Genomic DNA, 246,540 nt, shown 5'->3' with positions numbered 1-246,540 from the left:
GGCCAGCAAGTTGACTGGCCTAAGAGGGTTCCCTCCTTGCCTAAAGACTTAATAAGCTCGGATTCTCCTCCCATGTACTCAAGCTAGCTTTGGCTGGTCTTGAATCTCCAAGCAACTTACTTAAGCTACTTCAAATTTGAGTACATTATTACCCTTGAATTGCCTCTTATGGTTGAAAAATACATGGGTAACAAAAATGATATTCTCAAATTACTACCATACCCTTGTGAGGGATATCAATTTTTTTGAGCTGGTTCACATCGATTCAACAGTTCCTTATAACAAGGGATCTACTTGGTCACCACACCAAACTTGGGTCACCCATTGATGAAGAATATATTGCTTTTGCTAAATGGTTAAAAAAATGGCACTTTGGTAATTAGTTGGCTCATCAACAACATAGAATAACTTGTTTCTAACAATGTTAGTCATCTTGACACTGGCAAACAAATTTAAGAGATATATGCTAAGTTGTACTCTAGCTCTGACAACTTACACATGCCATATGATATTCTTCGAAGAATGTTCAACATTAAACAAGAAGAAAATATCCATGAATATTTGGCTAGTTTTAAAGGTCTTCTTAAAGAATAGAAGCTAGCTCAATCTACCTCCACCAATGTTTCTGTCCAAGACAAGCAGAAGGAAGTCTTAGCCACTGCCATTTGCCTAGCAAACATTAAGCTATATCTCGAAGTTGCTAAAACTCAACTCCTTAGTGCCTCTGCTATTCCCACCTTTAATGATGTATGTGTCACATTACTCCGTATTTCAAAATCTTCTTCTTCTTCTCCTATTGAAGTATCATCTTCTATGTACTTCAGGCATAGGGGAACATCAACCGACAACGGCCGAGGTCGTGGAAGAAATTATAAAGGAGGACAAGGAAGAGGTGGAAGGAATGGTTTTGTCAAAATAGACGACCAGGAATGCACCCATTGTTGGAAATATGGCTACACTATAAATCTGTGTTTTAAAATCCATGATATATTGGATTGGGTTAAGGCGAATCAAGCCTTAGTAGGTGATACAAAGGAGAGGACCAGTCTACCCCACCAACATAAAAGAAAACCCTTACCGATGATGAGTATGATTTATTCCAGAAAATGAAATCATTGATGGTCTCCCAGTTCCTCCTCAATTGCTGTTGCCACCACCGCTTTAGGTATGCTCTTGGCCACTTCCACGTCTTCATCCTTGATAATTGACTCAGGGGCCTCTGAGCATCTCACAGGTAACAAAAATGTACTCCACTCAGTTACTCCTTGTCTCTCGAATAAATTGGTTACCATAGCTGATGGCTCCCAAACTAAAGTTCTCGGGAAAGGATCCACCTATGTTACACCATCACTTTCACTGAAAAATATTTTTTTTATTCCTACTTTTCCCTTGAACCTTTTATCTTTTAGTCAACTAACACAATAATTTAATTGCTCAATTACCTTCTCAACAACTTCTTGTGTGTTTCAAGATCTTACGACATAGCAAGTGATTGGAAGAGGTCGTGACAAGGGGGGCTCTACTATCTGGATGTGCCTCAAATAAAAGTCGTCTTAACCAAGGAAATTGAGAAAAGTCTATGGCACAATCGTTTGAGACATCCATCCACACAATCTCTTCATATTCTTTTTCCTACTTTTAAGGATATGTCAAAGTTAAATTGTGAAGTGTGTCAACTGAGTAAACACCAGAGGATCACATACTCATCTCGTCCATAACTTAAAAGTGTTGCTCCTTTTTCGTTGATTCACACAGATGTATGGGGACCCTTGAGCATATCAAATATTTCCCGAGTCAAGTACTTTATTACATTTATTGATGATTTTACTGTACTACAAGGCTATTTGTTTTTAAAGAGCGATCTAAAATATCATCCATTTTTAAATCCTTTCATGCTATGGTTGACACTCAATTTGGTAAAAAAATCAAAGTACTTAGGTCTGATAATGCCAAATAATATACTTCCAGAGATCTTGATTATTGATGATACTCTCGCAAGCAGAAGGGTTCTATTTTCTACAATCCCACTCTCCAAAGGTTACTTAGGTCCAGGGATGTAATTTTTTTTGAAGACTCATCATACTACTCTGACAATGCTCCTCCAAGTCTCTCTTTTGTACCAACCTCTCCTCGACCGGTTGTGCCACGTGCTACGAAAACAGTTTAACCCCTTAAAGCGTTTGTTGATACCACACCTGCAGAGTTTGCGGATTCCATCAAAGTCAATCCATCTTCTCCAGTTCTTTTTGGACCACAATATGATACTTGCCCCATTACCTTAAGAAAAGAACCCAAAACTTGCACTATGCCCTCTACTTCTCACCCCATATCCAATTTTGTGTCTCACCATCGTTTATCCTTGTCATGTTATCAATTTCTTGCGTCTATCTCCTCCATCTCAGTCCCACAGTCCTATCAGGAGGCTCTAAAATATCCAGGGTGGAAGGCAACAATGGACGAAGAAATACAGATACTCTATGAGAATCAGATATGGGTTCTAGTTCCTCTTCCATCAGATAAAAAACATGTCGGCTGTAAGTGGGTCTTTACTGTTAAACACAATCCAGATGGGTCGGTTGCTTGCCTTAAGGCCTGCCTCATTTTAAAGACTATACGTAGTGTTATGGGATCAATTATGAGGAAACATTATTTTCGGTGGCCAAAATGAACTCGGTACATATTTTGTTATCTTTTGCTAGTAATTCTTCTTAGCAGGTCTATCAGCTTGATGTGAAAAATATTTTTTCTCAATGGAGATATAAAAAAAGAAATTTATATGCAACAACCACCTGGATTTATGGTTGAAGGGGTGTTGGTATGTCGATTGAAGAAATTCCTTTATGGTTTGAAACAGACTCTTTGTGCATGGTTTGATAAATTTAGCCAAACACTCATGCGGGCCAGATTTCACAGATGTTTCGTAGATCACTCTGTATTTTTTAAAGACAAACCTAAAGGCAAGGTGATTTGGGCCGTATATGTTGATGATATTGTCTTAACCTGTAGTGATCTTGAGGGCATTCAGGAAACCAAGGAAAAGATATGGGAAGAATTCAAGACAAAAGATCGTGTACTATTTAAATATTTTTTGGGTATTGAAGTACTACAGTCCAAACACGGTATTATACTATCTCAAAGGAAGTATGTCCAAGAATGATGGGGTGTAGATCAGCAGAAACCCTATGAATTCCAATACAAAGTTATCTACAGACATTGAAGAAGATGTGGATATAAAAAAATATCAAAGACTTGTGGAGAAACTTATTTATCTTTGTGTAACAAGGCCGGATATATTATATGCAGTAAATGTGGTGAGTCAATACATACACAAACCACAACTTATTCATTGGGAAGCACTAGAAAGAATATTGCAATATTTGAAAGGAACTCTAGGAAAAGAGATTTTCTATAAGAACCATGGTCACTTCAACATATTAGGGTTCTCAGATGCAGACTAGGCCAGATCCCCGGAAGACAAAAAATCTACTTCAAGATATGTACAATGGTTGGATGGAATTTGGTTACATGGAGAAGCAAGAAGCAAAATGTAGTTGCAAGGTCTAATGCAGAAGCGAAATACATGGCCATGGCACAAATAGTTAGTGAGCTTCTATGGATTAGATACCTCCTCACAGGATTGGGATTCTATAAAGAAGCCCTTTTGGATCTACATTGAGTTAATCAGGTGGCAATACATATCAGCTCAAATCCGGTCTTCCATGTGAGAATAAAGCACATTGAGGTAGACTGTCATTTCATACGAGAGAAATTCCAAACCGACATATTATCTCACAAACATATCTCCTCACAAGGGCAAGTTGAAGACATTCTCACCAAACCAAGCACTCATCAAATCTTGTCCACCATCTGCAGTAAGTTGGGCATTTACGATATTTTCTCACCCCCAGCTTGAGGGGGAGTGTTACAAAATGGGACCCACCATGATCACGTGAGGTGGCATGATGACTCTCACAATAAGAAGTTTTACAAAGTCAAAATTATTATGGAAGCATATCTTACATAAGAGTTTTAATTTAAATGTGTTTTAGTTATATTAGTCTTCTATTTATGTTGAGTTATTTAATTATGCTAGGACTTATCTTTAAGTGTTAGAGTTTGGGTGTAATTAGGATAAGGGTAGTTTAATTATAATTGGACTCTACTACTTTCCTTTATTATAAATAGGGGTTTATGTATTGTGATTACATTAAGTTAATGATGCTCTCCACTTCTCAACTCGTGAAGAATCTCTCTCTAGCAAAAACTTTTTTTTCTCTTTTCTCTTCTCTCTTCTCTACCTAAGTTCTCTCTCTCTCTCTTTGTCTTTGCTCTTTTTCTTCTCCCTCTCTCATCTTGGTCAAGGTTTCAATCATGAGGTCCTAAAATCAACATAACTGAAGGGATTATGTTTATCCCTTATCATGCCCCTCAAGATAGGCCATTGTTAGAGAGGTCAATCTTGTATCGTGACAATTGAAACTGTGAACTTGGCACTGGATATGTAAAGAGATTTGTTTCAAGGGGTTTTTGGAAGCAAAAGGACTAGAAGAGCTTTGGCACTGGTAGCGACTGGTGCAGACAGAATCGGAGGGAGCACATCGTCCGGTGAAGACATGTGGGAAAGCAGTGGCATTGTTAACAGATGAGGGGGATGGAATCAGAAAGAGTGCATCATCTGATGAAGAGAAGTGTCAGAGCAACAGCTAGGGCGGACAAAATCGAAGAGAGTGCATTGTTTGGTGAAGAGATATGGAAAAACAACAACTAAAGCGGACAAAATTGGAGAGAGTGCATCGTATGACTGTGGATGAGAGGATTTACAGTGAGGGTTGATTTTTCCTTCTTTTTTTCTGCACGTGTGAGTTCGCACGAGCCCAAGTAATGCAGTGCAAGGGGTGTGTGTGTGTGGGTGGAGGGGGAGTTGGGGCTGGTGGAGGACGATTAATTTCTTCCCTTGGACTTAGGTCTCGCATCGGATGGTGGTTCCACACGGTGCTGGCCAGGAAAATGGCAAGCAAATCTGTATCAGCAGCCGGCATGGGTAGACGACGTCGACAGAGGTTCCTACTAGTGGCGGCATCAGGTGGGGGGATTTTGGTGGGAAATCGACGACAAGAGAACTAAGCTAAGGAAGTGATGGTCTTCGGCAACAACGACAACTTCTATGATGGAGATGAAGGTCGATGTCGGCGTCGTAGTTGACAAAGCTAGCGATCTCAGTGAATGTCGGGGATAAGCTGAGGAGTAAGATGCTATAGAGGGTTTCGTCTTCGACAAGACAGGATTTGTAGAGAAGGAGACAAAGAAGAGGGAGAGAAAGGTGTGGAAAGGGTGCAAGGTCTTCACCGCCATCGATGGTAATAGATGGCGATAAAAGATAAAGCGGCGGCAGATACAGAGTCAGACCAGGGACAATGGTGATGATGGACATGGAGCCAATGAGACCGATGAGAATGTCTTAGTCGGGTTCTTGGTCTCCTTCGCCATGGTGGCTACGATGTCAAAGCCAACGTTGGTGAAGAAGAGGATAACAAAGGCTTTGAAGAAGTTGTTGGGGCTGGAGGGCACGAAATTAGAGAGGTTAGAGGTGTGGGAGTGGGTGAGGCCGACAATGATAACGAAGAGGATGATGAAGACGTGGATAATGGAGGCCACATGGTAAAAGCGTGAAGAAGTTGAAAATTGCTCCTGCTCTGATGACAATCAATACAAGGAGTGTTTTTTTTTTTTAGGATGATAGATTGGGGAGAAAAAACGTAGATGAGGAAGAAGAATGTGATGGGGAGAAGGAAAGGGAATTTTATGTTTACATAGGAGAGGCAAAGGGTAGTTGGTGATCCTACCGGTGGTTCAACTTGAATTGTTGGAGGGCGTTGTAGAGGACGAGAAAGATATTTTTCGGAGGATGGCAGATACATAAGATCGATATGCTTTGATACCATGTTAGATATTGAATTGAACACATTAGAGGATGAACTGAATCATACCTTTACAATTGATTAAAGGTGATATTTATACAATTTAGAATAAAAAATATAATCTTTATATGACAAGATAAACACAACATGAGATATTTTTCGGAGGATGACAGATGCATAAGATCGATATGCTCTGATACTATGTTAGATATTGAATTGAACACATTAGAGGATGAACTTAATCACACCTTTACAATTGATTGAAGATGATATTTATACAATTTAGAATAAAATAGATAATCTTTATATGATAAGATAAATACAACGTGGGATAGATACAATAAGATTTTATCTGATAACTAAAGGGATTATATTTATTCCTTATCACTCTTTTATGTTTGAACTCTATTACTCACTCAAAAGGACTAAACAGGATCTGCAAATGTTTCGAATGCTTCTTTGTATTCGTTCCAGGTAAACATTGATCAGAACATTGCATGCCGGTACTAAATAGTTCCGGAGGGACCAATCCCTTACGCGTGGCCTTGATAAAAGAAGAAAATCGGGACCATATTAGAAAGTTGAAGAAGCAAATGGAAGGACAGTTGGCTTGAATATAGAAATGAGAAATCTCATGACGAGAAAGACGAAGGGAACCAACGCAAATGTCTGTTTCGTGAACAACAGCTACAAGTACTGATCCACAGCTCAAGACTGTTCTTTTTATCCGAATCGATAGAAGCCAAAAGGAAGACTTTGAAGCGTATCTTCAAACAATATATTCTACCAAGAGGTATTTCAAATTCCTCAACGACGGAGAAACGGCTATGTGCAGAGCTCACAACTGTTAACAGTTTCTTTCAGACAAATATCTGAACAGCTTTCCAGTCAATGCCTTTTATCATAAAGATCTCCTCCATTGAACTTAGTTTTTTTTGTACATTCACCTACGTTTTATGAGCAAAGTGCAAACATGTGTCGCTGTCTGCATATATAATTGAAGAACTGCGCGGTTGTAGACTGAAGAATGTATTTAACCAGAGAAAAAACAGCCAAATGATCCACTATTCTTTCTTAGTTTCCCTGATATTTCTTGTCTGGTCTCCGTCCCTGATTTCGCTGTTGAAAAGGGTAATCCTCGGTGATACAAACGATATTTATCAGCGAAAAATAAGATTACTCACCGCAAGACATTTCCATGGCGGAAACCAACATTTCTTTCCGGTGGAAAACTTTTTTTGCAGGTAACAATTTCTCAACCTTAAACCGGGAAACACTTATTCCGACAGACAAGAGTTTTCGCCGGTAAATATAATCTGGAACGTCTAATTCCGGTGAAAATTTAAACTGATGATAATTATTAATAAAATAATTATGAATTATATTAATAAAATAATTATAGAGAAAAGTAGAGAGGTTATAAATAAATTTTATAAAATTCCCCAAAAAACTTCATAACCTTAAAATAAAATTAAATAGATTAAAAATTCATATATATTTTCAAGAAAATTAAGAAAATTATTTGTTTAAAAATAAAATTATTTTTTGTCAAATATTTTGTTCATAAATATTTTTTATTTTTTATCGAGAAAAAATTGTGCTAAATTTTGTTTTTGCCAATGTAATATTACTTGGTGGTGGATTTTATCAACGGAAATTTGCATTTTTTTTCCACCCACGAAAACCTGATTCCTTGGGTTCGTCTTCCTGCTGTAATTTTTTCTTCGAAACCGCTGCAGAGTCCAGTTTATGTGATCATTGGCATGAAGAGTCCAGTTTCCTTTGATGTGCATCAACTGCTCACAGTAATTAATATTTTTTTTCCACCTTTTTTCTCTTTTCAGTGACAGACCTCCAGGGATACTGAGATTACACTGATAATGGAGAATATTTTTCTCACTGGTTTCTGGTGTTATAATAACAATAAGAGGAAGCCCAGAACCAGAGATGCTTACACAGAGTGTTGCCACTGACTGGAATGATTGAGGCAGCCGCATGACAGCAACTTTGCTTCTGGGTTGTTCATCTTTTGAGGGCTCTGTGGCCACCACACTGTCGCCATGGTTCAGCACAGATCACCTTCGTAAGAGGAAAGGAAAAACTCAGAAAAGGTTAAGAGAAATCTAGACTATGTAATGAGGCCGCCGCAGTGACAGCAACTTTACTTCTGGTTTGTTCATCTTTTGGGGCTCTGTGGCACCTCACTGTCGCGATGGTTCAGCACAGATCACTTCTGAGGAGAAGGGAAAAACTCAGAAACGGTTAAGAGAAATCTAAACTATGTAATGAGGCAGCAGCAGTGACAGCAACTTTGCTTCTGGGTTGTTCATCTTTTGGGGGCTCTGTGGCCATCGCAGTGTCGCGATGGTTCAGCACAGATCACCTTCCTGAGGGGAAGGGAAAAAACTCAGAAAAGTTTAAGAGAAATCTAGACTATGTAATGAGGCAGCAGCAATGACAGCAACTTTGCTTCTGGGTTGTTCATCTTTTTTGTTGTCTGTATTCACGAGGTAATTTTGCACTTCAAATCCCTGCAAGTTTAAGAAAATAATCTCCTAATAAACAGGTAAAAGAACCATCTGACATGAAACGGGTTACAGAACAAGTATCGAACGATTGTAACGATAATATAATAATCCTTACCAACTGTTCTTCTTGAAAACTCATGTGTTCCCATCTGTTTGTTTCTAATGCTTCTGGACATGTTCGTGCATGGAAGTCTTGAATTTGAAACATGTAAATGGTAGACTTGAAAATGAAAATATCCCAGAAGCTTTCCGTATGCTTTTTGGGTTGTTTTCAAGCACAGGATCTCATAAAGAAGATTGGAGATTGATCTGGATTTGAATTTTGGACAAACCCTAGATCATATGATGCTTTTTACTCTCAAAGTTCTCTGAGCAGTTCTTCCGAGTAGAAACTGTATTATGGGCTCATAACTCATAGTTCATGGGGTTAAGTACATATGTCTTCCGCTCCTAACAGGTCGGTCTTTTGGGTAGTATTAGCTAGGTACATAACATTTGGTATCAAAGTTAGCGCTTCGACACGAGTTCGAATCCCAGCGTGGGCAATCGTGAATCCCAGACGCAGGCAACCATCCTCATCGCTATGTGTTAAGCCGTCGGGACGTCGGCTTGTGAAGGTGGGTGTAATGTTATGGGCTCATAACCCACTGGTCTTGGGGTTAAGTACCTATGTCTTCCGCTCCTAACAGGCCGGTCTTTTGGATAGTATTGGCTAGGTACATAACTATGATGCCTCCTGTACATCAAAGGGTTATTAACAACTTTTTTATATGCTGATCAGATTCTCCTTTTTTTCCTTTTTGACATCTTTCTGATTCTTAGGTTTGGTGATAAAACACTGTTGAGACACATAGTTTCTCTAACACCTCAATTTTTTCTTTTTAAAATCAGAATCATTTTACTTTTGGGATGGGTTCCACATTGATCACTCAAGACCTACTTGGAATTGGCTTGAATACTATGTATCAAACTTAATACACATGAAATGATTTGCTCTATATTTGTCATATTATTTGATACATATTAAAATTTTAATTGGTATATATTACCCATTATCCAATTTTTATAAGACTTTCGACTATAAAAAAAGGGACCGTTGGCGTAAATTCTAATTTATGCTTAAATGTGGGTAATATCACAAAAAATAATTGTATCCATTAAAAAAATATCATGAGTATGTAGACCGATAAAACTATATAAGTATTAATTTGAAACTTTTGAAGGTATATAATACTATATACAAAAATGTACATAAGTAATCAACCATTTCGAAACAAAGTCTTTATGTAAACATTGAATTTTTTTATATATAAGACATTTTACAAAGGTTGATCTGACACCCAGAAAGCAATCCCCTAGCGCATGGTATATGAAAGCAAAAAAGCAGTTGTCAGCTTCAAAACACGGGTAATCCTCTTTATAACTTTATCGTTAATTTCAATTTAATACATGTTTTTCTACTTATTTTTCTTTCATCATTGAGTTTGGGGAGATCAGAACAACATTCAAATCATTCAGACTCCATTGGACATATTTTGTTATACCCTAATGTTAAACATTACTGAAATGAAATTATAAGAATATGTGATTATATTAAAAAATATCTCAAATTAGAATTATTTTAAGTGAGATTAATTAACTTGTTTCATAGGTAATTCAGCCCACTCCCATTACATGACAGCTTTTTTCTTCTATTTTTGTTTATTTTTTGTGATGGGCAAGGGAGAAAGTTTGATGGCCTACCATAATGAAGTGAAGTTAAAGAAAGAAAAAAGGAAAAGAAAGCTTTTATGGTGGTGTGGGTTGTGGAGAAAGTTAAGAATGGAAAAGATAGAGATAAAGTAAGGGATGAGGCAAAAAGCTGGTTCTCTATCACCAAAGAGCATGCATTGTCTCCTTATGCCCAACACCCATCCTTTCTCTTACTTGTCCTTTGTTTTTTTAACTCCTTTTCTACTCAATCCTCCACATGATTGTTAATCACCATATATTAAGGATGAGAAAGCAAATCTCTCTCTCTATCTCTCTACAAGTGCCTTTTGATGATTAAGGGGTCCCCTTACCCTTATTCCAAATAATGTGCCTTGTAAAATGAGGATATGAGATGGGTTGTGGGGACTTTAGCAAGTATAGTGGTGTGATGGTCACCTCTAGTTGTTGTCATAATGCATTCTAAGTGATAAAAAAAAAAAATAATGGCCCTTTTTTCTAAAAATATTTTGAATATTTGTCTTGTTTTTATATTTTTACTAGAGTTTTTGAATTAGATTTATTATATTATTTTTCTAGGAGAACATAATTTTGTATAAAAATACACATACTGGTCGGTACATAACCTAATAAAATATTTTAATTTCCTTTAAGGCCTTTGATTTTAAAAAAAAATGGGTTTATCATGGTACTGGTATTATTTTAAATAAAAATAAAAATAATATATATATCAAAGCAATGAAATTATTGATTAGATTATAATACTAAATATTGATGTCTTGATTAGAAGAATTTTGAGCTTAAATGGATTCAAATGGGAGGTTGAAAATCGGTTGACTCTGTTTGATTTAAATGCTTAATAATTTAATCATTGAACCAAACTAGACAAATAATAAGTCCACAGCTTATCATTTACAAGGCACAACACAAATAGTGACAAAAAAGGGATCAATATAGCTTCAGAAGGGGAGTACCCCACCTCTCTAAACCCTATACCGATTAAGGAAGAGGGACGAAGATCATTGTTACTTGTATAACAATTTGTGTAATAAGTGTGACAGTTTGAGCTAAGTGACACAACAATTATATTATACATAAATATATGCTTTGACATGTTCAAATTAACCTATTTATTCAATTTAAAGAATTAATTTTTTTTAACTCTAAGCTCAAAATTCTCTCATATGTCAATTTATACATGATAAATGAATTGAATCATATTATATAATGGAGATTAGAAATATAAAATGATCCTCTAACCAAACCGTGCCACGTGGAATCACGTTCGCAGTAAATGACTCGTCCACACGACAGGCGTTTCGGATTTTCATTCACCGAGGAGAGATGAATATTGTGGGCCCACCTGCGTCATTATCTTTACACGTCACGCACTTTGGCCTTGCTGCTGATTTGTCATCGCTCCCGTGGATTTTCCTCATCTTCTCATCGATCTCAAGCATGTCCACCAATTTAACTGGCTCACGAGTCACCAGAAACATTTGGGTGACTCTTTCCTTTTCTTGAGAAAACCTTTTCGAGTATTAATTTTGAAATTTACATGCAAGGGTATGTAAGTAATTACTGGAAAAAGAAAAAAGTTTCCTTAAAATTTTCTTCTGTGATTCCTAGGAAGACGAAAAGAAAAGCTTTTCCAAAGCGTCTTTTTCAGTTTTTCGCTCTATTTAGTATTTATTTGAACCCTCGCCTTCTTCTCCATGGTATCGGAGGCCGAAGCAGAAGCTGAAAGAGCAAAACAGCAGCAGAAAATGGACGAATCATGGCGAATTCGCAACGGGATGAATCTGCCGAGGAGAAGGTCGACGGACTTCACTTGCAAGTCGTCTTACGAGTTCTGCGATCCGGATGAATTTCGCGACGTCTTCGGCGGGCCACCGAGGAGCGTCTTTTTAAGGAAATTGTCCGGTGATTTCTCGTCTTCTTTTTACAATGACGTTTTCCGGCCGTCGGACTTGGAGCAGCCGACGAGAACGGGGAGAAGCCTGCCGGCTTTTCGGATTCCGATGGCTGGTAATGGCAAAGGTGGCGGCGAGAGTGTGAGGAGAGATGGATTTTATGAGGATATCTTCGGTTACCGGCAGTTTAGGTCGCGATCGGAGTCACTGTCGAAGTCGAGATCTAACTGTTCGTCGGTTTTGAGCTCCGAGGATTTGAGTCCGATCCGGCCATCCAGGGTTGATGACGCTGGTATCTCTTCCTTTGCTTCGAAGCTCAGGTAAACTTACGGTTTTTGTCTATTTAGATTCTGCGAATTTAACGTAAGAAATGATAATCGCCACCATAGACGATGGAGAGAATGGATACACTCTACTGAGCTTTTTTCTCTTCTTAAGATGAAAAGAGAAAAGATAATCGTCTGAACTCCGGGGAATGGTTTTTCCCCTGGTATTCTTTTAAATTTTTGGCGAGTTTTTCAAATCACTGACGGTACTGTGTGAGATCATTGCGGTCAAAATTGAACTTTCATGACGTGTTTGCTTCGCCTTCCGTTGTTGAAGTTTCGTGGAAGTATTGAAAATTCTCTTTTGCCTACTGTATTTCAGAGTCTCTGTTGTGTGGAGGAACCAAAGATCCTTAAAAGGACTGTCAGAGCTCACTCGGTTTCTTGAGCTATTTGTTAGACATCTTTGCCCTTTCATTATTTTTTTTAATCTCTCCAAGAGCCCGGTAGGGTTCTTCACTTAGGGTTCGGGGGTATTGGGGACCTTCGTGATCAGTCCAGCCGTCCTCGTCACTGAAGGACCAGACCAGGAGCAGGACCTGGAAACAGGGTATCTGAAATCCAGGCACGAAATTTGCTGATAATGAGAGGTTAAATCCTCTTACTTTTTGCATAATTATCGGCCGGAGATGACGGGCGTGTTCGAGGTTAGGGAATAGTCATTTTCAGCTGTGTCTTTTCTTTATTTTCTCTTCCGTTGGCTTTCGACGACCAAAAAAAGCCATGCATTGCAGCAGCGAATATAATCACTTCACAGTGATCCGACCCTCACCAGTTTTCCCCATGATTACGGTTGATGAAAATCACAATCAAGTCTTTGTTTGGTTGGCTTTTTCTACTTTTTTCTCAAAGAGAAATTCATTGCCGAAGGAGAAAGTTACTAAGCTTGGAACTTTAAGGCTAGATTAACCAAATTCCAGAGCTGTGGCTGCATATCAATTGTTTGAAAATATTCTTCTTATTGCTGTGTCAGGCCAATCAACATACCGTCTCGGCAGAGTTCCCTGTTCGCCGGAGACCTGAGGAAGCAGGGGAATTCAGCCGTGGCATGCCCACATGGACCACATCCTTCTTACATGGAATTTCAGTTTACTGAGTTTGGCCCTAATGAGCTATATAAACAACCTAATTTTGGCTTCTCACAACCCATGCCATCTCCTGAGAGCATCATTCATGCTGAACCCAGTTCATACAGGAGTGTCAAAATATCGTCGGATGATTTCGAGATTGACTCTAATGCTTCTGAGATCTCTTCAATCGATCAAGAACCAAATGCCAGTGCACAAGCTCAAGAGCAAAAGCAAGAAGAGCAACAAGAGGACTACTACGGAGAAGAAGAGGACGCAGACTTTCTTGGATCTTATGTTATAGAGATTGGTTCAGATAGGAGGGAAGAGGCTGAAGAGGCAGTTGCTGTAGATGAAGCTATTGCATGGGTGAAAGAGAAATATCGAAGCCAGAGTTTGGAGGACGATGGTAACCACTTTTATGCTCATATTTGGGTTTTAAAGATTTGATCGTCCTGAATAGGATCTTGTTGTTATAAGAAAACAAGCTTATGTTAGTGGACACTTTTTCTTGCAGAGAAGCAGCTGTTGTCTAATTACCCAATACACGGTGGGGAATACAATGAGACAGAGATTCTTCTGGTAACCACTTCATACTATTAAAGTGAATCTGTTCTTGCATGAAAGCACCTGCTTTAAGCTCAATGAACCATTCTCGTCACTGTTTAAAATAAATTTTGTGCTCAAGATTCATTTATTAGCAGCTAATACTTTGTTATTTATCTTTTCCAGGCTGAGGTCTCAAATGAGCTGAAGAAATGGGAAGCAGATCAAGGAACAAAGTTGCCCCAAAAGCATGTAAGATCTTGGTTCTCTGCTGTTATTTCTGTGCTTGTTAGAATTCCTGTATTGCCGGCAATTGTTGCAGTATATATAGTCGGCTTGTACAGCCTTGAAGACTACATATAGGCCCGATACAGTCTTAACGCATACATATAGAGCATATCATATCAAATTTTGGGTATTCCAGATACCAATCCCGACACAGCCTCACATGTGGATTTATCCGGCATATCTATCAGATTTTGGGTATTCTTATAAGATACCGAATACCTCTGCGTGCCAACAAAAGATTTTGAGTTGATTAGTTGGGAAATAAGCTTTCTAAATTGGGCTAGTCATTCTTAGATGGGCCTTGGACCCAACTTCACATGATATCAGAGCAGATACTCGTATGTAGGCCTTCACCAAAATTATCCATTTGTAGAGCGACAAAAGAGTGTATACACGTGAGGGAGAGTGTTAAAGAATAGTCCTAATAAAAGGCTTCCTAAGTTGGCTAGTTATTTTGGGATGGGCCTTAGACTCAACTTCACATTTCAGACCATTTATTCATGAACATTCATTTTGATGGTGTGATTAAAAAAAAAAACAGATAACGATGGAGCTACTAGAGGAAGACATAAAGCTTTGGTCGATCGGCAAGGAAGGAAACATCCGCTCGCTTCTCTCAACACTTCAATATGTAACAAAATTCTTCAGCTGCCATCATATCTATTATATATAGCTAGCTTTTATATTTGTCTTCGTACTGATAAAAAAAACTTCAAATCCAGATTCTGTGGCCGAATAGTGGGTGGCAAGCTATCTCCCTGAGCGAGATGATCGAAACCTCCCAGGTTAGGAAGGCTTACCAGAGAGCCAGGCTATGCCTGCACCCAGACAAATTGCAGCAGAAGGGAGCCACCACGCCTCAAAAATACATGGCTGAGAAGATCTTCACCCTCCTCCAGGTACCCCTTCTACCACAGTTACAAACAGGAAAGCATCTGTTTTACTCGTTATTTGAATTTAAAAAACTGCTTTGTATCTTGGATCTTAACAGGACGCATGGACTGAATTCCATTCCCAAGACGTCTTTGCCTTATAGTTCAACGTCTCAGTCTTAGATGCTGTGAACTTCTTCTCCTCATTGGATCTGGGAAAGCAAAGCGAGGATGGTGTTCGTGAACTAGCCCTGCTCTGTGACATTTCCCAGCTTCTTGAACTGCTTTTTGACATACTGTGCCATGAAATGAGATAAAAAATCAACGAGAACAAGAAGGCCAGAGTGTGGCAACAGAGAAGCTTCTGTGCTGTGGCCGATTCTTGTTCCTAGCTTTATTGGTTCATCGTCTATGAGTGGCTTCTTCGCCGTGGCTGCCGTTGTATATAGCGATTTGCTGATTCAATGTGGAGTTGAAAGAAAGCTTAATGATCAACCGTGGTAGAAAATTTGCCTCGTGAATAGGAATGCAAGAAACAAGATTGAGTTTGTGAGTGTGAAACTTGTAAGTGGTCTTCCTCTCTTCAAACCAAACGAATAAAGCAAAACAACACCAAAATCATATGCAGCACAAGTCGAGCTTAACAAGCTTGATATCAACTTATTTTGGTTAATCATCTGAAAACCAATCTGAACCAGGCCGACTTCAAGATCGGTTTAAACCAAGTAAAGATGGTTTAAGTCATCCTAATGGCCACTCAAATAAGACTACAGTCAGTCACCTACGGAAGAAATCAAATCAAAGCTAGAAGGAAGTGTTCTCCATTTTGAGAGTAGATATTTAGTTCTTCCCAATCTTTTCGGAGATTACAGGGCGATACACCCACCTCTGCTCCATTCAAAGCATCCTAAATGATAAGAGGCAGTCGCGAGTATTTCAACATTGAAGAATAAATTACATTTTCTCCAGAGAGGATTGAAATTTGAAAGATAACCCTTTCTTGGCATCTTATTTTTATTTACAAAAAACACAGGATTTTTTTCTTCATAAACAATAGAAATGCATAGAGCAGAAGAGAGGAGAAGATTGAAGGAGATGGTACACAGCACTCTGCCGTGCCTTACCCTCCTTTCTTCATCAACTCCCTGAACTCTTCATCGGAGCTCTTCAGCATCAAAGCCAACGGCAACTTCGCCCCTCTCTCCGTCATTTCCCTGTGCCTCGGCTGTATTCTCTTTTCCAAGCTGAAACCGAAGTACTGCGGGAACCCCTTCAACTCCTCCAAACTCCCCCCCATTTCCCCAACGTAATACCCGAATTTGGGTTTGAAATTTCTCTCCACGCTGTAGGTAAACAGCCCCGGGCACCTCAACACCATCCCCACGGCCTCGTCGCGGGTATACCCAACGCTCGTCAGAAAGTCCAGCTTCGGGATCAGGGTCTTCTCTACGCTGGAGACCAGCAAGACGGAGTCCTGATAAGCCAGGGTGCTGATGTCCCTGAGTCCCAGCCTCTGGAGGTAGAACAGGGTCGGCTTGAGCTGGTCCTCGACGCTGGACGCGAGTAGTCTGGGACACTTATTGATGGTTCTTCTGAAATTGGATTCCGGGACCTTGAGGTCTTGGGAGAGGAAAGTGAAGACGGGAAGGAGCTGGGTGCGAACGTCGGAGGTGATAATTTTGGGACACATGCCGAGAATTCGACCCAAGTCCTTTTGGTGGATGCCTTTGGACTGGAGGAAGGAGATGACGGAGTGGATGGAATCGAGAGACGCGGTGTGGAGAGACGGGTTGACGGCCAGGGCCTTGCCGGAGTCGACGCCCATGATCTCCAAACAGAGGATTTTTTCCCGGAATTGGAGGGGCAGAGATGAGGCCTCTAATGGGAGAGTCTGGAGAAGCTGCTTGGTGGGTTTTGCAGACAGGTTTCCGGGGACTCTGGCTGGTAGTATGGGATTCCGGGAGAGGCAGAGAGAGTGGAGGGGCGGCATGGCGGGTCGCAGGAGATGGGGGGAGGAGGAGCTGGTTGGTGGATGTGGGGGCATTCCGTCTTATCTGTCTTGGAGGAGACAAGCTGGTGGCTGCTTTAGCTGTTGATTGGTTGATGTCGGATTTCATACATTTTTGTGGTGTGTAATTTGTTAAGAGTGAAAGACTGAAAATGATGTGGATGGGTGACACCATGGGACTGCTTCAGCATCAGAAAATCAAATTCAGAGAACTACTTGGTTACCCAATAAAAATAAAAATAAAAAAGAAGAAAACTAGGACTAGTTGAACTGGATAACAAATATGAGATAATTAGTCCATTGTTAAAATAGATAACAACCATGTTTAAAGTATAAATTTAACGAGGTGAAATTATTTCTCACTATTTTTTAATGAAGAGAGAGATTTTACAGTTTCCAGCGTCCTGCAAACTTTATCTAGAAACGGCAGGAATACTTGAGGCCAGCCTCTGGCGTTAATACTGTTTTGTTATCTATGTTGAGAGAGCTGCTCCAAAACCTTGTTTTTTTTTTTTTTTAACTAAATCGCCAACTATGAAAGATTGCAATTATCAGAAACGAGACCTGCAAGTATGAAGCTAAAGCATAAACTGAAAAGATACAACATTCACTTGCTTCAATCCCAACAATTATTTGAACGAGGAGAGCATAATTTCGGTGTCCAATATAAAGATACAATACGGGAGTTTGCCATGCTCCTTCCAGCAATTACTCGTTTCAGACTGCTGTCAAGTGCATGTAATCAGATGGATAAAACACAAGTACTCAGACCTTTCAGGAAGACGAATACAAACAAAACTATCTCAACACATTTGAACTGAGATGGAGGAAGACCATTCAAATTAAAGGACAAATAACATGACAGAGTCTTTCTTAACGATATCCCCCCTCGATAACTTACCCACTGGCATGCCTCCTCGTCAAGGTTGTCTAGCTAGTTGACTGACATTTTTGAACCTGGAAAAAAAATTATAGGTAGGCTTTTAAAACATAATAGAAAGGAACTAGACAATCTCAGAAAGGAACAAGTTATTGCTGCGTTCATGCAAGATGGTATCACACACACTACTTCCTATAAACAAAGTCCTGGAAACAATCTCAATCACTTTTACAAACTTTCTTATTTCTGTTTCTACAATTTTTGCATCCACTTGAAACGAGAAAACTCACAATAGATATATGACAAAACTAAAAGGTGGGTAACAAAGACAACTAGAGAACATTGAGGAGCAACCCTGGCACAACTGATGGGAATATAAGAGTTGTTTCAGACACACTGACCACATTCAACAAAGACCTCAGATTGCCCTGATTGAAAGGGTTCCAGCAGTGTCACAGATGGACCGGCAAGTAATAAAAGAAGCAATCCTGGCACAACAGATGGAAACTATAAAAGTTGCTTCAGACACTCTGACCACATTCAACAAAGACCTCAGGTTCCCCAGATTACAAGGGTTCCAGTAATGTCACAGATGGACTCGCAAGTAATAAAAGAGATCCAAAATTACATTATATAGAAGAATGGAGGAGACGAAATTATGAAGCCAACCCTAGCAATGTTTTGAGAAAGCTATGATGATGGTATTGAACCTCATAAGAGAATAGAATGAGGCAATACAAACTCCAGGTCCATTCACCAATAAGTTTCCGTCACTTGCATGATGTGTCAAATAATGACCAGGTGCCCCCCCTCTAAAACAAATCTGTGTTAGTATTTAATTTTCTTTCTTCCCTGATTTACTCATCCTTACAATATCTACTTTCTTATTCCCACGGCTCTGATGTGTATCCACCAAATAAGAAGTTGAAACAATGTAATACATTTCACATGTAGGGGAGAAAATTTAACCTAGCTAATATGTTTCTCAATGTCCACAACATTGAAACAGATACTTTCAAGTTTCAACACTCTTCAAAGTTTTTTTACGGGAAACAATGATTTAGACATACAACTCGCATCACAAAGGTTATTGCATATGTCAGATAGGGTATATGCCACAAAAGCAATGATAAAGTCTTCTATGAAAAGAAATGAGTATCAGGTCAAGTGAAAGTACCTCCAACCTCAAAAGGAAATCTAATGTTTTCCACGACGCTTGCTCACAGAGCGGCTGGTCAGGAGCTTCCTGCCAGGAGTTAAGTGCTCATCCTGCAGATAAATAATTTGCTTCAGAGGTAAGTTTCAAAAAACAAGGTTCTTTTCAAGAAGAAAGAGAACGAATAATGAAGGCTCAATGAACTCATATATAGTATTCTATGTAACACCATTGTTCCTATCAGACAGGAGGCAGAGACACAAACCTTAGCCCTTAAAATGATAGATCACACCCTGCTTATAATAAAAGTGAAATGAAAATTATCTTTGGCGATCCATGCTGCATTGCTCCAAAATCAGCAACCTAAAAGACATACCAACCTTATACATGGATGCAGCTGATTCAGATTCCACTGTTTGGACAGGCATGTGCCCCAGGGAGTGGAAAACATCCAAAGCATCCAATGTCAGTTCCCACCCACAAAGGGCAATAGTACTGCTACTAGAGCTAGAGCAGCTATTGCTGCATCCAGCAGCAGCAACATTTTCATTCACCCAAGGACAGAAAGGATTGTGGTTCTTGATGGGATCAAACTCCACTGGTTCTGCTTCATAGTTGCTCTCCCCATTTGCAAGCCCTACAGCAAAGAAAGCAAGCAGAATATAGAAAATCAGCTTTCAGGAAGGATAGAACTCGAAAGAAGTAATAAAGATAAGCAGTTGAATTACAACTTATGGCTCAAACTATCAGATAAGGAAGAGAAAAATGCCCCATGACACCTCATGTTCAATCAATTGACTCTACATGTCCATCATGCAAACATTCAAAGATGTTTTCAGAATTATGACCCTTCCATTCAGAGGCTCTAAGATTGTAGTTAATGTGAAAGAGCAGTGCAATCAATAGAGGTGAAATGTCACATACAGTAACATCTCTGCCAAAATACATACAACCAACTTCATTAATAATTTAAACATGACATAATACGATGTTTTTACCCAAAAGATTCGTGAAAAAGGCACAAGAGTAGCTTACCCATTCCATTGGCAGCAACATAATTAGACTCCACAATCAGACAATCATCGGTGAGAGAGGCCTTGCCAGCCTGTGTAACCTCTTCTTTGGATGCCTCATACATAGAATATATAACAGCATTGTATGAAAGAGAAGGATGACCACTATTTTCATGCCCCAACATATGGCTCATCTTCTCACCACTTTCAACAGATTCAGCCTTGGTAGAACCATCAATCTTAGAACCACTGTCTGCCCTTCCGAAGGATTGGGAGATCATGTCTTGATTATCACCGTGTGGATCTTCTCTATCCATATCTTCTGGAACAAATTCTCCCATAAGCCCAGGATCAGGAACAGACTCACCTGTCTGCCCCAGGTTTTCAGTAATGTCAGCTACTGGCTCAGCGTCACCAACGACACTATCAGTTCTGTGGACAGAAACATCAACCCCATGGATTTCAGCTTCATGACTAGCACCCATACCAACACTCCCTCCACTTATTCCAAAACTAAATCTATCCCTAGTTTGTGTAGCACCAGTCTCTGTGTTCATTATCTCTCCACCCTCTATTGTACTGCTTACTCCCATTTCTCTGGTCACTCTAGCAGTAGCTGGTTGAAAACAGGTGCTCTGCTGTGCCTGGTTGCTATAGTTCAGTTCCGATGCTTCATTCATCTCCTGGCTCTTGTATACAGTTGGTGAAGGAAAATGGACTTCATCAACCTCTCCAGGATGATTCTCAACACTCTCCATAGAATCTCCTTCACCAGTATGGCAGACTGTGTCCATTGCAATAACAGAAGACACACGAGTTGAATCTCTAGCAGATGGCTGATCAAATATCTGACTATTAGCTCGCCTGGACGTCTCAGCTTTGGTACCATGATTAAATGGTTCCAAGCCTGTGGAGTGACTAGGACCAGCACCAGAAGAATTTCTTCGGCAGTATGAAAAAAAATCAGATTCACGAGCACGTTTGGAGGGTCCACCCGAATACTCTCGACCATCATTTACTTCATCCCCATCACGATCAATTACAATACCTTCAACACTATCTGCCTGCTGCATTGTACCATGCAAAGGACGGTCAACAGTGCTCCCTCCTTCATCTAAGCTTCGTTTTCTAGAACTCGGGCCACGTGATTCATATGAAACTGCACGATCACCGACCTCACTGAATGAAGGCTGCCCAATCATTAGATCTTTCCCTATATTTTCATTTTCAAAACTCTGGGGCACTCGTGGCACTCCAAACTGAGCAAATGGCAGTCCTCCACCCATAGTAAGATTTAAATCCACAGCAACATTTGACAAAGACTTTTGATTATCTGCTGTTGCTGTTTCATCACGAATCTCAGCCTGCTCTTTCTCCACTACTTCAGTAGCAACCCATCCACTGATGGCACTAGCAGCACTTACACCACGTGTCAAAGGCAATTTTTTGCTTGTTTCAGGAGTATCCATACTGCTAGCACCAAAACGAGTAGGACGTGGTACTGTACAGAAATCCCAGATTCTGACAGTAGCCCCACACAAGCTACAATCTAATAGAGGAGACCTCAGATCACCCCTACCCTCTGACACAGATACTTTTCTCTTTCCAGGGCCTTTTTTGGCTGATGCAGAGAATGCATTTTTACTTGGTCCAGGATCCCGTGATGTACGGATTCCCTCTCTACGGGGGCCAACAGAGCATTCGTTTCTGGCAGACTGAGCAGAGTGCTCCTCACAGTCTTGTACATTTGGAAGCCATCTTGGCTCCCAGCCACACAGGCTTATCAGCTTCTGGGCCTACCCAGAGAAAGGTAAACAGGCATTGTACAATTAGAAGGCTTAAAAGCCCATTATTCAACATTAAAAAGACAAAATTGGAACTTAAAACCATGAAGAAAATATCCAACAAGCATCATACATGAGAATAAATAAATGCTGCATCCTCTCTGGAGGACTCCAGCCCAGGAGTGCTGTCTGCTCTAAAACCAAATTCCCCAGCTGTGAAGGATTGTGACTGTGACAAGAACCGATCTATTTGTGGTCCCCTAGAAAGCCTCAGCTGCTCAAGTGCTAATGCTGAAATGATGGGAAGACAGAGAAACTGCAGTAAACCATCACATCGATCCTTGTAACCTCCAATCAGTGCTGACGGAGGAGTTGGAGGAAACTGCACCAAGCTTTCAGCACAGCTATTTCCCTTCCAAGGACAGTCAACTTTGTGTCCATCATCAAGCTCCTTAGCAAAAGCTTCGCCAGCACTATTGGCTTCAACAAGAAAAAGAAGAATATAGACAACCATTAGCATGTTTCAACAGCAATTTGAGAATGCTCCTCCAATGTGCACAGAAAAAACAATAAACAATGATACAGGATCCTTCATGAAACTAATTGTTGAGGAAAAAAAAAACAGTATCATGACAGGAAGAGTTTGTGGTATCAAGTTTTTAATAGATATAGAGGTAATTCTGACAACTTAAGGTTTTTTTCACATAATCTTCACGACTTTCAGGTCCAGAATGCAATATGACACAAAGAGTAAAATATTTAATGGAAGGCCAACAACCAAAGATTTCTATAAGAACATTTGAAAATGTTAAGATAATCAATTGGCATTCAACTCTCCTTAAGAGCAAACAAATAAACAAAATACACACTAATGAAATAAAAGCCACTCATTAACATTGTGAAATGAATAAGAGGAGGTCAAGAAAGTTGAGCCAGCTGGATTTTACCTTCAGCAGAAGCCAAAGATGGTAATAAGTTAAAACTAAGTTGAACCCCACATGACTCGCATTCAATTTTATCAGTGCCAACATTCATCCAGCCTCTCCTGGCACAAGCCAGGGAACCAGCAACCTGCAATTATCCTCTCAAGAATAAAAATACACCAGAAGGAAAAAACAAATGAATAGTCTATGGAACACCAACAGCGCAACCATATGACAAAGATAGAGAGCTACCTTACCCAGCAAAATATTTGATCAAAGCAAAATAGCGTACCGAACCAACATGAAAAGGACTTAATTCTGTGAAGGTACATACATACATACACATAACTGTCCCACTTTCCTCAACAGGAGCCAATTATCAGCTTTATTTAACTGATGGCAATAAGCCAAGTTTTAATCATGTGATTGTAGGATAAAATTGTCCGTTATGCGTGCTCAATTGCAACTGATAGTCATAACAGATAAGCAGGTCGTATAACCTCACACACAGTCTGAAAAATAACCAAAACAAGCTTCTGCTGCATCTCTGCCATCAAATGTACAACCATAATGGTTGTGTGCATTGACTGGATTAAATCGTGTACAAAATTATGCAGGTCACATGAAGATCAGTACAATAACTGAAACTAAAAGTTCAAGGACATGTAAGTCAAGACAACTTTACTGCTGCAAAGGAAAAAACAACAGTTGGGCAAATGGCCACTTCCTGGTGCCCACTCGTTTGTACTTTATATCTCATCATCAATAAAACATGAAAGCCTCAGGAAGGGGTGAGGCAGGACAGAAAATAGTGGTATAGCATGAAGAGTTTGAACCCATCAACTCAAAATCTTCCAAAACAGGTCAAATGGAAAAAGCATTAACAGTCCAAACCTTTGGCTTGCCAGACCAATTTGATGGCTTGAATGTAGCTAGACGCCTGAGCAGATCTCCTCTGTCCCATGGTCTACAGTAAGGTTGTGAAGATCCAAGAGCAGAGCCCCCAGCACTTGTACTTAAGGAAGTCCGTGGTAGGTGAGAACCAACACATGATAGAGAACCTGCTTTAGAACCTTCCCCTTGACCTAACCAATCTATGCTGCCAAAATTAGTTGGGACAGCCGGCGAGGAAGCACCTGCAGAGCTGATATAAACATAATCTATCAGATTCGTGTCAATAGTATCAAAACCAATAAAACACAGACAGGTCCAAGAAATAGAAAATTAAAATCATCACAAAACTTCAATTCATATGGTACTTATAGCACAGATGAAAATGAAAACAAATCTTCCTACATATGAGTGTCAAGTGGAAATTCGAAAATTCCTCCTAGCGAAATATATGTGCATATCGGTCAGGTTATGTAAAAGAAACTAAATATCTCAACAACACACAGACACGCTATGATTTAAAGAAATGAACCACATCAAATATATCAACTTAAAGAATACTCATCCAAAACAATCCTGCTCAAGAACACACACTCACTCCAGCCACCCCACCCACCAAAAACCTAAGAAATTAGGCGGGTAGTGTCTGCCCCCTCAAAACTAAAAGTAACACATATCTATGCTCTTGAGCCCCAGCAAAAGCAGATCAATAGTTGTCAGTCAACAATAAAAACCTGCAACAATTTCCGATAGTTCCACCGAATTCCCTGTCAAAACCATAAACCTTGACTTGACTCACATTGCCCCTTAGAACCAAAACACATGAACGCAGCAAAGGAGTTCCTCCCGTCGACTTCAATTTGATAGTCCAGACTAAATATAGAAACCTAGCACAGCTTTATACTCAAACTTGCCTCAGCTTTCTTCAGTAATTTCCTCAGTAATTTTCACTAAAAAGTTAGAATCCCCAACCCCTGAGTCAAATATCCTGAATCGCGCAATGACAACCAACTAGCTAAAGGATTTGATCGCCGAACATCTCGATTGGATATTTTGAACAGATAAATACCCGCTCATGTGGGGACACCCCAAACTCCAACTTAATTTTCATAGCGACCTGCAAAAAAAATAAAATAAAAGTTTCATGACGACATTAACTCCTTCTCAAGAATCCCACCTCACAATACTGACTTGAAGCGTTACCGACTACCGCTCCAGAAGCTCACGTTCACCGAATTATCACAAAAAGAGTCACAATACCTACCAAGTCGATCAAGTTCAACCTTTCCAAAACCAATCCTTATAAAAGGCCAGTCCACTAACAGAGCTTTCAAAGAAGTGTTAGTTATGCCCTAAGGAGCAACTAAAAACCTCATGCAAACAAAAACCGAAAATCTTGAGAAATGAACAGTGAGGAAAACAATTGAGGTTAGAAAAATATGTGACACGATACCTGGCGGCTGGAGTTGGAGGAGGCGAGGAGGATCTGGCGAGCACCAGCGGGTCAACAGTCCCCGAGCTAATAACCTCTTCCCTCATTCTCTTTTCCCTCTCTTCAGTCCCGCGGAACGAACAAAAGCCCCGTTATCACCCTCGACTTGTAGCTATATAGTCCCGTAAATTGATTCGCTCTTGCCGCATTGTGCTCAATGCGCCCCCTCACCCCGCCGGCTCGGGCCTGATGCCATGATGAAGTTGAAATGTTACATTAATGACCCACATTACTAGCCTAACCCCAGTGGTCCCTCCTTCCTAAACAAAAAATAACTTTATCAAGGGTATTTGAAGAAAATTAAAATTTAAACTTAAAAAATTGAATGTTACTTATATCCTTATTTTAATAAATTATTACAATTCAAAGGAAAAAAAATAACTCTACTTAAAAGAGTTCTTTTAGGGAAAAAAAAATATATGAAGGGGGTTCTTAGCAAGGATGTGTTTCAAAAACTCGACCCGAATCCAACTTAGGTGCACCTTGATCGAATGTCAATATGATACAAAACATCATCGAAACTATAAAAAATATAAAAACTTTTAAAAATTATATAAAACTTAAAAAAATGTACAAATATGAGTTATAAATACTTAATTTTGTGCTTTATATAATATTTTTAGCTAATTTAAATCATAAATTAAATAAATTTATTGACTCAAATCACTAAAAAGATCGTTTTTTATTTATTTCGATTATATAACATTAAGTAATTGGGTACGTGAAAAAAATTATCTTACTTACTCGAATCTTTAAATAGAGTTATCCTCGAAAGCGAGGAGAATGAAGAAATAGGTGGGCTCCTAATACAACTTACCAACAAAATATGACTTTAATTTAGTTTATTTTTTACATCAAAATAGAATTTAGGTTTTTTTGTTTATTTTTACCGTAATACGTATTTTTTAAAATATTTTTTATAGGATTGTCACTTATGACAATATCACAATTTTCCTTTTTATTATTAAAATTAATGAAATAACCAAATTAACATTAATTATGAACACTGGATAAAAATGATTAAAAAAAGAATAATTTTAAGTTATTAAAATTAAAATTAATTATTTAACTATTAAACAAGGTATAATTATCTTAATCATGTTTTTAAAATATTTTTAATCATATAAATAATTTTGCTCATGAGACGTGGACACAATTAGAATTGGCAAGAGAAGTACCGACAGCCGCGAGTTGCTTGGAGAAATGCAGCCAGTGTAGAATAAAGCGCAGAGAAAGAAGAGGAAAAAGCAAGAAAAGGGGAAAAATCTTATCATCACAGAAAATCGAGAAGAGGAGAGGCAGCCACATATATTGCAAGGAAAACCAACAAAATCGAATTAAATTATAAATCAAAACCTCCCTTTTTTTGCCATCAAATGTCCTATCTTTCTCTCTGCTTGTACCCAGTTCTTGCTCTATCTAAACGAACCCGGAGCGACGAAGTTAACATCCGTCGGACATTTTGATTCGGAGACCGCTTCGTCGCTTCTCATAGGTACGCTTTGTGAAGCTTTTTTAGTTCATTTATTAGGGCCTTTGTTATTGTTCAAACCAAGTTGTCACTTGGTTTTTTTGGTTCCCCGTGTTCGTGTTATTGTTTAAACGACGTCGAATTGCGGTTTCCCGCACTTGAATTTACTTCTATGGGAGTTATGGATTTGTGAATTTGTTGGGTGAAGTGGGCTCTGTTGGCGTATTTGAATGCCGCTGGTTTATGCTGTGGTATTTTGTCACTGTACATGTTCATGAATTTTGTCAGCTGTGGAATCATGTCAAGTAAATGTTTTCTCCTTTGTTGTGGTTAAAGGAAATTCTTTACTTTCGTTGTATACAAAATTTAGGATATTCCTTCATTAATTATCTTCTTCCTCCCGGGAATTCTTGTTCTGGAATGTGGAGTGTGTTATTATCATCAATGTGTTATTATCATCAACGTTGCCACTGCCCTGGAAATATTTAAACATGTACTGGCTTCATTAAAATTCTGTGTCATTTTTTCTCATTGGCATTTGCATTGTTAACTTTGGCCAGTTGTGATTTTCCAATCTAAACATCATATGTTGTGCCTTGCAGGAAATTATTTATTATTTCCCCATGATAGAAGAGTTTTACACGACCCACCTAAGAACGAAGTGAAATTTTCATTGGCAACATCAGATTGGCTTAATCAACTGTCCATACTAGAGTTTTTATGCTTTTATAATAGGAATTTTTGGTTCATATTTGCTTCTTCTCTTTTGATAGATAGAAGTTTGTGATTCAGTGGTTGAAATGGATATGGTGATTATGATGCTTTAAAAGTATGGACATCAGTGGCAGTGGTTATTAGGTTGAAAATGAGGTTTTTCTGGTCTTGATGTTCGGTGTTGTAACCCTGTAAGTTGCCATGGCATCTATTGCTTCCCTAGCAACATTAGGAAGTGTGAGGACCAATTCATCTGTTTGTGATGGTTCCCCAGTTGCAGTTCGTAGAATTTCAGTGACAAGAGGAAGTAGTTTTATTCATGTCCCTCCTAGATGGATTAGGGATTATCCATGGGTTTGTAAATGTAGCACAGTCACCACTGAGTTGATTGCTGAGTTGGGGAATTCTGTTCCTCCAGAATCTACGTACAGGGGGAGCAAATATGAGGATTCCGACCTAATTCTAAAACCCTCTCCCAAGCCTGTTTTAAAGGCCCCACCAAATCCTGAACCGATTCTAACTGTAAGCTCTCGAAATTTGGTCCCTTGGGCCCCACCTAAACCTGGTAAAGACTCATTGGAGGAGAAATCTGAAAAAGTAGATGATAGAGTAAGAGTGACTGAGTCACTTGTCGAAGTTCTTGAGAAGGCAGAGAAATTGGAGAATGCAACTCCGACAAAAATACATATTAAGGAGAGTAGCATGAGTGGTAAACCACCTTCATCTGCAGATGCTAGTCCCAGAGGAGAAAGACCTTCAAGCTCAGGCAGCCCCCGGAAATCTTACACATCGAAAAGCGTCTGGCGGAAAGGGAACCCAGTTGCAAGTACACAAAAAATTGTCAAGGGTGTTTCTAACTCTGGCAGAGAGGGCATTAAGACTCAAGAGACAGAAGTTCGATCACGAGCACCATTGAGGCCTCAACCAAAACTTCAAACAAAACCTGTCGTTGCTGCTCCACCTGTAATTAAGAAACCTGTGATTCTGAAGGATGTAGGTGCTGCTACAAGGCCACAAGTTTCAGAGGTTCCAGGACCAAGTATGAAAGTAAAAGATCGGAAGCCAATTTTGATAGACAAATTTGCACCAAAAAAAACAGCTGTTGATCCACTGATTGCACAGGTTGTTTTACCACCTGTAAAACCAGCTAAAGCCTCAAGCCAACAAAAGCTTAAAGAGGATAGGCGAAAGAAAGCTGGTATAACTGGAGGTTTGAGGAGGCGTTTGATAGGTGATGATGTAATCCCTGATGATGAGACGTCACAGTTGAATGTTTCCAAGCTGGCACGAAAAGGCAGGAAGTGGAGTAAGGCAAGTCGGAAGGCTGCAAGGCTTGAGGCAGCCAAGTCAGCTGCTCCTGTTAAGGTGGAAATTCTTGAGGTGGGGGAAGAAGGAATGCTGACAGAAGATTTGGCTTACAACTTGGCAGTTAGTGAAGCTGATATTCTTGGTTTTCTCTATTCAAAGGGTGTTCGGCCTGATACTGTGTATGTACTAGATAAAGATATGGTTAAGATGGTGTGCAAGGAATATGATGTGGAAGTTATAGATGCTGATCCTGTTAAAGTGGAAGATATGGCTAAGAAGAAGGAAGTGCTTGATGAAGAGGACTTGGACATGCTAGAAGAAAGACCACCAGTGCTTACAATCATGGGCCATGTCGATCATGGGAAGGTAGGAAGTAATGAAATTCAGTATTTGCGATACTTATCATATGAACTTTACTTGACTAGAAAGAGCACAGTGAACAATCAAGAGATTTGTTCATGGTAAACTTTTGCTTGATTAGAACATGTATAGTGAAAATGATGATATTAACAATTTATTAAGAAAATGTTTCTTGTTGTTTGCAGACTACTCTTTTGGATTACATTCGGAAGAGCAGGGTATGGTTAATTTCTTCTTCAATTTAAGTTCTCTAAAATTCAAGGAACTTTTGCTTGTGTCTTTGTTCTATACATGGTGTTAAACTTGCTTCAAACTTCTGTACTAAATGAAATGGATTCTGACTGCTAGTCTTTTGTAGGTGGTTGCATCTGAAGCAGGTGGCATCACTCAAGGAATTGGTGCATATAAGGTGCTTGTTCCTGTTGATGGCAAGCTTCGACCTTGTGCTTTCCTTGATACACCAGGCCATGAGGTAATTTATTTGGACTTGACTTATAGACTTCCTCCAGTTCGTTTTTCGCTGGGATCTGGTCGTGGCTATCTTGTTACAGTGTTTTCTGTAATAGTTGTAGACTATCACAGCTTTTTGGAATGAATAGCCCAAGAAAATATTATCTCGAAAGACAAAAGTTGTAGGATTTAGTGATACTAATGGAGACTAAATTTATCTGGAAGAATTAATAGACTTTTTGTATATTTTGTATTGAACTTACATATTTCATTCATATACTATAAACATTTGTCAGGCATTTGGTGCAATGAGAGCACGTGGTGCAAGAGTGACAGATATAGCTATCATTGTGGTGGCTGCAGATGATGGTGTCCGTCCTCAAACAAAGGAGGCCATAGCTCATGCCAAAGCAGCTCAAGTGCCAATTGTAGTTGCTATCAATAAGGTCTGATTCCTAAAAAAAGTATAATCCTTGGATAAGGCTTTGAAGTTTTTGCACCCTGATATGCCCACCATCTTCTTTTTTATCAGATAGATAAGGAAGGAGCTAGGCCAGAACAAGTCATGCAAGAACTTTCTTCAATCGGCTTAATGCCAGAAGAATGGGGTGGTGATGTTCCTATGGTCCAGGTCTTTTATTTTATCCATCCCTCCAAAAATTTCTATGCCTTCTGTTTTACTTCAATTATCGTATATGGAGCAGTTGATGAATATAATGTTCTCTAATCAGATTAGTGCTCTTAAAGGGCAGAATGTGGATGACTTGTTGGAAACTGTCATGCTTATTGCTGAGGTATGTAGGCTGGTTTTACACTGCCAGTTATTCCTCTATAGATCTTTTAATACATGACCTGGAGATAGAGATGAATAGGCTCATTTCATACTGCCTTTTTGAAATATGAAGTTGCAAGAGCTGAAAGCAAATCCTCACAGAAGCGCAAAAGGAACAGTAATTGAGGCAGGATTGGATAAATCAAGAGGACCTGTTGCCACGTTCCTTGTGCAGAATGGGACCCTCAAAAGAGGTGATGTGGTGGTTTGTGGTGGAGCCTTTGGAAAGGTTAGTTTCCAGTTTGCTTTTGTGAGCCAGTGTTATCCTACTTAGACAATAAGCTTTCTTACCAAGTGGAGCCACTTAGTTTCGTTTCACACCTTCAACTGATCAGTCTGGTTTATTTACTCCATGAGCAGGTGCGAGCTCTATTTGATGATAGAGGAGGTCAGGTTGACGAAGTTGGACCATCCACAGCTGTGCAGGTCTTATTCATACTAAACTTTTCAATTATTTTATGTCACTATTATTATCTATTACTGCTATAGTTTTTCAGCTGTTGTTCAAAACCTTGTTCATTTTTTCTGTTATCTTTTTGCATATATTTTCTTTGAGTCTTCTGTACTCGTCACACCTATTTGTGTTTCCGTCCATCTTACTCTGCAGATCATTGGCTTACACAATGTTCCAATAGCTGGTGATGAATTTGAGGTCATTGGCTCTTTGGATACTGCACGGGAGAAGGCAGAGGCCCGTGTAGAACAACTACGAGTTGAAAGGATATCTGCAAAAGCTGGGGAGGGTAAGGTCACTCTTTCTTCTATTGCTTCTGCCGTATCAGCTGGGAAGCAATCTGGGTTAGATATGCACCAGCTATATATAATTCTGAAGGTTGATGTCCAGGTACAAATCTTCTGCTTAGAGGTGAACACGTGCTAAATACAACACTTGTAAACAGTTGACTTGAGAATTCTTTTGTGGTAAACAGGGATCCATTGAAGCCATCAGACAAGCAATTCAAGTGTTGCCACAAGAAAACGTCACATTGAAGTTCCTGATGCAAACACCAGGGGATGTAAGCACCAGTGACGTTGATTTGGCTGTTGCCACTGAAGCAATAATTTTTGGGTTCAATGTCAAAGTGCCAGGTTCAGTGAAGAAATATGCAGATAACAAAGGAATAGAGATCAGAACTTATAGAGTCATCTACGAACTTATTGATGACATGCGGAAAGCCATGGAAGGACTCCTTGAGCTTGTAGAGGTGAACTGAATTTCAGATAGCTACTCAAGAGTTAACACATCATTTACTTTTTCATTTAGTTTTATCTTGCTCCGAGTTTCCAACTTGGGACCATAACTTTCTTAATAGGAAAAGGTACCAATAGGAGCTGCAGCAGTTCGTGCCATATTTACCAGTGGCAGTGGGCATGTTGCCGGTTGTATGGTAACGGAAGGTAAAGTCGTAAAAGGATGTGGGCTTCAGATTGTGCGTAAGGGGAAGACCGTCTATACTGGCACCCTCGATTCTCTGAGAAGAGTGAAGGAAATGGTGAAAGAGGTACGTTATCCTTTAGCATGTCAGGATGATTGTGTTAGTATAAAAACTGAGGTCCTGGTTATATTACAATCATCAGTCAGTCGTCTCTGAATTGATATTTCTTTACTTTTGCCATCTCCCCACTCCTCAGAAGGGTTTAACTATGAAAGTTTCCATTTCAGATTGGATAAGAAAAAAGCATAGCATTTCGTATTTCCCCTCAAGGCTTTAGCAATCCAGGCTTTGTTTCCTTTCATTTCTGCAGGTCGGTTTTGGGCTGGAATGTGGTATTGGTGTAGACGGTTATAATGATTGGGAGGAAGGCGATATCGTCGAGACCTTTGACACAGTAAATAAGCAACGGACGCTTGAAGAGGCTTCAGCATCGGTTGCAGCTGCATTGGCCCAAGCAGGTGTTGAGCGATAACATGTTTTACAGAGGAACCTATCGCCATAAACAGAGTTTTTTGGGTGGACCACAAATCTGGTATTTTCCCTCTATTAAAATTGTGCCTCACGGAAGCATGCAAATTCCTTCTTGCAGCGAGGAGTACAATTATTCAGACATTAACGAGAATCTACTCCACACTCCAGCTGACCAACTTCCAACTTGTAATGCTAACTGTAAATAATTCTCAGTTGCTGCTTTTCGATGTAAAGAAAGGTTGCCTTCTTTGAGGACTTCGCCGTTTGTAACAGAGATGAATGCTTGGAGCAATTTTCCATTATTCAATGCCGTGAAAGTGTAATGAAATTTTCTCGATGCTTCTGTGTTGTTTTTGGGGATTCCATAGGTAATAGAGAAAAGGAAGAAGGAAGAAGTGATCAAAGCATTCCTTTCTATAAATAATATATGTAATTATACAAATTGATCATTTGACAGAGAACAATACAACCAGAACCAGGAAATTGAATAACTGACAAGATCTCTTAAAGATAACAAGTTCTATAGATTTAGAAGTCAACAGGCCTAAAACTTGCTAACATAATAAACGGGGAAGGAGACGATGGAACGACAAAACACCTGCAGAATCCCCAAAAGAACAACTTAGCTCCTGGAGAACGTTAGGCATTCAATTAATGACCAGTCAGACATTTTTCTAAGTGTGATCAGCCAGCCAAAGGGAAACCTTGCAGCAGAATCTCAGAGAAATACCAATGCTAGCATCTCAGTTACTTACGACAAGCAAATGCAGTACTAACTGTTATCATCAGCCTTTCCCTCCAATCCACCATCCCAAACTACATCTTTCAAGCCAGATGAGAGATTCTTGTAAAACTGAGAATGAAAAAAAGAATTTGGATGAACATCAGTCAATGTTAACAATATTGTTCTTCTTATTAAAAAGACAAAAAGGGTACTCTTAAAACAATACCTTGTGAAATTCCAGAGTATCACCTCCTGACTTACGAAGCTCGACCATGCACAGTGAAGGAGCTACCTCAAATACCTGTAGGAGAAAACCAAGGCAAATCAGAGAAATATAATTAATTTGAAGAAGTCAACTGATTTGTTTTTTTGGAATAGCCACTGATGTGTTTATTTATTTATTTATTCATTTAAAAGTGCAACTGATGTGTTTATCGATCACACACTTGAAACTAATTGATCAAATCTGGAAGCAAAGACGCCAATTTTTCCTTGGAGGATCATACAGGGAAAGTACCTCTGTTGCAATGGATAAATGACCCTTCCTGCCAGATTCTGATCCTTGCAACTTCATCTGCCACAATAAAGACAAGAACGGTCACATATTCCAATATGCTACTCCACATATTTAGTTCCCGTGAAAACAACAGAAAAGGAAAAAAACATTCTGTTCTGTATCCTGCTTCAAATTGTTCCCAACACAAACTGGAATAGGACATATCTCAAGAATATTTTTATCAGAAGCTGTTTTTTTACCAAGTATGAGTGAATGTAAAAGATAATACTCTTCATGCATTGGTGAATACTACAATATCAGCAAAAGCATTAGAAACCTCCAGTTTTGGACCAAATACACTCATTGACATTTGAATTGCCAATACAACAGATAAAACTGAAAAAAAAAAAAAAAAAAAGGTTTCTCAAACCTTGTAATTACATTTCTTCACATCAAAACCAAGGGGGGTAGCAGCTTTCTCAATCTTTGAGAGGATCTCATTTGCAGGGCATTTTGAAGTAAACCTTGTTTCCCTTTTAACAAGACCCTATTGACACAGAAATGCTTCACGATAAGTGATCATTCAGATGAAATCGAATCATTTTCCAAGTCAATTTACACAAAAAATAAATACAACCTGATTTTGATAGGGATTTAGCATTTTTTATGTAAAATTGGCAAATATTGCTATGTTGGAATAACATGTTGAGATACAGGGTAAATGCACAAAACTTATATGCATGCTGCACATTGCAAGAGAACCATTTTTATTTTTTTTTGCCATGAGATGTCAGGAAATTCCCGTAGAACTGAGTTTGAAACTCACTTGTGCACAGAACGGTCCATTGCTATACTGACACAAATGAATCTTTTTTTTACCTTTTTTGTTTTTTTTTTTTTTCAATGAGAGCAGAAGACTCTAATGACATCGAAACTAGTATACAGGCAAAAATAGTCAGTTTCATTGAAAAGGACTACAAAACTAAAAAGGGATAGAGACCCTTTCAAAATGACATATGCAGTTTTAGTATCCATCGAACTAAGGCAAACATATCTTCATTGTATGCTTTCATGAATTAGGTGTTGCACATTTTGATGATCTGACCAAAGCAACTCAACGAGGTACACCAAAATTTGGCCTGCCCATAATCATCTTTCACACTTCATGCCAACCCAAGCACCAAATAACATGTACTTCCCAAGAAAAAAATGAACAAAAGTTCCTAGATATACCATCTGCTTTTCAAATAATATTCCAAGATTGAGACCCTGTGATGTGGAAATGAGCTCAAAAGCATTCATCAACAGTGGCCTTTCTTCCCTCCTCTCAACAACAAGATTTCCACCTTCCTGCACTCAAAGATTAATACATAAGAAGTTTGCTCACTTAGACTCATCCAATACCTCAATAAGAATCAGGTACTTACGCCTGATTCATTGAAAGCAGCATCCACATCGTCCAGACAAGTATCATCTACAGCGTCAAAATTGGGCCGTAGATATCCTTTCTTGAACCATTCATTTTGAATGACCTCTGGGATTGTAATACGCTGTATAGCCCCAAGTTAGAATATAAAAACTTGTTGGAAGTATGTGAACAACTAATAAACTTTACATCAAAGCTAATCCAAATTACATCTCTCAGTAATGTTAAAATAGTCAGATTTTGAGGGGCAATATAGGGTACTTCCACTAAAGTTCTTAGTAACAGAAAACAAGGTAACCACTAGATTCTGAAGAAGAGATATTACTGTAGAGGGATTGGGGTCCAGAATCCTTTTGATGAGCTTTTTTGCACCAGAAGAGAACCATGAAGGACAAGTGAAATCAGCCTTGAAGATCTGTAACCATCACAAACACAACTTGCCTTTAAGCTTCATTTGCATCCATACATGATTTCATGGATGTATAGAAATGTCATAACTTTGTGATTACCTTTTTATATAATGCTGAAAGGTTGGTTTCTTCAAAAGGCAAGTAACCAGCCATAAGAACAAAAAGAATAACTCCACAAGACCACAGATCTGCCTTAGCACCATCATAACCTTTGTTGTTAATTATCTGGAAACAAAGACTTCATGTAAGAGAAAGAACAAAATCCAAAGGAAAATGTAGCTGCATGTCGCATTGTAGAGGTTAACTGAAGAACCGATACCATATACCTCAGGGGCAACATAGTTTGGAGTTCCACAAGTAGTATGAAGCAGGCCATCTTCCTAAAGCAAAAGAATTAACAACTTCAGTGAGCTACTCCGGAACCACTTAAAAAATCTCAAAGTACACTCTCCTTCAAAATCCAGTTCGTTAAGAAGATCCAGACTAGAAGAGGAGTATGAGTGCAAGGATTAAAATCAGCAGACATGTAATCAGAAGTTATGGATCTGCCACCGGTGTTGCTAGAACTTTTTGCTCTGTGGCTTCTAGCAGGTTCACAAAATGGCATTCATTTGCAGTAACGTTTCACAAAACTCTCCCATCTTCAGAAAGGGAGAAGAGATGAGGAAATCTCTCTCAGTTTCAGTTCCTTTTGGGGAATCAAATATTTTGATAAGAAATATGCTGGAATGGATTTAACAGCATTTCTGAAGCAGTAAACAGAAGCGAAGCTGTCATGAAGTCATGATTACCAAAAACCTGGGAGCCCATCCAAGGTGCTTAGGTTGCTTGTAAACACTCAACAATTTTGGTGGTTAAAATTATATACGATAGAAAGTGCTCCTGAAAGCCAATTGCTAATAGATCAGCTTGCAAAATCAGCACCTCTGTTAAGTTCAATTAAGAATCAGACCCAAATATAAATACAAAAATGAACATAAAAGAAAACATTTAGAACACTGAGGCCTAGATTTTTTATTTTTTTATTTTTTTTGAACCTAGAGCCTGGACAATTTAAACCACCAATTATTTCTATTTCTAGAGAAAATATGATAAGCATATCCAATTCCTTAATGTTCCAATTTACTCTACTCCTTGGATTAGTCAAGCCAAAAAAATCCTCCAGGCTAGATGTCAGATCTCAGAAGAATGATGCATAACACTGCCAAATTCACCATTTTGTGTTCTAAAAAAAAAAAAAAAAAAAAAAAATGTTCTATAGCCTACACACAGACACATATTAGATGATTAACATCCTCTGCATAATATGCCAAAGTAATATACAGCACATTCAGGATTTCTCCCCAACATTTGAGTTTGGAATCACATTAGTCATATCAGTTGAATTCCTCATGGTAGCTATCACAAGAAGGAACATTTTTTACAAAAAATTTAATACTGATACTGAAGTTGACAACAAAACACCACTCCAAGCATCATATGCCCTTGTATGATCATAATACTCACCCGAACTTGTTGAGGTAGGGCACTTAATCCAAAGTCAGAAACCTTAAGAACACCATATGAATCCAATAGCAGATTCTCTGGCTGCAATAGTCAAAAAAGTCAGCTGCCTAACAGTAAGTGTATAACTTCAACTTCATGAATCATAATAAAAAGAATATGTTGTGAATCATAAGTTTTTTTTTTTTTTTTTATAAAGAAAGAATCATAAGTTTCAAGAGAGTAGAATGGAAGAATATCTCAAAATAAATGTGACCTTTAAGTCTCTATGGAAAACACCTCTGCTGTGGCAGTAATCAACAGCATTGATGAGCTGCTGAAAGTATTTCCTTGCTTCATCTTCTTTCAACCTCCCATGGCTTGACTGAGCAAAATTGTAGCAAAAAAAATATAGGATTACAATAGTAACAGACTTGACAAAATTCAACCAAAATGAAAGGAAGCCGATATCTTACAATTTTGTCAAAGAGTTCACCACCAGTCACAAATTCCAAAACAATGTATATCTTAGTCTTGCTGGCCATTACCTACGTGCGAATCAAACTTTAGCCTCTGCAGTTATCTAATAGTTCTGAAAGATAACATGCAAGTAGAAACTCAAGGTTGGAAGTCAATGCCTTCAGGAGATGAAAAACACAAAGATACCATGAGTCTCATTTATAACAGGGAAGACTCCCTAATAACTTGTATTCAGCATGCAGCTAAATGGGCATGCATGAGCTCAAATCAAAGTAGTGGAACAAGAAATCCACACTATGGGAACAGATATAGTAGCTATTTACAAGGTATTCCGCCATTTTGACATTCTAGTTTGTGGTAACAAACAGAAACAGACAGCAAAGACAAGTCTCCATTTTTGTGCTTGTTTGGGGGAGAACATGATATTTTCTAGATGGCAGGAAGAGCTCCAAATAATCAAAAGAAAATAAATAAATAAAAGAATAGTAATTGCAGAATTTGGATAACCCCAGTAACATGGAATTCATTGAATGGGAGTAGTAAAGGCTGAAGCCCATGTCTATTCATGATGGAGAAAGGGCAGAAAAGTCATATTCTCAAATTTGCTTTCAAGCTCCATTCAACCTTGTCAGAGAGGAAAAAAATCATCCATATGCTTGAAAAAAACACATTTATTTATCTAAAAGAAGCAGAACCATGCCTTTGTGACAAAATACAGAGAGAAGAAAAGAGACATGGTCATACCTCAAACATACGTATGACATTTGGATGTTTAATCAATTTCATGGTTGAGATTTCACGTTTGATCTGCATGGTTTCACGCACCCAAAGAATGTTAATAGAGGTACAAGATTCTTTTCATAAAAATTACAAAAAAGGCAGAAATCTAAGAAACATCAACCAGCAGTTTTAAGAAAAACTACTCGGGTCGCAAGATGTTATCAAATCTATCAACCAAAAAAACACCATCTTCATTCGGTTCCAACAAATACTGACCACAGGTAATCTAGACTCATCACAATAATCAACCATCAAAGCAATGTCTGAGCCACCAAGCATCTTCGAGTTTAACCTTGTTATCAGTATAGAAGTTTATGTTCCAATAGATACCGATCAGAATATAACTTTTGCACCAAGTTAAGAAATCTAACCAAGCAACGACTAGCTGCTGACAAAATCTCTGTCAGACTGAAATTTTCTGAGATTCATATATATTCCACAATAGTTCATTGGTCAATCACTGTACTTTACCACAGGCTAAGGCGTAGGGCAGTATCATGGTATACAATGACAAGACACCAGACAATCCAACCAAACCATCACATTAGTTTGCCACAACCCTCATATTAGTTTGCCATGAGGAGAGTAAACAGTGACCCCATAAAAGACACCAATATGTAATTATAGAGAAGTACATGGGTATTACCAAAACATATGTACAAACACATAGTGAACATAAAAATTGAAGTAGAAAGTGAACAAAGTAACTGAAACATAACGACAACCAGTTGTAGATACTCTTTGGAATTGTCTTTAGCTTTCAACGTCCGAAGCAAAAAGGACAAAAATAGTCTTTTCGATAGACAGATGATAACTTCGAAGAACTTTGGAACCTTCTCAAATATGTCTTTTAGTCATAATAATGGTCTTGTACAACTGAACCGACAGCCTAACTTCTACTCATGTCTCATGGATGAAGATGGCCTGGTTTGAAACTTCTATGGATGTGTATTACGATAAAAAAAAATGGCCAAAAGAATGTAAAAATACAAATTACAAACGCAAGATGGATAAAAAGAATCAAGTTAAAGCCTTTAGGAATTTACTTTTGTAAAGCTTAAGCAACCGTGAAGGTTAAAAGAATCAGACACGAAGTAATTTAACAAAGGAAGCCAAAGGTTCGTAAATCACCTGGCCAATCATCTTATGCTTGAGAATCTTCTCCTTGTCGAGAATCTTAATCGCAACATTCTCTCCCGTCTCAAGATTCCGTGCAAATTTTACCTTTGCAAATGTTCCCTCCCCAAGCGTCCTCCCAACCTCGTACCTCCCGACCCGCGTTCTGCTGGCGCGAACCGCACTCATCTTCTCGTAAAGGCTGATACTCTCCGAATCAACACCAAAACCCTCTCCCTTTACCACCAAATCTCAAGAGCGTTTCTTCTTACAAGGTTGCCACACCTGTGACTTTTCCACACTCATCTTTCCCAGATGCAAAAACACCACACGCTTCCGCTACTTGTTCGATAATCAAACCACCCTCTACTCCTCTCTCGGGAATTCTAAAGTCTCAAAAGATCCCATACCAGAGACTAGGCGCGGAAACTTCCATTGCCATGACAACTAAACGACCGAAACCAAAAACCTCAGATTTCACGTGCAGAAATAATAAAAAAAAAAAAAAAAAACCAGTAAAACTCTAGAACTATATCCAATCCGTTATACCCATATCAGACTGCAACACTTTTGATCGGAGTCAAAGAACTACTAACTCAAGATGAAAAACTCGAGGAACGAACTTGCTTGATCTTTGTTGATTTTCTCTCCCAGAGCTTACTTTTCTTGCTTCTTTCTCTAGATTGCCGGCGGAGAAAATCGATCAACAATCCCTAGAAATATTCAAAGGGTAAGTTGGATTGAGAGACTGGGTTGAAACAGGCAAGTCCTGCACGCAGGCATCGACACTAGATATAATAGTCCTCGGACGAAGCTTCGGCTGACGCCACGGAACCCAACCAGTTTCCAACACGAAGCCCAGCTCCATTTCGTCCCGTTACGTTCAAGAACTTAGAAAGGATACTAAATTATACTAATCTTCTTCCTTAGAACGATAATAACAAAGAGTTAATTACTTGAGTTTTAATCATTTTTTTATAAACAATTTTTAATATTATTAAATTTACTTATATACCCTTATTATCAAATTATCTTATATAATATGATTTTCCTACCCACCGAGTCAACTCGTAACTCAATCGATCCGTTTGAGTCAATCAGGTGAGGGACCTGTCCCTTCTTTTTAGGGTGAGGTCCCTTAAAGAGTCCTACCAGTTTGGTATTCAACTCATTTATTGTTTATTCGATAAAATAAGTCGGTTATTTTGTACCCAATTAATGATTACCTGATTATGTATAAGAGTCATGATTTAACTGTCTTTTAAAAAAAATGCTAATATTTTTAATGATAATTAATTGATTATGTGATTATATATAAGAGTCTTTTAGTAAGTTTTTATCTGGGTTAATTTATGATTTGAGATAAAACATGATTTAAAGTGTTTTTTAAGGATTTAATAATGATTTTGTTATATATTAGAATAACATTGTTCTTCGACTTTGTGTATATGTTTTATGTTTAAAATTTTAAGTAATTTTTAATTATTTCGGTTATTTATTGGATTATCGGCTCTTTTCCATATCTTGTGTTTTCCTTAATTAATTTCATAAGTGGACTCAGTTCTTCCTCTAAATCTCAACCATCCAATCAACGACTATCTCATCTGTTAGACTTAAGTCCAATCAACTTTAGTTACACCCAATTTTTTATTCTTTAAAATAATTACTATTTGATTAAAAATTATAAAATATATTTTTCTAAATTGAACATTAGCATGAATGTATGAGATAATAAATAAAGATTTTATTAATATTAAATGATTAAATAAAAAAATCAGGTGCATCTAAATTTAGATGGACTATAGTTCTTTTTTTATATCATAAGGTAATAATTTGAAACCCAGTGATATATAAGTATTTATGCCACTATTCAAGGGTACAAAGTGCAATGAATTATTTATGGCAGCCTAGATTTTCAAAAGATAAGCTTAAACAACCGACCCAGTTACAAATTAGTCGATAATATAAACTACAACATAAAGTATGGTATATCAAGGAACTCACAATGGTGATATTATGTTAAATAGGCACAATCAATGAATAGCAACTTTGATTGACTTAAAAAAATATTGGTTTTTGAATTAATGAATGACTCCACTCCATGACTATTTAAAAGGCTAAGCATGGGCCAATTGAAAAGGATCAAGAAAGATAGATGATTATCGCGAGTTATGCTCAATGAAAATACCAAATCTTGTCGAATTATAACTGAAGCAAAAGTTTTTAGTTCATGATCCCTAAATATTGGATTTTGTCTAGAAAAAAATTAAATATGTGGTTAGATATTGAAATTAAAGCAATAATATGGCAATACTTGGAACTAGGACAAAGTTTATGGTTAGGTTTGAGTCGAGTTCAGGTAAGTTAGGTCATCGATTTTTCTAGTTTAACCATTACATTTACATTTACTGACTTAAAATTTTTTTCTCCATAGTTTATATTTCTTCCTGTCTTTCATTTTTGGCTTTGTTAAGACATTAAATGATAAACTAAATATACTAAGTTATAGTAGACCAAATCTGATTAAGTCCAAACTCATGTTTTATTTTTAAAATGGAAAAAAAAACTTGAGATAAGGCATAAACCAATTTTCATATGTTATATGAGAAAATAAGAAATGTCTCAAGCCCTAAACCCTAAACATGGGATAAACTCGAAACTAACCCTAAATTGAATAATTATATATAGGAAACCCTCCCCCTCTTCCCAATTAACAAAATTATTATTATTATTATTATTATTATTATTATTATAAATAATTAAAATTAAATATACGGTTAAATATTAAATACCCAAAATAGACACACAATTGTTGACACTGGCGAGCAATGGAAACATATTTGCAGCGTAAAAAAAAACTTTGAAACTGTATTCTCATAAATTTAAAATATACATGCATACACATGTACACATCCGCAACAAAAGCTTATTCTTATCCATCAAGCATGGTTCACACCAAGTGACAACACTTGCTCTCTCTCTCTCTCTTTCTCTCTCTCCTTATAGACACTTGGAGCACATCCAATTTTGTAAGGGTTAGACCATGTGATGATGTAACCCTCTACGATGAGCTTGACTTTCCTTGCCATTATTTTCATTGACAAACAAGAGAGATGAGCCAAGCTACAAAGTTCTTTATGATTTTACAATAAGAAATAAGAAGATGGGTTCTACTTTCTTTAAAGCATCACATGGAAGCTTGAGTAGTTTAACGCTACAAAACAGAGTCCACATGGAAATGAAGGTTCATTCATCCTTTGGTGATGGTTTTGAGCATTATAAGTGGGCAATTCAAGCTTCAATTTCAATCATGATGCATTGATTTGTGTTTCAACTTCTTTGAAGTATGAATCTGCACCAGGTACCACCCTCATTGATTCAGTACTTGAAAGTTATATTATGCAATTTTTTTTTGAAGGAAACCATATTCTAATTTTGATGGTAGATCCCTTGGCGAATAAGGTTTTAGTTCCCTCACTTTAAGAAACTAGCAAGTTACCCTTTTTTTTTAATCTTCGAGGTGATGGACACCCTCATTCGAGATCCATTCTACCATGATGTCCATACCTTGTTTTGGTAATATTCCTTGGTTACTGTGTTCTTGAATTATTTCTTCTTTTTCAGGTTGCTTCTATTAGGCCTTGTTAGTGTCTTTTCCAGGAAACGCTGGCTGGAAAGGTATTTATAGTAGAAATATGTTTCTAGGGATCATATATGCCTCATGTTTTCTTAAAACAATTTTTTAGTCGGAAATTCTTACTACGAAAATCACATAATTTTTCAAATAAGATTTTTCAGCCAAGATAGACTGCAAGACCGTATGAAAAATATTTGAATAAGTATTTAACCATCAATGTTGTAATACTTTGAGCATGAGGCAATTTTGTATTTGAGACTTTTTTTCACTGAAATTTTATTGGATAAATACGGTAATGTATGAGATTGATTATTAATTTTCTTTTATTTTTCCTATAAGGCACTCATATGTCCACTTAATTTTCCTTAGAAATTTCTAAAATTTTCCATGTAATTTTTTGTTAGTGACCCTGGTTAGAAATTTATAACCCGAGAAAAGCTAGTAATATTTTTCCTAGGATACACATTTTCAAGAAACCTTCAAATAGAATCTTAATAGTGCTTTACTAGAAAATAATATTTTTTTTTTAGAAAATAGACCAGTTAGTACCTTTTCCTGAGAAATAACTGAAAATTTGATAATCAATCTCATACATTACCATACTTATCCGATAAATTTTCAGTAAAATAAATTGTCATAAAAAATTATCTTGTGTTGAAAGTATTACAACATCAATTGTCAAATATTTATTTAAAAATTTTTCATATGGTTTTCCAACCCATCTAAGCTAAAAATTCTTAGTTGGAAAATTATAAGATTTTCTTAGCAAAAAATTCTAACAAGAAAAGTATTTCCAGAAAATATGAGGCACTAATGGTCACTGAGAACGTATTTCTACTAGAAATACCGTTCCAGCAATTTTCTGGAAAATGCACTAATAGGCCCATAGTGAATTCCTCGTTATTTGAACCCTAAGTGCCTCTTCTTCAACCTCTTGCTCTTTCTTTGTAGTTTGAACGGAAGTGAGAATCCCATGAGTAGGGGTGGCATTGAGCAAGGCTAAGCTCGAACCTGCATATGTTCAAGTTTGGCTTGATTTGAATTCTTCGAACTCAAACTCAGCCTTAAGCCTAAAATTGGAATCAAACTTGAACCTAAAAATTTTAATCGAGTTTAAGTCCAAGCTCGAGTTGAGTTCGAGCTCCAACCTACATTTAAAACTTTAAAAAAATTACAAAAATAAATAAAGAAGTAATGACTTTGGTACCATTGAACTGCAAGGTATTACAGAGGAGTCCAAGACTTTGCAATGGAGCACACTAATGTATAATAACTAGGTTAATATACCTAAAAGAAAGAGCAAACACTTTCATCAATAGTGTTTATTACATTGACAAACAACAACATTAGATGTTGAGGGACCCAAAAGTATTGAACAATCAATCGTCTTTGAGGTTTGAGGTAAATAAGAACAATTATCAACCAACTAAATAAGGAATTGACGAGAGTAATTAGAATAAAAGGTATTTTTGTAAAAAAAAAGCTATGCTAACAAGTCAAATGATGAGCTAACAAGCTAAAGCTTGGCAAATCTCGAGTTTTGTTTGTCATACTTAATGAGCCTTATTTCAAATTTGAGTTTAATCTGAGCTCAAGTAAAAATTGAACTGAGCGGAGCTCAAACGTTTTTGGGAGCCGGTTTGGCTTGGTGCCACCCCTACCCTTGAGCAACAACACAAGAGAAAGAAAAACATTCCACTGTGAATTTTTCTAGTGGATCCCTTGGGGAACGAGGTTTTAGTTTCCTCACTTTCAGAAACTAGGAAGTCACCCATTTTGCTTTTCTAAGTGATGGACACCTTTGTTCGTCATCCAATCTACCATGATGTACCTGCCTTATTTGGTTGACATTCCTTATTGTGTTCTTCCCATTTGTGAACGAGTTCTTGGATTATTTCTTCATTCTCTGGATGCTCCTCTACATTTAAATTTACTTGATTTCATGTATCACTAGTATATGTGTAGTTGCTTCCTATACTAATGGTTTCAAATGCTAGTCGTTTTGCTACCCGCTGCAACGAAAAAGGTAACAGAACTTGCCAGTTTTTAACAAATTGCAGAACCAAAGACGATACTGATGATCATATTCCTATACTGGAAAATGTGGCCTGTCAGCCAACTACTGCATTCTCAAATGCAATAACATAAAACTCAAACATTTTTACTAACTAAAGTAATATATTGAAAATGCACCTTTTCTGTTTGATTCTTTACAAATGCTGGTGGAGTTAAGTTAGATCCACCTTCCCTTTCGTTATCTTCTTATAACAACCATCCTTTCATTATCAATTAGGTAGATCCACCTATTTGACCAAATGCACTCCAGACAGTGCAAATATTAACACTCTTTGACATCAAAGAGATGAATGTATTAAAGAATAGTCCTACATGGATTAATAAGAACAAAAATCTTGAGTTTATTAGTTGGAAAAGAAGTTTTCTAAATTGGCTAATCATTTTGAGATGGACCTTGGACCCAACTTCATATGGTATCAGAGCAGGTACTTATAAACAAACCTCTACCCAAATTATACACATGTAGAACCATAAAAGAAGACCTACACGTGAGGGGGGTATTAAAGAATAATCTCACATGGATTAGTGAATACAAAGATCTTGAGTTTATTATGGGAAAGAGGTTTCTTACGTTGGCTAGTCATTTTGGGATGGACCTTGGACCAAACTTCACTTAAGGCAGTGTTCCAAGTTGAACATGCAATTGCATTCCTTCATTACCTTAAAAATATAATACCCTGCTCTAATCAACCTCCTAAACTACCATCTCTAAAAGAGGATAGACAATTTGACTCTTCTGGGTTGCAACAAGATTTTTTATCAAGAAAGAATCAAGAACAGGGGAAGTTAGAGCTATGCTTCCTGGTTCAAGGACCTTACAATTGGAAACTCTTCCAAATTTGGAGAGCATTTGCAAGGGAACCACTAAGAATGTTAGAAACTTCTCAAATCTATGCTTCCTAACATTCAGTTGTTGTAGCAAGTTGAGGTCTCCGTTCAATCCAGTGATTACATAGAACCTCCAACATCTGCAAAACCTTAGAATGGAATATTGCAAAGATCTGGAGACCTTGATCTCCGACAAGGAAGATACTTCAGCACAACTAACTTAACACACGAGGAGCCGTGTTTGAGAGCTAATTACTCACATAGACAGTCAAATGCATTTGAAAAAACCAGAGTTTCCTTTCCCTGACTTGAGTAGCAGATGACCCAATTTCTTTTGGTTCGTCCTCATCCGAAGGTATATAGAATAAGCAGCAGTCATCAACTAGAGAGTTACCCAGCCAAGGAGAACATAAAATAAAGATAACCTGTGACATCAATGATTAATGCCAAAACTCTCCATCAGCAAATCAGATTATCCAGTCAAGTTCTAGTTTAGTTTCTGGATGGCCAATTTACAAGGCAGCACAAGTAATAGCTGAGCTCATTACAACAGATTGCAAGATATGGTTCATCAGTGAAGCTACCAGAGGTCTATGGGATTAGTACTCCATGGGCGTGGAATGCTTCTTAACCTCTGCCTGCAAAAAAAATGAGTAACAAAGTTAAATGAAAATCATGAATAGTACAAACAAACACTACTGAACACATGTATCAAATGCATTTATCCTGGAAGTTAGATCTGATATCAATCATGGACAATGGGTTTCCAACTATGGTTTTTTAACCTGCCGAATCAACCGATGACTCTGCTGGGTTGATTTGGACTTGGGAGGGGGCATGGAGGAGCAGGGCAGGGATGGCACTTGCCCTGAGTCAGGTTAGTGGACTCACAAGTCTCTAACTAGATTCAGGCAACCTGACCTATGTTTTTAGGTGCCTGAGTTGGTTCTTGAATCCAGGTCGGGGAACTATGTTTCCAACCACTAACACTGCACAGTCGTTGATGAAGGTCTTGTTTCAAAGAAAACTGAGGGCACCAATCCCCCTAGCTTCTGGAATATTTGTCCACATGTTGCCAATGTGAGCACAGGCTCTCTCCCTCCTGTAGATGGAAAGGGCATCCATTACTTTTTTTATATTTTCTTATATTCTGTGTATAACAACATTATGACAACACCAGCTGTTGAACCAGACCAGCCACCTACCTAGATAAATGGCTTATCCAGTTCTTATAACACAGTAAAATACCTCCTCCAATGTTATCAAACATTTAAAAAGATGATCATCCCATCACAAAAGGCTAAAGAAAAAAAAATGACAACTGTTTTCCATGGCTATCTGTATGAGGAATTTGGTTCTTTTGAAGAAAGCATGTTTGCTTTTTTGTTCCTTTATTTTCCTTAGTTACACCTACAAACGGATTTTAAAGGGGAAAAAAATCAAACCTCAAGATTCTCCTTCAAATGGTTTAGCTCCTTGTCTAGGTCATTGATGGCTTGATTATATGCCTGCATTGGGGAAGATTGGCTTGTCGTGTGAATCTGCAAGACCCAAATAAATAATCATAATTCTTCGCACTGCAACTATTGAAAAGAAATGACATTTTTTTCAAAAAACATAATCCTATGAACTGAAAGTACAAAATAAGTTTAATGATGAAGATGGAGAACCAAAGGTATATATCAAAACTTGATGAGCTACCAGAGACAGAAAAGAACTAACCCTAACTATGATTTTGTACTGAAGAGGATGAGGAAGTTTGTAACCAGCAAATAGAACATTTGGGTCCCTGTGCAACTGCCTGTGCAGCCAAAGCAAATAAATAAAGCGATAGAATGAAAAAGCTATAAAGAATATCAACATATAAATAACATACAATAATGATTTAGGTTTTTACTGACAAATCTACCTTCTAAAAATACTCCCCCAAGATTTTTGTTTTTTATTTCTTTTCAATGTGAAACTATAGTTAGTCCACTCAAATTGATTTTTCTTATTTAACTCCTTTCTTTCCCTTCAAGCAGGGTATAGGAGAAGAAGAGCACCTTTCTTAGACATCATTGCCCCACCCTAGTATCAAGAAACATTTAGGCTTCAGGATTTTAACCATATAGACATCGTTTTCTTTAACTGTAGCACAAATAGTCTTTTTTTCCTTTTTCTTAGGGTAAATTTCAGCTTTTAACGAAATTTTCTATGAAGGAGAAGAGGGTAGTGAAATTATGGGAAAGTAAATGGGTACCAAATTATAGATAGAAAGATATTTATAAACCCATATGATGGGATCACATTCTGGTTTGTAACAAACTTATAGCTCAAAGGCAAAGACCTACTGAACAACAATAACAAAAAAATTATGAAGAGAAAAGGTGACCAAGCCCTGGTTTTAATAATTCCATTTTAAACAGATAGGAGAAAGGCAGTTATGTGGAAATGTAATAAAACCATAAAAAAAAGTCAAAAAATCAAGAAGGTATGCCACCGTCCAGTAGACAATGGTGTATTCATTTACCACAAGCCTGCTATAGTCCTTTCAGCTATTAATAAGGACTCCAACCCAGGAACTGGACACTTCACAGAACAGTGCAATGTTACTCATCAGGCATCTTAATCAGTAAAATGAATAATAAAACTGGAATAAGGGATTCCAGAATTTCCCTCTACAAATTTCATTTTTAACTTTTGCTTGTTCAAGAAAGATTCAGCCACCAAAGGATGCCAGTGGCTCACTCTTCAAGATCTCAGCAACTAAAACATGAATCCAAAACCTGGACAGAACTGCAATATTTAAATGCTCCTCGAGTAAACTAAAGTGTACACTTAATCATGAGCAAGGCAGATTTGGACTGAAGCATAAAGGGTTTTATTGCAAGTGTTACTTCAACATTCCTTTCATCACTTTGTGATCAACCTTGAGAAGCTAATATCTAGAGATCTCAATAGCCAACTTGTCAAAAGGTAAAATAATGGTTGTAGCCAAACTTTTCCAATAAAAATCCAACTACAAGTGAAAATTGAGATGTCATCAAGTACAAACCTCTACTTATATTGAGTACCTCAGCAATATGCCAAAAAGCTACAAAATTACTGGAAAACAAAAAAATTAGGCCCTTAGACCTAACACAAGCTAGATTAGCTCAAGTTAGCACCCATACCCAGTTTAGCCCTCTCTAGATTATAAAATCCCACTTGCTTCCATGCCAACATCCACGATGGTCCACTTCTGGAACATGTGGCCCTCTCACTTTTTTTACATTTTATTCTTTTACAACTCTCACTTTGGCATCAGGTAGCCTTTTCTATGGTCGCCCCATCTGAGACACAATAGTGCACTCTTTTTCAGCTTCATTCCAGATCAGATAGCCCTTTTCCGCCTTTATGACGACTTCACTCTAACAACAAGTAAGTACACTTTTTCATAGGTCACCAACATCTGGGTTTGAACACGAAACGTGATGTTTGCTTTGATGCCACATGTTAAGTACCTAACCAATACTCTAAAAGCATAAAAACTGATAGAATATAAAAACAAAAGTACGCTCTCTCGAGTCTATCCTTTATTAGGATAGTCCAAACCAACACCCATACCTAGGTACAATCCCATAGGATCTTAACACCTTGCGTCATGATTATGTTTGAAGAAGATAGTCAAAATAGAAATTAGACACGAGACATAACTAATTAATTATTGCAATCAACAATTAATAAAAAAGAAGAGAATTTATTGCAAAACAACGGTGAATGGTTAGAATATCGTCAATTTATTGAAGGACCACTGTAAGCACAGCCAGTAAGAATGCATCTGTTTGTTTGGAATATATGCAGGAAAAGCATTGATCCCAAGAAGAAAAAAAATAGGGAAAGGAATTTACATCAGTGAACTGATGGATAATGAGATAACTAATGAACAAACACAGTATCGAATCTTAAAATATGAATAATTAACTAACTTTACAAAACTCCTTATTTACGGTACAACAGAGCTAGCCAATGTCAGTGGGTGTAAGAGAGAAAGAGCTAACGGATATCAGAAGTGGCAGAGGGAGACGGAGATAGAGATGAATAGAGAAAGGGGATTTACATGCGAAGAACGTTCCCAACAGTATGATCTTCTCTCTCAATGGTGAAAGAAGCGGCATTGATTATTTTTGTATCTCTCTCATACGAGACCCTGTCCAGTAGTGGTAACACACAATAAAGATAAAGTTTTTCTAAATTCGAATATAGATTAACTTAAGGATGCACAAAGTCTGGAATGACAGTAAAGATATGGGTAGAAAATAAAAAGACCAATACAGAGAAGAAATCGCTACTTTTTTGTTCCTTCGGGGACAACAAAGCGCTCGTAACGATCAGGTGCATTCATGGTTCAAAATTCTCAAGACCTGTGACAGTATCAGAATCCAGTAAAATTGTAATAATAATAAAAAAAAGGCCTGAAAAGGAGAAGAGAATAGCAGGAGTTTACGAGAAATCCAGAAATAGGGTAAGAAGTCTACCTCTCTTCCTTTTAATTACAGAACCAAAAAAACTTTTCTAGGTGCTGCTTTCTTTTCCTTTGCTGAGCTATAAACAGCGAAACATGTCAATTGACGATGGCAGGAACACAATCACCCTTCAAAGCGAAACTAACTAAACGAACTAAAGGAGAGAGAATGTGAAAGAGAATAACCTTAAAGGCAAATGGGTAGTCAGGCAGGTCGAGCTCAGCAGAAAGACACTCGCCGCTGGCAAAGAGAATAACCGGGAAGTCTTATTTGGTATAAACCTCTAATGGATCAAATATTAGAAGGAAAGAAAAACAAGAACCTAATCTAGCTGCACCTAAATTTTAATCTAATCATCAAATATTTAAATTATTTAATTTTATCATGTGTTTATTTATAATTGTTTTTTTTTCTACTTCTTGTGATTATTAATGGTAAAATTGAGATTATTCATAATAATACTGTTATAAATATACTAAATATTTAATATTTTTATAAATAGAGTAAATTTTTTTAGAAATAAAATTTTAGGTTAGAAAAAAAAACTTTAATTTTTATTTAAATTAAATTTTTATTTTTATGTAGGTCAACCCCAATTTGGCTCACTTGTGATAAATATTATGTCCTTTTATGTTAAACAATAACATAATAAGGAAATAAAAAATAGGAATAATTTGGACCTTTTCTCATGGGTGTAAGAATAATTAACCCTTTTAACTCTATACCTTTATGGGTAATGAAAAATAGAAGCATATAACTCTATAAAGGAAGGGTACCCCTCTTGTCCTTATGTTCGATAGTTAGGGCGAGGGCTCCCCTATTCACCTGTAAACAAGAAAAAAGTTCATTGAGGCTCATTTACATTGAGTTAACTATTTTTAAAGTCGATGGCGATTCTAACAACAAAAAATACATACATTATTGACAACGGCTAGCCAATACAACCCAACTGACCGATCTGTTAAGTACGGAAAGCTACCGCCTACAAGAATGGACGGAACCACTCTAACACCCACCCCACTCATTCTTGACCGCCTCTTACGGGATTCAAATGCGGGATGTGACGTACCCAACTCTAATACCATGACAACGGCTAGCCAATACAACCCAACAGATCGATCTGTTAGGTGCGAAAAAATACCGCCTACAATAGTGGACGGAACCACTCAAACAATTATGTTACGAGGTAATTATTTTCTCAATTCGATATTTGGAATGTATGTGTAAAAATGGTTTCATTATGTTTTGTAGATATTACTCTATGGTGATTATGTTCTCAAACTAAAGCACAACTAGGTCTTTTGTTAGCAAACCATGATCACTATGTAGATTGGACTAGAGTTAATATCATCAATCCACAAATGATAATATTCACACAAATTAGATCCTTGCCATGGCTTCTCTATCTTTGGTTTGAAATATGCAAATAAAAAACATAAAAATGGAGCACATAGAAGAAGACTGTCTAAAGATATGGATAAACATCGATTAACAATCATTAGAAATAATCGAAATGCCACTGGTAAATGTAAGAGTGTTGTTCTTACCACGGGTAAGTTTGTGATTTTCATTATTTTTTAACTGGGTTTTTTTTCTTCTTGTTCTCTCAAAACTTTGTGAAATAAGTGCATGTATTTTTACCGACTCCTAGTAAATGATTGATTTTGCCAATTAGAAATTTTTTTGTTGACCAAAAGTTTATAGTATTTATGCCATTATTAGGGTTGGGATTTTTTATTTATTCAAATTTCATATTGTTCTGATAGGAAATTATAGGAAAAACAACCCTGAAGCACTAAAGTGGTTTTTTTATTATTTAACTCTTGCTTTTAAAATTATTTTTATTATTTATAAAAATAATTTTATTTATAATGTGAAATATAAACACCATAATTATTTTCGATGTTGTTTCTTATGGCTGGACAAACACAAGAAAATTGGTCAAATAAATTTTTTAATAAAAAAATATTTCTAATGAAAAAATTATCAAAAGGAAATTAATTTTCCAGTCATTTTATTTTCCCAGTAATTTTCTCTATTTTCACGCATTATCAATAAAGGCGATATTCACCTTCATTTTATATATATATATATATTCACCTTTATTATATAAATATATATATATATACACACACATACATATTAGTATGATAAAATTAAAAATTTATTCAATTTATTGCATATTATTTATGTATAAATTACTTTTTATCCTTATTTTTTATATACAATATTTTAAAAAAATTCAATTGTGATAATAAAAATAATTTCAGATTACCCTAGGAATATTTGCTTCCGTCCTCACATAATACAACGTGGAACCATCCGAACCGACTGACACATACGACATCCGTCCCTGACTCTGGTGCGGGAAATCCGTTTAATTTACGCGCGCCTGATTCCCGTGGCCTTTATAATTTTCCTCCCAGTTTTTCTTCTCTTCCATCCTGACTTCGCACCTAAGCACGTTTTTTTTCCTGTGATTCCCGGTGCGCCAACATGGAGATCAGGAATTCTTCCGAGAACGGGAGCTTTCCTGATCTGAATTCGGAAAGTGCTGGATCCTCTCTGCTCTTTCTCGGCACCGGTTGCTCGAGTGTCGTGCCAAACGCAATGTGCTTGCTGCAGCCCTCGGATCCGCCGTGCAAGGTCTGTCATCAATCGATCTCCGTTCCTCCGGAGAGAAATCCGAATTACAGGTATTTTGGATATTTCTTTGTCCGTCGGCGTTGTTTTTTTTTGCTGTTTCGCTTACCTTTTATTTCGCGATGTGCCTGCGATTAAGCTGCATTTGGTTTCTTATACTTTCCGTCTCTTTTCGTCATGGTTTGGTTGAGTTGAATGTCGCAATGTAACGGACTTTGCTGAGATCTGTTTGAGATGGCCGATGTTAGGGAAGTTTATGTAGTTTGATGTAGGGAATCGGATCGTTACCTTTTTTTTGTTGTTTTCCTTTTTTGAAGACCTGTAGTTGGTAATGGCTTCTACAGGTGCAATACCTCACTCCTTATTGATTTTTGTGGTTGCGACGGTGAGCACAAATATGTATTGATCGACGTGGGAAAGACCTTTAGAGAGCAAGTGCTGCGGTGGTTTATTCCAAATAAGATTCCTCGTGTGGATTCCGTGAGTTCGCTATTTCTGTGTTTCTTTTGTATCAGTTATTTCTATTGAAGAAAGATTTTTTCAGATAAACACTGATTTGGAGAATATAACAATAAAACAAAGAACGGGAATGTCTTTTATTCCTGCTTTGCATGTCCTGCAAAAGATAAGTAGGAACCAAGGAATTAGTCCAGGAATCAGAGTCGGCTTATATATTTGCGGTTATCTGTTATGTTTATCCGGTTGATGAATTTGAAAAGGTTATAAAGATTTTCTCAGAAAAAAAAACCCAGAACGAAAGGGTTATAAAGTTCAAGCCAAATGCCATTTTCCTATCAGATACTTTATGAGTTCCTATCTCCTAGCCATTTAATCAAACGACTGGATGGAAGGAAAAAAGAAAGACATCAGATAAAAAATAGTTGAATTTGTTAAGCGGTCTCATAGAAGAGTTATCCTGTTTTGGGTGAAATATATGAATTTATCTTTTGTTGGTATTATCTGTCTTTCATGTATTGCCTGAACTTTCCATCTCCTTCTAGCTTATGACCTGATATAATTTTCTTTGTGGCATTAATTGCAGATTATTTTGACCCACGAACATGCAGATGCAGTGCTTGGTTTGGATGATATCCGTGCAGTGCAACCTTATAGTCCTACTAATGATATTGAACCCACTCCGATTTACCTCAGTCAATTTGCAATGGACAGGTAGGGCCAATTGTCCTTTAATCGTTTTCAAATCTTCATGCTAAAATATAGAGGTTATTGTAAACTTTGGAAGTTCCATTAATGAAAACTAACCAAAGCATTTACTACCATCATTGTACTAACTTCATGGCTTTGATGTCATTTCTTCTCCCTTTAGTGTCCTTTGTGAGATTACCATGTTACTTTAGAGGCAAAACGATCATAGGGCTTATAAAGTATTCCATAGTGTAGTTTAGTTCAGTTCTAGTTGTTCCACTTTGTAGTATCTCTTTCTGCTGCTTTCTTTTTGTGACTATTATAGTGTTTCTATGTCCATTAACAATTTGGCTTTCTGCTCTTGAGGTTCAACTGTATGGTATTCCTTGCATTGCAAGGGTGTCTGGATATGTAATATATGACTAATTTCTTGTGACGCAAGATGGACTGATGTTAGGCTATGCCAATTAATAACATCTTAAAGCTTAGTTTGTGGCCAACCTTGTTTTAGAACTTCAAGTCACTGGTTCAAGTCCTAATTTACCTCCTCCCTGCCCCCACGTGTGTAAAAATAACCCAAATGAGCAGAGAGGAGATGATAGGTTCTTGTTGGTGATTTGTTGCTTAAAAGTTCAGTTGTGTAAAGTTGTTTCATTTTTTTGTTTGACACTCTTCCATGTAATTCAAACAGCATTGCTGTAAAATTCCCATATTTGGTTCAAAAGAAACTTAAAGTTGGTCAAGAAGTGAGGCGGGTTGCTCAGCTGGACTGGAGAATAATTGAGAGCAACTGCGAGAAACCTTTTACTACATCAGGCATAAAGTTTGTTCCTTTGCCAGTTACTTACTCTTACCCTCTTCGTGCAATTTGACATTTTGTTTCCCTTTACTTCGTACTTCCATCAGCAGCATGGTTCACTTTCTGATCCACCTCCTTTCTTCCTGTAGGTAATGCATGGGGAGGATTATATATCATTAGGTTTTCTTTTTGGGGGGAAATCTAAAGTTGCTTATATTTCAGATATTTCACGTTTTATTCCAAGCACCGAATATGGTAAGTGTTTTTCCTTTTCTACATTAATAAAGGTTATTTATTCATTTGTCTACACCAGATTTGAATTTAGGATCAATTTGAAGTCATGTGCTTGCTCATCTTCCTAACCGAATGATAGGATACTGTATATTTGACTCATTTCAACTTAGAAAGTACCTGTCATGCATCTTTCTGTAATACTATTGTCTCTGATGGAATTCTGTACTTCAGTTGTTTCAAAGACAGGAGCTGGACAGGTGGATCTTCTAATCTTGGACACTCTGTACAAGGTCAGTTTAAATTTAGAACAACTAAACCTCTTGTTTTTTTTTGGAGAAGGACAACTAGACCTTATTTACTTTTTTTTTTTTTTTTTTTGTGAGATTTTGTTAGATACTCTGTTCTATATATTTGTTATGTATGTATATGTACGTGTATCTACATTTTGATAGCTAGATATATATTATATGTGGGTCTGGAGTTCAAGTCTCAGTCTTTCTTCTGGTTGTATATGAAAAGAAGAAAAAAAGAACAAAAATGTCAAAGACAGGATGTCAATACATGGAATTTTTGTATTTTTCCCAGAGCTAATTTTCCTGATCCTTAAGTGTAGAATATGAATGAGGATATCTCAATCTTGGGCAGCAATTACTTGGGTGTTTGGATGTCTCTGCAGCATAGCTTTTCTCTATAATCATTAATTGCTGCTGCCTACATAACTCAGACCTTCATGAAGCTATTAGTATCTTCTATAGCCGCTCAAGTTCAAACATGTTTCACCTTGGATGCTAATGATCTAATGCCTTCATAGATGTTAGTAATATGCTATATTTCACAGATAATTCAAAGAAAGCAAATCTATAAATTATAGAACTATTAATCATGAAATTCAAGCAATGGGACTGTAGTCTTGTATCCATATGAAGACCTTTGCAAATATCTACTAGTGATTCCTGAAAAATGGAACAGAAAAAAGAACTTTCTCATATACCTGTCTTGTGGTCCTTGATTCTTTTAAAACTGATTGTTACTTAGTATTTGTTAATTTATGTTCCCATGACTGTCATTCTGATCCTTCTGCTTGGACTTACACAGACAGGATCACATAATACCCACTTTTGCCTGCCTCAGGTTTGCTCTGAGTACAATTCAGATTGTTTGGCTGATCTTATATTCGATGGGGAAGAAAATATTTAAATGAATGCACTTGTTTTTGTTCAGACTCTAGATGCAGTGAAGAGGATTTGCCCCAAACAAGCTCTCCTTATTGGTATGACACATGAATTCGATCATCACAAGGATAATGAAATTCTTGCGGAATGGTCTAAAAGGTATGCTATCACATCGTAGGCTACTACAAGCCTTAATTTGATTGCTCTAGGACTTTCTCTGTTACCAAAATGTGGCTGAACCAGCTTGAATTTCTCTGGTTCATGGAACCTTTTTTCGAAAATCAAACATAATAAATATTCTCCAGTTTCTATAAGATCACTATTCGGAGCTGTTGCTGACTTGGACACTGCTTTTGTCTAACTTGAACTTTTTCTAAACGCAGAGAAGGAATTCAAGTGCAGCTTGCATATGATGGCCTGAAAATTCCCATCAACTTATGAAAAGGTATGTAGTTTCAGCTTTTTCTAGCATGCAGCCAAGAGATTTAGCTCTTCATAATTAGCTATGCCTACGTGGCTATTAACCTCAATATAATTTGGTCTAGTGCATGATGCATCAGCTCTATTTCCTGTTTTCATCTCAGGTGAAATTTTCAGCTTTTTCTAGCACGCAGCCAAGAAACTAAGCTCTTCATGATTAGCTAGATTTAACGTGGCAATTAACCACGATATAATTTTCCTTGTCCATGATGCATCAGCTCTATTTCCTGTTTATATCTCAGGTGAAATATTCAATAAATCGAAGCCTGGATGCACGTAAGAGGAGCATTGATTAAAAAGTAGTTTTAAGTGGTAAAGCATGAGGTTTTCACTACAGTTATTTGTTGGTGTTTAGGTCCCAACTGCTTTCCTTGAAAGAAGCTGGATGTCGATTATATATGCACACATTGGTTGCCAGTAGATGAAACCGATAAATTGTAGGGGTTCTTCTTCCTGGTTTTATATATGAAAGCCCCATTTATAGCAGGGGGCTTTCTCATTATATATTTATGTTGTTAAATTGTCAACTATTTTATCACATTTGATAAGATTATTGATCGATCATTCAGTCAACTTTCTCTCATATTCTATTTAAGGATACGGCTGGAGAACAACAAACGCAGATGAAAACCTAATTTTGCTCTGAATGTCCTCTTCTCTTCTAGATAATGAAGAAAAACAGAAAAAGCCACTCTTTGACTGTTTGAGTCTCTCTATGTGCCCGGCACGTACAGGCCTTGCCCCTGTTTTTTGAAATTCAGTTTTATTCAAGATCACATTTTACTTTGGGGGGGCGGGTGTACTGGCCGAGGTGTTTCAAAATTTTAACAATTCAAATTTCAGACCTTGGAGACAATTGCTTCGACTCTGCTGCAGGGTTTCTGATCTGATACTTGGCGGAGATTTTAAGCATCCACCCCATGGCAGACCCTGTTACATGATAACAACCTTCAAGTGTTTTATTTGCATATTATTTGATTGCTGCTGTTATATGCTAATTCGTCATGAAATACAACCAAGCAGATAAGATCGTTCCAGTTGGTAATGGTACTGCCTTGGAATTTCATACCTTCAATTTTGGCATGTTCAAAAACATGGGTCTTCTTTATAATATAGTCGTACCTTTTTCTTTATTCTGGTGCATTAGCAAACGTTAGTACATGGATTTAAGTCAAAAAATGCTGGCCTGATTCAGTCTCTTAGAACTCTCCACCAGCATCTTCTGTTTTTTCAACGGATATAAGATTAATTTTATTTACGCCACACCCTGGAGGCGGCGGGTCTTCGTGCATTCCAGCCCCATGCCGTCTCAAGGTCATATTAAAATTTTAAACCTTCAAAATTTTCTTTAAATACATATAATATTAAATAATTAATTGTTAAAAATCTAATATTTAAACCATTAGATTTTTTCAACGGCGAATATGTGGGTCGACTCTCTTTGGTCTTAATTATCTTGACCTGGTTCATGGTCCTTAACCCGACCTAATTCGTGAATCGCATCTGAGTGGGTTGTTATGTTGGAGTCAACTAGAACCCCTGGCCCAAATGGGTATACTAGACTTTAATTTCATGAGGAATGCAAATTGGTTGTCCGTTAGTAAATTCAGTTAAAAAATCTAAAAATTAAAGCATAAAAATGGTTTAGTTGGGTTTATTCTTGTAATCTTGAACTACATTAGATCTCATTAGTTGCTAGTGTTAGTTTCAAGTACGAACTTAAACCTAATGGTGGATGTTTTGATATATGAGGCTGCATACCCTTTGTACAAAAAGATGTTAGGAGGGGTGGTTAAAAGTGTCTAAGATTTTAGCCACCCAAGACGTCTTACAAAAATCGACCGTTTCTCCTTGCGTAAACCCTCACTTAATTGGTGTAGGATTATAGCCAAATCCCAAGTTTGGGTTTTGGGTCGGGTCACAACGGTTCAACTTGATAGGCTTGGGAAGACGGCGAACCGCCAATCCGCGTAGCACCCACCTGGCCGGCTGCAGGAACCTGTACGTCGTCTCCACGTGGGAGTGAGTCAAAAGCGTTGACCACTGACCATTAGCTCGTCGTCCTTGCTCAGTCTTCCCCTCCTTCGATTGCCGAAGAAGACTCACGATTCAAAATGAGCGAATCACTTCCGGTAAGAAATCCATGCCTTAACAGACCTCTTATCCGCAGACGAGATTTCATTTAAGGTTCGAAGAAGTTCCTTGTGGCTTCTTACCTTTCTTTCAAGTTTTCATTGTGCCCAGCAGGGAAGAAGAATCATCATGCCTTGCTTGGTACCTTTTGACAACAGGAACCTGGATATCAGTTTCTTTGTTTTCAGACCCACTGGAGTGGTTGTAGAAGAACTCGTTGAGGCTCTCAAGTGGTTCTCCTTCTGCGCCGAGGATCATGGCTGTGCTTACAGTGCTCTTTTCAAAAGCATTCATGGTAATTTGGTGAGGCCCTATTTCCTTTTATTGTTGTTCGTCTCTACTGTCGATGCCCTGCATATAGAACTTCTGGTCTGAAGCTGGATGTTCGTGTTTCAGTTTTCAACCTACAGTTACTGTTTGTGGCCATAGCTGTCTAGTTTGATTGTTTATGTGGAGGTTATTTGATTTGCTGTACTTTCGAATTTTTTCCTTTTACCTTGTTCACACGCCTGAAGTATCTTATATTTTTCTTAATGAGATGACAAAAGGACTATTTTTAACTCATATTTTTTGTGTAAATTTCATGATAATATTCTAGTCCGTTCGAGTGTTCTCTTTGCTGCTTAATTTTCAGTTATTGAAATTGATGAAGACATGTTGTTAATTTTTTCTTTTCTGTAAATACGGCTGTTAATCAATTTCTTCCAATCCCCAGCCCAGTTTCTATATCTCTTGCTTGCTTAGTTTGTCCTCTATTTTTACTTTGTTTTGATTCCAGGGGGATCATGTGAATGACAGACTACGTTTTTGTATTTCTTTGTCTACTGTTCTCAGCTAGTAGGATACGTTTTGAGAACTGTTTTCTTTCTTTGACTGCTACTGTATTTTTCTTCTGTAATTATTGGGCAAACTGAGGATTTTGTTTTGCAACCTCTTTTAATCTTCTACCAGTGTATTTAGGATGGGTTTTATTTAGTAATTAAATGTTTTAATCTCTGCCTCTTCTGCCTGAATCACAAATTTATTAATGATATTATGGTTTCTTTTCAATCCTGTTCTGGATGAATTATTCCCCTTTTTTGTTGCTACTCTGTCATCTGTTTGTAGACATCTCTTACATTCATCATTCTGAACCAGATTGGTGATATAACTTGAGGGTTTGTTTTGGCCACTCAGATCATCTGGTATGGAGCATGGAGAAAGAGGTCAGAAGAGAAAAAGAAACTACTCAAGGCTTCTCTGGTAATTGGTTAGAACTTTTTTACTTTCTGCTACAAACAGACTCGAATTCGAGATGTGGAACCCTTTTAAATCACTAGGCTAAGCTCTCAAAATCCATGGATTGAAAACTAGAAATTCTGTTACAGACTAAAGAAACATATTCTACTTTCCTCCAATTATTCATTTAGCCATCTCAAGCAGCACCTTATCTTATGATCATGATTCTTGATCCAATTTTGTTTGCAGTTGTCATCTCTAACAAAAGTATCATATCTAGCCATTCTACTTGACTATGGCTTCTTTGAGCCCTACGCCGGAGAATCTAAAGACGGCCTCCACAACACCAAAATCAGTACCGGTGATATTGTCTCCATGACCGCCATGCCGCCAAACTCCCACGGTCTTGAAGCTCTCTCTTACGCTTGTTTAGCTGTACTAAAATCAGTTTTTCTAAAGATGGAAGGAGTTTCTTCTGCAGTTTGCTTTCAGTGCCATGACAGACCAATGGTGGCAAGCATCCATGTCTGGAAATCTCTGGAGTCCTGTTATACATGGCTTCTCAGTTCGGATCACAGGAGGACCATTTCACCATACGTTAACCATCTGGCTGCAACTGTAGAGTATGATGTGTTTAAGGTTGTCTATGTGAGCAACGATGATATAATCAATCTTCGTTTCCTTTCAACCCAGCAGGCACTAGGAACACAAGAAGGAAGTGAAGAAGAGCAAGTTTTTTAACTATTAAGCCAGTTTCGATTTTTCAGGAACATTCATTTTTGGGCAGATTTGAATCCATGTAAATACCTGTATCAGTTCAGTTTTTGACTCAAACGTTTGTATGAAACATCAATGAAGAAATCCATAAGAAGCATTTGAGAAACTTCTCTAGTTGTATCAGTTCTATTCAAATTTTTGAGGAACTAAATAAATCTCAATTCTACTTTCAACCAGAAAAATCAGCAGTCAAGACAGTTTTCGCAGAAATGATAATTTACCCGAACTTATTCAGTTCATTCAATCAACGATAATTCGGCGAGCCTGGTGGAGGTATTGGATTTTGGCCTATTGGGAAGCAATATGGACCGACCATGTATTATTTCGATGGTTTCTTCCCCAGTAGAGCAGTATCAGGGATAAATTAAATTTTTTCCTTCTTCTTTTCTTGTTCATCTGAAACATTATTTTCAGTAAACTGTGAATCTGCCATCGCATTATACTTCCAAGTTTCTTCTACTGTCAGATGATTTCTGGCCGTTTCCATAACTGAATCAAAACAAAACTGCATAAAGGTGAAATCAGTATGACACATCCAAAGACCAGACGCAGATCTTGGAAGGGCTATGTTCACGAATTTCAGCTGGAGGAGTCGGGGGTTGTTGAAGCTTCTCATTCATCGAGATCTTTCCAAGTCTTCAATGAATTCCATTCCGAATTAAGAAGTCTGCGAATACCGACCAGACGATGCTCGCTGGCAGACAAAAATCTACGCGAATTAAAGGCGTGAAACCCATTGTGCTTTTGTCTCCATTAATGAATTTCTGGGTCTGCCCGCATTCTCCGATACAGATTGAGTACTGGTCGTACTCAAGAATGTTGGAAGGAGCTCAAGTCTTTCTCTCTCTCTCGTTCTCTGCATATGGTCTTTACATTTTCATTTATTGAATGTCTGCATAAAAATAATTGGAAATTGCAATGACTTAATCTTGAAGAAAAGGCAACAGGGCTTGAATTTAGGGTTCGGAAGGAATAGAATTCTCTCCAGTGTCCATCACAGGAGGCAATGCGGAACATGGAGTGGGTCCTATAGGAGAAAACTGAGAAGATATGCCGCGTTTGGGGTCAAGCTACATGTTTGACAATTTGCCCCACAGAAACCTTACCGTGTCTGCCCTGGCTGAATCCATGGAAATGCATGCAAGCAGACTGTTCAAAGCAGGTCCCATCGAAGTCTCTGTACATCTAATCTGAAGAGGCCGACACTCCTCTGTAAGTTCAACTCAACTATGAATGGTGAATGAATCATGTGATCAATCAGAAGTCGTCTCTGTGATTGCTTGAGGGTTACTTGACTAACCCAGAGCAGCATCTGTGATCCTTGATTTAAGGATCATGCGATCAATCACAAGTAACAAATCTTCTGGTGATTGATCGAGTCCAAGAATTTGTTGGAATCCTGTGTATCCCCTGTATTATCCTGAGGACATGTGAGCGAGCACCTTTCTGGCCTAGATTAAGAGCAAATCTTTAAAAATTGTGTATTTTCAAGCAACTCAGGTCTGCAATTTATATTTTTTCTGGCCCTACAGAGATGCATAGAAGATGAGTTATTAATCTTACTTTATTATAAAGGGGCTTTTCTCCTTTTTCCTGGGACTTAGAGTTCCATGATAGTGAGTACTTTTTTATACACATTTCTGAGTGGGATTAGAAGGAGACAACCAGTAATGGGGCTTGGAGCCCTTCATTAAACAAGGGTTTTCTTTATAATTGATTGTTAACATCCATGACTCAATGGAGGTAACCCGATAATATTTAGTTTCTCAACACAACTAACAATACAGTAACCTGCTAATGTTTAGTTTCCCAAAACAGTGACCTAATATTTTTGTTCAGAACAAAGAAATCATGATCTTATGTTACTACTCTGACCAACAGAGTGGTCTCCTTCCCATGGCTCACACCCTGCAATAGCAGAAATTACATGAGCGTGGATAACCATGGTTGATTTATGAACTAGGCTTCTTTTTTATGTTATGAATCTTGATTGGCCCCTTTCTGTGTGGGAAATATATTGCAGGGGAAAATACATATTTCTGTGTATCACATTGTGCACCTCGCCTTTTATTTTTAAGGGGAAAATCTTCTACTAGGCAGTATCTCAGAGTACGCAAAAATGTTGAATTACATTTGCAACCAAGATTTATCAAGTCGTTAGAAGAGGGAGAATGTGCGAATAAGGTCAGGGAGAAGAAACATTAAGTCTTTAATGATGGTGCAAAAAGTGGTCGGCGGCCCCGAGATTACTGGTGTGAATACGTATGAGTTTCCACATTATAGAATTCTGCAGCCTGACTTCGTCAGTATTCAATTCAAGCAAAGACTGAAGAGAGAGAGACAGAACTACAGAAGAGAGAGAAAGTGGGTGCTAGATGAGAGAATACAGTATGGAGTGCATGAAGAGAGAAACAGAGGCTACGGTAGAGAGAGAAAGTAGGTGCATGAAGAAAGAGAGAATACAGTAAAGAGAGAGTCTGTGTATGGGGAAGTACGTTTGACTGAATGAGGAATAAAAGGAGGGAAGAAAGCGAGGTTACAAAGCCTTCTTAATTACTCGGTAAAACTCCCCGAGGAATTGGGGGATTATTGATGAAAGTAATCGTCTGGGAGTCTTTTGTGCATAAAAGAAATAGGGACTTCATTTGTGCACGAATAAATAAGTTATTTGATCACAAAAAAAACTCTTTTATTGTATTTATAATGATAAAATTAATTCACTTTAAAAAAATTTCAGTTTGATCAACAGTGGAGACGTTCATGTCTGTGGGATGGAATCAATTGGCTCAGGAAACTAATTTTCTCAACGGAGAGTTACAGTCTTACAGATTCACATCTTTCAAACTGGTGACAAAATTTGTTCTCATGAAAGAGAAAATGGAGTCAAAAGGAGGGTATGTAACAGTGTCAACTTTCAACTGTAATTCTACAAAGAGCGTTTTAAGTTGTTGCAGGAAAACCATAATCAATCGATGGATAGATTGACGGGGGAGACTGAAACAGATTGGTCCAGGAAGAGGTTTGAATTGCTTGACATGACGCTATAATCAATTACAGCATCATGGTTTACTGAGTTCGTTGGGTACAAAGTCGAAAAAGGAAAAAAGCGGGAGAAAAATAATGATTAGTGGCTAGAAGTTCAAAGTTTCAAACTGCAAAATCGAAAAGATCGCTGAAACGATGGGTTAAGAAAGATCGCCGACCATGGTCTTTGTCTCCTTCGTGCTCTTCCCTGCTACAAAAGAGGCTGTCAGTGCTGTGACTGGTGAGAGATTTCATTGCATAGGAGAATCTTTTTTCTCATACCTTCTGAGAACAGAGCGAGAAGGAAGTTCAATGGAGTATGAGAGGATTGATAAAGTACAGGTAAGGATCTTCTTCCACAGAACAAGGTGGTAAAGGGTCCTCTGAGTTTTCACTGATCTGGTGAATGATAGGAGTTGCGGTGTTGGATATTGTATCTTTGCCTTGTTTTGTCTGTTGGGTGCGATTTGATTCGTTTCTTCCCGATTGCTTTACTTTTTCTTCCAAAGATTGTCGGGCTTCTATGTGTTGTGATTTTCACTCGCTGGCAAGTCCATTTCTCTGCAAAGCGTCTTGCGAGTGGCTCTGGTTTGGTTCTTCGTGTTTATGCTCAGCTTGTCTGTACCTTCGGTTATATCCTTCTAGCTTTTTGTTCCCTTCGTCGAGGCTTTTTTGTATGCTTCCTTGGGTCGAGGAAGCGAGCTCATAAGAAGTCCGAGTTGATCTCCATAGATGGATTTTTTGCTCTGTCTGTCATCTTTCTGATCTGCTTAGAGGTGGGTTGTCGAGAAATGCGGAAGGATCGGAATGTTGACATGAGTTTGGACGAACCCGGAACCCCTTGGCCTCCTCGTGTTATCTATGTACCCTTTTAATTCTTCCGACAGAAGTGACACTAAGATTTTGAAATGAACTAAACCCATATGTTAGTCTTTCTGGGTTCCTTTTCCTTTACTCTGTGTGTGCAGAGAACGTGTTTGTCTGGTTATCTGATCAGGGAGGAATTCTTCACGGATTTTTCATTTTAGCTTTTGTTGATTTTGAGTTGAGTTATTTATATTTGGCTTTTCCCATTTTACGTTTAGCTGTACTTCCACACAGTCCAAATGTCTTTTCCGCTGTATCATCTGGGAACCTGTAGAGTGATTTTTCATCATCCTCTGTTCCTTTACCGTGGCATCGGAGCTTGACATGTTCCTCTCAGTAGATTGTGTATTCATCGGTAGTCAATCGGTTGTGTTCGAGATACAGATACTGGTCCATATTTTTATTTGATTGGTCATCTGCCGACCAATTTTGCTAGCAATTTTTTATGTACGAGTTAGATGAACTTTCGTCTGCATCTATTCATTCGTTGATTTGAGCTCGTGTGTTCTTATTCTTTTGCAGACAGGAATTATTTCTCCAAGTAAACTGAGGCTCAAACTTTTAGGAGCTCACAATCTCAGAAAGGAGGGTGGGAACAATTCTTCAAGAACTTCTCCTTCGAAGCTTGAGGATTTGGACTACTCAAAAAGCAGCTTATTAGCAGACAGGGTTGAGGAATTCCCGAGTGAAGGTCTGTGACACTCTTTCTCCACTAAACTCGCATCACGCTCTAGTTTGATTTGATTATGAAATTTTAGTGAAAATATTTATTGTGGTTACTGTGAATTTTTATGGCTTATCAACGACGTATTTATAGGTGGATCAAAAGATTTGCCCGGTACTTCTGCTCTGGCATCTAAAAACATCAAAGGCAATCAGGGCTGCTCACACCCAAAAGAGATTGAAAGTAAAGTTACTGGTGATACAGGCCATGTTAATATTACGAACAATTCAAAGGGTGTAGGTCATCAAGTTCATTTTAATACTAATTTGAGCTCAGTTCACCCTGTGAGATCTCTTGAAGAAGATTACTCTGATTATGATAGTGGTCATGACAATGCAAGTACATCCAGCTTTGAATTTCACAAAGGAGAAAGGACCTTACACAATTCTATATTTGGGCCATTTTCTCGTCCCATTCCATCCAAGTGGAACGATGCAGAAAAGTGGATTCCAAGCCGGCATACAGTTCAACCAAGTTTAGTTAAGAAGACTCTCATGCAGTCCCAAATGATTAGGCAGCCAATGGCTGGTTGGATGAGGGTTACACCTGAAGTAGTACTTCCAGATCAAAGGGCAAATCATGTGGCGGTGCTGGATGCTAAACAACCTGATACCCTTCATCCAGCAGCACAGAGCGGACTGGAGAAGTTCACTGCTGTTGGGTCACTTCCAGATTTAGTGGATGAAAGAGGATTACCTGATCAGTGTCCCAGTGGTGTTGATTCTGTGGATCTTCTTAACGATCAGGAAGCAAACCAAAATGCAACAACGAGTAAGTTGGTATTCTTCTATATCTTATATGAACACATCTTAAGAAAAATGTTGCTTGTCCCTGAATATATGAATTTCTCCTCTAAGAAACGGACTTGATAGAAGATGAGCTTGTTCATTTAGAAAGTTCACTTGTGCAAACAACTTTGGACCCATCTATGAACCAAAGCTTCATTTATCATTGGCCGTGTGTGAAGAATTGCACCAAGTGGACAGTTCTATGTAATGGTTCAACCGACCTAATGATCCATCTATTTACATGCAATAGATAAGGTAGTGAGGGTCTTTAATGGCGAGATGTTTCTGCCTGACTGATCATGTTAAACCCTCTCATGGGAAACTTCAGGTCCTTGATTTATTTGTCATTCACTCCAGGTCGTATATGCATGCAATCTCCTTGTAGGATTAATTCTTGGAAGCATTTTCTGATATAAATCTGCAATTTTTTTGACAAAATGCAGTGACTCCTGCAGTGAAGTCAGTTTCCATGAGAGATACAGGAACTGAAATGACCCCAATGACTAGCCATGAGCCCTCAAGGACCGGAACTCCTGTAGGGTCTATCACACCACTTCGCAGTCCAACTTCCTCAATACCATCTACTCCAAGAACTGGGGAGCCAAGACCCTCCCCTGCAGAGTTCACAACTGAAACAAGTACAGAGGAAAATAAAAATTATGAACTGTCTGAGAAAGAACTGCAGATTAAGACAAGGAAAGAGATAGTTGCTCTGGGTTTACGGCTTGGTAAGATGAATGTTGCAGCATGGGCAAGTAAAGAACAAAATCAATACAGTGTGAAGGCTTCTCCTGAGAGTAGGGATCCTGAACAACTTGAGAAGCTTGAGTATGAAAACCGTGCTGCAGCTTGGGAGGAAGCAGAAAAGTCTAAGCATTCAGCAAGGTTGATTCTTGTACTGACAAAGTGATCTTTTTTTTTCTTTGACATGTGACTTTGGTGTGTTCAGTTGCTATTGTTTTGGGTGATTTTAAGGTTAGTGAGATTTTGTCTGGATATTTCAGGTACAGACGGGAAGAGATCAAAATTCAAGCATGGGAAAGTCACCAGAAGGCAAAAATAGAAGCAGAAATGAAGAGATTAGAGGTATTTTCGGTTCTGCCTTTAATACGGAAACTTTTCAAAGTTAACCTGATTATTTTTTTCCGGCATTTTCCATTATCGACAAGACTGAGAATTGCTCTAATATAGAATTAAGGTATAAGACTCATCCTTAATTTCCCCTTCCCTTGAAGTTATATTAGTAAAGATCATAGGGAAATCCTGGTTCAAGGGCTGTTTTGGATATGGTGCCTTCAGTCATCAAGCTCCTCACTGTACCTTTGCCCAGTGGAACTCAGTTGCTACCCAAGCTCACCTGTTCTTTGATCCCTGTTGAATGGGAGTCCATTGGATTTGTGAACTTGAGATCACTCTCCAAAAGCAACCTGTAATAGCCTAAGCTGTCTCACTTGGCCTGTCAAGACACCGGAGGCAGCAGAAATGTTCTTATACCGTTTCAATGATCAACCTGGGCACTTTGGCTGTTGCCTTGTGCCCTGGCAACCAGTGGATCATGTAACTATCAATTTGATACAATGACTCTGCAATTTCTCATCAGTTTCAAAGCCTTTCCCCACCTATGTTAGAGACTGCACTATCTTTGACAACAGTTACAAGATGAATTGCTCAACTGTACTACCTAATCACTGTCTCTGTTTTAATACCCATCAGGCTCTAGTTCAACAGAGGAAAGCTCAAGCACAAGAAAGAATGATGAACAAATTAGCAAGTTTGCGACAAAGGTCGGAAGAGAAGCGGGCAATGGCAGAAGCTAGAAAAAATCAACAGGCAGCAAAAAGTGCTGAACAAGCAGAATACATTCGCCAAACCGGAAGAATCCCATCAACTAATATCATTTTCTGTAGCTGTTTTCCCTAAACTGATATCCAGAGAGGTTTCTCAACAAAGAATGTTTTTTCCTTTTTGTTTTCTGTCTTGCCTTATATGCATTCCTTCTCACTCCAGTGAATATCTGAGAGACAAAATGTACAATGTACAATGTATACGCCAAAATGATAGAGCAATCCATGTAATCTCCTTTCAATAAGATGCTTTACAATCTCTAATGGCTGGAATTTGTCATCATGCTGCGCTTTCGACCTGAGACCATTGAGCTTGCAAATAGCTAGAGTAATTTTCTTGTAACAAAGTTAAATAAAACAACAGATAAATGGGATTCACTACAGTAAGATAGATCACTCCCCCTCTGGTTTGGGTGAAAGGAGACTGTACTTGTCTTTATAATAGAAGAAGAAAGTAGTAGAGTCCAATTACAATTAAACTATTTTTATCTCAATTATACTTAAAGTTTAACACTTTGTAAGACTTCTTATTGTGAGAGTCATATAAGACTCTTTCATATTTGTTCTTCAACAAAATGACCTTATTAACTAATTATCTAATGATGTATAAGAGTAATTTGGTAGATTTATAATGGAGTGAATATATTTTGGAGATAAAATATGATTCAAATACCTTTTTTTAAAAGAATTTTGCTATACATAAAAATGATATTGTTCTTAAGATTATAGTCACATTATAATGCAATTTTATTCTTGTTTTTATTCCTTCACTTGATTACTTGTTCGCCCATTTGATAAATAAGTAAAAAAATGGTATATGGAATGACTTATCTTACTTGTCTTACAATATCTTCAAGATGCCACAGGAAGTGCAAATTCCATCTCAATAAAAAAACTAGGAGAGGTTTCGCAGAGAGTTGACAGGTTAACAGAAACAGGACAGGGACGGGTGAGCAAGAGAAGTGATATGTGGTAGGGGCTGAAAACTCCAATCGCATCACCGATCTTAGCAGGGTGAGTTCAAGTTTCTGAACCTGTTACTCTCAAAACTGGGAAAACGAAACCAATTTCGAACCGAAGTTGCGAGAAACCAGGTCGGCAAAGGCGAAGGACATCACTTTCGTTAGGTGTGACCAAGCAGGGATTGGAAACCTATAAATGTCTGCAACAGGGAAGAACACGTGTGATAGCTACCTACCAGACGAGTTTGATTGACAGAGCAGAATGGGGGTAACCACTGAGCTTTTGTCTGAATCAGAAAACAAGAAAGAAAAAAGGCTAACCCACTTTTTCGCATTGATTGAAGGGATGAGGACCAGCAACAGTGCCAAAAACCCCAACACCCGGAAGGTCCCATTCTCACATGGGGTTTTAATTAATACACCCACCCTGGGACCTCCGCTCTTACATCCACTGTCCTGAGCTGTCACTCACCCGGATAAGCTTTCCTGCAAGGAGATAAAAAAAACAGTGTAATGAGCAGAACTGGTTGAGAACACTCGTCAGTTTTCTCAGATGGGCCAGAGTGCCTGTAGTTGCTGTTGAAAATGAGATGAGATAAGGGGTGTCCTAATCATTGGAGTGACATTGGATTATGACACTTCTCCCCAACAACCTCCCTGTTGCAGTCATAAATTTCTCCTTCCAGAGGCTTGAAGCAGGTGATTAAGAAAACAGATCGCTTCAAGATATCAATACAAACAGAAATTTTGACTGAGAGATGAGGTCAGAAGAGAATTAAACACATTTGCAACCCGGCAAACTGCTCACCTGTCATCACTAGTTTCTATAAATCCTTGCTCATGAATCATGCTTCATAAAACATTCAAGATGATAACAAACGAAGAAGGTAAAATATAAGTGCTTTCTTCACAGCATTGATCCTCTAAATAAACAGGTAGCTGTTACACATGTGTCACTGTTAAATGTGGATATTGATATAATACAATAATCTGCTTCTGCTACAAACCACTTTTACTGGGTGCTGTCTCAATCTCCACAATGTGGGAAGCTAACATTACAGAAAAAGGTTGCAACGTGGTAACCCATGGTTCTTTCATTTCAGTAGTCCAAAGACCCCACGGACGTGATTCCAGAACTCAAATTCCTGGAGTCCTGTCGGCTCACGTAATCATCGCAGCTGTTGCTGGAAAGCCTCTGGATTGGAACGGAATTCAGAAGCTCAAGTCCTTGTTTGCCCATCTGCTGCACTTCTTGTGGCGAGAGTATCTTGATACACCAGACGTTGTTCACAAACTCCCTGAACAAGCACATACAAACACACTAGTCAAGACAGATAACCATGTTGGTCAGTGCTCTTCAAATAGGCTGGCACTAGTAAAATAACAATGTTGAGAAGAAAAGAAGGCTCAAGAGACTTTTCCACGGAAGAAGACTCAACATTAAAGAAAGGAAAACTTACTGCCAGGGGTCATCGCCGAGAAGAAGAACATCGTTCTCCCGGTCGACGAATACAAGCTGCCAGCCTGATCTCAGAGGGTCCTCCAACTGGCCTTCAAGGCCAAACATTTGTGCGAGCTCACTGCGCAGCTCATGGTAGCTGCTAAACCTGGTTATGTCCAGTGACCTCCCAAAGGACCCTGACTTGTAAACCTGCTCATACAAATCCAATTCCCAAACAATTTTGCAGGAAAAGAGAATAAAAGTTAAAAATGAATAAAAACGCAGTATTCATACCATAACAAGTCACAGGAAGGTTGCAACTCACCTTCACAAAGGTTCTTGTTGGTGGATTCACATGACCCACATTCTCCGGTGAGTGCAAAAAACCCGACTCTTCTAAGCAGCTTGAAGTCGCTATTTCCTGATTCAGTGAGTAATCATTCCCTGATCCATTCAAATAATTGGAAGTGGCATATGGCATAGATGTTGAATCAGACTCACTACCAACACCCCTGAGGCTTGGCATCCCATTCTGCATATAAAGTGATGAGGAGTCTATATTGACCCCAAAGAGAAGATGACTTTGGTTGGGATCAGTCCCACTCTCTTGGTCAATTGAGCACTCTCTTCCAGGAAATGGCGGCAATGATACAGAATTTGCAGAGATATTTGGCGGTGGTGGAACTAACTGATCTACCCGTGGCAGAATGGGCTGAGTCCCTGAAGGAAGCAATGACTCCACTGCAGCTCTCTTGGGCAACCATGTATTGGAAGGGACTGGTGGGACTGTTCTTGGAAGGTTAAGAAGATTTGACGTGTCATCTGGAGCAAACGATCCTAAAATGCTATGCAAGGGGGAGACACAAGATGTGGTTACTGGATTTCCATTTGAGTCTGGAAAGCTCTGCTGTTGGCACAGCGAGGAGATGTTCTGCAGAGATGGTGCTTGGGACTGAGAAGCCAATGCATGTGCCTGGGACTGAGAAGCAGATGCAAGTGCCTGGGACTGAGAAACAGATGCATGTGTCTGGGACTGAGAAACAGATGCATGTGTCTGGGACTGAGACACTGACGCAAGTTGTGAGAACGTCGAAACTACAGTTGGGACAGGCTGCTGATCAGACAACTGTTGTTGCTGCGGTTGTTGTTGCTGCTGCTGCTGTTGTTGTTGCTGCTCATTAAATGTATGGTGTTGCTGTTGCTGCTCATTAAATGTATGGCGTTGCTGCAATTGTTGAAGAAGGTGGGCCTGAGATTGAACTTGAGACTGGGTTTCATTGATGCTCTGAAGAAAGGTTTGAGGTGATTGAGATTGAGTTTGTTGCAAAATCTGCCTCTGTAATAGAGTAGATCTATTAGGCACAGTTTGAGATTGCTGGAACTGCAAAACAGATGGGGTTGCATGCTTTGTGGGATCGATATTCCTCATCTCCTGAAGAGCCGCTGAAGCCATTGCTTGGTACATGTCAGGTTGCAGACCAAGCATGGAAGCATCAAGCCTTGGCTGCAGCCAAGGGTTAACTCCCATAGCTTGGAAATTCAAACCTTGGATACCACGATCTGACCCATCTCCTCGAAGCCACATAAGAGGACTATTCAAACCAATATCATCATCCCTGCCACCTGCATGGTGTTAAGATGAGCAATATACTTTTTGGTTTGAGTAATAACAAAAACATAATCACTTTTTCCCCCTTTTTTGAGCTTGACAGTTCAAAGAGCAAACCCGGAAGTGAGGGTAGTCCTGGCGGCCATGGGCGTTTAAGCCTCAGAGGAAATGGAGATGGATACATCGGAAATGTTGTCAGAGGTTCAATTTCCCACAATGAGACTCTTGGTTGCCTCTCTCCCGCAGTTGACTCATCCCATCCAACCTGTTAAAACAGGATCATCCAATAATTTTCTAGCAGATTATGCACGATAAAACAATTGAGACAAAAATTTCATGTAAGATACAAAGCGCATGTTTGCGAGCAAGCAATAATTCCATATGCCAGATTACTGCAAAGTGCTTAAGTACCTTCACTGACCGCCAGTATGAGTTAGGCCAACGAACAGGATCCAGGTCACCTATGCCAGTAATTGTGCCCATGTACCTGAAAATAAGAAAATAGTATTACTATCAAGTGTCCCTAAATTATCTAATGCTAAGCAACAAGAACAGTACAATTGCCGAATATGGAACTGTATAAACAGATTCCAGAGCAAAGCAATTTCCAAGTGCTATTTCCTGTGAGACTATGCAGTAATAGACATAGGAAATCAAACGAAAGTATGCAACTAAATGCTGGACCCACCGCCGGACACTTGACTCCTCTGTCTCAAATAGCATTCTGAAGCGCATGCCAACAGAAACACGAGTGTGATATACTGCTTTCACATATTTTGCTAGAGGAATGACAAATTCAGAAGGACTGGCCCTGAAAAAAATTAATTAATTAAATTAAAAATTTTAAAATAAAATAAAAGAAAATTACTTCTGAAATCAACAAAATCATATTCCAAGTTTTGTCAAAACTGCAAACATTTTACCTTGGGTTGTAGAAAATAGTGAAACGACTATTTGTGGCAGCAGCATGGGCAGCTGCAGCAAGCAGCCCTATATGCATGCTGTCACTGGATAAAACAGACGATGGCATAACAGTTTGTGGTCGATTAGCACGCCGAATTCCCAGGAGTAACTGATTCTTTTCATTCCTGATAGAGACAAGCACCACCAAGGCTATCAGGATATCAGAGATGAATGCCAACCATTAAGGAAACAAATGAATAGTCCTGAACATATTACCAGATAAAAAGGACAGAATCGCCAGCAACAAGTCTCTTTGCACTCACAAACACACTCCAGCCTGTCGTAAGTAGATGTCTCTTTGGCTGACCTGCATTCCAAGTAAAATAAAACACAATCGAAACTATTTTATTTTAATTTTTCAAGTGAAAGGCACCCGGGTCATAAGTAAACAAATTAATGGGACAAATACATAAATCTCGCACACAGCCACTTATCGTTCAGGTATTCAACTAAAAGCTATCTAATGAAAATATATCTAGTAACTTTATTGGATCTTAAAAATACAACTTTTAAGTAGAAATCTTTTTCCATGACTCCAAGAACCAAACCCTCAAAAGAAGAGCCACACAGCATCACCACATCAAAAGAAAACGAATGGAATATCAATGACAGCAAACTAGACCAACATGGAGCTTATAAGGACCAGATCCATAAGCATATTAAACAAGTGTCTGATAGTTTGCATTGCTTATATAAGACAGTTATTCAACAAAGAAGCATATATGCTGCAATAGAAGCATCTGTCTCAATATGAAAAGATGCATCTATGCTTCACATTGCCCAATTAAATAATTGTAATAGACATTCCAACATCAAGGAATTTTATGCTCAGATGTAACCAAGTTATATTGAATCAGCCACTAGTGATTGCAGTAAAATCCTGTGTAGCATCATCATCTAACTCTAATGCAATTGCTTTGATTAGTTAGCAGCTTTATCAAAAGGAAAAAGAAGGTGATGTCTTCACGAGTGCAATCTACTACGGAAGAAATATATTGTCAAGTAACTGGTAAACCAGTATAGATAGACATCCTTTGCAGCCTCTCAAGTGTTTTGGGTTATTATCATGACTGAGCCCCCTTCTCTACTCTACGAAATTCCTCATAGTCTCAAAGAAACAACTACAACTACCCCAAGGAATAAAGTCTGCTTTCTTCCACAACAGAAAATTGTAACAAAATTAGAACCTAACAATAGGCATGATAAGCTCTTATGCACAATGAGATACCAGATAACTATTACTTGTGCTTAAAACCGTGCAAACTTACCACGAAATATATGACGAAATTTCCACTCATTATCATGAAGATCTCGAGCAATCAATTCTTGAGCAGGAGGTTGCTGGGTGAAGTCCTAAAGGGAAGAAAACATATACGCAGGAAATCAGTATGAATTCCTAGCAAAGAAGCCATAACCGAAAATATTGTTGAAGCTACACTAGTATCTTACTAATGGAGGAAAAACTTTTTCAGCAGCCCGGCGAGGAACAGAGAACCCTCCATGTGTGCTAGTGTCACTTGCAGTCAATGTCTTACAGAAGTAATTGGTTGGTTGCTTGTTAGGCGTACCTAAATCAGCAGGCAGGTATGCATCCTTTTGCTCTTGCTGGGGGAAACAATTGTGTTAAGGAAAGGAATAGGAACTCTAAACGAATGAGGATGTTGCACCTGACAGAACAGAGGTAAAAAGTAAGAGTAGGAAATACCGGACTTAGAGGTTGCAAGGTCATCTGTGCATATACTTCATCTGTTTCCACATCTGCCTGCATTAGCACATATTATAAAAGCTTAAATCATGAAAAAGATTTCTACAAGATGGATGTAGATACAGACAACTAAAAGCCTACTTACATGCATTGTTATATTGTGAAGTTGACTGATCAGTTGAGGAGGTAAACTTGGATAATTAGGTATATGGGAGTCAACTTCCTTGTTGGTTGAAGCAGCCACCTGCAAAGGAGAGACATCGATCATGAATTAATACAACATATTTACTCAATAATTTTAGAATTACACTCATGCTACGACTAGTTGTTTGCTGATCAACAAACCTGTTCCTCAACACTTAAGATACAGTTAGACAGTTCTCTAAAATAGAAAAAAGATTTAGTTAGACAGTATCATCTTTTCTTAAATTTACATCTGTTGTTACAGTTGAATGGGAAACGTATACTGACCTGCTCACTGTGACCTTGGGGAAAATAGACTACTCTGCTCCCAACAGCCGGCAAAGACACGAGAGGACCAGCACATGCATGCCACAGTTCAGAATTCAGGACTCTCTTTTCTCCTGAGAATTGTACCACACAGCGGTATGCATCAGATGAAAATACTCATATAAGCCCAAATGAGTCAAAAATTTATTTTTTTAAAAAGTAAAGGTTGAAATCTGATCGCTCGACATGCTGAAACACGAATTAAGAAAACATATACAGCAAAATGATGCATCTGTGACCAAGATACTAGCTAGCAAGTAAAGATTTCAGAAGCCATTAAGGAAAAATTTGATAAGATACGGAATTTCAAAGACATAAATATAATTATAATATATCATGACGAAGTAGAGAGACATAAACCGATGATTGCTTTAGTCCTAGGGTTGCTACAAAAATTCGAGATTAATCTGACGTTTTAGCTTGTACATAGATCCCGAACGTGCAAGAAGAAGCACAAAATCTTCTGGACTGAAATAGTCAAAGCAACTGACGGCTAAATAGGACAGCAAAGGCGAGACACAGAGAATCAACAAACAGAAGCCTTACGGGGAGTGCCGACCAGGACAGCCCTTTAGGAATAAGACGGATGCGTGGGAAAAAAAAAAAATCCTGAACTCTAGGGTTGGAGAAGAGAGAAAAAAGAAACATCAAAGGGTAAAGTCTCAGAAATTCAAGTATCTGAAAGTTGCATCATATTGTCAGCCATCATAAGCGGACCGAAAAAACAATTTTTCAGCCACCATCAACCTACCTTCCTGTGCATGATGACCGAAGCCAGATGAGGAGAGCCTCATTTCTGCAGATTCAAGACAAATTTACACAGAAAAACTTGAACTCGTATCAGAATCCAATTCAATACGCCAACTACCCTCAGTAAGTGGGCGTAACCTCGAACGGCGTAACCTTGAGCGTCCACCGGCGCTCCATCCGTCAGAGAACCGTCTCTTTCAACCTCTCCTTCAAAAAGACTGGCATACCTTTACCGAATCTCCTGTCCTAACTACTAACTCCATGAGAAATCCAAAACCGTTTTTTCCTCCGGTGAGCCGCACTTTCACCTCTCCCCTTTACCAACCCCAAATTCCCCTTAGCTCCTCTCCCCGAGATTCATCCAAAACCGGTTCCACTAAAAGAAACACTCATCTTCAGCCTCATCCGCACCTGATCCTGTGCACAGAAACCCTAGTAATCCCAATCTTCAGAAACAGTATCAACCACTATTTCCAACTTCAAAATACAAGCATTTCAGCTCGAAAACTAGCCCAAGTCACCAAAAACCACTACATCCATCTCAAAACCAGTTTAAACTTCAGATCTTCTGCTTGCTCTCCCCAAAACCCTCACAAAGCCAGCTTCTTTAACCAAATCTCTCCCCCACAAACACGCATTCCAACACACACCAAACGCCAAAGAGCCAAAACAGCCACAGCCACACGCCGGCGCCTTAAACTCCTACTATCACCGGATCCTCATCCACAACTTGAGAAACACGCATTCAAACACAAAATCAAACTCCACGCTCACCCACCTCAACCAACCACACGAAGCTCGAAGAACTCCATTTTCTCCGCACACGCTTCCGATCTCCGGCAACAACTTCCGGTTCCACGATTACCGCATGGAATCAAAACATCAGTTGTTTCAAAATCAGCATCAAGCGGAGATAATTTCTTGAGAGTTGGAACGAGAGCTCGAGAGCATCTCGGGCTTTGCAACTTTGGGAAAATTTTCAGCTCTTTCGGATGCTTCCGTCTGCTGCTTCCTCTGCTAACTTCGGGCTTCACTAAGGAAGAGAGCTGGCGCTTCCACCTCTCTCTCCGCCATTATTTTCGCTGCCTTTTATATGTTAAAACGAGAAGGACGAAAGTGTGTAAGAAAAGAGAGGGAGGGGGCGCGAGTGGGGGGACGATAGCCCGCCGCTTTGCTACTTCGCTTTCGCTTTTTCCATCTCAGCTTTTTTTTCACTTTTGTATTCGTTACGTATTTTCCTTTTTTTTATTAACATAAATAAATAAATATAAATATTATTTTTAATAATATAATTACAAATTAATTCCAGTTTTTACCCAATTAGATTCACCACAAAATCGAAAGGGATTCGATGGGAATAGAAGAATCGTATTTTATCCATATCCGTCTCATGTAACATATCAAATAAGTAAAAATTTCGAATAAAAAGTGTCACAGAAGATCGTGTCACATTAGGTACCCTGTTCCTTATTTAGTACTACTTCGGATATTTTATATTTTTTACCCCAAAATATGTCAGACAATATCGATGTACCACATTGCGTACTTATACCTGAGATGCATCGAATAATAATGTGTCATAATGTGACATAATGTGTCATGCTTTGGCAATATACCCATCACCCCATGCTAGTTTATACTCGAGTGTCCAAATTATTAATCTGATAACTTATTTTACCAATTTATCTATTTTTTATAATTTTTTAATTATTATTAATAATTAAAAATAACAAAGTAGAATATATTTGTTTAATATTTTACTAATCTAAAACTCTTAACAAAGCAAAGTTGTTCACGTTTGTCTAATAAAAATCCGAGTAGGTCCCACTTTTTATCTAAAAGAATTTACACTCAATCATAGCCCAAACAAACTCATTATGCCACTCCTTTGCGTCAAAATTACCTGCTGTTGCCACTGTGGACGATGCACTGGCTCACGTTTGGATGAAATCAATTTAAAATAATATTAATAATGAGAAAAAAATTAAAATCTAACATAATCATTCACCGTCTGGGAGCCGCCGACCAACTCACGGCAAAAGAGAGCCGTTTGCAGCCTTTGAGTGACCCCACCACAGTCAATTTGACCGAGTTTTTTGTCAATAAATCGCTGAGTCGAGTTGGAGTGCCGGATCAGACTGAGGCGCGTGAAGGCACGTGACAGTGACAAGACATTCAGAGCTCAAAGCTCTACGCGTACATATATCGGATAATTTTTTTAATTATTTAATTACTGGCAGGCGATTCTCGTACACGCTGCATTATTTCGTATGCCCCACCTGGTTCGCCAATCTCACCCGTCGAATATGTCAGAGACGATCCTCGCCGTTTAAAAGAACTCTTGTCACTAAAAATAACATTTGGTAATGTGAATGAGACGCTGTCTATTTATTTACTATATAATTTATTAAATTATGAGAGTAATTAATATGAATTTTATTTGGTTTTGGTGTAGAAAATGACGGTGAAATAAAATATAATAATAATTTAATTAATATTTATTATGTTTATATTTTTTTATTCTATTTTTATATATTTGGTTTGATCGAGTAAAAATAGATTTTTATCTGCCTATTTATTTATTCATCGTATATAAATTGTAAATAAATGAATGATTAATCATCAAATATCTTCTATTTTTCCAATTAAATAATAAAAATAAACACTTAAAATAGTAACCCACTTGGTACAAGTACACATTTATTTTTTTTAATTTAATAATTTATTATATCTATTATAGAAATTTTACCTATTTATATTAAATTAATATATTATGTAGATTTCAATATAATAATTATTTTATTAATCACTAATAAATACTAATTGCTATTAAAAAATGTTAAAAAGAGTTTTTTTACCTGTGATAATAAAAGTATACAAACTAATTTGACCTTTTTTTACTCGTGTATATAAAAAAAAATTAAGGCATTAATATCATCCAAAAAAAGTTGGCATATTTTCACTCGGGGCAAGTACTTTCCCTCGATATTGTGTTTTTTGTATTTTTGGCTCCAAAAAAATTAGAGTAATTCATAATTGACAAGGTTAGGAAAAAATACATTTAATAAATTACTTAATTTTATAAAAATTATAGAAATTAAATAAATTTAAATTATAAATCACTTAATAATTTATATAAATTACTTAACATTAGCTTAAAATAATAATTTAATTATATATAATTAAACACTAAAGTATTATAATAGGTGTGAAATAAATAGTATAACATTTATTTTTAATAAAAAGGGTAAAATTACTTAATAATATATAATCGAATAAGCTTAACAATGGGGGAGTGCAGGACACAACACTATCCATGACGTCCCGAGCGGTCGCGCTCGCAGATCAATTTATGTTCGTCACGTGCGAGCTGCAGGTGAGGTTCGACGTGCGACTTAGCTACGATAAGTACCGAAGTACATGAACTCCGTATATACGAAAGTGAGGTGCCGGACTGTAGCTTTATTGGTGGCCGTTTGCTTTCCGCCGTCTGCCCCACCACTCAAAGTGGTGGCTGTATCGACTGCTAATGTCAGATATTTTTTTTCACGGGATATCGCTCGCATGGAAGGGCGTACGCGTACGGGGGGGCGTATCAGTGATAACCAAGGTGGTTTCCCCTACCTGATATACTCCGATATTGGCCGATATATCGGATTTTAAGTTTTTTTAATATTACACGTGCCCATGCTGATCATCTTCCGTCACCTTTATTCTCAGCTCGCTGTTATCTCGATGTGGGAGATAGATTTTTGAATTATTGCGTAGAGATTAAAAAAATTAATAAAATTCAAATATCGGCCGTAATTAGTACATTATGGCAATGCCTTGGCCACCGGGTCGTCTCTTTTAGCCCAAGACTTACCCTCGTCCGGTCTCTTGCCTTGAAAGAGAATTGAGTTTTTGCTCATCTCCAAACGATAAATTACACAAATGCCACTAGCAAAGGATTTTCATCACTTTTAGGGTAAATTTTAAAATATTTACTAATATAATTATGTATGTTTGGTGTATAATATAAAGTTTATAGATAATAGAAATATTAAAATTTAATATATAATTATATTTGTTTGTGAGGTATTATTATTTTAAATATTTAGTTATATATGCTTGAAATAGTGGAGAAAATGTTATTTTTTTAGTATCTAAGGGTATAATTGGAAGTGTAAAAGATGAATAATTGAAGTGGGTGGGGATAAGACTGGTTTGGAAGAACTCAATTTAAATCAATAAAACAAAAAAAAAGACTAAATAAATAAATAAATAAACAGCTGGGTTCATGGATAGCGAGAATGGCATTAAATTTTCTCTATGCGGCCTTTTTTGAAAATGGGAAAAGTGATACCTGTCAAAAGCGCAACAGCTCACCGCTAGATTTGTGGGCTCCACCTATCTTTCTTTTCCGGATTTTTCTGACGCGCCCTTGACGAGACACCAAGAGTTAAGCTGATCTCTCCTGCTTTTTCGTTTCCCGTTGGGCCCGCCACCCGGCCACAACTGCCACCGGCCGTCTGCCACCGCCGACAGATCTGCCTACTGTTATTCTTCACGATGTTTGCGTACAGTTAAAAAGTTTCGCTGTTGTTTTTTTTCCCTCCAATACTGTTGAAATTTCACGGATTATCCTAACACGATGCATGGCGTCGTGGATTATTTACAGTTCGATTGTCTAACTGAATCTTCCTCAGTGCATTTTTTCAGTGAGGATCGGACGTCGATCTGAATCTTCGTCGATTTTTTTTTTCTTTTTTCGGTGATGATCGGAGGTCGGCGAGTTCGGATGTGGATCTGGAAGATTGAGATGGATCTCCGAATTATTCAATGAAAATAGTTGGATGTACTATGGATTCGTCCATGACTCAGATTGGAAACAGGAAAAAATTAATAATTGTGAGTTAGATCCTCGAGTCAATCGCGGAATCGCATGAATCTGTGTGCATCAGTGGAGAGTACTTTTTTCCTGTGAGTTTCCGTCCAAGTTTTGTATTAATTTGACGAAATTATGTCTAGATTAGAGCATCGTAACGTGGTGAATTTTCCGATTCGGTCTTTAATATTTTTTCCTACTGCTGTAATCTTAATTATTGAGTTTTTTATCTGGATTTTCCAGGGCGATTCCGACGTCGGCCTGTTTGGAAGTCTATCTGGAAGATCAAGATGGATGTGAGAAGTTGAATTATTCTATTAAAAGTAGAAACCGCTCGATGTTCGGTGGATGCCTTCGACGACTCAGATCGGAAACAGAAAAAAAAATTAATGATAGTGAGTTAGATACTTCAGATACCCGAGTCAGATCGAGGAATCGTATCAATATTCGTGCATCAGTAGAGATTCGTCCGACGAACTCGATTCGCAGCTTCAAGCTCAGAGCTTTCATGAAATGGTGGTTCACTGTTTTGGTAATTTTTCTCCATTGACGAATTAAGCATTACTTTGGGAAATCGCCACGAAAGAGCTTAGTAGCAAGCTTATTTCTTTCTCTGTTATCGATCTGATAGTATGATCTTTGATTCAAGGACAAGTTATTTGTTCTTAGATTTGCTCAAAATATAATTATTCCTTACTCCAACAATCAATTTGTTTATTAACAGATAATAACACTCGACATAATTATATCTGAATGCCCAGAAACATGTTTTGCAGTGATGGAAGCAGGTAATCCGACAACAATCCTGCAGCGGCAAAGGGGAGTGAGTGGTCCCTGAAAGATCCATGGATTCCCCAATACTTGGCATGGGAGAGAAATCTGGGTAACGAAAGAAAAAGGTTGACAGGGGAATTTGATGATTATAAAAGCAATTTTGTGTCTCCTCCACCAAGAGCAGAGCAGAGGATGCTCAGCAAGGAGCCATCACAGAGACGAGGTTTGACAAAAATGCTCTTTAGGCGCATCAGACAGGGGGATCTGTAGTTTCCTTGGTTCTTGCCTTGGGTGACAGGATCAGGGAGTCTTTGCTTAATGCCCTGCTGAGAGTTTACGTTTTCATCGGCTTTTGGTTGACTAACCGATTTAATCAATCATTTCCACATCATTTGGAGTGCTAATGACAGGTATGGGTAGGTGTAAATGTATCTTAATGGTCTGATTGTCAATTCTCTCTCCTCAAAACCTACAAATTATGAAATCTAAATCTTAATTGCGATAATCCTTGAAATACCTGCATTCATCAAAGTTTAGATGCCCCATATGACAAAAACCAATGACATGATTCTTTGATTATAAGGGTGGAATGATCTCAGAAAACACTTTTTTTTCTCTATTGCGTCTAAAAAGTATATTTTAGAAGCAAATCATCTTAAAGCAAAATTTAAAAGGATCCTAACTTTGTGGCATTATAGTATACAAGAATGCCATTTTTCAACAAGAGACTGTTCATAATCTACACAATCAAGGACTCAAATCTAATGATACTTGAATCTGGTGTAAGATCCATCTAAAATAAGCATGAAGAAATATATTATAACAAATATCAAGCACTAACTAACCCATGTTCCCCCTCACCTCTCTTTTTGCCAGGTTAAAAGTAGTAGTTGTTGGATGACTAAGGAAGGTTGAAAATAAAATTCATGATGCTTATAAAAAAGGAATAATGATCCCCACATGGTGCCTCCCATACCCACTGAGAATATACAATCTCTACCCATGAACAAATCCTTTCCTTGTTTCTAAGAGTAACCAACCTTAAAACCTTAAAACTGAATCTTTCTCTCTCTTGGATGGTTTGAGTGATATATATAGGCCTCTATTTGAATCATGTACACATAATGGAGTCTTCTCAAGTAGTAAGTACAAATTGGATTCATATAAAACCGATCTAATACTATTTGTTGCACATGTAAATGTAAATTAGAAGCATTTGGATGCATATGAAATTATTTTTTTTATAGTATGATCAAATACGTTCAATTAAAGAGAGAGGGAGAAAGAGAAAGAGAGAGAGCTAAGTTAGAGGAAGGTGAAATGATGATAGGTAATAAGGACCATAGAAGGGAAGCATGCCATTAAAGAAAACGAGGGTTGATGGGGGAGAGAAAAGGGACCACGAGAGCATTATTAGTTTGAAAACGCAACCTACCTTTAGTTTAAGGACAAAATTTGGACTAATAACCGTATCTTATCCAAGCCAAAAATGGTCCCTAAGTCTTCTTGCATGGGAATTTAAATATAGCCATGGTCAAGTGAGGACCCCCCTTAGTGGCCTCAAACATTATTTTACATCTCGATTAGGAAATTTTGATTTTGGCTTGGTAGATACGGATTAGATCACATATCACTTTACTCCCTTGCAATTGGATTCCACAAAAATGTTATTTGTTTAAGCGTCCCAAGGTGGACATTGAAGTGCTAGTATTCCATTAGTACAAGGTATCACATAGACCTAAGTGAACTTTACATGGATTTGGTGTCCCAAATGGGTTTAAAATTGGCCTTAGAGACAATTTATGCATAACAGGATTGGCACCCGATGCTGGTTTATGTTGACAAAAAAAGGTCCTAAGTGAATGAACCAATTGTAAACTATATGATCGAAGTTTTTTTGTATACTCAGGTCTATAGATAAAACTTTTTTTGTATACTCAGGTCTATAGATAAACTTTTTTTTGTATACACAATTATAATTTTGAATCGATTTGTTAAAATGGCAGGGGAGGGGTCAATTGGAACAAGGATTGAGAACCCCTTCATTCTAGTAACATACTAGGGGAGAGAAACACAGCCCTACAAAACCAAAGGAAGTAGAGGAAGGAGGAGACAATTTTCTTTTGTATATATAGACGATTACATTACAAAACTAGAAACAAAATCTAATTATTACTCCTAATTCAAGGGAAACTATGATTCTACTAAAACAAAAATCTATTGAGGCTCTTCCTCCTAATCTTTTGTGATCCTTGGAAATTCTATGGCATGCTTAATATAACTAGATTCCAATAGTTTTCCTAGGACTTCACGTCACTTGAAATCTTGTTTTTTTTTTGTCCTCACGGTCACACCGTTTTGTGGACTGGATTCCTATGTATGTTGACAAACTCTTAATTGATTAAGCCTAATTGAAATTTGAAAAATAGAGCTGTTGGAGCTCTTAACTAATGAGGACCACTAAACCCTTAGTCGTTTAAGCTAACAGAGCTGAATTTTTTTATATCATCCTCCAATATTCTAAAATGGCTAGTCTAACTTAGAAAAAATTAATAAATATGGGGTCTTAAGCATGTGTCTGAGTATTCATGAGCTTACATTATAATCAAAAAGCCTTTTGAGCCTACTTCTCCTCTATATCTATTTTTCCCATTCCGTTAAGGTCAGTTTGGAACCCCTAGAAAAAAAAAAACTAAATATAGAAGTATAGGCTATCCAAAGACATCAATCCACTAGATCCATAAAATAGTTTTAGTAAGAAAAATTCTTTGGAAGAGAGTAGAAGTGCAATTGGAGATTGCACACGATTAGGCCTAAGAGCCATGAATATCTTTATATATTCTAATGGTAACTAGATTAGTGGATTTTTCCCAAGTAAAATTTATTAGGTGTATTACGATTAAGGAAACATCAAGAACAACAAATTTGGCTTCTATGGTTGTATGTGTTTACTTTGTTTCTTCCATATCCAGTTTAATTGCACTTAAACACTCAAATTTGTATTTTTAGTCTCAACTCAACCCCTCTCAATTTACCCCCTAAACCTTAGGCATTACCTAGGCTGATATATCATCGTATATATATATATATATACGAAAATCAGTTTGGTGTGAAACATGCAAAATGATTATCTCGGACGACTGAGATATCCATTGATCAAACGGTTGAGATAGCCGTTTCGTGTGTGTTTTTCGTATTAGATCAACTCTCTCTCTCTCTCTCGGACGACTGAGATATCCATTGATCAAATGGGCTGAGATAGCCGTTTCGCATGTGCTTTTCGTATTAGATCAACTCTCTCTCTCTCTCTCTCTCTCTCTATGAGGCTCTACCCCTTTCCCTCTTCTTCTTGTATTTTATTTAATTATTTTTAAATTTACATTATTTTCTAATAATGTGAAACAAAATTTATTCATATTTGTATATAGTCTTTTGCCAAATAGTAAATACACTTATGGAATTTGGAAAAAGGCTAAGCTTAAATTTAAATATCATTAACCACAGATAAAATCAGTTAAGAGGGAAAATAGAAAGAGAAGGATGTTGACTATTGGGCCTTGCAGACGGTCAGAAGGATGAAGATTAAAGAGGTAAGAGGGTAAGACTTGGCTTACTCGTCGAAGCACCAAGCCTTCATAAAAGCAGTGGAATGGACATCTTGGGCCAATGTCCTGCTCGATAGAACCTGCCCATACTTTGAAAGAGATAAATATAGCCCACAAACAGCTCAATAAGAAAATTATCGTGGTAATTTTTTTCGCTGGGCCTGATCGATGGACCCTGCCCATACGTCGCAAGAGAAAATTTGGAGGGGAGAAGCGATATCATTTCAGTTCCCGTGTCACCGTGGCTCCGGTTTATCTTCCTGCGTTTCACCTTCTCCTGACTAGCCTTTTCTGCTTCATTTGTTCCTTGCTGCGGAGCTCTTGTTTTCTCCCGGAAAATCTCTACTCTAAGCAGAAAGGGTGCCAAAAACTCTTTTGGGTATGTAGTTCTCTTGTTTTAATTTTTCCATGAACTCCACTTTTCCCCCCAGTAACTCGATTTTCTCCCTTCTCATTCCGATTCTTTTATCCTTGTCAAATCTAACATGTTTTCGGAAACAAGGAACTACAGCTCGTTCTCTGTGTGGCTGGTCGTTTATAGAGCTCTTAAGCGAAAGAGCTGACATAATTTGTTACAGACAGTTGTTTTTGTCAGTTATTTGGCGTGTAGATAATGAGTTTATTGGGTTTGAACCAGAGTGGGATGCTTATTAGTTGTTTACTCTCGTGGCTGTTTTCTCCTTTCTGCATTGTTTTGACAACTTTGAGAAAGAATGAGACATTAGTGGTATGGTACGGGACTAATTAGTGATGTGCGTTGCATCACCTGATGTGAATATTGTAAATTATTAGATTAATGCGTATAAAAACTAACTGTAAAAAAGTTCAGTGTATATAAAAATCATGTCATTTAACGGCTTGCAACTAGTAAATTCTCACTTGTTCCGTTGCTTGCAGAGGCCCTCCTGCTACCGGTTTCTAGTCCTCCATTCAAGAATCTTCACGGATATGTATGTAATGGCTATAGAATGCAATGCAGCTTCACTGAAAAGTTAAGGTGGATATTCTTTCTCATGAAATGGCATCTCTTCCACTGCCACGGTTCCATCAGGGTTTGTTCCATACTTCTGTGAAGATATTTTCTCAATGCTCTGTGGGGTTTTTATCTCATATGGTTAACAGAATTTTAACTTCTCTCCTTTGAACAGATAAAGCTTTTCGCTGTTCTTCTAATGGGTCCGTTGTTGGAATCCATCAGTCTCAACGATTTCAGGTATGCAATGATCTGTAGTAACTTGTGGAGGTTGTACTGCGTTTCTAACTTTAGTGGTTGAAAATATTCATGATTTAGTCACTACTGAACTCTTTTCTTTCCATTTTCCTTTGGCAATATATACAGTTATTTGATTCATTTCTGATGAGGAAGGTGCAACTAAATTTTGGGTCCTCCTACTCCTCACATTCAAGGAGGCCTAGTCTTCTTCCACAAATTAAATGTGAAAATAAAGATGATGAACATGTGAAGCATATTAAAGTTGAGCGTCCCCCATACTCTAGCTATATGGATTCCACATCAGGACAGCTTGAACAAGCCTCAGGTGCTCGAGCTGCTATACCTTTGCCAGAATACTGGCCTGAAGGTACAGGTAGCAAGGTCAGAGCTGCCCGAGCCCCGGAGCCATCAGGTAAGTCAGAAGGAGTTTCTTCATATGGGAAAAAGCCTGGTAGCAGAAGAAAGAAATATAAGGAAAGTGCAGCTGCCACAGGGTCCACAGAACAAAGTGTAGTGTCAACTGATTTATCTGAAGATGAAACATTAAATGATAGCACTGATGATAAAAAAGATGAATCAAGTGAATATGTGGTCTATCAGAGTGAACCGGAGGAAGAGAACTTGAGTCCTTATGCTTTAGACAAAAAAATGGGTCGGCCCCATCCCTTTATAGATCCGAGTGTAAAGAAGCCAATTGAAGAGCCTCTTACAAGTGAAGAACTCTGGTGGAATTGGCGAAAACCAGACAAACAACAGTGGTCTAGGTGGCAAAGGAGGCGGGCAGATGTTGAAACGGTGAGTCAAATTTTAAGTGAGGCATTCTCTCTATATACCATGGTACACTAGCTTTTTAGTCGATATATAAGATGGTTTCACCTCCTTGGATCACCATCTGAAGTGATTGGTCAAAATGAAGCAAGCTATATTAATACTTAAGGGGAAAGTCCTATTCCCTTTGCCATAGCCTCCAAGATACATAGAGTACTCAACATTCATCATCTGATGGCCAAAATAGTTAGTACCCTCTGATCAACATGACTACTTCTAGTGCATCCATTGTGTGGCCTAGCAATTATGCATACTTGCAATGTCTGCCTTACACTTATCACCTTGATGCAGTGGACTTCTGGCTCACTGTTAATTTTTCTCTAGTGTAATTGCTTTTTTTTTTTAAATATAGTGTAATTGCTTTTTGATGCAAAAGAGGAGCTGTACTGATTTTGAATGGAGATTGTTGCAGGTTTTTGCCAAGGCCATGGCAGAGACGGGGCAAATAAAGCTTTATGGGGATCATCCAACAATAACTGAGACTGCCCTCTTGAGGGCAAGACGACATGTATTCAAAGAGGAAAGGTTAGGGACTTACAAAAAATTTCTTCAACAAAATCTTTATTGCATTTTTTTATTTGAATAATGAGTGAGAATTTATTAAAAGAAGAGGAGAAACCGCTTACAAATAAGCACCCCTACGAACAGTGTAGGGAGGCTACTGAACTACAAGAGAATTACATAAGACAAAAGGAAAGAGAAAAAGGAAAACAACAATCAGATAGATATCAAGTCTCAGGAAATTCAATAGTCAAATTCAAGCATGAAACCCCCTCATAGACCAGGCCATCAGTTGCACTGTTCATTGTCCAAGGGATGTGGGACCAAGAGACTGATTTGGTATTTCAGATGTCAAGAATCTCTTCTGTTAAGTTGTGAAGCCTAATTAACGCCTTACGCAGAGCCCACGCTAGATCTACGATATATTGACTATAGTTTCATTAAGGGTAGTTGGGGTGCTTAATTCGGTTGCCCTAATTTTCTTTTTATATTTGGGGGCGTTGTTGTTAGGGTATTATCACCCGGAGTAAGAGCACCAAGGATAATCATCAGTTGCGGTTGTGATAGGTTAGAGAAGCGATTTCTCTTATAAACTATTTCATTATTATAGTGGGACTGCAGCGGTGGAAGACAAGATGTAGTCTCACCTTGAGGCGAACTTGTATAAATCTTATGTTTTTCTTCGTACTTGTTCTTCCCTTTTTTGCGTTTATTATTATTGCTCTCGCTACTCTATAATTAGGGCGCTTAATTCCTATCATCTTCAACCAAATAAAGGAACCGCCAAGGGGGAGGGACTCCCTTTTTGCACCAGCTAATTACCGAAGTTGAGTCAACTTCACTCGCCAAAGGAAGGGAAGTGTGGTCGCATGCAAGTTTGATGCCGTGGAGAAGAGCAAAGGTCTTTGCCACCAAGAGTCTTTAGAACCCAAAAGACCAGCATAAGCAAGGATGAGTTGGCCTTTAGAGTCCCGCAACAGACCACCAAAACCTATGGGACCAGGGTTTCGCTCCCATTGCCATCAAAATTGAGTTTAATGAAGCCATTACGTAGGGGGCACCAAGGGAAGGGGGCTTTGGATGCTAAGGACTGAGAGTGGTGATAGTAAACCAGTTGAGTTGGATGTGGGAGGTGGTAAAGTCATCCAGCTTACCCCTGCTATGGAGCTAGGATAGAGTTAGTGTTGTAATCTTCTCAATCACCACACTAGCAGTCAACAACTCATCTTTAAAGAGTCTATTGTTCCTCCTTAACCAGAGGCTCTAGGAAATGATAGCCAACACAATTTTCTAGAGTAATATGCCATAGTGGGGGAGGGGGAGCAGAGCATATTGGGAGCCAAAGGCCTTAAGAGAATGAGGAAGGTAGAGGCTAATGTTGGGATTAGCCTATTGGCTAATGATTAATGCTTTTATTTGATTGAATGTTGGGATTTAGAAGTGTTTGATGATCCCAATTTAAGGAAATTTCTCAAATCTGCCTACGTCATCAACCTAATGTTTGAGTCATCATCCAAATAGCCTACGCCATCCTGATTTCTTGAAATTAGGTCATCCTTTCATCGATTTATAGTCTCAATTGGTAGAATTGATCACTGTTGGTTCTAAATTGAATGAATTGGGTGCTATATTACCCTAATTGAATTCGGTGTGGGGCCCACTTGACTACGCAAACGTAGAAATTTGAGGAAAATGCTTCCCTTTGGTTAATTGACGCTCTAGAGTTGAAGAGCAAATATGGAAGAGTCTTACATGACTTTCACAATAAGAAGCCAAGAAGGTCTTATAGAAGAGTTTCAGTTTAAAGGTGTTTTAGTTATGTTAGTCTTTTATTTATATTGAATTATTTAATTATGCTAGGACTTAATCTTTAAGTGTTAAAGTTTGGGTATAATTGGGACAAGGGTAGTTTAATTGTAATTAGACTCTACTACTTTTCTCTATTATAAATAGGGGTTTAGGTCAATGAAGTTTTTCTCTTTTTCATAAATTTAACAGAATTAGGGGAAGAAATGTTGCCAGACAAAAGATGAGAACAGGATTCCCAATAGAAGATGATCGATGGATTTCTTTAGCATCATTACAGAGACGGCAAAGGGAATTTACGATGTACGTACCTCGTCTTTGAAGTTTGCCATATGTTATGATGTTGTTTCGAATAGCACACCAAACAAAGAACACAACTTTAGGCGGCCCTGACAGTTTCTAGGCCAAAGAAGCAGCAACAACAGTCGTTCTAAGCGGAAGAATTATATGATTATTGTACGAAGCTACTGTGAAACTGTCATCTACCAAGCCTTTTCAAATAATTTGATCATCATCCAAATGGTGAATATATTGGGAGTCAAGTAGGCTCATGAGATTGCTCGCACTTTCTACCACATTGTCTGAGAGACTCCTTCTCAATCTAACAGTCCTGAGTGGAACTATCTATGTGCCAAACTAATATCTTTGTTCCTTTAGAGGGAGAAGACATTGGGAAGGGTGCATGCAAGATTCCTATCCCCACAACTTCATCAGGTTGCCAAAGCGGACCTTGAATCTAATGTTGTCTAGCACAGAGGGTTGGAGCTTCATGATGGTTTTCAACCGTGGGGACTTGCAGTATGCAGAGCAACATCCGGAGGACAAATCTTACCATGGAAGCATATTTTGGCGCAACTTACCATCCTCCATGATGCATTTTTATCCTGGACGAATCGCCATACCCATTTTGCCAGCAAAGTGTCCTTCATGCTTTTGATTTTGCGAATGCTCAATCCTCTCTCTTTGGACACAAACCTCATCCCACTTGAGTATGTGGTACTTGCGGGTATTGGAGGAACCTATCCCCAAAAATCTTGTTTCAATTGACTCGATTTTATTGGCAATAGTAATCGGGCACTTAAAGAGATAAAGGAAGTAAAACAGCTGGCAGTGAGAGTAGCCTTTGCTAGTGTGAGTCTACCTACCTTGGAAACTCGCCTTTCCAAGTAGATAGCCTCCTGTCAAGCTTTTTACAAAATGGGAGTGCAAAGGGCCTAAGGACTCTTAGGGGTGACGGAGAGACCAAGATATGTGATTGGGAAGTCAGCAGCTTGGCATCCGAGGATGTCCACCATTTGGGAAAGGATCTTGGGGAAGATGAATACCATAAATCGCTGACTTCTGCCAATTAACCTTCTGACTGGAGATGATCTCATAGAATACCAGAATTGCTTTAAAGTTAATTACTTGATTGATTGAAGCTTTGCAGAGGCAGAGTGACATCTACATATTGTAAATGGGGAATGTCCAAAGAATCAGGATTTGAAATAGGACTCAACCAGCCCTTATCTCTAGCATGAGTGAAAAGAGTACTAAAGCTTCCCCCTTGCATATGTTAAGTAATAATCCCACATGGATTAGTGAGTAGAAAGATGTTGAGTTTATTAGTTGGAAAATAGGTTTCCTAAGTTGGCTAGTCATTTTGGGATAGGCCTTGGACCCAACTTCACATGGTAAAGAGCATGTACTCCTATGTGGGTCTCCACCCAAATTATCTACATGTAGACCCACAAAAAGGACCTACACGTTAGGGGGAGTGTTAAGGAATAATCTCACATAGATTAGTGAGTAGAAAAATGTTGAGTTTATTACTTGGAAAAGAGGCTTCCTAAGTTGGCTAGACATTTTGGGATAGGCCTTAGACCCAACTTCACACACCCAAATTATCCACATGTGGAGCCACAAAAAGGGCTACACGTGAGGGGGAGTGTTAAGTAATAATCCCACATGGATTAATGAGTAGAAAGATGTTGAGTTTATTAGTTGAAAAGGAGGTTTCCTAAGTTGGCTAGTCATTTTGGGATAGGCTTGGACCCAACTTCAGAGCATATTTTGTTATCTTCATTATTTTATTGGTTTTTAATTATTATTAATAATAATAACAACAATAATAAAATTATTATTATTATTATTATTATGTTAGTAGTTGTCATAATAATCACTGTAATAATTATAATAATTATTACTATTGTTATTACTGTCATTATATTATTATGATTATGGTGGTGATGATGATGATGATGATGATGATTATGCCTTTTGATGTTTCCTTCTCTTATCATGTTTCACATGTCATAGTTTGTTGTAGTTAGTATTTCTGGCAAGATTTGAAGAATTAGACTAACTGTGACTGGATCAAATATTCAGATTGAAAGCTGAGCAGGAAAGACTGGAAAGAATAGGTCCTATAGCTTACTATTCTGAATGGGTTAAAGCATGGAAGAGGGACACTTCACGTGAGGCAGTGCAAAAGCATTACGAGGAGACAGGTGAAGATGAGATTGACCAACTCATGACAATGTTCTCGCATCAAACGGCTGCAGAGTATCGGATCATGATGGGCACTGATATTCGTATAAAGCGAGATCCATTAGCAATGAGAATGAGGGAGGATCAAATAAAGGAAAGTATGGACTACCCTACTTTAGAACTAGAAACTTGTCTCAACTTACATATTTCATTATTTGTTGGACCATATAATTATATTTTTGTGAATGTCATGTTGTGCATGGTAGTTGATGTTTCAGATTGTTCTTAAAAAAAAAAATCTTTTTTTGACTTCTATTAAGCATTGAGCTTACGGCCCAGGCCCACAATTGTGCTGCATTACTCCTTACAGATACTCTGTCAAACTGTGTTTGGTCATACTCCATACAATGCATATATATGCGATATGTCCTCTTGCCACTTGAAGAGGGCACTATTTGAGAAGTAGCCCTTTCTTCATACGCTTTTGCTTATAATTAGCAAATATTGTATGAAAAAACTGGAATTCATATGCTGATCAGTTTTTCTTGTTACCCAACAACTTGGTTGAAAATTGTGTCTTAACTACCCAATGGTGGCCTGCAGTTTGGGGAGGAGATCCAGTTTACCCAACTATAAATTATATTCAAGATCCAAATGAAGTAATAGACTACAGGGGTCCAGACTTTCATGAGCCGACACCGAATATGCTTTCCTATCTTATGGAGGTACTACGATTAACCTCAGAATCTTAGCATGTTTTATTTTCTCAACCTTCAGTCAGATGATAGTCACATTTACAGCATTCTAGATATGTAATGTTTGGTGACTACCTTTATGTATTGCCTTTCCTTCATTTATATGCAACCATAGAGACGTGTCGCTAATCATATATGGGAAGTATGCTGGTTTATCTTTCTCGATCACATAAATATGATGTTTCTATCTATTTTTGATATTAATGTATTTCACTTGAGTTCATTAAAAACTGTTGCATCTCAGCATGGAAAAATCATATCAAGGGAGGAGCTTCAGAAAATTCTGAGCAAGGAAAAGTCGGAAGAAGTTGAGGTATTGAAGTTTGCATTAACTATTGATTTGCTTATTTGCTATTCTCATAGCACTGATTAACTAATCCTGTTTCATTCGAATTGGAGAAACAGATCACAGATATAGATGAAGCCATGGCAAAAGCTGTTGACATTGGAGAAAACGATGTGAGCTATGCATGAAAGTCTATCTATTTTTTTGCTTTGCTTTTCTTCTGTCATTTACTTTCCTTATTTCTTTTTAGCTTCCTCAAAGGTGGCTTCTTGGTAGTTAGTTTTTGCGTCTTCATGTTTTTTTTTTTTTTTGCTCTAGGATGAGGGAGAGGATAGTGATATTGAAGCAGAAGAAGTAGCTGATGAAAAATTAAACCGCAATTGGAGTGTTCTAAAGAGTACTCCTGAGCTTCGCAAGTCGAAGGTGGGTGTCTCTCTCTCTCTTTCTCTCTAAAGAATTTGCAAGTTCATTATCTGAATTAGCAAACTGAATTCCTAGCTTTTCAATTTATTCTACCAGTGCTATTTGTCTACTTCAACTGCATATTTCTTAGATGCCATTTAGTCGTTGGAGATTCTAATCAAATGAAGCTCTAAGGTGCTTGTGATTTTCATTGCCCATTTTCAATGAATGAATAAATGAGGTGGACTACTGACAAGATTTCTGTAAATCCTATAGAAATAATGTCCACCTCAGTCATGGCCACATGGCCATATAAGGTAAGCGTCTTTCTGTGAGCAGCATTCATAATAATTTGCACCCTAGTAGACTGAAGTCATCATCTCCACTACTTCCATCAATCTTGGGCTGTCCATAACATGAAGTGAAAACTTACTTCTGAGGTCGTTGCCACAGTGCACTTGGGCTTTCCTTGAAGAAACCCCAAACTATTCTTCTTTATCTTGATCATTCTCAGATCCTTGTCACATTTTTTGGGAGTCTCTTCCTTGCTCAAATCTTCTCACTACTTCCATCAATCTTCCTCAAGATCTTGAGGAGCCTAGGGAGCTTACGAATGGAAGTATCGGCAATGGCTTCTAAGTGAATCATTCAAGAGTTCATGCTATGTGACTTAAGTGACAGCTTCCTACAATTTGTTAACCTCTTATGTCTCTACGCATTAAACTTAAACTTTGGGTTTCTTTTTTCTGTTTAGGAAAAAAAGAAAGACAGTCCCATGACACTGGAGGAAGCGGTAGACGATTCGGAGAACTTAACTGATTTCCTTCTGGATTTTGATGAGGATGAGTAGAGCATTGTTCTGGTTGCTGTAGGAGTTTTTGAAATGGCTTGATAAGTGCATGACCACTTGCAGGTAGCATGCTGCCAAATTGTATTTATGCATTCCTTGTTGAAGATGAAACTTGCAGGTGTAGAAGTCTGAACTTTTATGATAGAATACAGATCAGACTTGCTAATCTGTGAAATTTTTCATTATTTCCTAACTGTCGTTTTGTTTTATTTTCTTATAATGGCACAAACAGTCCCTAGATAAGAATTCATTTAGAACCCAAATGCATAAATAGTTGCTAAGTAAATTACCCTCGTTTCTTGTAATCATCGACATAGATTTGTTCGTATTGGCCTTATTTCCTTGTCTTTTCTTGCATTTCATAATTTAAAAAAAAAAAAAAAAAAACATTCAGCAAAACCGATGAACTAAAAGCTTTGGATTACTTCCAAATAAACACGACATCAACCCAGAACCAAAACCCCATAGAAAATTAATTAAGAGGCAGCTGTGTCTCTCCACCCATCTTGCCACAGGCCTTTCTGAGCCACTTCACATGCTTTTTACATCTGAACCGCTTTTCCTATCATGAAATCTTTAATTTCTTAATGTAGCCACGAGTCGGTCCGAGGTTCCGATTTGCAACCAGGCTTGGCCTGGTCTAGTTCAGAAAAAACTGGGTCGGATGTAGCGGTCTACTTGTATTTTTTATTATTAAATTGATATTTTAATTATTAAATGGTCTCACATTAAATAATTCACATAGATGATTTTAAAATAATTATTAGCCGTATTTATAAAAAAGGGTAATTAAAAATTTAAATGTAACAAATACATAGATAGATGGTAATTATATTAATCGGGCCGTGGAGTGTGGCTCGGGTCCATATGTCATAATTTTCGGATTAAAATAAAAACTGTAGATTAGTTTAATTAAACGAAGATTAATGCGGGATTTATTCTTGCGGAGAAACTGAAGAAAACAAACTTACGAAATGAAAGTGTGGTCAATAGAAGGAGAAAAGCGCTTCAAATCTCTGATCCTTGCCTTGTATGGTCTCAACTTTCCTCCCCCGGATTTTGGCTCTCGGATGTCTCTTTAGCTTTTCTTCTTCGTTTTGAAGATCTCAGGGGTGTTATGGAGTTTATATGACGCTGGAGAGTCTTCGCTTTGGGGTGATTCAAGGTGGTTTTTTTGTTTTTTGTTTTTTGAGGTCGTGGATTTCTCGAACCGATGATTGGTTGTCTTCTTCTTCGTGTTAGGGTTTTTGGAACGTGGGATTCTGTTAGGATCGAGTTGGGCTGAGGGAGAGGAGAAATGTGGAAGTAGGAACTGGGCGGGCATTTGGATTGATGGCGGAGGTTAGTGTTGGATTCTGAGGCGCTATGCATTTCTCGATCGATGCTTTTTCCGTTGTTTTTATATGATTTTTTCTGACTCGGTGTGGGTTGCGTCCTCTGTGAAACATTGGTGAGTTTGGTCGAGAGTTGGTGGATCAGACAAGAGGTCCGTTTGAATTTTCGGTGAATTTAAGGTTTTCTGTTACGTGCGCTCCGATATCTCTTTGTAAATTAGAGTGTGGATTGGAGAGGGAGTGATCACTCGTAGTGAAATTTCGGGTTCAGATCTTTAAGCTTTCCTTCGTTCATGTTTGTTCGGGGCGTGAGGCTCTGAGTGGAAATGTTGCTCAGAAATTGAATGTATGATGAGGATTTGGCTGTCCGTCAGTACTGGTGTTAGAGGTGAAATTTTTATCAGAAAGGAGGAGCGGGGAAATTAATGACTCGGCTTTATTAGATTCACTGCAATCAACTGCCAATGAAGAGACCCAAGAGTGACATTTTAAGACCAAAGTGTGATGCACTGGGTTCGAGGAGGTTGAAGTTGTCCCACCTGCTCCTAGGACTGGGAACCTTGTACTTGATATTTATCTACTTAAAGTTCCATAAGTTTCTTGAAATTGCTAGTATTCTGAGTGGAGATGAGACTTTTATTGGTTTCGATCAGTCTGCCAGTGAGAAACACTTTTTTAGTTCGATATACCAAGACACTTTTAGTCGTAGATTGGAAGGTGAAAGGAACCAAAATGTGCCACCAATGCCTAGGAAAGAATCAATTCAGGAAGGAAATGGTGGACTACGGCCCATTAGGCCTTTTCAAAACCATTATGGTCGGATTACTGGTGAGATCATGAGACGGAGGAATAAAACAAGCAACCTTTCTGACTTGGAGCAAATGGCAGATGAGGCTTGGACACTGGGAATGAAAGCATGGGAAGATGTGGAGAATTATGAACCGCAAGAACTTAACCAGACTCAGTTGGTTGATGGAAAACCGGAGTCTTGCCCTTCTTCAGTTTCAATAACAGGAGGTCAATTTGCTGGAGAGGACCATATCATGTTCCTTCCTTGTGGACTTGCAGCAGGATCATCCATAACAGTGGTGGGCACGCCACATTATGCTCACAAGGAGTATGTTTCTCAGGTAGCAAGGATGCGTTGGAGAGATCCAGAGGTATGGGTATCACAGTTTATGGTAGAACTGCAAGGGTTGAAGGCAGTCGATGGTGAGGAGCCACCAAGAATTTTGCATTTGAATCCACGATTAAAGGGTGACTGGAGTCAGAGGCCAGTAATTGAGCACAATACATGTTATAGGATGCAGTGGGGACGTGCTCAGAGATGTGAAGGGATAGCTTCAAGAGATGATGATGATACTGGTAATCTCTTAATAACTTCTAAATATATGTATATTAATTCACGGGTTGGAGACTGATGTGCTCCTTGCTTGCTTTTATTTGTAAAAGTGCCATTGATAATGTAAAAGCATGTGATGTTTGTGATGTAAGTCCCCTTAGTTTGGCAAGTTTCTGATACTTCTGTTTGGGTAGTTGATGGATTTAGAAGATGTGAGAAATGGACACGCAATGATATCGTTGATGCAAAAGAATCCAAGACAACTTCATGGCTTAAACGATTCATTGGACGTGCAAAGAAGCCAGAAATGACCTGGCCGTTTCCTTTTGTGGAGGGTAGACTCTTTATTCTTACCATACGAGCTGGTGTGGAAGGCTATCATATTATTATTGGTGGTCGACATGTGACGTCATTCCCATATAGAACGGTACTTACTGCATACTCAAAATGAAAACAAACTATATTTTATGTTTTAATATTTTAACAAAGTTGACAATCTGGTATAACTTTTTATGAACTTGCTGATCCCTTCTGCTGCCATCCTCAGGGTTTTACTCTTGAAGATGCCACAGGACTGGCAATTAAAGGCAATGTGGATGTGCATTCTGTATATGCAACTTCTCTTCCTGTCTCTCATCCTAGTTTTTCTCTCCACCAAGTCTTGGAAATGTCTGATAAATGGAGGTCTCCTCCCTTGCCAAAAGGTCCAGTTCAGCTTTTCATTGGGATTTTATCTGCTACAAACCACTTTGCTGAGCGCATGGCTGTTAGAAAAACATGGATGCAATATCGTGATTTCAAGTCATCAAAGGCAGTGGCCCGTTTCTTTGTGGCACTGGTAAGAATTTGGACATGGTAATCATTGTCCTGTTCGTCTTTAAGGTCCTGGTGCACTCTGTTTTTAATGTGTATTTATGGATACTTTCCTAAATGATTCATGGCCCGAAACTATTCCCTCCAAAATGTGAATCTTTTTGGTTTATTTACTAATTAATTTGACTGCACCTTGTTGATTACATTTCTAGCAGCTTCATTATCTGATTGAACTGTGATTGGTAAAAAGTGCATGGATATGCAAAACTCACTGCTGATCACATGATAAAAAATAGTTATATGCTCATCCATGATTCATTAATTTAGCTCATTTTGAGATAGATCCTTAAGTACTTCACTGAACAATGTGCTCTGTGGAAATCTTTGTTTTGCATGTGTGTCAAGGTCCACATGTTAAATTATAACATAAAAAGATGCTATAGGGAACCCAATGAAGTAAATTGGTGTATAGAGATGTAGAGGGAAACCCAATAAAAATATGTTATGTAGCAAAAGACTAAATCACATGCATTAATCAAAGGGGAGAGGAGAGGCGACAAAACATTCCCAAGTGGCCTTTTTAGTTTATTAGTCTGCACTATAATTTGTCTCTTGGTGCGAAGAAATGTAAAAGGTGGACAGTTAAGCTCTCGTTCTCGTCTATAAGATTTGTTGATTAGCTTTTATTTGTTTTAGAGCTTTATGTTTTCTTTTTTTTGTTTTATTTGATATCTATTAAGATTGAGCCTAGTATCATCCCAAATTGACTAGGCACTTAGGAGACCTATTGCTCACATCATATACCAACAATTTTTCTTAACACTTATCTATGTGGGACTATTCTCACTAACACTCCCTCTCATGTCCAGGCTTTAAACACTGGTCTGAGAGGTAGATAACATAAATGGGGTAACAAACTCAATGAGGCAGAAACTGGCCTAGGCAGACTTCCTACTCTGATACCATGTTATAATTGAACCTTGTTCCATTAGAAAATTACTAGCCACTTAGGATGCCCATTACTCAACCTCATAAGCCAACAACTTTTTATAACAGTTATCTGTGTGGGACTATTCCCATTAACATTATCATTTGCCCCTTTGCGCCCTGTTGACCTCATTGTTTCTCTTCCTGAACATTTACTTCTCATCATTATCAAAGTCAGAAAAGGAATCCTAGCTTTTAAGAAAACATTGAGTCAGAAACTTCTTGAAGTTAATTTAATGTAAGTAAACTATCGATAAAGCCATCCCTCGAAAGACCCATGGATGAAGTGAAGATGCAGCTTTGGGCTTGTTGCTGCTCAGACAGTGGCAAGACATTACTTTAGGTTGTGCAGGTACCCAAATGGCATTTTCAGGTGCCTCACCAGAAGATGGCATTTCCTATGTGGTATAGGAGGTCATGGTGTTTTCATTCCATCTGTCCATTTTTTGTTGAAATGGAGCAGCTCAAAGCAACTGATTACTACTAAGAAACAGGCACTGGCTTAGTTGAGTTGGTTCACCAGAAGAAAATGAATACAGCAACTTCTTCTAAAAAGAAAGAAAAGAAAGTTCCTTCCCAGTAGGAAAGATGACTTTTTAGCTTGTTAATTACATAAGGAAGGCCGTCCTTGGTGTGATATGTGTGTGTGTTGAGATGGTGAAAAAGAAAACTAGATGAAGAGTGCAAATACACAAAGCTCAGGGAGGTGTGCCAGAAACAATACACATCAAGCGACAAAATACAAACAAAATGAATTCTTCTAAATTGGTTTCTTTACCAATTGATCTATGCAGTTTAACATGAGCTTAGTCATACGAACCTGGTTTCTTAATTAGTCATTTTCTTTGCTGCTCTTGTAAGATTCCCTGGTGTAATTAATTTTTGATGTGATGAAAAGTGAACCCTAGTGGAGTAATGTGGAGATAGTGATTATGTAATTAGACATGCTGATTGTTGCTGGAAGGCCTGATTACCTACTCATTCAGCATATCTTTGAAACATATTGTTGCCTCAATATATTTATTAATTAATATATTTAATGAGTACATAGGTCCTTGAATTGTTCTGGAGAAAGAGCAGATACTTGAGAGTAAGATTAGACCTTGTATGTGGAGTTGAAAGTTAAATAATTTATCTTTGCCATATCTCACTAGTTAACATCTAGTTTTTTATTTTTCTTTTTTCTGTTCCTTTGAGTTTCTAATGTCATATGTCAACATTTAGAATCCAAGGAAGGAAGTCAATGCAGCACTGAAGAAGGAAGCAGATTATTTTGGTGACATTGTCATTTTACCATTTATGGATCGATATGACCTTGTGGTTCTCAAGACAATTTCCATATGTGAGTATGGGGTAAGTTATCAAAATCTTTTCAATTTCATCCTGCATCTTTATTTTGGCCAATTTTGTTTTTGAGAATAATTAATTAGCTCCATCTAATAGGAAATTCAGTGGCTGCACTTATTCCTCACCCTCACTTGTTGATCCCTTGTCTTGCAGGTTCGCAATGTTTCAGCAGCCTATGTAATGAAATGTGATGATGATACTTTTGTAAGGGTAGATACAGTATTAAAGGAAATTGAGGGCATTTCTTCCAAGAAATCTCTTTACATGGGAAATCTTAACCTCCTGCATAGGCCACTGAGGAGTGGAAAATGGGCAGTCACATATGAGGTTAGTTGGTTGCACACCATTGTAGATGTTTCAGTGTGTCAATAACTAAGAAAATTCCATGTGTATTGGAAAATTTGCTAACTTCAAGTTTTGCTAATTTGAATAGCTTTTTTTATTGTATTTTTCATGTCTAACTCTCAAAATAATGATGAAATAGGAATGGCCAGAAGAAGTATACCCACCATATGCCAATGGACCTGGATACATAATTTCAAGTGATATTTCAAAATATGTCGTCGCCCAACATGCAAATATGAGCTTAAGGGTTAGTTGCCTTTGTGACCCATCTTGATATTTTTTGAAGCATCCCCAAATTTCCAAACCATAACTCCTCTACTTTGGCAGCTCTTCAAGATGGAAGACGTGAGCATGGGGATGTGGGTTGAAGAGTTCAATGCATCAACTCCGGTTCAGTATTCCCACAACTGGAAGTTTTGTCAGTATGGATGTATGGAGGACTACTACACAGCACATTACCAATCTCCAAGACAGATGATATGTTTATGGGACAAGTTGTCCAGGGGTGGAGCCCATTGTTGCAACTTTAGATGACAAATAGTCTTCTTTGGTTGATCTTGAACTATGTTTGTCTCCAAATTTTTCCCCTCTCACTAGTCCAATTTCTGAAGCATTCCAAGCAACTCTTGCCAATTTTGGTGCATTTTTTTTTATCTTGGGATTGGCTTTTCAATCTTCAATCATCAGAAGATAGAAGAGTAACTCTGTTGTTGTAAAAGCCTGTAAGGTGGTATACGCATATAATTGAATAGAATTCATTCCTAACTTCACAGCAATTTGGCAATATACATTTTTCTCTTGCTGCAGAATGGTTCCTCAATAGCTCCATTTATTGTATCTTTGCCATCACTTTGCAGGTCATCCACGCTGTTCAATTGATTTTATTCTATACCCTAGGCCAGAAGGAAAAATTAAAAGACTAAAGAAAAAGGTCATATTCAATCAACTCAAAAGAGCAAAATAGAAGACAAACAGTCAAGATGATTACTCATAAGATAAGTGACCATAAACCTTTTTTACAAGCATTCGCATAAACTATACTCATCCAACACAAACATTTAGCATGTACGTCTTTATGCATCAGGCTGTATTCTCATCTAGGACCTGCAGCTTGGAAGCAGCAATAGAATCCAAGATCCATGAGTGAGGTGCCATTTTCGCATTGACTGTACTAGCAATAGCACTAGCTTCAGCTTTTCTCCTAGCAAATATCCGAGAACTTTTCTTAGCATCTGATTTCTCTGGTTGCTCAAGGCTATAAATCACATAGATCATACATTGAGAAGATTCTTCTAACGGTCCTTTCTGAATTCTTGATATAGGCCTCCTGTGCAAAACAACCCCTCCACCTGCAATGACAAGATCGTGCAGGTAGCCTTTATACGAATTTGTAAACTCCCCCACAAAGTAGAACTCCAATTCATGAAAAAGTTTTGGCTCCTGCAAGTGGAAACAATCTATCACCGAAACATCATCTTTAGAAAAGAAAGGATGTAGCATTATTCAAGATAATCTCTTTGGCAAACATGTTCCTCAAGTTAAAATTTAAACGACCACACTATAATTGGATAATGTGGAAACAACCTTATTAATTACTCTTTGCCTCCCTTCTCGAGGTCCTCCCTTGACTCCATGGATATCAACTTCAATTTCATATTTCTCCTCGTTTACAGGTTGCAAAGCTGTCAAACATGCCTTCACCCCTGGGCAAAACAGTGAAGCATATAAATGTTCCACCCATGTGGCTTAATTCGGTTCATCCTTCAATATTCGGAAGAAAATAGACTTACAATCTGTCTTCAAAACCCATTTTCCGTCTAAGATACCCATTAGGAATTTTAGGGTCCTCTTACATGCCCCATTCTCATCTGTTGACGCAATAACATGTGTAACCGCTGGGTTCCATGTCTTTGCCAACGATAATCCAGCCAGTTTTATTAATTTTGAGACACTGTCCTGCAGTTCCAATTTTTTTATTGACCGGATAAATGTGATTCCTTTTGTATCCTGTGAGGTTGAAAATAAAAAATAAAAAAATAGAAATTCAATTTACCTTCTCCTCAGCATTAAGAGATGAGCAACATAATACCCATTTTTTAGGTGACCCAGAAGGCCATGTCCATTGACAGTTCACTTCAGCTGATCTTTCACTGACAGATTTAATGAAATTCAGAGAAACCATCAAACTGGAATATACTAAAATTCGAAATATAATAGGATATAAGGCTGGACATACACTTTTGAATCTTGTTGCTTCCTACTTTTTTTCTGTTCGGGGGTTTCTTTTGGCAAGCTAGAAGAAGAATGTAGAGGGCAAAGCATCACAAAATTCTCCTGCCACAAGAAGAATATGCGCCCTTTCTTAAGTCTTACATTAGTTTAGTAACTCAAATTGGAAATTTCAGTATTCTTACATCATCCCACCGGCACTGTGGAGTCATCTTTGCACAAGGGACATGGAAGCTTTTACGGCAGCCCTTATCAAAGCACCCAAGAGCTGCGCCTTTGATCCCACAGCAACTACATTTGATCCTTCGACTCCTTGATATTTCAGCTTCAAGGTTCATCACTTCATCTTCTTCAAAGTACACATTTGGAGCCCTATGATATATTAAAAAAAAAAAAAAAACAATTCTGTGATAAAACTACATAAAAAGGTCAACACACACAAATGAAGAAAAAAACATCTGCCAAGACTTAATATTTGGGATTTCAAACCATTCTGCACATTTCTTGTGCGACTGTATGACATGGGAGCCTCCACTATACTCTGCTGGTATCAGCTTTCCACTTAAATAATGCACCATTTCACCCGTTAACTGTAATTAGAGTGCCAGAATGCAGCTCAGAGATGCAAAACAAAAAAAAGATTATGCTAGTTAAGAACTTGTTTATGCAACTTATTTTCAAATTTGAAGACCAGTTGCATAAATGATTAACTGAGAGAAAAAGTTAAACGTTCTTTTGAAACATAGAGGAACATTAGTTGAACATATATACCTCTGAAACATGACAAGAACGACAGAAAGCACATGGCATTTTTCGGGGAATTTCATTGCATTTTTGTAGCTGATGATTCTTAGCAGAAAAAACAACTTCATGTTTATCATGCACAGAAGGAAAAACCCAATTTTCTGTATTTTCTCTTGCAACTGTAGGACTATCTTCAACAACAGCAGCATCAATGGTATTGACTTTGGTTGTTGCTTCCCTTGCCTGATCTTCCGTTCTTGCTTTACGCCTCTGAAACTTAGTCTTGACCTTGTTACCCTTTTTGTTGACTGTGTTCTCTTGACCCGAAGTTCTCTCATTGTTTACTTCCACGAGAGGCAACTTAGAGAATAGTGTATCCATCTCAGCCTCATCTATTGTATTTGTAGGTAGCTCGGTTGATACTTCGCCAGCCATAATGGCAGTTAAACTTGTTAAATGTCCTTCACTTCTGCTTTTGTACTTGGGATCAATCTTCTCATCAGATCTATTACCTACTTCTTGGCCATCACTTGTAGGAACCTCCTGGCCTATATCTCTAACTGTATCTTCCATCTGGTTTCTCTTGGAACGGCTCCTATCTTTGACTCTCCTCTTGCTTACTCTTTTACATATGTTTTCAGTATGCTTCCTCCCTTGGTTTGGACTCTCAACTATTTCTCTTGACTCGTTAGGAATTTCATCGAGGAGTTCTTCTATGCCATCATTGGCTACTCTACTCATTCTTTTGACAAGTGTATCAACAGGTTGATTTTCATTGCCTGGACCTTTGTCATCTTCTTGGTGAATTTTTGGACTCTCTTCAACTACCTCATCTTTAGGACCTTCATCAATTTGGCTGATTGATAACTTCACATGCTTTCTCTTGGGATGATCAATAAATTTACCACCCCGTTTTCTGCCTTTTCTTCCAAGATTTGGAGATCTACCAATTTCCTCAATCTCATTTGCTTCATTTGGATTTTTGGCTGTCACTCTTGATTTTCTAGTAACTTCTTCAGTCAAGGGGTTTCTTTTGGAATGTTTGATATCACCTCGCTCACTTCTTTTTCTTCCAAGATTTACGCATAGAACATTTTCAGCACTCTCATTCTCTTCACTTGAATTTTCAGCTACGATTCTTGGTAAAGTGGGAAATTCTTCGAGGATACCTCCTGATCCAGTTAAAGTTTCATATTTAACTTTATCTACAAATTTATCTGCACCATTTGTCAATTTGCTCAAACAAGGTTTTCCTACTTTTTGTTTCAGTTGCTTACATCTTGCATTCGACTTAGTTGTAGCTGTCCCAGCATTGCTATTTATTGCTTGCTTACATGAAAGAATTGGAGACCCCATCTCCACAAATGTCAACCCGTGGTTCTCCTGCAGAAGTCCATTTTGTTGTTCATTCTTGCCCATCTTTTTTAATCAAAATAAGTTCAAATCAGATGAGAAGTAAAAACCATGGGATGATGAAATTCAAAAGTGAAGAACAATCTAGTTAGCAACACCATTGAGCAAATTAACAAACAAAGTACCTGTTTCTTTAAAGGTGTTGAAAAAAGTTCAGGGGAACAAGCCCTTTGTGTCCATTCGAACATCTCACTATCATGAAAGTCTACGGCTTTGGATGTCCCATCACACTCCTTCACAAAGTGAAGTAAGCCATAAACATTCATAACTCACAGAGTAAAGAAGGAAAAAACTGCAGAATATGAAATTGAGACTTACTTTTGATGCTATGGTGTTTGGACTCTGAGAGTCCTTGATATCACTAAAAGAAGGAATATGTCTTGGGGTGCCAACAGTACACTCATCATCTGTCACATGACAACTCTGGCTGTCTGAATTTTCTTCATTTTCCTCTGTCTCTTTGAGCCAGAAGAAAGGGCAAAATAAGGAATCTCCATTTCCCTCAAATGCTGGTTTCTCATTTAATGAATTTGAACAATCTTTAGCGCATTCTTGTCCTGCATTCTTATTTAATTCCCTTTCTCCTCTGTTGCCGGGAATTGTTTGAGGTAACATAGAGGCATCAGGCAGTGGTAGCACCTGAACTCTTTTGTTAGCTGAAAAAGAAGATTTTCCTGACGTTTGGCTATCAGAGATTCTGGAGTTGGTTATCTTCCTGTCTTCCGCTTCATTTTGTTGAACAGATTTCTGTTTCTTTGATTTTCCTCGATTGAGCTTTCTAACTTTTGGCCCGACAAAATTACTTTCATTGCCTCCTTGTCGTTTGCAATCTTTTGATTTACAACAAAGAAATAAAACAAAAAAGTAAAAACGAAAGAAATCAAGTCATGAGCTAGTTTCTTGCAATATTATGTTTCGAGCATCATTGTATTTTACTAAACAACAGCCAATAAAACGAAAGCCATCCTTTAGGGACCAAACACTTAGCATTGTTGGATGATTTAAACCACTAACTCATATCTTGACCCTTCAAGGGTGGCTTCCAACATGGTCAAGAGTCGAATATTGAATTCTCCACAATAAACACATACAAGCAGTACTATCATGACTTGAGTAATTTGATTTTCCTATGCCACAAAAAATACAAAATGAAGAGGAACTTATTCATATGCCTCTCTATTGCCAAAAATTACCAGAACTTCTCTTTGGAGGTGTGACAAATATATTCACTCCTGAAGCAATTTCCATGCTTTTGTAAATGCTGACCAAATTATCCATGTGAGGAGCAGGACGAACCTCTGCAGCAAAAAATGGGAAACTGAAATCATATTTCAACTTTCTTTGTTAATCAAACGTAGAAGAAACAAAGGCCAAATAACGTATACAAATGAAATTACAAACACACACAGAGAGTGTTAAAAATGTACCTCTCCTATGATATGGTACTTTACAGACAGGACAATCAGATGCTCTTTTTATGGACATAGAAATACAAGACCTGCAAAATAACAAAGTCATGAAAAAATTCAGAAACAACCCTCGGTTTTCATTTTCTTCATGGAACGACCAAGATGTAATTAGAAGGTCACCCGCAAAAAACATGATTGCACGTGAGTGAAACGGCGGAATTCAGAAGACTTAAGCTGCAACCAAGGAAAAGAATGCACATCCATTAGATCAATTCTCTATTTTTCTACCACCACAAGCATCATCTCCAAAAGCAATATCTAATAGCTCGCAGAGTACATAGCCAGATTCTAAGATTGCTGACCAATTCTAGAAAACGAAATGGACAGAACATTGAAGAAAGTAAGATTTCTCGAAATCTGAGATTGCCAAGTATATAAGATTTCTGAAATTGGGAACGGAAAATAATGAAAAAAAGGTATGGTTTCGTTGTGGAGAGATCTTTTTTGCCTCCGAAAATCCCACCCCAGTTGAGGATATAGTGATCAAGACAAGGTTTTGAATCCGAAACCAGTTGCCACAAATTTCAACGACAACGCGAGTAGTTATGCAAACAAAATCCAAAAGAAACCTTAAAAAAAAAACAAATCTAGTATTTTTTCTTTTGTACATATCAATCCGAACTTTAGAAGACAGCATGTGGGGAGGGTGCCTGAAATCAATTCTACACTTACAAAAATTGACCCAACCCGATAAGGAAAAATGAAAAAGAAAAGCAAATATATGAAGACATAGTTTGACATGTACCAGATGGGACATTTGAGCTCTCTTCCCATCTTCTCCAGGTGAGAAACATCCGCCATTTTTCGTTTTTGTCTAGCGGATACAAATATTAGACGCAGAGATCGGCCGATACAAGTCCAGACAAGAGGAACTGTGAGAGACTGGATCGAGAAAACAAAGTGATGAAGAGTTAAGAATTAAAGAACTCAGAGAATCAGCAAGGCGAAGAAAGAAAAGTTACTGGCGCGAATGTCAGTCCTGAATTTCAGGTTTTCGCGGCAAGTTTCCCTCTAAGCTCTAGCTTTTTTTAAGTTTAAAAATCTGTTGTACTCAAGGCCAAAAAGTGGTTCAAATTACCAAAAAGTACTTTGAACTGAATTATTCTTCTTGGATATGGGCTTTAAAACGTCCACGGCCCACGTCTCGCCTGATACGCGGGTTGTTGGATCTATAGCCTTTTTCCTTGTAATAATATATCTTAATTAAATAATATTCTATTAGACAGTTAATCCAATACGAAAAGTAATTTGGTGCAAAACATACGAAATGCTATATTGACTATCCGATTGTGATAAAGAAGTGTTATGGTCCTAGGTTAAATACCTATGACTTCCGCTCCTAACAAGTCGGTCTTTTGGATAGTATTGGCTAAGTACTTAATATTTAGTATCTTTATAAAATTTCTCCTTATTTACTAATTATACCACCCCTTAACAAATACGAATTATTCTATTATTTAATTTTAAATGGAGTTTGCCAGCAAAATTCGATGAATATTGGAATCGGACCCGAAAGAAGGATAAGGTTTTGTGAAGCCATTGTTGAAGGTTTAATAGCTATAATATATTTAAATTTAAACTTATTTTAAATATCATTTTCAAAATAACATTTTATATAAATATGATATAATATTATAAATATTAAATAATATTTTTGTTATAGTTTTTTAATAAAAATAATTTAAAATGAAAGTGGTATTATATATTTATAATATTTATAATATTTATTTAATCTACTGTAATATTATAATAATAGTTGATGGTCTGTTTAAAAATTAGAAATTATATTTAATTTATTAAGTTTTTTTATATTTGATTCAGTTTGTTTAATTAGTTTGCTTTTAGATTTATTAAACAATATATTTATTTTCTCATTTTGTTCTTCACAGGCTTTCCGGCTTCCGCTAGTATTTTTCTCTCGCTCCATAATTCCCGCGCTTTCCCGGTGTCATTGGGCATTTTCATTTTCTCCGGTCAGACAGCTACCTCTTCGTCGACAGTGTCTTCTGAAGATCTCTTCGAAACCTTGGTAAGAGCCGCCCGGATGAATTATCCTGTACAGTATCGTACACGAGCAACAATCAAAATCTCGTCCTAGTTCGAGAATAGGGTTGCCGATTTTCCGTTTTTTGATTGGAACGCCCCCGTCTTCCATAATAATTTTAGTTTGTACGTTTCATTTATTCGTTGAAGATTGCTATTATATCGGGTGTGCAAGTTGGAATTTGTCAGTCTCTTAAATTATTTGTATAGTTTTCTTCTGGGGGGTTTGAATTGGCGCTTTTCAGAATTTTTTTTTTTACGAAAAGTGTAAAATATTTCTCTCAATGGCAAGCATTCAACATCAAATAGGAAATGCAAAAGGAAAAACTTTAGGCATTTTATGTGTCTTGATTAACTCGTCTAGTTCTATAATACGCATGCTATTGTATATGGAAGTGCCAGAGTATTTGAATTCAGGATTCTTTTGTTTCTTTAGGAATAGCGCATGGTAGTCGGTGAATGAGTAGACATTTTTTTTTGTTTATTTGTCTATATCTAATGCTGTTCACATATTGCTTTTGATTTGGCTGCTTCTGCTGTTTGCTTCTCAACATAACCCAAGCAGTTTGGTACCTGATTGTGCAGTTGCTCCATGGTTTCAGTGAAGAAAATTATCGTTCATGTTTGGCAAGATGTTAATAATCATTTTCCACAATCTAGATTTTACAGCTCAAAAATAGATTGGAGCGAGCTTCGTCCATTGATCCTTATGAGAATTAAAAATAGGGCAAAGGACTATCCTGTGAAGGACATGGTTCCTGTTGCATATGACGTGCTCAGTGCTAGAGCACAACTTACCAAAGGGGTTTCTGCTCTTCTCAATGCTATCCCAGTCAAGGCGTGCAAGTAAGCAAGCATAGAACCTCTCTGCTACTTTAAGTTGAAATCTGTGGCTTAGAGTTCATTTTCTTAATCATTTTTTAAGAAGTTGAGATGTCTAGCAGGTTTTGCCCTGAGATTCATGTGGGAAAGAGTGGTCATTTGATCAGGACCTGCCATGGACCCAGGCACAATAGCAAAAACTGTGCTCACTGTTGGATTGATGGCAACCTGAATGATATTCTTGTCCGAGTTGAGTCATTCCACCTGCATAACATGTACCAAGATGTCATAAAACACGAGCAGAGATTTGATTTTCATCGAGTTCCAGCAGTTCTTGAACTATGCTGCCAAGCTGGAGTGGATATCCCTGATGAAATTCTTTATGCCCCGAATGAGATGGCTGAAACTAGTAGTGCTACTGTCTCACCTGAGGAGCTGAGATCAGTTGCACGAGTTACTTTAGAGGCTTGGGAAAGGCTGAGATTGGGAGTTAGAAAGCTTTTATTTGTTTATCCAGCAAAGGCTTGTGAATACTGCTTGGAAGTTCATGTAGGACCTTCAGGACACAGATCTCGACTCCGTGGGGTCTTTAAGAATGAGTGTTGGAGGGGATCTCACTTTTGGAAGAAGGCTGCAGTGGATAATCTGGTGCCCCCAAAGGTTGTGTGGCACAGGAGGCCTCAAGACCCTCCTGTGCTCTTGGACAGTGGGAGGGGGTACTATGGACATGCACCAGCTGTTATTGAGTTGTGTTTGCAAGCAGGGACTAACGTGCCCAAAACATATTTTCGCATGATGAAAGTTAAGGGTTTTACTCTTGAAAGTGCCGTCAGGGCAGGATTGGCTCATTGATTAGTAAACTGATCCAATTAGTCATGAGTAAAAGCCCGAGAATGATAGAGCAAAAGGTCCGAATATTCTACCTCAAATGGGTTGCTGGAGTTTGAATTAACAGTGGATTTTATTTATACTCTCAAAGTGAACTGTTATTTGCAAAGTGATAACTCTAATGGCATGTCTGGACCTTTATCTGGCTGGTAGCAGTAAGGTGACTGCGGTTTTGATCACATCTGTTTCACATGGGTGATATGTAGTTGGCCTGTGTGTAATGTGGGCAAATCTTGATTTTACAAGAGCAAGTTGTTATCAGGGTTCTAACTTTATATGAAAATAAGCACAGAACCAATATTGCAAAGGTAATTGATTCATATATGATTAAGTTTCTCAAATTTAAGCACATTTTTGTCGACATTGTTTCTGTTTTCTTTGTCTTAGCATTTGTATCACCATGAAAGGGTCCTTGTTGCATTCTTTACAGTGTTTATCTTTGGAAACTATGTATCCTGAGAAACTCTGTGATTTCTGAACGAGCATCTCAGATGAGTATGGGTTTCTGCTCTGTTTCTTTCTATCTGGTGGAGAGACATGGTTAACTACCTACTGTAGGCAGCATTTCTGTAGAATATGATAGTCTTATCTTGTTGCTGCTGCTGGAGCTAAAAATTCTTCTGCCAAGTTCAGAAAGAAGAAGCCCTGAAATTACAGATTCAAAGAGAACATTGTTTTCTGAATGGTAGTTTAAAAAAGAACATGGAATCAAGAAATTTTGGCTTTCAATTTTTGGATGTATTTTAATTATTTCCTTTCATGTTTTCAATGTTTGTATTCAGGATAATGAACAAAATAATACATCTAAAAAGAATCTAGATAACAAGTAATGTCATTTGGAGATTTTTCTAACATGAATTCAGTATTGATGCTTTAATTCTTTCTTGCACAGGAACAACTCTGCTGTGATGCCTAGCTTTAATCCTCGAAGAGTAAACTGTTTAGCAGCTTTGGCTATTGTAAGGCAGTAGATGTGTGGTTTTCTACTTCGGCTGTTAAGACTGAGGTTGTTATCTTTTAGGCTGTGTACATCGTGTTATCGGGGCCATCAATTCTCCAGGCAAATAACTTAGATGTAAGTGGTTAAGAACCACCATTCTCTCCATGAGGTTAGACCAGCAGTCATTCAAGGATAGGCTTCTGGATCAAGAGCAATGAGTTATATTCAAATTTATAACTGATGGTCTTGGGTTTTCTTATCTTCACTTGGCTATTGTGCTGAGTCTGTTACTGTAACATATTTAAAATTTAATTCCTCGCAATAAATTATTATGTTATCAAATTGTCAAGGAGGAAAATAATTTTATATATTTGTAATTAAATTAGTTAATCTACTTTCTGCTTGCTTTGTTTAGATCAGGGTTGGACATCTCAGTATTGGGTGTCATAAGATACTGATTGGCTGACACACGATATGTGTTGAACAGTATTATCCTTTCTTGGGTTAAAAATTCTTGAAAAATAAAAATCCAAGACATAAGTGTTTTATATCATATCAGTATAATGCAAATTTGAGACATATCAGGTGATATGTGAGATGTATTTTCGATATGCCCATTCCTGGTTTTGACAAGTGCAAGGTCTCCTTACCACCATCCTAAGGTGTAATATTTCAGTTGTGAGATTTACTTGTGTTAGTGTCAAATGCCATGCCCAACAATTATGATAGCCCACTACCATTCAGAAGTGGCACACATATATTTTCTCACTGGACCATCTATGCATTTGTGGTTTAGGGAATGTGATTCTTTCCTGTCCCTCGCTCTCTGACTGCAAGTAAGAGGCTTCTTCTCCTGTAGCATGAAAACAGTTGGTTATTATAATTCTATATATGTTGTGGTTTTGCATTTCAGTTAAATTTTTAATTTAAACATCTGGTTTTATGTTTTAGATTTCTGGTAATGTGATGCAAATTGAAGTTAAAGATGTAGGTTTACTTTAGTATTTCTTTCTGACTTTGTGATGTGATTGCAAGTTCTTTTCTTTTCTCTGATATGGAACTGAGTATATTTGTGTTTAAATTTCTTCTTTTGGGATCTGGAATTGATGTTAGAATCATGCTTTCATTCTGATTGGAAAACGCTGAGTGGGAAAAAGTCCCACATTAAAAAATGATGAGAAAAGTTAATAGGTTATAAGGTAAGCAATAGGTTTTTTAAGTCGCTAGTTATTTTGGAATGAAACTAAGCTCAACTCAACAGTGGCATCAGATAGTAGAATGTGTATTTGGGCTGAGCCTAGTTTGTATACTCTAGGTTATTTGTACGTTTCGTGCTCCGTTGGTGAGGGTTTGTGCGTTATGTGTTCCATTAGGAATTTGTGCCCACATCTCATGCCCATTATGTGCAATTCTGGATGACGTGAGGTAGAGTGTTGAGTGAGCAAAAGTCCCACATTGAAAAGTATTTGGGTTATAAACGTTGTAAGTGGCTCATCATTTTGGGATAAAACAAGGCTGAACCCAACAGAAAAGATGGTTGTATTGAGTGTATAGAGCTCATAAAGCTTTCATGGGGGCAAGGAAACTAGAAAGAAAAGTTGCAAACCCTTAAGCAGTGGGATATGGAGCACTGATGGTTTCAGTATAGAGCCAAGGTTGCTGACATTGTTGCTATCTTTTCATTACTTTTAAAATATGTTGCATTCCTGGAAAAGATGGATAAATCTTGTTATGTTGCTAGACCGCAAAGAGAACAAGGAAAAGTATTGAATTCTTTGTTCTATGATTCTCTTCTGTTAGTTTGTATGAGTAAGAAAATTGGTACTGGTAGTTTTGAAAATCTCCAATTCTCTGTCATATTCTGGAAATTTGTTGAAATCGTGTTTTAAGCTCAAAACAGTATCATTTCTGGACTTAATTATCTTTTTTCATGGAATTATCCTACTTTTGTTAGCAATATTAACAACAATTAACAATATCAATTATCCTTTTCTTTTATGTTTCTTGATTGGCATTTTTAGGACCTCAAAGTTTGAAGTCATCTGTCTTCTGACCATATGCTCTGACTTATTTACTAGACATTCATTGTAATGCTTCTACTGAAACTATGGCCATCAAAGATAGAGATGCTTATTCCCTTTATCTTTGAATATCTGACAGACACCATTTTTCTGGGATCTGAACTAATTTGGTTCCTATTAGAGATTTTGTGAATTTTATTGGACATGAAAGGGGAATGAGTTCTGCTGGTTTTGAGTTTCTTGGATGATTGATTAGACGATGCCATAGAGCAATGTTTAATTCACATAATTTTGTTTTTTGTTCTTTTATTTAGCATCGAATGTTTAAAGAGACTAATGCTTATACAAATTCTAAAATTTCTTTTAAGATGCCATGTCAAGCCTGTATTGCTGATACATTTTACATATTGGATGATACAATATTGACAGTTCTGTATCTACTTTTAATTTTTTGTTATCTAATTTGTCCAAAACACGCTGGATACAGCAACCATGACGATATTATATTGATTATTAAGGATCTCGAATACGAGTCCCGACCTGGTACTTGATATGGGCAGCCTCTTGAGGTACAAAAGAGTGTCTTTTCTTTTTTCTTTTTTATTTTTTGTTAAATGTACAAACAAAAAGAAGTTTTTTCAACAACAACAAAAAAAAAAGAATAAACAAAAAGTATTCACTAAACCACATCTAGAAAAAGCTAAACATGTATTAAAACACAACGATGCTATCTGTAACAAGGTCTTGCTCATGGAAGCTAGTTTGGTTTACTAAACTGAATGGAAAATGGATAGAATATATGACCATCATATCTTCATTCGAAAAGTTCCCACTGAGTTGAGCAAGGAGGATCAAATGTCTCCCACTTGGTCGTCACAACTGGAGGTTTTATTCTTGCATTTGCGATCTTCAGCATATCTAAAGTTTCAACACAATTTTGAATCCTTTTAGCCTGCAACAAACACGGAAATCAAAATTTTTCAAAGCGGGGAAGAAATCATGTTAAGAAACGGAATTCTTATTTGTACAGATTTGTAAAATCAAAAGTCTCAACTCTTGCATTTGCTCCTTTTAAGTTGTTTTGGACTAAAATCTCGTAACGTCCAAAACACAGAACCGTCGCAAGACCTTATGTAATGGTAAAATCCCTCCTAACTGACAAATTTTGTTAAAAACGACACCGACCCCTGGATTGGGATTGGGAAAGCAAATACCTGTAAACTTTTCTGGGCGGCAGCATCTCCTCCGACGGACATGTTATCTAACTTTATTGCCAGTTTCATGAGCATCTCAATCAATGTGGTTATCTGTAGTTCAGCTACCTTCTTCCCATTTGAGATGGATTTATCAATGACAGATACCTGTGATTCCATAGATGAGGAATCGGTTCGCTTAAACGAGAGTCACGTAGAAAAGGCACAAGCTCAAAAGAATTAGCTAAAACCAGCAATTGACCTGTTCTGCAAATGTGTCAAGCTCGACGGAAACGTTGGAGATGGCTCGATGGGCACTTTGGATCTTGGCGTTCTTCTTCATCTCAATGTATCTTTTCTCCATGCTAGTTGGGTCTTCGAGTAAAACAATTTTCGAGAGGTCCTTAACACCGGTCATGTCCAGATATTCGTTGTTCCCTCTTTCCTTGCCTCGGAATATAAGTCTCTGCTCCTCGGGCTGCAATCTCGTTTGGGAACAGATGAGCTTTTTCAGTTCTCCTGAAAACCACAAATTCATCGATAACTTTGCATGGACTATGAGTAAGTCTGCAACTATGCTCGCAATGTGACCTAATAAACACAATGAATCATGTAACCAGAAATGGGGATGTAGTTCAGATGGTAGAGCGCTCGCTTAGCATGCGAGAGGCACTGGGATTGATACCCTGCATCTCCATTTTTTCCCTCTTTTTCTGAAAATTAAATGCTCTCCTTAATCTACAGGAAAAAAAACTTTCCATTTTCCGTACTGGTTCGAAAAGCTCGTTCCGGACCAAGAAATCCATGAGATAAAAGAGAGACAGAGAGAATTACCGAAAGTTGATTGCGAATTGATGGAGATCTCGTACCGAATGGCGCCATAAGCAACTCTGACCCTGTAAATTGGCGCTAAACTCGTAGATTGCTCCCCCCGTTTCTGTACGAGCATCCCTCCCGGCCGCAATTCGCACTCGATATCTCCTTCCATCTTTGTTAGACTCTCCCCCACTCCACCTCTCAAACTTGATCTCTTCATCATCGTAAACTATCTTCTTTACCTTTCCTCTCGCATGGCCATGCCAATATCAATGAAAAAACCTCTGCAGTAAAATCCAAATCTAACCAATCTCAACAACATTCTTTTGGCTAAAGCAAGTGGAAAACACTAATGGACAAATACAACTAACAAAAAGCAACCAAAAAGATGCATCATCTCTTACCTTACAACTCAGTAAAGATTACTTTCAGAAATGAGCTGGTTCATAAATGAGTTGAGCTGCTGAGTTTACTGAAGCAATTCGAGATCCCGACCCGCCTATATTCCCGCCAAGATTTCATACATTGCCGGATAAAGATCTCTGCTCGTATCTAACCAATTTTCGAACAAAACTTAGAATTTTCGAAACTCTCCATTTCACCACTTCTCCGAACTAAGAATTCCTCTGATCCGACACCAACGGTTTCAAACATCAAATTTAGAACTCCTTGATCGAAATTCATACAGAAAAAAGAAAAGGAAAACTTAAGTCTCACCGTAAAAATGTCGAAGTTTCAAGATTGTGTATCTTCTGGCAAAATTCAGCTCGTGATCTTCGCTTCATCATTGAGTTGATTCGTAAACGAGTTGAGCAAGCTGAGTTTGCAGAAGCAATCCGAGATCCGGACCTCTCCCGCCAAGATTTCGTACATTGCTCAATAAGGATCACTGCTCCTTATATCCAACCAAATTTCGAACAAATCTTCGAAACTCTCCTACTCTGATCCGACACCAGCAAGCTTCCAAATTTCATCCTTACAACTTTTTGAGAGAAATTCATCCAAAAAAATACAAAAAAACAAAAAAACCTTAAATCTCTACCTAATAACGGGAAAAAAATCAATTAAGGATGAATTTAATCATTTATTCTTCAAAATTGTGTACCTGGTCGCAAAAATCAGCTCGTAATCCTCTCTCCATAAAGAAAAATAATATCTCGAGCATCTGCTTGCCGACAGCTTGATCGAAGATTTATCTAATATGCAGCCTGTAGAGGACCGACATGTGGCGTCTTATGAAAGCTGCCAAGTAAGCTGAGATGCTGACAGGTTACGAGAGGCATAAAGGTTGGGGTAAAAGTCAGCGTCCTGATTGGGCCTAAGGTAGTTGCGGTTGACGATCTGGGCTCACCTGGGCCCACATTGGTTGTAGTGAGCCTTTTTGAGACCTGGGGCAATAAAATTATGGACACATATTATCAAAATAAAAAAAAAACCCAAATTATGAATAAAATAAAAATCCTCAATAAATAAATATATAAATTAATATATAGTACATTCTTCTCTTCTTCGTTCTTCTTCTTCTTCTTTCCGCTGGAATAACTGACTTAAGGAAGGGTAGTTTAGTCATCTTGGGGAAAAAAATTATGGGCAGCTTAAGTCTCGAAGGAACGATTCGATTAAGCTTTTGGTTACGCGCATCGTCCCTGACACTAGGGCTTGTCGAGTTCGTCACTTCCTCTCGCTCCTTCGATTCGGCACCCTGCGTGTTTCCTTCGCTTTTTTCCCGCAAATTGAAAGGTTCGGAGAGCTTCGTTTCCTCGAATCGTATTGTTTGAAGTGAAGATCCCATCAAGACTTCGGTAAGAAAGTCCCCACTCTATCCGAATTCTCCTTTCCTTCCTTGTGTTCGGGAAACTGTTGGAATCTTGTATCTTGCTCCAAAAGTAGCATTTCGATTTCTAGGTCCTTTTCATCTGAGCGCTGCCGTCTTGATTTGTAGTACTGTTTTGTATCTTCAGTTTATTTGGAAGATTGGCAGTTTCTAGGGCATTTGAGTTCGAAATTGTCCGTTTTGCAGCTTATTCTGTGACTCTCCGGAAGATTTTTTGGTGATGTTTTTAAGTCTTTGAGGGGGATCACTTGTCCTCGCTGAATGATTTGTTTCTTGTGAGAACTTTTTGGCCGAGCTTTTTTTGGGCGGAAAGGTACAGCCTCATTGGTAACGAGAGATGTGAGTGGGGGCTTTCGTTGGCTAAGCAGTGTTGGATTCATAACTGAGGAGATAATAAGTTAAAATGACTGTCTAACTAACTAGAAGACTGTTGAAAGCTTATGTCGGTTCATGAGTTGGGTGCAGGACAGAAGCCACGTATCGTTTCTTGCTTGTGATTTGGATACTGTACTGAAGACACTGTCTTGCTTCCTACTCACTGTAATTGGTAGAATCGCCTTGCACTTTTGCATTTATTGTTGCCTTCCTTTATTTGTATTGCTAAAGTCACATTACTTAGCATGATACTGGATAACCAGACTGTTGCATGAACCAGTATGGGTTTGTTTTCCACTAAAATGAAGGTAGGCTCTTTGCACTGAAGAAATATCTGTTGCGGTTTTTTAGCTTGGAGATTTAGGGTGAGTGTCATAGTCAGGATACCGATTGCTTTATTCGTCTGTGTCTTAACTGTTTAGAATGATCTGGAATTCCTGGTGCTTTTTCTTTTTCTCCGCCTATATTTAGCTCAATGAAGAATCGCAATTATATATGCGTATGTGTGCGTGCATACATACACTCATGTAAATATCCATGTTTTTATACATAACTTATCAAAGAAAGAAGGAAAAATTAGTCTGGGCTGGCATTTCCTTTTAGTATATCATGATCTTCCGACTTTTATTTCCTGACTGCTGCTTGCATGGTTATAGCTTGTGGATGTCGAGTTTCAAAAAAATATGTCAATCAGAAGTTTGATATTTACTCCCACCTCTATTTGTCGCAGGTTTAAAATGTGCCTATTTTTGTGGGTTTGACGGAATGGATCCAGAAAGCAAGAAATTTGGAAGAGGTAGCTGTTTTAAAATGAAATACTTATTTTAAGTTTTCTCTTGTATCTAGTTCTATGCTCTGGTCAGTTGAAATGGATTCTAGGATGAAAGCTTTTATTCCATTATTTACAACTTGAAGCTAGTTTTGTTAGAAATTGTGTTTTTCAATTTTTTTATTTTATGCTTTTTTAATGTAAAAAGAAGTGGATGGGTTTGGCAATGGTCCCTTACTTGAAATTTATACTGATGTGCAGCTGCATGGACTGGCTTACAGTATTCCCTACACGAAAGATAAATAAATAAAATTGATATTTTTCTTGCTTTGGAATAGAAAATTTGGTCATATGGTCAAGTTTATGTCCGAGGTTTTGGTAGTTGTGTCCATAAAATAAGAATTTGGATGACAAAAAAAGGAGTTATCTTCTGAAAATTTAATTATAGGATTTGTTTTTGGCTCAGGCTGTTTTTTGCAGACAGCCTGTTGCTTTCTAGTGATCGTTGTTAATAGGTGCCCTGTGATTTTTTTGTGTTGTCTAGTGGTTACCTTAGATAGCTTGTGCTTGGCATTATCCATTAGATGCTGCATGAAGTATCTTGTCTGGGAAGTTCCCTCCAGACCTGGTAACGGATATTGGGTTTTTTTGAATGACTAATGACAGTAGGCTCACTTACCCGTTACCTGCTGAGGTTTTCACTGGTGAAACTCAGGGTAGTTGAGTATGCCCATATCAGCTCAACTAAGATAGATTGCTATGCTGAAGGCTAGGCTGTAGCTTCATGTTCATCCAGGTGTGTTATAGCTGGTTAGTTTCCAAACATCATCCATTTAAAAGAGAAAAATAAAGAAATCCTATCACAAACTGATATAATAATGATCAAATGTGCTATTTCTAATACCGTTGTATGCCTGTCTCTCTTTATCCAATTTTGTTGTGTATATTGAAGGTTTATTTTAATGGATAGGATAGTTATAAGTCTTCCTAAATATCAAATGGGTTGGGTAAGGTAATGGTTTCTGCCAGATTTACTATCACCTGCAGTGTTAGTATATGTGTGATATAACTGAGAAAGCTTTGTAAGGATTGTTTCAGTGATCCTAATGTACTAAAACCATCTCCAGTTGCTAGCTCCACAATTATCTGTTATGTATCAGTTCTGTCTACAACTTATTCTTAGCAGTGAAGCATTGGTCTTCTGGATATCCGAGGCTATTTAAAGTTGGACAAGCTCTATTAAAAAAAAAGTTGGACGAGCTTTTCTTTCTAATATTAAGTTTGACAAACTTGTACTTCAGCATTTAACTCATTATGATGCTTTTGGGTACACTTGTAGAGAATTACTATAATTATGCTTTTGTGCTATATAAATGTTAGAGGAGATGTGGTATTCATGCTTTGCACAGAAGCATTAATGAGATTTGTGCACATTTTCCTGTTTTGCTGCAAAATTTTGATGCAAAGTGATAACAATGAGCCCTATATTTATAAGCTATAGGTAATGCATGTTAGACCTTAATTACTTAAGCAGGGAAACTAAAAGATTTTAATCTTCTTTTTTGACACCCCTGTTTTTTATCTGATAAATTGCTATTTTGGGTATTCGAAACGGTTGAACTTAAGACCCAAGTATTTGAAACAATGCAGGGCCAAGGGAACTGACTGGTGCTGTGGATCTTATAAATCATTATAAATTGTGGGCACACCATGACTTCTTTTGCAAGAGGTCATTGCCAGTGTCAATTTCTGATACTCACTATCTTCACAACATAGTGGGCGACACAGAGATTCGGAAAGGAGAAGGCATGGAGCTGGATCAGCTATTTCACAATACCTCTTATGATAGGAATACAACTGCACATATACAACCGTTCGACTTGGATGCCCTCCGTCAGGCCTTTCAACTGAGCGAAACAGCTCCAATAGACCTGCCATCGGTAACTTTTCTTCCACTGTTATGCTGGGGTTTCTGTAGCTCTTCTTGTACGCTAAGTTTGTGTTTATGCCACAGGACCAGAAGGGGATACCTACTAGTGGTGGTAAATCAAAAAGTGAGTCCAAAGACAAGGAGAGGAAGCATAAAAAGCACAAGGATAGGGATAAGGAAAAGGACAAGGAGCACAAAAAGCACAAACATCGGCATAAAGATCGAAGTAAAGATAAAGATAAGGACAAAAAAGATAAAAGTGGGCATAAAGAATCTGGTGGGGACCACTCGAAGAAGCACGATGATAAGGTATGTTGCCTGAATGCTCTTGGCAAAGTCTTTTGCCTCAAGTGTCTTGCAATTGCTATAACTTGTTTCCCATTGTGTTTCCGTGTTTATGTTTTTTATTTCCTTTGCTGCAGAAGAGGAAGCATGAAGTAACTGATGATATCGCTGACATGCACAAGCACAAGAAAAGTAAGGTATAATGTGTTCTGCAGAATAGATTTTTTAACTCTGAAGTTTACTTTGTTCTTGTTTTTAACACTTATTTTGGTTACTTGAAATTTCTCAGCATAAGAGTTCAAAGGTTGAGGAAATGGGGGCGATAAAGGTTGCTGGCTAATACGTTGTTCATTGGGTGTTTGTTGTTTATTATCTCATTTTGTGGTGGCATATGGGGATACGAGGGGTCATGTCCTCTTTCCGGTGTCTAAACTCTCAAGGTCATTACTCTACTTTGCCTTGCTATCTTGCCTTCTCTATTATTTCATTTATTTGCTTCTTTCCTTGATATTTCTGTATACTCATTGATTTGGAAGCATTTACTCAATGTGGAGGTTCCATAGGGATATATTGGGTGGATAGGCACTTGGTTAGATTTATTTACAGTTTGCGGGAGAATGTTCTTTCTTTCTGTGATCTTTTAGATGTATCAATGGCTTAAGAATGGCCACCAGGATGATGTGGCCGGACTAATGGGTTGATTACAGCAGTCATTATCTTGGTAACTGTTATTGATGCCATGTGTAGATGAATTCATGGATAGCTCTGTCTGTTGTTTGAATAGATATTAACTAAAAACTAGTCATGGGACAAACTCATATGCTGTGAGAACATGCTTATATTATATCTTTTTATTTGGATTCTGTAGGTTGGGTACCCATCGAGCGGATGAAGACCCTCAAAATGGGGTAATCTTGCTACAGGCTGCAACTTTTAAACTAATAATTTACTGTTTGATGACATTGTGAACTAGGATACAACAACATTGTACTGCACAACAACGGTTGCTAATACGCGCCATCTTGTCCAAATTCTTCATGGGGGTGCTGTTATTAGGTTTTAAAACCCCTTTTGTAAATTGTCACTAACATTTCATTATTCTTGTTCAAAGCAAAATCTTAGGTCCATTTGTTAGCTAGAGATCGTGCTAGTGATGTTTTAATCTTTTAGATGAATAAGAGGAAAGTAATTCAGTGGTTCCTTGATTTATTCAACACAGGGTAGTGGCATGAAGCATGGTAACAGCTTACAACTGGAACAATGGGGATATTAACAAATTGTGGGACCTCTCTGTTTTATTCCAGTTTAAAAAAATTGAAATCTGATAAGGAAATTCTTATTTGCATTGATGGAGCAAAATGATCCCAAAAAGCTTGTGGCAGGCTGGAAACTGCCTACTCTATCAAGCATTCAATATTAACAACAATCAGCTCAGTTCATCAGTAATGTTGCAGACTATCTATATACATTTACTAGTTATGATTGAAGAAATACGCAAACAATGATGATGATAATATAAGATGTGAACTAGTTATTATAGTTTTTATTAGCCTTCCCAATGAGAGTATTTTTTTGTCAAATCGGCAATAGATTTGGCAATAAGAAATGTAGTCTTTGATCGACTGAAATGATTTTAGATTCGGGGATTACAACAATTCGGTGGCGTTTATTCTCCCTTCACAGTTTACAAGATTAGGGTTTTAGGGTACCGAAGGTTATCTCCTACGGATAGTGTTTATGCACTGATTTCAATTACTCAGTGTTAGAAGCCAGCTCTTGGATTTCCAGATCCAGCAGCCACAACTCCCATTCCGCTTCCGTGTTCCAAAGAGATTTCTGCATGTTCTTGTCTACTTGGTTCGGAGCTGACAACTTTGACACCATCAACCTCTTTCACAAGTTCATCAATTTTGCGAAACTGATAAGGCCATCTAGTGTTATACAGGAACTGACGTAGATCAAATCTGTTGTCTTCGGGTGAATAACTCTGCAAACCCCCAAAACAGTTAAAAACAATTTCTCTACAAAGTATTTTTTTTTTTTATTAAACTGTAGTTTATCAATGAAGCTTACTAGAAAGAAATGACTGTACCTCAGCATGATAGGAAGGTGTTAACACTGTCATCTTATGCCGGTTAATTGAATAATATTTGAAAAAGTACTTCACTTTAGCAGCCACCTCTGCCGGAGTCAGTTTTCTGCACCATTTGTGGCATAGATTCTGTGGTTTTGGAAAGCAGCAGGAAATATGATCATTACCTTCTGAAGTTCAGCATTTCATGTCGTCTTCAAACTTGATCTATCATTCAATTTCATACGAACTAAAGGGAAATGAAGAATACACCTGAAACATGGAAACTGGTCCACAGCGAAAGATCTTCCGCAACCTTCCATACACTGAGAGTTCCTCGTATGTCATACCCATATCCACTTCATCCAACTGGTCCACATGAAATGAAGTTATATCTATCAATGAATTTTGCACTGACAAGATTCTCGTCATGAGCAAAGTCATATATGGTTCACTATTGCCAGCCTCCACAGAAATTATTAGAATCCATGAACTTCTTCTCTCGTAAGAATAACAGGGTAGCACAAATTAAAAAGAATCATTCTGTTTATCTAACCAAACTCGATGGAAATATGGAGTATGCAGTACTAAAGCAACCTATATTTCTATGGTGAATAATTCAATTGTACCTGGTTGTAATCAGAACGTATAGGCTCCAATTCAGCAGTAGGTGGAGCTGCTTCAATATCGGCCAAAGATGGATAACCAAGATGGATGGCAGCCCAACGTAGAAATGACCTAAGATCCTGCTTACTGATACTACCAATTGGGTTTATATCTGCTGAGCTGCAATCATACTGTAGCAGAAGAAAGAAATATTATGGTTAACCGAAATCGTCATTGATGTTTAGAAGGAACAAAAGGTGTCTATAGCAATCCTGCTAACTGCTAATCAAGACGCATCATCAAGTTTCAACCATTCAACTACACAGTAGGATGGGGACTAGATGAAAAACAGTAGAGAGTTTGAAAGTTAGAACTCGATGAAACTTTGGGTCTTCTAGAAGTTCCAATTATGCTCAAGCCCTTTTGGACTGGAAATGTTAATCTTAAAGAATTAGTAAATATGCTGATTGAGAATGTCAATCTTAAAAAATAAAATTGTACAGTTACCTTTGTTAAATAACCACGCAGCCCTTCATCTACATTTGAGCTACCCAAAACAAGGAAAAACCCAACCTTATTTTGAACCCATGGCATAAGTGATGCTAACATAAATGCAAGCACCATTCTAACCCGAGCTTGAATATTTTGCAACCCTAGATTTTCTGTACTTGATCCACCATCAACCTGTGAAAGAGTGAAAGAGTTAAACAAAGATGTTACTTTCAAGTGAATTAACCCATGCTTGTATAATTGTACAATAAGATAACAAAGAAGGAGACTGGTAAACTTGATAACAGATTTTATATTCGCCTTCTGAAATCTATATGACTGCCATGTGAAGGCCCATGGGTTTGACTATCCTGAGAGATTTACTAGGGCTATCATTCATTTTGAGACCTTTTTGTCCTGATTGGTGAGTACATAATTCAACCTTGTCGCCAAGTTGGAACTCATAGTTGCTTTTCAATCCTCATGGATATCACAAAATGACATTTGGATTTTCTTCTCTAATAGTCAGATAAGCAAAAGTTAAACACCTTATCAACAAATCCACTGAAATTTGGACCAAGCTCAAAACAAAAACAAAATTCTTGACTTCACTTTAGCAGGAACTATAAGGACAATATTACACACATATCCCCATAATCCGGATGAGACTTAAAACCCAATATCTCACACTAGAAAACCTCCCATGCATCCATTGGCCCAAATGCCCAATACACATCACATGAAACAAGATCTATTTTTTTGAACTTAATCATATGAAGAAATACGAGCAAAGTGCTTTTCAAAAGCTACCTTATAACGTGGACACTTCCCTGTAAGTGACTGGAATAAGGAAAGGAATGCAGAAATAACAGTATCTATAGCAACGTCAAGGTGCCAAGAACCAATCTCATCTGCGAGACACTTAGCCCTTGATTTGGTAGCCACTGAACTGCAGGTTAACCAAAATCATTCTTAACACTCATCAGTTCAAAGATGTTGAAGGAACCAAGTTAGCTTCACCATGAAAGATATAATCAACAAGTAGCTTTGGAGGGTTTAACAAAAAAACTGCTTAATAAAAAAATAACATTATTTTCAGATTGGCATACCGCAGAAGTTGAATTGGTTACTGATCATGAGCTTTTCTTTCAGAAGGGAATCTATACACATACTTTACCAGATGAGAGAATAAATAATCATCAAAGAACACCATTTTCAGGTTATGCTCATTAATAAGGGCCTACCTGTTTTCAGATCCCATGTAGACAGTATAAAATATGCGTTTAGCAAGTTCTTTACTGTCAATTGGAAACTCTCCATTCATGTAATTACCAATACGTACAGCATCAGCTTTAACTTGTTCATCTCCATTTTCAATTTCTGCACATATATATATCAACATTTTTTGTAAGACAATTACCATAACAATGGGAGGCATCCACAAATTGCAAGCATATCACTGACTAAAAACTGCAATGCATTCCCATAGTTCAACAATTCTTATCAACTGTATCACCTTGCCATCCTAGAAGTAGTTTTCATACAGACACATATGATTGAATTATGCAGAAAAGGCTGAAAACATTTACTGAATTTGCAAGATTTTGGTTCATGACCACCAGTGGTTGAATAGTAGGAAATCCATGGAAAAAGGAATCCAAGAAAAACTGGATAAGCTTTGGAACAATTAAACAAAGACACCAGAAGATAAATAATTCACTGACCTTGTATAACAAGCTGGCACATGGATCCAACAATAGCAGCCACTGCAGAACTATCTGCACCACCTGACAGCGGAAGCAAAAATCCAGAAGCACCACTTCTTCTCAGATAATCCCACAACCAACAACTAGGTCCAAAAGCTATCTCCTCTTCTGGCGAGTGGTACCTAATCTATTAATGAAATATGAAAAATTATTTGGTATGTATGGAACAATCAAGATTGCATGTTGAAGTGGAAACTGGTGCAAATGAAATTGAGTGGACAGAAAGATACTACAGTATAAAGAACTAACCTTAATCGGGCTAGAAGGTAATGATTGGAAGCTAAAAGTTTGACATAGTTTGTAAGGTGCAACCACTGATGAAACATTAGATTTGGAACTTGCTTGTTCTACAAAACTACTAACAGATCCTCTGTAACTGGTGACCTGTTACTCAAACAAGAGATTAACATAAATTAGTTGTATTCCTGTCAACTAAAATTATTGCAGCAACTGGACACATTTTTTGATCTATTTAATCCTGCCGCCATTTAACATTTACCTAGTAGTACAATAAAACAGTGGCAGCCATCATTCTTTTCATCAGAAAGGGCCGTAATAAATCAAGAAATGGACAAGACAGCCAAAAATTTGAGGGGTGCAAGGAGAATTTAATCGTCACATAGAATAAATTATTAAAAGAGAATATGCAACTTACAGCATCTAGATCTATTTGGGCAGTCAAAACCTCAACATCTTTCAATGAAAATTGGGATCCTTGACCCACAACATCTCCATTGATAGCAATGCAACAGCACCCATCTGCCCCAGCAAAATTATTGATGCATAATGCAGGTCTTTGACTATGTAACTTTTTTGGTTAAAAGCAGAAAATTGCACATCAAAATCCTAATGCAAATTCCAAAAATAACAACTGAAGTGAACTTAAAATGGAGGAAATTTAGTTTGATAGAGAATTTAGTTACATACCAAAGTAAAGGCGGCCACCATCACATCCTTGGTGATTACTGTACATGTAAACACCTCCACAGATAACTGTAGCACTTTTAATTAAATTAATACGGAGATCAAGCTTCCTCAGTTGGTGGTGGCTCCCACTAGCATTCATAAATACTTCGACTCCATTCAAAGCAAGTTCTATATGAGGAGCATCAGGAGTAAATAGCTCCTCACAAACTTCTGCAGCAATAGCTCTGAAAAAAAGCAAAGAATGCAATAAAAGTAAATGAGAAATCTTTAGTAGTGACAAACACTAACATAGGGACCTTTATGCTCTCTACACTTACGTGTCTAGAAATTGAAGGTAACCATAACCAAAGGGCACTGTACTTTGTGATAAAGCCTCCGAAATATCACTGGGTAGCTGGAACTCCATGAGCTTATCTTTATGTTTCCAAGCTGAGAACCATCTGAGTTCCCTGTAATTTCCATCATTTGCCAGGTTCATTTTTGGGCGTATCATTAGTATCTTCCTGTTTAAACAGAAAATCTGGCAGTTGTAACGCACACTTCCTTGAATTACAGGCATGCCAATGCTGCATAGTATGTCATCAGTCCAGTCACCGGCTAGAAGTTCTTTCAAGCACTCCCACCTGCATGAAAATACCAGGTTAACATTAAAAGTGGGAGCAGATGCAAAATAATGGCACATTGATAAAAAAGTAAACACCAACTTACGAATGATTTATGGTGTCTAGCTCTAGAAAATGATCCTCACAGCCATAACCAGTAATCTCAAGCTCAGGCCCAAGTCTAATAGTGGCACCAGCTGCTTTTGCCTTGGATATTGATTCCTTTATGTTCCTCAAATTACAGTCAAAATCCATAGCCCATTGATTCAGATTACAGGTGGCTACCTTCAATAGCCTCATCTTCCTCTGTAATATAGTTAACTGAATGGGATACTGAACTGTTTTCACATCACATTGCAGAAATAAAATAATGGAACACTAGATTCATAATTTACAACAGGAAAGGTGAAGCATAGAGAAGTAAGCTGAAGTAGGCAGGAAGGTGCAATAAACTTGTATGAATTGGAAATATTTGATCAATTTAGTCCTGACATGTATTACTGACAGTAGTAGTACTCAAGGTACTAAACTTATGACGTTGCAACCCTATTTGTCATCAAGCAGCGGAATACACTAGATAGTCGTCCTGGAATTATTATCTTTAAAGAATTGAAGAAGTTTCGTTCTCGACAATTATTTTTGAAATTGTTCTTATCACTATTTTATTTCTTTGGTTTTTTTAATAGAACGACCAATAAATAAAAAGTTCAAATAGAAAAACCAAATCTGAAAACGAGTTAAATCCTATCCTGCATAGGAACCAAAATGTTAATCAAACAGTCGCAAAACAAGACCACTCTACAGACAAGAAAAATCAATTTTCTTCCCAACTTACTTCAAATCATTTTATAATCAGCGAGGTATCTGGAGAATTAAACCTAGAGACACACACTGGACCACCGATAAACAAGACAGTACAATTAGAAAAGGAAATCAGCAGAAATACACCACACATAACAACTACAAAAAGAAGAGAACAAAGTCTGAAATCTTACTTGACAGAATCAACAACTCAATAGCTCTGATACAAGCGACGGCCTTGTATCATGCGGGGAAAACAAAGAAGATAGGCTTGAAAACAAATGGTTAAACGTTGAATACTAGCATGCGCAAAGGTACGAAGCCATGGGAGTTGACAGTGTGGAGACGACACACTGGCATGGTCCGGACCGCTTGTCGGGTCAAACCGGCTTTGGACCACAGAGCTTTGCTATGTGCACATACAATGTCACAGGTAATTTTCTTATGGCAGTTCAGCAGCTCAGGTGGAAGCCTTTTAACAATGTCATGTCAGTGAACTAAATGCCCTTTTCTCCCATTTTCTCTTTCCTGCTCATGACACTGTATCTTTCCTCCCAAATCAACCACTGTTACATCTATCTTCTGCCAACAAAATAACTATGGTGTAGTCTGCAACCATTTTCACATAATTCCTCACAAACGTGCCAACATATTCGTAGAAAGAGCAGCGGGAAAAAGATCAAATCTTCAAGTATCTTAAAAACATACCTAAATTAGAGCTCACTGTGCTGATTGCTGAAAGAGTTGTCGCTTTGATTTGAAGAAGCTAAATCATTTGAAGTTCTCAAAAATAGCAAATTTTACGATCTGTTGAACGAACAACAGATTGCCAGTTTGCTAAAACCTTTTGCTTGCTTTGGATAATCGCTTTGAAATAGTGAGTAAATGTGATCAAAGCCAGCCCATCTGGGGGTGGATACGGTCAGTTTTCGTGGGAACCCAACCTGACTAGAACTAAAAACCCAGAGATGGGTTTTAGATTTCACTTTGCGGGCCAGAGATGAGGCGTAAAAAAACCCATTGGGTTTTGGGTTGGAAACGTGTTTTCCCAAATCCGACCGGTGCCAAATCTGACCCATGGGGTTTTATTCCCATAATGTCATTTAAAAATATATGAATGACATATATTTTATGTTACAATAATTTTAGAAGTTTGTTAGGAGTATAAACTAGTTGTAGGATTTTTATGGTGTATTGAGATTTTTATACTTTTGAAAATTTTTATAACTTTAACAGATTTATAGAATTTTTAGTGGGTCATTATTAAATGGGCCGGGTGGGAATAGACCGGGAATTAATCAAGAATGCAGGGTCAGAACAAGGGCAGGGCTAGTTTCCCAACCCCGTTCAGATTTCGGGATCAGGGTTTGGGTCAGGTTTGGATTTTAAGAAACCCAAACTCGACCCGACCATGCCTACCTCTAAGCCCATCCTTAAAAGAGATCCTTCTTTTTCTTGTTCCCTTTAAATTTTAAACCAATTATATATTGTCTTATTATAGGTATAAAAAACTGCAAATGAAAAAAATTAACCCTTGTATAAGACCAAAATGCCCTTACCCCGGGATCATGTTCAATCATATTTAAGGAATAGAAATATAAAACAACAAACACAAACACCATAAATCCATATGCGATAATTCTCTTTCTTTTTCACTTTCTATTTGTGTTTTTAAGTGTTTTTATTTCTGTTCTTATCAAATTTCTCTTCATTAATTTGCTTTTTTTATTAATAGAACAAATAATTCTTTAATTAAGCCTTAATCAACTTCTTAGGCCATTTGACTAATGATCTCCAACTTGGCTATGCCATACAAAATTGGAGAACATTATCAAATGAGACCATTACTAAGGTTAACATATGATCATGCATAACATAATGTTAAATTGGGTCCAAGCCCTATCCCAAAATGACTAGCCACATTAGGAAGCCTCTTTCTCAACTAATAAACTCAAGATATTTGTACTCACTAATCCATGTGGGACTATTCCTTAACACTCCCCCTCACATGTAAACCCTCTTTTTGTGGTTCTACAAGTGGATAGTTTAGGAGTAGGCAGTTTAAGTGTAGGCCCTCTTTTGTGGCTCTACAAGTAAATAGTTTAGGTGTAGGCCCACATATGAGTACCTGCTCTGATACCATGTGATGTTGGGTCTAAGGCCCTATCCCAAAATGATTAACCCCCTTAGGAAGCCTCTTTCTCAACTAATAAACTCAAGATATTTGTACTCACTAATCCATGTGGGACTATTAAATGACACATAACATAGTACATTATGCAATAACTCAACAAAGAGTTTTGAGAAGAGCACATGTACTTCAAACTCTTTCACATGTCAATGAGTTTAACTCCCAATCATATGCATGTTTATTAAGCACTTTGACAAGTAGTGCCTTTGTCAATGGATCACCCAGCATATGTTGAGATAATATGTGTGACATAATAATTTATCTTTCTTGAATTTTCTCTCTCACATAACGATACTTAACTTGAATACGTTTGTGGCCGCTATGACGTCTAGGGTTTTTTGTAACAGCAATGGCCGTAGTATTGTCACATAACATAGTTATAGGATCATCTATTCTGTTCACTATCTCGAACTTTTCTTATGTTATACGATCATCTATTCTGTTCACTATCTCGAACTCTTCCATCAACCACATGGCCTCTTTTGTAGCCTCTGAGTGGGTAATATACTCAACTTCCATTGTGCATTGAGCTGTGAAGTTTTGCTTTTAGTATGCCATGAAATCACTCCATGGTCAAACAAAAAGAAATACCTCGAGGTTAGGGGTGGGCACAGATCGGGTTGGAGACGGGTTTCCTAAAACCCGAACCAACCCCGTCCCTGCCCGCTCCCCTAATAATCCACCCCGTCCCCCCGTCCCCAAAAGGATAACCCAACCACGAAAAAAATCAAGTTGATCTAAGGGGTTGTCAGTGCGCGTGCGGGTCAAGTGAAAGTGAATTTGATTACACTTTCACTTGACCCGGATGTGTTGGTGAACGCACCGGGCCCTAGTTCAAGTGGATGAACGGGTTCATCCACTTAAACTCGCCCATGAGTAAAGTGAGTGAATCAGGATTCCCACTGAAATCATGGTTCATCCACTTGAACTCGCGCTTCGGCTCGCTCTCCCATCTCCCTCTCCCTCTCGCTATCGGCCCTCTCTTCTTTTTCCTCTCCCATCTCCCTCTCGCTATCAGCCCTCTCTTCTTTTTCCTCTCCCATCTCCCTCTCGCTCTCGGCCAGCAGCAGCTCTGCGTCTCCCCCTCCGACTTTCCTATGACGGGCCGAGGAAGAGGACGACCTGTGGAATTCTGGAGACACTCGCACCAAGTTCAAAAAAGTTGAAACCCAGTTCATCAGTCCGCTTACTCTAACCCGATTTATGAATCTGCAACTGCTTGGTTGTTTCATTTTTTTTTTTTTTTTTTTAGGGCATTTGATTTTGATTCATAGGATAACTTTTTTGAGTGTGGAAGCATGTCTTTTGGCCGGGTCCGTCAAGAATGCCTACCACACCAAGTACCGCGCCCACTTCGGCATGCAACACTTATCATGGGCGGAGCTCCAGAAAGGGGTGTTTGCCGCCAGGGCGACGCTCATCTTGCTCTCCATGGTCTTCTCCCTCTTGTTTTACTGCTCCCACGCCAAGCCGACACCGGCGGGTGGTAGAAGCACATCAACGAGGGCGTCTCCACGAACCCTTACCCCCAACCTGGCGAGTTTGGCAGCAAAAATGCCTGATCTCCAATGTATTCTCCCCTCTTTACTTTGTCCGCCGCTTCGACCTTATGGAGCATACTAGCGAGAATTGTCTATGTAAAGAGAAGAGTTTAGTCCCAACATTAGACGATGCTTATATATCAATCTACTGGTTTTCTGTCTGTGCTGCGATGTAGAAGAAAATTTACAGTTTGTTGGGTGGAGGAGAGGATTATAGCAGTCATAACACGGTGAAAAATTCCTCAAAACAGCAGACACCCCAGTTGGTGGACTTTGCTCTGAATTCACTGACTCATTTGAGCAGACGTTCTAGCCAAATCAGTAAGTTGAATAGAAATAAAGCGTTTTTACCTTTTTCCTGATTTTGTTCTCAACTAGAACCTATTATCTCTCACAAATCAATGCAAAAATGAAAAGAAATGAACGATTTTTATAATTTCAGAACGGTTCATCCTAAAGGGCATTTTGTACTGATCGTATTATCTGCAGACTGCGTGAAACTAGAGATTGAAGTGGCTGGCATACAATGAAAAATTGCAAAAAACTAATGATTCAAAGACACTCTTCTGAGTCGAATCGAAGTTTATAACTTTTGATTGCCAATTGCCAATTGCCCCCTCGTTATAACCAACCAATTCTGGTTTAAGTTCATTCGATAAAGAAATCCCAATTCTGGTTTAAGTTATTCTGCTTAACACATTTTTCATTTTGGGCACTAACACAGGAAAGTGTTTTCCAGTGCACTTTACATATACCACACTAACACCAACAAATGATTCACTTTCATTTACAATAGGTAAAGTGCACTAACCCCCCATAAAAAAATAAGCTAAACTTATCGCTAACAGAAAATTTTATGAGGCAAACAATTACAAATCAATGACGATACTAACAGAAGCCATTTACAAATAAACAAAGATAAAAAATCAAAAGATAGATAGAATGAATACTCGATGATGGCTGAAATACTTACCGTTTATTTCCTGGACTGGCGACGCCGACGATGAAACGGCGACGAAAGATGAAACTTTGAATTGAGGGCACAAAAGATGAAACGGCGACTAGTCTGGTAAACGATGAGTCGACGACGAGACGGTGACGGCAAGGCTGGTATTCGACGACCGACGGCAACTCAACGGGAATAGGGCTTAAGGCGGGATTCAGGGGAAGAAAAAATGGAGTATCAAGTGAAAGAAAGAAATTAGGATTCAAGTGAAGTCTTTGTTTTAAAATAACAAGGGTATAAACGTCCATTTTCAAATTAAATTTATGTTCCTTAAATACCCTGAACAAAGTTAAAAAAACTACGTTATTTGTTTATTAAACCACATGTAATTTGAAAATAAAAGGGCTCATTACAGATATAAATCCCCACAAAACCTACAGGGGGTTTATTTTCCATATTCGTCCCTACCCACGGGTGGAAATATAACCCTGTCCGCTTTTTCTGGTCGGGCCGGGTCAGGTTCCTCGCCTAACCCAACTCCTTGCTCACCCACTTACTCAAGGTAGACGTTAGTGTCTTAGAATAAACTTTATAATTAGACTATGAGCATCCTTGTATTTGTAGTTAGTTAGCAACTTAGCATATCACACTAACATGTGTGGTTTAGTGCCTTTAATATATTTTTACACCCATTTGGTAGCTTTGTAATGTATTTTGGCCTTGTACATGTCAATTACATATATTTGGCTCCCAACTACTCATGTCGTGCAGATGACGTGTAACACGTAATCAGTCAATGCTTACATGTCACCTTCGACTATATACTTGTACTGTGGACCAGTCAAAGTTGAGTATTTTTTAAAATATGTTTTTGAAATTAGGTATTTTAGTAAAAAAACCTGTGAAATTTGGCCGGCCTCATGTCAGAGTGATTTTTTTGACTCGGTATTGGGACTTTACTCAGGGTCCTTTGAAATCCGAGTCTAGTTGAGCGAGTCGAATTGCAACTCGCAAGTTAGGGTGACTCACCTTGTATAATAAACTATTCGAAAATCCAAGTCAATCCAGCTGAGTCAGTGGTTGACTCAGCGAATCAGAAAACCATGGTGGTGAGTCGAGTTAGAAGGGCGGTCCAATGTTGTTGCTGCCAATGTCTATTGAGGCGATGGGGGAGGTACAATTCGATATGTTGATCATGATCAAGCACTGAACTCAGCCTACTCGGAGTCGAGCTTCACCTCAAGAACGTGTTTCTCTTTCCACTCTCTTGAATTAATCTATCAGAGCGTGCGAGTGGAATAAGAAGGATAACATTGATACTTGATGCGAGCACACCCGGTGGCCGAAGAAGACGACGGAACAGGACAGAAACGGAGACGACGACGGTGGAAATAAATTGAAAAGAGAGGAGCATCGGACAAATTGTAGAAGGCCAAGAGCTGCTATCATTCTGCAAGTTTGGAACTATTGGGAGGGGAAGCTTGTTGTGACCTGGACTCGGATGGATAAAATCTGGGTCGGTTTGAAGGTCTCCAAATGTTGGTATGGATTGGATTTGGAATGGGTTTTTAAACCCATTTCTGCAGAGTCCAATAATCTATGACATGGTTGAAGATCAAACACGGTCCATACTTGAATCTCACATCCACTGCCCATCCCCCTTTTGGTCCATGACCATTTCACGAGCATGACTTCATAAAAATTGTAAAGTGACGACTGAAACTGAAATTTCTCGAGGAATGATTCCGAGCAAGGATTGAAGTCAATTTAGTTCTTCTTTCTGCATTTGTTGAAGCAGCAAAGGGAAAACTGTATTCCCCAATCTGAAGCAACCAGTTGTCATTCCCCGTTCCCTTCCCCTCCCCACATTCTCATTAAAAAACTAGCTTCACAAAATACATGCCTCAACGCCTTCTTCTCCATTTTTTTATTTTCTTTTTACAGAGCAGTAATCAACTGATCATCTGGTCAATGGAACACGCCCGTTTCTGTCCAGAAGCACGAGAACATGGTCAAGAGACGCAAGTAATATAAAAGCGCACAAGTGGGGGCCATTATGGGCTGTAAAAGCAGTAGCGGATGAAGATTTTAACTGGCTGGGGAGTGGAAATGAATTCAATTCAGACAACAAAGAAAGCTCCATCGGTTTGGCTGGAGAAAACCCACGAGCGGCACGTTATCTGCTCAGGAGCCGCGGAAGCAGCCCATGCATTACTTGTCTCTTTCCCTGTATCCACAGCTGGTTTAACTTTCAGTGTTTCTGGAAGAAAAGGGAGAACTAGGGAAGGCTCCGAAGAAGCATCGATTCGACTGGCTTCTTCTTCTCCACTTTTGGACCCACGTGAGTCATGCCTTTCTCTGCCTCTGGTCGCTGTAGTGCCCACGGCGAGGTGTGACTTTTTAGGGATGTATTGGGGCAGGAACGAGAGGCAAAGAGTGAAGCCGACGACAGATGCTTCTTCTTCAATGGAAGAATATGAACTCGTGAAATGGCTTGTACTATTCTTTCTGCGGCACCATGTGGTAGGAGGATAAGATTATTAACTGTCATTATTCATGTCTCTGGTTCGTGATTAGTTTATAATTAAGCTCTGTAAAGATCTGGGATGAGATATTAAGTAAAAAAAAAAAAACCAGAACTAGTACTGTAGAGAGAGATGTGTTAGAATATATTGGTGATCTATGTTAAGACTCGGTTTTTCATACTTTAATCGATTAGTCTTTTCGGGTTACATTGGTTTAGAACGATCTAATTAATGTTGGCACGTTATGTATAAGGTGTGACACATTACGCTGGATAATTAATGTGTAATGTGTAACATCTACTAGATATCTACTACTCACTTTTCTTCAACTCGGGTACTCAAAAACAAGGGTTAGTTGTCCAATGGGCGAGTCGAAGGGGGTTTACTCATAATAGAAGGAGTAAGTCTGTGACCCTCGACTTAACTGCCCCCTCCCAAATCCATGTTGATCCGTTTAAGTAAATTATGATTTTTTAATTAGTTAAATTGAAGTGTAACTCTGGGAAATTGGATTGTTTTGCACCGATCGAGTCATGTCATAAGGAAGAATTTGAGTATTTTGTTCCGAGACTCTTTTGACTTGCCACAAGTTCAATCTCTAAACCCTAAACCTTAACCGATTTGGAGTTATATAAGATTATAGTTGTGTCACTTTCCAATAATTGAGACATTGGCAATATCATTTTTAACAAATATATTTATAGTAGTTTATTTTAATAAATCAAATTTTAATGCAAAAATTCTCACATATTTTTTTAAATATCCTTTGAGATTCATAACTGTTTACATTAATTTTTATTTATCTCGTATCAAATAAAATATTTATTTATTTTAAAATAACTTTTATTTACATTAAAAAAATAATAAATAATTATCAAAGTAATATCGTTTCCTTTTGTTTTTTATTTACAAAAATATTTCTATTTCAGATATAAAGTATTGAAATAAATTAAAACTAATTTTTTGATCCAACAAGACGGCGATGAAATAAAGAGAGATATTAATTTAGCAGCCTTGCATGGCCCGCCGTATCGGCATAAAGTAGGTGAGACCACGAACAACAGAGCCCGTGTAGCCGCATGAGGTAGGTCGGCAAGAGATATTAACATTTGTAATCGAACGGCTGTAAATCAATCTGACGTTACAAAATGACGTACGCACTCGACCACGCGAGGCACGTGTAAGACGGGGCCCCGCCAAAGACCCCACAGTACTTGTGTTGCGTTTCCGCATTGGGACGGGAAATTAGGCCCATACATTAGGACAAAGTCGGTGTCCCAGAAATTTGAAACACGCGCGTGCAATAATCGATTTATTTCCGAAATTATTGCAAAGGAGACCGACCTGTGGGCCATCTCCTTAAAGATGCATTTTAATTTGGTGACCGTTCAGATTTCCATTTGAGACGCGGCCAACAGGCCTCTCAGACCCTTCGCATGTTTTCTTCGGTCCTTTATTATTATCAGCACAAACTTATATAATTATTATCATGATGTGACAATATAATTAACCCTTGCATCAAATTTGTATAATTATAATCACTAGATGATGATATAATTGTAATAAAGTGTCTTTTCAATATTTGACTCTTTGATGTCCCGAGTTAGAGGCAAGCCTACTTGATCGGATTAAGTCTCATTTGCGTGTAACACCTTGTGGTCAGAAAAATCTACGTGTTCAATTTTGGGCCTTGAACTTAAATTAAAACCGCGGAAGTCGATTGAACCGGTTGAGTCTGAAAGAGAGTTTTCGCTGGCGGACCGGCTGCCGCCCTGTCGCTGTCCTTCTTTATTCCGTCCCCAGATGCTGGGAAACTCGAGCTCCTCACCGCATCGAACTTCCTCTATGAAATGCGCTGGAGCAGCAATAATGCAGTAACGCACAGTCAGCACAGTGCTACTGAACGCCGTATCTCTGCGGGCAGCGCAGTGTTTGCTCTTTTAATTTCTTCAACGGTACGTCGTTTACAGTCTGGAAACTTGAACCAGAGCCGGCAACTGTGGCCTTTGCGCGCGGATGTGACTCTGGGAATCAAATGGAAAATCATACTTTCGCAGCTGCTAACACGTGTTCAAAGTTCGATACCCCTTTAAACAATTAGAAAAAGCGAAGAAAGAGAAAGAATCCATGGATAAAAAAGCTGCAATATGAACAGTTCACTGCGGCCGCTCCGTCGCGTCTCAATCGTCTTTATCTGAGAATTCCCAGAAAAGCGATCCCCTGAAAAAAACAAAAAACACACAAGAAGATATCTGCAAGAGAATTCGTAGGCCCCACTAAGTGGCAAAAACAATTCCTAGAATCCGGGGAGGGAGAGGTCGTGAAAACGTGGAGATATTCTATTTCCTTACCGCGGAGCTCCGGGAATTTTTCTTTTTTCTGCCGAATGCGGGGAAATTCGTTTCCGACGTTATTGGTGATTCCTCCGGTTCAACAGTCTGTCGAGTGTTATTGGGATGGCCGGAGATGGTTGTGACCACGTGCATCACGTGAGAATTGTACGGTCACACGTGCTTCACGTGTCATTATTGCGGATCCAGAGCACACTGGTTACTGCTTTGGTAGTCTCAAGCTTCTAAGTTCCGACACGGGCTCCATTATTTTCATCATTTTTTGCTAATTTTGAATTAAAAAAAAAAGGATTAGAAGAGTGATTACATCAGGTGACCGTCTTTCTTTGATAACAAATCGTGGAACAAGTATTCTGTTTCTAGTTTTTTTTCCTTTTTACGTGGGGATTTAGTGAAAATATGAAAGTTAGACTCTTTAAACTTGGATCTTATATTAAACGAATATGATTTGTCACCCTAAGTTGAGTCGATTTCTCAAGTATTAACCTCTACAAATGTACGTAACGTAAGGCAATTTTAACTCTTTGCTGCATGCGGCGCCCCATGCAGATTGCTGCATGATCTGGATTCTTCTCACTCTTCCCCGTACACCTCTGCTTCAAACCTGAAGCAAATCTCTGGACTCCCGAGACGCAGAATCTCAGAGTCTGAGTCATTTTCTTTAAGAAAACAGAATGTTACGTTTCTTTCTTTGAATTTATATACAACGCAGTGCGACCGTTTTGATGACACGAAGCTGAACTCTTGCTCACCTACCATTGAAAGCAGAAGCAGAAAAAAGTAAGCGAAGGGCGAGTAACAAGCAGTGAGAAGACGAGGGGACATGGATGCTCTCCATGGGTGAAATGTGTCCTAACTTTCCACCACTAGCATTTCCCTGCGGCTGCTTAGCTACCACGACTTGGTACAAGACGGAGAAAAATCAGACACTCGACTGACTTCATCCCCCCAAGGTCGCTGGTTGGCAGCCATTACTACGCGTTAGACTTTCCTCAGTGTTCAATGATTTCAACTCCACCTACTTAGATTTATTCCCTAAATGACTTTTGATTTCCCACTCAATCGTCCTTATCCGTCTGACCGTCTTAATTTAATCTCCCATGATCTTTTCAGTCTCCGAAGCTTAACGGCAATCATGGCAGACGCACTGTTTACAGCCAAGAGACGAGCAAATCTGCAAAAACAATGAAGAGTGGAGTACTCTTTCTGAGTCTTCTGGGTTCTTTGTATTAATAGAAACGGAGGTTTAATGGAGAGTAGTAGAAGCGAATCTGTGCTTGGTCTTGGTTCCTGAAAGTGTTCGATGAATGTTGTGTGAAAAAAAACGAGCTTGCGTTGGTGGGTAGGTGGGGAGATGATCTCAGGAACTGGTAACACGGGCCAGTTGGACCAGTCGGGGTAGCTTTGACTTTTGATGCCCACGCAGACTTTTGATCCGACCGATCACTCGAACGAAAAGTCGCCACGTAGATGGGTCCAGTGAAAATGAATTATACTCGTACACGTGTTCACCTACCCATTTGCGACATTCCGAGTTCGGCAAGTCTGACGTGTACAAATTTACCACTTAAAAAATTGAAATTTTGTTTCTCCAAAGTAAACATTGACCTTTAATTTTTTAGTCACTTTGTTCACACGCGACACGGGGAGGGCCCACACGCTTTCACACGTTCATTTCCATCCCACGGGTTTGGAGTTGGCCACTAAGAAAAAAGGTTACCATTTTCATTTTAATGTTAATATATTGGATTATACATGGTTGGTGATGGGGTCTGGTTAAACTTCTATGGGTGGGCCATACCCCAACGAAAAAACCTCTCCCTCAAGGACAGCCAGTTCATTGATTGATTCGACCCATCCGGTTTTGACCAAAACCTAGGGGTTCCATATGGCTAACTTGTATTGTTATCCTTGTTATTTCAATCAAGGTTTTTATAATATTATTTTATTTAAAATATTTTTTAAATATTAAAATTTCATATCAATTATCTCCAATGAAATTTATCCAAACTTTTTCACATACACTTAACACATTCCAAGGCAGTTACATAGGAGAACTAAAATGTCTTTAAAATGTATAATTATCGAGTTTGCTTTTGGATCAAGAAACGTTTATGTCGAGAAAATTCGACTAACTATGATTACATAATCTATTATAAAATTTAATTACCATGAAACTTCCTCCGTTTCCAAACTGACCACCAACACTTTAAAAGAAGAAACATGTTTTTGAGCTGGTGATTCTCTTTTGGACTCTAGTTCTTTTGTTATTACCATATAATTGTGAAGAGCGAAAAAATTCAAACTATGAAGAACTGTGACTTATATTGTGACTTATATTGTGAATAAAACATTTTCTTTTGATTGACCAATTTTTTGTTTTCTTAGTTTAATTTTACCTGATTAATTAAATAATCTTACGGGTATTGTCTTACTAAGTTAATTACATAATCGAATATAATTAGAGTGAAATTTATCCATTTCTTTTGCTCTTCCCCCCATTATTGGTCGGAAGTAGAATACCTTCATTTTGATTGATTGATCGATTTAACTTAACCTAATTACTAGAGCAACCTCATGGGTGGTACTAAGCTCAATTACATGCTAATTATGATTAGAAAGGCATTTAAATTTTATCTTTTTTAGTACCCTTTTATTGCTATAGATTTTGATGGTAGTGCAAGTATGGTTCATTATGTCCTTTTACAGCTGGAATCAAGTTTTCCGGAAAAGAAACTATAAACCGGAAACAGGATTCCACGAGGGGAAAAAGGAAATAAAACAATAAAAAACGTGGACTAAAAGAAAAAAAATGCAAATAAAAGTGACGCGGCTAACGCAACCCCTCATGTCATCCCCTCTCAGAGTTTCTCGGTCCAGTCAAGCCTCCGAGCGCACGGACCCACCAACCGTGCCTTCAGCATTCCCTCTCTCTTTCTCTGGTCTTCCTTATTTAAACGCTATTTCCCCCGCCTCCGTCTCATCCATCTCTCCTCTGTTCCCGTTCTTCTTCTCTGTATTTTCGTCTTCTTTTAGGACTTCAGAGAGGAGATCTGTAACACCGAGCTTCCATCTTCTGTGATGGGTAGCCTTCACGCCGACGTGCTCGAGAACAACTCGGCGTGCCCGCTGAACCCTCTGGATCCTGAAGAGTTCAGGCGTCAGGGACATGTGATGATCGATTTTTTGGCGGATTATTACAGGGATATCGAGAAGTACCCTGTTCGGAGCCAGGTGGATCCTGGGTATCTCCGGAAGCGTCTCCCTGACTCTGCTCCTTACAACCCAGAGCCTATCGAGAGCATTCTTCAGGATGTCCAGAGTCATATTGTGCCGGGGATTACTCACTGGCAGAGTCCGAATTACTTCGCTTACTTCCCCTCGAGTGGGAGCACGGCGGGGTTCCTGGGGGAGATGCTGAGCACGGGGTTTAATGTTGTGGGGTTTAACTGGATGAGCTCGCCGGCGGCGACGGAGCTGGAAAGTATCGTGATGGACTGGTTGGGGAAAATGCTTAAGCTGCCAAAATCGTTCTTGTTTTCCGGCAATGGGGGTGGGGTGTTGCAGGGGACAACGTGCGAGGCGATTCTCTGTACGCTCACTGCTGCGAGGGATCGTGTGTTGAACAAGATAGGCCGCGAGGCGATAGGGCGGCTGGTTGTTTATGGGTCTGATCAAACTCACTGTGCTCTGCAGAAAGCAGCGCAGATCGCAGGGATTAATCCGGCCAATTTCCGAGCCATCAATACGAAGAAATCCGATAACTTCGGAATGTCTTCGGCGTCGTTAAGGGCGGCGGTCGAGAGCGATTTGGAGATGGGACTGATACCGCTCTTCCTCTGTGCCACCGTGGGGACGACCTCGTCCACAGCAGTCGACCCATTGGCCCCGCTCTGCGAGGTGGCGCAGGAGTACGGCATCTGGGTTCACGTCGATGCAGCTTACGCCGGCAGCGCCTGCATTTGCCCGGAGTTTCGGCATTTCATCGACGGAGTAGAGAACGCAGACTCCTTCAGCCTCAACGCCCACAAATGGTTCTTCACCACCCTGGACTGCTGCTGCCTCTGGGTGAAGGACCCCAGCTCGCTAGTGAAAGCCCTCTCCACCAATCCAGAATACCTCCGCAACAAGGCGACGGAGTCCCGGCAGGTCGTCGACTACAAGGACTGGCAGATCGCCCTGAGCAGAAGGTTCAGAGCTCTGAAGCTCTGGCTGGTCCTAAGAAGCTACGGCGTCTCCAACCTGCGGAACTTCCTCAGAACCCACGTCAAGATGGCGAAGCACTTCGAGGGGCTGATCGCCATGGACAAGCGCTTCGAGATCGTGGTCCCCAGGACGTTCGCCATGGTTTGCTTCCGCCTCCTGCCGGCTTCCTCGGCGGCTGTAGACGATCTTGAGGCCGTCAACGAGCTGAACGGAAAGCTGATGGAGGCGATCAACGCCTCCGGGCGCATTTACATGACCCATTCCGTGGTCGGGGGCGTGTACATGATTCGGTTCGCCGTGGGGGCCACTCTCACTGAAGATCGACACGTCAATTTTGCATGGAAGGTTGTGCAGGACCACGCCGATGCGCTGCTGGGGCCCACCAGCAATGGGGTCCATTCTTTTTGAGTTCTGGGCACCCGGAAGAAGCCCAAAAAAAAAAAAAAACCATTTAGTATTGTCATTTATGCGATTAATTCTTCTGAATTTTGGACCACGGTAGTTTTACTACTTGGATGAATTTGTTCATAATTTAATAATCTCTTTTTATCTAATAAATTTTATTTTGTAATATGTTTTTCTTTTTATTTATATATCAAAATTCACATAGCCCTTCCCGAGTTGATTGATCTCCTGAGTCGAACCTTGTCGCATCAAGGCTAAATCCAGGACCCACCCGAGCTGGGCCGATCCTTTTTTTTTTTTTGTATATTTATAATTTTAAAATCATATTTCACAAATTCGCATTTTCTCCTCTTTTATGTTGTGAATTGTGACGCTGCGTACCGCTCGCTTCTCTCCGAGCTAGTGCCAATGTGGTTTTTCTTGGTGAATCGAGTCGATCACAATCCGTAAGATCAACCCGAGAATCGCTGACCTTTGACTGGAGGCACCTACCCCCAGTAACCCAAGCAAGGAAATTTCCTACCTAGAAAGCGAGAGCATTTCTACTTAATTCTGGGCAGATTCATGGCCCCTTCGACAAAAAACCTTTCTGCAAACCCTATTGTGGTCAAAGAAGTTCGTCATCATGAACAGGTATGAGATTCAATGGCTCCTTAGTTGATTATTCATCTAATGTCGTCTATTAGAATATAGTCCAAGACGGGTGTAGCTTTATCAAGTCAAATAACTGATTAGGACAATTAGATTTCTGCGATCAATTGGGAGCTCCAAATCGGAAGACTTTTTCTTCTGATGCTGCTGCTGCAATGACAGTGCGATTGGAACCCCTTCTCGTGTTCGTTTATGTTTGAAGAAGTGGGAGAAGAAAAGGATAGCAGAAGAGGAAAATAAATCCCACGTGCAGTGCGTGGGCCATTCGTGCCTCCCACCTGTTTGTGAAAATTCTGTGCTGAAGCACAAAGAGACTCGCTGCTGCCACCAGTCTAGATTTTTGTCTGCATTCTATTCTTTTTTATTGCTCAATGTGAATACAAACGGAGGAGAAAATGCTACGTAAGAGCCTTATATTATTTCCATCTTGTAGGGGAATTCAAGTCTAGGGGACCCATTTTTGTGTGGACTGAGATTCTTCTCGTTCCATTAAAGCTCTGTCCTGTCTTTGGCCCTCCACATGCTGTGTTCTGCTGCTCAATTTGCATTTAAATCAGTTCGTTGCAAGACCGAAACTGAACTGTTATTATGCTTCTTCCAATCTACGATTTAGCCTTTCATGAATGAGCTTCTCCATTGTGTCACTCAAATGTTCAGAACGGCTCTTCATTATTTAGTGTAATGTTTAGAGAAATCACGGCCTGTAGACCAACCACAGGTGGCAGAGCTGCTGAGGACACAATACTTGTTACCAATATGAAGACAGGGTTTAGGATAGTTCAACTCACGGTGAATGGAGCTCTTACATAAAGCCTACCTTGAGTTTGATGATTTCGAACTTTGCTCCGTGGTAGGGGAGGATTATTTGATCCTCAGTTGATCCAATGCTTAAGTGATTAGTGTTGAAAATCATGTTATCAACTTTTCATCATCATTATAAGATTTACTGTTGAAGGTCAATTACACAAATCCTTCTTTAACCATGCTTCATATGTATGTGATCCACCTACACATGAATCGTCCAAGTTGTTTGCAATTTTTTTTTGTGATTCCTGATCGTTTTTTTCTAGATTTTTAGATTGGGGTTTAGGGTTTCATCGGGACCCAACACGCCCATTCCCTTTGGTCTCATCGGTAAGCTGAGATCTTTGTTTTTAGAGTAAAGAATTTTGATCTTCCAGTTAAAAGTTAAGAGTTTTAAGGTGAAATATAGAGTTAATATGGTTTTAACCCATTGTCATCTTCTTTCACTGTCTTGGTTTTAACCCGTCGCGGACAGCCGGCACGACAGAAATTATTGGGCCTCCGTGGATTCTGGACGGCTCGTGTCAGACGGTGGGTACCTCCAAACCTTTCGGAAAAGCGGCACCGGTTTATCTAGGAGGACGTGCACTCACTGCCTTAGTCACTTTAATTGACGACGTTGCCCCTGCTTGGACGACCTTTTTGCATTGTCAAGAGTGCAGATTACGATGTGAAATCGTGAGAAATTGGTAGGGCACGGATGAGAATGAGGAAGAGGGGTATTTTCGTCAATGAAAAAGTCGGCGTGGCCGTCTTAAATCGGGAAAAAAATAGTATTTTACATGGACGATATGGACGGAAACCGGGGCCCACCTTATTTTCGCTGTAACCGGACCCACTCACTTATATCAAGTGGCGCATGTTAATGAGATACAAATTTGATAGGGACCTTAGTATCAGTCCTTACGCTCTCCATGTGCCAGCGTGTATCGGGCCGATATAGAGTGTGTTTGTCAGGGCAAAATCGGAAATATACCGGCCAATATGCCATTTTCAGCTATACGCCTACCCAGGAGTCACTCGATCAATGAAGAGCCTCTTTTCTATTCTCCCAAAGGCCCATTGAAATTCATTTTTAAAATCAAACCCCAAGTTAAAGTATCCGATGAAGCCCATTGAAACTCATGGCTCGGATAATATACAAGATTTCAAACTCGAATTAACTCGGATAATATAAAAGTAGACCCTTTATATGGTACAAAAAAGAGTGACAATAGTGAAAAAAATGAATCAAGAGATTACATATTGATATATAGCTCAAAGAGATCCTGAGATCCTATCTATTCACTCAAAATCAAACCAAATGACCCAAAACTCGGCTGAGCTGATTCAGTTTGGAATGACTGCTACATTTGACTCAGTAATACTGATCTAGGAGACTGGGACCCAAAAAAGACCTAAGTGATTTACGAGCTTGAAATTCTTCTAGTTCCGACTGCAATCAGACTCTTAGTTAGATTGGTTAATTGCTGAGAACGAGAACGAGAACTCAAGCAGTCTTAGAATTGTGAGTTGCTGAGAAATGTGACCATGCATCTACTACTCTGAAACATTTTGTCCATTTTCTGCCACACCGAGCTTTGGACTTCTAACAGCTTCTTTGCTTTATCTTGCAAACTTGGTAGGCGTCTAACAGTTTCACCGTGTATCTGTTCACAAAGAAGAAGAAAGACAAGCATATAAGGTATTTTTACCAGGGTATAAGAGGGTAAGATCAAAGTTAAAGAGGCTTCTAGATTTTTTTAAGTTACAGGCAGAGAAAATAATAATCAAACAATAGAGTTGTTTAACTAACTCCAGCTCTCTCTGAGCAGTGCTACACCCCTTTTTTCTTTTCAGTTAAAAGGCTTAATGATACAGGTTAACTAACAGCCCTGGAATTACCCAGAGTAGAAAACGTACATAATAGCTAATCTATAAAATCCAGCATTCATAAATTCCCCTTGTTCATTTAAAACGACAAACTTTGCCCTTCCTTCAAAAATGAAATATGTTTTTTTTTTCAAAAATAATAGCATCAAAGTCTAGCAAAAGTTCTCAATTCTCATCTCAAACCATGAATTCATAGAAGGCATATTTCAGAACTTAATGATTTTGAAAACTCTGGATGGAAAGAGAATGAAAGCAGTTCTACTTTTTAGCTTAATTAAAAACAATTGCACATTGCATCAGATGAACACTTAAAGCTGTATAAATTTTACCTTGAGAAACAATCTAATCACTGCCTGAATGAACTCAAAGTTGCTTTGGCAGGAAATCTCATGAATAAAATAATCTAATAGCAATCCTATAGCTTTCAGTTCTGGTCTCTCTTCAGGTTCTTGAAGAACTTCATCGTCCACAATCTGAAGCATTCGCAGTTCCATATCCAGGGTTGAAGGGGACAAACCATTGATGTAGTCTGTGAATGCTGAAACTGCCATTGAAGAGTACAGGAACATGAATTGCGTTAAATGGATATGCATATAAAAAGATTAATCAAGGTATCCAAATCAACCCCTCAAGCCAATCTTCAGAAACAATGTAACTAATTTCTGTGTCTTCATGGTCAAGGGAGAGTAGATCTAGTCTCTCAATTAAGAGCTGATTTCTCTTTGGAACCAGAAGATCCACCTATAAAGTTCAAAGAGGAAGGTTGCCAGTACAAGAGTTTGATCTTTTACTTGATGACAAGTAATTACTACTAAGTTGAAAGATAAAACTTATACTGGATCAGCAGGTTGAAGTGTTCCACACCAGACTACAAGGCCTGGTACAGTCCTTCAAAAACAAAATATTTCAGATTCTAATAATCCTGAAAAATCATAAATTTTTTTTTTTTATAAATCATGAATCTGTCTACAACCTAAATTTGTAGGGATTTTAATCTTTGAATTATTAGAGGGGCATAGATGATTTGAAACTTTGTTTAACCAGTGAACTAGTTCAGTTGCTCAACAATTCAAACAGCTTGGGCTAATTTAAACATTATGTCACCATTTATTGGGGTTGATTGATAGCTCAGGTTTTACAGCACTGAATACATTCTTATTTTCTCTCTATTAGCACAAAAAGCAAGATGACTTAGGACCTGCTGTGTCTTAATACTTTTTCATATTTAATTTCCTTTCCTCGTGTTGATGAAGTTGAAGTAAAGATTGCCAAATTGAACACAGAAAAGCTAAAAAGACGAGATGAAAGAGATTCGTTGACTTGCTCAACATGCAGACTTACAAACAAGACTTACAGTGTTTCTCCTCTGTGGCAGACTCAAGAAGATGCAGAAATGGAGACAACAAATCAGTCTTTCTCCTAACAACAGCTAATTCATTGCTTCTATTGTCCTCCTGGCCAGAAGCAACATCATTAGGCCTAAACAGAATATCCCCAGATAAAGAAGGGATAGATGGCAAGAAGAACGGAGCATTCTCTGGCTTCTTAGGGGGCTCAATTGGCTTGTTGCGTTCCTGAATTCCACAAAAAAAGGAGTTCAGTAATGCAAAACAAGAAAAAAATCCATATAAGCACAAAAAGTTTTACTAAATCTTTTTTAAGACAATTGGAAACAGTCCTCTTGAAGCTGATAATGCTAAAACTGATGGTATGGACCTTTATAATGTCTAGATTCAGAAGACTTTGCCACTGGCTCTTTGGCAGCAATGACAGTGTCACAAGATCAGGAATTTGATTAGTGAAAGAAGCACTTGAATCCTTAGATTTTAGTTCTTGCCCCGTTGGTTGCACCAGTTTTGCATCTTCAGGGTCAGATCCTTCTTTAGAAGACACAGCCGGCATTTGAACAATTGCAACTTCCCTGCCACTGGCAAATAAATCCGCATTGGATGATCCAGAGAACATCGCCTGATTAACCCTGCCCAATTTCAAGAGTAATCGGTTTAAGAGAACAAAAATGACAGAGAAAAGATGTAATGAGTTAGCCCAAGCTTCTATTTGTTTGACACTAACATGATTAGAATAGTAGTACTTACCAGAGATAGACACCAATTTGATCCACATGTGAAGTTGCCAGCACATCCATGTTAGGGGAGAGAGTTAAAGCTGTGATAGCAACATCTACTTGTAATGCATCAATCTGTCTTGCTAAAATAACATCCCAAATTCTAAGAGTCCTATCCATGCTAGAAGACAGAAGCCATTTCCCATCCTCACTGAAGCACAAGTCAGTGATGCGATCTGAGTGACCCTCAAACCTACGAACTAACCGAAGAGATAAAACATCATACACACGAAGAACCATATCATCTGCTACAACTGCTAGAAGACCTGAAAAAATATATTACGTCACCAGATGTTTTCCATTGAAGACAGTGATATGTGGGAACAGTATTTGAAAATAGTTTTACCATTGGTTCGGTGGTAGACAAGTTTAACCACAGAACAACCAACTTCCCACTTAGATTTCAATTCCCGTCCCTTGAAATCCCACACCTGTAGAAAGACAAAAACCAAACCATTTGATTCAACATGAATAGAATTAAAAGGTCCAAAGTTTTTATTAAAAAATTTAAAAAAAAAGACTTCAAAACGTTGAAAAAAAATAAATAAGATTTTCAAAATAATGCACCTTATATCAAAAGTAAAACTCAAAATTAAATGCTGCAAAGAGATAACTAGATTCATACCTATAAGCTGAAAACAATAAGAAAAAAAACTTGTGCCAAATATTGTCAACCAACAGAGCAAAACCACAACATAGCTTGTACAAAGGGATATATAGAGATAAAGAAGCACATATCCTAAACCTTTATATCACCGACATGTCCTCCACTTATCATTAGAGAATTTGTGGCATCACAAGCAACACCAATGACTTGCCCATCATGGGCATAACTTCTTGTTTCAGCTATGTCGATATAGCTGCCTCGACTTATTCCAGATTGAAGATTAAACTTTTCAATCCAACCACCCTCTGTCCCCAGTACAACAAAATTGCCGCAGGCACTGATTGCACAGGACTGCAAAGGACAAATAAGACAAGGATTCAAACTACAGATATCACAAAGAAGCATTTTTTAACAATGCTGCTTTTATCAATAACTAGGAAGTGAACGAAAGATTTAAACATCACTGGAGTCAACCCATGATCATCAAAAACAGTACCTTAACAGGTGTTGGATTGTCTGGACATGGTTTGAGAATATGCTCACCAATGACAAAATTCTGAAGCCTCCATACGTAAGCTCGCGGTGTATCCATATGGCAAGTAACCACATTGCACCAATCACGCTCACGGATTCCAGCTTTTTTTATCCACCCGAAATCAGAGAAAAAGAAATAAGGCCATCGGTGAAAGACTATCACTTAAAGCAAGAAAGAACAAATATCTTCTCTGAAAATACGTGAGACAGTGGAGATTACATGCCAGTAAAACATTAAAAGGCGTGCGGATAGAAAGGAGGTGCTTAGTAAGTTGTATCCAACTCCACAAGCAAAATTTACAGGTAAACCATCTTGTTTAAGCAACTCCACAAGCTGTACTCAAATCATCTTCTTGTTTTTTCATTGCATTTACATCTAAACTTCCAGGTAAATACACAACCAATTCTTCTCATATTCCCTTTTAAGAGAGCAAGAGCACTCTTTAAACTTCTGTGACCTAGCTGAAAACTGACCATTATGCTCATACAAGCCATGAATTCTTGACTTAATTCTTTTAAAAAATAATAAAATAGCACAATTTTATAGCAAGCCCGTGAGGCTAAACAGCTAGAAGAGGGGTCGAGTGGGGATCCCTTACAATGGGTGGTTGACAAGAAACCCCCTCCTTAGCTACGGCATCAGCTGACGAATTAGCTGATCAGAAACATTGATTCCAGCAAACTACAAAATCATCTGCAAGGTCCAAAATCTCATAAAAAAGGTGACGCAGCTGCCATGGAAGGGCTTTCTTGCCGCTGCACCAGTTGTTGACTTTCTTCAACTCTCCCTCAATGAAGGCATACCTTCAATGAGACATACCCACAGACCATGACGGAGGGCAGATAGTGCAACAAATGTAGAATCAACCATGACTAAAAGTCAAAGGAAGGAAATGGGGATGTTGCCAGTGTGGGAAAAAAAAGTTCATCCAAAACCTGCAGGACCTGGGTTGCCAAGTGAGCTCCCATCGAAGTTGAACATTTTGGTCCAAAACACTAGTGCCTCCAGATGATGATTGGGAGGTAGAGGACAGTCCGGTTATGATCTGGATTGTCAATAGTATTGATTCTATTCTTAGAAATCAAGTGATAAATTATGAGACAGCAAAGGGTATATGGTTGTCTCTAGAATCTTTATATACACTGGAGATCAATCTATCTCGAGTTTACGAGTTGTATACAGACTTTTTTGGGTTGAAAAAAAGAAATCGAACTGCTATAGAATATTATAGTGCCTTCCTTGGCATATGGCATATCCAATGTATATCATCCCTTTACTATGGATGAGAATGTGTTGAGAAAACAGCAAAATCAACTGTTTGTTGCAAAAAAAATGGATAGTTTAGGTGCTGAATTTGATGCTAATTAAGCCCAGGTGTTAGCTTTAGACGAAATTCCTACTCTCTCTACCACTTTTAATTGAATTATGAGTGTTGAGAAAACTATTACACCTAGAATTGGTAAAGGAGGTAAGATAATGGAAGCCACTGCTCTTAATACTTCCAACACTACATCAGCCCCTACAGATTCCTCTAGAGGTAAAGATCTGATAGATGTTGGGTCAAGTTTGGAAAGCCTGAACAGGCCCGTCTTATTGGGGTGATGTTGTTCTTACAGCATGTTTCTTGGTAATAGAATGTCTTCATCTGTGTTAGAAGGAAAAATCCCTATGTAGGTTCTTTTGCCGTCTACACCATTATAAACACAAAGTGATGAATTAAATGATAGAACACAGTCTCAGAGGTTACTGGGAAAGTTAATTTACTCAACAGTTACTAGACTTGACATTTCTTAATGTGTAGTGAGGCAGTTTATGGAACGTCCTTGAAAAGTACACTTAGAAATTACACAAAGAATTTTGAGGTATTTGAAAGGAGCACCAAGAAAAGGTCTTTTCTTTAGACCTAACAATCATATCAAGAAAGAGGTTTTCTCTGATGTGGACTATCCAAACTGGACAGAAACTCAAACCTCCGGATATTGCGTCTTCCTAGGAGGAAATTTGGTCTATTGGAGAAGCAAAAAGCAGAATGTTATAGTCCGATCTACTGGAGAAGTTGAATACAGGATGATGGCTCACACAGTGAGCGAGTTGATGCAAGTTAGGTCAGTCTCACGAGAGTTGGGTTTCAACCAAGATGAGCCAATGAAAATGTTTTGTGATAATCAAGCTAAGATTTTTATTGCAAGTAACCCAATGTTCCATCAGAGGACTAAACATATAGAAGTGGATTGCCACTTCATTTGAGATGCGGTGATGAAAACGGAGGTAGTAACTCCGTTTGTTCAGTCTAGAGATCAATTGGGAGATGTCTTTACCAAGGCTCTCGGTAAGCAAGAGTTTATATCATTCTGCAACAAGTTCGAACTCCTAGATATATACGCTCCAATTTGAGGGGGAGTGTTAGAAAATACATCCCAGGAGTATTTTGGTCATTTTACCACATCAATGGTTAATTCTCTTTATGTAATTTTATTCAACATGCTAAATTATATCAATGGTTAAATTTTCATGTACATAGGATTAGTTATGGAGATATAAGGAGATTAAGGTTTATTTAGTGTATAAGGGCATTTTTGTAATTTTTAACTCAAAAAACTTATTTAAGGAGTCTCGGAATTCATGCACAATACCCAATGAAGCCATTCAGGGTTTTCAGAAAGTTCTTCTCACTTCTCCTTTTTCTCTCAATTTCTCCTCTTCCTCCACCCAAATCGTGATTTTTATATGAGCTTTAGGCAATTATGAGTCGGAGGGGTCCATTGTTGAAGGGAGATCTTCTTAGGGATAGAGGGATAGAGAGATGACCTACATCCTCCCAATGTTGTCGAATATAGCCTCCTTCGAATTGACAATATTCCTTTAAAAACATAGCCAAGAAATGGAGCTGGAAAAGATGAGCTACGAAAGGGAAGGTAAAGGGGAGGCTCGATTTTGGAATACTCTCTTATTTCTTTCCAGGCCAAAACAACCAAAGGACGTAGGCTGAGACAACATTGAGCAGAAGGACCTGAGCTTCAGAAGGGGGATTTCAAGTAGCTAGTCTAGCAAACTGGAGAAGGAGGTAGGAAGACAGAAACTTGCTAAAAGGGTTGAGGAAGAAGCTCCAGATCTCATTGGAAGCCGCACATTGCAGCAGAAGATGATATTGATCTCCCCTGGGCACCACAAAGCTTGCAACTAGAGTTGGCCATATTTGTTCCTCTTGAGACGGTTATCACAGGTCAGGATCCTTCATTTCAGACCACAGAAGATGAAAAATCTTGCTTTAGAGGAGTAATATTGGAGCTTGAGGTCTGATGTTGAGAGAGGAGCTGGAAGCAGGAGGAAACCTTAAATTCGTCATCAGACTCAACAGCCCAAACCAGGGAGTCAGTAAAGTTTCACTTGACGTAGAGGTTACCCAATTGCTAGAGGGCAGAAGCCTTCATAGATTCAGTATGAAATTGAGGTTCCAGCAAAATTCTTGACTTATTCTTTCATGAGCAAGTGTCTCAAGAACACCATCCCATACTCAACAGTTTCATGGAACAGAAAACTGTTGTATGACTTTCCATATCAGCAACAAGCCACAGCATAATTAAACTGTTCTCCCAAACTAATCCTCAGGTCTCATTCTTTTTTATCAACAAGAGCATCTTCTAAGACAATTCCTTGCTCGAGATGATATTTAACAACTAGTTCATCAAACAAGCCAATTCTTTTTTATCAATTGAATGAACCAACTTATTCAATCAAACAACATTCTAAAGAGGACATTTTTTTGAATGGCAAGAGAGATTTTATTAAGAGAGGGAAAGTACAAGAGCCACAATTAACTGGAAAGGGAAAATTTTATGCCTTGTTAATTTATCAAACTAGCGAAAAATAAATAAATCAATTTTTAGCACATTGGTGGGAACTATCAGAAGCTAATATTTCATGATTTTTCACATTTGGCTAGCCAAACAACAGAGTTAAACGAACTAGTTAATATATCAAAGACCTTACCACAATCAAAAGCAATAACAGGCTTCAATTTTATTTCTTCTTCCTGCAAAGAAACAAACAAAAACAATAAAAAATTAAAAAAAATGGGTGCAGAAAAATTACTCATTCACTCGCACAAGAAAGAGGAAAGCTAAGTAGTAATTGTTTAACAACTAAAAAACCTGGTCACATGAACATCAACTTTCCTCCCTTTCATACCTTCACTTTACGTTTCTTTGCTCTTTTTGTAACATGACGTTGAGAGAGTTCTCTACTTTGTTGATCCTGTCCATTCACGATAAACAATCTTCATTACTTACAGCATGTTATGTGCAAAAGTGGGAAAATGAGAAAAAATAGAAAGAAAAAGAGAGAAACCAAAGCATGAGAAAGAGAATCAGAGGGCGCAGCTTCAGCACTCATTTAAAGGTCTGGAGTTCATCCCCTCTTCCTATTAAACCTCACTCATGATGAGTCAAAAATATATAAATGCCCCTTTATACCCAACTCACCATAACTCCCTAATTGCAACTCAGAATCAAATAGAACTTGAACCATTACGATACATGCACCATGACAAACTTACTCCTAACATAGAGGGGCAGTCTGATAAATGTGAAATGACCAAACTACCTTCCCCTCGCCCCAAAGCTGGAGAGTATATATCTAGAAGCTCCCAAAATTAACTTTTTTTTCCTAAGGCCTTAGTAAACACATCACCAAGTTGATCTGTAGATTTAACATATGGAGTGACTACGACTTATTACAACATCACGACTGAAATGGCAGTCTACTCAACATGTTCAGTTCATTCACGAAATATCAAATTAATAACAACGAAAATGGCAGCTTGATAGCCATAATGCATCACCATCACACCCTTGGTTGGGAGACTTTACTCTTGCAAAACTGATCGAACAACTATTACCCAGTATTCTACTTTTGCACTAAAACGAGCCATAACATTTTATTTCTTGCTCTTCCAATTAACCAAATTCGCTCCAACAAATACACAATACGCAATGGTAGACTTTCAGTCTAACTTGGACCCTATATAGTCAGCATCAAAGTATCCTTCAATCTGCAAATAACCATGTGGCTCAAACAATAAACTTTACCTTGGTGTTTCCTTCAAACATCTCAATATTTTATGTTCAACCTTTAGATGAATCATTCTTGAATACTCCATGAATTGACTGACTACACTTACAACAAACAAGATGTTAAGCAGTGTAATTGTAACATAAATTAGTTTGCCTACAAACCATCTATATATAGTTGTATCTTTGTGTAAAGTCTATCATCTTCATGAAGATTATGGTTCACTTCTATGGGTGTCTTGACAAGCTTTGCTCTCAACAAAGCATACTCTTGTAGCATATATGTAACATACTTCCTTTGTGTCAAAGCAATTTTTCCCTTACTTTTTGCTACCTCAATCCTAAAAAATTACTTGAGGGGATATAATACCTTGATTTAAAAATGTTTTGCAAGATGTACTTAAGACCTCTTCCATACCTTCTGCATGGCTTCCTGACAACTCTATGTTATCCATGTATATAATTGGCACTATAATTGTAGAAGACCTCTTCAAAACAAATAATGAGTGACCATGATGGCTTCTAGTAAAGCCCGAAAACTAATAACTTTCCTGAACTTAAAACCATACTTTGGGGCTTTGTTTGAGGCCATAAGTGGCCAAGTTCAACCTACATATTTTCAGTCTCCCCCAGAGCATTATACCCAGAAAGTATCTCCATGTATACCTCCTTGTCAACACCACATAAGAAGGTTTTTTTATGTCTAGTAACAACCACAAAAATCAAATTGCAAACAAATATCAACCAAGTCATAGGCAAAAAAGTTTCAAATACATCCACACCATATGTTTAGGTGAACCCCTTAGCTATAAGTTTGGCAATCTCTCTATGGACTCCTAAGCCTTGTATCTCACAATATAGACCTAGCGACATCCCACAATGGCAACACCTAGAGGTAGATCACACAATGTCCAAGTACCCCTATCAAGCAATGTCTCCATCTCTACATCCATGGCATGCTTCCATTGAAAAGATAATAAAAACATCCTATAATGACGAAAGAATAGTATAAGAGAACAAAGACAAGGCAAACATTTTAGACGAATGAGACAATGAGTCAAAAAAAGGACACAAATTTGGATATGGGATGACGAGTACAAGCATGAACACCCTTGTGAAAAGCAATAGGAAAATCCAAATCACTTACCTTAGGAGCCACCACAAGGAGGAAATTGGCAAGGATAGAGAAGAGGGAGCCTTTGATGGCGTCTTGGGAGGTTTCTTTCATTGGTAAACTTGCAATCGCATTAGCTAGTCAGTACTAGGTGTGGGACTAAGAACATCCTCCACTAGAATAGGAGCGACAACATAAACATCAAGTGGTGTAGAAATAGTAGATTCACGAGACTTTGAAAAATAAAGAACATTTTCAAAGAATGTGACATCAGCAAACACTTAAAGTTTTTTCGATGAAAGGACATTAAACTACCCTTTTTAAGTACGAGAATAACCAAGGAAACTACACTAAAATGATCTAGGAGAGAACTTGTTATTGACGAGCCAAAAATATACATAAAGCAAACAAACCTAATATCATGAGGAGAAAGAAGAAGCAATTCACAGTTGGGTTTAAAATACAGAAGAGAATCCTTTTGATGAGAAAACAAGCAATAAGGATTGCATCACCCCACAAAAATTTTGAAAACTGCATTTAAAATAAAATGGTTTGTGCAACCTCAGCAAGTCTCAGTTCTTCCTTTCTGTTACCCAATTTTGTTGTGGGGAATATACACAAGAAGACTAATGAATAATACCATTAGCATGACAAAAGGAATCAAAATTGTGGCTCATAAACTCAAGCCCATAATCAAAACGAAATACACAAAGAGATTCACCAAAATGATTGTTTATTTCACTCTTAAAATTGAGAAACACATCAAATACTTCAAATTTCTCCAATAGAAGTACACCAATCTAGATCTACTAATGCTATCAATAAAGGAAACAAAATATTGATAACCAAAGACCCTAGGTACCCGCAAGGACCCCATACATCTAAATGAAATACTTCAAACAAACTAGACAATGACTTTGATTGAAAGGAGATAGTCCGATGGTACTTCCCAGGCTAACCGGATTCACACTGAAAAAAGTTGAAAGTAACAATGGAAATACTGCATCGGTGAGCCTTCCAAGACGTAAAAACCCTCACTCTCAAGCTCTAAACCAATAGTCCTCCTCGTCTAGAGGTCTTGAACAACGAGTAGGAAAGAAGGTTACCAAACAATTCAAAGATTTTGTAATCTGACTGAAAGACAACAAGTTAACTGGACAAACAAAATAGACCCTAAAGTTGAACTTTGCCCACTCCACTAATAGGTAAGGAGGAGCCATCAACAAGGGTGACATATTTAAAGAGGGAAAGTAAATATGGAAGACATACTTGACATGTGCAAAGATGCACCAAACTCGATCACCCATAATGTGGCAGGAAATGCAAGAAAAACATACCTAAACTAGCCATGGTGGTTGTAGTTGTAGTGTCAACATCAAATCACTGAGCTTCATGGATGTGGTGGACAGGTCAACTATGCCACCATTTGAGCCAATTTGTGAAGTTCATCTAGGCCACCAAGATTACCTACTACATGTCTCATTGAAGTCTTGTCACCTTCTAAAAACACAAGAATTGGCTCACGTAGTTTTTTCAAAACTTGTCCTAGCACTTATTTGAGAAGTGCTTAATGCACCTACAATGGACACTCATATCACTTCTACCATCACGACAACTAGAAGTATCTCAACCCCGTTCCCTACTACCTCCTCCAATCCACGGGGTGTAAACAACTCAGTGTAAATTAGGGGCAGTAGCTTCTGCCCCCTTACTTTTCTTGCCGCCTTATGGAGCCACAGCTGTCTCAACTAAAACTATTCTGTTAAAAGCCTTCCTCAATGAAGGAACATCATCAACAGTAAGTAATTAGGTCCTAATTGCATCATACTTAGTACCTGACAGATCAAGAAACTTGGCCACATGATTTTTCCCAAATTGCTTTAGAAGCTAGTTGTCATCTATTATAAAAGAATGGTATATGCTAATCTCATATAATATACTTTGCAATTCACTAAAACAATCAATCACAATTCTATACCATCTTTTAAGACTAAAGAACTTCACATAGAGTTCAAAAACCTATGACAAATTACTTTCCTAATCATATATATTCTCAAAAGAAATCCAATATTTCCTTTCTTGTCTCACAATTCATAACTTGATTTCATAATCAGAATTTAATACTTGTTTATAAGTCATATAATAACTCGGTTATCTTTAGCTTCCCAATCATCAGTAATAGGAGTGGGAGGGTCATCCCTCAGATACTTGATTTTTCTTGTCTTTAAGATACACTTGGACAGATTTAGTCCAACTTACATAAGTTTATCCATTCAACTTGTCAGTTCTAACCATAATAGTATCCTTATCTTAAGAATTTTCACTCTTTGTAGGAGTAATAACTTCACCCAACTTGGCCATAATTTACCACAAAAAACTTTTAAATCCACACATCAATCAATCTAAAGCAAGCTAAAACACCAACCAACACCCAAAAAATAGTAAATAGCCTATGAAAATAAAACAGAGCCCACAATGGATACGATTAGAGCACCCAAACTTCAAACCAAACCACTACTACTCAGGCACCCTCTTAACAGTAGTAATTCAATTCAAAATTGCAAAAATCATCAACAACATAGATGACATTAGTAAACTCAGGGATGATGCAGGCGAACAAGCGCAAGTCTGGGGGCCTATGCAGATCAAGGTTTGGGAAAAAACCCAACATACAACCCTCTAGGGGCATAAATAACTCGTAAAACTGCTCAATTGGCAATACAAGACAAAAGAAGAAGGAAAAATCTAACCTCAAATTTCAATCAGCAGAGAATTCTGAAAATCCCCTTTTTTGGAGTATTTGCAAAAGGAGAAAGGTTACTGCAAACTCTCTACAACTGGATCTTAGAGCTCTTATACCATGCAAAAAAGGAAAATAGAGAAGAAATAGAAAAAAGACGAGAGAGAAAGGAGAGCACGAGAGAGAGAGAAAGAGAATTAGAGTGTGCAGCTTCAGCATTCGTTGAGAGCTCTGAAAGTCAACACTTCTTCTTAACCCTCACTTAAGTCATAATGAGTCAAAAGTACATAAATGCCCTCAATACCCAACTCACCATAACTACCTAATTACAACTCAAAATCAAATAAAACTTGAACCATACGACACATACACCAAAACAAACAATCTAATAAATATAAAATGACCAAACAAACCTCTTTCATTTAATTCAACATGATGGTAATGCGTGATGATTTTGTATGCATTATCTGTTCATATTAAAGTTTCTTTTTTACAGAACGGCAGGAGCTTCTAATTATAGGCAACTTATATTAAAAGAGGCAGTGGTCCTTTTACACAAAAGAAAATTTATCCTCTTTCCCATAATAACACAGACTTTACCGTTGTATATACCTATATTAGATATGTATATGTTTGTCTTTGTACCGATGCTGTATATTGTAAAATGAAACTCAAGTAATTCTTATCAGTGGCCTTGTGCAAACAAACCTGAATGACAGAGAAAAGACGAAATGCACGATCTTGTCCAGCAGATAAAATGTGCCTTCCATTACCATAGAATCTGAATGAAATTATCAAAATTTTAGTAACCAAAACAAGGCATGGTAAGATATGTACCCTTAATTTTCTCTGTTCCTAACTTTTAACTGGAAAATGTAAAAAGGAATCACACAATAACCAAAAGAATACCAGAGAAGATGTCACAAGGAAAGACTACTATCAATGAACCCTAAAGCATAAAAAACTAAGTAACAATGGTCTCTAGAGGATTGCATAAAGAGCATTTGTATAAGAGAGGACAGAACCCTGAGTGGCACAGCCCAATCAACAGTCTTCACCTTAGGCACGAAGGAGGAGCACTGTGACCACTTCGGAAGCGTAAAAGACGAGGATCCCCATCACTTGTGTCAAAAATCCACATCTGCACAAATTTGAAAGGGAAACAGGTTTATATCTTCAAAGGAGAGTATCAACAAGTGCATCTTTAAATTCTATGAATCTTTTCACTGTTTCAAAAATAATGAATGTATGTCTAAATGAAGCAGCCAAACAGATAACCTATTTGTAAAAATTCATCTGGAAAGACACGTTGGCTTGTAATTAAAGACAAAGAATCGTAATACAAGCATCACTAAATATCAAAACAGAAGTGTACTTTTCCCTCCTCTGGGAGCTCTCTTAATGGATTCTCATTCTCATTTTTATCACAAAAAAAAAAAAAAAACCAATCAGAAGTGTTAGAACAAAGTTAAATGAAGTAACCCAAATGATATCACCAGTCTATTCATCTAACCACCAAGAATGAAGACCCAATATTTTTTTTTGAAAGAATTTGCAACACGAGGACTTCCATGGAGGTCACCCATCCTAGTACTACTCTCGCCCATGAAGACCCAACATTACAACCTGTAATGAACAGGATTTTCTTGAAAGAGTTTGCTATCACCTTAGATGCCTGGAAGCACCAGCTATCTAATGCCCAAATTTTTGGACTTTTCATTTAATATAGTAAAGTCCATTGGAGACCATTCTAATCCACACAATGACTAATGATTAGACTTAGATAAATTTTTCTTTAAATATCAAGTTTTCACTTTTTTAGTGAGAAGTAATTTAACTTTTTTCTGTTAAATGCTTAATTATACTAGCTTTTCCTATTGATAATTAATTGTTTATTAATATGCATGTTTTAAGTAACTTCCCCATTTATAAAAAATAGGGGGCAAGCATCACGGAGCACTTTGCCAAACTAGAATGCTTACGAGTATAGACATAATCTCAATAAAATTTTTAGTTCAATGCAAATAAAGTGCCTTTGAATAACCTACTTTTATAGAATTGTCGGATGCGGAACTCATAAGCACGGGCTCATTGGCAAAAAAATGCAATGATACAATCGAACCATCATGTGCTTCTTTTATGACTGATTGCAACCGCCTCTTCTCAAGATTCCATATGCTTATGACACCAGATGAGCCTCCAGATGCTAAGAGAGGCTGCCCATCTACCCACAGAGAACAGAAAGTTAAGTTTGAACAAAATGAAGAATGAAGAATTCAAAAATTGATAAGTAAAACTGCTGCATAAAAGCAGCCATTCGCATTGACACTGTTAGCATACAGGGAATGTTGGGACAGAAAGTGATTCTCTAGACAGAATGTGTTATTGAGCATAAAATTAGTGCAAAACTTACATTAACTAAATAAAATATGACTCCCCCATTATCCATAAATTGAGAGAAAATTAAATTCCATCCAAAGAGGTAGAATTTCCCTTTCCTCTGTATAATTTTTAAGGGAAACGAGGAAGCTTGCCGTCATCCTCAATCTCAACCTTAGATATGACATAAAAATTCAAGTGTCCCCACCCTATTTGTAACTTTCAAATAAGACACTTCAACAAAAATCCACATTCTCAGGAGAAAGTAGATAACTTTAGAATGAACTTTGACTCTCTTTCCCCGGGTGATGTACTTTCATATGGACCAACACCCCCTACTCCATCCCCTAAGAAAAAACACAGTATATGATCATAAGGCTTACCTGTTCTAAAGGACAAAGCTGTCACAGAGCCACGAGTAGCATGTGTAAATGAAACTATTTCTTCATCGTATTTTAAATTGTGAACATGAACCTTTCCATCAGAACACCCAACTGCAACTACGTCTAGGGCAGGAGAGGACACACAGCACTGAACAGATGAGCTCCAGCCTTTAAATTCATAAAGTTTCTTCTTTGAGCTAATGTTCCAAAGCTGCATTGAACCTTCTTGGCTTCCAAAAACAACCTGAGTGGTGCATATTTGTCATTCTAAGATTTTTGCAAGCAAATGAAGCAGTAAGAACCATGTTTGCTAAACAACTACAACCGTGGATCAATCACTTACTTTATTTAAATAAGTATCTGGATGCATCACGCAAGTAGGAGAGAAATTCTGCTCCAGCTGAATATGTTCAACTGGAGCAAGGTTCAGCTCAGTACCTTTGAATGCCCATAAAAACATATTGCCTTTAGCGTCAAGGCTCAGAACATGTTCCCCAAACAAGAGCAGCGAATTAATCTTTTCATTGTGTTTGCTCCACGTTGCCACCTGCACAAAATATTATCCAATAGTAAACAATCTAAAGAACAAAAATTTAATAACACAGTCTTCCTTTACCATTTAGTTAATAGTACAAGCTCAATATACACATTCCGGCTGCATATGATAATTCCATAGTCAAGAACCAACATAACAGTTTCACCAAACCACCACATTCAATAGGCAAAACAGAAGCCATATTAGTGTTGCCCTCTCTTGTACCTTTTTCTCTTTTGAGCGTTTTTAATAAACAAAATTATCATTGTTCTGAAAAAAAAAAAAAAAACAGTTGTACTCTTTCTTTCTTTTTTTATTTAGAGGGGCGCGGCAGGATTCGAACTCGCGACCTGACGCACCTGATGTAAAGAGAATACCACTAGACCAAACGCACAGTTGTACTCTTTCTAAATGCTAATTAATGGAGATTTTGTTGAAAAAACTTACATAAGTTTTACCATCTATAGTCTTTTAATCAGACAAGAGCATAATTTTCTTGAAAACGTTAAAAGCATAAGTATCCTTTTAATAAAAAGAAAGAATGACGAGCAGTAAGGAGAACACCTATCCTAGTCATCTAAGGACTTGTCTTCTCATCTTCCATTTTCTTGGTTGGATTTTTAATAACTGTTTTTTTTACATGGTAACAATGCCTCATTGATCAATCTAAATAAACATTTTTTGTCTAATTATTTCGGTCTTGACTTTTTTTCCTTAAAAGTTCAATCAAGGAACTTCCTTCCAGTTTCTTGAACTGAGATAAGTCTTTGTTTAAACAAGTTTTCAACCAGTCCAAAAGTTTTTTTCCGTTCTAAACATATCTAAGCAATCCAAAACTACAAATTTGGGAAGTCTTTCCTATTTTTCATGTCAAGCTCAAAATTGTTAGAGCTAGAATAATTTGGTCTAATCCATTTGATTTATTCCTCTCGGTTTTGATTTCTCTCCACTTATTCGAGCCTGGTCCATCAACTATTCACTTCAGCTCGTTAAAAGCATCATTTTGTTGCTTCTCTAATATTAGAATTTGATAATTCCTTCCCAAAGCTCATTAATTTTAATTTTCAGCACTCTTCTGTACACAATTAAATCATAGCAGCTTTGATAACAAGTTTTCACCACCCCATTTTCTTTACCCAATTTGCAGCAATTGTCAGTAATTTATTTAGTAGTTTTTAAGACAACATCTAAAGTGACTTCTCCTCAGACCAGTCGTCAGATTCCAATCCTATATGTGATATAGGAAGGGTTAAAATACTCGAATTTGGTCTGGTCTAAGAATTTCAATTCCTATCAAATAATAATTCTAGAGTCTGTATAAATGAAATACACTATTCAGCGGGAATTTCTGTAGCATTCCTTTCTCATTGCTCTGTTATTCTATTTCTGATCTCCAAGGAAAATTGAATTTTCTCAAAATGGGGGAAAATTTAAAATTGTTCACCTGCCTTCTCTAATACTTTATCCTCTCTCTCTTAGGAAAACCTCTGTTTTCTGGTTATTTATTCACAAAATTAAAATAACATGCTGTTATGACTTATTTATCTAATCATATAAACTAAAGAAATGACTGTCTTTTTCATTCTAATTGTATAAAATAGTAAATATTTGAACCCTTTTTTTTCCATGCATACCATATAAAATAACAAAAAAATAACCTGCCTCTATGTTTCACATAAGGTAACACAAGTTCTCTTAAAACTATTTTTCATTTTTTTCACATAAGATAATGAAAATACCCTTCTTTTATACATGTCCTATAAAATCACATCAAATCTCAAAAGAAAAACAACAAAGACAAGAAAATAGATGGAAAATTGATGATGCTCATATCATCCAGCAGATGCTTAATTCTGTGGAATACTGTATATAATCCTCTGAGATGTCTATCATTTTGTTCATGAGCAAGTTCAACCTCGAGAAATCATCACACTATTTTGTTTAAATGGTGAGGATTATATTAGGGAGAACAAAAATGAACAAAGGGAAATCATCACCCTTTATGTTTCTTCCATAGACAATTGTCTTATATGTACATAAACCTCCAAGAACAACATGATTTAGGATATTGGTGGCAACTGGAAATTTAAGTTTGAGATGGTGTATTGAAGTATGGTGTTAAAGTTGGGTCCAAGACCATAAAAAAAATGACTCGCAGAAGTTAGGAGGCCTTCTCCCATGTAATAAGCACAGGATCTTTCTAATCATGGATCAATATGGGACTATTCTAATGTTCCCATCTAATGTGGGTCTTCTTTCTGACTCGTGGATAATTTTGAATAGAAGCCTACATAAGGTTACTTGCACTTAACCCATGTTGAAGTGGGTTACTTCCTAAGGTGGCTAGTCATTTTGGGATGGGCCTTGGACCCAACTTAATAGGATTTTTACGTCTTCATTCTTATTGAATGGAAAAAAATCCTGCATTGAGAAGATTTAAAAAAAAAATCATTAGGTTATAAAGTTGAGCAATCGGCCTTCTAAGTGGCTAGTCATTTTGGGATGGAACTTTGTTTAAGCCAACAGTGGTATCATATCAGGTTGAGTGTTTAGGTCAAGGCCTAGTGTGTGTTCCCCAAGTTATTTGTGTTTCGTGGCTCCATGAGATGAGAGTCATGTTGTTTGTGTTGTACACATGTCGCAAACCCATTATGTTTCCAAAATGAGTAGCCACTTAGAAGGCCTATTGTTAATCTTATAACCCAATCATTTTCTTTAACACTCAATGTAGGACTTTTTTCTACACCACTACTCACGTTCAGACACACATAATGGGTTTGCGACATGTGTACAACACAAACAACATGACTCTCATCTCATGAAGCCACGAAACACAAATAACTTGGGGAACACACACTGGGCCTTGACCTAAACACTCAACCTGATATGATACCACTGTTGGCTTAAACAAAGTTCCATCCCAAAATGACTAGCCACTTAGAAGGCCGATTGCTCAACTTTATAACCTAATGATTTTTTTTTTAAATCTTCTCAATGTAGGATTTTTTTCCATTCAATAAGAATGAAGACGTAAAAATCCCATTAAGTTGAAAATATAAAATATTTTATTGTATTCTCGCCCACACCCAATGACATCCACATTCTTAATAATTTTGCATGGAAGTACAGCACAGCATGACACCTCATTCCCATTTGGCCTATCTCAGTAGTAGCCAACAGCTTGAACCAATCAAAAGGACTAAAATAAGGCCGGTAACTGTTTTTTACTTCCGGTAAAATATTATTCCAAATCAAAAAAGAAAAAGAAACACAGAAAACATAGTAGGAAACAAAATTTGATATTGTCTCAGTATCTCATAATCTTTGACGGTGACTAGCTAGTTGAAATTCAATTCTCTAACTGCTTTAAAGTTCTTCTCATTTTCTACATTCTAAACAGTCTTTAACTTGCAGCCTTTCATCGAGCAGCTTGATCTGCTTTCTTTTGTAAATTTTGACTTCATTTTTTTTATTGGTAGAAAAACATATACAATAAGAGAAGGAAAAAGAGTATAGGATGCAACTGAGAGCAAACTTGTACATGGGGGAAACACATAGAAGCCCATGAAAGGATGTCAGCTGGGTACTAACAATATGCGAAACTTAACCAGCCTACTGAATGATGACTTCCAACTTATAATATCATTCTTCAATTAGGAGAAAGGAAAGGAAACCACATATTTAACTAGCTTACAGAAGAATTTCAACAACTAACTTGATGAGAACGCCTGAAAACTGCAATATTGTTTCCAAAAGCAGCAAAAGTGTAATCACGATAAGATGCCAGAGCCCGGATCTTCTTCGACAATTGAGGTCCTTCATAACAAATTTAAACAAATCTCAAGGTCAGAATACAGCAGAAAGACTACCAAGTAGCATTTAAAAGAGAAACACAAATTAAAGGATTAAATCGTCATATCAATTTCCATCAGAATGCAGCAGGTACTAAATGAATCATATCCAAGGCTCACCTACAAGAACCAGCGTCAACTTGGCACACTGTAGAAACAGAAACAGAAACAGTTTATCAGTTTACGTATTGCGTTTTACTTTAAGAAATATGCAACTGCATGCATATGGCGATGAGCCCCCTAGTACATAAAATAAAATATGAAATTTTATTTGGCAGGCTTCACATCATAACCGAGTTACCGGAACCATTCAACAAAGCCATACTGCTCATAACACAGCAGTAACCGTACCAAGACGGCCTAAATTGAGACATCTATTCATGAGAGATTTTTGCTTCTATAGACTAATCCACTGGATGGATTACATGAACCAAAACACTAGAATGATACAGTTATCATTGAAGCTGATTGCACGAACTGAATAAAAAAGTATTTTGAATAGCATAAACCTCAAAAATAAGCAAACACTTACATCATATATCTGCCATGCTTTTCCTACACTAACTGTGACGAAGGTTTCAGTTCCGAGTCTCTGAACGGAGAACGGAACGCCAGTAGTTATATAACCAATAGCGCGAAACGGCTCGAAAATGCCCATTTTTTAGGTTTACCCAGGGAAGTGAAAACTCTGGTCAGGAAAGAAAGGAGGCGGGAGACGAGCCGAAGTGCAGCCTGCTGGTGAGAGGCAATCTCTTATACTTTCCTCCAAAAATTGGCGTATGCCGCTAAGGGGGCGTTAGTCAACAACCTGAAAATTTGAAACAGTTTCCAGTAATGCGAAAATTTTCCAGTGTTAGTCCCACCATGTGAAAAATATAAAAAACATAACAACGAGTAAATTGTAATAGTATATCATAAGCCCTAAACCCTAACCTTAAAAACCATAAAAATCCCAAACCTTAAACCCAAAAACCAAGAACCCTACAAAAAAAAAAAACTAAACCCTAAAAAATCCATAAACCCTTAAATACCTTGAACCAAACCCTAGATACACTAAACCCTAACCCTAGTCCCGAAATTAAACCCTATAAAAACGAAAGTGAACCATAAATACCATAAACCCTCGCCCTAAATCTCACAATTATGCAACAATCAATACAGATTATGCACATAAATTAAAATTAAATCAAATACAACACTAAATTAATCGAAAAAAATTAGAGTTTAGGCTTACCTTTTGAAATTTAAGGAAAACCGAAACCGAATGGTGAAATCAAAGCCGAATAGAATTAGAATTGAAGAAATCTAACCCTCCCCCCCTCCCCCCAAACAAGTTTTGGATTATTTTCACTTTCCTTTAAGAGTGCACTAGCAAGACCAAAAAAATTCACCATCCCCACGATTGGTCTAGTGACCTCAAGCTCCGTAAATTAGTTTGGATCAGGGCAAGGTGGTCGGGTTCTCCATGTTTACCATTCTTCTAGTTTAGTGAGTAGTATTCGTGACATTTTAGCAATTTCCCCAAAGGAGGTGTAGTGCATTTTTTAAATGAAAGTGAAATGAAAAATGAATTATTTTTTCATGTTAGTGTGCTCAATGGAAAATCTAGTATAAAGTATTTTTTTTTGTTAGTGTACACAATGAAAAATGTAGTGAAAAATGGTGAATAAGTTTATTAATAAAATACTCTGATAGATTTAACTTTATTAAAATAGTTTTATTTAACATTTTAACTAACAAAATAAGTTAAATAATTTCAAAATTTTAAACTAAATATCAATTTAATTAAATAAAAATAATAATATACCTAAACAAAGATGGTTACTTTTATAATATCTAGATACTTAATCAAATTCTTACTTTTAAAATATCTAAATTATCACACTTAAATTAGTAATTTAATGTAATATTAAAAGTCATGAATATAATAAATAATTAAATAGGTACTTTATTAATAAAATAAGATATATTTTAATTTAGTCTAAATCGATATAATAATTACAATCTAAAATGAAATTATTAATTTATTAATTATAAAATATAATACTTTAAAAAATGTTTACTTTTATAATGTCTAAATACTTTATCAAAATCTTACTTTTACAATGTCTTAATTATCACGCTTAAATTAGTCATTTAATATAGTATTAAAAGTCATCGATATAATAAATAAATAAATAAATAAATAGGGTATTTTATTAATAAAATAAGATAGAGTTTAGTGTACTCTAGATTAATAAAATAATTACAAAGTAAAATAAATATATTCATTTTTATTATCAAAAAAATAACCTAAACAAATATTTTTACATTTATAATTTCCAAATGCTTGATCCAATCCTGAATTTTACATTATCTTCATTATCACTCTTAAATTAGTAATTAAATATATTTTTAAAAGTCATCAAATTTATATAAATAAATAAACAGATACTTTATTATAAAAACACTTTGATAGAGGTTAATATTTTTTAAAGTGATGATAAAATATTTTATTTGTAAAAATACTTAATCATGAATTGATAGATTTGTAAAGGTGCACAATTCACAATATAAAAGTAAACGTTTAAATAACAACATGTTTAAGTATCAAATATAAAAATCATCGATTCATGATCAAGTAACACAAGTACAACATGATTAAATATTTAATATAAAAGCATTAAGTTAATATCGGTGAGATATAACCTAAATATTCATATTCATTAAAATACAGTAATCAATAACTATGCCATGTTTGAGTCGCTAACACATCTATGAAATATGATGCTTGTGTGGATTGTATTGCTCGTTCCATCTAAATATTTATTTTTTGGTTGTCATCGTTCGCAAAATCATTACTATCATTATTATATTTGTCATCATCTATACCATCACCCTCTTCATCTTCTCCACCGAACTCATCACTTGAATCATTTCCTTCATTTTAAAATATTTATGTAATACTCCATGCGTATATAATTATGTAATATACTACAAACAATTACAATTTGTACCTATATATCAAGAGTAAATGGAGGAGCATCTTTTAATATCTTAGAACGAGCTTTTAAAACCCCAAAAAATACATTTAATAGTAGGCTCTAAGGATGAATGCCTTCGGTTGAACCATTATCTTTCATTTGTAGGAGGACTATCTCAAAATTCTTACAAATGATAACAAATGACTTGATAGGGAGCCAAGAATCTTGGAAGATTTGAATAACTAACATCCACTAAATAATATTTACCTATAATATAATATATATTTGACATGAATCAATTCAAAACAATAATAGATAAAGAATACAAATTACAAAAATATTATTTACCTTTAGTACACTGAGTTTACCTCGTTTCGTCAATGCTAAATTCAGTACACATGAAACAGTTGTTGATCTCACCCATCTAGCAAGTACATAAGTGAATTGCACGTTATATATATATGCTGTCATTACATTATGTGAGAGAAAATCCTTTTTGATCCAGAATTTTGATTGTTGATCAACGGGATGTGAGATTTAATATTAGTTTCATCAATAACCCGATACCATCCTAATAACATAATATCAATCAGTACAAATATATTTTATAAAAAAATAATACAAATATATATTTAATATTAACCGAAAAAATTTATCTGATGACTTTGTTGTTACAAAAGTAAGAATAAAACATAAGATCATTGAAAATCTTTGAATGAGTACGTCTGGAAGGCCGTTTGATGTAATTAAAATAGAAGATTGTTTTTGTTATAAAATTTTGATTATTGATTAAATGGGAAGTGAGATTTAATATTAGTTTCATCAATAACCCGATACAATCCTAATGACATAATTTGAATTAATATAAATATATATTTAATTTTAACCAAAAAAAATTATCAAATGACTTTGTTGTTACAAAAAGTAAGAATAAAACATAGGATCGTTGAAAATCTTTAAATGAGTATGTCTTGAAGGCGTAATCAAAATAAATTTCCGAAGTTTGAAAAATTTGTCAGCCGAATTCCCTCCTTGGATTGGTTTATGCTGCATAAACCCCCACTTCAACTCCAGCATTTAAATTCCGAAAGCGGATGTTTCAAACATTTGCCAAATTCTACCTCTGTATTCCATCTGCCCAATAGAAAACACGGAAAATCGCGACGGAAAACTTTCGTTTTTGAAAACACTGATATCAAGGAGCTTATTGTTTCGTACAATTTTAGAATCACAGAAAATGGAAGGAAAGGAAATCTTGAAGCCGCCGAACCCATTTTCCATTCTATGCCGACCAAGATCGCCGTCTCCTGGTCCGCTTTGCTCACAGCTTATGCTGAGAACGGCAAACTGTCCGAAACACGGGCAATCTTTGATGAAACACCCGGAAGAAATATTGCCTCATGGAATGCTCCGATGACTGCTTATGTTCCTAGTCTGAGAATTGATGAGGTATTTGATTCGTTTTGTACCATGCCCAGCAAGAATTCAGAGTCTTATACTGTAATAGTGACGGGTTTTGTCAATGTCGGGATGTTGGATGAAGCAGAGAAATTTTACTCTGAAATGCCTGTGGCTGTCCGAGACCCAGGTGCTTCTAATGCTCTGATTTCTCGGTATTTGTAGAGGAAGCCGGTTTGAAGATGTTGTCCGTTTCTTCCATGGGATGTTGGAGAGAGATGTGATATCTTGGAGGTCCATCCTAGACAGGAAGGATTAGTGATGCTAGAGATATCTTCTAGAGGATGCCAGTGCGCAATGTAGTTTCTTGGACGTCTGTGATCGGCGGGTATTTGAGGATTGAAACGTGGAATGATGGCTTCCAGTTGTTGTCTAGGATGATCAGAAGAGAAAGCAGTGCAGGAGTCAACTCCATTACTCTGACAATGATTCTTGTTGTGACAATTATATGGATAGAATCACGGAAGGAATTCGAAGCGTTGGTTTCTTCGAATTCTCTCATTGGTGGGTATGTTCAAAAGCAATGAGCTTGAAAATGCATTTGAACTTTTTGTTAAGATGCTGAAGAGAGTTGCTGTTTCATGGACTTCTATAACTGTGGGATTTTCAAAGAAAAGGAAAATGAAAGAATCTGTTTATGGTTTTGAAAAGATGCCACAGAAGGATGATGTTGCTTGGCAGCAATTATTTCTGGGTTTCAGGGTAATGGAAAATACGAACAAGCTCTCAACGGGTTTGCTTGGATGCTCAGAGATGGTGCAAAGCCAAATTCTTTCAGAATAAGCAGTGTACTGTTTGCACAACCTAGATGGCAGTATTGGATCAGGGATTTCAGATTCATGTTCATGTCCTAAAGATGTGTTTAGATTCCTACCTTTCGGTTCAGAGCTCAATTATTTTTAGGTATGCTAAATGTGCGAATCTACATGAAGCTTATCAAATTTTCACCAGCATCAGTGAGTATAATCTCATTTTATTTACTTCAGTGATAACAGGATTTGCCCAACACGGGTTTGCCAAAGAAGCCCTCCAGGTATTTATGCAAATGCAGACTGATGGTTTTGAACCCAACGGCAATCACCTTCTTAAGTGTCCTTTCTGCAAGTGTTCATGCTGGTTTATTAAATGAAGGTTTGGATTTCTTCAAATCGATGAGGAGGTTTGTATCAAATAGAACCAGGGCCTAGTCACTAGGTCTGCATTATTGATCTTCTTGGCCGAGGCTGAAGGAAGCATTTGCATTGGTAAATTCTATGCCCTTTGAACCTAATTCCGCTGTCTTGGGGCCTTAAATGAATTATTGAGCTATGCTGAGACAAAATTTTGCAGAATTAGAAAATTCCAATTAGAATATGAAACTAATATAGAGAAATCAAACAACATGTATATTACAGCACAAACCGTAGTACACCCAGGGAGAGTCTAACAGAGCAATTAACAGTGTAACAAAGGACTCAATTCAGATTGCTTTCTACATGGAAGACTAAAATGAAGTTTAAAATATAAACACATACATGAATGTACACATCTACTGAAGTAGTTTCTTGCAAATGATCTTCCATCAATTAGCATTGTCAAGCAAAGGAGCCTGTTCTTGAAGGCATCTGTGATGGGGCATCTTCAAACTGATCAGCATCATTAAACTTGTCATAGCTCAAGCAAGGAGGCACATATGCTGCAAAAATGGCCTCCATATTTGGGATTTCCTTGGCACTTTGAGAGACCACTTCCAGAGGAGTTGCACGGAAAGAGAGATAGAAGCGATTGCTACAGACATAAGCAAAGACCACAGACAATATGGGGAGAAATACAAGTATCGGTGCGTAGTAAAATGTCTTCACAAAGAGGTAGCCAATCATTGTGAGCTGGAAGAGAAACAACGCAGCCAAAATCCGCGAATGCATGTGAGGCCACATCCTCCCGTAGCTCTCATATGAGGGAACATAAACTTTTAAGGCCTGAACGACAGAAGAAGAAGAACAACATCAAAAGTTAGTTATAAAAAGAAAATCAAAAAGAAAACTTTGTTCCATCCATTTGTATATCCAAATAATACACCTTTAGAACACTCTCTTTCCTCTCCATCCTCCAACCAGACCCAAAAAAGTACAAACCAATGTCTTAGCACTGGATTGTTAGAAACACAACATTATTCTAGAGTTCACCGAGGGCGAAAAATTATAGGAATTTTTTGCACTGTGTTATAGATGAACCCGATTCTTTCAATGTTTATTCTAAGTGAAAATATCCTTCAATAAGAGGTCACCTGGTTGCGAAGAATAAGCCATCCAAGCCCGAAGTAGGCCACACCAAATGGTAAGATTAAAGGTGCTATAACAGAGTAGCAGAGCACAATTGTGAGAATCAGTATGTCATTGGGAACTCTTGTTGCATACCCAAGATCCCCTGGAGCCCAAGCAGCTCTAAGCTCATCCTCAGTTTTACAAAGGTATTTCCTTTTGATGTGGTAGATAACTAAAGGAACCAACCTGGATAGCTCCAATCCAAATCCAACAAAGAACCTGGAGAAAGGAAATTCCTTACGGTTAGGACACCATGAAAAAAAGGAAAGAAGCAAATATCATATAGAAAGAGGCAACAGGAAAATAAAAAACTTACTTGAGAGCCACAAACGTTAGGAAGAAGATTGCATTTGGTGGCAAATTTTGACCTAGCATGCTTATTAGCTGATCGGGATGTTTCTGAACTGTCTTTAGAGAACTAAATAGGGTACCTCCAATTGTTACTCCAATAAAAACGTTAAATATTATAAAATAGAAATATTTCCCTGATGTGGCCCTCACCACGTGGCTTTGAGAAGGGATTCCCTCCTTGTTTGACAGAAACATGAGGAAAGCAGGCAACAACGCTAAAAACACGATGAGTGCAATCTGTGGAAGGAATGCTTCTAATACTGTCTTGATTGCAGCAATGTCAACTACTGGCTTCAAGAATGGCAGCAGCTTCCTCAGGTTCGCCAATGTTGTAAAGGCAGAGATCAAACCGATTGGGATCATGTAAAAAACCACTGTCAAAAAGACAATAAAATAGATAACAGTTCTTCTTGTCTGCCTCTGATAAAAGTTTATTGGTAGATTTAACCATAGCAACTGGCGGGGCTCTGGTGCTTCTGTGACCCTCCAAGTGTCAACCATCTGAGCATGAAGTGTTTGGCCGGCTGAGATTGCAGCAAGCTTGCCATTGAAGAAGACTAAAGCCGCAGTTGATTGTTTTTCTGTCACTGTCTTCTTTTGCTCAGCCTCCAGTTTGGATATCAGTTCTTTGATCTTATTGTTGCAGTCACCTATTGTATCTACCTTCTTCCCTATGAGGCCAAGGAAACCAGTACGGTTTGTTGGTCTTGTACCTTCAGGATTGCTTGAAGTTTTTTTGGATACCTCAAGTACAGCTTCAGCTCGTGCAAGTTTCTTTCTATAGTTTTCCAATTCTTCCCAAATTTTGTTTACCTGTCAAACAGGCCAGAGAAACATAATGCTATAAGCATAAGGTAGAAAAATTAGGTTATTTAGTCATATTGCACATGGATGACTCGGATGTATGAATATGATGAATTAGGCACATGTGCCAAAAACATAAAAAAAAAGAATTTTGAAATTTGAAACGAGGATAAAACTCGCATGGACGACTTAATAGAATATAAGCTGAAGCTCCAAGAGTGCCTCTGTATTCAAAGAGCAGTGGTAATGCACAACGCAAGCTAAAGAGGTTCTAGTGCAATGGAGTTAAAAAAACATTATGTTCTTTCAAGTTGCACATTTGCAGACTCACTGAGTCAACCTGATTTAGACTATGATCCATTCTTGGACGAAGTTATAATACAAGGTGCAGCAAACCAATCAATCTCCTCTGTAATGTCACTTACATGGAATGATTAACTTGAAATCTAGAGCCGCTAACTTTGAAGAATTACCTCTTTGTTGTCTGTGATGACCATTGATCTGTAGAATGTATCTGGATGAAGAGATCTAAAATAAGAGTCAACCTGTTCTTTTCTGGTTTGTCCATTAGGAGGAGGAGGAATATCTCTAACCAAAACTGTGAATTGTTCAGGTTTTGGCTCGGGGGCTGCTAGGGCAGCAGCCCTCAGCTGAGAAACATGTCTGTAGGCTTTCCATAATATGTAGTATGTTACAAAAGAAACCCAATATGTTGCAAAAAGGAACCCCCACAGTCTTGGACTACTCTTCTGAAAATACCCAAACACTTTATCAGCAAATGCCAAAATCAAATAAAAAGATTCCTGAAGAAAAGGAAATCAAAGTCTACAAATGGCTTACCCTGATGTTTCCCATTGCTAAATTGTCAAGTTCAGAGAAGGTCCCATTGCTGTTCTTTTCGGTTTTGGCTAGTTTTACATTAATGTCTGTTGCAGCAAGTGGAAGGAGAAGAGGGAGTAGCACAAGGCCAGATAAAACCAATATCCCCAGTGCTGAAGCATCAAAACAAGTAGAAATTTATAAATAAAGATAAACTACACTAACTCCTTCATCAGATACAGGAAACAATGACTAGTAAGAGAAGTAAAAACACGAGCTACAATTTGAATGTTCCATGGTGATAGGCAGATAGCTGATAGGAGCTCTCCAAGGGACACAAATTTCAGGGGTAAAATGCATTTTTAGCGCATTGTGAGACACCTCAGTCCAAAAGCTTCACTAAATCGCCTAAAACAATACAAGATATTCCTCAGGTGTGGCTTTCAGAGTAGCAGAATAGTCACAACTGACACTGACAATCGATGCATTTGCATTTGTAGCTAAAAGAAATGATACCCTTGAGAGAATGTACATCAAGCTAGGTTCCAGGGGGAATCTGTCTTACCGAGGATCATTAAAAATCAAGATTGTACCAGAAAAGCTAAAATCTTCTCTTTGAACTTTACTTCAGTAATAGAACATGGGGAAGGGTAAAAAAATGAGAGAAACTGAAGGTATAATATCATAAAACCAGTAGAACTGAAATAATCTTTTGATTACAAAGGAAAATGAGTAGTTCTAGCAAACAAACAGAACTAATTTTGGTAAGAAAATAGATCAGGGAAGACCCAAGTTAATTTTTTTTTTAAAAAAAAAACTTATTGTACTATGTCGTGCCGAAGTTTCCGCAGTTCTTCTTTTTGGTGAACACAGAATATATTTACGGAAGCCCGATTCTCCATACCTCCACGAAATAAGAAGTACAAACTTTCCATAATCGTCTCACCCATGTCTCAAGCTGGAGAAAAAGACAATCTGAAAACCAACTAGTGCCAAATGAAAACAAACAGAAGTACAGAACCGTAAAAAACCCAGAAATTTCTCAACCGGTATCAATCATTATAACAAACAGAAAAATGCTATAATCCAAACACGGTTTCAGATATCACTAACCGTCCCGTCAAATATACCAAATCCATGGGAGAAAAAAAACGAGGGAATGAAAATTATCATGAGAATCTGTCAAAAAGAAGGATCACCATACATCTACTGGTTGGGGTCCCCAAACAGCAAAAACGAATTAACAATACCTGAGGCCAAGAACAGCAAATACACGGCGGTATCAACTCCAGCCATGGCAACAACATCCCCCTCGTTTGCCTTGAGCGCCTCTCCAATCCACGCAAATGGGTTTCTAGTCCTCTTGCCATCCCACGCATCCATGCCTTTGATAATCCTGCTCGGGTAGTAGACAACTTTATTACCGGGCCTTCTCGAAAGCCATGCAAACAGGAGCATCAACACGATGAATATTACAAAGGAAGTCGCAAGGGACGTGATAAAAGAGCTGAAATCCATGGCGTCGTCACTCTAAACCACACAGTCAACTGAACAAGAGCACTCCACTCTTCTTGCTACGGTTCTCCCTCCCTCTGATTACTGATCAGTGACTAGAAAACCCCGCCCATGGAGGATTAAGAAAACGTTAAAAGTAGTCGTTGAGAGGAAAAGAGACGTTGAGAAGTACAGAAGAATACGAGTAGGAGCTTCGGATTAAATAAACCCCCGAAGGAAGAAATCAGTCTGACAAAATATCAGAAGCAACGGGAGGGTCGAAGGTGAATAGCTGGAGAGAAGAGGACGGCACAGTCATGAAGCGACGGGCGAAATGACAAAAATAGGTAAGATTTTGGGCTCACAACACTCACTCATTCGTCTCCCTCAGATCGAAGATAAGGTGGGACCCATTCTAGCGTGTAAAAGCATCTTCCGCTGTTAGTTCCACGGGCTCATCGATCATCGACATCTTTCGACCAAAGTACTTCTTGAAAAAGATAAGGCTATTGTTGTCATTGTACACCCCTATTGCGTTCTTCCCGCGTCTCTCACTCACAGACGTGGCCATCGGACAGAAATCCAGGTGGCAAATCGGCTGTAACTTCGCTTTAAAGACGTTGACGGATTTTATCTTTAAGGCGGCATTGCCGACACGAACAGCGGTAACGATTCTCCAGCAGTAACCGTTCCGTCTGAACGGTACGGTTCGCCGTTTTAGGACCTACCTCGACCGGTAACGGAAAACGGAAAGCCAAAGATGTAATGAAACCAATGATAACTCACCACGTGGCGATACTTCGATGACACGCAGCTTTTATTACTCGGTTCTCACGCGGGTTAAGTCGGGGGCCGTGGTTGTTGGGAGTAATGAAATCGGACGGTTTATGCTACGTGGCAGTGGGCCCTCGGGCATTATTTGTGGGAAAAAAGTCATCGGGACCACGTTCTGTCCGTTAAAGGCAAGTGGATTTACTGGTGGACCCATTTGAAGCCGTTTCCGGGGAAAATAAATACTTCAATTATTGGTTGATGAATCAAGTTTTAGTCAAATTTGATTTTTTTAGTTGTTGTTTGCTTGGTAAGATCCCGCTCCTCTTAACTAAGAAAATTCTTTAATTCAAAAGGAAAAGATGGAGTCCCAAAGGTGGAACAAATCCCTTCCTTGTAGGGCCAGAATGTCTCTTTTCCTCTCTTTAGTTTCAGTTTCTTTTTCTTTGCTTTTGTAAGGGACACAACTTTATTTATTAACAGAACATGGGTAGACCCCTTTGGCTAATAGGGTTGATATGCTTCTCTTTGATTTATAACATATATATAGTATATTATAAGGAGAGTTTTATAAATTACAGATTGTTCTTCGTGATATCAGGGACAATCCATGACAAAAGATTCATGCTTCTATAAGCGAATCATTTCCTTCTTTTGTTTAACGGCTAATAGATGTTTGTCATGTCCAACTTGTTAAGTGAATTGAAGAAGGTCTTGTTACAAATAATTTTTATAAGTATATATGCTAGTTGATCTTTAGATTTAACACACAGAAATCAAATTATCTCCGCTTCAAGATTCTGTTTGATGAAATATCTATCTACTTCAACGTGTTTGGTTCGATTGTGTAAGACTAGGTTATGAGATATATCAATAATTGCCTTATTCTCACAAAGCAAGTTCCTTTCGGCACTAGGAGCAAATCCAATGTCGGTTATCGGTCTTTTAAGCCACAATAGCTCACAAAAGATTCTTAGTCGTTTCTCTAAACTTGGCTCAGAAATTGGACAACGACATTACCTTCTGGTTTTTGTTCTCTATGTTACTAGATTGCCTCTTATGAAGGTAAAATAACCTGAGGTGGATTTTCTATCAACAATATTCCTAGCCCAATCTGCATTTGTGTAACCATCAATGTTTAGATGATGATTCTTGAAGAACACAAACCTTTTTTCTGGAGAGGACTTTAGATAGAAAAGAATTCGAATCACAACTCCCATATGTTCTTCACTGGGATAATGCATAAATTGATTTACTATGTTTACTACATAAGCAATATCTGGTCAAGTACGGGAAAAATAGATAAGCTTACCAACTAATTTTTCATATCATTCTTTGCTAGCGGCACATGATCTGTTCACTCCCCCAAGTTTATGATTTTAAACAAATGGAGTGTCGGCCAACTTACAATCTAGTAATCCCGCTTTTGTTAGCAAATCTCACACATATATCCTTTGAGATAATTTTTTTTTTTTTTAATCTTGCTACTTCAATTCCCAAAAAACATTTGAGTCTTCCTAGATTTTTCATTTCAAATTCATATGTCAATTGTTCTTGAATTCTAGAGATCTCTTCTATGTCATCCCTTGCAATAATCATATTATCTATATAGATTATTAAAGTTATTACTTTTCCCGGTTGATGTTTAAAAAATAGAATATGATCTAAGTTGTTTTGTTTGAAACCATATTTTCTCATAGACAAACTAGATCATCTAAATCTTGCACGAGGTGATTGTTTTAACCTATATAATGCTCGTTGCAACTTACATAAAACCTTAGTTTATGAGAACGCAATATATCTTTGTGGGATATCCATGTAAACTTCCTCCTCAACGTCAGTATAAAGAAAAACATTTTTTACATCAAAATGATACAACAACCATCTAAGTTGGTTGCAAGGGACAATAATACTTGAATGGTATTCAATTTTGCTAGTGGTGAGAAAGTCAGTAAAACCCTAAACCCTAAAACTTCATATGTCTATGTATATCCTTTCTCTACAACTCTTGCCTTATATCTTTGAATGGAGTTGTCTGCCTTTGTAATGGAGAAGAACCATCTACATCTGACTGTTTTCTTTCCTTTCGACAATAGAACCAAAGTCCATGTATTATTTATTTGCAGAGTCTTCATTTCTTGTTTTATGGCTTGACCCACTTTGGATTAGTTAAAACTTCTGATATTCCACTTGGAATATCACATGAGGATGATGCATGCACAAACGCTTTAAGAGGTTCTTACAACCTTTGGGTAGACACATAATGCACAATCGGGTATTATGAACTCATTTCCCGAAGATCTAGTGAATATCGATTTGTTGGTTTTTCACGATTGTGTCTGAAAGATAAATTATATCAAGCAGAAGTATTTGAGTTATCAACAAGAGAAGGTGTAGTAGGAGAGCTTACCTCAGGAATATTTTCATGAGATCTAGGTCTTTGGGTATAGAGGAATGAGGAGGTTTATTCTTAGATTTAAATCTTTGAAAAATGCTAGTATCAGTAATTTTTTTCTCATTAATTATTGGCAAAATTTATTCATTCATTAAATTATCTTCAAACCCTGGCGACTTCCACCAAATTTGCTCTTCACTTTGGATTTTCCCTTGAAGATGAGACGCTAGTATCAGTGAAGGAAAAAATATCTCTCATACCACTAAGGTAATATCCATAGTAACATAGGAGTGCTTAGTGACAAGGTTGTAACATTGATAGACTTTTTTATGTGTGTCATACCCTAGGAAAATACAACGAACTGCGGATAGATCAAGTTTACTATGTTGAGTTTTATGAATATAAACAAATGCCAGACACCCAAAGGTTCGTGAAGGAATTACAAAAATGGTAGGTAGAGAAACATGGTTGGAAAGAATTTGTAATTCAGTGTTAAAATTCAACACTTTTGATGATATTTGATTTAACAATTGAATTATTGTGGTCACAACATCTTCCCAGTATCTGCTTGGCATATCTGCTCTGATTAAGAGGGTCTACGCTGTTTCTAAGATATACCTATTCTTCCATTCAACAACTCCATTTTGTTGTACCGTATGGGAACAAAAAGTTTCATGTAAAAGACCGTGAGTTTGGAAATAATTTTGGAATTCATGATTGAAATATTCACCTCCATTATCAAATTATAAAATATGAATTTTAGATGAAAATTGTGTCTGAACCATTGCATGAAAGGATCAAAAGACACAACAAACATTATCTTTATATTTCAACAATTACAACCAAGTTATTCAAGTGCAATCATCTATAAATGAAACAAACAATCGGACGCCAAAAGGGTTGGTAGTAGGAGAAAGACCTAAAACATTAGATTGAATTCGAATCAGTGATTGGTCGACGCTGACGAGTAAGGAGAAGGCCATTGAAGGTGAGAATCTCGAGTGGGGAGTGATGGTGGAGGTGTTTCTTCGTAATAAACCACCTCTATTTCACAACAAGAGCAGGAGGGCCATGAGATGGAGCAAGGGTAGAACAACAAGAATCCGCTGCACTTCGTGTGCCGATCAACAGTGAAGCCGCTGTAAGAGATGTTTCCATTGGTCTATTTCTATTTTTGTTTTTGGAGATGATGACGTCTCACTACAAGAAGTCTGCTTAGGTCAAGATGGAATTTCCATCCATTACTTGGAAGAATGATTGAGCAATGGATCTTGATCGGATCACAAAGTTGTTCTCCCTTCTATAACCCGCTTTGATACCACGATAAAACAGATAAGTCTTTATTTCAAAATGAACTTCTCTTTGATTTACAATGTATATATAGCATAATACATGGATAAAATTTCGTAAACTCCAGACTATTCTTCCTAATATTATGAACAATCCGTGACAAAAGAAAATAGATCGTAATTGATTCGTAAAAGCTTCCCTTGTACATTTCATGCTTCCATAAACAGCTCATGGTAATACTATTTTGGGAATTATCTTCACTTGTGGAGGCAATTACGACCGCAAGAGGAAGATGAGAGAAGTGGAGAAGAGGGACGAGGAGTCTCACAGTATGATCAACGAGGAACACATGAAGAAGAAGATCTAAAATGACGATGTTGATGAAGACGCTAGTGAGATGGACTCTGTTAATAGGGAACTTTACTAAATTACCCATTTTTTAACAAATATTAAAAAAATCAAACTTAATATAAAAAAAGCCCAACTTTGACTAGTCAACTACACATGCGTACAGTCCAAGACCACACTTCAACTTTGAACGCTTATATAGTGCCACATCACCACACCACATCAACATGAAAAGAATTAACTACTTATGTGTTAATAGATTAGAATATGATTTTTTAATATATATATATATATATATATATATATATATATATATATATATAATATTTTCTTATTATAAAAAGGAAGGTAATAAAATATGTACCAAAGATTATTAAAAACTAATTTTAATTTTTACAAAATATTGTATTAAATTAAATAATAGATTAAATTGATAATGTAAGGTATTAATTACATTATATTTTTTTAAATAAACAGTAAACAAATTATATATTTATTATATTAAATATAAGGTAAATGTGTATTATAAAACCAGAAATTAATATTTTTTAAATTACAAAATAATCAATAATAAAAAGAAAATGGGAGAAAAAATGTATGCTGATGTGGGATGCTAATGGAAAGGAGAATCTTTTCTGATTCCGTTTTTTTTTTTTTTGCTGGACATGATCGCAGCGGCTTCGGACACTTCCTTTGTAACGAACGAGTTGGCGATGGCGGAAGTGATCAAGCATCCCCGAGCATTGCGGAAGATACAAGAAGAGCTCGACTAGGTCGTGGGTTGTGAGCGCATGGTCAAGAAGAGCTGGACCGGGTGCACCTCAACTACCTCCGCTGCGTCATCCATGAAACCTCTGGATGCATCCGGCTGGTCCCTTTCTCATACCTCACGAGTCGACTCGTTCGACTCGGCTATTGGGTTATGAAATCCCTGCCAAGACAAGAGTCTTCATCAATACGCACGCGCTGGGGAGGAACGAACGGATCTGGAACAATGTCGAAGGGTTCTGGCCGGATAGGCACCTGCTGCAGGACGGCTATCATGTTGAGATTAGACACGGCGTGGGTTTCTCAATCTTGCCGTTCAGCGCCGGGAAGAGGAAATGCCTCGGGACGCCTCCAGGAGTAACGTTCGTTCTGATGGCTCTTGCTCGGCTTTTTCACTGCTTCGACTGGGCTCCGCCGGGCAGACGTCAGCCGGAAGAAATTGGTACGTTGCAGTTTATGGCATGATCATGCATGGCCGAGCCCCTTGTCGCCATGGCAAGCCACGGCTCCCTCGTGACATGCACAGCTAAAACGGATGCCACTGATCACGTTCTCCATGATCGACATCATTGAGAAACATATGAAGACGATGAATATCAAGGCAGAATCTCCTTTTCTTTCTCATTTTGTTTCTTCTCTAGTCTTGCTAATTTCGGAGGAAATTGCGAACCAAGAAGCATTTCTGTCAATATTTTTGGATTATAAATTAAAATCGTTTCTGAGACAAAACTCCCTGTAATATTCATGTAAGAGTATCTTTTCCGAAAAGGAAAAAAAAAACTAAAGAACTGCCGAAGTAAACAGTCGGCAGATTCAGAGCCGCAACAGAGGAGTAACAGTAACAGGTGTAGCCTAGCTGCGAAGACGATGCTGAAAAAAGAAGAAGACCTCATAACTCCGACATGACAAAAATCAGAAAGAAGATGAATCAACGAGTCAACGGAGTTAAAAAAATCCAAATGAGTAATTACTACGTTTGCTATTTTAAGCCCAGGAAGGAGTCGAGTGTCTGCAACCCTATCCATTCTTCCCAGCTATAAATACCCCCTCTTGGGTCCTCCCTCTATCCATCGACCATCAAGCAAGAAACTCTCACATCCAGTTCTGATCATTAATTAGAGCGCAGAGAAAAAAGACAATGAAGGGAGCAGCGATCTTCATCCTTTTCGTGCTCGCCATGGCTCATGTGAGCCAGGGAGCTGTGACCTGCGGGCAGCTGACCGCGGCGCTGGGACAGTGCGTGAGCTATCTGACCGGCGGGGTGAAGAAACCAGCGCCGGCATGCTGCACCAGCATCCAGACTCTGAGGGGTCAGTTGCCAACGAGGGCGGACCGGCGGCAGGCGTGTGAGTGCGTCAAGAAGGCAATTCGGGGCATCAAGAACGTGACGAACGAGGCTGTCAGCTCCCTCCCTGGTGCATGCAACGCCCCGCTCCCCTTCGCCGTCAACTTGAACATGAACTGCCAAGCGTAAGCTCTTTCTTTCAGAGTAATTGAAGCTATTTTCTCTTTCATGAAAGTGCGCTTTTCTTTCTTAGTAGTAACAGTTGTTTGTTGATTTCCTGGTGCAGCATTCCATGAGCTTGATCAGCTTGTTAATGAAGAGAATAAAGCTAGAGAGGTAGCATGACCGAGTTGCTGCTTCATCTTTTACGAGTAGACGTATAAGCCTTGTAAACAGCTACTTGTTGTAGTGCATGGTTACGTAAATAAAACCAGTTTCCTTTTCTAATATCCATCTCTCTCTCTCTCATCTGTTTCCATCTCTGTAATAGAAATCATCAAGAACGAGCTTACAAAAACTTCTGCTGCACATTACAATATTCCACCTCCTAAGTGTTCCTCTCTCTCTCTCTCTCTCTATCTCCCTTAATTACTCTTTCCTGGTTTGCTAATACAAATAAAATCAAGTTAATTACTGTGTTTATTCTTTTTTTTCTTCTTATAAAGCATCAATAATTGACTTCATGTCAAATATTTGGATAAGTGAAATCAAGGAAAATACATAGAATTAATATACACACTTGACTAACAAGAAAATATTGAGCAACAATAGACAACACAGGAAGGAAAATAATATAATCTTTTATCATTTGTATGAATTTTTTTTACCATGTTTTCATGATTTGGTAGGTTGACTTGGATTTTGGGAGGAGTTGCCTCTGGGTAGATCTAAGGGCCCTAATTTGCCAGAATAACTTTAATAATAAAATCCTTACTCTGAACATTATATTCAAGATTATTCTATCGTATGGCCTATTAGCTCAGTTGGTTAGAGCGTCGTGCTAATAACGCGAAGGTCGCAGGTTCGAAACCTGCATAGGCCATTTTTTCGATTCCAATCTTTAAATTTCCACATCGCATCGCTGCCGTAGGAGATTTCCAATTCCCCTTTTTTCTTCGAATACAGTTGCTGAGAGCTCGACTCAACCAAATCCTCCCGAGTATTTGAATTTAATTTTACAGAAGAGTAGCTTTAATGGCGATATCACGAAAAACTCTTAAAGCCCATTTAGAATCAGAAAGAAGATAGAGAGGCGGATGAAGTGAGGGAGACTCATTTCGCTGCCATCAGTGTCAGGGGAGACTGATTTCCAGTTCTTTTTCGACTGAAGTTGCTGATAGCACCACCGACTCAACCAAATCGTCCGAGTATTTGAATTTAATTTTACAGAAGAGTAGCTTTAATGGCGAAATCACGAAAAACTCTTAAAGACCATTTAGAATCAGAAAGAATATAGAGAAGATAAAGAGGCGGATGAAGTAAGAGAGACTCTTTCGCTGCCATCAGTGTCAGGGGAGACTGATTTCCGGTTCCCCTTTTTTTCTACTAAAGTTGCTGATAGCTCGACACCACCGACTCAACCAAATCCTCCGAGTATTTGAATTTAATTTTACAGAAGAGTAGCTTTAATGGATATAGAGAAGATAAAGAGGTGGATGAACTGAGAGAGACTCTTTCGCTGCCATCAGTGTCAGGGGAGAAAGGGATAGAGAGAGATTGGCCATACTTGGCTGGAAGCCCGCATCTGCAGAGGAATTGATGTTATGGATGCTGGTCGCAGGCAAGTTTCTTCTCTGTTCGAGTCTGGCAAATGCTTTCAGTATATGAAATTGGGGGGGGGGGGACTTCGCCCATCAGGCATTTGAGACATTGCGTCAGAGACATAAATAAATATTAAACATATAACTTATTTAGTTTCATCATCATCCAACTAATTTTCTTCTTTTCCTTTCTCATCTTCATCCAACTACCACATATGGAATTACGGAATCTATTTGGAGATTATTTTTTCTCAAATCATAGCCTGTATCGCATGGTTTCTCATAGGTTAGTTGCAGAATTGCTTGAATCCTCCTTTTGGGAGGGGGGAGTGTGTTAGAATTTGTGTTACCGGGTCAGTCCTTGTATAAGATCCGTGGGGTTGCTTTTCTAAAAGGTTCGAGCCTTTTAGCCCAATGGTTTCAACATCAGAGCAGGTTGGTCCCAAAGTTCGAGTCCCGCTCCTACCGAATTTTGTCCTGGGTTTTTCCAGGAGTTTGTCCCGGGTTTTTTCGGTGAATTTGTCAACGGTTTTCAACAGAGTGGTTGATTTCGTGGCACTTTTTTCTTTCTCGTTCTTCTTTTCTGTTCCGTGCCAAATGAGAACAGTCACTTCCGGACAAACAGCTCTAACAATCTTAACCATCCCCCTGTCTTGTATGATCTTTTTTTTTTTTTTTAGTCCTTACAAATACCTCAATGAATCATTCAATCGTATAACAAAGCATTAATCCCAAGTGCAGTAGGAAGAAGATGAAGGGCACAGTGATTTGGGTGGTGCTGCTCCTGGTTGCAAATTGCCTGGCGGAACCACTCCGTGCAGCGGACGACGCAGGGCCAGCGGGAGAGCTGGTTGCCTGTAGTCGAGTGATGGTCCTCATGGCAGAGTGCTTCACTTTCCTGAGAGGACTGCAGTCCACCTCGCCGGCGCTGTGTTGCAATGGCGTCCAACGGCTTTCCGAAATGGTATCTGCTCCCGATGACAAGCAGCTGGCTTGCAAGTGCTTCAACCGGATCCTCCCCATTTTCCGACGAGTTCAATCGAGTGCCTTGTCTGAGCTTCCCAAGCAATGCCATGTACAAGCTTCGTTCTCACCTGGAGATTGTTAATTAGCAGCTGGAAGTAGTATCCAGGATTGCCTGAAACTTTTTCTTGTTCTTGGTTTTGCAGTCTATTAAGTTGATTAGAAAACAGTGAGAGGAGTCTGTTGAGCAGCTAGAAATGATTTGGTTTCTCCGTGTTCTTCCATGTTCTTCTGCAGGTCATAAGAACTGCTTGTTGGCTTTTATCGTGGCGAACGATGGATGAATTATCAGTTTGTTTCAGTGCGGCCAAGGGTAGTCAGGTGTCTGTATCGTCCAAATTTCAAAAGTAATAGATATATATGATGAGTTTAATTCTATTCACTCCTTCCCAGGTGATTAATTGCGTCCAAGGAGATCTCTCCCTATCAAATCTGAGTGATTTGATCAGTTTTTCTCAGGGAAATGGTGGAAGTGGCCAAATTGATCTATAAACTTTGATTCAATCAGTTCAGTTCAACATCTAATTTAAGGTAAAGGGTATCATGTATCACTGATCAGAATGTCACTAGGTAGACATTCATCAGGAACAGAATTGTGTCACAGTAAGCACTGCTGTACATTTATTATATTTCAAACACTAGAAAAATTTCCTTTTTCTTTTTGGTCAGTTTGTCATGGATGAAAAATGGAAGCTCTGCCATGGCCGACGGTGACAAGCGGTGTTCCGGCCTTAGGCGATGACGGGGGATTTTTCGGCCATCATATCAGGCTTGGGCTTCATACACTCGCTTCTTTTCGGTCCGCCCATGTTGACCTTGGCCTCAAATCGCTGAAACAAGTCCTCCATAGCACTGAGCTCCTCCTCCACGTTCAGTTCCTTCTCCTTCCTCTTCTCGACCCTTTCCCGGAAGCCATGGATTCCTTCCTGTCCCACCAACACTTCCTGTGCTATCTCCGCCATATTCGCTCTAAGCTTCACGTTCTCCTCCTGCACCTCCTTCTGCTTCTTCTTCAGCGATCGATACCCGTCGAGCAATTTCAGCAGCTGCTCAGAAAGCGTCTTGTTCCGCTCCTGAAGCGCCTGGTTCCCAGAACTCTCCCTCACTTCGTTCTTCTGCTCCTTGTGCTCAGCCGCGCAGTGTTGAACCATCTGAAGTAATTTCTTGTTCTGGGCTTTTAGATCGCCGATGTCTTGCTCCATGCAGCTTATTTGTTGAACCTTTCTGGCGAGTTCGGCCGCCATGATCTCCTTCTCCTTGCCGAGGCTCGAGAACATCCTCTCGAGGCTCTTCCGTGATTCATGGCTGGTGGAGAGTTCTCTCCGCAGCGCTTGAGAGTCATCGTTGACAGGCTCGGAGGGTTTCTTATCTTTCGTTAGCGGGTTTCGTCGGAGCTCGGTATTGCACCGGCGAAGCACGGCATCTTTCCGACCAGGGGGGATTGATTTTTCGATCCGGCTTCTTATATTATCGATAATGCTGATCATTCCGGCGATTCTTTGCGATATCCGCGTGGACTCATCTCTCCGGCACGCTTCATTGTGCTCTTGAATCAGCTTCAATAACAGCTTCACGTTTGCAGAAAGACCTGCAAGCAAATAACATCAGAACGAGACAAACGAAAATTCTCCAAGATGGTCCTCACGAACATGAAGACGAAACACCCAGAAACATGACCGTCTTCTACCTTATAGTTCATTTGAGTTAGCCCATTAAACCAATCGAGAACTCGTCTGAAACTAAACAAGGAAAGGAGAGAAAGGCAGATGAATCACCTTCAAGAAACGAGTCATGATTAGCCACATAAAGCAAATCGTTGAACGAACTCGCTCGAAATCTACTCATCACCAACAGATGCAAGAAAGACAACAACAATCCGGGATTTGTTAAAAAAAAAAAAACCAAGCCTTCAACCACTGTACCGCTTGATCACACCTGATAAACTGCAGAGCAGCACAGAATCAGAAGAAGAAGACGACAAGGACGAAGGGCTGAGACAAGAGAAGGAGAAAACTGGGTTTTATGCAATCTCAGATAATATTCAAATATTATTATCGGGAGATCCAAGATGAGAGGCTAGTCAGGAGATTTGGCCTCTCTTTTCCTTCTCTTCTCTCTCTCCCAGCAAACCTGTATTTGCCGGTCTCAGGAAAGCTATTTGCAGGTTGTGATCCTCCGAAATCCTAGCTGGTTCCTTGACATATTCAAATGGGTGGTGGCCACTGGTTATATTCTTTTATTACAACACACCTTGGGCCATTCGTCCCCAAAATCTCAAGCTTTGCTTTGACATTGACCTTACCCAGAACTCTCCTCGTCAACTTTGCCGTTCATCCCCGTGGGAGAAGGGGAAAGATGGGATCTCCTGTATCAGTTGGTTTAGGAATTTTCAAGCTCGAGGTGAATTGGTTCCACACACAGTGGCCTTGGTTCTCTTCCCTTAGAACACGGAATTGAATTTGAAGATCACGTGAAGTGATTGTTTGATTCACCAACAATCAAGCATACACCACGAGCCAAATTGGAAATTCCAAAGTGTGCAATGAAGGTTTAATATAATATCAGAACCACGAGACCCACTACATGAGAAAATAAATTAAGAAATGGATAACATAATCCATTAAATCTCCAAGATCATGATACTACAATCATTGCTTATTATTGAGTGAATGAAACTGCTGTAATCTTTCCTCCTAAGGTTAAATTCACCACTTTTTAGACCGATTTCACTATTCGAACCCGGTCCTCTTGGGCTGAAAATACAACTAACCTAACCCCTGTGGCCTGATTTGACACCAAATGAGAGAAACAAGGACCCTTGAGATGGACTGCTCTGGTCTCGTCTCCTTCCATCTTGTTTAGAATTCCTGCCATAGGCTTCCCACGAGAACAATGCAATTGGGGCCCATATATCGCTTCAATGAACAAAGTTGGATGATTCACCTATTGGTTGTCATGGCTCACACAGTAGAGGCCCAACATTATCTGGGCTTACCCACAATGCACCATTTAATAACTTAATTAATAATATAAAATTAACATGAGGGAGGAAGGAATCGCCCGAACCAGGAATGTCAACGGACCGGGTCGGACCTCAGGCAGAGAGACGGTCTGTAGACAGCAGGCCCCGGTCTCGGCCTCCGCTGCAGAGTGTAGCGTACGAACTTTAGTCACGTCACCGCCATAAATAGATACAAAAGAAATAATTTATTTAAAATTTGGTAATATAATTTAATTAATTAAGAATAAATAAAAACGATGACGTCGTTGGATTAGGTCAGGCGAGCGCTTGTCACTCGCAGCGCAGGCAAGACGGCGTCGCATGCGCTAGGGTTGAACGTCACGTGACATTTTGTCTCACGGGAACTTGTGCCTACTAAAGTTTTTCAAAACAAAGTATACTAAATCTGGACAAAGGATCTCAGCGGTAATCGCGCCCTTAATCCATTGGGGCCCACAAGAGCAGTACTTAGCTAGAGTTAATCAGGATTACCACAGTTAAATTAGGGGTAATCTCTGGCTGTCAAATCAATTAATAATTTATACTTTCTGCCTAACTTTCGATTAGAAAACATTTAATTGTTGAACAAAGTCAATAATCTGGGCCTTTACCTCCAACCTTCCCCTGTTTTCTTTGGAACACCTGTACTCACTTTGAAAACTGCCCTTCACTTGTCTCACTTTCACATTAAGGGTATCCCCCCCCTTAACAAGGTAATAAATGGGTAACAACCCAAAGAGTCACCAGACTCATCTCGAACCTCAACACAAGACAGGATCTAACCAAATCAGACCGATTCTCCCCTGGTGGAATAAAATCCGAACCGAGTCAATCTCACCCACCTAAAAAAAGCTCAAGTCAATTGGTCACTGAAATCATAAAGTCAACTCGGGAAGACGGGGAGCCATAGGAGAAAGAAAACAGAGAGAGAGAGAGAGAGAACAGGCCATGTGCTACGAATTCGGAGGGGGCCTCCCTGGTTGTCTGATACGAGTCCAGGTTACCCTTTTGGGGGTGACAGGGAAGAGACAATGCCTTAAAGCAGGGCCGGTCGTAAACCTTTCCTGGACAGAACCATGTGTCCCGTTATGCCAATCCCATCTCCCTCTCTGCTGGAATAAACAAAACGAAAGGAATGCTTACTGTTGGAAAAACGCTTTGAGTTATCATCGATCCATCGATTCCGACCTACTTTGATAAAACAAGATTAAACGACGAAGAGCTTTCAAACTTTTCGACTTTCGTCGTCGAGTCCTGTTTTAAAAGTTATGAAGAGAGAGAAAGAGAGTGATTACTGAATTATTGCAGGTTAATGGAGGGTTAGGAAAACAATAAAAAAGGACAGCAGGGAGGGAGCCATAGTCAATCAGGGCTCGTCGCTCGAAATTCCCCAACCACAGTCAAGCTTTCTCTTGTCTTTACTTCCGTATGGGTTCCAACGTCAATCAGATTACGACGCGTCCGCCATTAACAAGTCGAGCTCTGATCCTTTCAGTAAAGAAGAATAGGTTACTGCATGCTTGCTTCTTCGATCTCTGCATGCAGAAGAATACACGCACTGTAGAATGAAGTCGAAAGCTTGGAGGCGTTTTTGCGAATAATATTAGTTTATAAAATGAAAATCTTTTTAAGAGTTGCAAAAATTCGGCCGTGAATAGGTCGATGGAGAGGATTGTCTCCTTAAGAGGCTATTTACATGGTCAAAAAACGGAGAGGAGAGGTTTTCGATTTGGTTTCAGAAATAATCGAACCGGTCTGGTTTCTTTTTCACGTAACACGTTCTGGACCGTCTCAGGCCGGGGACTTCGGGGGGTCGACACGATCGGATCAGTGCGAAATTCAAGCCCTTGAAGAACGGGTGGGTTTTCACCTCCGCGGCGCCTCTCTTGGACCCGAGTCGCCTTGCGGGGTCTTTGATGAGAAGACCGGATATTAGATCCCGGGTTAGAGCTTCCAACTCGGACCCGGGCGGGTGGGTATCACCCGGGAAGGACAATGGCTTCTTGAGGATGTTCTTCAACGTGGCTTCGTTGTTCTCCCCGGCGAACGGCGTCCGGCCGTAAATGATCTCGTACAGAAAGATCCCGAACGCCCACCAGTCGACGGCATTGCCGTGGGACTTACCGGCGGCAACCTCCGGCGAGACGTACTCGTGGGTGCCGACGAAGGAGCAGGAGCGGGCGGTGACGGGCTCGGCGACGAACTGGAGTGCAGCGGTGAGGGTGCGAACTTTGCGGGAACGGAGGAGGAGAGAAGGGAGGCAGGAGATGATAGTGGTAGCCTCGGCGGAGGAGGTTGTGGGGTTGCAGGCGGAGCCCGGGGACTCCAAAGAGGGACAGGCGTCGGAGAGGAGGGAGAGATCGAAGTCGGAGAGCATAATGTGCCCGTCGGATCGAACCAAGATGTTTTCCGGCTTCAGGTCGCGGTAGATTATGCCGAGCAGGTGCAGATACTCTAATGCTAGGAGAACTTCAGCCGCGTAAAACCTGCAAGTCGACAAAAAAATAAAAAATAAGATTCGGATTTGAAACTCGGTACGGTCTCATACATGCAGAATACAGAAATACAAATCAGTGTCTCCTACATCTGTTCTTCATTATCTTTATTATCTAGAATTTACATTAAAAGATTACAACTCCAGCACAAGTGTGTACACTTTAAAGGCTTTTCGGTTTCCATTGGTTACTGAGATGAAATAATGTTTTTGTTGTACTAGGCTCTGAAGGAGAATAATGATTCGCCTCTGCAAGGGAAAAAAAACTGAAATCGGAAACTTGCTTCAGATGAAAGGAAGCGATTTCTTTGGGACGGAAATTTTCGAGAAAAGGAGAGAATTTCCATTCAAGGTGAGGATGGTGAAGAGGACGACGAAACGTAACGAACACACGATAGCAGAAAATAAAACTACTTAAAAAAAACAAAAAAAGAAATGGAGAATAAATCAGAGAAGTAAAATAGATTCTGCAAAAGATTTCGAAAGACGGAAACAGGTGTCCTTCCTTCCAACACAATATAAATGATAGCAGAAAAATTGAAAAGTTGCAGTTCTTTTGCTGCCAGCAGTTCATTAACAAGGGAAAATGGCAAATACAGAGATGAAAGAAGACCGAGAAGAGGAAAGAGTCGATAATCGAAGATTGGGTCGGCAATACAGAAGCAAGCCTTCAGAAATCGGAACATTTTATATAAAAAAATGAAAGAAAAATAGAAAACCTGAAGAAAGAAAAAGCCCACAGAAATCGACAACAAAGAATGAAGAGAAAAGCAATTTTCAAGATGAACCTCGCAGAGTGGAGAGGAAATCGTTTTCCAGGCTGCTTATTCCGCAAGGTATGCAAATCACCGCCTGGGCAGAACTCCATCACGACACAGGAGAAATGCGAGGCCTCAAACTCGGCGTACAGCGTCGGAAGGAAAGGATGGTCGAGCATCTTGAGAATACTCCTCTCCGTATCCGCTCTCACGGCTTTTTTCTTCAACGCCAACGCCTCCTTGTCGACGACCTTCATGGCGTAAAAACTGCTCTCCGAGCTCCGGAGGCAGCAGAGATAAACGTGACCAATGTCCCCACTACCGATGCGTCGCACAAGCTTGAAGTCTCTAAAATTGAGGCTGTCCTTCCGCCCGAGGGAGGCGGAGCGGATCGCCACCCACGCCGCGTCCGACGAGCGGTGAGGCTTCGCGTAGAGACTTTCCGGCGGCGAAGCCAGCGGAATCTCAAAAGCGTCGAAAGACAGGCGGCTGAAACTACTGCATCGGTCGCTGCTACTCATCGAGCTTTGGCCAGAGATCAGAGTTTCCGCGCCGATTTCGTTGTCTGACTCAGGCAAGAACTCGAACATTTTATACTAACAAACTTCTATTTTTTTCAATAGCTGCTTGCAAATTGAGCAGTTTCCCAAGCAATCAACTGTGAACGAAGAGGACGTTTAAAACCACGCAGGACGATGAAGACCAGATTTTCCGGAATCTTTTTCCCGAACTTTCACGAACCGAGCATCTTCACTTTTCTTCTCTGTCGGCGCTTTCAACGATAACAACCGGATAAGCGATCAAAGCTCCGAGAATCAAAGACTTTGGAAGCACACTCGAATGTAAGCTTTTCTAGAGACGGAATATGAGTGGAAACTACAGAGAAAGAGCTCAAATAGAAAACCACACTCTGCTCACCTCCTCCAATACCCAGCAAAAATTATTTCTACTAAAGGAATATATATGTATATATAACCAGAAGACTTAATCTCCGCCTCCTTCTCGAAAAGAAAAAAAAAAAAACACGATAAGGACAGACCACAGAAGGTAATGAACGCCGAGCTGATTGCACAGTCACAAAGATGAGCAAAGCCAAAACAGAGGAGTTTTTCGTTTTTGATTATTCCAAAGCCCTAAAACATCCTCCGAGATTCGATTCGCTGGTGAGAAATCCAAATTACCGAAACCGACTGGTTTGCAAAAAGCTTCACCCGTTTCGCTTTCAGCTATAAAAAACCGCGCCACTCCACCAGGCCCGCCATTAACACATATTTCCCTTTTCTCCAACCTTCCTCCATCGCCGTAGCTTTCTTCTGCTCTGCAAACGCCTGAAATTTGGAATTTGCAGCGGCGGATATCCAAACTAGAGGAAGAAGAACAGCATCGGCAGCAGCTGCTTTCGCTTTCCTTCTCTGGTCCCGACGGTTGGAACAGACGGAGCAGAAATTTATACTCCAATGGCGAGGTCGCACCAACCCAGGGGAGGAATTGACCGCGGAGAGACTTGGTTTAACCATGGTTAAAAGCGCGAGGCTCGCCCTATATCACCGTTGACGTGTCAAGGAAGCCTCGTGTTTTTTCGGTTTTAGGCTTTAGGCGTGAACAGGCGTAGATTATTGCTAGATTAGGTCCGTAAACACGTGCGCCATGGAGGGATGGACCCCCATGACGTGGACATTACACGTGCTGATCCTACTTTTGAAACGTTGCGGTACTTTCACCGTATGGTAAACCGCGCTTAAAGTCGAGGATTGGACCCACAATAATTTACTAAAAGACGGATTAGCCCTCCTGGAATGACGTAAGCATGGAGAACTCCTCCATGCAGGGGCATAGAGGAAAACGAAAATTTAAAACTACGGAAGAGAAACAGTTCCTCAGCCGTCCATCAGACGGAGGGCCCACAAGATGGATACACTGATTAAAAGACCGATTAAACCCCTGCATGCAGGAGAGAGTTGTAATTTTAGAACTACTGAGATGCTGAGAAACTGACAAAAAGACCGATTAACCCTCGTGGAATGACGACCAGCTTTGTAGAACGCGTCCATGCAAGCAAGGGTATAAGAGGAATGTCGTTCGGGGGGAGGGCCCACCTGAGGAATCTCTAATACTCCAATTGGTTGTCAATGATAGGGAAGACAGAAAAGCAGAAACACGGATTTATGAGAATCGGACCCACGAAATATAGTACCAAAACAGAATCTGTAATCCAACGGCCAGAATGTCTCCAACGGAGCATCTCGTCACAGTAGGGAGAGGGCCCCAAAGAGTACAATCCATTTAAAAGTAGCTGACGACGAATCCGACAGCAGCCGAGAGCCCGGGCCCGCCCATGGCTGCAAAAGCCTGTTGCCATGAATCATTGCATCTCTTTTGGAAGTTAAGACGATCGTGGGCCAGTGTCCGGGCCCAATTGTCTTCTTTAAAGCTGACCAAATGGAAGTCAAGTGGGCAGCACGCAGATTGAACGAAGAGAAAGGTATTATCCATGGGACCCATTACTGGTTTTTTTTTTCAAACAATTGGAGATAAATAAAAAGATAAAAGCCCAAATAAAACCAAATGGGCTTACTTGATAAGAAATACTTTCAAATTGAAATTTAAGAGAGAAGAGAAGCAATTAAAATGAAAAACAAAAAGGAAAAAATGCAACCAATCCTTCAATGTGACATGGCTTTAAAATTGAGCAAATGTTGGGTGGGATCCCTAAGGATATATTAGATGCCATTTGGTGGGTATTTAGTATAAAATCACGAAAAACCTATACAACATAGTATAAGTAAAGAAAGTTTGTCGTGTCTCAGTCGACAATTTGTCGGTCTCCTTCAGATGGGTAATTGAACTTGGTATCAAATAATTGTCCAAGCTAATACAAATTCTTCTGCAAATGAATGAAACTTTGTCTTTGTTTGGAGAATTTTCGTCCACTAAACAAGGATACAAACAATTCTCACTTGAATGCACATTATGAATGTGTGTGTCTATTGGCACTCAATTCTCACTTAACTTGGTATCCTAAACCCTATTTCCTCCACACATGGTGGAGACTAGTTTAAGTGAGAATAAGAGAATCTATGGTAATTAATAAAAGTACTTAGTGAGATATAATAAAAGGACAGTTTTATAGAAAATATGTTTTAGAATAAGAGAATCATGCTAGAAAGCATCTTGTCCCCTCCAATACAATAAAGACACGTTTGTACGGTCATCATGGACGTGGTCCCCACAACGCGCCGCCCTTGCCGGACCGTACGAGCGCCGACGTCATCTTTTAACTAGGTGAGTCAGCTCAGAGATAATAAATATCATCATACTTTCGCGTCTCAAGTGTTTACTCAATAGGTTGCGTAGTAGTTACCAACCAAAGCTTTTTTCCCTTCTTCTTCATGGTTTGAAGGCAAGAGAGTAGTAGCTTCTTCGAAGAAGACAGGCTTTCAGACTAGAGATGTAAACGTTGTCGGAAAGAGAAAAAGGAAAATGGAGTGATCATAACTCTGTCGACTGTGGGTGCAGATCCCAGAATCCAGATTTCTTTCCTCTCGAATCGAAGTCGATGTCGCTTCAAAGAAGCTGAATCGAACTTTCTTTCCCCTTTTTACAAGAAAATTTAATGCTCGTTCGTAAAGAAGCGGGGAGTAGCATTCACTGGGTCCGCCGTGGTTTCAGAATTATAAGCGGAGGCTGACGGTGATGTGGAGACAGGAAGAGAGAGAGAGAGAGAGGGAGAGGGTAGTAGGCAGGGGGAGGGGGAGGACAACACTTGCCCGGTCTGTCCGAAAGCATTAATGCCGGGGACGAGAGAGAGGACTGGAGGCCGGTAGTTAATGAATTACAAATCTGAGCAGAGCTACTGGTTTCTCTCACATGCACATTGCAATATATGATATGATATAGCGGCTGATTTTAACGGCGGCTGCGATATTTTGAAGTTTTAGGAATATCATGTTAGCGTTTACAACGCATTGGAAACAGTTTCGGGTGTCAGTGCCGCGATACGAAAAAAATATAAAAAATAAAAAAATATTTAAACCATTATACTATATTTGATTACAATATAATTCTTAAACTCCAAATTAATTAAAATAATCATTATTATTAATATATAATTAAATATATTTATATATATATATTAATTGAATTAGATATTTTATTATGTACTAATATGATAATTACATGAGCCAATGAAATATACACATAATTAATTACAAATAATAAATAAATAATGTTATAAATAACAAAAACGAAAGTAATACATTGAGTTATTAATTTATTAATAACAAATAATATATTTTAATCTCAAAATAAACAATTTAAGAAAAAAAATTGATCTAATCATAACTTTAACACACTATATTTGTACATAATATATTTTATGTATAATTAATAAATAATATATTATCACAAAATTTAAAATCATTGGTTTAATTAACTATAGCAATCGGATAATTATACCAAAATAGTTTACTAAATATTTATTTTACCAATATTTTAATTATGACTATTAAATCACTATTTTAATATAGTAATTATAAAATAAATATATTAAATAAATAAAATTTATACATTATTGATTTTTATGACGATAGTTTAATTTTTCCTAACTTAGGAAAAATTAAACCATTGTCGTCTTCCTCAGCTGTGAGCCGCGCAACGACGACGACGGTGCGCCGAGAGGGAGAAGAGAGAGGCCGAGAAGCTCGACCTCCCGTGCTCTGCCACAGAGGTCGAGAGGGAGGATAGCCGCGGGGGGGGGGAGGGAGAAGAGAGGAACGCTGAGGGGGAGGGACGCCTGGACCTCTCGACCTCCGTCGCAGAGCCACTCAGTTTCCCGTACTCTACAATGGAGATCAAGAGGGAGAGGGTCTCCCGAACTCTACAACAGAGGTCAAGGGGGAGAGGCCGTAGAAAGGGAGACCAAAGAGGGACGGTGGAGACATGAGTGGGACCAGAGAGCTCGGGGTTTAGGGAGACGATAGAGGGGCCGCGAGAACGAGAGAGGTGCGGGAATGAAATGAGCGAGATGGTGTGCGCCAAAGAGAGCCCCACGCATGAGTCATGTGCATGATTCTCAAAATCAGGCGAAAAACGCTTTACGCCGTTTACTCTTGAAACATAAACTCCTGAGTCGTTGATAATCATGTACATGACATGAAGTTTGACACTCTAACGACGTCAGGATATGAACTAAATAATAAACATGAAGGTCATGTCCTAAATCATGTTGACTAACCCCTCCTTAGTAGTATTCAACTATTTCAAATATATGATTATTTGGTTATATTAATTTTTTTATTTACTTATCTCAAACTTTATATTCTAAATATATTCATTATAGAGTCTCATATACTAGTAACAGATTTCCCATTTTTTTAAAAAAAGATCAGATAGCAATTCTAAACACACTAACACCCTCTAAAAGAACAACTTTTGCCTTCAATTGCATTTGGATAATTCGTTACAATTCTCAACCCTGCCAGCAATTGCATCTGGCTAATATGTTATAATTCACTTTAATACACTGTAAAAGATGAAAGAAGCCGCAATGAAGAGTTTCGATGACACACTAGTAAATTATATGAAATTTGGATTGGCCAAACACACATCTATGGAGAGGATACTGATCACACTCCGAGATTCAGACAAAGCGAGCTAACAGCAAAAAGAAAATTGTGTAAGCCACTAGCATTGGCTGTTGACACTCTAATTCTCATAATCAAATAAATTGTCTGGTAGAGTGGGACGACCATAATTCTGCCCTCCAAACAGCTCAGATGTCTCACAACAAAAATGGGGATGGAAGAAACCTTACCAAAATTGGGAACTCATTCCAGTCAATCATCGTCTGAGTAATTAAACTTTATAGAGTGGGATTGCAGATCAATCTGCCCTCCCCTGTAGCTACCACGCTTCTTCTTTGTCTTCTCATGTCGGAAATCCCTGAAAGAAAGCAGTAGCCACATCAAGCGTCTTGATTTTGATGGACAAACGGCTCAGGAGTTAATATTTTTTCTAAATAATGTATTCACTTCAACAGTAAAATGGGAGAATCACCTTCCTCTAACTTGGCCCAGAACTTCTTGGGCTTTGGCACCATAACCCGTTTCAGCACCATCCTGAAAAGTAATCATCCAGGTGAGACGAGAAGATTAAATTTCTTAACCAACTATAAATTTACTGTAAAAAAAGAAACGGAGGAAAAGGGGGATGGCTTTATAGACACGTGATGATTTACAATCGAGGAAAATTTAACCATCACCTTAGCCCAATATGAGTTGTCTTGGAGCCTCTCATCAACAAATTCAACCTCATTGACATTTACCCTTCTGAATGCCTTCGCTGTCCTAGGCTGCAAAAGATAATCCACGAAGTCTTTCTTGTCAAATAACAGAAAGCAAAAATTAAGCTAAAGCAACAGAACGCAAAAAAAAATTTAATATCATCACCACACACCCGAGATGTTACAATTGAAACCGACAGCTCAAATTCAGAAAACACCACCTTCCCCCAACCCACCCACAAATGCCTACATAAATGAAAAACATACTAGTATATAGTAAACGAAAACGATTAAAGAAATCCTGTAAGTTCTGAAGTTTTATATTGTTTTCAAGATCATCTTCTTTGCGGAATACAATAATCAAGGCCCCTGAGAATGCATAAGACATACTTAATACCGAGCCAACCTATCAAACAGAATTCACCACCACATAATTTATTTAAATTAGTCAACGGTTGAAACACTTTTTTTTTTAATGTTGATAACACACGCCTTGGTGAGACTTGAACCAAAACCTCAAACTAGAAACCTCCCCATGTGATCATTGAGCCAAGGACCCAATTCACAATAGTTGCAACATATCATAAGCAAGTTTGGGCCCTCCCAAAACATAGAAAATGATCCATTCCACAACATGTTCCATTTTTACAACTAACTTTATGGCCAACTGGTGTTAGAGACGTAACTAACAGCAGAAAAGGAATGAACTTTGCACCAACCTCAGCTGTAGTTTCTTTCTTTGTTGTTTTTGGAGTGGGACCAGAGGTGCCATTATCCACAACAACACTATCTACGCCTGGCTTCTCCTTTCCCTCCTGCAAAACTTGCTTGCTGTCAATGTTAGCATCATCATCTCTTTTGCTGTCCTCTTCCCTTCTCACAGTCTTCCTTTTCTTATTTGGCTTACTATTTCCATCAGTAGATTGAGATTGAGAATCTTTTGCAGGCTTCTCTATTGCCTTCATATCTTCCAAACCATCTGCTTTCTTAACTGCTTTCTCTTTATCCACAACATGATCATCATTCAAATAATCTTGTTCTTCAGATTCAGATCTTTTTCTTTTTTTCTGCTCTTTCTTTTTTACATTAACTCCATTCTCCTCATTCTTCATGTCCACATCTGTTTCTGTTTCATGTTTCCTTTTCTTTTTGTTCTTGGATTTCAAAGTAGTTCCATCCAACTCCACACCATCAGAGATAGACTGGGGTAGTTCTGAATCAAGTTTGTTTACCTCATCCATCAACCTTTCTCTGTTTGGATACTGTTCAACATTCTCAGAATCTGGAATAGACTTGCCTTTCTTCTTTTTGTCTTTAGATTTTGCACTTGGTTCATCCGAATCCTTCTTGTTATTCAGAGAACCCTTATCAGCAGCTGTGTGCTCAATCCCATCCCCAAGAGAATCTGAAGATCTTTTCTTCTTTTTCTTCTTCTCCTCCTTGAATTCTGTGCCTACCCCCTCCATATCACAAGATCCGTTATTCATATCAAGTTGATGTATTTCACCATCAGTTATTGATGATTTTGTTCCATTCTCACTATCTTTCCCAACAGTATTTTTTCTTTTTTTCTTGTGATCTTTCTCTCCATCATCCTTAGAAATTTCATCTTTTGTGGAATCTGCAACATTTAATACGGGATCAGGACCTAACCAAAATTTGGACCATCAAATATGGAACTCAACTCAAATAATAAGCTCAGCTTGAGCCTCACCTTGCTCTTTTGAGTTGTCAGTGATAGCAGTAGCAGGGCTTTCGCTGCCATTCCAATTAATAACAAAAGTGAGAAAATGTCCACCAGCTCTAGAATTTAATATCAACAAAACTTAGAAGCATATGAATTTAAAAAAGGGGATGAAAATTTTCATTTCCTTCATGACATCCCATTTCATTCAGTCAAGGAGCACGAAATACTAAAAGCAAAATCTTATCCAACAATGGAGTTTTCACATACATGCTTCCATAGAGACTCCACTGCTTAACATTTTTTTCTCTTTGAACTTCTAAGTTTCACGTCAAGTATTTTCTCTCCTTCCTATAAAAATCAGATGCGTGCCTCTGCAACAAAAGAACTACATGCAAGACACAAGAAATGGTTTCCAGAATATACAATCCACATGACAATCCTCAACAACGTTTTTTCATGGCACTTGACTCAGGTCAGTTTAGTACCTTGCAATGCAAAATTTGGAATACATATCCTCTAAGTCAAAAGAATTTGTCTTCCAACAATCAACCTGAAAAGCAGTTTCACAAAAGTGGTCACGAATATGAGGTAAGTTCAACTGTAGCAAGATAACAGGATTGTGACATCATTTCCTCCCCTAAGAGAAGTTCTCAAGCAAGCATTAAAGCAACTAATATCACAAGAATGACGAAAGCACCACGTAAAAATTTTCGATACCACACAATTTAAGTTAAGAACGCATCCTAACGAATCACACCAGCAAAAAACAACAATTTCCAATGCTACTTCCCAGAAGCACAATTTCCTTCTCCAGCTCACATAGACGATTCATTCATCCAAAATGAGGTTAGATACAATGAACAAAACAATTTGAACTAAACCGAGAACAGAAAAAGGCCACCATATAAACACTACAACTAAAATCTTCAAACTTCGAATTACACAGACAAGTCCAAAACAAAAAACGATTCATCAAAGTCCAAAAGGTTCGGCAAAACGAATCGAACAAAGATGAATCCCAACAATTAACACATCGCACACGACCAACATTGCACCCTATCCCGAGTGTCAAAAGTAAGCATCCCCCAACAAATAACCAATCAGTGACTAACACCACGAACCTCAATACTCGCTTCCGACTGTAGAGATGAAAGAGTCCTCGAGAGACCCTTTCTGTCCAGAAAAGCTGCTATGGATTGCATAAGAAGTCCAATCTTCCGCAACTCCTTCCTCTTCTTCTTCTCAGCCTTCTGCGTTTTCACCTCCGAATCATTCTCCATAACCACCAATGAGCTCCTCTGCTTCATATTCCGGTTCTGCAGTAAGACCTGGCGTGGCGTGAAGGAAATAACACTGCTCGTTGTGATCCCGCTGGAAGGTTCAGCAACCATGGACTGCCTCTGCTCAATGCAAAGCTAGACCACGCGCGACGCGATTCCTTCCTAGGGTTTCTTTTTTCTCCCAACACCCAGGTATCTCGGTATCGAAAGAAATCAAACCCCTAAGGGACACCTGTTTTTTACCCTGGCTGTGCCTATCGTATCGCTTTGATCTCAAACGTCGATTCGAAAAGTACGTCTGTAGCCCAACTTTTGTACTCATCTGCAGCTCAGACGATCTGAATTTTTTTTATTATCTTTATTTAGTATTAAAGTGCAAAGCCGTGACTCGAACCTAAAATTCTTATCGAAATTGTGCCTAATAATTTTAATCTAATTCGAGCCCAATTCGAACTTTAATATTTATTAAAATTTTAAAAAAAAATACAAGTCTTCGAGTTCTTGTTTCAATATATATTTAAAATTTTTAAAAAATATATATATCAAATAAATTGTATAAAAAATTATACATATATTTTACTTCAAATTGGGCATAAAGTTAGCATAAAATCTAATTGAGTCTAAACCTTGTTAAATCTGAGTTTGATTTTAACATTTTGAATTTGAGCTCGACCGACCCTAATTTTGAACCTAAAATTGTAATTGAACTCGAGCCTAATAATTTTATCTGAGTTCAAGTTCGAGCACTAGTTAAGTTCGAGTTTAACCTATATTTAATACTCTGTATAAAATATATATCAAATAAATTATATATAAAATTATACATACATTTAAAAAAATAATAGGAGAGGTTCAGGATTGAATTTCAATAATGGATTAGAACGCACCAATATTAATCTTTTTTACTCCAAATGTTGTTTATCTTATTTTGTAATTTTTGAATTTAGCCATAAATTTACTATGGCTTCTTTGCTGTCCATAATTGAAAATTTATATTCTAGGTTCTAATTTTTCCTATTACACATATTTCAAAAAAAACTTTTAAATAAAATCTTATTACTATTAGGACTTATTTAGAAAATTACAAAAAATATTTTAAAATTTTCTTAGAAAAGTTAAAAGGAACTCTTATTGCCTTATCGAGGGAAATAAATAAAAATTAATAATTAATCTTTTATATTACTTTACTTATTGATAAAATTTTAATCAAATAAAATATCAAACACAAAATTATTATAAAAATTGACTCATATAACATCAACTTTCAAATACTTATTAAAAAAATTTTTATACAGTTTTCTTCCCTATTTTGGCAAAAAAATCTTACTTAAAAAATTATATAATTTTTTTAATAAAAAAATATGAGACACTTATAATCTTTATAAACTTATTTCTACTAAAATATATTTTTAATTTCAATTTTTTTTTATTTTATGGTCTCACACGAAATTATCTTCGAGGAGGGAGGCGGTTATCAACGGCGCAGAGGCTGCCACGGCAGCAACCGGATGGGCTCGGCGACAATAGGAAAAACTTTTCCCCCTTCGCTCTAGCTCCCGCTCCACTCGCTCCGGTCCCGCTCTCGACTCCCCAACGATTTAAAGCCACCACAACTTCCGTATATTGATTCCAACGGTGCCATCTTCAAAGAGAACGTTACTGGCTCCACTTGTGTACAGAACAGTTAATTTGGTCAAGAAGTTTTACTTAATTTGCTTAATTGGAGATTAAAACGTAAAGTATCAATTAATTACAATTGCAATCGGAATCAATAAAACGCGAAACGAGACCCTTGTGACACTCGCAATTCACAATCTTACCGTTATGATCACGACCGTCAATTCGAAGAATACTTCTATAGCCCCACTCGAGTACAAATCAGCAAATTGGAAAGCCAGAGATTTAAAATAATACTGACTCTGTTAAAGCCTATACTAGACTCTCAGTGCCCTTAAAATTACCAAAAATGCCGCCTTTGTAATCCTGCTGAATTAAACTTTTGAATTGTTTTGGTAAGGGTGCGCCAGGCCCCTGCAATAGTGCAACGCAAGGGCGACGCTCGAGGACCCCCGGTAGCAAGCTGCCGGTGGTGGACCCTCCCCCAAAAGAAATTAATTTAATATCATGTGATCCGATGGATCACGTATCAGATATTAAACTGATAAGAACAGATACTACACTTGATCTTAGCCAAAAGGCCGAGAAAGGTATGCTTTGACAATGATAACACGTTCATTTTTATATCCTTCAGGCTTACTTGTTTGTTATATCAATTGTCGATGTGGGACTAAATGCCAAAGCGTCGTGTGAGTAAAGCATAAGGCATACTCTCGTTTCATGAAATGAAAATGAAAATTATAAATAAATTTTGAGTAAAATCTAGATTAAATTAAAATTTTCAACCATAATATCAAAATTTAGAATATAATAATGTATTAATCATAAATAATAAAATATAATATAATACAGTTTTGTATGGTTATTTATTTTTTACTGGTTTAACCAAGGAATTTCCACAATTAATAGAGAAATGGAAGAATAAAATAAAATATAAAATAAACTGATTTAAGAAAATAATCTAATCAGCCTTTGTCAAATGTAATGGAAAATTAAAAAATATAAGAAAATAATAGAAATAGAAGAATACCCATTTTCTCTAGTTCTTCTCATATAACACCATTCAAGAAGTTAGTTTTTTTTTTTTTTTCAATTCAATCGATTAAACCACCTTCTTGAAAGGCCGACCTATTAAGTGTGGAAAACTGCCGTTGATATCCACCGTTACCGTTCCCTACCATTTTCGTCGGGATTCGAACGCGGAACGTGGTGCCCAACTCTAATACCATGTCAAACACCTAACAAATACTCTCGAAAAGAACCTATCAAGTATAGAAAGCTACCATTGACATATTTGTCATTAATAAAAAATCTCACAGATAATTAGCTAAGCTAATAAAACACTATTACCCATTTCATATGAAATAAGAAAACCGTCATAACATATTATTGTTACTTGTTTTCATTTGATATAATATATGGGAAAACCCTTACATGACCTAAAAGCCCCAGCTTCAAATGTTCTGAGCCCCCCATAATAAAAATTGAATTGAACAAGACTCAAAAGATTCCTCTTTCATCTTCTTAAGTATGTGGTTGTACCCAGCATGTGAACACACACATGGACACCAAAATGTTCTTGTCTTAATAAACAAGGTATCCTTTGAAGTATATGGAAGAAGAATGCTCCCAATTCCCCGTGCACTAGGGAAGGCATAGAAGTGGATGGGAATTGGAAATCACAGTTGCTTCCTTCTTTAAGACCTCCTCATATTTTTGTCATAATATAGTAAATAAAGACTGGAATCGGGGGATTCCTTGGTTTGGAGGAGTTCCAGGGCGAGTAGTAAAACCATATTTGAGATGGGAATGATCAGGTTGAGGAAAGTGAAGCTCATTCTGATGCAATAAGATCAACTTTGGCTGATAAAAGAATCCATTAGTGACTTCAGTGCCTGAGCAAAACCAGGGGTGGTGTTTGCCTGGTTTTCCTCCCTGAAAACCGCTCTGAAATCTAAATTAAACGTAATCATATTTTAATTATGTTTCATCTTCCTTTTGTTTAATCCCTCTTTTGTAGAGCTTAACTGCTTAAGAATGTCTTTCGGAAATCGGTTTGGAACGACAAGCCTTCGCTTTTGCTAAGTACAGGAGAGATTTTATTCGTTACCACTGCCACGGGCATTCTTGGATTCTCCTGCCCCGCTGCAACTGTTACAAATAGCCATTTTCTTCCTTCGGTGCTGTAATAAATGAGAAAATTAATCGCTCTAAGCTTTCGGAAATCGAGATTACTTCGTTTTTCTTTTTGGAAATGGATCTTTAACAGGGAAACTATTCTGGGTTGTGCGAAGAATTTAATATGAATCACCAACATGTGCTGTCAAGTGCTCCAAAGCTTTGAAAACCATTTACCAAAACCACATTTGCTTCCATAAAAGTGATGGAGAAACTAATTAAAAATGGAGAGTATGTTCTAGACGGGAAAAAGAGGACGGGGCTGCCTGGAAACGTCTGAAACTGAAAATTTCTGCATTTATACCTTGTAAGGCTGGAGAAGAGGAGGTTCCGGGTTTGAACGTTTGTTCAGAGAGAGAAGAGAAGAGGCAGAGAGAGCAGGTGTGAAGCAGAGTTGAGTCTTCAATAGAAACTATTATAGCGCAAATGGTTTCTTGTGATCAGCGGAGGGAGGCTTCTGCAATGAGACAGAGATTTTGGTTTTTACACGGGCTTCTGGTTTTCGGATGCTATCTGGGTATGTTGCTCTTCCTTCTCTTCGTCTTATCCTCTCCATTCTTATAGAATTTTTATTTCTTTAATCTGGTGAAGCACACTCGTCTGGTTAATCCGAAACACGAAATGTTTTATCGTTTTCTGGTGAAGAATCTAGTCAAGAATGTTTTATTGTTTTTCGTTTATATAAAGCTCGATGTTTCATGGCTCTCTTGCGACGTGTTTATTCTCCATGAAAGATGGTTTATATAACGGACGCTTAATCTGTTTGGGAGTTTGTCTTCAGTCTTCACACCCATATTGATGTCACCATTCTCTTCTCTAAGGGTTGCGCCATGTTTTTGATTTACAGTGGTGGGCTAATGAGTTCAAGCTGATCTGTGCGTTAATGGCGGTCTGATAATCCCCACGTTTCTTGTTTTCTCACGAGAGAAGAGACTTCCCTTTGCATGATTATTGATAAAGACTTGTGACTGCAATTATTTAACTCAAGAACAGAAGAGAAGAGTGAAGGAGAGAGAGTGATTGATTCATTGACAGAGCTCTGTGCTTGCCAGTCTTACCCTTTTTCAGCGATGAAATGATCAAGAGTGTTCAGGGAGACGAGAGCGTTCAGTGACAGCTCTGCTTCTTCAGCTTTTTCCTTCTCTTCTCCCGAGTTCTTACTGCAAAATAGCAAATGCGATACCCCTCCCTAGAAACCGGATTCTTGTCTTTTTCTCGTTTTGTCCTCATTTTCAAACCCCATATTTTTCTTTCTTTATTAATGGCTGTAGCTGCTTAACAGTCAAATTAAAATTCCATTCGTAATAATTATGGCTATTAAGCTGCAACTCAGACCTGTGTTTTCTGATTGTTTCCCACGTAAATCTCCAGCTTACGCCATGGGAACGTCCTACGAGAAAGTAGAATCCACGGTACCGCTCACCACAAACACACCGCCGGAGGGTAACACGACCTTCCTCGGCGGCACCTCCTGGTGCGTCGCGTTGCCGGGAGTCTCCCAGGTTGACCTACAGAACGCTCTCGACTGGGCCTGCGGGCTCGGCATGGCCGACTGCGGCCCCATCCAAGCCGGTGGCCCCTGCTTCGACCCGGACACCCTCGTCTCCCACGCCTCCTACGCCTTCAACAGCTATTACCAGCAAAACGGCAACTCCGACATCGCCTGCAATTTCGGCGGAACCGGCTCCCTCAGCACCAGAGACCCAAGTAAGCTCATTAGACCATCCCCATTTTCGAACTTCTCGAGTTTATTTCTGCAATGGGAATGCTTTCGGACATTAAGACCGACTGATCGCTCCATTGTTGAATCTCGTTTGTTGCAGGTTACGGGTCCTGCTTCTACCCCAATTCCGGGTACGTTTAACTTGTACAGATTTTTCTTTCTGCGATCTATCAGAGAGATTCCAGGATATTAATCTCTTTTACGAAATCTTGTTAACAGGCCGGTGGCTTCGTCGTCATCTCCACTGTACAATCGGCGTCTCTTCTTGTGGATGCTTTTCGGGACTGTGCTGCAGCTGCTTCGGAACTTGGAAACTGGAACGAGCACTGTTAGGATCTAACATGCGCGGTGGTGGTGTACAGGTCATCCTACACACGCGGGAAGCTGTGGGTTTAGTGCGGGTGTATCGAACGTGTTTAGGAGAAATATGTTAATCATGAGCATCCGTGCGCAGATTAGCGATCAGTGATTAATTGATTTTTTGGGAATTCCTTTCGTTTGGTTGGGTTTTGGAATCATCTTTCCTCATTTTTGTAAGAATCTTTCATCTTTGAGGGCAGTTTAGTAGTTTTATTTTTAGTCCACCATATCGGTCCGGTTTGAGTCCGGACGAATTAGACCAAATAAATCAAAATCTGATGTCAAATCGAACCGAACCCATTTAGTGACCGAGTCATATAAATAAACGTAGTGGTCCAGTGCATGCATTAATGGGCGACGGCGCACAAGTTTGACACGCAGCACTGGAGACTAGAGTCAACTCCCTCGTTCCGCCACAAGGAAGGCGGCTCGGAGGCGTCAGCAATTTTCCATTGACTGGAGACGGCGCAAGGCGCAACGTGTAATTTTTAACATCTTGTATAAGAATGATAAATAAATATAAAAGAAGAAAGATAAAATTAATATTTAAATTTAACATTAGATGCGCCTATTCATTTATAGACTTCGGTTTCTATCCTATTTTTCGCTGCCTAATCAGTTTAAAATTTCTGTTTCTTCCTGTTTGAACTGCTTGAAATTGCGAGCTGCTCTGTTCATTGACGGAAAATGGATTCCAGTTCACTTACCGGCAACCATGTTTATGCCAAATTTCTGTGACAGGGGAAACAATTAAAAGAAAATGCATGGTGATATTCGTCATTTGTGTTTAGCATCTTTCTTGGACTTGTGTGCTTGTTACTTATATGATGGTGTCAGATGAGATGCTTGATGTGAGGATTACATGCAGGAAACAAGAAGGCTTGGTCCCTTCAGTGGCCAGGCATGTCAACTGTTTGAAAATAGTTCTACTTCAAACCCAAGGCCGTTGCTAACTGTAAAAGTTTCCCAGGTTGAATAAGGCAGTCAATATCTCTTCCATTTTATTATTTTTACCTCGTACATTCTAACTAGTCTGAGTTGCTCAGTATAATTAAGTAGAAATAGCAGAGGTCATATATTTTGTTTTGTTTCTGAAGCGATTTTTCAAGTACTTCTACTGTATTCTTGTCACACTTTCAATAGTCTAATAATCTATGAACTATTTCTGAACCGTGTCTTTGCTAATTAAAAGAAAAACAGTTGATGGTCTTTCAGTATAATTTTTGTCCTAATGAAGGTTAGCTTCTTGGAGACTCCCATTATGAGTAGTCGTGTGAAGCCATTGATCCAAGGTGGAATCAACCCTGTTGTTCTTTTTCGTGAATTTGACAGGTTGCTTATCGAATTCTTGAACTAGTTATCCTTTTCTTGTTAGCTTACTGAAGGAATTTAATTGTCTGAAACCAAGTAATAACACACAAAATCACAAACATCTTATAGTAGACCTCCTTCTTTCCAGCTAAAATTGACCCCACATATTTACTGCTCCACAGTTTCTGTTCAGAATGGAGATACACATACCCACTGCTCGAGAATGCAGGGTTGGAGACATGGGCTCTGGACATTCTCGGTTGGGGATTCTCTGATTTAGGTTGAACTCTCTCTTGTTTACTTACTCTAGTTCCATTTCATTTGTGTGCCACCTTCTAGTCAATTCATGACTTTTCTCTATTCATCTCACTTGTTTTTCTTTACTAACTAGAAAACCTTCCATCATGTGATGTGGCTTCCAAGTGTGATATTAGTTGGACCAAAGCCTTGGTGCTGCTGTTGCAATTGACTGTTTCTGTTGATCATTCAGAAACTGTACGTATTCTTTTCAGAGTCATGAACTCTGTCGGTTTATTATTAATTGCCAATCTCACAGAAAGGAGCCCTTGTAACAGTTCTTTCACCTTTCCCATCTGCTGACGATGAAAATTTATAACAAAATCATCTATTCCTTATTGCTTTTGTTGCTAGGTAGAGTCTGCTTTTTGCAGATTTTACTAGAACAGAAGCTGTCATGAAACAGTTAAAACAGGAGACTCTAATCATCTGGGGCGAGAATGACCAGATTATCAGCAACAAATTTGCAGTGGTTAGTTCAATTCCTTTGTTGTATCAGTTCGTCTCTGTAATCAGCATGAGGTCTACCAATTTGATCTTTTATGTAATTGTATTTTCAACAACAAATTTTGATTGTCCAACAAATGCTCTATGCAGAAATTGCATAAGGAATTGCTGAATTCAACTCTGCTTCAAGTATACCTCATTGTGGCCAAGCTATTCTTGTTCAGTTCAAAGGGTGTGCACCTATATCTGACTCTACTCGGCTCTTTTTGTTTTCTTCTCCTATACGTGCTTTGATTGTCTGGCCAAACCTGACATTTTACCAAGAAATTTGTGAAAATCCTTCCATCTACCAAGTCTTCAAAGCCGCAAATAAAGAAAAGACACGATCAAGCTATTCTCGAACTATAGAGTCTCAGGCACAAGGTCCTCGGATCTCAAAGGCAAAGATACTCTCATCGGTTTGGATATATTTCATGAGATCCCACACTCTCAATGGTCACCTCCTATGTTGGTCTGTCTCTCCACTCAACTAACCACTTTGTGGAAATTAGGCAACGATTCAAGACTTAAGGGTGCCAATTTACAGTCCAGTGATAAGGGATAAACATAATCCTTTCCCTTCAGTTATCAGGTAAGATCCCATCAGATTTGTCTTATGTTATATTTATCTTTTGTATGTAAAACTTATTTTTTTATTTTAAATTATATAAATACCACCCTTTAATGATCAGTTCAACATAAGCACTCTACAATCGCCAGTAATCAAAGGAATTGTCCTGGTTGATGCGATGCAGGAAGAGGAAGGACTGATGAAGATTGGTTATGAATTACCAGCCATTTAATTTCCCAGTAGATGACAAATATCCCTTGCCCAGTCGACTGGCTCTTTTCCAGCGTAAGAGCTAAACAAGAACCTTGTCAAAGTTTGATCTCAAAGTCAGATTTTGGTGGCTCGGTATCCATCAAGAGGACAGACATAAAAAAGCCTTTTGCATATCCAATGCATATTACCAATTAAAAATCATGCCTTTTGGCCTAAAGACTGCCACCTCTTGGTCTACATTGATGATATCCTCGTCTTCCCTGTCACACTCGCTGAGGTATAAGGCTTTTACCTCTGGAGTTTTCCCCCCAATTCAGGCTTGAGACATATCATAACATTAACAGGTGTATTCCCACTTTACAAATTGGGTTAATCCAAGTAAATAGTTTGTCCAATTGTTATTCCGATTAACAAGAGCATCTTGACCGGCCTACGAGCGACACGTAACAAAAGCAAAACACCAATGATACATCTAGAAAGGAAAAAAAGTTTCAAAAGCTAAGCTACTGCATGTGCAGGTTTGAAAGAAGTTTGGGTGGTTTGGCACGACGAGAGAGAGAGAAAGTAAAGAATGAAACGAACATATTCTTTACGTTGCTTCAGCTTTGTGAACGGAAGAAAAGGGAAATATGCCACCGACCTTTGGCTTGTTATGGTAGCCAAACAGGTTTTCTTTTTGTCTTCCTTTCCGGAAAGCCCTTGAGAGCATTGCATGTGGATAGCTTCACAAAATGAGGCAGAATCATGGGTAGGCGTTTCGCGGTTTTGTTCTTGCCTTGTACACTCATGAGGCAGAACCAGGGTTTTTACCCATGTCTCGTCCTCTTTCCCGACTGTAAAAACGAGAAACCTTCTGGCAATCCAGTCAAAAAAGACGGAGCAAGTGATAAAAGCTGCCAGTAATCCCCTCTCCTCTTTTTAAAGAGTTCTGTACTATCAAGCATTCCTTTCTTTTTCGCTCACAAATCCGGGAGTGACGAAGAGATAGCCTCCGACAATGGAATCTTATTCCAGGATTATCTCCAGACCACTGAGTGTCTTTTTCCACTTTGGATGATTAATAGCGATCGTTTTCACTTCAAAAGCCAGGACAAACGAAGGCCCCTCTTCATTATTAACAACCACAGAGCATTAATCGAATTACCCCCAAAACCAGTTATTGTATTAAATTCTAAAGATGAATTCAGGCAAATCGGAACACTTGAATCCATCAAGTAGTTGAATTTAGTGGTGGATGCATTAATTAGTCACAATCTGATTAATATAAACGCATTAAGAAGGAAAATTCCACTGAAGCATGTAGAAACATCCAACAGTAGATTAAATGGATAATTCACATCTCACATCAGCCAAGGAGAAGCAGAATTCACAGATAGAGATGGGGAAGACAGAGAACAGAGCTTTCAATAGAAACATAAACATTCACATAGACTTCTTCCTACAGCTAACAAAGGGAAGTGCCAAAGTCTCATTAAATTTGAATATAAACTACTTGCCTGCCCCCCTCTCATATACAGAAGCAAAAATCCCACAACAGAGTGCTTTGGACACTCCCCCTTTCAGTTTTCAGCTAAAGAAAAGGAAAAAATTAAGAAAAAAAAAAAAAAACAGACACAAGTAGAATAGAAAAGTCCCTGTAGTTGCATCTCCACTTCCCACTTTTTTCCATCTTGTGCCAACCCCTCATCCTGCCAAGGTGTTTTCTCTGTTCAGCGAGCAGATTTTGTTCTTCTTCCTTCCCCCCTTTAAGCCCACAAGCAAAACATGCCTGACACCAAGAGGGCAAAAGTGAGAAGATCCTTGTTCATCTTTGAAAGAACGCCTGCATTCTGGTCAGTGGTTATGCCAGTGCCTGTAGGACCAAGACCAGAGCTGATGCCTCCTCCTATGGGGGTGAAGGTGTTTGGAGTTGATGTTCCAGGGTTAGTAGTAGTGGGTGGTGTAGAAAACCCAGGGGTGCCACCCGTTGTTGGGGTCTGGATGCCGGAAGGCGGGGTGAGAGCCGGTGGGGTGCCGCCTGTTGTTGGGGTCTGGATGCCGGACGGCGGGGTGCCAGTCGTCGGTGTGGAACTGCTGAAGAAGAAGGAATATAATAATTGATCAGTTCTTCAATTCTTCAAATGCAGGCAACTGAAATAATTCTTGGGGTGATATCTCATTCCCCCTTGTCGACAAAAATGGCGGATGATACATCTTAACAAACCAGATGCAAAGTGGCAACTACCAGGACAAAAGGCCAAGATGAAATCCATCCAACCCATGAATAGAATACCAGTGAGTAAAGTACGTCAGGTGAGAAAAAATCAGGAATTTTGCACCAAACATATATCCCCCAAAATACTATACTTTACGTATTTAAAACAAAATTGAGATTTATTAACATTAAACAGAGAAGTATTTGTTTTCCCCAAGAACAGAATCACACCGGAAGGAACTGGAAAAAGTAAATTCTTGATGGGTAATGGAAAGGGGCATCGGATTCTACTGGACAGCTATCAACATGTACAAATATTTTAAAAGGAATGAGAGGAGAGGAGAACCTCGAAAAAAGGACATAGTACTTTCTCTATCAGAAAGAAAGAAGAAATGATCATCCACCGAGAAAATTTTATTAAAAGATTAACACGATGGCATCTAAAAAATCCTACGAAACCCAAAAAGACAAATCACCTCCTTCACCAAAAAAGAAAAAAAGTATGAGAGGTGGGTGAAGCACAGCAGATTAACACTATAATTTCCATGATTACACGCTTTAATGGAAACAGGAAATGTAAGATTTCATTGTTCAACGAGAAGACGAAGAAGAGGCAGAATAACTGCATTTAAAGATCTCCTTTAAAAAAAATGGAAAAATGGAAACCTCAAAAGGAAAAAAAAAAAAGAGTGATGAAGAGATCTCTTTTAGAAAATGGCAAAGTGAAATGCAAAACAAGGGATGAAAGTAGGCAAACACACCTGGCACTTGAAGGGTAGGCGCAAGAACCACCAGTGCCTGCAAAAAGGACAAGCCAGCAAAGGCGAAAAAAGTTCAGTCTTTGTAATTTGTGTTCTTTATAGGCTACAGCAATAGATCTTTTTCAAATGACGGTGAGAAAGAAAATGGTAGATTTCCATTTGGAACTTACTCGGATCAGTTGTTACAACAGTGGCGGTGCCTGTGAAATCACAGCTTCCTGTAGCCTGGCCTTTATTTTGGTAATAGCTGTTAACAGCATAAGAGCAGTGAGCTTTCACTGTGTTGGGCTGAAAACAACCGCCGCTTTGACTAATTGGTTTGCAGTCTGCCCCAGCTCCACAAGCATAATCTAAAGTCTTCTGAAGAGTTGTGTCGCTCGCATCAGTCCTGCAGACACACCATTGTGCACCTTCAAGAGAGCAACAGAAAAGACATTAGAACTTAACCGGGTAAGATAAAGAAAAAAACATGACTTTTAATGGGGAATAACCAGGAACTTCGCAAGAAGATCAAACAAGACGGAAGGATTAGAAGACGATCACAACTAGTACATGAACACCGGTCGCAGATTTTTGATTTTTTTTTGTAAAGAAAGATGAGAAAAACAGAAGTTATCTGGATCCTCTTAAAGAAACTGAGATTTCTAGTAAAGATTCAAATCCCACTTAAATCGTAGAAAACTTGTAGGCGCAGCTTCACTTGAATGGAGGAAGAAACTTAAAATAGATAAGATATAATCTGAAAAAAATAAAAGATAAATCCATGAAAAGAAAAAAAAATTGGCATCCCAGAAACTAAGTATGAGCAGCCGACTTCAGCCAAAACCATCCCTCATGAAAAGGCCTTCACGCGCACAACGCTGCACACCATTTTCACAGAACGCAAGAAAAGAAGAAAAAGGTATTATCCCCAGAGAAAAATCTCACTGATAGACCACGCTCCACCTTCCAGCAGCTAACTACCGCTCATAGAAAGCAAACCATAAAAAGAAAAACCCATTTTCAGACACCCAAAAATTACTCCACAAAATAATCAAAATCAGGTGAAAAAGAAACATAAAGAGAGATCTCAGACCATAACATGGATAAATGAAAATCAAGAAATGTTAACAGTGAAATAACATCCAGACACGGAAGAAGAAAGAACAAAAAAACACCCAAAAACTCCAATCACCAAAACTCACCAGAATTGGCACCAACCATGCCCAAGATGAGCACTAGAATCAGTAAAGCAGCCATGAGTGACAAATGAATGAAAGAGAGAGAAATCTCAAAAAAAAGATCAACAAGTTCTCCCAACCAGAGATGCAGAGAGACAGAGCCAGTCGAGTTGAATCTAGACAAGGTGAAAAAAGCCGCAGCAGGCTTTCCAAGAGGAGTAGAGCAACACAAGAAAAAAGACAGAGAGCCCTTGTGGGGAATAGGGATTTCTAGAGAATAAAGCGTGCGACGGTGCGAGAGCCTGTGAGGTGAGGTGATGTATATGCTAGTGATGGGTGTCTGTTTCTGCAATTCTTTGGTTTTTTGTTTTTTTTACTTTTCCCTATCCTTTCTTTATTTTCTCCCGAGAGAGGAGTGTTCTGGGGCAACGAGCAGAGCAGAGATTTAAACGGTCCTAAACCCATGCAGGGATCAGAGGTTAACCCACCTGGTTGGTGAAGATGGACCCCGCCCTTCTGTTCTCTTTTCTCGTTTTCTCTCCTGTGATGTGCTGTCATTGTCTGCTCAACATTACGTTGTCCTTTTCTTCCCTGATAGTGCATCACCGATTCACCATTGGATTGTTGCAGGGATGATCTGGAAGATGCTTTGGGAGGGCATCTGGTAAGACTGGAATGGAAGGATCAAGTACTAATCTACCCCTGATTTCCTTTCCGATGTTTTTTTACTTTACAATGGCTAATATGCCTCCTTTTGTGATGAATGATGATGGGTTTGTTGAAATTTTGCTGCTAGCTTTCATTCAAGTCCGTAGATTATTGATTTGGGATGGAGAGCTTGCTTGAAACTAACTGTAATTCTTTCTTCTTCTTTTCTTCTCACTCAAGATACAGACTGTATTAAACTAAAGTATCTTAACCACATAAATTATACATAATGTATTGGGTATCCAAAATTAATTAGAAAAGCCCTTTACAGGAAACCCTAAACATGGTATTTTCATATAGTCTATGCATCGTATATTCAGGTAAATATGTATTAAATCTTGAAGTATTCAATTGCAAGAAATACCGAATAATACAGTCAATAATAACCACATTAAAAATATATTTGACATGTCCTCTCCAAGTATAGTATCACTTGTGGTGCTCATATTCCTCAGTTTTCAATTCATTTACTTGTGGAGAAATTAATGGTTCAAAGATTGCTCTATCCTACTCTTTGGTGAATCTTGGTTGAAGGGTTTGGGATCACTTGATTTCTTTCTTTTTTTCTTCTAAGAGTCAATCCTTTTCTTTGAATGTCTCTTGTTGTATCAGCCTAGGAAACCTTATATGAGTCCACACATCACCTAATACACCTAGAAACTTGAAACTATCAATATACATTTTGTTTTTGTTTAAAAATTTGTAGTGTGTGACATATGGTATGGCTTGAAACTAGGGTTTTCTAAGTGTGACAAAAAATTAAGTCGATTAGGACTTAACAATCCAATGATCGGGTTCGGGGTGAGTTGGAAAGGATTCGGCTAGAACAGAAAAGTAGAGTTTCTCTCTCTATGACTCAACTCACCTTGTCCAAAATCTGGTCCGACCCACCCCAGTCACGAGTCAACTTGGAAGTCGAAGAGTCATGCTTGATACACTTAAGGTCCTAATACAACATAAGATATTTAGGCGCTCGATTATTTACACTATAAATACATTATACCTTACAATAGTTGCAGATAAACTTGTAATCATACTGTATAATTTTAAGAGTATAAGCTCATTCTAACTTTATTAAATAATTTATTGGATCTGTGATTTAAGATAAATCTATTTTATGCATATATTTATCTCAACAATAAAAATTAGATAAAAATATTATAAGAGTCAGATATGTTGTTATGCATTCTATTATATCTGCTCTTATATAAGTTCGGTTGAATAATTACTTAATCAGGTAAAATTAACAACCCCTAATGTGATTTTAATTTCTGCTCCAAAAAAATTTAAGTAAAAAACTCCTCTAAAATAACAAAATAAAAACTAAATAGAAGTTTAATTGTGAATAAATATGGTCGAAATTATACTACTCTTTTAATCACTATCTTACCCAAAGGGTTTTTGGAACATTAAAAGGGGGGATTAGGGCATGAAACTCTTCAAAGAAGGGGATTTAGGGTTTAGGGTTTAGGGGATCAAGTCTAAAATATTCTCCCTACAATGTGAAAAGATTTCTTTTATAGAGTGATGCCAATGCCAATGATAATGGGGAGATTTAGCATAATAGGTCCCTTTTTAAGTATCAAGTGTGGAGGATCTTGAAAGTTCATATGAGGTTGGCCACATGAGGGAGCAATTGGCTTCATCTTAGGGTGTATTATTAGAACAAAAAAATTACTCCTATTTTGTTGAAGAAATAGCTTTGTTGAGATTAGGGTTGTAAACAAGTGAACTAAAATGAGGGAAAAAATGGTTGTTTTAATTATTTTTCGTTACCCGTTTCAATTATAATGTATGTTACTCCATTTGTTTACTCAATTACCTGTAAGTAAATAGAAAAATACACGGGTAAATACGTAGGGGGACAAAATAACAAACTAGTGAAAATGATTGATACGTGTTCATTAGAATCAATGCATTATCATGAATATAATTTTCTTATTATGCCCTTCATTTTGCCTAATTCAAAATATGATTTTTTCTTGTTGCATTTTAAGTCATCTAAGCAAGGGCATTTGTTATGGTCCCAGATCCCACAAGGTGATTCACAGGGAAAAACGAAGGAATGGAGTGTTCACTGAATGGAGTGGAGGAGAGGATTAAAGAACAATGGATAACCAGGTTCGTCAAAGGGAGACCTGAACCTTGGGTTCGTCAAGGAGAACGCAGATCCTATATTTTGGTGAAATTAGACTTGTCCATTTTATTCCATATCGTCCCTTAAACATGACTCATGACCACAAAGTTCTAAAGAGAATTATAATTTTGCGCCTCCATGGTATTTAACATGAAAATAAACTAAATAACTATAATTAGATAAATATATCAAATATCTAAATATATTTATTTTTTAATTTAAAATATTGTATAATTTGATTATATTTTAAATAACACCTTTTAGGTGCCCAAAGTGCCTATAATATGTACTACAATTAGAGGATATAAATACACTTTTTAAAAGAATACCCGCCATAACTGGCTCTTCTTCTTCGTCTTCACCAGAAAATCAACTAAAATTCTTGCGAAAACCCTTCCATAACTCCTATGTTTGAAGCACTGATCCATTGGGTTGTTTGAGTTGCGGACGTTTGTGTCATTTTCGAACGATTTCAATTTCAAACGCGGTAAACTCCATAGTGAAAATCATTGCTTAGTCTGTACGATTTTTTTTTTTTTTTTTTGTGGTAAATTGAAATTTTCCGCTCTCAGATTTTATTGTACGAGGCAGTTGATTTGATGTTTATAAAACAGGCGAGATTCCGGAGCCTGTCGTGTGCGACAGTGCGAGGATGATAAGATACTCTCTTTCCTCTTCTCTTCGTTTTTTGGTGCTTTGTTTGGTTCTCTACTGTACCGTATACTGTCATGAAATTCTCTTTCTTCTGCTGCTTTTCTTGTTGTCAAACGTTCCTTCATATTTATCTTGACAAAAAATATGGTTTTCTCTTACTTTCAGAATCTGTTTTCCTGTTTTTCTGGTCTGTATAAGGTTCAGTATTTTTTTTTCTAAAATAAAATATATGTGACAGGAATTTTTTTTCTTTTCATCTTTGATTAGTCTTATTTTCTTGTAGACTTGCTTTTGATTCCCCTCTCTGTTTCTCATATCATGTTTTTGGTTTTAAAGGGATCTCTCCTTGGCTGTGTATTCTGCTTCCATAAATGTTCTCTTCGTGAATTTGAATCAGGTACTGAATGATAAGTGAAAGCCATATTTCTGTAGACTCTCACAAATCTGAATTTTAAATAGTATTCTAAAAGATATACATGTGATGCTCATCTGTCACACATATTGGTTGTTTCTCATTTACTCTTCTCTGATCCTTGTACAGTTCCTGTTGGCAGTTCTACTCAGCCTCTATTCAAGGAAAGAGTTTAGTAGAGATTTTTCAAGATCTTAGAGAGATATTTTCCTTTCGATCTTCTGGGTCAAGTAATTGGAAGCAGCAATCCAGCTCCACCATCACACAAGGTCAACTGGGAGAAACCTCCGGTCACACCAACTTGTTGGACTTTGATGGAGAGCAACCAGAAATAATTACCAGACCCAAAACTGAAACTTCCCAATTGAACTCCATGCTCTGGACAGGATGATCTTCCAATGGAGAACAGATTACTTCCTTGTTCAAGGTATCCACCACTGGTTCAGTCTGATGAACCAACCTCCCAAAAAGACTAGTGAGCATTTGAAGTCCCATTCAGATGTGGAAGTTGGAGATGTTTATCTTCAACATTCCAGGGATCAGGCAAGAGATGAGGTTCAACCTTCTTCCTCTCAAAGGCTTGCCCGGAGCATAATTGAAAGATTAACTGAAATTTTTCCTCAGAAGTGTGCCTTTAAATCTCAAGGTTTCAATACTGAAACTTCTACTGCTGTGGAAGACATCTATGAGGAGAATTCAGAGATTCATCCTTTAACTCACTCAAATGAATTCCCCCAACACAGTTCTCGATCGTCAGATGCACATTATGGAGCAACAGAAAGGTATCTTATTAAGGTGAATTCAACACTTGAAGAACAAAATATGTTTAGTGGGGATGATCCAGAATGTATACACTATGAATTTTCACACTTGACAGAAGCAGTGGAAGTAGACATGGAATTGCAAAGAAAGGGGCAGCGGGTTTGTGTAAACAGCTTGAAGAGGGGAAGGTGCCAAATGTTAACATCACATACGAGATGCGTAACTTGGTTTTCTGAGTCAAATACAGAGTCGAAAACAGAGAGGCTATGCAGGAAAATCACTTAAACCTGCAAAGCATGAACTTGATTCAAGAACAAAGAGGTTAGCGAAGGAGAAGAATGAATTGCAGGCCAGTTTGGAAAAAGTAATTGGATAGAAGATCACGTGAATGGTCCTTCAAGCTCGAAAAGTTCCAATTGAAGAGCACAGAGATTAAGAGAAACGGTAATGGAAGTGGCCAATTTAAAGATGTGCAGTCTGATAGGAACAACATCGCTCGAAGCTATAAAGAAAAGGAAAATGAAATTAAGAATTTGCATAAAGCTGTTGCAGGATCACAAAGGAAATGCAATGAACAAGAGAAGACGATTTCGAGGTTGCAACAAGGACTACATGAAGAAATGAGCACACAATCCGCACAAAATTTTGTTGGGTTGGTTAATTGCAACTGGAGTGGAACAAAATCTTCGGAAAGAGATAAGAGCATTACAAAGTTGAAATCAATTCTCTTAGGCAAGAAAATATTACTCTCATAGATCGGTTAAATGGTGGGAGGTTCTCATCGTTTAGGCTTGAAGAGGAATTAAAAGCACAGGTCGACTATTTCCAAAGTAAGTGCTTCTAATTGCTCAGTGAGGCTAGCCATATTACACAGAATCTGTTAACTTTGGTGAAAATGATTGACATTGATGAAGGACTAAAAAAGAGACAAAGAAGTAAAGGTGGGTTGGCCCACTTTGTAGTTTTTGATATTCTACTTTCTGGCAGCAAAATGGGATTTCAGTATTCTTTGGTTCCTCATTCTTTTATTGAAATCTCAACATTGACATTAAAATATAAAAACAATGGCTGATCTTCTTTGGTCTTAGTTGAATGTTGATTTGGGAGATGATGGATCGGGTTAGGGACAGACCCTGTTCCTTCTATTTCCTATTACTCTACCCTTTTGATTCATTAAGACCTAACCCGTTAATTTGTCACCCAAGCCATTACTGACCTTTCGAATTAGATTAATGCATATGACCAACCTCTAGTGACTTTTTTCCAGCCACCTGTATCAGTCCCAAATTGTGATACCATGGACCTAATGTGCCTGCAGATCAAAAGTCATTTATTGGTTCATCAAACTTTCTCACTAAGCACAAAAAGCAGTAGCAGATTAAAGACACGAGCACCCCAGAAAAAAACATCCAGAAAACCTTTCACTTAGTGTAGTTCCAAAACACCATTTAACATCTGATTCTTATGTGATTACGAGACTCGAACTCAAAAGTCTTATATGAAGCAGGAAAGCCAATTGCTAGGGGCTAGTGGGGTTGCCGACATTTGTGATAGGGGGTCTCGGATCTGCCGGTGATGACCGCAACAATCTGCGTGGCTCCAATCCTTTTGGTCCTACACTGGTGACAAACACAGACACTAAGATCTTAAAATCTATCCATCTCAAGAAAGAAAACCAAAAAGAAGAAAAGGGAGGAGGAGAAGAAAAAGTAACAACACTCAACTGCCTCAAGGACAAAAAAAGTTCTAGCAAGGTTCAAATCCTTTTCAATTATATAAATGGGTTATACATACCTGTGAAGATCATGGCCTTGGTCAGGAGTAAGGCTAAAATGAGCAGCACAAGACATATGAGGTAGAGAAGTGAAATTTTTTGTCTCATCTCTATACTTAGCATTGCTGAGAAAGAAGAGACCACTCTTCCATATTTATAATGCAATATCACTTTCTCAAGTAGTTGATGCCCAACGGCACCTTCAATATGAACAAGTTATCCTTAATGCCTTCGGACATTTCCTTTCAGTTCCACCCATGCATTTCAAAGTCAAATAATTGGTTCTTGTTTGTCAATATGTCGACACTTCATGTGAGTTTTCTTCATGGTAATTAAAACTCTAGTTTTGACTTGAAGATGCACAGATTGAACCATCTAAAGCTAAAAATCACATTGCTTGTCTCTTGTGCTTGTTCTGTGAATGAACTCATTTGTCAGATTGAAGTTTCTCAGCACCTTCATTTCTCAAAGGGGTTCATATGTCTGAATCAATCTAATGTCATGAGATTTAATAGGATTCCTCCTGTCACGAAATGAACTGATCATGATCCTGTTATTGTGATATTTCACTGGGTATGTCCAATGCTAGGAATTTAGACACAAAAAAAAAGGCTTCAAAATAACACGTCAAAGCCTCTTTGGCCTACCATGAGTACACAAGAAAAGAGTAGCATTATGAAGTTGGAATTCCTTGGCCAACTCCCAAAAACTCTCCGCTTATATTTACACCCAATTCACCATATCATACTGTGTGGCATATATTTGGTTTGCTTATATGAAAAAACATTTTGTCCTAAGCATACAACTGCGCAGATATCTAAGAGGGAAGAAAATTCTGCTGCAGGATGGGCTGCTGCATGTTAGGTTCCAGCAAAGCAGAGGTCATCATAAAGCAAGGCACCATAATAAAAGATATTGATGGAGATTTTCAACAGTCTAGGATGGGGAAATGGCCATAGCTGGGCCTTCCCTACGCTCTGGTTTTCGTAGCATTCAAATACTTGGTTATGTTTGTAAGCTTGCAATGAGATCTGCACATAAATAAAGAACAAAGATGTGAGTGCGACTACTGCCTATCTCATTACACAGAAGCCATAAATCAGATTCAATGACCCACTAAGCAGTTTCACTAAACCACTCCAGCACTCATAGCGATAAGGACAAATATAATTCCTATAGAAAATCCAACAACTCCCTAGAAACACAAGAACCAAAAAATAGGTTTGATTTATCCATACAACTTCATACTTAGTATCTTCAGTTTTTATCTATTTTGACTGGAAAAATATCAATACATTTCCACAGAAACATACAAAAAATGAATATCAAATTCTTCACAGAGATGGGAATAAATGAAGTTTTAACCCTTACTTTTTCCTCACTGAGAGATCCGAACTGGTCTATGAGGCTTTGGAGCTGAAAAATGAAAAAGTAAAAAATCACATAACTAATAATTAAAGAAGTACTATTAAATGCATATTCAGATAAAACTACCAATACCATTGGGGTTTCCTTGATCGTAGAAACTCCGTAAAAGAGAGACAGCTTCTGATGCCATGATCCCTCCAATGCACTTATACCCCTTTTGTCCAAAACCTTTACTACTGTCAAGAAGAAAACTTTAGCCAACTGCATAAGGATTAGAGATGTATTTGTCTGATTTTAAGACTATACTTTTATCCAAGCACACATTTTTCATCACCGTTTTCAATGGATCCATTTCATATGCTACATAAATGGGATGGATTAATTGTATCTGGAGATAATTTTTAAATCTATCGGGTGATATTTCATAAGAGCTCTGCAATCAGAGGAGAGCATTTTGTGTTTTCAACATGTCTCATCCAAGACATCTCAACTTAATGTATTTTCTCTATTATAAATAGAGACCAAGTGTACTCTATTAACAACAATCGATAAATGATTTTCTTCTCCAGAAACTCAACAAAAATAAGCAAGATATAACAGATATGTGTATCGTATCAGTACCTCCATATTCCAAGACATGAGACGTCTCAAAGAGACACCCACCACTGCTAGTAATATAGAGAATAAATATCAACTGAAGTATTTTAGAGATATTTGAGACAAACCTAGCTAATTGATCTGAACTACTCTCATGAAGAGACAAGATTGATCCACATCCTCCAAATTTATCATTCGAGCAGCCATAATAAACGGCTCTAATTCCTAGAGAAAAGGTAAACAGAATTGTAAAACTAATTATATAGTATTCCTCAACAAATTAAGGCCCTTACAAAGAACCTTAGTTGAATTAACAAACCTAGTATGGATAATGCTGACGCACACATAATACATGGTTCACACGTGACATAAAGATCACATCTCGAGAACTTTTCTGCTACTTTGAGTGGTGAAAGTCCAATACTTTGCCACTGTTGGAGAAGAACATCAATTGCTTCCAACTCTGCATGTCTTGTAGCCTGTATAAGAAAAGACAGGTGATAAGAGTAAACAAATAAAGCCTGGAGGAAAAATATGATCAGTTAACAACAACAATTTCTATTTACAGCAAAAGGAACCTATGTCTATGTCCATACGTTTCGTGTTTCAGCTGTACGGTTGCTGCCCGATGAAATAATTTTTCCATCTTCCACGATTACACAACTGGTCAGATAATTCCACAGGTATAAGGACTAGCAGAACAATTATATCATGTATAATCACAGCTCAAAAAGAACATTGCAAATAAACCTGAAACTAAATATTGTACAAACAGATGGAAAATAAGTGTACTGAATGCATTTCATAAACATGAAAGGACAACAGGCAACTATAGAATATTTCCTTCTACTTTAAGTGCTCCTTTCTCTCTGCAGCACCATGGAAGTTCTGATTCTTTAAATTCAACAAATACTCATGGAATATCCAGTAAGAATGCTCACTGTCAATTGGCACTATAAGCATCAATTGGGGTTGATTTAACTGTCAACTGGGAGAACAATTGCAACATATCCGGAAGAAATTTAGAAATTAGATCGTATGATGGAATTACTGTCCTCAAATCAGTTCTGTTATTGTAAAGAAAGAATTTCGTGAGGAAATATATCATCAGGACTTGAGATGTTCTAAGAATGGCTAAAATGGAAAAGTGACATTTAGTAGTGGATCTTCATCGATGTTGAGTCGGAAAAAAATCTTACATTCAAAAGTGTTAAGAAAAGTTAATAGGAAAAAAGGTTGAGCAATAGGCCTGTTAAGTCATTTTGGGATGGAATTGGGCTCAACCCAACAATGGTATGAAAGTAGAATGTATGTGTGGGTTCAGACCAATTTGTGCTATCTAGGTTATCTGTATGTTGTCAAATCACATTATTTGTATTGTAATCTCCATAAGGTGAGAGTCTGTGTATTGTGTACCCTGTTGAGAGTTTGTGTCTACGTCGCAAACCCGTTATGTGTAAATCTAGACGTGAGGAGGAGCATTGAGTGAGAAAAGTTCCCCTATTGAAAAGTGTTAATAAAAGTTATTGGGTTTTAAGGTTGAGCAATAAGCCTCCTAAGCGGCTAGTCATTTTAGGATGAAATTGGGCTCAACCCAACCATAGACATAATAGAGCCTCCTCAATAGAGATAAAAAAAAGTTCTAGCAGCCCACAAAAGGCAAACAAAAATGGCTACTACATACAAAGGCTGTAGTTGTTGGACAAACTATTAACAAAAAAAAAGAAAGGAGCAATGAGAACTACAACAATCACAGAAATGGAACAGAATACTGGGGTATGCAGAAGATTATCTGTAATTCAAAATGTGATTGACAAATCTGAGTCACTGTCAACAGAGTGGGGACAACATTAGATAAATCCCACAAGGTCATATCTGTATAATCTTACACGGTTTCTCAAGAAACTACGTCAGAATCATTGTCAAGGCAATTACCCATTCCAAAAAAAGACTTTCAGAGCTAGGCATCAGTCTGTTATGAAGATTTGCACTTCAATACTCAAAACACCAACGATGACATATTTGTCTGCCTTTTTCCAAAACTCAGATCAAGGACCACTAGTCACCAAACAATTTTTTCTTCTCTTACTTCCAAGCCAAAAGAAAAAAAACAAAAGCAGTTCTAAAGTAATTTACAATTTGAGAATCGACAAAACATGAGAACTTCCCATTCAATTTGATGGATAAATATTTCCTTTTACAGCAGTATGCACAATGAGAAACACTGTATGAGATATGCAGTTAAATCAAACATACCCAACTGGGACTTCAAGATTCTCCAAGGCAAATTTTGCCTGCTAAAAGAAGAATAAATTAGAAAAGTTAAAAATTTAAGATGATTCCACAAAAAAAAAAAAAAAAAATTTGAGATTTGTTCACCAATTCCTACAACTTTAGAAGTTGAGAAGTCTTGAAGAACCGGAATTTATTCACTATGTACAAGTAAACTTCCATGAATATATTTCAAAACACATGTGTATGCTTAAAATTGAGAAAATAAGCTTGAGTTTCCCTAATTGATAGAACTGATTGCCCAACACTAAACCAGCAGAATCATAATTTATTTTAAAAAAGAAAGAAAGAAAAGCTTGGTTGAGTCAACAAACAACCAAAGTTAGACAAAGACGCTGAAAAAACAAATTATTTCAGTAAATACGAGTACATTCTTAAAGTCTGTAATGCAGCATTATTAACCTGAAAATTATAACTATATTATTTTTTAAAATGCATGATAGTAAATATACCACCTGCTCCAAGGCAAGCCCCATGAAAGATAAAGTAGACATCGAATCTTTTCCTGCTACTGTGGCCATCTGAACAAAACTAAAAATCTCTTTAGAAAGTGAAGAAGTAAAATAACATACTGTCAATTGGAAAAGAAGATCCAAAAAATTTTCTATTTCAAAAAAAAAAATTAAAAAAATCCCAACGTTTACCAAGGCTATGACTTTTTTTTCTCTTCTCCTTTTTAAAGTAGTTTATTTAAGGAGATGCAAAAGCCCCTATCTGAAGATTCAGGAAGTCATAACAAGGCGGATGAGATGACAACAAGGTGTTGCCTAGCTAATCCCTCTTTTGCAAGAAAAATTAGCTATGGAGTTAGCTACAGCAATCTTCTTAGAGGGGTCAAAGGCTACCTGTGCTCAAGCCTCCATGGGAACTTTCCTTTGATCCACTTATTTCTATTGAAGAACCTTTCCACCAGAAGCGGACTTAATGAAAAACTTTAAAAATCTTGATTTCTTGAAGGAGGGATCGACCCTCCACTTCATATGAATCAATAAATCCAGAGCCATCCTGTATAAAAAAAGCTAAGGAGATTGATTTCCAGGAATGCCTTGACTACCTGCTGGGCTAGATTACTTTTAGAACCGTCATCAAGTTTAATGTTGAAGCAATTAGAAGGTTGAGGGACCCAAGAAGAAGTAGGCTTTAAGGTTCTTCTTGTAGAGGAAAGAATTAGATGTGAAAAGAGGTCACCCCTGGATCATTATCTTGCCTGTCGAAAAGAGAACCAAATAAACTATTCCATTTACAGTTTCAGTGGAGCTTGATTGACTTGAAATGTTCCCCACTTCTCTTCTTTCCAGAGATTCCAAGGAATTGCAGCCAAAACAGTTTTTATAGAGTTTTTTAAGCTTTTGAAATGAGCAAATGTAGTGTTTGTTCATGTTAGGTTGAGTCCGGTTCCATCCTAAAATGACTACCCACTTAGGAAACTTCTTGCTCAATATTACAACTTAGTAAGTTTTCTTCCCATTTCTCAATGTGGAACATTTTCCCAATCAACACTTCCTCTCATGTCCAGGCTTGTACATATCAGGCTTGAGAGGTGGGCACAAACTCCCATCTCATGGAGCCCATAATACACAAATAACCTAAGCCTCGGCCTTGGCCCATGCACATATCCTGCTCTGATACTACTGTAGGGTGGAGCTCAATTCTATCCCAAAATGACTAGTCACTTAGGAGGCTTATTGCTCAATCTTACAACCCATTAACTTTTCTTGCTATTCATCAATGTGAGACTTTCTCACTCAAAAATTCACAAAATTCACCATGGGATGCAGGCATAATACTTTCTGATAGGCAAATTTGTTAATAAGATAGTAAAATTGAAAGGAGTGATGGAAAAGTATTCAGTTGTTTCATCTTGTATATTGCAAAATATGCATTCCAGATTTCAACCGAACATCGAAGAAGAAATAAAAGAGTTTTACCCTTTGATTTCATGTATCATTCCTTGACCTAGAGCAACAAAAAAAAATCCATAGTTTCAGACAGAAACTCAGAGGACACGGTTTGTAACAATGAAAAAAATTATCCATGGTTAGCACAGAAAAATTATCGTCCACAAGAGAATAGGATGACAACCAAGACTCATGACTTCAGATTGGAGAACCAACATCAACCTACGTGTTTTTTTTCTTTTTTTTTGTACCCCTTAATCATAGAAGAACCAACAAAAAAATCAATACTCACGAAAGCTCGCTTATTTCGAACAGGTAAGACACCTAGTTAGCTGAAACTATCTTCTAAAGAAGAATTGAATTCTCTTCAGAGCCTCAGACAAACAAGAGGACCAGATAATGGCGTGGGAGCCTGAAGACAGAACATCACACGGTTCTAGTAGCTAGAGACAGAGTCGTAGCACTCGGATTGACAAATGGGGCAGTAAGAGAGGGAGAGATTGAGACACGGACCTGTATGATGGCAGTGAAGAATTCGTCGTCCGGTAGCAGAACCTCGTCGAAGACGAGACGGCGTCTCGAGGTTTGGGAGGTTGAGAACTGAAGGGTCTGAGAGTAACCTTCAAATATATGATACGGAAGCTGATGTGCGGACTATTTTAGTTTCTCCAACGAAGATTTATATAATAAGGCGCAAAGAGACGACAAATTCCATGTTTTCAGATGAAATTCCTAAAAGTTGACGATTTGTTTCCCGGTTGCTTCGAAGCTATATGACTTAGCCGAATCACTTGTCTAGTCTTTTTTTTTTTTTTTGTCAATTATGATGTGGTGAAGAAGTTAACTTTTAAATGCTCTCAAGAGACCGAATATTACATTAACAAAGTGAGATTAGATGGAAACTTGACTATCAGACTTCTAATTTGGTCATTATAAACGTTCCTCGTTCTTTGGAGCCTTTATTTGAACAAACACCCAAGCCGCTCTCAGTTTGTTCACGCTAGTTGCAGCCAAGACAGAGATCGCAGGGAGGAAGAGGATCCAAGAATTCCCGACGCCCTTCCCTCTCACTTTGTAGCTTCCCACCCCTTCATCAACCTGCTTCCGCGACCTTCGTTGCTCGCACAATGGTTTCATCTTCTTCGGCCCGCTGTGAGCGCGCGTCTCAAAACCGCGGTTGCAGGTCATGAAAGGGCGGAAGCTGCAAAGCCAGACGGAAAGGTTGTCGAGTCCTCTACTCAGTCTCCTTTCTTCCATTTGTCTCCCCTTCCAGGTGCCGTTTTACTCTCTACGCTTTAGTTCTTCCTTCTTTAGGATCGTGAAGAGTTGTTGAGATCAAGACATGAAGATTGCAAACAACTCCGCCCCTTCTCTACACGCGTTCTTGGGTGAGAAACAGTCCTGGCATGAAATCAAAATGGAACAAAAGCTGGAAATGTTTGTTACCGGCATAGGTTTTTCAATTGTCTTCATCTTTGCACCGTCGGTGCCTCTCCGTAAGGAAGAATCTGAAAACCGTAGAATAGAGATAAAGGGCATGGAAACCTCCCAATATCTGGAAGCTTTCCGGGTTTTTGAATCCTTGATCAGCATTAACGCGAATAACACCAATTATTAACAGCCAATTTTACTAAAATTATGGTTTGTAATTATTTCATTCTATCTGCTAAAAAGATACAGAAGAAGAGAAAAGAAAAGGATGAGAAAAGATGGACACAAAATTTTCTTCATTTAAAAAACCTCCTAGCTTACATGCGGGAAAGAAAGTAAATTCGATGCCTTAGGAAAGGCTGAAAAAGAAAAGACAACACAAACACAAAAGCATGGTCTGATCAAATTTTGTTTCTCTTTCCAAACTTTCCTTTTCTCCTGCGCCTATTGTTCTTCATCTTAAGCTTATTTTTCAGCTTCTTTCCAACACCGCCAACAGGCTTCAAGTTCTGCATGACACTACTGGTCCCGTCAGCCATTTCTACTTCTGCTCAGGAAAAACAATGCGCAATGGAAAGTCAGGTAATATTTAAGAAGCCTAACATGATTCAGTGACAACCAGGTTATGTAAGAGAATTTCATAGCAAATTCCATACTTGTTTTATAATATTAAAGGTTCAATCATTATAACTTCCAGAGTTGCAGGGCTATTCAAAAAGTTCAATCCAATGTTATCATATTGATTATGCTCAGGTAGTAATTACAGTTTCCCCTCACTATTAAGGTTTAAATAAGAAGTTGAATAGCTAAAAGCAGATGTGAGTAGTATTGATTCACAGAAACATTGTCAGTGCCCATCAACCAAAAAAATTAAAAAACTAAAAAAGAGCAACAAAGGCTAGGAACATTGGCAATTTCAGTGATCTAATTCCTGAGAGGTTTGAGAAGTTATAGCAAAATTACATACACTCTCACAGAAATCCGAGACCTTTAATTGTATCTAGCATTTCAAGAAAATCACTCAAGAAGGTCTGAAGAAACAAGTCCAAGCAGCCAATTTTCCAATATATTCAGCAGTTTTGGCATGATTTATGCCAAAAATCAACAATGAAATATTACTTCTCATAGAAAAAAATGGACAAGGAGGGTATAGAAAATAGATAATATGTTTCCTTTCAAATCATTCAGATTTATGTCATAGAGAAGCAAGAATGAACTTTACAAACGTTAATGATATCGAATCTTCTTCTCAAGCCCAGAGCATGGAATTCCATCAGCAACATAACTTACGAGATTATCACCAAAATCAACCGTGCGAAAATAGAAAAGAGAAACATACCCATATCGGACTTGTAGACTTGAAGCGCACTAGAAGAGGGTACGGGGAGCTTAGGGGCATTGAGTGCAGCTTCCTGAGCGGCAAGCTTTGCCGCTTCTTTAACGTCGTAGAAGGGCTGTACGATTTCTCTGCGTATAGCGCGGAGACGCTTCTCTCGCTTGCACCTCAAAGACTTGGCCATCGCCGCAGAGGAGAAGGGCGAAGGGCTGCAACAATTAGGGCTTTTGAAGATCGTAACCGCAATGAGGAACTGGGAGGGATCAGGTTTCTCGGTCTGCCTTTAAACTTACCCAAGGCCCGACCCGGGGTTTTCCTGACGCCGGAGAGAAAACTCAACCCTACCGCTCGAACCCAAAAACCCAGGTGAGGGTCAAGCAAGTCAGACCTAATTAAATTGACCTAGCTGAGTGAGCTTTCGAACCAATGGGTCATGACCAAATTCCTCCAAAGCAACATTAGATATAAATAAGTAAATACTGATAATATTGTATATTGATATATCATATATAAATAAATAGAATGATAAATGAAATAGCTTATTTAGTTCTATTTATTTATTATAAAAAATAAAATAAATAAAGCAAAAAAAATTTACATCTATTTTTTAGTAAAAAATCAAGGATGGATAATTCTTTATAAAAAGCCAAATAAATTGATCCGATTTCAATATCCCAAAAACAGAGAAGCATGTTTACACCCAACCTACAAAACAGGTCGAAATGATAGAACAAAAAGATGGATCCCTTCAACGTTTCAAATCCATTCCTTTGGGTTAATGCAGGCGTCAAGAAGTTTCCATTCTTCACTTCCTTCTTCAGGGGCCTGCAAAACAGAACTACGTTTAGTTTATGATTGTGAGATAGAACACAATAAACAAAGTGTAGAGAAAACTTACATGATCGTACTCCCATCTTGCAGTCAGTGGGAGAGAAACAAGAATGCTCTCAATTCTGCCTCCAGTCTTTAACCCAAATGTTGTACCACGATCGTACACCTTTCCCACAAACACACAAAAACAAAAAAAAAAAACAGCTTGACTTTAGTTCTCTGAGATACAACAATGGAATTATCTCACAGATTTGTTTAGTGAAATGTTTACATGGGTCACTCCAGCCAAATCATTTTAGCGAAAATGGGTAGTTGGAAGAGGAATTGTACAGTAAAAAAAAACACTAGTTCACTCAACAATGTTAGCAAGGAGGAGATCATGGTGATTACCAGGTTGAATTCTACATATCGCCCTCTGCGTAATTGCTGCCACGCCTTATGTCTGTCTGTAAATGGTGTATCTTTTCGTCGTTCTATTATGGGTATGTAAGCTGAGATCACCGACTTCGCACATTCTGCAAAGCAGAAGATAAAAGGAATAATAGAAATAGCAGAATACAACCAAATCTTTGTCATAGAGATCTGAAGGTATGTGGTGAATCACAATTCCCAGGTTCGAGTATTGTAAGCTTTAAACAAAAGCCAATCAGCAAACATTACATTAAAGAACACAGAAAAGAAGACTGCATAGTGACTGACCAGTAGAGAAGCCAAGCAGCATCTCCTGATCATAGTCATTGAGATCATCAAAGAATATTCCTCCAAGTCCACGTCTCTCACTGCGGTGCTGCAGGCACCTTGAACAAGTTAAACCCAAAAATATTGCTAGAATACAATCTGTCCATTTTTGCTTTCAAAACCACATAGAGAGGTGGAATTAAGAATTCAACAAATTTCAAACTCAAGAATGTTGTAGAAATTGCATTGTTGAAATCCCAAAAAAGTATGATTTAAAACTTTACTGAATCAAATCAAAACTCAACCAAATACATTTAACCGAATGAGATTTTTTATTATGCTAGTTTCATATAGACTACTTCATCCGTCAACAATATCTTTCTGTCATCATCTATTCTCTGCTCTGTCTTTCAAAAAAAAATCTATCTGGCTGATATGCAAGGCTGATTATCCACTGAGTCAAGGGAAACAGGTCCCAAAACTATGCGATAGAAGAGGTTGCTGAGCCACTAGATTTCAGGAAAAAGAAAAAGGAACAAGCTATAAATTCAGACATACATTCTTCTAAGTTCTATTTTATACTACTAATGGATGCTAACATTTGCTCAACCAATCTAGAACTGAAAGACTTGACACTAAAACAACAGATCAATGAAAAAAGAAAACACAATATAAGAGACAAATACCTTTATATAGAAATAGTCATCACACCATTTCTTGAATCTGGGATAGAAACTAGGATCAAATTTATCACAAGCCTTTTTTTGAGCCTACAAAAGAAAATTATTATGTAAGCTTCTACCACAAAAAGGCAAAAAAGTAATTAAAATCTAGCTTTTGGAAGTAATCAGCCATGAAGAAACACCAAAAAGAGAAAAAAAAAAACATAAGATTCCACATCACAGAAGCTCTCAGAAAGACAAAACTTCAAACACAAAAAAAACGAACATTTCTTATTGAATACACACCATATGAAAGTGCTTGACATCTTCCTCAAAGATATAGGAAGGAGTTAAATCAGTGCCGCCTCCAAACCACCACTGTCTTGGTGCTCCAGGAATATCTGTTTACATAATACTTCCTCAATATAAACAACAAAGTTCAAACTCGATTTACATTATTAAAAGCTACCTGAGTGGGAGGATGCAAAAATAAATGAAATTTATGGAAGCTGGAGTTCATTACTCGTAGCTTGATATATAAAACCAACCTTGGTTGATTCGGCATGGAAGCTGGAGTTCATTACTCGTAGCTTGATATATAAAACCAACCTTGGTTGATTCGGCATGGAAGCTGGAGTTCATTACTCGTAGCTTGATATATAAAACCAACCTTGGTTGATACGGCCTTTGGCACAGTGGCCACTTGTCAAGGTCTTAGTGTGGAGTCTTCGTTTCAAGTCTCCCTGGGGTTTTGGTTTTAATATATGTGCATTTGAGTTATCAAATTCCATTAAAGAAATAAAAAAATACTCAACCCTTTTCGTTTCTCTTGATAATGTGAAAAATAGCAACTAAAAATTAGGGAAAAAACAAGCTTTTAAGTTTCTGTGCAAAGCTAAAAATTTAGGGAAAAAAAGGTCGGAAGGAAGTATAATAATATAAAATTAGAACACCTGAACAGTTTTGCAGATAAGTAAATATTTTTTTGAAGAAAATTGATCTCCTTCTGACAGATGAACATTTACAACACTTCCATTAATCATACGACATCTTAATGTTCCATGGAGAAAGGAACAGAGTTCCCGTTGAGGGAATAAACAAAATCACAAATTAATCAACTTATCATAAACAATCATTAGGAAAATCAAATTGAAGCAGGAGTACCTTTTGGAGCATCAGTCTCAAAATACCGGTAATTAAAGTGCAAGGTAGGTGCAAATGGGTTGTGGGGATGCAAAACCTGTTTTACAGCAAGATCATAAACCAAATCAGCATCATCCTCTTCGAAAAATACAACATTACCAGTTACTGAGTCCACTTCCCAATGACGAGCTTTGGATGCAAAAAACAGGAAACCGATGGGAGTAAAAATTAGAATGCCAACTTTAAACAAATGAAACTAAAAAGTAATTTTTTCGATCATACATTCGTAAAAAAGGTTTCGTTCACAATTAAACAATTTTCACACCAAATATGCCATTTCAAAATTCAAACGCCGTGCAAATTATGAAGTAAAAAAATGGATAATTTGAAAGTTAACATACCGAACTGATCCCCGCAGCAAAGAACGGAACAGGCCCCGGCTTCTCCCCGGAACTCTCCCCTTTGGCAGCCCTATAAGCCTCCGGCGGCATAATCCCATACACAACCGACACATTAACCCCAGCCTTCTCCCAAATGCTCCCATCCTGCAAAACCCGACTGATCCCACCACCTCCTCCCGGTCGAGACCACACATCCTCTTTAAATTTCCCGCCATCGACAGCCTCAATCGCCGCACAAACACTATCCTGCGTCTCCCTGATCATCTTCTCGAACCGCGCCCTCACCGATGACGGAGAAGCAGCATCAGACGACGACCCATTATCAGAGGACCGGAGGAAAGTCTCCGGTCGCTCGTTTTCGGGCGTCTCCTTCTCAATTGCGACGGCTGAGCGGACACGGAGCGCAACCCGGCGAGAGGGGTAGGAACGGAGTCGGTTCAAGACTGGGTTCAGGGCTAACGATTTCGGGGATTGGGATGGTTTGAGGGTTTTCGAAGTGGAGAAGGAGAGAGTGGGAGCAGGGGCGGAGAGACTGGCAGTCGGCATTTGGTGTGTGTGTGTGTGTATGTGGGTGTCTGAGGGGGGGAGGAATGGGCACGGCGGGTTCACGGTGGCGAATGCGGCATCGAAGGGAGACTCCGGAGAGTGGGTTTTTGTAGAGAAGGAAGAGAGGAAGAAGCAAGCTTGCTGCTGACTGCGTTCGATTTTCAATGGCGAGGCCGGAGGAATCAGGCTGCGGCACCTGGTAAGCGGGCAGCGGTGTCAGGATAAGGAGATTTCGTGTAACAATAGATAGAGAAAGACGAGTTACACAGTTGAAAATAAAAGACGAGTTTTGATAGGATTTTGTATCGGCCCGGGTCGTGGTTTGCTTTCGTAGGTTGACTACCATGGTTCTCCTTCTCGCGGTCTCAAAGTGTTGTATCCCGGGGTTCGACCAGTCGAGTCATGGTGAACTCGTTGGAAAACCATGGCTACTGTGAAACCTGGGTTGGCTCGTCAAAATCAGGTTAACTTTAGGAGTGGGCACGGTTTAGGTCGAACTGATCATGAAAAAAACTTGAATATTCCCTATCTCATAACCTCAATCCTAACCCAATCTTGTCTCCGCTAGGGTGGGCATCGGGTTGGATTTGATATTTCGTGTTTTATTTAAGAGATAATAAATAAATAAAATAAATTTATTTATTTATTTTTCACTTTAAATTTAATAATTAAATTAAAATTAGATGCATCTGAATTTAGATAGACTCAATCTGTACTTTTCTAGTTCATTTAATTATTTTTAAAAACAAATTAGAGTGGTAATGGAAGTGTAGTCATTCAGGGTTTAATCATTTCATATTGAATTTTACAGGTCCTAATTTTAAACCCATTAATGAAATATTCATTTGTAATATGATAACACAAAAGAGTTTTTATTCATTTGGGTCCATGGTCCAAAACCACTAGAATAGAATTAAGGCAAAAGGTTTTTAAGTACCAATAGGTTTTACCAAAATTAAGTGCACCTAATTTATATGGACTCGGGTCTATAATCTTTTTTCTCATTTCATCAAAGTTCTTATAAGTAAGAGTGTATGATCGGTCTTAACCGAACATTTAACAAACACTTAAAACAAATCTTTGTTTTCTTATTTCTTCGACCTACTTATTTTTCAACTATAACTTTTTATAATTAAAAAAAAAAAGACTTTTACAGGATTACTCTTTGTTTTGAGTAAAAATAATTTTTTGTTGCCTTATTTTATTCGATTTATTTTGAAAAATGACGAACATGACATGTTTTTTCTATTTTTTTATCTTTCTAATTTAAAAGTAACAAAATTCAAAAAAAAAACCTAGGACCTAGTCAATATGTTACAAAATTCATGTCTTCAATTTTTTTATCGACTTAGATAGATTAATACTTGTCGACCAAAAGATTAAACTAAATCATTCGAATTAGTGAAAACTATAAACCCTAAGCACAACAAGTCCACACTAATTAATGAAGGATTTGAGCAAAAATAATTATGTTACTTGCAAAAGCTGATTAATTTGGAATTACTTCAATTCACACAAATGAAGGCCAATAAAATAAGTTCACACCTTGATATAAGTTGTTAAGTATCTTGTATTAAATTAGCTGGTAAGTAGAGAGTTGAATACAATATTAAACAAGACCAATTGGGTTTAAATAAAAATTAATTAATCCCATAGAAGTCAATATCTCAATTAGCTCTCAAAGTTGCTTTTGTAGATGATTCTAAAGCTAACCCACAAAGCCAAGTAAGCCAATTAACCCCCTAGTTAACACTCAAATAACATATTAAAATGAATATTCTTGTCGATTAGTCAAGCTAACACCTCTCTCTATCCAATCAAGAAGATAACAAAAATCAAGTTATGTGTTCAAGTTGACAGAGCTAGGTGGTTCTGGTCCACCTGGGTCAGGTTCCGCCCGCCCCTGGTCTACATGGGTTAGGTACTTGGTTTTCCGTACTTAACAGACCGATTTTTTGAGTTGTATTGGCTAGGCGTTTGACATGGTATCAGAGCTAAAGGCCTTCAGTTTGACTCTAAATAATAAAAATTATGTTTAGTTAGTCAATGAAATTATAGGGATTATCTTATTGTGGAAGTGAATGTGATCTTAAATGAATATCTAGAAGAAACCCAAGACCTATTGAGAACATGTCTTGCCTTGCAAGGGCAGTTTTCATCTTTAGGAAAGTTGACAGCTTTTGGAATTTACAATAGTACTCTTTTATTTTACCAATAGGAGAATTCCAAAAAGAAAACGTTAACTAAAAAAATTGAAATATATATGAAATTTAGAAATTTTTGTACCGACAAAAAGTTCAATGGACCATTTTTGTCTCCATAGGAAAACAAAATGGTTATCCATTTGACTAATTTTCCCATTGGAAAACTTTCCTATTGGAAAACTTCCTTTTGTTCGATTTTCTTGTGTTTATACTGCCATTTGAAACAATGGGAAAATTAGTTATGGTATTTATATTTATATTAAAAATAAATTATTTTTTTATAAATAGTAAAAAATAAAGTGATAAAAAACTATTTTCGTATTTCTCGGTTTATTTTCCCTTTTGTGAGTAATAGTAATCTCATTTTCTTATCCTTTTTAACATTTTTGAAAGATAAAATGAATCAAGAGAAAAAAATTTTAAGTTCCAAAGAATCGTACAAATGCTGAAAAACCTTGATCAACGAAAGAGGAAAAAACACTTCAATTGACACCGAACATTATATCAATCCCTCTCAATTCCCAAAAATGAGACAAATGTTAAAAAAATGATCAACAAAAGAGGAAAAAACATTTCAATTGATACTCAACATTATATCAATAATCCATGGAGATTTCTTCATTAGTGTCTCAAAATGAGACAAGTGTCACATGTAGGACAACTTTGATGAGACAAGGCTTTTAAAACTCACTTATATGTATTAAGCAATATTGGGTGATACATTCCATATTTGCTTCATTGAACTACAATTCTAAATTGGGTGTCTATTCAATACACTTTATATGATACTAAAATCACCTAATTAAAGGGCCAACTTTACAATGACTCTCTACAAATGAGTCCTTGTTTGATTTCTTATTTGGTAGCCATTAGTCCAATGTTGCTTAGAATAAACACTTTAAATAGTGACACCTTACCAAAGTCACTCCTTTTTTTCACACCAAACTACCTCAAATTAAGAACTGTTATTAAATGCCCATGAATTGGAATCCATTGAGATCTGATCCAATGTAAAAAGAAAGGATTAAAGAAGATTTCTTGATGCAATCTTCCTTGAACAAGAAAAGAACATTAAATTTTGATCAAATGGAAGAGATTCAAATCGAAAATCTTTTCAATATGGAGATTGAAGAGTAGAGGGAGAAGTAGGGTGAGGGTCTCTGTCATGGGTCAGTGCATGGGAGGAGGGACGAAAGAATAAACAGACTCGTTGGTCTTACTGCGTCAACTTTCTGCCTCGCCATCTCTAACCTGCAAGGTAGAGATTGAATAATTTCGTTGCAGGAAATGAGAGAATACTGGTAAAGCAAGAAATATTTTACGGGTTTATTAATTGGAAGAGTTCATCAAAAGCTTTTACCTAAAGGAATTATGGAAGCTATTGTTCAACTCAAGAGTTAAGCTATCGATTCTAAAACAACTCCATCAAGACTGAGTTAGACTCAGTTTCTATTCCATACACGATTCTGGTCGATTTTTGCCAAGTGAAGCAGATTGAGATCAAGTTTAGGATGAATCAGGTACAAGACCAGATTTATTATATATACACCTGAACCGAATAGCTTCTTCAAATAAACTGTCTGAGAATACTTTTTAGTATTTGGGTTTAGTTGACTTGGATGGGATTTTTATTACAACGACGATCTTGTTGCTGATGGTGATAAACAACAGGCTTGTTTATTACAAAACTAAATTTTCAGACGTTTACTTCTTCATTTAAAAATGTAAGAAAATGAAATTGGAAAATATCTTCGAGCTAATTATTTAGATCAGTTTGCATAAGGTAACAAATTCCCAGTTCAATCAAGGGCAGTGATTTGGCCCTGTAACAAACAACATTGGAAGATGTCAAGGTCACAGCAAATGACTCAAGCTAGAGACTGCTCTCTAAATTCATTATAGTCCACCAGTAAACTGGGAATCTTTATCTTCTCTCCATCAAATGGCCGACTCATCTCCTCTTCTAGGTGAAGTTCAGATCCTGAACAATCCAGTTGTCTCCTTCGAAGAACTGGTGGAGCAGTCCGTCGGCAGTTTCGGTCGAGTCCAGCTCCTTCAGACCATCTTAATTTCTCTGGCTTGGCTCTTCGATGCCCAACAGACTTTCATCGCCGTCTTCACCGATCAGCAACCTTCATGGCACTGCATCGACCCCCAAGACTCTGTTTGCTTCTCTGCAACCAGTACATGCTCCCTCCCCAAGAGCTCATGGGCATGGAATCGACCCAAACAAAGCTCTGTAGTTTCGGAGTGGGAGTTACAGTGTGCAGAACCCATGCTTGCCGGTCTGCCTTCTTCTTCCTTCCACGCCGGCTCCCTCATCGGCGGAGTCCTTCTCGGCGCCCTCGGTGACTCCTTCCTTGGGAGAAAGGGCCTTCTGCTTCTTTCATCTCTGATCATGTCAGTGACCGGAGTTCTCACCCTGTTTTCGCCGAACATCTGGGTCTACTCCTTCCTCGGCTTTATTACCGGGTGTGGCCGGATCATGATCGGCAGCAGCTCCCTGGTTCTATCGTCGGAGCTTGTGGGCAAGCGATGGAGGGGTCAGATTGGAACATTGGGTTTCTTTTGTTTTACTCTGGGTTTCCTCTCCTTGCCTCTAATAGCTTTTCTGGGTAGACATTCTTCTTCTTGGCGGACGCTTTATCTGTACACATCAGTACCAGGACTCTGTTACTGTGCATTGCTTTACTGTGCTTCCCTCGAGTCCCCCAGATGGTTGTTCGTTCGAGGCCGGAGAGAAGAAGCCATGAACACACTGAAAAAACTGGCCTCGACGGATGGAAATATTACATCGAACATCAATTTATCGGAAGTCTCCATGACAAAGGAAGCTGAGAAGGTGAACATGTACTCTGCAATGAAGATGCTATGGGAGAAGAGATGGGCTTGCAGGCGATTATCTGCAATAATGGTGATGTCGTTTGGATCAGGCTTCACCTACTACGGAATGCCTCTAGCTCTCGAGACCCTGAAATTCGATCATTATTTAAGCGTTACCTACACTGCTCTAGCCGAACTCCCATCCTCCATAATCAGCTCTCTTCTCATAAGGAGATTCAACCGGAGAACTACAATCTTCTTCTTCTCTCTCTTGAGCGCTGCCAACAGTATCATCTGTGCTTTTCTGGGGAAGAGGCAGCATGCCCAGATCTGGTTTGAAGCCGTGTCCTACTTTAGCATGTGCACCGCGTTCGACGTGTTGCTGATCTACACTCTGGAGCTATTTCCTACGTGCGTGAGGAACTCGGCCTTGGCCATGGCGAGGCAGTCTGGGGTGGCGGGGGCCGTTTTTGGGCCTGTTCTGGTGGCGGAGACGAGAAAGAAAGGTGGGTCTTTGATGTGCTTTGGAGTGTTTGGGTTGGCGATGGGGCTATGTACGCTGCCGGTTGTATGCCTGCCGGAGACGAGAGGTGCCACTCTCTGTGACTCCATGGAAGAACAGGAAGAACTGGAGGGTGGATCTTCAAATGTAGCCAAGGCATGAACTGAACTTGTCATGTTTACTTAGATATCGCTTCTATACTTGTAACTTGGTGTCAAGAACAGTAAAGATCAAATAATGTGCCAAAACCGAGGTTGACTAAGTCAGCTTGGGCTACGTAGGCGTTTGACTTTTCCCTTCCTTCTAAAACACATGGAAGGATTGTCAGGTATATTTGTGGCTCGGGTGAGTCGGAGCGGATTTTAGACAAGGTGAGTTGGGTTATAAGGAGGGACTCGACTACTCTCTTCTGGCTGAATTCCCCTGAGTTCGATCTCTAAACTGACGAGTTGTGATCTAAATCGGTCGATCCAACTCGGATTTTCATATATCCGAGTCAGGTTCCGAATCCAAATCGGAAAACCCAGTTGGATAGACCCAGATTGAACCAACATTTTCACTACCTCCATGGACGAAGAAGAAGAAGAAGAAGCGGAGAGGAGATGGGGATTTTCAATGAAGCCAAGTGAATAAATGAATGTACTTAGTTTTCTCGACTTTAATGTTCGTTTCATGCTAATCTTCGCATCTGAGTACCAAACGATCCTCAACCTGGTGATACTGGAATAATTTTTACTGTTCACCATCTTCTTCTTCGCATTCAGTTGGGGAATTCTGTAGTTTTGAGCCTTTATTCTCAATCAACTAAACAAAGAAACTTAGTAAGAATGTTATGTATGTCTTCTTCTTCTTCCGTCGTTTAATTTTTAATCCGGTTTTAGTTATTCTCCACCCTTGTTCCTGCTTTTGACTCTGATATTTGTTATAAAAGAAACTAAATCAAAGACGAAGATGTTAAAGAAGATGTCAACTGGGTTAAAGCAAACACTATATTCTATATTCTATATTCTTAAAAGCTATATTATATTGCCCCAAAAACATTTTAGCCATTTTTTTAGCTTGAAATGTCAACTGGGTTGTCCATTTACGACCAAGTATGAAAAGACATAGCTATTAAGACCTTTTGACTGACAGATCTGAGGGTTTAGGGTTTAGGGCTCACACATAGGGAGTTAGGGGGGCCTGAGTCAGCCCTCTTCGGCTTAGGCTTTTGCTTCCAAATCAGTCTTCAGAGCATCCCCATTCTTCCCACCCTAACCAAAGACAAATTTAGAGCAGAAAGTGAAAGTGAAACTTGGAAACTCTCATTCAAGACAGGGCGCGAGAGAGAGAGAGAGAGAGAGAGAAAAAAAGTGTATCTGATTATTGTCAAAGACCAGATGAAATGATGAAATTGCTCCATCAACAAAGAGCCAAAATGGGTTTGGAGAATCGGTATAGAAACAGTCAATTAGTATGTACGATTCACCGTTGATGTAGGATGAGAAGTAAATGAGCGAAAGGAAGGAAGAACGGAGTAAAAGAAGCAAAGCTTTTAAGAGGGGTTGCAGGGTTGGTGTTCTCTCGCTCTTTCTCTCTCCCCCTCTGCTGTTCTGTAATCTCTAGTCTACCGCTACATCTCTTGACCTGGAGCCTGGTAAACATGTCATCAGTAGGATTGGATTGGATTGGACGTATGAGGAAGAGAACTCTGCTGCTCTTCTGCATTGGGACCTGTTTCTATTACAAATCAAAGCCGGTTTCTCTATTAAAATATTCCCTGCCTCATACACATAAAAGGCAAGACTTGAACTCAGCCTTCGAGTTGTGGGTTGAATCTTGTTTCCATCTGCTGTACCTGGAGTAAGTACCTTCCTATGCCCCCTCTGCTGCCTTTTTACTGCTCTCCTCCTGGGCGGGGTCTCCCCGGCTCTCTCTCTATCTCTCTCTCTAGACATGCCGTCTGGGTTGCTTCTGCTTCTCTCTCTAGACATGTCTGGCCTCAGTATCTTCCCATCCGAAGAGATCTGAGACTGCACTTCCATCTGTCCCTCTGTTGGTCCGTCCTTCCTCGGCATCGACGTGTGGGAGGGCCGACTTGATAGAGGGTTCCATCACTAAAGCCCTCTGTCACTGCAACTTCACCAAATTCTCAAGAAAACTCAGAACATATAAAATACGGATATGATTAGTACGGGCTTTGAAAGCCTGTTCTCGTCTCTTGCCACAAAAAATGGCCCAGAAAGCAGAGAATGGACCCAAGAAAGACACATGGATGGTAAAGTCGGTTGTCACAAAAGGTTGAAGAAAAGATTGGTGAGTGTCAACATATGATTATTTTTATGAAGAAGATGCAGAAGGAGAGAAGTTTCACAAGGTGAAACCATCTCTGTGGAACTCCACGGAAACAAGAGATCAGAGAAAGCTCTTTACTAGCTAGGAGCAAACCAACAAGGTCTGTTACTACTACAACTGCTTTTCTACAGGGGATTCTCATTTTCAAAAGTAAAAAAAGAGCTTTTCCTTCCTGTGAAAATAGAAATAAGCTCTCAAGGGTCAATGCATACATGCCCTGGATTCATAGAACTAAAGCCAATATCAGTAGATTTCCTGAGACGAAAGAGGTTTTTACTAATTTGAAAGGTAAATACCGAGAAGAGAAAGGGAGAGAAGGGAGTTGAATTCTCTATTGATTGCTTTCGGTCCTCACTAGTTTTATATTAAAAACTGTGAGAAGTGAACAAAAACTGCAACGCCCACCAATACAAATAATAATAATAATAATAAACTGAAACAGAGATCAATATATGTTGCAACAGTAACCAGAGAAGAGGGAGACCATCCGCGACAGGACACTCACTCCATTTGCTCCACTCCATGGATATGCTTTACCCCATGCCAGCTACCACCTCTGTTAGAGGTTCCAGTAGTAGCAGCTCCAACAGTCCATGGATGGACCCGGCCATCTGGAGCAAGCTGCCTCACCGCCTCGTAGACAGGATTCTAGCTTTTCTCCCTCCTCCGGCCTTCTTCCGTGCTCGAGCTGTCTGTAAACGCTGGTACTCCCTCCTGTTTTCGGAGGGCTTTCTTGAACTCCATTTCCACCTTTCTCCGCATCTGCGCTGGTTTATCTTCTTCCCCACCAATCCCAAATCGCTCACCACCTACGTTAGGAAAGACCCGATGCAGCCCACCAATGATGTCACTCAAGCCTTTGCGCTGGACCCAGTTGAACGTACTTGGTACCATGTCAGCTTCAACTTCATACCGAACAGCTTCTCGCCGGCAGCCTCGTCTGGAGGACTCGTGTGTTGGGTTTCCGACGAGCCGGCGCCGAAGACGCTAATTCTCTGCAACCCATTATCGAAGTCCTTGGCCCAATTGCCCCCGACTATCCGCCCCCGTCTGTATCCCACCGTCGGCCTGACAGTAGGTCCGGCGTCACTCGACGTTGTCGTCGCTGGAGACAACCTCATCTCTCCCTTCGCTGTCAAAAACTTGACGACGGAGAGCTTCCACGCCGACAGCGGCGGGTTCTACTCGTTATGGGGGACAAGCTGTGACCTTCCAAGGCTATGCAGCCTGGAGTCCGGCCGCATGGTGCACGTCGACGGCAAATTCTACTGCATGAACTACAGTCCCTTCAGCATCCTCGCCTACGACATTTCGTCGAACACCTGGTGCAAGATCCAAGCACCCATGAGGCGCTTCCTCCGGTCCCCAAGCCTGGTGGAGTGCCGGGGGCGGCTCGTGCTGATCGCAGCGGTCGAGAAGAGTAAGCTGAACGTCCCCCGGAGCGTCCGTCTCTGGGGCCTGCAGTCGTGCGGCCGCGCTTGGGCGGAAGTCGAGCGGATGCCGCTGGTCCTGTACGCCCAGTTCGCTGAAGTCGAAGGCGGCGCTGGGTTCGAATGCGTCGGCCACGGGGACTTCATCGTTATTACGATACGGGGAGCCGATCACGTCCTCCTGTTCGACTTCTACAGGAAGAACTGGAACTGGGTAGCGAGGTGCCCACTGAACCCCGGAGCTGGACACACGAGCGGGGGACTGATAGGCTTCCCTTACGAGCCCCGCCTGGCAACGCCCGCCATCGGCCTGTTAGATCCCACCTTCCAGGCTTTCAGTGCGCAGTAGAAAGGAATGAATATCGGTTAGTAGAAGAAGCATCGGCCACCACAGACCTCTGTCTACTGGAGTTCAGAAGTGATGGATGTTACAAGGATTTCTCTTTCTCTTTATCACCTTTGTTTTCCTCTTTTGCATGCTACAGGATCGGTATTCTGCAAAAGGGTAGCAACAAAAGGGAAAAGAGTAGAATATAGGGTTTGGATTAGATGGGAGTTTGTTCGCTGATCATTGTGACGATGCTCTGTGTAGTCTGTTCAGTGATCACTGTTCTGTCTTTCTTGTTTTTTTCCTGGGTTTTTTAGTTGAGCATCTAGTAGAAGTGTGTATTCCTGCCGTTCAGTTTCAGCTTTCATGAACTTGAATCATGAATAATCTCATTTGTGGGGAACAGAATGGAGAAAGCTTTCGTTCTGTAATCTCGATCAGTTTATTGTCCACCGGGCCATTATCGGAGCTGCGTGGAGAAGAAAGGGAAAGTGAGAGACAGTGGAGCCATCGAATCATGTCCAGTGAATGCATGGAAAAATGTCAATGTTTCCTGTAGAGGATTCCTAGGACGCTTGGGAGACAGCTACAGGAATCCTGAGTGTAGTTTGGTTAGAGATGAAGTGAATTTTTTTTTTAAATAAAAAATAAAATAAATCGCAAGAGCTAATTTTTTATTCTTTTTTCTTGCCCTTTGAACTAAAAAGGGTTTTTAACTTTAATAAAAGAATAATATTATATTTTTTTCTAGATTTTTATTAAAAAACCAGGCCAAACTGACCTCTTGTCATCTTAGTGCAAAGTAGCCCATTTGAACTCCTTCTAGGCTAGAAGTAGAAAAAATTAAAACTAGACTTTTTATTCATTTGTATGAGAATTTATATTGAGAATTATATTTCAAAAGAAATCTTTACCAGGATGATAGAAAACCCTTCTTCTTTCTGAATAGAGTAAGTGATCAAATCCGATTAGTTGAGTCTTAATAAACCCATAAGACATCTTTATTCATTTTTAGGAGAATTTATATAGATAATTATATCTCAAAAGAAATCTTTTTATGAGGATGACAGAAAACCCTTCTTCGTTCTTGAATAGAGTAAGTGATCAAACCTAATAAACCCATAAGACATCCTTATTTATTTTTAGGAGAATTTATATAGGTAATTATATTTCAAAAGAAATCTTTATGTGAATGACAGAAAACCCTTATTTGTTCCTGAATAGAGTAATTGATCAAACCCGATTAGTTGACTCTTAATAAACCCTTAAGACATCCTTATTCATTTTTAGGAGAATTTATATAGATAATTATATCTCTAAAGAAAATCTTTTTATGAGGATGACAAAAAACCCTTCTTCGTTCCTCTAAGTAGAAGTAGGTGATCAAACCTAATAAACCCATAAGACATCCATATTCATTTTTAGGAGAATTTATATAGATAATTATATTTCAAAAGAAATCCTTATGAGGATGATAGAAAACCCTTATTTGTTCCTGAATAGAGTAATTGATCAAACACAATTAGTTGAGTCTTAATAAACCCATAAGACATCTTTATTCATTTTTAGGAAAATTTATATAGATAATTATATCTCAAAAGAAATCTTTGTATGAGGATGACAGAAAACCCTTCTCGTTCCTGAATAGAGTAAGTGATCAAATCAATAAACCCATAAGACATCTTTATTCATTTTTAGGAGAATTTATATAAAGAATTATATCTCAAAAGAAATCTGTATGAGGATGATAGAAAACCCTTCTTTGTTCCTGAATAGAGTAAGTGATCAAACCCGATTAGTTGAGTCTTAATAAACCCATAAGACATCCTTATTCATTTTTAGGAGAATTTATATAGAGATTTATATCTCAAAAAAAATCTTTATGAGGATGATAAAAAACCCTTCTTTGTTATGAATAGAGTAAGTGATCAAACCCAATTAGTTGAGTCTTAATAAACCCATAAGACATCCTTATTCATTTTTAGGAGAATTTATATAGATAATTATATCTCAAAAGAAATCTTTTTATGAGGATGACAGAAACCCCTTCTTCGTTCTTGAATAGAGTAAGTGATCAAACCTAATAAACCCATAAGACATCCTTATTCATTTTTAGGAGAATTTATATAAAAAATTATATTTCAAAAGAAATCTTTATGTGGATGACAGAAAACCCTTATTTGTTCCTGAATAGAGTAATTGATCAAACCCAATTAGTTGACTCTTAATAAACCCTTAAGACATCCTTATTCATTTTTAGGAGAATTTATATAGATAAATTATATCTCAAAAGAAATCTTTATGAGGATGACAGAAAACCCTTCTTCGTTCCTGAATAGAGTAGGTGATCAAACCTAATAAACCCATAAGACATCCTTATTCAATTTTAGGAGAATTTATATAGATAATTATATCTCAAAAGAAATCTTTATGAAGATGGCAGAAAACCCTTCTTTGTTCTTGAATAGAGTAAGTGATCAAACCCGATTAGTAGAATCTTAATAAACTTGTGAGATATTCTTATTCATTTTAGGAGAATTTATATAGAGAATTATATCTCAAAAAATTCTTTATGAGGATGATAGAAAACCCTTCTTCATTTTGAATAGAGTAAGTGATCAAACCCCATTAGTTGAGTCCTAACAAACCCATAAGACAGAAGAAAAAGATTAAAGATTACTCGTCTTAAATACATAATTTATCTGACCATGCAAATACCTTTTAAATAATGAAATCTTTAAAAGAATAATGTATTATCCAATTAATAACGTATAATTTTGGAGGTCAAATTTACTTAGTTATTTGATTCATAATGTCTCACTCTCGCTTTCTGGGTGAGTCAACTCGGCAAGTCACGTAGCCATTACCATCCCAAAATCATTATCAGTCAGACTCACAGGCTGCACCGCGCAGTCCAAGCACAGGAAGACTGAATCCCAAACACTAGTAGTCATGTAGGAATACTGAGATGCTCAAGAAAGAGAATGAAATGAGTGTTTCACCTAGGACATTACGGTTTCGAGCCAACGATCGCCATCCCAAATCTCTACGAGTTTGTTAATGGCGGATACATAACCAGGAGCTTCAACCTTCACAGCAGAATAAGCTTCTTTTTTTTTTTTGTTTCTTTGATGGCGCCTTCTGGAGGGCGTCAGACATCTAGATAGACAGCCTTTGCTCGAAAAGATGAGAAGAGCTTTTATTGATTATTCTAGCTGTTGACCTCGAAGAAGTTCACATCACATCCCTTGCAACAGGAATCCCAGCTCCACCGCAGAATGTCACAACAAACTGAAGAAGGAAAAAGAACACAATTGAAAGCAAACCGAGCCCAGAGTTATCAAACCAGAAAATTTTGATATGGATCTCAATCCGCCTGCACAATTCGTGCAACAAGTTGAAGATAGCAATAAGAAACCCACACTGCTTTCATAAGCGATCTGAAATTAGAATCCCCAGATATGTGATATCAAGCCGGAGAAAATATGATGTGCCACTTAATCCACCTGCACAATTCCCTGTTAATCCCCACTTCATCTGTACCCATAAGCTTCATCATATTTGCACCCACCTTGCACTCAATGGTCCACTTAGCTCAAAATCCAAAACATCAGCGGAAAATGCAATCAGGTTTGACAACCACAGCATTATATTAAGACTCCAGAGGAAGTCATGAAGCACTAAACCGCAACTGCTTCACTTGGCCAATGGGAAGACCCACCCTCTTTGGAAAAGAGATTGGTTTTATTGAAATTCCATGGAAGTGTATTCATTTTGTTTAGGAATCAATTTCTTCCTCTTCTTAGCACATTTTTGGGGTAAATGTTACTTAAAAGGGAAACTAAAGTCGATTCGATCAAGATAAGGCAGATAACTATAGCTCAGCAAACATCATTAGGACAAAGCTGTGATGAGGATTGAAATAATACTTCAAGACTGTAACTTGATGTAAGCCTAAGAATTGAAAGCAAATTCCATGGTACACTTGGCTTTCGTTACCCTGGGCCAATCTACACTTTAAAGAGAGTGTAGGAATATTCTGAAAAATGGAGACCACACACGCTGCTTTACCTCAATACATCCTTGTGCAACAAAAGTATGTTGCAGTGTTTCAGACTATTCTGCTGTCACAGTCTAGACTCTTGGGATCATGCAAGCAAGTAGGCTTGTTTATCCTAACCCCTTAATTAAGATTTATTCCAAGGATGCAACACCAAATTGTGAAATAGTACTCACACTCAAAAGCTTAAAAGGACACATAAAATGCTTCATTTAAAATGATATCAGAAGAGTTCCTCATCAGAATTCGTCTTTGTGATCTCAGTTTCTTCTTTCTCCTTCAGATATGTATCAGAAGTACTAAGTCAGGGATTAACATGTTTTGAGAAAATATGAAAGAAAGATGATTTCAGCAAACAAAGCAAAGTCATCATAATTGCACCACCAAGGTTCCAGGTTAAATTACTAACCTCCTTAATAACTGCAATATTTGAATGAAATGTAACAAGTTTTAGCAGCTTAGACAGAAGTGTATACTGTTCTCATGTCTGTATACACCCTTTAATGGTAGTCCTATCTTTTGATGTTGCATAAATACTAAGAATTAGTTGA

At 38.3% G+C, this 246,540-nt stretch overlaps 31 protein-coding genes, 1 long non-coding RNA gene and 2 other non-coding genes across 42 annotated transcripts; 16 read left to right on the top strand and 18 right to left on the bottom strand.

Moving 5' to 3' along the window:
* The first annotated feature begins 11,890 nt into the window (after nucleotides 1–11,890).
* LOC137953598 (uncharacterized) lies at nucleotides 11,891–15,751 on the top strand. The gene is made up of 7 exons (XM_068801036.1): nucleotides 11,891–12,389; nucleotides 13,369–13,871; nucleotides 13,980–14,044; nucleotides 14,195–14,260; nucleotides 14,838–14,927; nucleotides 15,019–15,195; nucleotides 15,288–15,751. Exons 1-7 carry the CDS (start codon nucleotides 11,923–11,925, stop codon nucleotides 15,330–15,332), a joined length of 1,413 nt encoding a protein of 470 aa, XP_068657137.1. The 5' UTR covers nucleotides 11,891–11,922; the 3' UTR covers nucleotides 15,333–15,751.
* An 86-nt stretch (nucleotides 15,752–15,837) lies between these two features.
* Nucleotides 15,838–17,268, bottom strand: LOC137953710 (transcription termination factor MTEF1, chloroplastic). The gene has a single exon (XM_068801186.1). The coding sequence runs from the start codon at nucleotides 17,210–17,212 to the stop codon at nucleotides 16,289–16,291; it is 924 nt and encodes a 307-aa protein (XP_068657287.1). The 5' UTR covers nucleotides 17,213–17,268; the 3' UTR covers nucleotides 15,838–16,288.
* A 519-nt stretch (nucleotides 17,269–17,787) lies between these two features.
* On the bottom strand, nucleotides 17,788–25,382 carry LOC137952836 (uncharacterized). The gene is made up of 8 exons (XM_068799911.1): nucleotides 25,277–25,382; nucleotides 23,827–24,076; nucleotides 22,957–23,080; nucleotides 22,143–22,489; nucleotides 20,248–22,021; nucleotides 19,593–19,849; nucleotides 19,234–19,325; nucleotides 17,788–18,133 (listed from the first exon to the last, which is right to left on the bottom strand). Exons 1-7 carry the CDS (start codon nucleotides 25,360–25,362, stop codon nucleotides 19,254–19,256), a joined length of 2,910 nt encoding a protein of 969 aa, XP_068656012.1. The 5' UTR covers nucleotides 25,363–25,382; the 3' UTR covers nucleotides 17,788–18,133; nucleotides 19,234–19,253.
* A 1,113-nt stretch (nucleotides 25,383–26,495) lies between these two features.
* On the top strand, nucleotides 26,496–32,698 carry LOC137952835 (translation initiation factor IF-2, chloroplastic-like). Its single transcript, XM_068799910.1, has 13 exons — nucleotides 26,496–26,810; nucleotides 27,389–29,174; nucleotides 29,354–29,386; nucleotides 29,527–29,640; nucleotides 29,915–30,064; nucleotides 30,151–30,249; nucleotides 30,350–30,412; nucleotides 30,524–30,679; nucleotides 30,811–30,876; nucleotides 31,058–31,294; nucleotides 31,380–31,655; nucleotides 31,764–31,952; nucleotides 32,197–32,698. Exons 2-13 carry the CDS (start codon nucleotides 27,702–27,704, stop codon nucleotides 32,356–32,358), a joined length of 3,018 nt encoding a protein of 1,005 aa, XP_068656011.1. The 5' UTR covers nucleotides 26,496–26,810; nucleotides 27,389–27,701; the 3' UTR covers nucleotides 32,359–32,698.
* Nucleotides 32,699–32,750: 52 nt separating this feature from the next.
* LOC137952837 (CBL-interacting serine/threonine-protein kinase 23-like) lies at nucleotides 32,751–40,121 on the bottom strand. Its single transcript, XM_068799912.1, has 14 exons — nucleotides 39,287–40,121; nucleotides 38,120–38,182; nucleotides 37,372–37,443; nucleotides 37,173–37,280; nucleotides 36,920–37,000; nucleotides 35,740–35,793; nucleotides 35,513–35,638; nucleotides 35,329–35,418; nucleotides 35,005–35,127; nucleotides 34,811–34,927; nucleotides 34,008–34,124; nucleotides 33,599–33,655; nucleotides 33,308–33,382; nucleotides 32,751–33,210 (listed from the first exon to the last, which is right to left on the bottom strand). The coding sequence occupies exons 1-14, from the start codon at nucleotides 39,458–39,460 to the stop codon at nucleotides 33,130–33,132; spliced, it is 1,338 nt and encodes a 445-aa protein (XP_068656013.1). The 5' UTR covers nucleotides 39,461–40,121; the 3' UTR covers nucleotides 32,751–33,129.
* Nucleotides 40,122–46,211: 6,090 nt separating this feature from the next.
* LOC137952838 (DNA-directed RNA polymerases II, IV and V subunit 11-like) lies at nucleotides 46,212–50,568 on the bottom strand. The gene is made up of 7 exons (XM_068799913.1): nucleotides 50,485–50,568; nucleotides 50,312–50,378; nucleotides 50,126–50,197; nucleotides 49,894–49,983; nucleotides 47,535–47,613; nucleotides 47,258–47,353; nucleotides 46,212–46,450 (listed from the first exon to the last, which is right to left on the bottom strand). The coding sequence occupies exons 3-7, from the start codon at nucleotides 50,176–50,178 to the stop codon at nucleotides 46,412–46,414; spliced, it is 357 nt and encodes a 118-aa protein (XP_068656014.1). The 5' UTR covers nucleotides 50,179–50,197; nucleotides 50,312–50,378; nucleotides 50,485–50,568; the 3' UTR covers nucleotides 46,212–46,411.
* Nucleotides 50,569–52,730: 2,162 nt separating this feature from the next.
* LOC137953373 (putative hydrolase C777.06c) lies at nucleotides 52,731–57,340 on the top strand. The gene is made up of 10 exons (XM_068800741.1): nucleotides 52,731–52,995; nucleotides 53,287–53,422; nucleotides 53,985–54,112; nucleotides 54,780–54,927; nucleotides 55,037–55,142; nucleotides 55,353–55,411; nucleotides 56,217–56,252; nucleotides 56,343–56,452; nucleotides 56,677–56,738; nucleotides 57,016–57,340. Exons 1-9 carry the CDS (start codon nucleotides 52,796–52,798, stop codon nucleotides 56,732–56,734), a joined length of 981 nt encoding a protein of 326 aa, XP_068656842.1. The 5' UTR covers nucleotides 52,731–52,795; the 3' UTR covers nucleotides 56,735–56,738; nucleotides 57,016–57,340.
* Nucleotides 57,341–58,995: 1,655 nt separating this feature from the next.
* Nucleotides 58,996–60,928, top strand: LOC137953374 (uncharacterized). Its single transcript, XM_068800742.1, has 3 exons — nucleotides 58,996–59,209; nucleotides 60,083–60,148; nucleotides 60,374–60,928. Exons 1-3 carry the CDS (start codon nucleotides 59,036–59,038, stop codon nucleotides 60,863–60,865), a joined length of 732 nt encoding a protein of 243 aa, XP_068656843.1. The 5' UTR covers nucleotides 58,996–59,035; the 3' UTR covers nucleotides 60,866–60,928.
* Nucleotides 60,929–63,860: 2,932 nt separating this feature from the next.
* LOC137953719 (uncharacterized) lies at nucleotides 63,861–68,358 on the top strand. The gene is made up of 6 exons (XM_068801199.1): nucleotides 63,861–64,267; nucleotides 65,315–65,483; nucleotides 65,610–66,287; nucleotides 66,748–67,189; nucleotides 67,309–67,390; nucleotides 68,018–68,358. The coding sequence occupies exons 1-6, from the start codon at nucleotides 64,106–64,108 to the stop codon at nucleotides 68,222–68,224; spliced, it is 1,740 nt and encodes a 579-aa protein (XP_068657300.1). The 5' UTR covers nucleotides 63,861–64,105; the 3' UTR covers nucleotides 68,225–68,358.
* A 1,640-nt stretch (nucleotides 68,359–69,998) lies between these two features.
* On the bottom strand, nucleotides 69,999–77,171 carry LOC137953882 (auxin response factor 6-like). Its single transcript, XM_068801422.1, has 14 exons — nucleotides 76,090–77,171; nucleotides 75,300–75,412; nucleotides 74,974–75,072; nucleotides 74,829–74,885; nucleotides 74,573–74,728; nucleotides 74,392–74,476; nucleotides 73,340–73,430; nucleotides 73,084–73,248; nucleotides 72,849–72,971; nucleotides 72,572–72,647; nucleotides 72,278–72,425; nucleotides 70,877–72,174; nucleotides 70,571–70,761; nucleotides 69,999–70,408 (listed from the first exon to the last, which is right to left on the bottom strand). The coding sequence occupies exons 1-14, from the start codon at nucleotides 76,130–76,132 to the stop codon at nucleotides 70,210–70,212; spliced, it is 2,844 nt and encodes a 947-aa protein (XP_068657523.1). The 5' UTR covers nucleotides 76,133–77,171; the 3' UTR covers nucleotides 69,999–70,209.
* Nucleotides 77,172–80,758: 3,587 nt separating this feature from the next.
* LOC137953743 (protein PLASTID TRANSCRIPTIONALLY ACTIVE 12, chloroplastic) lies at nucleotides 80,759–95,032 on the top strand. 2 transcript variants are annotated; one of them, XM_068801237.1, is made up of 13 exons: nucleotides 80,759–81,050; nucleotides 81,199–81,487; nucleotides 81,732–82,139; nucleotides 86,232–86,386; nucleotides 86,483–86,547; nucleotides 86,674–87,342; nucleotides 87,788–87,900; nucleotides 92,050–92,309; nucleotides 92,755–92,876; nucleotides 93,151–93,219; nucleotides 93,312–93,365; nucleotides 93,511–93,615; nucleotides 94,349–95,032. In XM_068801237.1, the coding sequence occupies exons 4-13, from the start codon at nucleotides 86,353–86,355 to the stop codon at nucleotides 94,442–94,444; spliced, it is 1,587 nt and encodes a 528-aa protein (XP_068657338.1). In that variant the 5' UTR covers nucleotides 80,759–81,050; nucleotides 81,199–81,487; nucleotides 81,732–82,139; nucleotides 86,232–86,352; the 3' UTR covers nucleotides 94,445–95,032. The 2 variants fall into 2 exon arrangements, with proteins under 2 accessions (XP_068657338.1, XP_068657337.1); XM_068801236.1 differs by lacking the exons at nucleotides 80,759–81,050; nucleotides 81,199–81,487; nucleotides 81,732–82,139 and adding an exon at nucleotides 85,556–85,713.
* A 393-nt stretch (nucleotides 95,033–95,425) lies between these two features.
* LOC137953573 (hydroxyproline O-galactosyltransferase GALT2) lies at nucleotides 95,426–101,382 on the top strand. The gene is made up of 7 exons (XM_068801004.1): nucleotides 95,426–97,143; nucleotides 97,315–97,547; nucleotides 97,668–97,958; nucleotides 100,145–100,273; nucleotides 100,421–100,594; nucleotides 100,752–100,859; nucleotides 100,940–101,382. The coding sequence occupies exons 1-7, from the start codon at nucleotides 96,243–96,245 to the stop codon at nucleotides 101,144–101,146; spliced, it is 2,043 nt and encodes a 680-aa protein (XP_068657105.1). The 5' UTR covers nucleotides 95,426–96,242; the 3' UTR covers nucleotides 101,147–101,382.
* Nucleotides 101,383–101,517: 135 nt separating this feature from the next.
* On the bottom strand, nucleotides 101,518–107,394 carry LOC137953781 (protein BREAST CANCER SUSCEPTIBILITY 1 homolog). The gene is made up of 14 exons (XM_068801288.1): nucleotides 107,213–107,394; nucleotides 106,588–106,641; nucleotides 106,426–106,496; nucleotides 106,192–106,296; nucleotides 105,317–105,828; nucleotides 105,124–105,231; nucleotides 103,613–104,968; nucleotides 103,331–103,431; nucleotides 103,027–103,213; nucleotides 102,849–102,946; nucleotides 102,666–102,762; nucleotides 102,403–102,568; nucleotides 102,197–102,315; nucleotides 101,518–102,052 (listed from the first exon to the last, which is right to left on the bottom strand). The coding sequence occupies exons 1-14, from the start codon at nucleotides 107,266–107,268 to the stop codon at nucleotides 101,693–101,695; spliced, it is 3,390 nt and encodes a 1,129-aa protein (XP_068657389.1). The 5' UTR covers nucleotides 107,269–107,394; the 3' UTR covers nucleotides 101,518–101,692.
* Nucleotides 107,395–108,401: 1,007 nt separating this feature from the next.
* Nucleotides 108,402–111,574, top strand: LOC137953945 (APO protein 4, mitochondrial-like). Its single transcript, XM_068801508.1, has 4 exons — nucleotides 108,402–108,496; nucleotides 109,096–109,356; nucleotides 109,455–110,528; nucleotides 111,113–111,574. The coding sequence occupies exons 2-3, from the start codon at nucleotides 109,103–109,105 to the stop codon at nucleotides 110,182–110,184; spliced, it is 984 nt and encodes a 327-aa protein (XP_068657609.1). The 5' UTR covers nucleotides 108,402–108,496; nucleotides 109,096–109,102; the 3' UTR covers nucleotides 110,185–110,528; nucleotides 111,113–111,574.
* A 2,171-nt stretch (nucleotides 111,575–113,745) lies between these two features.
* LOC137953440 (BAG family molecular chaperone regulator 2-like) lies at nucleotides 113,746–116,344 on the bottom strand. Its single transcript, XM_068800859.1, has 7 exons — nucleotides 116,296–116,344; nucleotides 115,908–116,172; nucleotides 115,595–115,816; nucleotides 115,209–115,474; nucleotides 114,637–114,893; nucleotides 114,396–114,542; nucleotides 113,746–114,133 (listed from the first exon to the last, which is right to left on the bottom strand). Exons 4-7 carry the CDS (start codon nucleotides 115,411–115,413, stop codon nucleotides 113,996–113,998), a joined length of 747 nt encoding a protein of 248 aa, XP_068656960.1. The 5' UTR covers nucleotides 115,414–115,474; nucleotides 115,595–115,816; nucleotides 115,908–116,172; nucleotides 116,296–116,344; the 3' UTR covers nucleotides 113,746–113,995.
* A 488-nt stretch (nucleotides 116,345–116,832) lies between these two features.
* Nucleotides 116,833–121,635, top strand: LOC137953452 (mediator of RNA polymerase II transcription subunit 19a-like). Of its 2 annotated transcripts, none has more exons than XM_068800872.1 (7): nucleotides 116,833–116,992; nucleotides 118,130–118,195; nucleotides 119,819–120,108; nucleotides 120,183–120,407; nucleotides 120,521–120,575; nucleotides 120,673–120,823; nucleotides 121,252–121,635. In XM_068800872.1, exons 2-6 carry the CDS (start codon nucleotides 118,165–118,167, stop codon nucleotides 120,675–120,677), a joined length of 606 nt encoding a protein of 201 aa, XP_068656973.1. In that variant the 5' UTR covers nucleotides 116,833–116,992; nucleotides 118,130–118,164; the 3' UTR covers nucleotides 120,678–120,823; nucleotides 121,252–121,635. The 2 variants fall into 2 exon arrangements, with proteins under 2 accessions (XP_068656973.1, XP_068656971.1); XM_068800870.1 differs by having other exon boundaries at nucleotides 120,521–120,580; nucleotides 121,252–121,631.
* A 256-nt stretch (nucleotides 121,636–121,891) lies between these two features.
* LOC137953211 (glutamine-dependent NAD(+) synthetase) lies at nucleotides 121,892–132,548 on the bottom strand. Of its 2 annotated transcripts, none has more exons than XM_068800493.1 (14): nucleotides 132,351–132,548; nucleotides 126,951–127,182; nucleotides 126,560–126,865; nucleotides 126,243–126,466; nucleotides 125,971–126,074; nucleotides 125,565–125,699; nucleotides 125,274–125,442; nucleotides 124,794–124,929; nucleotides 124,360–124,498; nucleotides 123,568–123,744; nucleotides 123,084–123,251; nucleotides 122,728–122,823; nucleotides 122,476–122,604; nucleotides 121,892–122,370 (listed from the first exon to the last, which is right to left on the bottom strand). In XM_068800493.1, the coding sequence occupies exons 2-14, from the start codon at nucleotides 127,142–127,144 to the stop codon at nucleotides 122,146–122,148; spliced, it is 2,202 nt and encodes a 733-aa protein (XP_068656594.1). In that variant the 5' UTR covers nucleotides 127,145–127,182; nucleotides 132,351–132,548; the 3' UTR covers nucleotides 121,892–122,145. The 2 variants fall into 2 exon arrangements, with proteins under 2 accessions (XP_068656594.1, XP_068656595.1); XM_068800494.1 differs by having other exon boundaries at nucleotides 126,951–127,150.
* A 7,647-nt stretch (nucleotides 132,549–140,195) lies between these two features.
* Nucleotides 140,196–141,976, top strand: LOC137953356 (tyrosine/DOPA decarboxylase 2-like). Its single transcript, XM_068800720.1, has one exon. The coding sequence runs from the start codon at nucleotides 140,281–140,283 to the stop codon at nucleotides 141,811–141,813; it is 1,533 nt and encodes a 510-aa protein (XP_068656821.1). The 5' UTR covers nucleotides 140,196–140,280; the 3' UTR covers nucleotides 141,814–141,976.
* Nucleotides 141,977–144,404: 2,428 nt separating this feature from the next.
* On the bottom strand, nucleotides 144,405–165,272 carry LOC137952988 (uncharacterized). Its single transcript, XM_068800149.1, has 18 exons — nucleotides 165,008–165,272; nucleotides 164,596–164,623; nucleotides 164,340–164,440; nucleotides 160,433–160,636; nucleotides 160,090–160,333; nucleotides 159,376–159,551; nucleotides 158,386–158,468; nucleotides 158,036–158,108; nucleotides 152,593–152,658; nucleotides 152,395–152,437; nucleotides 148,366–148,505; nucleotides 148,008–148,220; nucleotides 147,609–147,693; nucleotides 147,234–147,528; nucleotides 146,854–147,115; nucleotides 146,492–146,711; nucleotides 145,467–145,681; nucleotides 144,405–144,914 (listed from the first exon to the last, which is right to left on the bottom strand). The coding sequence occupies exons 1-18, from the start codon at nucleotides 165,131–165,133 to the stop codon at nucleotides 144,765–144,767; spliced, it is 2,724 nt and encodes a 907-aa protein (XP_068656250.1). The 5' UTR covers nucleotides 165,134–165,272; the 3' UTR covers nucleotides 144,405–144,764.
* Nucleotides 165,273–168,722: 3,450 nt separating this feature from the next.
* On the top strand, nucleotides 168,723–169,679 carry LOC137952753 (pentatricopeptide repeat-containing protein At1g09410, mitochondrial-like). The gene is made up of 2 exons (XM_068799810.1): nucleotides 168,723–169,051; nucleotides 169,418–169,679. The coding sequence occupies exons 1-2, from the start codon at nucleotides 168,723–168,725 to the stop codon at nucleotides 169,677–169,679; spliced, it is 591 nt and encodes a 196-aa protein (XP_068655911.1).
* A 581-nt stretch (nucleotides 169,680–170,260) lies between these two features.
* LOC137953657 (CSC1-like protein ERD4) lies at nucleotides 170,261–174,964 on the bottom strand. 2 transcript variants are annotated; one of them, XM_068801115.1, is made up of 7 exons: nucleotides 174,650–174,703; nucleotides 174,424–174,569; nucleotides 173,195–173,346; nucleotides 172,828–173,103; nucleotides 171,516–172,363; nucleotides 171,163–171,418; nucleotides 170,261–170,854 (listed from the first exon to the last, which is right to left on the bottom strand). In XM_068801115.1, the coding sequence occupies exons 2-7, from the start codon at nucleotides 174,554–174,556 to the stop codon at nucleotides 170,471–170,473; spliced, it is 2,049 nt and encodes a 682-aa protein (XP_068657216.1). In that variant the 5' UTR covers nucleotides 174,557–174,569; nucleotides 174,650–174,703; the 3' UTR covers nucleotides 170,261–170,470. The 2 variants fall into 2 exon arrangements, with proteins under 2 accessions (XP_068657216.1, XP_068657214.1); XM_068801113.1 differs by having other exon boundaries at nucleotides 174,424–174,964.
* A 7,528-nt stretch (nucleotides 174,965–182,492) lies between these two features.
* TRNAI-AAU (transfer RNA isoleucine (anticodon AAU)) lies at nucleotides 182,493–182,566 on the top strand. The gene has a single exon. It is a non-coding gene; the product is annotated as a tRNA-Ile (tRNA).
* A 2,472-nt stretch (nucleotides 182,567–185,038) lies between these two features.
* LOC137952752 (uncharacterized) lies at nucleotides 185,039–186,641 on the bottom strand. The gene is made up of 4 exons (XM_068799809.1): nucleotides 186,610–186,641; nucleotides 186,230–186,298; nucleotides 186,083–186,144; nucleotides 185,039–185,895 (listed from the first exon to the last, which is right to left on the bottom strand). Exons 1-4 carry the CDS (start codon nucleotides 186,639–186,641, stop codon nucleotides 185,039–185,041), a joined length of 1,020 nt encoding a protein of 339 aa, XP_068655910.1.
* Nucleotides 186,642–188,881: 2,240 nt separating this feature from the next.
* Nucleotides 188,882–191,968, bottom strand: LOC137952763 (protein kinase PINOID-like). Its single transcript, XM_068799822.1, has 2 exons — nucleotides 190,591–191,968; nucleotides 188,882–189,794 (listed from the first exon to the last, which is right to left on the bottom strand). The coding sequence occupies exons 1-2, from the start codon at nucleotides 191,148–191,150 to the stop codon at nucleotides 189,044–189,046; spliced, it is 1,311 nt and encodes a 436-aa protein (XP_068655923.1). The 5' UTR covers nucleotides 191,151–191,968; the 3' UTR covers nucleotides 188,882–189,043.
* Nucleotides 191,969–195,982: 4,014 nt separating this feature from the next.
* Nucleotides 195,983–200,001, bottom strand: LOC137952762 (suppressor protein SRP40). Of its 2 annotated transcripts, XM_068799820.1 has the most exons (8): nucleotides 199,649–200,001; nucleotides 199,013–199,077; nucleotides 198,555–198,598; nucleotides 197,560–198,461; nucleotides 196,820–196,909; nucleotides 196,615–196,676; nucleotides 196,373–196,500; nucleotides 195,983–196,212 (listed from the first exon to the last, which is right to left on the bottom strand). In XM_068799820.1, exons 1-7 carry the CDS (start codon nucleotides 199,916–199,918, stop codon nucleotides 196,395–196,397), a joined length of 1,539 nt encoding a protein of 512 aa, XP_068655921.1. In that variant the 5' UTR covers nucleotides 199,919–200,001; the 3' UTR covers nucleotides 195,983–196,212; nucleotides 196,373–196,394. The 2 variants fall into 2 exon arrangements, with proteins under 2 accessions (XP_068655921.1, XP_068655920.1); XM_068799819.1 differs by having other exon boundaries at nucleotides 195,983–196,500.
* A 1,819-nt stretch (nucleotides 200,002–201,820) lies between these two features.
* On the bottom strand, nucleotides 201,821–202,018 carry LOC137954043 (U2 spliceosomal RNA). Its single transcript, XR_011112476.1, has one exon. It is a non-coding gene; the product is annotated as a U2 spliceosomal RNA (small nuclear RNA).
* A 1,957-nt stretch (nucleotides 202,019–203,975) lies between these two features.
* On the top strand, nucleotides 203,976–205,874 carry LOC137954008 (major pollen allergen Ole e 10-like). The gene is made up of 4 exons (XM_068801587.1): nucleotides 203,976–204,119; nucleotides 204,974–205,309; nucleotides 205,426–205,456; nucleotides 205,545–205,874. Exons 1-4 carry the CDS (start codon nucleotides 204,029–204,031, stop codon nucleotides 205,663–205,665), a joined length of 579 nt encoding a protein of 192 aa, XP_068657688.1. The 5' UTR covers nucleotides 203,976–204,028; the 3' UTR covers nucleotides 205,666–205,874.
* Nucleotides 205,875–209,938: 4,064 nt separating this feature from the next.
* Nucleotides 209,939–213,069, bottom strand: LOC137953181 (PLASMODESMATA CALLOSE-BINDING PROTEIN 3-like). Of its 2 annotated transcripts, none has more exons than XM_068800441.1 (4): nucleotides 212,703–213,069; nucleotides 211,689–211,928; nucleotides 211,519–211,555; nucleotides 209,939–210,633 (listed from the first exon to the last, which is right to left on the bottom strand). In XM_068800441.1, the coding sequence occupies exons 1-4, from the start codon at nucleotides 212,755–212,757 to the stop codon at nucleotides 210,309–210,311; spliced, it is 657 nt and encodes a 218-aa protein (XP_068656542.1). In that variant the 5' UTR covers nucleotides 212,758–213,069; the 3' UTR covers nucleotides 209,939–210,308. The 2 variants fall into 2 exon arrangements, with proteins under 2 accessions (XP_068656542.1, XP_068656541.1); XM_068800440.1 differs by having other exon boundaries at nucleotides 209,939–210,636; nucleotides 212,703–213,066.
* A 3,422-nt stretch (nucleotides 213,070–216,491) lies between these two features.
* LOC137953997 (uncharacterized) lies at nucleotides 216,492–218,438 on the top strand. The gene is made up of 2 exons (XR_011112464.1): nucleotides 216,492–216,574; nucleotides 216,719–218,438. It is a non-coding gene; the product is annotated as an uncharacterized lncRNA (long non-coding RNA).
* A 1,311-nt stretch (nucleotides 218,439–219,749) lies between these two features.
* On the bottom strand, nucleotides 219,750–226,002 carry LOC137953858 (tRNA-specific adenosine deaminase TAD2). 3 transcript variants are annotated; one of them, XM_068801387.1, is made up of 9 exons: nucleotides 225,794–226,002; nucleotides 223,838–223,903; nucleotides 223,347–223,387; nucleotides 221,687–221,753; nucleotides 221,410–221,569; nucleotides 221,219–221,315; nucleotides 220,626–220,729; nucleotides 220,497–220,541; nucleotides 219,750–220,156 (listed from the first exon to the last, which is right to left on the bottom strand). In XM_068801387.1, the coding sequence occupies exons 2-8, from the start codon at nucleotides 223,901–223,903 to the stop codon at nucleotides 220,504–220,506; spliced, it is 573 nt and encodes a 190-aa protein (XP_068657488.1). In that variant the 5' UTR covers nucleotides 225,794–226,002; the 3' UTR covers nucleotides 219,750–220,156; nucleotides 220,497–220,503. The 3 variants fall into 3 exon arrangements, with proteins under 3 accessions (XP_068657488.1, XP_068657490.1, XP_068657489.1); XM_068801389.1 differs by having other exon boundaries at nucleotides 220,626–220,726; XM_068801388.1 differs by having other exon boundaries at nucleotides 223,347–223,384.
* Nucleotides 226,003–226,990: 988 nt separating this feature from the next.
* On the bottom strand, nucleotides 226,991–228,320 carry LOC137953873 (uncharacterized). The gene is made up of 2 exons (XM_068801411.1): nucleotides 228,051–228,320; nucleotides 226,991–227,258 (listed from the first exon to the last, which is right to left on the bottom strand). Exons 1-2 carry the CDS (start codon nucleotides 228,229–228,231, stop codon nucleotides 227,113–227,115), a joined length of 327 nt encoding a protein of 108 aa, XP_068657512.1. The 5' UTR covers nucleotides 228,232–228,320; the 3' UTR covers nucleotides 226,991–227,112.
* Nucleotides 228,321–228,620: 300 nt separating this feature from the next.
* On the bottom strand, nucleotides 228,621–232,555 carry LOC137953038 (coproporphyrinogen-III oxidase 1, chloroplastic). The gene is made up of 8 exons (XM_068800225.1): nucleotides 231,763–232,555; nucleotides 231,383–231,458; nucleotides 230,525–230,619; nucleotides 230,243–230,326; nucleotides 229,578–229,665; nucleotides 229,269–229,393; nucleotides 228,946–229,044; nucleotides 228,621–228,872 (listed from the first exon to the last, which is right to left on the bottom strand). Exons 1-8 carry the CDS (start codon nucleotides 232,306–232,308, stop codon nucleotides 228,804–228,806), a joined length of 1,182 nt encoding a protein of 393 aa, XP_068656326.1. The 5' UTR covers nucleotides 232,309–232,555; the 3' UTR covers nucleotides 228,621–228,803.
* Nucleotides 232,556–236,454: 3,899 nt separating this feature from the next.
* On the top strand, nucleotides 236,455–237,999 carry LOC137952751 (organic cation/carnitine transporter 3-like). The gene has a single exon (XM_068799808.1). It carries the CDS (start codon nucleotides 236,455–236,457, stop codon nucleotides 237,997–237,999), a length of 1,545 nt encoding a protein of 514 aa, XP_068655909.1.
* A 2,646-nt stretch (nucleotides 238,000–240,645) lies between these two features.
* On the top strand, nucleotides 240,646–241,950 carry LOC137952750 (protein UNUSUAL FLORAL ORGANS). The gene has a single exon (XM_068799806.1). The coding sequence runs from the start codon at nucleotides 240,694–240,696 to the stop codon at nucleotides 241,948–241,950; it is 1,257 nt and encodes a 418-aa protein (XP_068655907.1). The 5' UTR covers nucleotides 240,646–240,693.
* Nucleotides 241,951–246,540: the final 4,590 nt, after the last annotated feature.

The sequence above is a fragment of the Aristolochia californica genome, unplaced genomic scaffold (assembly GCF_029961685.1).
Source record: "Aristolochia californica isolate CCGP_79_NKW_82.1479 unplaced genomic scaffold, dmAriCali1.0.hap1 SCAF_16, whole genome shotgun sequence".
NCBI lineage: Eukaryota > Viridiplantae > Streptophyta > Magnoliopsida > Piperales > Aristolochiaceae > Aristolochia > Aristolochia californica.
The sequence above is the reverse complement of the archived record's forward strand: the minus strand, read 5'-3'. Positions and strand labels throughout refer to the sequence as shown.

Coding starts and splice junctions, on each gene's coding strand:
- LOC137953598 (XM_068801036.1), top strand. CDS start 11,923: ATGGACGAATCATGGCGAATTCGCAACGGGATGAATCTGCCGAGGAGA. Junction 13,872..13,979: donor CCAGAGTTTGGAGGACGATG/GTAACCACTTTT, acceptor TTTTTCTTGCAG/AGAAGCAGCTGTTGTCTAAT. Junction 14,928..15,018: donor TTCTCTCAACACTTCAATAT/GTAACAAAATTC, acceptor CTTCAAATCCAG/ATTCTGTGGCCGAATAGTGG.
- LOC137953710 (XM_068801186.1), bottom strand. CDS start 17,212: ATGCCCCCACATCCACCAACCAGCTCCTCCTCCCCCCATCTCCTGCGA.
- LOC137952836 (XM_068799911.1), bottom strand. CDS start 25,362: ATGAGGGAAGAGGTTATTAGCTCGGGGACTGTTGACCCGCTGGTGCTC. Junction 24,077..25,276: donor CCTCCAACTCCAGCCGCCAG/GTATCGTGTCAC, acceptor TGTTTATATCAG/CTCTGCAGGTGCTTCCTCGC. Junction 23,081..23,826: donor ATTGGTCTGGCAAGCCAAAG/GTTTGGACTGTT, acceptor GGATAATTGCAG/GTTGCTGGTTCCCTGGCTTG.
- LOC137952835 (XM_068799910.1), top strand. CDS start 27,702: ATGGCATCTATTGCTTCCCTAGCAACATTAGGAAGTGTGAGGACCAAT. Junction 30,065..30,150: donor TTGTAGTTGCTATCAATAAG/GTCTGATTCCTA, acceptor CTTTTTTATCAG/ATAGATAAGGAAGGAGCTAG. Junction 31,953..32,196: donor TGAAGGAAATGGTGAAAGAG/GTACGTTATCCT, acceptor TCATTTCTGCAG/GTCGGTTTTGGGCTGGAATG.
- LOC137952837 (XM_068799912.1), bottom strand. CDS start 39,460: ATGAGTGCGGTTCGCGCCAGCAGAACGCGGGTCGGGAGGTACGAGGTT. Junction 33,383..33,598: donor ATTTATCCATTGCAACAGAG/GTACTTTCCCTG, acceptor TTTCTCCTACAG/GTATTTGAGGTAGCTCCTTC. Junction 33,211..33,307: donor ATACTCTGGAATTTCACAAG/GTATTGTTTTAA, acceptor TTTCATTCTCAG/TTTTACAAGAATCTCTCATC.
- LOC137952838 (XM_068799913.1), bottom strand. CDS start 50,178: ATGAATGCACCTGATCGTTACGAGCGCTTTGTTGTCCCCGAAGGAACA. Junction 49,984..50,125: donor GTCCCCGAAGGAACAAAAAA/GTAGCGATTTCT, acceptor ACTACTGGACAG/GGTCTCGTATGAGAGAGATA. Junction 46,451..47,257: donor ATTTGAAGGAGAATCTTGAG/GTTTGATTTTTT, acceptor TTTTTTTTGCAG/GCAGAGGTTAAGAAGCATTC.
- LOC137953373 (XM_068800741.1), top strand. CDS start 52,796: ATGGAGATCAGGAATTCTTCCGAGAACGGGAGCTTTCCTGATCTGAAT. Junction 52,996..53,286: donor GAGAGAAATCCGAATTACAG/GTATTTTGGATA, acceptor TGGCTTCTACAG/GTGCAATACCTCACTCCTTA. Junction 55,143..55,352: donor TATTCCAAGCACCGAATATG/GTAAGTGTTTTT, acceptor TCTGTACTTCAG/TTGTTTCAAAGACAGGAGCT.
- LOC137953374 (XM_068800742.1), top strand. CDS start 59,036: ATGCCTTGCTTGGTACCTTTTGACAACAGGAACCTGGATATCAGTTTC. Junction 59,210..60,082: donor AAAGCATTCATGGTAATTTG/GTGAGGCCCTAT, acceptor TTGGCCACTCAG/ATCATCTGGTATGGAGCATG. Junction 60,149..60,373: donor AACTACTCAAGGCTTCTCTG/GTAATTGGTTAG, acceptor TTTTGTTTGCAG/TTGTCATCTCTAACAAAAGT.
- LOC137953719 (XM_068801199.1), top strand. CDS start 64,106: ATGGTCTTTGTCTCCTTCGTGCTCTTCCCTGCTACAAAAGAGGCTGTC. Junction 64,268..65,314: donor AGAGGATTGATAAAGTACAG/GTAAGGATCTTC, acceptor ATTCTTTTGCAG/ACAGGAATTATTTCTCCAAG. Junction 65,484..65,609: donor TGAGGAATTCCCGAGTGAAG/GTCTGTGACACT, acceptor ACGTATTTATAG/GTGGATCAAAAGATTTGCCC.
- LOC137953882 (XM_068801422.1), bottom strand. CDS start 76,132: ATGAGGCTCTCCTCATCTGGCTTCGGTCATCATGCACAGGAAG. Junction 74,477..74,572: donor AAAAAGTTTTTCCTCCATTA/GTAAGATACTAG, acceptor TCTTCCCTTTAG/GACTTCACCCAGCAACCTCC. Junction 72,426..72,571: donor CATACTGGCGGTCAGTGAAG/GTACTTAAGCAC, acceptor CTGTTTTAACAG/GTTGGATGGGATGAGTCAAC.
- LOC137953743 (XM_068801237.1), top strand. CDS start 86,353: ATGGCATCTCTTCCACTGCCACGGTTCCATCAGG. Junction 86,387..86,482: donor ACTGCCACGGTTCCATCAGG/GTTTGTTCCATA, acceptor TCCTTTGAACAG/ATAAAGCTTTTCGCTGTTCT. Junction 92,877..93,150: donor TGCTTTCCTATCTTATGGAG/GTACTACGATTA, acceptor GTTGCATCTCAG/CATGGAAAAATCATATCAAG.
- LOC137953573 (XM_068801004.1), top strand. CDS start 96,243: ATGAAGAGACCCAAGAGTGACATTTTAAGACCAAAGTGTGATGCACTG. Junction 97,959..100,144: donor CCCGTTTCTTTGTGGCACTG/GTAAGAATTTGG, acceptor GTCAACATTTAG/AATCCAAGGAAGGAAGTCAA. Junction 100,274..100,420: donor TTTCCATATGTGAGTATGGG/GTAAGTTATCAA, acceptor CTTGTCTTGCAG/GTTCGCAATGTTTCAGCAGC.
- LOC137953781 (XM_068801288.1), bottom strand. CDS start 107,268: ATGGCGGATGTTTCTCACCTGGAGAAGATGGGAAGAGAGCTCAAATGT. Junction 102,316..102,402: donor ATGGGTTTTGAAGACAGATT/GTAAGTCTATTT, acceptor TGTTTTGCCCAG/GGGTGAAGGCATGTTTGACA. Junction 102,053..102,196: donor GGCAAAGAGTAATTAATAAG/GTTGTTTCCACA, acceptor TTCCACTTGCAG/GAGCCAAAACTTTTTCATGA.
- LOC137953945 (XM_068801508.1), top strand. CDS start 109,103: ATGGTTTCAGTGAAGAAAATTATCGTTCATGTTTGGCAAGATGTTAAT. Junction 109,357..109,454: donor ATCCCAGTCAAGGCGTGCAA/GTAAGCAAGCAT, acceptor GATGTCTAGCAG/GTTTTGCCCTGAGATTCATG.
- LOC137953440 (XM_068800859.1), bottom strand. CDS start 115,413: ATGATGAAGAGATCAAGTTTGAGAGGTGGAGTGGGGGAGAGTCTAACA. Junction 114,543..114,636: donor TTGACACATTTGCAGAACAG/GTCAATTGCTGG, acceptor ATGGAATCACAG/GTATCTGTCATTGATAAATC. Junction 114,134..114,395: donor CCGCCCAGAAAAGTTTACAG/GTATTTGCTTTC, acceptor TGTTTGTTGCAG/GCTAAAAGGATTCAAAATTG.
- LOC137953452 (XM_068800870.1), top strand. CDS start 118,165: ATGGATCCAGAAAGCAAGAAATTTGGAAGAG. Junction 120,109..120,182: donor CTCCAATAGACCTGCCATCG/GTAACTTTTCTT, acceptor TTTATGCCACAG/GACCAGAAGGGGATACCTAC. Junction 120,581..120,672: donor ACAAGCACAAGAAAAGTAAG/GTATAATGTGTT, acceptor GAAATTTCTCAG/CATAAGAGTTCAAAGGTTGA.
- LOC137953211 (XM_068800493.1), bottom strand. CDS start 127,144: ATGAGGCTATTGAAGGTAGCCACCTGTAATCTGAATCAATGGGCTATG. Junction 126,467..126,559: donor TACCTTCAATTTCTAGACAC/GTAAGTGTAGAG, acceptor GCTTTTTTTCAG/AGCTATTGCTGCAGAAGTTT. Junction 124,499..124,793: donor TACATGGGATCTGAAAACAG/GTAGGCCCTTAT, acceptor GTTAACCTGCAG/TTCAGTGGCTACCAAATCAA.
- LOC137953356 (XM_068800720.1), top strand. CDS start 140,281: ATGGGTAGCCTTCACGCCGACGTGCTCGAGAACAACTCGGCGTGCCCG.
- LOC137952988 (XM_068800149.1), bottom strand. CDS start 165,133: ATGGGCATTTTCGAGCCGTTTCGCGCTATTGGTTATATAACTACTGGC. Junction 160,637..164,339: donor TTTTCAGGCGTTCTCATCAA/GTTAGTTGTTGA, acceptor TATTTTGTGCAG/GTGGCAACGTGGAGCAAACA. Junction 152,659..158,035: donor GTCTTTTCTCTGTCATTCAG/GTTTGTTTGCAC, acceptor GTGAATGGACAG/GATCAACAAAGTAGAGAACT.
- LOC137952753 (XM_068799810.1), top strand. CDS start 168,723: ATGCCGACCAAGATCGCCGTCTCCTGGTCCGCTTTGCTCACAGCTTAT. Junction 169,052..169,417: donor TCTAATGCTCTGATTTCTCG/GTATTTGTAGAG, acceptor TATGTTCAAAAG/CAATGAGCTTGAAAATGCAT.
- LOC137953657 (XM_068801113.1), bottom strand. CDS start 174,691: ATGGATTTCAGCTCTTTTATCACGTCCCTTGCGACTTCCTTTGTAATA. Junction 173,104..173,194: donor TAGCAATGGGAAACATCAGG/GTAAGCCATTTG, acceptor GGGTATTTTCAG/AAGAGTAGTCCAAGACTGTG. Junction 170,855..171,162: donor GGCTTATTCTTCGCAACCAG/GTGACCTCTTAT, acceptor TCTGTCGTTCAG/GCCTTAAAAGTTTATGTTCC.
- LOC137952752 (XM_068799809.1), bottom strand. CDS start 186,641: ATGAACGGCAAAGTTGACGAGGAGAGTTCTGG. Junction 186,299..186,609: donor GTTGACGAGGAGAGTTCTGG/GTAAGGTCAATG, acceptor CTCTTGTCTCAG/CCCTTCGTCCTTGTCGTCTT. Junction 186,145..186,229: donor TTATCAGGTGTGATCAAGCG/GTACAGTGGTTG, acceptor GGTGATGAGTAG/ATTTCGAGCGAGTTCGTTCA.
- LOC137952763 (XM_068799822.1), bottom strand. CDS start 191,150: ATGTTCGAGTTCTTGCCTGAGTCAGACAACGAAATCGGCGCGGAAACT. Junction 189,795..190,590: donor TTTCCTCTCCACTCTGCGAG/GTTCATCTTGAA, acceptor GTCGACTTGCAG/GTTTTACGCGGCTGAAGTTC.
- LOC137952762 (XM_068799819.1), bottom strand. CDS start 199,918: ATGGTTGCTGAACCTTCCAGCGGGATCACAACGAGCAGTGTTATTTCC. Junction 196,910..197,559: donor AGAAAGAAACTACAGCTGAG/GTTGGTGCAAAG, acceptor TATCTTTTGCAG/CCTAGGACAGCGAAGGCATT. Junction 196,677..196,819: donor ACAACTCATATTGGGCTAAG/GTGATGGTTAAA, acceptor ATTACTTTTCAG/GATGGTGCTGAAACGGGTTA.
- LOC137954008 (XM_068801587.1), top strand. CDS start 204,029: ATGGTTTCTTGTGATCAGCGGAGGGAGGCTTCTGCAATGAGACAGAGA. Junction 204,120..204,973: donor GGTTTTCGGATGCTATCTGG/GTATGTTGCTCT, acceptor GTAAATCTCCAG/CTTACGCCATGGGAACGTCC. Junction 205,310..205,425: donor CCTCAGCACCAGAGACCCAA/GTAAGCTCATTA, acceptor CGTTTGTTGCAG/GTTACGGGTCCTGCTTCTAC.
- LOC137953181 (XM_068800440.1), bottom strand. CDS start 212,757: ATGGCTGCTTTACTGATTCTAGTGCTCATCTTGGGCATGGTTGGTGCC. Junction 211,929..212,702: donor CATGGTTGGTGCCAATTCTG/GTGAGTTTTGGT, acceptor GCTCTCTTGAAG/GTGCACAATGGTGTGTCTGC. Junction 210,637..211,518: donor GCCTACCCTTCAAGTGCCAG/GTGTGTTTGCCT, acceptor CTTCTTCTTCAG/CAGTTCCACACCGACGACTG.
- LOC137953858 (XM_068801387.1), bottom strand. CDS start 223,903: ATGGCCACAGTAGCAGGAAAAGATTCGATGTCTACTTTATCTTTCATG. Junction 223,388..223,837: donor TGGGGCTTGCCTTGGAGCAG/GTGGTATATTTA, acceptor TTCTTCTTTTAG/CAGGCAAAATTTGCCTTGGA. Junction 221,754..223,346: donor AATCTTGAAGTCCCAGTTGG/GTATGTTTGATT, acceptor TTATCTGACCAG/TTGTGTAATCGTGGAAGATG.
- LOC137953873 (XM_068801411.1), bottom strand. CDS start 228,231: ATGGCCAAGTCTTTGAGGTGCAAGCGAGAGAAGCGTCTCCGCGCTATA. Junction 227,259..228,050: donor AGTCTACAAGTCCGATATGG/GTATGTTTCTCT, acceptor TTTCCTGAGCAG/AAGTAGAAATGGCTGACGGG.
- LOC137953038 (XM_068800225.1), bottom strand. CDS start 232,308: ATGCCGACTGCCAGTCTCTCCGCCCCTGCTCCCACTCTCTCCTTCTCC. Junction 231,459..231,762: donor TTGCTGCGGGGATCAGTTCG/GTATGTTAACTT, acceptor GCTGTAAAACAG/GTTTTGCATCCCCACAACCC. Junction 230,620..231,382: donor TGAGACTGATGCTCCAAAAG/GTACTCCTGCTT, acceptor TTATGTAAACAG/ATATTCCTGGAGCACCAAGA.
- LOC137952751 (XM_068799808.1), top strand. CDS start 236,455: ATGGCCGACTCATCTCCTCTTCTAGGTGAAGTTCAGATCCTGAACAAT.
- LOC137952750 (XM_068799806.1), top strand. CDS start 240,694: ATGGATATGCTTTACCCCATGCCAGCTACCACCTCTGTTAGAGGTTCC.